The following is a 288,358-nucleotide window of genomic DNA, read 5'->3' as shown; positions in this document are numbered from 1 at the left end:
TGTATGTTCCTATTCCCATTTTCTTTTTATTTTTGGGTTTTGTACTGTAGGTCATTTTCTTCTCTTGTTTTTCCTGCCTAGAGAAGATACTTTAGCATTTTTTGTAAAGCTGATTGGTGGTGCTGAACTCTCTCAGCTTTTGCTTGTCTGTAAAGCTTTTAATTTCTCCATCAAATCTGAATGAGATCCTTGCTCCATAGAGTAAACTTGGTTGTAGGTTTTTCTCCTTCATCATTTTAAATATGTCCTGCCACTCCCTTCTGGCTTGCAGAGTTTCTGCTGAAAGATCAGCTATTAACCTTATGAGTATTCTCTTGTGTGTTATTTGTTTTTTCTCCATTGCTGTTTTTAATATGTTTTCTTTGTATTTAATTTTTGACAGTTTGATTAATATCTGTCTTGGCGTGTGTCTCCTTGGATTTATCCTGTATGGGACTGTCTGTACTTCCTGGACTTGATTTACTCTTTCCTTTCCCATATTAGGGAAGTTTTCAACTATAATCTCTTCAAATATTTTCTCAGTCCCTTTCTTTTACTCTTATTCTTCTGCAACCCTTATAATTTGAATGTTGGTGCATTTAATGTTGCCCCACAGGTCTCTGAGACTGTCATTTCTTTTCATTCTTTTCTCTTTATTCTGCTCTGCAGTAGTTATTTCCACTCTTTTATCTTCCAGGTCACTTATCCGTTCTTCTGCCTCCATTATTCTGCTATTGATGCCTTCTAGAGTATTTTTAATTTCATTTATTGTGTTGTTCATCATTGCTTGTTTCATCCTTAGTTCTTCTAGGTCCTTTTTAAATGTTTCTTGTATTTTGTCTATTCTATTTCCAAGATTTTGGATCATCTTTAATATCATTATTCTGAATTCTTTTTCAGGTAGACTGCCTATTTCCTCTTCATTTATTAGGTCTGCTGGGTTTTTATCTTGCTCCTTCATCTGCTGTGTGTATTTCTGTGTTTTCATTTTGCTTATCTTACTGTGCTTGGGGTCTCCTTTTTGCAGACTGGAGGTTCATAGCTCCTGTTGATTTTAGTGTCTGTCTGCAGTGCCTAATGTTTGTTCAGTGGGTTGTGTAGGCTTCCTGGTGGAGGGGACTGGTGCCTGTGTTCTGGTGGATAAGCCTGGATCTTGTCTTTTTGGTCGGAATGTCCACGTCTGGTGGTGTGTTTTGGAGTGGCTGTGGACTTATTATGATTTTAGGCAACCTGTCTGCTAATGGTGGCATTGTGTTCTTCTCTTACTAGTTGTTTGGCATAGGATGTCCAGCAGTGTAGCTTGCTGGTCGTTGAGTGAAGCTGGGTGCTGGTGTCGACATGGAGATCTCTGGCAGGTTTTTGCCGTTTGATATTACGTGGACCTTGGAAGTCTCTTGTGGACCAGTGTCCTGAAGTGGGCTCTCCCACCTCAGAGGCACAGCACTGACTCCTGGCTGGAGCACCAAGAGACTTTCATCCACACGGCTCAGAATAAAAGGGAGAAAATGTAGAAAGAAAGAAAGAGGATAAACTAAACTAAAATAAAGTAAGGTAAAATAAAGTAAAGATATTAAAATAAAAATAATTATTAAGAAAAAAAATTTAAGTAAGAAAAAGAAAAAAAAATGAGCAGATAGAACCCTAGGACACATGGTGAAAGCAAATCTATACAGACAAAATCTCACACAGAAGCATACACATACACACTCACAAAAATAGGAAAAGGGGAAAAAATAATAAATCTTGCTCTCAAAATCCACCTCCTCAATTTGGGATGATACATTGTCTATTCATGTATTCCACAGATGCAGGTTACATCAAGTAGATTCTGGAGATTTAATCCGCTGCTCCTGAGGCTGCTGGGAGAGATTTCCCTTTCTCTTCTTTGTTCGCACAGCTCCCTGGGTTCAGTTTTGGATTTGGTGCCGCCTCTGTGTGTAGGTCGCCAGAGGGCGTCTGTTCTTCTCTCAGACAGGAGGGAGTTAAAGGAGCCGCTGATTCAGGGGTTCTGGCTCACTTTGGTCAGGGGGAGGGAGGAGTGAGGAGTGCAGGGCGAGCCTGCGGTGGCAGAGGCCGGCATGACTTTGCACTAGCCTGAGGCGTGCCATGCATTCTCCCGGGGTCATTGTCCCTGGATCCTGGGACCCTGGCAGTGGCGGGCTGCATAGGCTCCCCAGAAGGGAGGTGTGGATAGTGACCTGTGCTCACCCACAGGCTTCTTGGTGGCACAGCAGCAGCCTCAGAGTCTCATGCCCGTCTCTGAGGTCTGCACTTTTAGCCGTGGCTCACGCCCATCTCTGGAGCTCCTTTAAGCAGCGCTCTTAATCCCCTCTCCTCATGCACCAGGAAACAAAGAGGGAAGAAAATGTCTCTTGCCTCTTCAGCAGATCCAGACTTTCTCTCAGACTCCCTCCCGGGTAGCCGTGGTGCACTAACCCCTTCAGGCTGTGTTCACGCTGCCAGTCCTCTCCCTGGGCTCCGACCGAAGCCCTAGCCTCAGCTCCCAGCCCCGCCGGCCCCGGCGGGTGAGCAGACAAGACTCTCCGGCTGGTTAGTGCTGGTCGGTACCAATCCTCTGTGCGGAAATCTCTCCACTTTGCCCTCTGCATGGAAATCTCTCTGCTTTGCCCTCTGCACCCCTGTTGTTGCGTTCTCCTCTGCGGCCCTGAAGCTCCCCACCTCCACCACCCGCAGTCTCTGCCCGCGAAGGGGCTTCTAGTGTGTGGAAACCTTTCCTCCTTCACAGCTCCCTCCCACTGGATCATGTCCCATCTCTATTCTTTTGTCCCTGTTTATTCTTTTTTCTTTTGCCCTACCCAGGTATGTGGGGAGTTTATTGCCTTTTGGGAGGTCTGAGGCCTTCTGCCAGCATTCAGTAGGTGTTCTGTAGGAGTTGTTCCACGTGTAGATGTATTTCTGATGTATCTGTGGGAAGGAAGGTGATCTCCGCGACTTACTCTTCCACCATCTTCCCCCTCTCTCTTCAATTATACTTAAAAATAAATTAGTGGTTCAGATTTTGAACAATCTAATTCCACTTTCCACTAATCTCTGCTGAATTAATTTACAACTAATCTACGTCCAGAGCTGGGGTTACTCTCACAACTAATTTGCAGCGAATCCAATTTCAAATAGCACTATACCACTTTCATGTGCAGTGCAAGTACCTTAGAGTATTCCCAAATCTCCCCTCCCTTCCCTTATAGCATTGCTGTCATTCATTTCACTTTTCTATATGCTATAATAGTCACACAGTACATGGTCACTAGCATCACTTTAAACTGTATTATATCAATTCAGAGTAAAAACGATTCTATTTACATTCATTTATTCCTTCTACATTGCTCTTCATTTCTTTATGTGCATCCAAGTTTCTGACCTATATTTTACTTCTTCTTGAATAACTTCTCTCAAATTTTCTTGCAGAGAAAATCTGCTGGCAATTAATTCCCTCAGTTCTTGTTTTTCTGAGAGTCTTCATTTCTCATTTACTTTCAAAGGATAATTTTGCTGGATAGAATTCTAGGTTCATGTTTTTTTTTTCCTCTCAACACACTAAATTATTCACTCCATTCTCTTCTTGTTTGCATGGTTTTGGATGAGAAGTCTGGTGTAATTATTATCTTTGTTCCTCTATAGGTAAGGTATTCTTTCTATCACACTATCCCCCACTTCCTGACGCCTTTCAAGATTTTCTCTTTGTCTTTGGTTTTCTGCATTTTGAGTATGATATGTCTAGCTGTGCATTTGGGGGGTATTTACTTCATTGGATAAGATCTCTGTGCTTCTTGTATCTGTGGTTCAGTGTTTGTTATTAATTTTGGAAAGTTACCAGCTATTAATATTTCAAATATTTCTTCTGCTCCATTTTTTCTTTCTTCTCCTTCTGGTAGTCCAAGTAAGCATATTTTATAACTTTTGATATTCTCTCATTGTTCTTGGATACTCTGATTTGCTTTCTTCTCTTTGCATGTTAATCTGTGTTAAGAAAGAAAACAAAATTCAACTGAATAAACTTGAAGATCTAATTTGCATTATTAAGCAATTAATGAATCGAGCAACCTCCCTTCTAATAACTAGGAGGGCACCTTGAAGAGCCATGCAAAATGGGAGGCTATTATGAAAAAGAGGATGGGGCAAATACATCATTAGCAAAAGAAAGGAAGGGGTTATTCTGGGTCAGGATATCTTCTTTTGGAGGGAACAATATGGGTTTTTATTGTGAAGATTGCCTCTTCTTCCTCTGGGGGATAGAGATGGCTCATATGACAGGTTGCTTAATTGGTGCTGACCAGAATATTCCAGACTGGTTGATTAGGATCATATTTCTGGGGAAGGTGGAAACTGCAATTAGATTAGGTATTAAAGCTAGGTTTTGTATCATGGGACTTAACACAAGTGATGCCCTTTTGGGCCTGTGATTTTCTTTGTAATAATTCCCCCAGTTTGATCAGCCTCTGAGCTTAACAAAGAGATGTGGTCAAGATTTAAGGCATTAGCATCACTCTCAGCTACCACTCTGCAGCTTTGTTGATCTTTGATGTGTTATTCATTGGTCATGATATTTTTGCTTAATCCCCATGACATTCACAGATCACAGTCCCAGGTTCATAATTCTTAAATTGGAATTACTCTCTTTGTTTCTTTTTTTGATGTTCCAGACTTAGGGAGATCATTTGTCTGGTGGTTAGTGGCTGTGAACATGCATTTAAAGCTTTTGAGAGCATATAACATGCCATGGGTCCCAAGACCCATCAAAGAAAGACCCCATTGAAGGAGTCATCCTTTTAAGTCAAGTGGCTTGCTCAATGGTCTTATGTAACTGACTTTCAACTTCCCTAGAAGTGTTGCTCTAGTTAGAGCATGTGGTGTTGGCCACAGCACAGACACCCCCTTGCCCAGCTAAAAGATAATTAAGGGCTATCCCATTATCAAGAACAACCTTAGCCAGAGTGTCTAAGGATCTTTGCTGGGCAACTAATGCTTTAGCAGTGATTCTGCAGTACTTTCAAGAGTTAAGTCAGACAGAGAAAGGCAAATGCTGTATGATATCACTTATATGTGGAATCTAAAAAAATAATAAAACTGGAGGTATAAAATAGGCTCACAGTTATAGAAAATAAACTTGTGGTGACAAAAAGGGAGATGGAAGGGAGGAGGGACAAATTAGGGGCATGAGATCAACAGATACAAACTACTATGTACAAAATAGATAAGCAACAAGGATATACTGTATAGTAAAGGGAACTATAGCCATTATCTTGTAATAACCTATAATGGAGTATAATCTGCAAAAATGCTGAATCACTATGCTGAGCACTACAAACTAATATAATATTGTAAATCTACTATACTTAAATAAATAAATAAATGCAATATGTTATATTGGATTTGATTCTTCATTAGAGGAAAAACGCTATAAAGTATAATATTGAGTTAATTGTCAAAATTGCAATATGAGAATATTCACACACATATGTATAACAACATAAATATGTATATATGTGCTATACACATAAAATGATAAAACAAATGTAACAGAATGTTAATAAACTGATTATACTTGTTGAAAAAAAGGGGTTAAAGAGAGGCTTCTGTGTATATTCTCATTTGCATTTACTCCTTTTTTAAAATGTTTTAATTTATTTAGTTTTTAATTTTAATTGGTATATAGTTGATTTACAATGTTGTGTTATTTTCGGATGTACAGCAAAGTGAATCTGTTATACATATACATATATCCACTCTTTTTTTAGATTCTTTTCCCATATAGGCCATTAAAGATTATTGGGTAGAGTTCCCTGTACTATACAGTAGGTCTTTATTTTATATCTATTTTATATATAGTAGTGTGTATGTGTCAATCCCAATCTTCCAATTTATCCCTCCCCCTCCTTACCCCCAAGTAACTGTAACCGAGTCCAAGCTCACTCTGCTCACCGCATGACAGGCCAATAAATCGGAGATGAGGTGTTGAGACAAGGAATACAACTTTATTCGGAAAGCCGGCAGACCAAGAAGATGGCAGGCTACAATCTCAAAATAATTGGGGGTTTGAATGCCAGTTTCTTTTATAGCATGGAGAGGGGGAGGAGATGAGGAAGTAAAGTAAAAAGGCCATAAGATTTGCAAATATTCCTTGGAATGGCCAGCCTCAGGGAGGGGATGTGTTAATTTCTTCTTTCTTGCAGCCATCCACAAGTGGACAGGGTCTGGATGTTTCCCTGAACAAAGGCACTTTGGTTTAACATTCAGGCAGAGGGGCAGCCTTCCCTGAGGCAGGCCATTATGTATAGACAGTATCCCTTTAGTGAACAAAAGCAATGGGAAGCAAAGGTTAATGTAAACGAAACAGATTCAACATGTAGTCAGATTTGGCTCTTCCCTGTTACAATTCCCCACTGTCAATGTCCATTCCACAATCTTGTGGGAAAAAGGATGAGACCATTCTAATTGCTTTGTTAGATGGATCTTTCTGGGAGTGTCTGCCATTGGTGCCAGTGTTCCAAACCTTGTTTCTTTTGTTCCTCTCTGGAAAGTGTCTCCTTTACACCTGTAGACTTAAAAATATATTCACAACCTAAAAGTTGAGAGTTATGATTTATTCGGTGGGAATTTTGAGGGCTTCAAGCCTTGGAAGCAGAATCTCAAGTTAAGGAATTTAGCACTTTTCTATGTATGGGAAGATGTAAGGGTCTGGACTCACTGAAATCACTCTCTTGATATGCACCTCAGCTATCTGGGCCTGTATCCTGTATTCTCATATCCTCAGTTTTCTCAGGGCTCACCGGCTCATGTTGGAGGGCTATGTGGAGGAAATAATTCCATTTCTCAGATACTCTCCTCTTAGTCAGGATTTTGACCAATATTTGGGAGATATTTCATGATCAAATTTTGTCCCTCGGCACTGGGAGCCTTATCCCAGGATCAGGCGAAAATTTATGATATGCCAATCCAGGAGCTAGTTTTGGATTAGGCCCTATGGATAATTAAAGATTCTCTGGATCCTCTAACTAATTATGATCCAGAAGACATTTTCCCTCGTTGCTTCTTCCCATACCTAGAATCACACTATTACAATTATTTTATGTTATAAATGTGATCTATTTCCTCAGGATGTTAAGCCATAGAAGTTTTGTTGGAAGCCTGGTTACACACTGGGTACTGTAAGAGATAACAATCTTATAAAATAGACAGGATATAAGTAATTCAGCTAGTAACATTGACAAAGACATAGTGCAGCAGGGAGACACAAAGCACAAACAATTTGGAAACAAAGAACACTGATTAGTATAATTACTTATAATCCAATTGCAATAGTGAGCAACCAAAGGTACAATAACAGATTTAATGAGACATCCTCAGTTTCACTGTACCAGCCACGTGTACTTAGACATACATGGCTTAATCTTTGAGACAAGCATATGTTACAGGCAGTATCAACCAGGTAGAGAGAAAAAGATAAATGTTTCAATTCTGCTTACAAAGGTGTAATTTACCAAATTACTGTAAGTCATAATTAGTTTAAGGGGAATGTTTTCCTTACACCTGGAAAACACAGATTTAAACCAGTTTTCAGATAGAAACCATAAAAATAACCATATTCACAGGTTTACTCAGTCCTATGTAACTAATCCTTTTCGTTAACAGCTTTAGGAAGCCACCAGGTTTCCCATTAGAATTTTTCAATTTCTTACCCAGTTCAGCATTATGGTCTGAAAGTCAGAAACTTGTATTTATCCAAATGTCCTTTCTATAAATCTTCCTGAAGAGGAAGCAGTTTTGCAAAGGTATCAATCAGAGTGAAACCATAACTGTCTATAATTACGAAAGACTTAGGAAGGCACGTTTAAATCTGATTACAATGTAATTGACAAAGCAACTTGTTTGCTGCTGTGACATGCAACACTTTCAGATAATAACTAGAATTATGACTGATAACACTTTACCAGGACATATCAAATTTTAGGAACTCCATATAATCTCTAGAATACCTGTATCATTTGCCATACAATATAACCTAAGAAGATTTATTACTTATTTGATAACATTTCCCATGTAATTTAACATACCAAGTGAACCTAATTAGTTAATATCTCTCTTTGGGGTGTTTCAGGGGCCCTTTGAAACATCCCAAAGTTAGCTAGAGTTCAAAGGAACTTCATTATAATTTGATTTGGGAAGTTTTGTCAAGAAAATTATCAAAAGGGTTTAAAACAGTCAGGTAGAACCACAGGTCACTGTGAAACAATAGTTATTTACTTAGGCAAAGTAATGATAAAAGATTTCAAAGGCAAATACAGAACAGATCACTTAAAAGGTAAAGAAACTTAAAATCTGTTATGAAAGGCAGTTCAAAATCTTAAGAAACCTTGTTTTCTTAATAGAGAGAAAAGCCAAATTCAAGTTTCGCATCAGCTTACTTCTAAAATTCATTTACTCAATTAAACTTATTTTAAACTTAGTCAATCCTGACCATGTATAAAACTCTTCTTGGGGTCACTTTCCATAAACCTTCCATCACTTAACTTATTTTAGCACAATTCTAACTTTCAAGATGTTGAATATCTGGAGAGATTAATTTTAGATAGACATTCCAAAAAGATAATTATTTTTAAAAGTTCGCCTAAAGCTCTGATCTCATTTGCATTTTTTTCCTTTAAAGTTTCTTCACATCAAGTTACTTTCCTTGCTGACAAATTTGCAACAGGTATAACAAGATTTTATTTAGCTTATATTAAACCTGGGCACAATAAAATATTATACTTAATGTTGATGACTCTAAAGACATGTCTATATTAATTAGATCAACAAACAAACATTAATATCAGGTATTAATTTAATACTGAATATTTCTCAGTTCACTTGAACCTGAAATTCAGTTAGCTTATTTTTTCTTGTATTTAGAATTGTTCGGTTTGTAAGGGCTTACTTTCCTTTAAGCTGATTAAATAGAGCTCATACAAAAATCAACCTCAGCAATGTTATCCAAAGACAAAGACACATACAACGACACAAGCAAACAGAGAGACATCATAGCTCTCATTTCAAAATTTCAGTCCTGAGTCAGGTACAGCAATGTAAAATCCATCAGTTTACAAAAAGAGGTTGGATTAAAATTAGGTTTCTGGCAGATGGAACAAATCAATCTCACCTGTCTAGATGGCTGAATTTTTACAGAAAAGACACTTAGGTATTTTACTTATCTTTGACAAGTCAATTTCTAAATTATTTTATCCTCTTTTCAAAGTTTGCATTTAAAAAAGATGGCAGAGATGCCGGTTCCTGAGAAGACCAGATAGGACATTTGCATCTTAAAATACAGGCAAGTTTTTCCTAGTGTGATTTGTTTCCCCTTTGTTTAATATTTACAAACCTCTTAAGATAAATAGGTAAGGTTTGGGGAATGGTATCTATTAAAGAGTCAATCAACTTGTTCCCCACTGTCAAACTTACCTGGGGCTCCTGTGGGGAAATTAGAATCAGACACCTCAAGTCCAAGGGAGTCCGCTGGCCTCTTACAGGATGTCAGATCAAGGGAAATTGCCCTGCTGGGGAAGTGGTTTCCAGTCCAAACTGGGTGCCCTGTCGGGTCTTAGATGGTGATACTAAATCAGGCTTCTGTGCTCTGGGGGTTAACATAGAAACTTCTATTTGATTTACATGGGTAAGGGAAACAGGTGGCGGTGAATAATGACGGCATGAGGGGGGCAGTTGGAACAACTGCCAGTGCAGCCTGCTCTTTTGCAAAACATTTCTAACTTCAAGATCATATAATTGAGTGAGTCATTCAGGGGCCATCGCTCTTCTGATCTTAAATATTGGGTCCACATCGTATTACAATAGTACATCATGTCTTTCTTAGTCATAGGCTTGTGGCTATGTTTCACCCATTTAACTAATATATGCCCCAAAGGGCTCTCCTTCGGGATAGATGGAGTATTTCCCATTTTTATAAGTTTGATAACACCAAAATACAAAAAGGCACAAATAAATTCCAACAAAAAAGGCCCCCAAAATCTAGCATTGATGCACACAAAACCAAAACAAGACCAAGACGAAAACCGGTTCCGGAATCAGGTAGACTTACCCTACAAAAACAATGAACTAGTTCCCAAATTGGGTAGACTTACTCTACAAAACCAATGAACTAGTTCCCAACGAAACGATTCCAAATCAGGTAGAATCCAACAACAATTCCCCTTCCAACAGGGTACCCCAATCAAATAAATTGGCTTATCCCATAAAGGAAAAGCCCAAATTGAGAGGGGAATATGTTTCTGGTGTGCACCCTGGAGCGACTTACCCTACAAAATCGAGTCTGTCAACTTGCAACACAAAAGGATACGCAAAAAAAAAAAACAAGACCAAGACCAAAACTAAAGAACTGGTTACAGAATTGGGTAGACTTACCCTACGAAATTGAGCCCGTCAACTCACAGAAGGTGGTCACTTCCTTGTTTCAACTGACAAGTGCTGGGGTAACTGGTGCCACATCAGGGAATTTTGAAGGGAACATCCTTAGGATAAATGATCCCTGCAGCTGCTAGGGCCTTGCCCCAATGTTCCCTGATCAGAGCTGGCTAACCACAAGCAGCAAGCCTCCTGATTGGCTAAGCCAAATTTTTTACCGAGTCCAAGTTCTCTCTGTTCGCCGCATGACAGGCCAATAAATCCGAGATGAGGTGTTGAGGCAAGGAATACTTTATTCTGAAAGCTGGTAGACCAAGAAGATGGCAGACTACATTATCAAAATAACCATCTTATGCGGGTTTGGATGCCAGTTTCTTTTATAGCAGGGAGAGGGGGAGGAGATGAGGAAGTAAAGTAAAAAGGCCATAAGATTTGCAAATATTCCCTGGAATGGCCAGCCTCAGGGAGGGGATGTGTTAATTTCTTCTTTCTTGCAGCCATCCACAAGTGGACAGGGTCTGGATGTTTCCCTGAACAAAGGCACTTTGGTTTAACATTCAGACAGAGGAGCAGGGTTCCCTAAGGCAGGCCATTATATATAAACAGTATCCTTTTAGTGAACTAAGGCAATGGGAGGCAAAGGTTAAAGTAAAAGAAACTGATCCAACATGTAGTCAGATTTGGCTCTTGCCAGTTACATAACGATAAGTTTATTTTCTACCTCTGTAACTCTATTTCTGTTTTGCAAATAAGTTCATTTGTATATTTTTTTTAGATTCTACATATAAGTGACATATGATATTTGTCTTTCTCTGTTTGACTTACTTCACTTAGTATGTTAATCTCTAGATCCATCCATGTTGCTGTAAATGATATTATTTCATCCCTTTTTATGGCTGAGTAATATTCTATTGTGTATATGTACCACATCTTCTTTATCCATTCCTCTGTTGATAGACATTTAGGTTGCTTCCATGTCCTGGCTATTATTGTAAATAGTGCTGCAATGAGCATTGGAGTGCATGTATCTTTTCAAATTATGGTTTTCTCTGTGTATATGCCCAGGAGTGGGATTGCTGGATCATACAGTAGTCCTATTTTTAGTTTTTTAAGGAAACTCCATACTGTTCTCCATAGTGGCTGTACCAGTTTACATTTTCACCAACAGTGTAGGAGGGTTCCCTTTTCTCCACACCCTCTCCTGAATTTATTGTTCGTAGATTTTTTGATGATGACTATTCTGACCAATGTGAGGTAATACCTCATTATACCTTTGATTTGCTTTGCTTTAATAATTAGTGATGTTAAGCATCTTTTCATGTGTTTGTTTGCCATCTGTATGTCTTCTTTGGATGCAGCTCAATATCAAAGAAACAAATAACCCAACAAAAGAATGGGTGCATTTACTCCTAACCAGGGAAATATAACTGTGCTAAAGGAAGCTATTCCTGAATTATAAATGCCTCCTCGTATGTTCTTTCTAGAACATTTAGGGGCACAATTAGATAATCTAAGAGGCGTTGCTAGGTTATGTGCCAGCTATCTAAGCATTCATAGGCCCAAGAAGAATGATAACCATCACAGACAAAGACAAATCCTGTCAGGGCACAGTATGGTCTCAGGCAACCTCAGCCTGCAGCATCTTGGAGCAGGATTTTGGTTCCCAGCCAGAGATTGAAGGCAGCCTGCAGCAGTGAGATTGCTGAGTTCTAGCAACTAGACCAGGGGCCAGTGACGAGGCCTTCACCCTTCAGCTTTGCAGAAATGAATTCCCACGAAGACAGAAAGCAGTGAAACAAGTAAAGTGTTTATTAGGAGGAAAAATAGTACATGTGGATAGACACACAGGCGGACTCAGAGACAGAGTCACACACTCGTGGTAGTTTAAATCACTTATATAGGGCATTTCTTCCAGCTTCCTTTGGCCAATCTTGCTTTGCCTGGTTCTTAGTCCATATTTGGCATATCTCAGGATCCTCCTATGTGTGTGCACACATTTCTTAGCCAAGATGGATTCCAGTGAAGAGAACTATGGGTAGGTTGACATCACTCCCCTATTGATTTCCAAGGAGATTTTCTGTGCATGTATAGTTGGGAAGGTCTCCTTGACCTCAAGAATGAGAAATATGTGGTCTCTGTCTCTTATCTGGGCAGGGCTCTGCTCCTCCTCCTCTTCACCCTGGAGTATCTGTCCACTGGCGACAAACTCCAGGTGTTTATCCTGGAGCCCATCTATCTCCTGACTCAAAGTTACTTCCACTAAGATGGCACTGTTAATGGATTTATTCACAAGAATTGCTTCATTTGCCTATTCAAGCCAGGCGTTAGTTAGATTTTTTCCTAACCTGAAGTAAAAAGTTGTTCTAAATTTCAGAGGTTACCCCCATAACAATGGTCTGGGTTATATGAATGTTGGTGTTATCTTTCCAGGCCAATGCCAGAGTAAAGGAATGAAAGAAAAGATTTCATGTTTAGCTAAAGTGTAAAGTATTGATCTGTTGTCTTGGGTGGAAACAGTCTACCTCCCTCAATGTCAGTTACTTCTTTTACTCCTAAATTTGATTTAGAAGTCTCCAGAGTTTGTACAGGACCATGTGTCAGTTGGAATCCTCCTTAGTTATGAGGTATGTACCCAAGGCTTAACACTTTCTACTTTTGTAGCAGTGTCAGTGTTTAGAAGCACTTGGTAAGGTCCCTGCCAAAGGGGCTCAAGGACAGCCTTCACTCCTAGTGATTACAGATCAAAAGAGTAGGAGAAATTTGGAAATGTTAATTTGGTGAGTCATAGCCAGATACTTGAGGAAACTACATGAATTCAGGATCCAGTCCAGTTTACAATATGTAACAAAACCTCAAAGACAAAAGGACTAGAATTTAATATCTACAAAGGTTCAAACATAATTTTTCCCCCCACAATTACCCCCATTTTTTACCAAATATAATCATAGTAAAAGAAATTTTTTTGTAATGAACTTGACCTGATTATTTAAATATGGATAAGAATACTCACTGAGAGTTTCTTAATTCTGGAGGGACAAGGAAGGGAGAAAAAGTACATGTTTCATCTTTATTCATGAAGTTATAGCTTAGCAAGTTGCTAGCTTAAGAGAAAAGATTTATTTAAATCGGGAAAAAAATTAAAGAATCAGTAGTATTTTAAACAAAGTCATAAAAATTATAATTATCCTCATCAGTTCTTTCAGTCTCATGTTATTAATTCTTGTCCTGCTTGAATCCTGTTTTTCCATTAGTTCTCTCAACCTTGCCTGATGATTAAGGGTGATAAGGATAGTAATAATTTTCCAAGAAATTTGCAAGATTTTTGTTAAGGCTCATATGATTTGTCCAGTGAAGCAGGTGCTTCAATCACTGGAAATTGTGGAAGGTATACCCCAAGTGGAAAACACATTTTCTAATAGTTTCTCTACCACTATGAAGACATTGGCCTTGCAACAGGGGAAAGCTTCAGCCCTTCCAGAAAACATATACACAATAACAAGAACATATTGATAACCCATACTAAGTAGCAGTTGAATGAATTCCAGCTGCAGGTGTAAAAGCGTCCAGAGGGAGGCCTCTAGGGACAAAAATTGATTTTTCTTAAATGCACTGTGGTGGGTGAAGTAACATAAAAACCAAAAATTGAGGTTTGTCAGGGAGCCAAGAAGAACCAAGTGGTCATCTTGGGTTTCACACAGCCCTGACTCTTAGTTTAATTTATAGCCATTGTTTACCCAACCTAATTTTTCTGATTCAGGAGCAGACTGTTGCCTTGTTACAAGGACATCAGAATGGCAAAAGTTTGGTAATGAGGGTTTATTTTCTGCAGAAGCAGAACAGACTTCATCTACATGTGCTACAATCTTTATAGATTCTGTTGCTGCCACCTTTACATAAAAGCCAGCAAAGGCATTTCCCTGATACTCAGGTTCAGTTCTTTTAGTGTGAGACTCAATTTTGATGATGGCAATTTCAGAAGGTAAAAAAATAGCAGTAAAAAGATTATTTACTTATTGTCCATTTCTGATTGGGGTCCCAGAGGACGTCATACAACAATTTAAGATAATAAACTAGAATTACAAGTGAAAACATTATACCAGAACATATCAGATTTCTAAGAATTTCACACAATTCCTAGAATATTTGTATTAATAACATATATCCACAAATATAATCAAAGTTTAGCATCATTTATTTGACAATGCTTCTCATGCAATTTAACGTACCAAATATGCCTAATTAGTTTAATACCTCCCTTTTTATAAGGAGAGAGAACACTCTTTTGAAATGTTCCAGGAATCCTCTAGAAAATTTCAAAGTTAGTTTGTGGTCAAAATACTTCAATTACAATTTGATTTTGGAAAGTTTGCCAAAAATAAATTTAAAAGTTTTAAAACACTTGCCTAAATAGGATCACAGATCATTATGAAACTTAATACTTAATTATCTACTAGCAAAACTTAGCTCTCTTAGTATTAAGAGGACTCGGTTTACTTAAGTAATCAAAGACCCAATTAAGACATCATAAAACAAAAAATTATTTTGATTAAACACAGAATTTTTGCTTTCTAGGCAGATTACTTCAAAGGTAAAGAAAAACCTTTCATAATCTCTTATTATCAAGAGCAGATCAATAGTCTAAAAAAACATTATCCTTTTAGCAAATGAAGGGAAATTAACTTCTTGTTTTACATAAGTACATTACTGATATTAAAGCTTAATATATTATTATTATTTTTTAATTGAAGTGTAGTTAATTCACAATGTTGTGTTAGATTCTGAAGTATGGCAAAATGATTCAATTATACATATATATATTCTTTTTTAAATTATTTATTTATTTATCAGCTGCACTGGATCTTAGTTGTGGCATGCAGGATCTTTTGTTGCGGCATGTGGGCTCTTCGTTGCAGTGCATGGGCTTCTCTCTAGTTGTGGCATGCAGGCTCCAGCGCACGTGGACTCAGTAGTTGTGGCATGCAGTCTTTATTTGCCCCACGGCATGTGGAATCTTAGTTCCCTGACCAGGGATTGAACCAGCATCCCCTGCATTGCTAGATGGATTCTTAACCACTGGACCACCAGGGAAGTTCCTATATATATTCTTTTTCATTACAGGTTATTACAAGATATTGAATATAAGTCCCTGTGCTATACACTAGGACCTTGTTGTTTATCTATTTTATATATAGTAGTTTGTATGTGCTAATCCCAAACTCCTAATTTATCCCTCAACCACCCCACTTCTCCTTTGGTAACCACAGGTTTGTTTTCTATGTCTGTGAGATTGTTTCTCTTTTGTAAATGAGAAAGCTTAATTTTTGTAACCCTTACAATAACAATTCAATTTAGCCAGCTTTATTACACAAGTTAAAATTCTCTTTCTCTCTTTCTTTCTACATACATTTAGTTTGTCCTTCATCTTCTTGCTTCCCATTCTTAAATAACCAGAAGTTCTAGCTTAGACAAAATTATTCTCATTTTCCTTAACAAAAACGCATCTTCATTTCTTGTACCTTTTGTAAATCCAAAAACACATCCTTTTCCTTGTATATATTATTTCCAGTAGTTTCAATTACATATATGAGAATTTTAACCTTTAGAAGCCTTAATTTCTAGTGAAAACCACATAACTATGAACCATATGTTATACTAGCATTTAATTAATTAATTATTTTTGCGACAAATTTTGCAACAAAGATAAAATGAATTTATTTGACTAATAAACCCATCTAGAATAAAAGTTGTTTATCTACATTTCAATCAATGTTGATAACTTTAAAGACATGTCTGTTTTAATTAAACCAACAAACTTTAACTATTATTTACTGAAGATTATTCCAGAACATGTGAACTTGAAAAGCATTTGGGTTAGTTTCTGTATATATATATATATATATATATATATATATATATATATACAAACAGCATAAGGACAGATGCAACACAGAGATCTTACTAATATTTGTGGAGAAAACACTTAAGATTTTTCATTTGCTCAATTTCAAAATATTTCTCTCTTTTTTTTTCTTTCTGAGAAGCTTCTGCCTGAAGTTTGCATTTTCAAAGAATGGATCCTAGGTCCTAGAGAAGATGGGGGTAGAAAATCTACATTACAAAGGCACATATTAGGTGCAGGACCATTCTGTTTCCAGTATCTTGAATTTTTAAAGCATTTTGAGATGAAGAGGAGAGGTTTGGAGGATTGGCAAAAAGGGAAGGTGAACTTTAAATTTCTAGAGCGACACTGTGGCCCTGAATACATTTGCAAGACAAAGACAGTTTTCCCAATTCCCCCAAAGAACTTACAGTCTGAATGACAAAAAGGCTGATCTGCCCTTCCAACTTCATTTTCTCCAATTTTATTTCCCTCTAGGTGCATAGTTTTATTTTAGCCTAGGGAGAAAGCCTAAAAAATTCCTATCACGTTCTGAATATCAGCTTCTAGTTTTCCCAAATTTCTGGTCATAAAGTTATTAAATCCTTTCAGATATCTTGTCAGGGTTCAGCTGGGACAAACAGTAAATATTTCTGACAGTATTGAGTAACCCCATTAATTTTAACTTTAGTTTCCCCTTGGTTGTTTAAGGGAATAACATAGCAGTTTACCAAGAACATCAAAAATCCCTCAGAATTTCATCCACTTTGGAAGAGGCCCATATGGGGGCATTTAAACTGATGTTGAAGAATTTCCAAAGTGCCTTTGAGGACAATCTCTTTTCCAGTGTCCCAGTTGATTACTTTGGTAATCTACTTTTGTGCCAGTGTTTTGATAATGGACCCTTAGGAGGGTGAAATTGGGAGGCCTAGGTGTTGTTTTAAATCCTATTTGTATATTTAATTTTTCAGTAGCTTTTGGCAATGACTGTTTCAATTAATTTATTTTAGAACTTTAAAAACTTTTGTAGGCTTCCGTATACTAATTAAAATAGCTATTCCATTTTGTTTGTTAGATTTCGGAGCTCTTGCTTTTAGGTGTACTTTTAAAATTATCTTTGGAACATAACTCATAATGGCCATTGTAATTCTAGGTTTTCTTTGGTAAAATCTTGCCACCTTCTTATATACTGCTGCTTTTAGGACGGTAATTATTAAACGTAAAATAAGCAGGTGTGCTGAAAGGTGGTTCACTCAACACTTTGGATATCAATGATCCCATTTCTTTGAGCTAGGGCTTTGGGTTTCTCAGAGCCAAACAAATAAGTAAGAGAGATATGCCACAGGGTTGGAAACTGTGGGGTGTTTTACAGTGTGCCTCATTGCATGGAAATTTTCTTGAGGTTGGTGGGTGATGCGGTGTCAATCTAACCCATTTTTGTGACCAACTTATCCAATCACAGGAGTCTTCTTGAGATGGCTATAATTCTAATAGCTTTTAAAGGCTTGACTCATGGCCACCAATTTTTGCAGCTTTTTCGCTTCTGAGATTCCCATTTAGCAATAGCTTTTACCTTATTTGCACATTAACAGAAAGCAGCAGGAACAAAAAAATCTAGAGATTGGGGAAAAGATTTAATCAGCAGACCTCAAAGAATGGATATTGATTCCACACAAATGGAGAAGTACAGCGGCCACAAACAATTCCCCAACATGGAATCTGGGGAAAAATTCCAAACAAATGCAGAACTGCAGACTAAAGTGTCAGAAGTTCCCAATATGGAATTGAGGAACAAAACCAAGGGCTGGGATTTAAATAATTACTGTGGCCTAAGCTGGACCCAGTCCATCCCAGGCATATTCCAGTTTTAGGTTTGACCCAGTCGAAATCAGGCCAGCAACAATCAACAGTTCCCTATGTGGAATCTGGGAACAGGGAAGAGGAATAAACCAGCAGGCTGCAAAGAATAGGGGCTGCAGACTGACTCCAAGAAAATGGAGAACAGCAGCTGTCACCAGCAGTTCTCAACATGGAATATGGGGAATGATTCCAAGCAAATGGGGAGCTGCAAACATGATACCAAACCCAGAAAAAGATGTCACAAAAAGAAAACTACAGGCCAATATCAGTGATGAACATACATGCAAAAATACCCAACAAAATATTAGCAAACAGAAAACAGAATCCAACAGCACACTAAAAGGATCATACACGATGATCAAGTGGGATTTATCCCAGGAATACAAGGATTCTTCAATAGAGGCAAATCAATCAATGTGATACACCATATTAACAAACTGAAGAATAAAAACAATATGATAATCTCAGTAGATGCAGAAAAAGCTTTCAACAATATTCAACACCCATTATGATAAAAACTCTCCAGAAAGTGGGCATAGAGGGAACCTACCTCAACAAAATAAAGGCCATAAATGACAAACTCACAGCCAACATCATTCTCAATGGTGAAAAAATGAAACCATTCCCTCTAAGATCAGGAACAAGATAAGGGTACCCACTCCCATCATTATTAATCAACATAGTTTTGGAAGTTTTAGCCACAGAAATCAGAGAAGAAAAAGAAATAAAAGGAATCCAAATCGGAAAAGAAGAAGTAAAACTGTCACTGCAGATGACATGATACTACACATAGAGAATCCTAAAGATGTTACCAGAAAACTACTAGAGCTAATCAATGAATTTGTTAAAGTAGCAGGATACAAAATTAATGCACAGAAAGCTCTTGTATTCCTATACACTAACAATGAAAAATCTGAAAGAGTAATTAAGGAAACACTCCCATATACCATTGCAACAAAAAGAATAAAATACCTAGGAATAAACCTACCTAATGAGACAAAAGACCAGTATGCAGAAACTATAAGACACTGATGAAAGATATTAAAGACCATACAAATAGATAGAGAGATATACCATGTTCTTGGACTGGAAGAATCTACATTGTGAAAATGACTCTACTACCCAAAGCAATCTACAAATTCAGAGCAATCCCTATCAAGCTACCAATGGCCTTTTTCACAAAAGTAGAACAAAAATTTTATAATTTGTATGAAAACACAAAAGACTCCAAATAGCCAAAGCAATCTTGAGAAAGAAAAACAGAGCTGGAGGAAACAGGCTCCCTGATTTCAGACTATATTACAAAGCTACAGTAATCAAGACAGTATAGTAATGGCACAAAAGCAGAAATTTAGAACAATAGAACAGGATAGAAAGCCCAGAGATAAACCCATGCACATATGGTCACCTTATGTTTGATAAAAGAGGCAATAGTATACAGCGGAGAAAAGACAGCCTCTTCAATAAGTGGTGCTGGAAAAACAGGACAACTCCATGTAAAAGAATGAAATTGGAACACTCCTTAACACCATACACAAAAATAAACTCAAAATGGATTAAAGACCTAACTGTAAGGCCAGACACTATCAAACTCCTAGAGGAAAACATAGGCAGAACACTCTATGACATGACCTACCTCCTAGAGGAATGGAAATAAAAACAAAAATAAACAAATGGGACCTAATGAAACTTAAAAGCTTTTGCACAGCGAAAGAAACCATAAACAAAACTAAAAGACATCCCTCAGAATGGGAGAAGATATTTGCAAATGAAGCAACTGACAAAGGATTAACCTCGAAAATATACAAGCAGCTCATGCAGTTCAATATCAAAAAACAAAAAACCCAATCCAAAAATGGGCAGAAGACATAGATATTTCTCCAAAGATGATGTACAGATTGCTGACATATAAAAGGATGTTCAACATCACTAATCATTAGAGAAATGCAAATCAAAACCACAGTGAGGTATCACCTCACACTTGTCAGAATGGCCATCATTAAAATCTAGAAACAATAAATGCTGGAGAGGGTGTGGAGAAAAGGGAACACTCTTGCACTGCTGGTGGGAATGAGAATTGGTTCAGCCACTATGGAGAACAGTATGGAGGTTCCTTAAAAAACTACAAATAGAACTACCATATGACCCAACAATCCCACTACTGGGTATATACCCTGATAAAACCAAAATTCGAAAAGAGTCATGTACCAAAATGTTCATTGCAGCTCTATTTACAATAGCCCAGAGATGGAAACAACCTAAGTGCCCATCATCAGATGAATGGATAAAGAAGATGTGGCACATATATACAATGGAATATTACTCAGCCATAAAAATAAACGAAATTGAGCTATTTGTAATGAGGTGGATAGACCTAGAGTCTGTCATACAGAGTGAAGTAAGTCAGAAAGAAAAAGACAAATACCGTATGCTAACACATATATATGGAATTTAAGAAAAAAAATGTCATGAAGAACCTAGGGGTAAGGCAGGAATAAAGATGCAGACCTACTAGAGAATGGACTTGAGGTTATGGGGAGGGGGAAGGGTGAGCTGTGACAGGGCGAGAGAGAGTCATGGACCTACACACTAACAAACGTAGTAAGGTAGATAGCTAGTGGGAAGCAGCTGCATGGCACAGGAATATTGGCTCGGTGCTTTGTGACAGCCTGGAGGGGTGGGATAGGGAGGGTGGGAGGGAGGGAGACGCAAGAGGGAAGACATATGGGAACATATGTATATGTATAACTGATTCACTTTGTTATAAAGCAGAAACTAACACACCATTGTAAAGCAATTATACCCCAATAAAGATGTTAAAAAAAAAAAAAACTAAAAATAGAACTACCATATGATCCAGCAATCGCATTACTGGGCATATACCCGGAGAAAACCATAATTCAAAAAGAGTCATGTACCACAATGTTCATTGAAGCACTATTTACAATAGCCAGGACATGGAAGCAACCTAAGTGTCCATTGACAGATGAATGGATAAAAACGATGTGGGACATATATACAATGGAATATTACTCAGCCATAAAAAGAAATGGAATTGAGTTATTTGTAGTGAGGTGGATGGACCTAGGGTCTGTTATACAGAGTGAAGTAAGTCAGAAAGAGGAAAACAAATACCGTATGCTAACACATATGTATGGAATCTAAAAAAAATGTGCTGATAAAGCCAGGGGCAGGACAGGAATAAAGATGCAGACCTACTAGAGAATGGACTTGAGGACAGAGGGAGGGAGGAGTGTAACCTGGGAAGAAGTGAGAGAGTAGCATTGGCATATATACACTACCAAATGTAAAATAGATAGCTAGTGCGTAGCAGCCGCATAGCACAGGGAGATCAACTTGGTGCTTTGTGACCACCTAGAGGGGTGGGATAGGGAGTGTGGGAGGGAGACACAAGAGGGAGGAGATATGGAGGTATATGTATATGTATAGCTGATTCACTTTGTTAAACAGCAGAAACTAACACACCATTGTAAAGCAATTCTACTCCAATAAAGATGTTAAAAAAAAAGAAAAACAAAAACAGAAACAGCAGTTCCTAAAGTGGAATCCAGGGACAGAATCAAGGTACTGGGGTTTTCCACTGTAAATAGTGAACTGTAGAAGCCAATTAGATTGGGAGTTCGACACAAAGAAAGCAGAACTCAGACTGATAGGAACTCACCCATGGCCATTGGAAACAGTGAGAAAGACAGTAAACTCATAAGGGCTCACAGGGCACCACACCTGTGTTTTTTCCATCACTGCCACCAATTGGTTAAAAAACAGAAGTCAACCAGGTAAATTTAAAGATATAATTGGCTTTATTAGTCAATTCATGAATCAGGCAGCATCCCCTCTAGCAACTAGAAGCGTACCTTGAATAGTAGTACAAATGGAAGGCTATTATTAAAAGGAGGATAGGTCAAGGAAGTCATTAGCAAAAAAAGAAGGGGTTTCTTTTGGCCAGGAAATCTTTTGGGGGAAGGGAACAGTATGTGGGGTTTTTTTGTGCAGATTGACTCTTCTTCCTCTGGAGGATAGAGAGGGCTCTTGTGATAGGTTACCTCCACTGGTGCTGACAACAAAATTCCAGACTGGTTGATTAAGATTACATTTCTAGGGAAGGTTGAAACTGCAATTAGGTAAGTATTAAATCTGGTTTGGTATCATAGGCTTTAGCACAATTGATGCCATTCTGGGCCTGTGGGGTTTTTTAACACTGGGAAGTTTCTATAGACATATTTTCAAGCTCACTGATTCTTTCCTTGACTGTGTCCATTCTATTGATTCTTAATTTCTGTTACAGTGTTTTTAGCTCCAAGCATTTCCTTTTGATTCTTTCTTAGAGTTCCATCTCTCTACCTCCAACACTTATCTGTTTTTGAATGTTGTCTACTTTTTCCATTAGAGTCTTTTACATATTAATCATAATTATTTTAAACTCATTGCCTAATAATTCTAAAATCTGTATAAAGGGTCTGGTTCTGTTGTTTGCTTTGTCTCTTCAAAACATGTTTTTTTTTCCTGACTTTTATTAGTACACCTTGGAATATTTTGTTGAAAGCTGGAAATTATGTGTTAGGTAGTAACACTTGAGGTAAATAGGACTTTGGGGAAAGTTTTTTTTTGGTTTGGCTAGAAGTAGGGCTGTGTTTATTCTTTGCTATGATACTAGGCTTCAGAGGCTGTACTAGAGATTTCAAATTCCTCTTTTCCTTGTTTATCCCTCCCCTGCTGTCTTTACGTTTCCCTAAGACCTCCTCCTTAATTACATTCAGTGCCTTGCAGCTCTTTCTGTTTTAATCCATAGTCATTATACTGAGGCCCTGTTGGTGTAGGACTAAGGTATGGATAAGGGGAACTGTTCCTTGGTTTTATGATTAAATTTCAGTCTTGTAGTTGGCTTGGATTACTGGATTATGACCATCTCAAATGTATTTTGTACTTTTTCCCCCAATCCTTTATGTGAAACAGGAAGGGTTCAGGGGACTGAAAAGTAAATGCCCTTCCCTGTATGAGGGATAAGACTCAGGTAAAGTCTTTTCCCGAAGAGAATAGGCCTTTGTTATATAAAATAATCTAGGTACATTTAAAAATGGTTACCTTTCCTCTACCTGCCAGAGCCACAAGGTATTTTTATTGACTCTTCACCATGAGAAAGTGATGAGATTCTTGGTGATAAACTCCATAAATTTGTGGGCCCTCCCATTAAAACAGAGGTCCCAGCTTACATTAATCCACACTCAGTCTTCAGCTATTTCTCAAATTTACAATTTAAGTGTTATTACCAGTTTATGGTTCCAGTGACATTTTTTAAACATATTTATTGGGGTATAATTGCTTTACAATGGTGTGTCAGTTTCTGCTTTATAACAAAGTGAATCAGTTATACATATACATATGTTCCCATATCTCTTCCCTCTTGCATCTCCCTTCCTCCCACCCTCCTATCCCACCCCTCTAGGAGGTCACAAAGCACTGAGCTGATCTCCCTGTGCTATGCGGCTGCTTCCCACTAGCTATCTATTTTACGTTTGGCAGTGTACATATGTCCGTGCCACTCTCTCACTTTGTCACAGCTTACACTTCCACCTCCACATATACCCAAGTCCATTCTCTAGAAGGTCTGTGCCTTTCTTCCAGGCTTGCCCCTAGGTTTTTCATGACTTCTTTTTTTTTTCTTAGATTCCATATATATGTGTTAGCATACGGTATTTGTTTTTATCTTTCTGACTTAAACCACCCTGTATGACACACTCTAGATCGATCCACCTCACTACAAATAACTCAATTTTGTTTCTTTTTATGGCTGAGTAATATTCCGTTGTATATACGTGCCACATCTTCTTTCTCCATTCATCTGTTGATGGATAATTAGGTTGTTTCCATGTCCTGGCTATTGTAAACAGAGCTGCAACGAACATTTTGGTACATGACTCTTTTTGAATTATGGTTTGCTCAGGGTATATACCCAATGTGGGAATGCTGGGTCACATGGTAGTTCTATTTTTAGTTTTTTAAGGAACTTTCATACTGTTCTCCATAGGGGCTGTATCAGTTTACATTCCCACCAACAGTGCAAGAAGGTTCCCTTTTCTCCACACGCTCTCCAGGATTTATTATTTGTAGATTTTTTGATGATGGCCATTCTGACCAGTGTGAGGAGATATCTCATTATAGTTTTGATTTGCATTTCTCTAATGATTAATGATGTTAAGCATCCTTTCATGTGTTTGTTGGCAATCAGTATCTCTTCTTTGGAGAAATGTCTATTTAGGTCTTCTGCCCATTTTTGGATTGGGTTGTTTTTTTTTGATACTGAGCTGCATTAGCTGCTTGTAAAATTTGGAGATTAATCATTTGTCAGTTGCGTCATTTACAAATATTTTCTCCAATTCTGAGGGTTGCCTTTTGGAATTATTTATGGTTTCCTTTGCTGTGCAAAATTTTTTAAGTTTCATTAGGTCCCATTTGTTTATTTTCGTTTTTATTTCCGTTTCTCTAGAGGTGGGTCAAAAAAGATCTTGCTGGGATTTTTGTCATAGAGTGTTCAGCCTATGTTTTCCTCTAAGAGTTTGATAGTGTCTGGCCTTATATTTAGGTCTTTAATCCATTTTGAGTTTATTTTTGTGTATGGCGTTAGGCAGTGTTCTAATTTTATACTTTTACATGGAGCTGTCCTGTTTTCCCAGCACCACTTATTGAAGAGGCTGTCTTCTCTCCACTGTATATTCTTATATCCTTTATCAAACATAAGGTGACCATATGTGCATGGGTTTATCTCTGTGCTTTCTAACCTGTTCCATTGATCTATCTTTCTGTTTTTGTGCCAGTACCATACTGTCTTGATTACTGTAGCTTTGTAGTATAGTCTGAATTCAGGGAACCTTATTCCTACAGATCCGCTTTTCTTTCTCAAGATTGCTCTGGCTATTTGGGACCTTTTGCTTTTCCATACAAATGGAGAATTTTTTTGTTCTAGTTCTGTGAAAAATGCCAGTGGTAGTTTGATAGGGATTGCTTTGAATCTGTAGATTGTTTTGGGTGGTGGAGTCATTTTCACAGTTGATTCTTCCAATCCAAGAACATGGTATATCTCTCTATCTGTTTGTATCATCTTTAATAATTTATTTCAACAGTGTCTTATAATTTTCTGCATAAAGGTCTTTTGTCTCCTTAGGTAGGTTTATTCCTAGATATTTTATTCTTTTGTTGCAATGGTAAATGGGAGTGTTTTCTTAATTTCATTTTCAGATTTTTCATCATTAATGTATAAGAATGCTAGAGATTTCTTTGCAGTAATTTTGTAATCTGCTACTTTACCAAATTCACTGATTAGCTCTAGTAGTTTTCTGGTAGCATCTTTAGGATTCTCTATGTATAGTATTATGTCATCTGCAAACAGTGACAGCTTTACTTCTCCTTTTCTGATTTGGATTCCTTTTATTTAATTTTCTTCTCTGATTGCTGTGGCTAAACCTTCCAAAATTATGTTGAATAATAGTGGTGAGAGTGGGAAAACTTGTGTTGTTCCTGATCTTAGTGGAAATGGTTTCAGTTTTTCACCATTGAGGACGATGTTGGCTGTGGGTTTGTCATATATGGCCTTTATTATGTTGAGGAAAGTTCCCTCTATGCCTACCTTCTGCAGGGATTTTATCATAAATGGGTGTTCAATTTTGTTGAAAGTTTTCTCTGCATCCATTGAGATGATCATATGTTTTTTCTCCTTCAATTTGTTAATATGGTGTATGACATTGATTGATTTGCATATGTTGAAGAAGACTTGAATTCCTGGGATAAACCTCATTTGATCATGGTGTATGATCATTTTAAGGTGCTGTTGGATTCTGTTTGCTAATATTTTGTTGAGGATTTTTGCATGTATGTTCATCAGTGATATGGGCCTATAGATTTTTTCTTTGTGACATCTTTTTCTGGTTTTGGTATCAGGGTGATGGTGGGCTCATAGAATGAGTTTGGGAGTGTTCCTCCGTCTGCTATATTTTGGAAGGGTTTGGGAAGGATAGGTGTTAGCTCTTCTCTAAATGTTTGATAGAATTCACCTGTGAAGCCATCTCGTGCTGGGCTTTTGTTTGTTGGAAGATTTTTCATCACAGTTTCAATTTCAGTGCTTGTGATGGGTATGTTCATATTTTCTATTTCTTCCTCATTCATTCTAGGAAGTTTGTGCATTTCTAAGAATTTGCCCATTTCTTCCAGGTTGTCCATTTTATTGGCATAGGGTTGCTTGCAGTAATCTCTCATGGTATTGTGTATTTCTGCAGTGTCAGTGGTTACTTCTCCTTTTTCATTTCTAATTCTATTGATTTGATTCTTCTCCATTTTTTTCTTGATGAGTCTGGCTAATGGTTTATCAATTTGTGTTTCTTATCAAAGAACCAGCTTTTAGTTTTATTGATCTTTACTATCGTTTCCTTCATTTCTTTTTCATTTATTTCTGATCTGATCTTTATGATTTCTTTCCTTCTGATAACTTTGGGTTTTTTTTTGTTATTTTTTCTCTGATTGCTTTAGGTGTAAAGTTAACTCCTTTAATTGAGATATTTCTTAAGGTAGGATTGTTTTGCTATACACTTCCCTTTTAGAATTGCTTTTGCTGCAACCCGTTCCCTTTGGGTGGTCGTGTTTTCATTATCATTTGTTTCTAGGTATTTTTGGTTTCCTTTTTGATTTATTCAGTGATGTCTTGGTCATTAAGTAGTGTATTGTTTAGTCTCTATGTGTTTGTATTTTTTTACAAATTTTTTCCTGTAACTGATATCTAGTCTCATAGCATTGTGGTCAGAAAAGATACTTGATACGATTTCAATTTTCTTAAATTTACCAAGGCTTGATTTCTGACCCAAGATATGATCTATTCTGGATAATGTTTCATAAGCACTTGAGAAGAATGTGTATTCTGTTGTTTTTGGATGGAATGCCCTATAAACATCAATGAAGTCCATTTTGTTTAATGTATCATTTAAAGCTTGTGTTTCCTTATTTATTTTCATTTTGGATGATCTGTCCATTGGTGAAAGTAGGGTGTTAAAGTCCCCTACTATGACTGTGTTACTGCCAGTTTCTCCTTTTATGGCTGTTCGTATTTGCCTTATGTATTGAGGTGCTCCTATGTTGGGTGCATACATATTTACAATTGTTAAATTTCTAGGAAATATACCTTGATCATTATGTAGTGTCCTTTTTTGTCTCTTGTAATAGTCTTTGTTTTAAAGTCTATTTTGTCTAATATGCGAATTGCTACTCCAGCTTTCTTTTGAAATCCATTTGCATGGAATATCTTTTTCCATCCCCTCACTTTCAGTCTGTATGTGTCCCATGTCTGAACTGGGCCTCTTGTAGGCAGCATATATGCACATCTTGTTTTTGTATCCATTCAGCCAGTCTATGTTTTTTGGTTGGAGCATTTAATCCATTTACATTTAAAGTAATTATCAATATGTATTCTCTTATTCCCATTTTCTTAATTTTTTTTGGTTTGTTTTTGTAGGTCTTTTCCTTCTCTTCTGTTTTCTACCTAGAGAAGTTACTTTAGCATTTGTTGTAAAGCTGGTTTGGTGGTGCTGAATTCTCTTAGCGTTTGCTTGCCTGTAAAGGTTTTAATTTCTCCATCAAATCTGAATGAGATCCTTGCTGGGTAGAGTAATCTTGGTGTAGGTTTTTCTCCTTGATCACTTTAAGTTTGTCCTGCCACTCCCTTCTGGCTTGAAGAGTTTCTGCTAAAAGATCAGCTGTTAGCCTTATGGGGATTCCTTTGTGTGCTATTTGTTGTTTTTCCCTTACTGCTTTTAATAATTTTTCTTTGTATTTAATTTTTGATAGTTTGATTAATATGTGTCTTGACATGTTTTTCCTTAGATTTATCCTGTATGGGACTCTCTGTGCTTCCTGGACTTGATTAACTATTTCCTTTCCCATATTAGGGAAGTTTTTGACTATAATCTCTTCAAATATTTTCACAGTCCCTTTCTTTTTCTCTTCTTCTTCTGGGACCCCTATAATTCGAATGTTGTCCCAGTGGTCTCTGAGGCTGTCCTCATTTCTTTTCATTCTTTTATCTTTTTTTTGCTTTTATCTTTATTCTGCTCTGCAGTAGTTATGTCCACTATTTTATCTTCCAGGTCACTTATCCATTCTTCTGCCTCCGTTATTCTGCTGTTGATTCCTTCTAGAGAATTTTTAATTTCGTTTATTGTGTTGTTCATCGTTGCTTGTTTCATGTTTAGTTCTTCTAGGTCCTTGTTAAATGTTTCTTGCATTTTGTCTATGCTATTTCCAAGATTTTGGATCATCTTTACTATCATTATTCTGAATTCTTTTTCAGGTAGACTCCCTATTTCCTCTTCATTTGTTAGGTCTGGTGGGTTTTTACCTTGCTCCTTCAACTGCTGTGTGTTTTTCTGTCTTCTCATTTTGCTTATCTTACTGTGTTTGGGGTCTCCCTTTTGCAGGTGCATGTTCGTAGTTCCCGTTGTTTTTGGTGTCTGTTCCCAGTGGCTAGGGCTTTTTCAATCATTTTGTGTAGGCTTCCTGGTGGAGGGGATTAGTGCCTGTGTTCTTGTGAATAAGGCTGGATCTTGTCTTTTGGTGGGCAGGTCCTCAACTCTTGGTGAGTTTTGAGGTGTCTGTGGCCTTATTATGATTTTAGGCAGGCTCTGTGCTAATGGATGGGGTTGTGTTCCTGTCTTGGTAGTTTTTTGGCAAGGGTGTACAGTACTGTAGCATGCTGGCTGTTGAGTGAAGCTGGGTCTTGGCATTGAGATGGAGATCTCTGGGAGATTTTTGCCATTTGATATTACAAGGAGCTGGGAGTTCTTTTGTGTACCAGTGTCCTGAAGTTGGCTCTTCCACCTGAGAGGCACACCCCAGATGCCTGGCTGGAGCATCAATAGCATTTCAACCACACGGCTCAGAATAAAAGGGAAAAAAATAGAAGGGAAAAATAAGGAATATAAAATAAAGTTATTAAAATAAAAAATATTTATTAAGAAAAAAATTTAATGTAAAAAAAATGGAGTGACAGAACCCTAGGACAAATGCTGAAAGCAAAGCTATAGAGACTAAATCACACACAGAAACATACACATACACACTCACAAAAAGAGAAAAAGGGAAAAAAATATATATTTTGCTCCCAAAGCCCACCTCCTCAATTTGGGATTATTCATTATCTCTTCAGTTAATCCACAGATGCAGGGTACAGCAAGTTGATTGTGGAGATTTAATCCACTGCTCCTGAGGCTTCTGCAAGAAATTTCCATTTCTCTTCTTTGTTCACACAGCTCCCAGCATTCAGCTTTGGATTTGGACATGCCTCTGCATGTAGGCCGCCTGAGGGCGTCTGTTCTTCCCTCAGACAGGACGGGGTTAAAGGAGCAGCTGATTCGGGGGCTCTGGCTCATTCAGGCCGGGGGGAGCGAGGGTTATGGATGCAGGGCAAGCCTGCGGCGGCAGAGCCTGGCATGACATTACAACAGCCTGAGGCACACCGTGTGTTCTCCTAGGGAAGTTGTTCCTGGATCACAGGACCCTGGCAGTGGCGGGCTGCATAGGCTCCCAGGAGGAGTGGTGTGGAGAGTGACCTGTGGTTATGCACAGGTTTCTTTGTGGCGGCAACAGCAGCCTTAGAGTCCCATGCCCGTCTCTAGGGTTTGCACTGATAGCCGTGGCTCGCACCCATCTCTGGAGCTCCTTTAAGCGGCGCTCTTAATCCCCTCTCCTTGTGCACCAGGATACAAAGAGAGAAGAAAAAGTCTCTTGCCTCTTCGGCAGCTTCAGATTTTTTCCCGGACTCCCTCCCGGCTAGCTTTGGCACACTAGTCCTTTCAGGCTGCGTTCATTCAGCCAACCCCAGTTCTCTCCCTGGGATTCCACTGAAGCCCGAGCCTCAGCTCTCAACCCCTGCCCGCCCCAGCAGGTGAGCAGACAAGCCTCTCGGGCTGGTGAGTGCTGGTCGGCACCTTTCCTCTCTCCCCTCTGCCCTCCGCACCCCTGTTACTGCATTTTCCTCTGTGGCTCTGAAGCTCCCCCACTCCGCCACCAGCAGTCTCTGCCCACAAATGGGCTTCCTAGTATGTGGAAACCTTTATTCCTTCACAGCTCCTTCTCAGTGGTGCAGGTCCTGTCCTTATTCTTTTGTCTCTGTTTTTTCTTTTGCCCTACCCAGGTACGTGGGGAGTTTCTTGCCTTTTGTGAGGTCTGAGGTCTTCTGCCAGAGTTTAGTAGGTGTTCTATAGGAGCTGTTCCATATGTAGATGTATTTCTGATGTATTTGTGGAGAAGAAGGTGATCTCTGCATCTTAGTCTTCTGCCATCTTGAAGCTCCTACCCAGTTCCTGTGACTTCTGCTGTAGATTTGGACCGTGATTCTGCGGATTTACCTGTTTCTCCAGATTCTGGTGTAGTGGTGTGTCTTGCAACATCAATTCTCTGATGAATCCAAGAAAAGTTATTGATGCTAAGTTTGTTCAGCCTTTTTCTTGTTTTAGGATGGGAGTGATGTTGGATCTAAAACTGGAAGTCGGGGGAAGAATTTTAAATATGCTTTTTTTGGTCCATATAACAGCCTTATGAGGTGAATATATTGCCATGCTAATTTTCCAGATGAAGAAATTGAAGTTCAGAGATGCTAAAGAATTTTCCCAAGATCATTCTGTAAGTAGTGGATCTTGGATTTGAACTCAGTTCTTTGTGACTTTGATGGCTAGGACATGTATGCATATAACTAATATATGCACCAGAAATTGATGAGAATCATAAGAGAGTAGAAAAAGTAGTATGGTGCTATGGTGAATGGTGATGTCACTTCAGGATTAGGAAAATTAATCAGAAGAGGTAGCAGCTAGGTGGTTCTTGAAGGATTTAAACACAGGGGAGACCAGAGCAGAAGCCTGGAAACTTGGGGTCAGGGAATAAAGATATCTGGATGTTAAGATTCCTTTACATGAATATCCCATGAGTCCTATCCCAGACATTGCTAATTCTTCTCTACTGTAATGAGAAACAAGTAAGGTCATTCAGAGCCTGACAGGAGTCAACAGTTATTAGGGCACACTTTTTCTCTGGGCTAACATTACAAGTCAGATATCTGGGATTTGATTAGTTTTATTCTCTTCATGGGCTCCACCTTGGGAAACTGTTAGGGAGAGTGGTAGTCTCAGTGTGAGAAGGGCCTTGTCTTCCATAGTGTAACCAATGTCCTCTCCACATGGGGAGGCCAAGAAGGAGAAATTCACTGCCAGTGAATCAGGTCTTGAGAGAATTAGGAACTACAATAACTGGTTGGCACTTCTACCCACTCCCCTCAGGATAGGCATACATGTCAAAACATTCTTCATTCTGTTTTCTAACCATGACCCTGGCAACCCTTGACCTGTAAAGGAGCTAATGACAATCTCATTGCATATAATCCTGGGAACAGAGCTGATGCTTTATCCTCTCTTGGGACAGTAAGATCTCTTCCTGTCCAAAAATGAATTAATCAAACACCTGTACACTGAAAACTATAAGACATTGATGAAAGAAATTGAAGAAGACACAAGTAAATGGAAAGAACTTCTTGTGCTCATGGAATGGAAGAATTCATATTGTTAAAATGTACACATGACTGAAGCACTCTACAGATTCAACACAATCTCTAACAAAATTTCAATGATATCTTTTACAGAAATAAAATAAACAATCCCCAAATTTCTATGGAACCACAAATGATTCCAGGTAGCCAACACAATCTTGAGAAAGAAGAACAAAGCCAGGAGCAACACACTCCAAATTTTAAGGTATATTCCAAAGCCATAGTTAAAAAAAAGAGTATGGTATTGGCAAACAAACAGACACAAAGGTCAATGGAACAGAGTAGGGATCCCAGAAATAAACACACGCATATATGTCAATTAATTTATGACAAAGGAGGCAAAAATATACAACGGGGAAAGGACAGTCTCTTCAACAAGTGATGTTGGGAAAACTGGACAGTCACATGCAAAAGTATGAAACTGGATCACTATATTACACCATACACAAATATTAATTCAAACTGGGTTAAAGACTTGAATTTAAGAGTTGAAACCATGAAACTCCTAGAAGAAAACATAGGCAGTATGCTCCTTGACTTTGGTCTTGGTGATGATTTTAAAAGTCTGATTCCAAAAGCAAAGGCAACAAAAGCAAAAATAAACAAATGTGACTACGTCAAACCAAAAAGCTTCTGCAAAGCAAAGGAAATCATCAACAAAATGAAAAGGCAACTTACTGAATGGGAGAAAATTTTGCAAATCATATACCTGATAAGAGGTTAATATCCAAAATATACAAAGAATCATACAACTCAATATCAAACAAAAAGCAATTTAATTTAAAAGTAAGCAGATTTCATTCTTTTACATGTAGCTGCCCAGTTCTCCCAGCACCACTTATTGAAGAGATTGTCTTTTCCTCATTGTATATCCTTGCTTCCTTTGTCATAGATTAGTTGACCATATGTGCATGGGTTTATCTCTGGGCTTTCTATCCTGTTCCATTAATCAATATTTCTGTTTTTATGCCAGTACCATATTGTCTTGATTACTGTAGCTTTGTAGTATAGTCTGAAGTAAGGGAGTCTGATTCCTCCAGCTCCATTTCTTTTCCCTCAAGATTGCTTTGGCTATTCGGGATCTTTTTTGTTTTCATACAAATTTTAAGATTTTTTTGTTCTGGTCCTGTAAAAATTATCATTGGTAATTGATAGAGATTGCATTGAATCTGTAGATTGCTTTGGGTAGTATAGTCATTTTCAAAATATTGATTCTTCCAGTCCACGAACATGGTATATCTCTTCACCAGTTTTTGTCATCTTTGATTTCTTTCATCAGAGTCTTAGAGTTTTCTGAGTACAGGATGAAATTAGAACACTCCCTAACACCATACAACAAAATAAACTCAAGATGGATTAAAGACCTAGATGTAAGACTGGACACTATAAAACTCTTAGTGGAAAACAGGAAAAACACTCTTTGGCATAAGTCACAGCAAGATCTTTTATGACCCACCTCCTACAGTAATGGAAATAAAAACAAAAATAAACAAATGGGACTAATGAAATTTAAAAGCTTTGCACAGCAAAGGAAACTATAAACAAGACAAAATGACAATCCTCAGAATGGGAGAAAATATTTGCAAATGAAGCAACAAAGGATTAATCTCCAAAATATATAAACAGCCCATGCAGCTCAATATTAAAAAAGCAAACAACCAAATCAAAAAATGGGCAGAAGACCTAAATAGACATTTCTCCAAAGAAACATACAGATGGCCAAGATTCACATGAAAAGCTGCTCAACTTCACTAATTATTAGAGAAATGCTAACCAAAACTACAATGAGGTATCACCTCATGCCAGTTAGAATGGCCATCATCAGAAAATCTACAAACAGCAAATGCTGGAGAGGGTGTGGAGAAGAGGGAACTCTCTTGCACTGTTGTTGGGAATGTAAATTGATACAGCCACTATGGAAACAGTATGGAGGTTCTTTAAAAAAACTAAAAATAGAATTATCATATGACCCAGCAATCCCACTACTGGGCATATACCCAGAGAAATCCATAATTCAAAAAGACACATGTATCCCAATGTTCATTGCAGCACTATTTACAATAGCCAGGTCATGGAAGCAACCTAAATGCCCATTGATAGATGAATGGATAAAGAAGATGTGGTACATATATACAGTGGAATATTAGCCATGAAAAGGATCGCAATTGGGTCATTTGTAGAGACGTGCATGGGCCTAGAGAATGTCATACAGAGTGAAGTAATTCAGGAAAAGAAAAACACATATCGTATATTAACGCATATATGTTGAATCTAGAAAAATGCTACAGATGAACCTGTTTGCAAGGCAGAAATGGAGACACAGATGTAGGGAACAATCGTGTGGACACTAAGGGGGGAAAGCAGGGGTGGGTGGTGGTGGGATGAATTGGGAAATTGGGATTGACATATATACACTAAAATGTATAAAATGGGTAACTAATAAAAAGGTGCTGTATTAAAAAAAAAAGTAAGCAGAAGGTAGCCATTCTGACAGATGTTAGGTGACGTTTCATTATGGTTTTGATTTGCATTTCCTTGGTGACTAGTAATGTTGAGCATCTTTCTATGTGCTTGTTGGCCATCTCCATTTCATCTTTGGAAAAAAGTCTATACATTTCTTCTTTCCATTTTTTAATTGAGTTTTTGTGTTTTTTATGTTGAGTAGTATGAGCAATTTATACAGTTTGGATATTAAGCTCTTATCAGTCACATTATTTGCAAATATTTTTTTGCATTCAGTAGGTTGTCTTTATGTTTTTCGATGGTTTTCTTCACTGTGCAAAAGCTTTTTAGTTTAATTAGGTCCCACTTGTTTATTTTTTATTTTATTTGCTTTAGGAGACAGATCAAAAACATATTGCTATGATTTATGTCAAAGAGTGTTCGACTTATGTTCTCTTTTAGTAGTTTTATGGTTTCAGGTCTTACACTTAGGTCTTTAATCCATTTGGAGTTTATTTTTGTATATGGTGTTAGAGAATGTTCTAATTTCATTCTTTTACATGTAATTGTCCAGTTTTCCCAGCACTACTGATTGGGGAGACTGTCTTTTCTCCACAGTATATTCTTGCCTCCTTTGTCATAGATTAATTGACCATAAGTGCAAAGGTTTATTTCTGGGCTCTCTATTCTGTTCCATTGATCTATGTGTCTGTGTTTGTATCAATACCATACTGTTTTGATTACTGCAGCTTTGCAGTATAGTCTGAAGTCTGGGAGGTTTATATATCTAACTTTCTTCTCCAGTTTTGTTCTTCTTTCTCAAGATGGCTTTGGCTATTTGGGGTCTATTGTGTTTCCATATAAATTTTAAAAGTATTTGTTCTATTTCTGTGGAAAATGCCATTGGTTTTTTGTTTTTTTGGGTTTTTTTTTTTTTTTTTTTTTGCAGTACGTAGGCCTCTCACTGTTGTGGCCTCTCCCGTTGTGGAGCACAGGCCACAGACGTGTAGGCTCAGCGACCATGGCTCACGGGCCCAGCTGCTCCATGGCATGCGGGATCCTCCTGGACCGGGGCACAAACCCATGTCCCCTGCATCGGCAGGTGGACTCCCAACCACTGCACCACCAGGGAAGCCCGTCATTGGTATTTTGATAGGGATTTCACTGAATCTGTAGATTGCCATGGGTAGTGTGGTCATTTTATCAATATTGTTTCTTCCAATCCAAGAACATGGTATATATTTTCTTCTGTTTTGTCTTCAATTTCTTTCATCAATATCTTATAGTGTTCTGAGTACAGGACTTTTATATCCTTAGGTAGGTTTATTCCTAGATATTTTATTCTGTTTCATGTGACAGTGAATGGTACTGTTTCCTTAATTTCTCTTTCTGATAGTTCATTGTTAGTTTATGAAATGCAACAGATTTCTGTACATTAATTTTCAAAAAGACCACAAATAAAAGTTGGCAAGGATGTGGAGAAAAGGGAACCCTCATACATTGTTTGTGGGAATATAAATTGGTACAGCCACTGTGGAAAACAGAATGGAGATTTTTCAAAAAACTGAAAATAGAATGAAATATACCAACTCCTGGGTAAATATCTGAAAAAACCAAAAACACTAATTTGAAAAGATACATGCACCCCAATGTTCATAGCAGCATTATTTATAATTGCCAAGATATGGAATCAACCTAAGTATTCATCAACAGATGAATGGATAAAGAAGATGGGATATATCTATACAGTGGAATACTACTCGGCCATAAAAAAAAGAATGAAATTTTGCCTTTCGTGGCAACATGGATGAACTTGGAGAGTATTATGCTAAGTGAAATAAGTCAAACAGAGAAAGGCAAACACTGTATGATATCACATATATGTGGAATCTAAAAAATACAACAAACTAGTGAATATAACAGAAAGAAGAAGATTCACAGATATAGGCAACATGTTACTGGTAACCAGTGGGGAGAGGGAAGGAGGTAAGGGCAATATAGGGGCATAAGATTAAGAGATACAAACTATTACGTATAAAATAAGTTACAAGGCTATATGGTACAACATGGGGAATATAGCTACTATTTTATAAGAACTATACCTGGAATATAAACTTTAAAAATTGTGAATCACTACATTGTACACATGTAACATATAACATTGTACATCAACTATACTTCAATTAAAATAAATAAATAAATAACAAAAATAAAAACAAAGAAGACAAATGGGCAGAAGATCCAAATAGACATTTTTCCAACGTAGACATACAGGTGGCCAACTGGTCCATGAGAGAACACTCAACATCACTAATCATCATGGAAATACAAATCAAAACTGCAGTGAGATATCACCTCACACCTGTTAGAATGCTTAGTATCAGAAAGACAAGAGGGAGATGAGGACGATGGCAGAAGAGTAAGACACGGAGATCACGTTCCTCCCCACAGATACATCAGAAATACATCTACATGTGGAACTGCTCCTATAGAACACCCACTGAACACTGGCAGAAGACCTCAGACCACCCAAAAGGCAAGAAACTCCCCACGTACCTGGGTAGGGCAAAAAAAAAAAGAGGAAAAACAGTGACAAAGAATAGGGGTGGGACCTGCACCAGTGGCAGGGACCTGTGAAGGAGGAAAGGTTTCCACACACTAGGAAGTCCCTTCACTGGTGGAGACTTTGGGTGGCGGAGGGGGAAAGCTTCGGAGCCGTGGAGGAGACCGCAGCAACAGGGGTTCGGAGGGCAAAGCAGAGAGATTCCCACACAGAGGATTGGTGCCGACCGGCACTCACCAGTCCGAGAGGCTTGTCTGCTCACCCGCAGGGGTGGGCGGGGGCTGGGAGCTGAAGCATGGGCTTCGGTTGGATTCCAGGGAGAGGATTGTGGTTGGCGGCATGAACACAGCCTGAAGGGGTTAGTGCACCACGGCTAGCCAGGAGGGAGTCTGGAAAAAAGTCTGGAGCTGCCTAGGAGGCAAGAGACTTTGTCTTCCCTCTTTGTATCCTGGTGTGCGAGGAGAAGGGATTAAGAGCGCCTCTTAAAGGAGCTCCAGAGATGGGTACGAGCCGTGGCTATCAGCGTGGACCCCAGAGACGGGCATGAAACGTTAAGGCTACTGCTGCCACCACCAAGAAGCCTGTGTGCAAGCACAGGTCACTGTCCACACCTCCCCTCCTGGGAGGCTGTGCAGCCCGCCACTGCCACAGTCCCGTGATCCAGGGACAACTTCCCTGGGAGAATGCAGGGTGCGTCTCAGGCTGTTGCAATGTCATGCTGGCTTCTGCTGCCACAGGCTCACCCTGCATCCATACCGCTCCCTCCCCCCGGCCTGAGTGAGCCAGAGCTGCCCAAATCAGCTGCTCCTTTAACCCCGTCCTGTCTGAGGGAAGAACAGACGCCCTCAGGTGACCTACATGCAAAGGCAGGACCAAATCCAAAGCTGAACCCTAGGAGCTGTGCGAACGAAGTAGAGAAAGGGAAATTTCTCTCAGCAGCCTCAGGAGCAGCAGATTAAATCTTCACAATCAACCTGATGTACCCTGCATCTGTGGAATACCTGAATAGACAACGAATCATCCCAAATTTAGGAGGGGGACTTTGAGAGCAAGATCTATAAATTTTTTTCCCTTTTCCTCTTTCTGTGAGTGTGTATATGTACGATTCTGAGTGAAATTTTGTCTGTGTAGCTTTGATTTCACTATTTATCCTAAGGTTCTGTCCATCCATTTTTTTTTTTTACTTTTTAAATAAATTTTGTTCTTAATAATTATTTTTTATTTTAATTATTTTATTTTATTTTATCTTTATTTTATTTTATCCTCTTTTTTTCTTTCTTTCTTTCTACATTTTCTCCCTTTTATTCTGAGCCATGTGGATAAAAGGCTCTTGGTGCTGCAGCCAGGAGTCAGTGCTGTGCCTCTGAGGTGGAACAGCCAACTTCAGAACACTGGTCCACAAGACACCTCCCAGCTCCACACAATATCAAATGGTGAAAATCTCCCAGAGATCTCCATCTCAACACCAAGGCCCAGCTTCACTCAATGACTAGCAAGCTACAGTGATGGACAACCTAACCAAACAACTAGCAAGACAGGAACACAACCCCACCCATTAGCAGAGAAGCTGCCGAAAATCATAATAAGGCCACAGACACACAAAAACACACCACCAGATGTCGACCTGCCCACCAGAAAGACAAGATGCAGCCTCATCCACCAGACCACAGGCACTAATCCCCTCCAACAGGAAGCCTACACAACCCACTGAACCAACCTTAGTCACTGGGGACAGACACCAAAAACAATGGGAACTACGCACCTGCAGTCTGCAAAAAGGAGACCCCAAACACAGTAAGATAAGCAAAATGAGAAGACAGAAAAAAACACAGCAGTTGAAGGAGCAAGGTAAAAAAACACCAGACGTAACAAATGAAGGGGAAATAGACAGTCTACCTGAAAAAGAATTCAGAAGAATGATAGTAAAGATGATCCAAAATCTTGGAAATAGAATAAACAAAATGCAAGAAACATTTAACAAGGACCTAGAAGAACTAATGAGGAAACAAGCAACGATAAACAACAAAATAAATGAAATTTAAAATACTCTAGAAGGGATCATTAGCAGAATAACGGAGGCAGAAAAATGGATAAGTGACCTGGAAGATAAAATAGTGGACATAACTACTGCAGAGCAGAATAAAGAAGAAAGAATGAAAAGAAGTGAGGACAGTCTCAGAGACGTCTGGCACAACATTAAACGCACCAACATTTCAATTATAGGGGTTCCAGAAGAAGAAGAGGAAAAGAAAGGGACTGAGAAAATATTTGAAGAGATTATAGTTGAAAACTTCCCTAATATCGGAAAGGAAATAGTTAATCACGTCCAGGAAGCACAGAGAGTCCCATACAGGACAAATCCAAGGAGAAACATGCCAAGACACATATTAATCAAACTAACAAAAATTGAATACAAAGAACAAATATTAAAAACAGTAAGGGAAAAACAACAAATAACACACAAGGGAATCCCCATAAGGTTAACAGCTGATCTTTCAGCAGAAACTCTGCAAGCCAGAAGGGAGTGGCAGGACATATTTAAAGTGATCAAGGAGAAAAACCTACACCAAGATTACTCTACCCAGCAAGGAACTCAGTCAGATTTCATGGAGAAATTAAAACCTTTACAGACAAGCAAAAGCTGAGAGATTTCAGCACCACCGAACCAGCTTTACAACAAATGATAAAGGACTTCTCTAAGCAAGAAACAAAAGACAAGGAAAAGACCTACAATAACAAACCCAAAACAATTAAGAAAATGATAAGAGGTACATACATATCGATAATTACCATAAATGTAAATGGAATAAATGCTTCCACCAAAAGACACAGACTGGCTGAATGGATACAAGAACAAGACCCAAATATATGCTATCTACAAGAGACACACTTCAGACCTAGGGACACATACAAACTGAAAGTGAGGGGATAGAAAAAGATATTCCATGCAAATGGATTTCAAAAGAAACCTGGAGTAGCAATTCTAATATCAGACAAAATAGACTTAAAAATAAATATGATTACAAGAGACAAAGAAGGACACTACATAATAATCAAGGGATCAATCCAGAAGAAGATATAACAATTGTAAATATGTATGCACCCAACATAGGAGCACCTCAATACATAAGGCAAATACTAACCACCATGAAAGGGGAAATCAACAGTAACACAATCATAGTAGGGGACGTTAACACCCCACTTTCACCAATGGACTGATCATCCAAAATGAAAATAAATAAGGAAACACAAGATTTAATGATACATTAAACAAGATAGACTTTATTGATGTTTATAGGACATTCCATCCAAAACCCACAGAATACACATTTTTCTCGAGTGCTCATGGAACATTCTCCAGGATAGATCATATCTTGGGTCACAAAACAAGCCTTCATAAATTTAAGAAAATTGAAATTGTGTCAAGTATCTTTTCTGACCACAATGCTATGAGACTAGATATCAATTACAGGAAAATATCTGTAAAAAATAGAAACACATGGAGGCTAAACAATACTCTACTTAATAACGAAGTGATCACTGAAGAAATCAAAGAGCAAATCAAAAAATACCTAGAAACAAATCACAATGGAGACTCGACGACCCAAAACATATGGGATGCAGCAAAAGCAGTTCTAAGAGGGAAGTTTATAGCAATACAGTCCTACCTTAAGAAACAGGAAACATCTCAAATGAAAAACCTAACCTTGCACCTAAAGCAATTAGAGAAAGAAGAAAAAACCCATAAAATTACCAGAAGGAAAGAAATCATAAAGATCAGATCAGAAATAAATGAAAAATAAATGAAGGAAACGATAGCAATGATCAATAAAACTAAAAGCTGGTTCTTTGAGAAGATAAACAAAATTGATAATCCATTAGCCAGACTCATCAAGAAAAGAAGGGAGAAGACTCAAATCAATACAATTAGAAATGAAAAAGGAGAAGTAACCACTGACACTGCAGAAATACAAAAGATCATGAGAAATTACTACAAACAACTCTATGCCAATAAAATGTACAACCTGGAAGAAATGGAAAATCCTTAGAAATGAACAACCTGCGGATTCTGAAACAGGAAGAAATAGAAAATATGAACAGACCAATCACAAGCACTGATATTGAAACAGTGATTAAAAATCTTCCAACAAAGAAAAGGTGAGCAACAGATGGCCTCACAGGCGGAGTCTATCAACCTTTTAGAGAAGAGATAACACCTATCCTCAAACTCTTCCAAAACATAGCAGAGGGAGGAACACTCCCAAACTCATTCTATGAGCCCACCATCACCCTGATATGAAAACCAGATAAAGATGTCACAAAGAAAGGAAACTACAGGCGAATATCACTGATGAACATACATGCAAAAATCCTCAACAAAATACTAGCAAACAGAATCCAACAGCACATTAAAAGGGTCATACACCATGATCAAGTGGGGTTTATTCCAGGTATGCAAGGATTCTTCAATATATGCAAACCAATCAATGTGATACACCATATTAACAAATTGAAGGAGAAAAATCATATGATCATCTCAATAGACGCAGAGAAAACTTTTGACAAAATTCAACACCCATTTATGATAAAAACCCTCAGGGAAGTAGGCATAGAGGGAACTGACTTCAACACAATAAAGGCCATATATGACAAACCCACAGCCATCTTCATCCTCAATGGTGAAAAACTGAAAGCATTTCCACTAAGATCAGGAACAAGATAAGGTTTCCCACTCTCACCACTCTTATTCAACTTAGTTTTGGAAGTTTTAGCCACAACAATCAGAGAAGAAAAAGAAATAAAAGGAATCCAAATCGAAAAAGAAGTAGTAAAGCTGTCACTCTTTGCAGATGACATGATAATCTACCTAGAGAATCCTAATGATGCTACCAGAAAAGTACTAAAGCTAATCAATGAATTTTGTAAAGTAGCAGGATACAAAATTAATGCACAGAAATCTCTGGCATTCCTATACACTAATGATGAAAAATCTGAAAGTGAAATCAAGAAAACACTCCCATTTACCATTGCAAAAAAAGAATAAAATATCTGGAATAAACCTACCTAAAGGGACGAAAGAACTGTGTGCAGAGAATTATAAGACACTGATGAAAGAAATTAAAGATGATACAAATAGATGGAGTGATATACCATGATCTTGGATTAGAAGAACCAAGATTGTGAAAATGAGTCAACTATCCAAAGCAATCTACAGATTCAATGCAATCCCTATCAAACTACCACTGGCATTTTTCACAGAACTAGAACAAAAAATCTCACAATTTGTATGGAAACACAAAAGATCCCGAATAGCCAAAGCAATCTTGAGAACGAAAAATGGAGCTGGTGGAGTCAGGCTCCCTGACTTCAGACTATACTGCAAAGCTACAGTAATCAAGACAGTATGGTACTGGCACAAAAACACATATATAGATGAATGGAACAGGATAGAAAGCCCAGAGATAAACCCACGCACATATGGTCACCATATCTTTGAAAAGGAGTCAAGAATATACAGCGGACGAATGATAGCCTCTTCAATAAATTTTGCTGGGAAAACTGGACAGGTACATGTAAAAGTATGAAATTAGAACACTCCCTAACACCATATAGTAAAATAAGATCAAAATTGATTAAAGACCTAAATGTAAGACCAGACACTATCAAACCCTTCGAGCAAAACATAGGCTGAACACTCTATGATATAAATCACAGCAAGATCCTTTTTGACCCACCTCCTAGAGAAATGGAAGTAAAAACAGAAATAAACAAATGGGACCTAATGAAACTTGAAAGCTTTTGTACAGCAAAGGAAACCATAAATAAGACCAAAAGACAACCCTCAGAATGGGGGAAAATATTTGCAAATAAATGAACCGACAAAGGATTACTCTCCAAGATTTACAAGCAGCTCATTCAGCTCAGTAACAAATAAACAACCCAATCCAAAAATGGGCAGAAGACTTAAATAGACATTTCTGCAAAGAAGACATACAGATTGCCAACAAACCCATGAAAGAATGTTCAACATCATTAATCATTAGAGAAATGCAAATCACAACTACAATGAGATATCATCTCACACCTGTCAGAATGGCCATCAACCAAAAATCTAGAAACAATAAATGCTGGAGAGGGTGTGCAGAAAAGGGAACCCTCTTGCACTGTTGGTGAGAATGCAAATTGATACAGCCACTATGGAGAACAGTATGGAGGTTCCTTAAAAAACTTAAAATAGAACTACCATATGACATAGCAATCCCACTAGTGGGCATATACCCTGAGAAAATTATAATTCAAAAAGAGTCATGTACCAAAATATTCATTGCAGCTCTATTTACAATAGCCAGGACATGGAAGCAAGCTAAGTGTCCATCATCAGATGAATGGATAAAGAAGATGTGGCACATATATACAAAGGAATATTACTCAGCCATAAAAAGAAACAAAACTGAGATATTTGTAGTGAGGTGGATGGACCTATCGTCTGTCATACAGAGTGAAGTAAGTCAGAAAGAGAAAAACAAATACCATAAGCTAACACATATATATGGAATCTAAGAAAAAAAATATGTCATGAAGAACCTAGGGGTAAGACGGGAATAAAGCACAGACCTACTAGAGAATGGACTTGAGGATATTGGGAGGGGGAAGGGTAAGCTGTGACAAAGTGAGAGAGTGGCATGGACATATATATACTACCAAACGTAAAATAGATAGCTAGTGGGAAGCAGTTGCATAGCACAGGAATATCAGCTCGGTGGCTTGTGACTACCTAGAGGGGTGGGATAGCGTGGTAGGAGGGAGGGAGACGCAAGAGGGAAGAGATATGGGAATATATGTATATGTATAGCTGATTCACTTTGTTATAAAGCAGAAGCTATCACTCCATTGTAAAGCAATTATACTCCAATAAAGATGTTAAAAAAAGAAAAGAAAGTTAAGAAATAACAAGTTTTGTCAAGGATGTGGAGAAAAGGGAACACTTGTGCACTGTTGTTGGGAATGTAATTTGGTGCAGCTACTATGGAAAACAATTTGGAAGTTCCTCAGAAAACTATAAATAGTGCTAACATATGATCAAGCAATTCCACTTCTGGGTATTTAACCAAAGAAAACAAAAGCATTAATTTAAAAAGGCATATGCACCCCCATGTTCATTGTAGCATTATTTATAATAGCCAGGATATGGAAACAGCATAAGTGTCCATTGATGGATGAATGAATAATGAATATGCAGCATATATATACACAATGGAATATTATCAAGCCATGAAAAAGAATGAAATATTGCCTTTTCTGACAACATGGATGGACCTTGAAGGCATTATGCTAAGTGAAATAAGTCAGAAATAGAAATACAACTACTGTATGGTCTCACTTACATGTGGAATCTAAAAGTTAACAAACTCATAGATACAGAGAACCAATTAGTGGTTGCTAGAGGAAGTAGGTGCAGCTTGGGCGAAATGGGTGAAGGTGGTCAAAATGTACAAACTTCCATTTATAATATAAGTCATGGGGATGTAATGGAAAGAATGCTGACTATAGTTAACAAAACTGTATTGCATACTGGAAAGTTGTTTAGACAATACATCTTAAAATCCTCATCACAAGAGAAACAATTTTTGTAACTGTGTATGGTGATGAATGTTAACTAGATTTATTGTGATCATTTTGCAATATACACAAATATCAAATCATTACGTTGTATACCTGAGAGTAATATAATTGTATATGTCAATTATACCTCACAAAATCAGAATCCATGCTTTGGGAACCAGGAAGACACAAGCAGTGCCGGAGTGCCCTGTTTGTTATTCTCACTTGTAGGGAGCACACCAGGGTGAATGGGGCCTTGTGGCCCAGCAATTACTGAGGACCAAAGATGGAAGCCCCATTTCACCAATCCTGGAAGGCCCAGTTGCTCTTTTCCTTTCCAAGATGTGATTCTACATAAAAGGTCCCCTGAATACACTCCATTTTCTTGACAGGGAGGTTAGGACTAACTAAAATGTTCCAGAAGTAGTGTATTATATAAACATAATTGGAAAATTCTACAGATAACAGAGAAGGTTGCTGCCTTTATTTGAGAAATGCTGAATCCCAAAAGACCTATGCCCAAAATTGTTTCCCCAGTGATGTACTTATAGCTCACCTCTAGCCATCTTCTCTGTTTAAGGCTGTATCTTTAAACATTTTTAACTTTAACCCACAGTAAAGAATTCATTTTATACTGTGAACCAGTAATTGCTTTTACTTGTGTGTCTATGTGGGTGCATCTTCATATATATTTTCATGTACATGTGGATTGCAATTTTTATATATCAAAAATTGCTGAATATTTGCAGTTTTATATTTTGTTTGACCAAATATAAAAACAAAAGTTTCACTAAACATTACTTACCTTTAGTATGTGCAATCACTGTGATATTTTGTATTTATTCTATTTCATTTTTAAGAAGTGCCAGTTGTTGACCACTAAATAGATTTCATAATCATAATTACTACTTTGTTGTGACCCACAGTTTGAAAAACACTGGGTTAAATTATTACCTCCTAAAGACTCTTCTTAAAATACAAGAATTTTGCCTGGGATAGATAATGCCACAAGTTAAGGCCAGAGGTTCCTCCAGAGAATGTGCAGATGAGAGGAATAGGGAGAGAGGGAGAAAAGAAAGGGAAAGGCCTGACATTAATAGAATGATAGGCCAAGTCAGAGTTTCTGGGAAGCCACAAAATAATAGAACTAGAAGGGTCCAAATCTGCCATGCTATTCATGGAGAAACTGAGATACAGATAAGGAAAGGACTTGCTAAAGGCCATTTTTATTTTAAATGGCCATATTTTAAATGTGTGACAGAGCCAGAGCTAGAACCTGAGGCTCTTGACCTGTAGTCTGGGGTATCTTCCTGCAAAGGGGAATTATAGCAACACAGGGCTTATTCCCACATAGGAAGCCCCATAGACCAGAGCTGGCACAAAGTACTCATCAGCATTTGGGGCCTAGAACATAAGCCAGTGGACAAGATTTAATCAGCCTCCGGCTGGATTCTGTATACAAGGATCAGCACTAGCATATTTGACATGTCTTGTCATCAGCAACGTATTCTGCTGTTGACAGCTCCTGTTAGCAGAGCCAGTGTCCAGTTACATGATCATCCTAGCTAAGACAAAGGTGGGGAAGAGGAATGTGGCCCACATGCATAGCTGTTCCTTAAGCCAGCTATCTGGTTTGGTCAGGGAAGAAGCGGCTCATGGCTCATAGAGTGATGGGAGCAGCTATAGATAGCAAGGAACCCTAGACTTTTCTTGTTGGAATGCTTGTACTCGAGCCTCTGTCTCCCTTATCTAAGAACAGCTAGGACACATTGACCTGACCTGTAAGTTCAGCCTGACCTTGAACTGGGGCTTAGCAGTAGCCTCAAACAAGTGCTACTTGTCTTCTTTTTACTACTGTTGTAGTACTATCTTGGGTGCCCAACTCTGGCATTCAGTTTCCTGCCTGGGTCACCTACCTTGGGCCTCCAGTCCAGGGGGTGTCACTCAGTGATTATGAGCCTGAGCAGGTAGCATGTGGTTCAGTGATTATGAACCTGTCCAGACAGCATTTTTCATTCAACTATTCTACAGTTGCCTCAGGAAAACTTCTCTCTGGTGAAGTACCTCAAATACCAAAGCCTGTGGCCTTTGGATAAGAACCATGAAATTCTGAGGAAATCTTCAAATTTTTTTCCCAGCAGAAGCAAAGGACTTGAAGCCATGCTTCTTGTGTGAGAGTCTAGGTAGCTGTCTCCCAGGGAAGGCCAGACTGGCACCTGATGACATTTTTCACCTACATCCACCTTCCTGGTGGTGGTATACTCAAAGATACATTGTAGGGTTGCACAATTTATGTATTAGACAACAAAGGTGCTCAGCTGAGAGGGCAAGAAGAGACTGCCTGGCTTGTCAAGTAGCTGCTCACTTATAGTGCTGCACCCACCCAAAAGGGACACCTTTGTATAATGTCTGCCCAAAGAGGATGTTTTTTTCTAATTCATACTATATAGGCTAGGGCAGCACTGATGAGACATAAAGAACTCCTCTTAAAAGAAATGTTCAAGAAGCTTCTCTGGGCTGATCAGAGTTCTGAAAAGAGAGACCTCTGAAAACTAAGCCTTTCCCTGCCCACTCATTTTAACCATCTGGCATTTTCTATTTCAAGGCTTCAAGTCTTATCTGCATGTTGATCTGTCCTTAATCCAGCTCTTCAGCCCTACTTCACTCTTGAACTTCAGACAGATATTATCTAACTATCTATCTACCATCTGTATCTGGAGAGCACACAGGTACCTCATACTCAGGGTACTTTCCAAACCACTTCTACTGCCAATATTCCCCAACTGTGCTGAACATTTTCTATTTGACCTGCAGATGCACTCTCCACTCTTCATACACTGCTCTGTTCCCTGCAACTCTGACCTGTCCTCCTTACCGCCTTCCCTGATTCTCTTTCCTTCTCACATGCAGGTCAGAATCCATGATCCCTCTCTCTCAGCTCCCATAGCATTCTAGGTATGGGATGAACAGGCTGTATATGTGAATGTCTCCTGTGCTGGAAAGTGATCCTTTTGATGGTAGAGACCATGCTGTGTTCATCTTTGTAGCTCCAGTGCCTATCAGAGGGTCTGCCACATAGTAAGCACTCAAATAATTCTCAATTGAGGTTGATTTTTTCCTATTCTTTATTTTTTGGTGTGTGTGTGTGTGTGTGTGTGTGTGTGTGTGTGTGTGTGTGCATACCTGTGCTAATAAAGGTAGGGGAGACAGGAAACAGGGTACTGGAGATCATGACAAATGAAGAGAAGGAGTTTAAAACCAAGGGTCCAGAATGGAAAAGACCACTAAGGAAGGAAGTAAAAAGCAGAAAGGGATTGAGATTTAAGGAACACCATTTATATGTCAGGCTTCTTAGCCTCAGAGAAATTAAGTAACTTGCCCAAGGTCACAAGACTAACTAAGCATCTGGGAGAAAGTTTAAGGGAAAAATAAATGTTTGGGTGAGCTATGGAAACACAGATAGGAAGGAGAAAAGTCAGTGGTTGGAATGGCAAAATGGTGCAGGTTCTGGGGTGTAAATAAGCCCCTAAAGTGGGTAGGAGATAGCCAAGGAATTTGGTAAACATTCAGATTCCTTGATACCATTCTCCAATGATTCAGATTCAGTAGGCTTAGGGCGGATCCTGGGAACAGGTGCTTCACATGATGCTGATGCAGAGGATCTATAAACCACACTTTGAGAAACACTGAGGTAGACAGTGGGATCCACTGAAAGATTTTTTAAGTTTTTTAAAACCGTATGAAATAATTGAATCTCACAGATGAAAGAGACAAGAATCCCCTCTCCAACATCCCTGCCAAAGGGGCTTCCAGCCTCTGTCCCCATACCACTAATTGAGCCCACCCCCACATTACAAGGCAATCTACCCAGTCTATTGCTATACTGATGACCCAAATTATTAGAAAATTCTTCTTTAAACTGAATCTAAATTGGCCTCTCCATAGCTGTCACTCATTTGTCCTAGCTCTGACTTCTGGAGTAGCACAGGTCAGGTTTCTCTGTCACATGCTACACAGGCAGGCAGCCCCAACAAACAGGAAGTGAGGGTGCACTGAGAATATCTGCAGAGTGAAACTGAAATTCTCTGTAGGACTGAGTTACCACAGCTAGGAAGCGGCAGAGCCGAGGCTTAAACTCATAATGTCTGGGTTTTCTCTAGCACAAAGAGCCCTTGTCTGAGGATCTAAAGGATTAAAATTTAGCCCTAGTTCTTCTCCTAAGTCATTGTGTAACCTTCCCCTTTCCAGATCCCAGGTTCCATATTTGTAATACAATGTGTAATAAAATATGGACCAAGGGCTTCAACTAGATGACCCTTAAAATTTCTTCCAGCTCATTCGTTCATTCAGTCCCAATATGGTCACTCAAAAATCACATCCTCAACCTGGGACTATGTGAGTAAGACACCATCTCTACCTCACAAAACTCTCACTTTAGTGAGGGCAGGGAGACCACACTAACTTGCTCTGAGTCTCAGGCAAGAGGGGAATAATCACTTGACATCTGCAAACCATAAGTGTTCTTGAATCAAGGCTCTTAAAAAGACCCAGGGTGGGAAAGGTAGCTGAAGACACATCCTGATGGCACTAGAGGAGACACAGATAAGGATTTTGGAAGGAAGCAGCATAAAAAGAAGTCAGGGAGACAACTGGGACAGCAGAGAAGAGGTGATAAAAGAGGGAAGAAAGGAAGGATGGAGGTAAGGGGTAAGGGAAAGAGGGAGGGCAGTCTTCCTAGCCAGTATGTAGAAACTAGGTTATCTATACATTCTTTTCTACAGTCTTTTGGTCTTTGAGGCCCACAGGCATCAGATGACTTGCCTTAGAACCTGACATGATTTAAAGGACCAAGGTGAGAGCATCAGCTCTATCACCTCTGTGTAGTGGCTTCTAAAGACTTTGGGTACACCAGGAGGTCCAGAGAAGCAATGAACATAGTCTGCAGATAAGAAACTTCATTTATATTCCATGCCATGAACTTTTAGCAGCCACTCTTATCCTATGTGCCATTACTATCAGGTCTCAGCTGGCTGTCAATGAGTCGTTGCTCCGAGGCCTGCTAATAAGCCTCAGGTTGTTCACTTGGCCCCTCCCAGAGGTATGAAACACCAATGATGGAATTTCAGGCTTTGGATCAGGTGGTGGGGAGACATATTACAAGATCTGAAATGTTAATCATGCAGTAAATATGCCACCATTACCCCATTCTGTGCCCGTGTACAAATCACTAATTGATCATACCACTTTCTTCTATAGAACTTAGATACTGTCTCACAATCATCCTCTGTAAATGGATAAACATTGGAATGAAAAATTATATCCATTTGCAACCCTGCTTAGGCCTATCAGATCATACTAAGCAGGCAACTATCTGCTCCATGTTTGCAAAAGCCTGTGGTTGAAAGCTGCAGTAAGTCTACAGGGGCTTGTTCAGCAATACTCTTCTTTTATACTGAGCACTATCCTGAAAAGAACCAGAAAAGACAGCCCTGAAAGTGTCCTTAGAGATAATCTAGTGTAACTGAGGCACTTATCCTACTTGCACTGAGAGGTTGAGTGCTTGAGCTTCCTAGAGGCTAGAGAAAAAAGAGATACATAGTGGGCTATGTAATTTCTATATTTGATAAAAGAAAATGAGTTGTTTAGGAGTAACAAAGTTTCTCCTGGATTAAATGGAAAGGGAATTTATGCAGGAAAAGATTTTTTGCACGTATTGTTTCAACATTATGATAGGCATCCTGACATAAAATGTTGCTTTTTGCTGGTCAACATCACTAATTATTAGAGAAATACAAATCAAAACCACCTCACGCCAGTTAGAATGGGCATCGTCAGAAAATCTACGAACAACAAATGCTGGGGAGGGTGTGGAGAAAAGGGAACCCTCTTGCACTGTTGGTGGGAATGTAAATTGATACAGCCACTATGGAGAACAGTATGGAGGTTCCTTGAAAAACTAAAAATAGAATTACCATATGATCCAGCAATCCCACTACTGGGCATATACCCAGAGAAAACCATAATTCAAAAAGACACATGCACCCCATTTTTCATTGCAGCATTATTTACAATAGCCAGGTCATGGAAGCAACCTAAATGCCCATCGACAGACTAATGGATAAAGAAGATGTGGTACATATATATAATGGAATATTACTCAGCTATAAAAAGGAACAAAATTGGGTCATTTGTAGAGACATGGATGAATCTAGAGACTGTCATACAGAGTGAAGTAAGTCAGAAAGAGAAAAACAAATATCGTATATTAACGCATATATGTGGAACTTAGAAAAATGGTACAAATGAACCAGTTTGCAGGGCAGAAATTGAGACACATGTAGAGAACAAACGTATGGACACCAATTGGGAAAGCAGTGGGGTGGGGGGTGTGATGAATTGGGAGATTTGGATTGACATATATACACTAATATGTATAAAATGCATAACTAATAAGAACTTGCTGTATAAAAAAATAAATAAAATAAAATTCAAAAATAAAATAAAATACTGCTTTTCAATTTTGTAAGTCCTATTAGATAAGAATTATTAGTTTTATTTTGAAAGTGATGAAATTAAGGATCAGAGAGGTAAATAATCCTGCTGTAGGTCAATAGCTAGTAAGTGATAGACTCAATATTTGACCAAGATTTGAGAAATATGATTCTAAAGAATCTTTCCAACATAGCATGTTACCTCCAAAAGTAACACAAAATGACAAAATGAAATTTTATTCTGCTTATTCCACAAATATATACTGAGTATATCCTATGTGCCAGGCACTGTTCTAGGCACTGTAAGAAACAAGGTAAATTGGGTTCTTGTACTTGTGGTGTTTATGGCTTGGGGGCCAAGGGGTTAAGGAAGACACAGGCAGTACTCAAAATATTATTTAGAATACATTATTATAAATTATGAAAGTGTTAATAAGGGGAAAAAGGCATATCACTGAGTTTGATATAGTCTGGGAGTTTGCATTAAATCTGTAGATAAAGGATAGGGAGAGTGCTAAAACATTCTCCAAGCTGATGGAAAAGTTTGTGCAAAAATCCTGTGGTGGGAAGACCTGAAAAAACTCCAATATGTCAGGAGCACAGAACATAAGCAGGAAATGATTGGTGAAGAAGGTCCCATAGGCCTTGTTGAGGAGTTTGGATTTTATCTTATGCACAAAAGAAACCATTGGAGAATTTTAAGCAAGTGAATGAAAATGATCCGATATATATTTTAAGTAATTTTTTACCATTATAATATATAGCATGTATGTAGAAAGCTATATAAAAAGTATTTGTATAATCAGTGACAATTTATAAAATGAAATGCATATAACCATCACTGAAGTCAATAAATAACACATTGCCAAGACCACAGAAACACTTCCATGTGACCTTCCTTGATCATAATCCTCTCTTTTCCCCTAGAGGTAATTGCTCTACTGACTTTTGTGATACCCATGTCTTTTTTATTTTTTTCTTTTGTAAAATTAAACTTTCCATTTGATAGCAATTGTAGATTCAGATGCAGTTGTAGAAATGATATAGGAGAGATTCTTGTACCAAATTTTCCTCAACAATAACAACTTGCAAAACTATAGTACTACATCACAACCAGGATATTGATATTGATACAGTCAAGCTAGAGAACAGTTCTATCACTGCAAGCATCCCTCCTGTTGCCCTTTTAAAGCCACACTCACCTCCTTGCCCCTCCACCCTACCCATTTCTGAACCCTGGAAACCACTAATCTGCTCTATATGTTCCCCATTTCTATAACTGTTTCCATTTCAAGAATGTTATATAAATAGAATCATACATGTGACCCTTTTGGAATGGCTATTTTCACTCAGCACAATTCCCTGAAGATTCATCCAAATTGCTGAGTGTATCAATAGTTCAATCCATTTTATTGTATTCCATAGTATGGATGTAGTACAGTTTGCTTAATCATTCACCTGTTGAAGGACATGTGGGTTGCATCCAGTTTGGGTTGGGCTATTGAGAATAAAGCTGCTATACACATCAGTGTACAAGTTTTTGTGTGAACATACATTTAATTTCTTTGGGATAAATGTCCATAAGTGCAATTTCTGGGCTTTTTGGTAATTACGTGTTTAATTTTGTAAGATATTGCCAAAATCTTTTCCAGGGTGGTTGTATCATTTCCATTCTCACCAGAAATGCATGAGTTATACAGTTTGTCCATATGCTCCCCAGCATCTGGTGTTGCCATTGTTTAGTTTAGCCATTCTGATAGATGTGCAGTGATGTTTCATTGTAGTTTCAGTTTGCATTTCCCAAATGTCTAATTATGTTAAACATCTTTTCATGTGCTTATTTGCCATCTGTATACCCTCTTCATTGAAATGCCACCTCATGTCTTTTGCCCATTTTCTAATGGATTGTTTGTTTACTATTGAGGTTTGAGAGTTCTTTATAGATGCTTTTCTTTGTCAGATATATATATATATATAATATATGTTTAAAATGTATATATAAAATCATTTGGGTTGATTGTATTGTTCAGTTTTTCTGTCTAGTGGTTCTATAAATCTCTGAGAGTAGGGTACTAAGTCTTCTACTACAGTTATGGATTTGTCTATTTCTCCTTTCAGCTCTATCATTTTTCTGCATCTTGTGTTTTGATGCACAGTTGTTTGATGCATACAAATTTAGGAGTATGTGTCTTCCTAGTGGAATAATCCTTTTATCATTGTGCAGTGTGCTCTTTGGTCTCTAGTAATTGTTTGCTCTGAAATATACTTCATCTTATATTAATATTAGCTATTCTTGCTTTTAAATTAATGTTTGAATGACATATCTTTTCCATTCTTTTACTTTCAAATTAGTGATGTCATTGTATTTAAAGAGAGTTTCTTATAGAAAATATTTTGTTGGATAAGTTATTTTTTCACTCTGTGAATATCTGTATTTTAATTATATTTGGACCATTTACATTTAAAGTAATTATTGATATGTTAGTCTGTCATATTTTATTTCCTGTTTGCTCTGTTTCCTATTCCCATTCTCTTTTTTTACATTTTTCTGGGTTATTTGAACATTGTTTTTAGTATTCCATCTTGATTTATTTGTAGTATTTTTTAGTATATCACTTTGTATCATTTTCTTAGTGGTTTCTCTAGATAGTAAATATAACTACATAACTTAAAGTTTTCTGGTATTGCCGATTTACTATTTTGATTTAAATGCAGAAACTTCACTTTCTTTAGGTCCTTTTACCCTCCCCACATAAAAAATATAATTTGTTAAGCATTTCTTCTGCCTACATTGGGTATTACATCAGATTTTAGAATTTTGGGTTCACTTATTAATTTGGATTTAAGAAATTCATGAGAAGTAAAATAGTCTACTGTATTCATCCCTAACTTTACCCATTTCAATGTTCTGCTTTCCTTTACATGGTTCTAAGCTTCCTTATGTCATCATTTATATGTAGAGAACTTCTTTTAGCCATTCTTTTAAGATAGGTCTACTGATGACAAATTCTCTCAATTTTTCTTCATTTTAGAATGTCTTTATTTTCCCTGCATCATGAAGTATAATTTAATTGGATATAGAAAACTAGATTGACAGTTATTTCCTTTCAGTACTCGAAAAATATATCACTTTCTCTTGTTCTCCATTTCTCAGACTCCAATGATACAAATGTTGGATCTTTTGTTATTGTCCCACAGGTCTCCACAGATTCATTTTCCTTAGTCTATTTCCTCTCTGTTATACATATTGTGTGAGTTCTATTGTTTTGTCCTCAAGTTTACTGATTTGATCCTCTGTCATCTCCACTCTACTGTTGAGTTCAACTAGTGAGGGTATTTTTTTTCCTGCTGCTATTGTATTTTTAAACTCTATAATTTCTAATTAGTACTTTTTATGACTTCTTTTTCTTTGCTGATATTTTATAATTTTTTCACTTGATTCAAGGGAAATTCTAATTGATTGTTGAAACATTTTTTGATGGCTACTTTAAAATCCTTGTTAGATAATTCTAATATCAATGTTAATGTAATCTGATTATTTTTTCTCAATCAAGTTGTGATTTTCTTGGTTGGTATGGTGTGTGATTTTTTTATTGGATTCTGGATGTTTGGGACATTATAATATGATATTCTGAGACGCATTGATTTAATTTTATTTTTATTGGAGTATAGTTGATTTACAATATTGTATTAATTTCAGGTGTACAGCAAAGTGAATCAGTTATACATATACATATATCCACTCTTTTTTTAGATTCTTTTCCCATACAGGCCATTACAGAGTATTGAGTTGAGTTCCCTGTGCTATACAGTAGGTTCTTATTAGTTATCTATTTTATATATAGTAGTGTGTATATGTCAATCCCAGTCTCACAATTTATCCCTCCTGCCTCTGAGACCTATTTAAATATTTTATTTCATGTTATCTTCTTTTTCTTAAGCAGGCAGTCCCCTTATTGTGGTATAGTGCAGGGACCAGATGGGTGTGTGTGTTCAGCTTCTTACTGGGCACTGCTGACACCACCTTTGCAAAAGCAATGCACTTACTCATGCTGCTTCATTGCAGATGGATGGTGTAGAAGTTTAGCTTCCCCCTCTACCCCTTTGATATGTGAAAGCAGGGCACCCTTTTGCTGCCTTGGAGTGAGGTGTAAAATCAACACTTCTCTGGTTCCACTGCCCTCGTGGAGGGCTGATTCAAATTGCTCTGCTGCTTCAGGGTGGAGGTGGAAGCTCAGCTTCCACTGGAATCCACTGACTTAGTGGGGAGAGGGAGCAGGAGTGCCCCCTAGCTCTGTTTCACACTTCCTCTTACAGAGTCATTGCTGCTAGGTGTGTGTGGAGGCTGAGGTTCAGCCCCAGCCCCAGCCCCACTGGGGCTACTCTATTTTGGCAGAACCAGAGTAATGTCTTTTGTAAATGTAATTTTACCATCTGCACATAAATCCATTAAAATATAGCTAGATTTGCCTTTTGATAAACTATATTAATGGAATCATATAGTGTGTATTCTTCTTTGATTTCTTTTGTTCAACATTATGCTTGTGAAATCCATACATGTTGTTGTATATAACTATGATTCCTTTGCTGATATTGCTGTATAGTATTCCATTGTACAAATGTACTACAATCTATCCATTCTAGTCTACATCAACACTTAGGTTTCTTCAAAGGTGCTATAGTGAACAATATTATCATGACCATTCTGGTATTTGTATCATGGTGCACAGGTACATTAACTTTCAGGTTATACCAGTTGTTGTGGACTATCTGGGTCATAGGAAATGCATATGTCCATCTCTAGTAAATAGTTCAAAACATCTTCACAAAGTGTTTATACCAATTTATATTGCCACCAGCAATATATGAGAGCTCCCATTACTCTATATTCTCACCACCACATCTTGTTGTCAGGTTTTTGGTATTTTTTTTTTTTTTTGCAGTACGGGGGCCTCTCACTGTTGTGGCCTCTCCCGTTGCAGAGCACAGGCTCCAGACGCACAGGCTCAGTAGCCATGGCTCACGAGCCTAGCCGTTCCGCGGCATGTGGGATCTTCCCAGACCGGGGCATGAACCCGTGTCCCCTGCATTGGCAGGCGGACTCTCAACCACTGCGCCACCAGGGAAGTCCTTGTTGTCAGGTTTTTAAATATTTTCCAATCTGATGGGCATGCCAGATGTGCAATTTTAAAAAGATCTCCCCAGCTCAATGTGATGCATGCAGTGGAAGGGGCAAGTAGAACACATCTTCAACAGCAATTTTATGGATGATGTAGACATACTTTTATTTTATTTCAGATTGCATTTACAACAAAGGACATGTTGTGGAAATAGAACTAAGGAAAGACATTTCAGCCAGTGGAGGGAAAAAAGAGGCAGTTACAACTAAGAATGTCCAAGAATATATAACCATGCGGTTCCTAAATTATGATTTGAGGTTCTTCAGGGTACCGCAGTGAACTCAAATGCGCATGTGACACATTTTAATTTTTGAGGGAAACACAGTAGTACTTGACATCTGTCAGACATCCTGCAAGCTACTAGCTTGAGGTAGTTCAAAGTTTCAACACTTGATTGTGCTACATTCCTTTTGATGGCTGCTGTGATAAAAATCAAGTACTGTGTGAAAATCCATATGGAACAAGAAATGAGAGTAGTGATGTCCAATCTGATTCAAAGATCTGAGAAGATTTACACTGCCTGAAATATGACTATTCAAGGTGACATAAAATAATATTTTACTGTATATTAATATGCATATTAATATTTTTTCTTTCAATGTATGTGTATTATTTTTAAACAGCTACTAAGTTATTAGGGCATGAGTACTTTTTGACTTGTTTGGACTTAACTGTCTAATAAATGGAGCTATTGGATGTTTCTTTTGGCTTAGAAACACTATGAAAAAAAATAATGAGATGCTAAGGGCGTCAATAACCAAGAAGAGTTCGGGAACTTCTGATATAACCTGATAAATGAAGAGAAATAGATGGGAAGGTGACCTAAATGTGCTTCCTCTCTTGCCTATCTCCCTGCTCTGTGTTAGAGGCCACAACACGGCCTGGAGCTTCCTTCCACTTTCTCTTTTCCTGTCTCTAACTTCTCAATGCTGGGGGAGGGGAGAGAGGACTTGAACGAGAATTTCTATATTTTCTGACCTGTCTGCAGAAGAAATATTATCTCTGACTGGATCTACAAGCACCTATTATAGTTTCTGAATGGGGAGTGTTCATGGGTCCTAACATAATAATTTTATCTACTCTATATTAATAATACTTTCTCATCTGAAGGAGAGAGATGTTATTTATATGTTCCCATTATCAATGGACAAAATGAACTGATTAACTTACATTTTGAGCTTATTTTATGAGAAAAAAGGCCCACAGAGAAACAGATTACAATCAAAAGAGGTATTGTCATCCAGTTAATTGATAAGGAACTCATGTAGTAAATGCTATACTTAACACAGATAGGTATATAGGTAGGTAGATCAGTAGATAGATAGATAGATAGATAGACAGATAGATAGATTGATAGATAGAGATAGAAGTTCTATAAATATATAGATTCATAATTATCCACAGAGGAAAATATTAAACTATTAAATAGTCTCATCAAGGACAGGGAAAGAAACCTCAGAGGCTAGATAATAATAGAATGTTAAGGTAGTAAGGTATTTAGAGACCTTCTGTCCACATTACAGATGAGGACACCAAAGATTTAGCCAGAATCTAATGGGGGTAGGGGGGCACAGCAACAGGGCCAAAGCCCTTGCTTGCTAAGGGAGCAAGCACATAACAAAAGTTCTAGAATTGCCTTCCCTTTGTCACATGGTCTTGCTTTACATTGCTACCTCTAAAATTTCTTCATCAAAGTCTTAGCAGGCAAAATGTCAACATATTATCTATTTTAAAAAATTAGAAACATTCCACTTCAGGGGAATATGTTCAGAGGAAGTTGCTATGTTTCTGGGACATTCTGCGACCAAGAGAGGAAAAGGACTTTTCAAAGATACACACTCAGGAATAGAACCCATGGCTCTTGACTAAAAGGCCAAGGCTCTGTCCAGTCAGTCCTAGAGTCCTACCTTTAATCCCAGCACCAGGGGTCAGGAAAGCTATAATGCGAACTGTTTTTCTGATTTTCTCTAGGCTGGGGAACTCCTTCAACACAAGCAGCTTGACTTCTGCATCTGATTTCAGGACCAGTGCCGAGCTTGCTGTGCTTGGAAACTTCCCAGACCTGTCTGTGGCTCTTGGCTTCAATACCTAAGAACTCAAGGAAAGAGACTGGTGAATCCCTTGGGATGGCTGGGATTTACAGCCCATCTGGGAGGCCTGCTAGAATGCTTGTTCCTAGCTAGCCTGGAAGGAAATAAGAAAGGAAAGAGGAAGAAAAGTAGGGAAGGAGGCAGAGAAGCAGGGGGTTGATTTCTCCAACTGTCCCTCCTAGTAGGCACTGGCCAGGACCATTAGGGCTAGCACTCATGGCCTCAGGGAGGCTGGTATCTGAGAATTACTTGCTGGCTGGGTTTTCTCCCCACCCCCTTTTCCCTCCTTCTGCTCTTTGGGTTATGGTGACCCGAAACCGTCTCTCACAGTGAGTTCTGAGGCAGCAGTGTCTGAGAATAGCTCGCAGAGCAGCAACACCCACCCTCTGAAAAGATAGGCAGGGGGAAAACTGTGGCACATTCTGCTCACCCTGCTTCAAAGTGACTTGGGGGGATGAGCACTAGGGGTTGGGGGAATCATGAACTTGTGTTCCTTGAAGTTATTTGATGTTGGTTTTGGCTGCATTCAGGAAATTAAAAGGCATATAAAAAAATGAAGCTAATAAAACTGCAGGGCTAGGGAATGGGCCAGGCACAAGCTGTGGGCTCCCAGAGCAGCTGTGGCTGAGCTCTCAGGCCTGACTGGCTCACTATTTTCCAAGGTGCAGGTTTGGGCCAGGCCAGAGCCAAATGGCAGAAATTAGTCAACTTTCGTGGCCTACCTTATTAGAAACACTGACTAACTTCATACACACAGGAGGTGGACCTTTAGGCTCCATTTCTGGCAGCCATGGGTACAAGACCAAGGTTTCTTTCCTTCCAGGCAGCATTTACTCCATCCAGGCTGGAGCAATCAGGGTTCTCCTGCCAGTCTGCCTACCTGGGGACTCTAGATGAAGAATAAGGGTGAGAGCTGGTCCTACCAAGGGTAGTGGCATCTGGATGGAAATAAGAAAGAGGGAAGTCTGCTACCTAGCATCTGGTCCAGGCCAGGGAAGACAGCTTATTCAGGCAGATACTGAGAGGCTGAGATCTATGGAGTAACAGTGAAAACAGGAGTCACCAGTACCTGCTCCCTGATTACCTGGGGTGAGGCGTGATAACTAAAAGAATGCCTAGTGTGAGTGTGAGGGAAAGTTATCTGTAACTGTCTCCTCATCTCCACTATAAGTGGTGGTCTATGTATATATGAAACCAGAAGGGGACTTTTTGCTACATAGGCCTGACTGAAGTGGAGACAGAGGATTAGGCTTTCCCAGAGGTGCTCATAGTTTCAAGGGCATTGGATTTGGAGTCAGAAAGCCAAAGTCCTGACTCTGTTGCTTCTTAACTGTGCGACCTTTCATAAGTTTATCACCTTCTTATCAGCCTTAATTTTCTCATCTGTAAAGTGATTATAGGACACTTTAAATGAGGTAACAAAATGCTATGTATTTGGCTGTGTTTAGAATATGCTCTGCATTCAACAAATTCTAGTGATCCTCTTATTTACTAAAGTATAGGCTAAAAGGACAACTGGAGAGATCTGAAGTCATGTACCCTGCCTAACATAGCCACAAATGTTGGTAAATAGAGTGTAAATCTGGAGGCCTGGCAGAGCCCCACAAAGGATGGTTCCCATAGCTATTCCAAAGAGTGGAGTAGAGGCAGGGAAGAGGAAGGGAGGGAGAAGGATTTGAGCCAAGTGTCAGAAAACTTAACTGACTTAGAGCAGGACAGCTCCCACCTGATGGAGATCAAGGACACTTTCTATTTCACTGTAGGAAGTAGTAAAGATGCCGAGCGGGAGATAGGTGACCTCTCAGCTGCATTGGGCATTCTTATAGCTGCCATCTCCTCTCCACTTCCACTTGAGAATAGCCTTAACTCTGGTAATTTTTCCATTACCCTGACATCCATCCTATCTACAACCTGGCAGGGGTTACCAGACCCTTGCTCCAATTATCCAGTAGAAGAGCCAGTTGGTCCAAGGCCCAGACCACCCAGCAGCAAAGGGCAAGTGGTGCTATAATCTTGAGATTTACCGTACTGCCCTCTCTTGGTCAGCAGGAGACAGAGCTGCATTACATTCACTTAACACTGAGAAACCTCAATGAGAATATTGTGATATTATCTTCAGTTTACAGAAATGTCATCTAGTGATGGAACCAGGACTGGAACTTGGGTATGTCTGACTATGATGAAGACTTCTGGGGGAGAAGAAGAGAAGGGGAGCCAAAGAGAAAGCTCCATATGGAATTAAAATGTAAGAAAGACCTCCCCAACCTTTTTCTTCAACACCTGACTCCTTAAGCCATTATTCACAACCTCCCCTGTGGCCAGAATTTTGGTGGGCAGAGCCAGGGCCTCTTGCACTACAAAGACAAATTCTGTACCTGTAGTGACCCCATGTATGCACTCTGATAGTAAGTTCAAGCCAAGCTTCTGGCTATAAAAACTAACCTCTAGTCCATTGTTGAGTTTGGCTCACTCTTTCCCTTTCATCTTCAAAGAAGCATGGTTCCTTATGGTAGGTTTGGATGCCACGACCAGAGTTTTGGCTACAACTGCCCCTCAGGCAGCTCTTCCAACTCTGATTTACATTCTATCCTTTCCAGTCTGCAGGCCCAGTGTTTCTCCCAAATCATGTTTTACCCAGGCATCTTCTTCACTATTTCCCATTCCATTCTCATTTCATTCCTGCTTAAACCAGCATAGTCTTTGCCCCTAAGCTCACTTTTCAGCCTTTCTCACTGGAGCTTTTTGTCCAGTGGCCCTCTTGAGATTCCAAGTTCTCTCTCCTCAGCTCTCCTGGTACCTAACTCTGTGTGCCCCTCTGCTTGTTTATTTCTCTTTATTCTTTTCCTTCTAGGCAACATTTACACCATCTAGGCTGGAATGATCAAGGTGCTTCTGCCAGCTAGCCTACCAGGGGACTCTAGCACAGGAATAAGTTTCAATGGCTCCATTATATTTGGAAAGATACTCCAGTTAACACTTAATATACTGAAATACTAAACTTGCATCAGAAGGGATTCCCCACCCCAATCTATGTGTACACAGGGAAGATGATATTCTGAAAACTATCATGGGGGAAGAAGAAGCCCACTTTTTTTGCTCTAAGACACCAAAAAAAGGCATAGCAGGAAGTTGGGCCCTTTTGTAACTGACTATCAAATTATGATGCAGGTGAGTGGGTGGCAATTACTGCAGTAAGGGGTGTGTGTTGGAATCATTATGCATCAAAATGAAATATTTGTATGACATTTTTTCTCCCATTTCCAATAAAATTAAGAGCTTTAGGGTCTAAATGCTATAACCTTCAAATGATACAGTCTGAGCGTGGCAGTGTTTGCCTATGCACTGGAATAAAGCTTATAAATTAGAATCTGTCAGTCAGAGTTCCCCATGGAAAGGTTATGCTGTACCTGAAAAACGTGTACTACCTAATTAATTCCAGTCTGGATTGTGGCCATAGAAGCAAGATAATGTGGTGGGGGAGGAGATCAGGCTCAGGCCTTCATTTAAGGCTAAACTCTGATTTCTTCATGACTCAGTCACAAGAGTTCCAGGGTCCCCAAGACCTTGGTAATGTGGGCCTGGTAGGAAGAAGATACCCCAGGAGAAGACTATCCTGACTGCAATGTTGGAGCCCAGTAGATACAGGTAGCCTGGTCCAGGCAAGAGCAGGCAGGGAAGAATTGCAAGCTACTACACATCTTGCATGATATGTGATGCAATATCTGGCTGTGGGTAACAGATGGGAGGAATGGAAGGTACAGAAGTGGAACCTGCTCTAAGAGGAGGAAGGCTAAAGTGGGAGGTAGCTATGAGCATGTGTTCAGAGCCCCAGGCCTAGAGATGCATGAAGCAGGATAACAAGGCAGGAGGCCAAGATTATGCACTGGACAAGCATGAGGTGAGGGGACAGAATACTGAAACCTAAGGGTTACATGGATGTTTATGTCTGACTACTCACCCACCAAGTGTCAAATTCAATTAGCACCAAAAGAAACTGGTGGAAGTGGTAGATACAATATAGCAACCCAATGTTGGGTCCTGGGTTTGAGGAGTGTAACTTGTTTCCAGGGTGCATTGACGGAAGGGAATAAAAATTCTAAGATTCTTTCTATCTCGGTCAAGACTGGCTCAGGACCTGGGGCAGGAAGAGGTCTGAGAATGAAATCAAGAGTGTGGCAAATTTGGGTTGGAAAATTGGGCAGGGTGGGAGCTGGGACTTATACCACCTGGCCATTCCTCTCCCTTCCAACCTCTCCTTACACCTATTCTACACTTCTACTCTCAGTTTTAGCTCTAGAGGATAGGTATTAATCATTCCCAGCCCAGTAGAGTGAAAATAGCATGGACCTGACACAAATCTTAATGCTTACATGCAGTTGTAGTCATGCCTCTTTTCCTCACTGAACTTCAACACTCAGTTCAGTTTCCTTGCCTGTAAAATGGGAATAATAGCTCCTTATTTCTTTGCAAAGTTGTTGTGAAGAGTCAATGAAATTATGCATAATGAAACTGAGCATAATGTCTGATATATGTGGTTTCTCTATAAATATTTGTTGAATTGAAATATTTGAAGCAACGTTTGAGATCTCTTTAATATAGAGATTGACCCTAGTACAATTCAAAGCTAACTACATTCTTTGGATAGTTTTGCACAGGCACCAGCAGGAATTGGCAAGATCTTAAAAGACAGGACCTGGGAGAGCTCACAGCTGAAGACTAGGGGAAGAGAGAGAGAGAGAGAGAGAGAGAGAGAGAGAGAGAGAGAGAGAGACTGAGATTGGAGAGAGAGTGAGACTGAACTGGAAGGGTGGAAAGGGGCAGTAAAAATGAAAAAGAGCAAGAACATCAAGAGAAGGGAAAACAATAGAGAGAGAAAGAAAAGATAGAAAGAATGAAAGGAAAAGGAAGAAAAAGAAAAGAAAGAGAAAGGTTGGGCAACTGAGAGGGAAGGGGACAGATAGGGTAAAGAGACAAAGAAAAGACAGATTGAGAGAAAAAACAAGAGAGAAGGAAAGATAGTGAAAATGAATGAGGGCTTGGAACTAACCAAATTAAATTGCCATTTGGGCATATCTTACCCTGAGACCTAGAGAAGAGTTGGGTGGAAAGCGAGTCATAAAGGGGATTTTGGCAGAAGGCATGTTGTAGGATTTCTGTCCATATGGTGACAAAATGGGATGGCAATCAAGAGAATGTAGTACTTGAATAAGGACGGACATATAGAGCAATGGAATATAATTGAGAGTCAAGAAATAAACCCTTATATTTACTGTCAACTGAGTTTTTACAAGGGTGCTAAGTAAATTCAGTGAGGAAGGAATAGTCTTTTCAGGAAATGGTGCTGGATCAACCAGATATCACATGCAAAATAATGAAGTTGGACCCCTACCTATCACTATATATAAAAATTAACTCAAAATGGATCAAAGACTTAAATGTAACTGCTCAAACTGTAAAATTCTTAGAAGAAAATATAATCATAAATCTTTGTGAGGATGGATTAGGTAATGATTCCTTAGGTATGATGCCAAAGGCAAAAACAACAAAAGAAGTAACAGAAAAATTGGCCTTATCAAAATGAAGAACTTTTGCACTTCAAAGGACACTACCAAGAAAGTGAAAAGACATTCTACAGAATAAGGGGAAAATTTTGCACATCATATATTTGATAAGGGCCTTATATCTAGAATATATAAAGGATGTTACAACTCAATAATAAAAAGATAAATAAGCTAATTTGAAGTAGGCAAATGATCTGAATGGATATTTCTCAAAAGAATATATACAAATGGCCAGCAAGCACATGAAAAGATGGTCAATACCATTAGCCATCGAGGAAATGCAAATCAAAACCACAATGAGATACTACTCGACACCCACCAAAATGGCAATGATCCAAAAAAAAACCAAACCAAAAAAAAGGTAACAGGTACTGGTGAGGATATGGAGAAACTGGAACCCTCATACACTGTTGGTGGGAATGTAAACTGTTGCAGCAACTATGGAAAATAGGCTAACACTTCCTTAAAATGTTAAACACACAGTTGCCATGATACTTAGCAATTTCTCATCTAGGTATATACCCAAGAGAAATGAAAACAGATGTCCACACAAAATCTTGTACATGAATGCTGCTAGCATTAATCATAGTAGCCAAAAAGTATAAACAACCCAATTGCCCATCAACTGATGAATGGATAAACAAAAAAACAACTTATCTGTAAATGTCTCCTCATCCCCACCATAAGTGGTGGTCTATGTATATATGAAACCAGAAGGGGACTTTTTGCTACATAGAGCTGACTGAAGTGGAGACAGAGGATTAGGCTTTCCCAGAGGTGCTCATAGTTTCAAGGGCATTGGATTTGGAGTCAGAAAGCCAAAGTCCTGACTCTGTTGCTTCTTAACTATGTGACTTTTTATAAGTGTATCACCTTCTTATCATTCATTGTGTTGTTCATCATTGTTTATTTGCTCTTTAGTTCTTCTAGGTCCTTGTTAAACGTTTCTTGTATTTTCTCTGTTCTATTTCCAAGATTTTGGATCATCTTTACTATCATTACTCTGAATTCTTTTTCAGGTAGACTGCCTATTTCCTCTTCATTTGTATGGTCTGGTGGGTTTTTACCTAGCTCCTTCACCTGCTGTGTGTTTCTCTGTCTTCTCATTTTGCTTAACTTACTGTGTTTGGAGTCTCGTTTTCGCAGGCTGCAGGTTCATAGGTCCCGTTGTTTTTTGTGTCTGCCCCCAGTGGCTAATGTTAGTTTAGTAGGTTGTGTAGGCTTCCTGGTGGAGGGAACTGGTGCCTGTGTTCTGGTGGATGAGGCTGGATCTTGTCTTTCTGGTGGGCAGGACTGCATCTGGTGGCATGTATTGGGGTGTCTGTGACCTTATTATGATTTTAGGTAGGCTCTCTGCTAATGGGTGGGGTTGTGTTGCTGTCTTGCTAGTTGTTTGGCATAGGGTGGCCAGCAATGGAGTTTGGTGGTCATTGAGTGGAGCTGGGTTTTAGCGTCGAGACGAAGATCTCTGGGAGAGCTCTCACCGACTGATATTATATGGGGATGAGAGGTCTCTGGTGGTCCAACGTCCTGAACTCGGCTCTCCCACCTGAGAGCCTGAGCACCCGGCCGGACCACCAAGACCCTGTCAGCCACACAGCTTACATCCAAGCCGGGCGGCTGATCCACGCTGTCCTGGACACTGCCGGGAACTGGTCCTCCTTTTCATTTTTTAGTCTCCTTACTATATCAGTTCCTGAGTGAAATATGCTAAAATCTCCCACTGTAATATCAAGACTGTTAATTTTTCATGTATTTTCACATTTTTCTTTATATATTTTCAGGCTTTTTTATGAGAGGCATATAAATTTTAAATGATGTTATTTTCCTGGTAAACTGGGCTTTTTATCAATTCAAACATCTATTTTTTTTACATCTTTATTGGAGTATAATTGCTTTACAATGGTGTGTTAGTTTCTGCTTTATAACAAAGTGAATCAGTTATACATATACATATGTTCCCATATCTCTTTCTTCTTGCATCTCCCTTCCTCCTACCCTCCCTATCCCACCCCTCTAGGTGGTCACAAAGCACCGAGCTGATCTCCCTGTGCTATGTGGCTGCTTCCCACTAGCTATCTATTTTACGTTTGGTAGTGTATATATGTCCATGCCACTCTTTCGCTTTGTCACAGCTTACCCTTTCCCCTCCCTATATCCTCAAGTCCATGCTATAGTAGGTCTGAGTCTTTATTCCTGTCTTACCCCTAGCTTCTTCATGACATTTTTTTTCTTAAATTCCATATATATGTGTTAGCATAAGGTATTTGTCTTTCTCTTTCTGACTTACTTCACTCTGTATGACAGACTCTAGGTCCATCCACCTCATTACAAATAGCACAATTTCATTTCTTTTTATGGCTGAGTAATATTCTATTGTATATATGTGCCACATCTTCTTTATCCATTCATCCAATGATGGGCACTTAGGTTGTTTCCATCTCCGGGCTATTGTAAATAGAGCTGCAATGAACATTTTGGTACATGTCTCTTTTTGAATTATGGTTTTCTCAGGGTATATGCCCAGTAGTGGGATTGCTGGGTCATATGGTAGTTCTATTTGTAGTTTTTTAAGGAACCTCCATACTGTTCTCCATAATGGCTGTACCAATTCACATTCCCACCAGCAGTGCAAGAGTGTTTCCTTTTCTCCACACCCTCTCCAGCACTTATTGCTTCTAGGTTTTGTGATGATGGCCATTCTGACTGGTGTGAGACAAACATCTATTTGTAGTAATGCTTTTGTCATATAGTTTATTTTGTCTGCCAATAATATAACTAAATAAGATTTCTTTGGTTGGTATTTGCCTAGTATACATTTTCTATTCTTTGACATTCAAACTTTTTGATTATTTTTAACAATATTATGTAGACATTTAACTTAATAAAGTATAAAGTTAATGAACAAAGTTCAATATCCATTCATGATAAAAACTCTTAACAAATTATGTGTACAAGAAACATACCTCAACATAATAAAGGCCATATATGACAAACCCACAGCTAAGATCATACTCAGTGGTGAAAGGTTGAAAAGTTTTCCTCTAAGATCAGGAACAAGACAAACATACCCACTCTCACCACTCCTATTCAACATAGTAATGGAAGTTCTAGCCAGAGCCGTCAGGCAACCAAAAGAGAGAAAAGGCATCTGAATTGGAAATGAAGAAGTAAAATTGTCTCTATTTGTAGATAACATGATTTCATATATAGAAAAATCCTAAATACTGCACTAGAAAACCATTATATTTAAGCAACTTCAGTAAATTTGCAGGATATAAAATTAACTTATAAAAATCAAAGTTTCTATACACTAACAACAAATTATCTGAAAAAGAAATAAAGAAAACAATTCCATCTACAAAGCATTAGAAACAGTATAGGTTCCTCAAAAAATTAAAGGTAGAACTACCATAAGATCCAGCAATTCCACTTGTGGGGATATATCCAAAATCACTATGTTGAAGAGATATCTGCACCCTCAGATTTATAGAAGCGTTATTTATGATAGCTAAGAAATGGAAAAATGTAAGTGTTTATCGACAAATGAATGGATAAAGAAGTTGTAGTATATATATACACAGTGGAATATAATTCAGCTACAAAAAATAAAAAAAAATCCTGCCTTTTGTGACAACTGGCGTGGACCTTGAGGGCATTATACTAAGTGAAATAAGTCAGACAGAGAAAGACAAATATAATGTACAACATGATGACTATAGTAACACTGTTGTATGGTATATTTGAAAATTGTTAAGAGAGTAGACCTTAAGAGTTCTCACCACAAAGAAAATAAAACATTTTTTTAGTATCTATATGAGATGATGGATGTTAACTAAACTTACTGTGATAACCACTTCACAATATATGAAAGTCAAGTCATTATACTGTACACCTTAAGCTTACACAGTGCTGTATGTCATTTATCAATATATCTCAATAAAACTGGAAAAATAAAAGAACTGGATAAAAATTAAGTTAATGAGTATCTTTATCTTCTTTCTCAGCAAATTAAGGACTTCAGTTTTATAACTGTAATAATCCTCTCTCAATATATAAGCAGTTTTCAGATTCTTTAATTCTATCTTGTTATTTTCCCACAATATTAGACATCACTATATTTTTTGCATATAGTTAATGTATGTTTAGATTTATTCACATGTTTATGAATATCTTTGCTCACTATTACCTCTTGCATCTCAGACCTTCCATCCAAGATCTTTTCCCAAATATCTGAAGTACGTCACTTAGAATTTCCTTTACTGAGGATATGGTTAAAAATATCTTTATTTTAACTTGAAAGATAGTTCTGTTGAGTAGAGAATTCTCTCAGTATATCAAAGTTCATTTTCCACTCTGTTCCACTACCATTATTATTATTGATAAGTTAATCTTAAGTGTAGTGGCTATTTCTTTGTAAATAACGTTTTGTCCTAGTTATCCCTCCTCGCTGACTGCTTTTGTAATATTCTTTTCCTTTAGCATTCTGTAAAATCACTGTGATGTGTCTAGCATAAAAAGAAACAAAATTGAGCTAGTGTGGATTTCTTTTAATTGTCTAGCTTGGGATTTGTGGGGAATGTAGGTCTTAAAGATGAATGTCTTTCAACAATGTTGAAAAATTCTCAGTTATTATGTTTTTGAATATTGCCTTTTTCCTACTCCATGACTATGCTCTGGAAGTCTAGTTAGATATATATTAGATCTATCTGCACTACCTTCTTGTCTCTTAACCTTTCATATTTTCCATTTTATTTCATTTCTGTTCTATATTATGGATAATTTGTTTGCATCCATCTTTCATTTCCCCAATTTTCTCTTTAGTTGCATATATTATGTGTTCTAATCAATCAATATAGATTTAATTCTACTATTCTACTTTTTTAGTTGGAGAGATTCTATTTTATACTTTTTCTAATATGTTTGGTTGTTCTTTATAGTCTCTTCTTCCTTGTATCTATTTCAAGCATTTTATAAATATACTTAATCACTTTAAGTAAAGTTAATTTTATATTCTAAATGTGATGGTTTTATATTCTATAGTCTGTGGGTCTGATTATGTTGTTTGTTATTTCTGAAGACTTTTACTCAGGGTGTCTTGTTTCTTTGTGTGTTTTGTAAATTTTGACTGTGAGATGCTTATTTTATTTGGACCTTTATGTATAGAAATTTTTGAGGTCTAGATGAAAGTTACATTCTTCTACAGAGGATTTGCTTTTGCCAGTCTCCTGTGAGAACCACCAATCTGGGATGTCATCTTTTAGTTTTTCAGACCTCATTAGTATCTTGAATTAGGACTAAAAACTATATGAAGGCCACTTATGGTTATAAATTCTCATGAGAGGTTTATTTTTCTCCTCCACCCAGTGCCAAGATGAAGCCAGGCAGGTTTCCTTGCCATCTCCTTCTGTGAAACAGATTTAATTCTTCTTCACTCTTACATTGACTTCACTCTAGTCTTTATCTCATATTCCTTCACCTCTTGCAGTCATCAATGTAGAAATTCAGTCTTCCAGGTCTGGTAAAACCCCTAGGGCAAAATTTGGATTTGATACTCATTTACCTCAGTGTTCCTACTTTAACTTCCTTTTTGGCTGTGGATTTTTTTTACTATCATACTAATTCAGCAATGAATTTTAAAATATTATTTTTATATTTTACATTTTGTTTTCATTGGGAGAGTCATTCAGGCTATCTAGCAAAACACACTGCTAAAAATAGAAGTCTCTAGCCAACTTCTAAAATAACAGTGCTTCCTTCCTGTCACATATTTAACTGGGATATTAATAATTCCTGCTGTGCTTTCCTTATAGGGTTCATGTGAGTCTCCAATGAGATAGTTGATATCAAAGTGCTATATGGTATAAAGCACTATTTAAAAGACAATAAATTGCTATTATAACTAAGTGCAAGCCAAAGCAGTGGTGTGGGCTTAGGGGAAGGAGATTCAAAGTTTAAAGGAGATAAAGCTGATTTCCAGCTGAGGAAATAGGGAAAACATACTGGAGTTGGCTTTTGAGCTGAGCCTTAATGTGTAGGAAGGATTTACCTAGGCAGAAGTGGAAGTGGTCATTTCAAATGAAGGGCACTGCATGAATGAAGGCTAATAGAATGTGTTGCTCTATTCCCAAAGGGAGGTCTTTGGTCTGGTCTCTTGTCCATTAGTGCTTATCTAATGGCACTGCCTGTACTCTGGTTCCTACCTAGACCATTAATAAAGTCCATACCACGTCCACCTCAGAGATTCCTCAAGCAGTCACACTTGCCCATGTTTATTCTGTACAAGAGATATATCTAACAGGGTCTTCGGTCCATATCAAAATTGTCCAGGTACAGAATGACCCAAGATGCATTAGGAGAAATATACTCTCACCAAGAATGATGGGTGTCTTAGGCAAGATGGCATGCTGTATGGTATAGGCTGTTGTGGAACAACAAGCAATGAAATACTGGCTATGTTGTCAAGGATGCTGGTGACTGGACATTTGCAAGTACAGCAAAAATATCATTAGTCTTTTCCATGGTACAGATTCTAAAATAGAGGAATGAGACTACAGGCATGGGAGTGAGATAAAGTTGGAAATTCCCAGATTGACAAAATTCTGGTTTTAGCCAAAAGTTTCACAGAATCTAAGAAGGCATGTAAGAGCTAGAAGAAACTAGCCTAGTTCTTATCTCCCTTGCTCTACAGATAGGGAGACTGAGACCCAGAAAGGGGAAAGAGCCTGCTAAACTTCACCTGATGGTTAGTGGCAGAAGCTGGTACTCTGATTTCTGATCCAATGCTCTTTCCCCTGCATGCCTTTATAGACAAATATGCTCATAGGTTTTTTGGACACCCAGTGAACTGCTGTACCCCAGGCACCTCTAGCCAGAGACAGGAAAGGAAAGCAAGAGGCTTGGAAAGACACTTGAGAGATGGTAGGGCTGGAACAGACAATTCTTCCTCCCAAAAGTACTCATCTGAAGTTTGGGGAGTAGGTGGCTACTGAGGAAATCATGGGCTCATGTACACCAGACATCTCTTTCACTCTTGGAATGAGTAGTTGTAAAGGCAATTCCATTGTGATATCATTCCTTCCTTATTCCTATTTGTAATGCTGCCTGTTTTGAGTTCCTTGGGCCTCTTTGCAAAAGACTGAGAAAATCAACCAGCCTTTCAAAAAAGAAACTATACCGCAGTGATCAAAATCGTAGGCTTTGACAACAAACGTACTTTAGTTTGAGTTCAGGCGTTATTACTTAGAAGTAACCTTGGGTCTGAGCCAGAAATAATTTGGGTCAGGGCCTCAGTTTCTTTGTATTATGGGAGTAATTGTGCTCAACTCATAGGGTTAATATAAGGATTATGTAAGATACGATATAAAGAGCTTTGCCTTAGCATTTCTTGGCACATAGTAAGGGCTCAATACATTTAATACTATTATTATTATTACTATTATTACTTTGAGTCAATCTCTGTGTTACCCTCTACTATATTCTTTCTTATACATGTTTTAATAAAGCTTTCAACTCCCCAAACTAATTATGTTACAGCTTTGTTCAAAAATCCTTAGTTATCTCAACTGGTGTTCTGTAATTACTTGTTAGGTGTGTCAAATAATATGTTGATAATATCTTAAACATTGAAATTGGTGAATAATTTTCTTAATATTATACTATAGGAGGTTCAAGATTTTCCTTTCAACATTGTCAGTCTAGGGCTTCCCTGGTGGCACAGTGGTTGAGAGTCCGCCTGCCGATGCAGGGGACACGGGTTCTTGCCCCGGTCCAGGAGGATCCCACATGCCGCGGAGCGGCTGGGCCCATGAGCCATGGCCGCTGAGCCTGCGTGTCCGGAGCCTGTGCTCCGCAACGAAAGGAAAAAAATATTGTCAGTCTCACTTGTATTCGTATTTTCTCTCTTAAGTGGGAGAGAAAGGGGCTAAGTGACAGTTGTGTATCAGGAATTGCATATAACCCTGGAGGCTCCCTTGAGGGCATGTCACATATGTGGCCATTAGCTTTCCCTTGTCGCAACTGAGAATGACTGGCCTACAGAAGAAATTTCTTTGTGGCACACGCAGGCTTTTCTCAATAGACCTTAGCCCAGATTCATCTCCAACTATTACTTTCTACTAGTTCCTATTTGCTTTGTCCCAAAGCAGTAGCCATATACTCTTTCCTGGCTGCTCAGCTACTTTTCCCTCCTGTGGAATTTCATCTCACTGTTCAAGGCCTGAGTCAGATATCATCACCTCTAGGAAGGTGGAATGTTGTATATTCTTCTCCAGCGTTTTTCCTGACTTCCTGTTTTGATGAACGAATGAGGCCCCACATCCATAGAACACCAATTTGATTGGCTTCCCATAGCCTCCACTACCCCTTATGGGGTATGAAGCTGCTGGTGATACTCTCTGGGATGCCCTGTCTCTCATCCAGGAACATCATGCCAGTAAGTGTCACTTAGGAAGACCATGGCACGTATAGGTGGCATAGTAAACAGTATATACTGTCATGACAGAGACCCTTGAACACATTCCAAGGATTATACCATGTCCAGGTTTTTGATAGATTGTTCTAATGTGAGGAGCCTAAAACTGGAAATCAGGAGATTCAGGGCTTCCAGTTCAGACTTAGGGTCATTAATTATTCAGGAGCAGCCTTTGGGCCAATCACTTCGCTGTGCTGAGCCTCAATTTCCCTATCTGAAAAATGGGCTTGATCCCTGTTCTGCCTGATTTCAGGATGTTATGAGGTTCAGATGAGATCATGTGTCTGGGAACTGAAATGGTGGCAACGATTTCTATAGCTCCCTTTAACCTTGGAATAGGGGCTCAACTCTTTAGTGTGACACATGAACACTCACTGGCTTTTGCTTCTTTCTTTACTCTTTTCTCTCACACTCATACCCTTTTTCAAACTTTTCACTCAGGCTAAACTAAACAATTTGTCTTTTCCCTTACAAGGTTGCTGCCTCTTGCCTGAGAAAGAATGCCCCTTTCTCTACCTTCAACCCCATCTTCACTGAACTTGGGTCACAGCCTAGACTTCTCTAAGAAGTCTTCCTTGACCTTCCCACTAGACCAGGCTAGGCATCCTTCTTCTGCACCCCAGCAGAAACTTGCACTTCCCTCACCATAGCACCCATTACATTATAATTGTCTGTGTCTGTCTGTTTTTCCTACTAGACTAGAAGCTCCATAAGGACAGAGACCATGTCTGTCTTGTTCCTATGTGGGGTACATAGTGGTTACACAAATAAATAATTGTTGAATAAATGAAAGAACAAATGAATGAGGGGATAATTGGATACTGTGCCCCCATGAAGAGTCCCTGCAGTCTCTTGAGGTGGTGGGATTCTCTCACAAGGTTAGTCCAATCCTGAAATTATCTACTCTTGGCACTGTGTATAAGCATCAAAAGGACTTGTTTTCTTTGGAGACAAGTGTCACTGCCTAGGTGGTAAGTGATGTTTCTCTCACAGCACCTTCCTACTCGGTTGGCCTATTTTCTGGTCTTAGATTTGAATTGCTTCAATGGGGATTCAGGGGACAGTTTGCATAAAGTCTGGCTTAAGTCAGCTTTTTTGGTACAGTCTTGCTGATTGGCAGTCAAAGTTTTGCAAATACTCTTCTCTTCACTTGAAGTACTTTGGGAAAAAAGTTGAGGGAAGAGGGGGAAGTTGTGGCCTGAAAAAATGGTGGCAGAAGAATCCGAGAATTTGAATCATCTGCATCTGCCTATTAACTCAGAAAACTAGGTTTTCATACTTCAGTGTGTCTTTTAAATGTTTCTCATTGCTTCTACAGTCCCAATTCCAGCTCAACCAATAATTCTCTTCTTTCACTCTCCCCTGCAATGGCATGAAGGAAACCTCTGTGAGTGGGTGGTAGGTGAAGTAGGTACTGCAGTTGGAGTAGAGATCCTTGGGCTGTATAAAAGGGAACCACAGATGAGAAGTGCAGGCTCTCTCAACAAGGCTCTGAACCAGTGTGCAAGGGGATGTAAGAGGTTTTCAGGTACTCTGCCACCCTGGCATGCTGCCTGCAAGCATATGAACGGGTTATGAGCTGGGTGTGCTAGAGCTAGTCCCTTGACACAGGTCCTAATTCACAATAACATTCAACAAGTTTTATGTCGTGACTTCCTTATGTAAAGAATGCAAAATTTGGGCTAGATGCTAAGATCCCTTCTATATCTAAAAGGCAGCAATTAGAAATCAGGGGTTAGACCAATCTTGTCTGAGGAATAGATGTGGGAGGGTCTGAGGAATAGATGTGATAGGTTGAAGTCCCAGACTGGTCTGGCCTAAGGCATTTAATAGACTATAAACTCACTGAAAGCATGGACTGTGGCTTAACTCCTACTTATCTCTGCTATTTATGAGATCATCTAAATGGTAAATTATTTTACTTTTGAGCAGTATCCCCATCCATCAAGGGGTTGACAGCATTTATTACACAGGACTCAAATTTTGTTTTGACCCTCTGCCCCAGGTGTTTGGTAAATTTTTATTGAGTACAAACATGGGGATTCTAGTTACAAAACTATGTGTTCTAGGGATAATAAAAGGCTCTTTCCTTTTCCTTTTATGTTACAATTTTTAAAAGTGTTGCTGTAGTTTGCAATAACCACGGTGTACACATTGGAAGCGGCTCTACATCTCATCTAGTTCTATTTCGCATCTTCAGATACACTCATTTTATAGATGAGAAAACTAAGGTCAAGAAAAGGGGAGAGGGTTGTCCAGTATCATACAGTGAATCAGCAGGTCTGAATCCTAGCTATATACTATATGATCATGATTAAGTCACATATAAGACTCCTGCCTCCAGGCTCTTTTTAATCCTCTAGGTGTCCTTTTCCCCCTGACCTCTGTGCTTTTCTACTCCTTGGAAAATCTATGGTGGATGATAACTACCATGTCACTTTAGGCATGAGCTGAGTGGTCAATGAAACCAAATAGGGTGGCTGTTAGGTCACTCTCTGTAGGTCTAAGAGAAGAGAAGCTAAGCAATGGTTGTCAGAGGGGCTCTTTTGCAGGCAGGCTCTGACTTCCACACACAACCCACAAACATTCATATTCTCTCTCTCCTTACTTAGACACACACAAACAAACACACATCCTAAGAATCTCTTCGTCTCCTCTCCATCAAGCATTGCTCTCAGGAAAAGTTTGAGAAATCCATCTACTCTGAAATGGTCAGTGATAAACATGGCTCAATGTGGGATCACTCTCAGGGGTTCTGGCATTTTATCAGGGATCAAAGCCAGAGCAATAAGCCCACCAGTTGGGTCATATACATTCTTACTGAATCCCCAATCTGGCCCAGTAAAGAGGCACTGTGACAACCCCTATTACAGGTGAGGACACTGAGACATAGAGAACTTTCCCATTATTCCTTAACACATCTGTCACACTTCATTGATGGCCTGTATCTCAAGCCCAGAATTCAATTTGGGATCTCATTAAGTATTCACACTGAGAGGAAACAGGAGTGGGCTTTGCTTGAACTTTTGCAAACCCTAAAGAAGGCTGGCTCGGATTTTACCTTGATGGTCAAGGACGATATAGGTCCTCAAAACCAGTGAGGGTGTGAACATGCCCATTCTTTACCGGAAGCTTGGCAAGAACAGGGCAGTGAAGCCCCCACCCATTTTATGCTCCCACGAGGATGAGAATGAGGGTGAACAGCTGGGTTTTGTATAGCTTTCTCCTGGTTGACAAACTCAGGCTTTTTGATGAGAAGTTGTAATGGGTGGCCAGTGTCCATCTGTGCTTTCTAGCCCAGACCTTTTGATATTTTGGTGGTCCCAGGTCAAACTATGCTAAGGCCAACACAGGACAAATTTATAACCCCTGTACAAAGATTTTTTTAAATATATTAAAATCAAAGTAGCATTAAAAAGCCACTGGGCATGATACCAATTCGACTTCAATAAAGACAGCCAATAAAAAGAGCTAATTAAAAGAACTCTGATGACATTCATCTGAAATTTTAGATTGTTTTATGTTTTAACAAATTAACAACGGTGATAAGAGGACATTAGCAGCTTTTCTTGGGTCTCTTTGTTAACAATAACTTGAGCTTGCAGCCACAACAGGGGCTGTGGCCAAGTTTTAGCTGGCAGACCAGCAAGGCAATATTTTACTCAATGGATGACATTTCTGAAAGCAGAGACAGAGACAAACCCAGAGTCACACATGTATTCCAACAAACAAGTTTCTGCCATTTTTAATTGTATTTAGAGCAACAAAAGATTCCAAGATTACAAAAAGTGAATAGAACACTAGCGCTTTGGGCTGGTCCTGCTGCCCAGTGGAGGCCAAGTGCCGCTGTGAGAACTGAAGCCCCATCGAAAGAAGTTTCAAGCAAAATTAATGTTTCTTTGAAAAAAAACCTTTTATATGATGCTTTTTTTCTTTTTAATTTTTTCCCTCAACATAAAAAAATAATTCTTACATCTGGTTACATAGTCTGCTCCCTCCTGCTGCCAAATGAATCTCAAGGACAGCACAAGAATGTCATGTCCAAGGCACTCCCTAATCAATGTTCCAGTCTAGGGGAAAGCAGAAAAGTGTCACTGAGTGGTGGGAGGGGACTCTCTTTTTAGTTTGGGTCATCCCAATGGTGGCTACTCTCAGCACCTGAGTGGCTTATGGGATAGGACAACCCCACATGCACTTCACTGCCGGACAGTTAGCACCAAGGGCTAAGGTTGGGAGAGACTGCAGGCCTGGTCTATGTAAATGCTCAGGGAAGAGAGTTCCAAAATGTGAAGCATCAGCCCAGGAGGGTACCACCAGAGAAGCAGCAGCATTCCAGAATTTCCTTTCCTTTGGGACATATGTGTGGGCTCCAGTCTTTGGTGGCCAATGGAACCTGTAGCTATGTGCCAGCCTTTTTAAGTAGTGCAGATGCAAACTGTTTTAGGCCACAAAGACCACTCAGATGGTAGCTTCTCATTTAATTCTATAAAAAGCTGAGACAAGTGGGATAAGGAAAGGAATCAGCACTCCCACTCTACTGAATTGGGGTTGGAAACCAACCCATACATATGATCTATTTTCTGGCCAAATCTAATGGGGAGAAATCAAAGATGAGTCAAAGGCTGCTTTTCCCTTTAAGACTCTGCCTGCTAAATTACAATATTTACCACTTATTTTTGGAGTGGGAACATTCCGAATGGTTTGTTACCTCAGCTGAAGTGTCTTTGGAGGAGTGACTAATTGTGGATTTTTCTGCCTTCACCTAGAAATGGTTAAGGGTTGGGAGGCTCTGGGCAACAGACCCCAGTGTCAGTCTCTTAATTGAAGAAAAACACCCTTACCTGTGAGCAGAGATGGACCTGTACCTACAGATAAACTACTTCTAGTACACTGATAAATTTTTTAACAAAGAAAAACACATTTTCATTGTCAAAATCTTTACAGAACGTATCCAAAACCAGAATAGACACCCAGTAGCAAGAGCACCTCAGTTGCAGGTGAGTGAATTGTTTGAAATGGAGCACTTGCTCCAGGTTCCCAAGTGCAGGAAACTGCCCTTTTCTCACAGGGATGGCGAAGAACAAAAAATATCCTTCCTTCTTCCAACTGCACAGGTCCCATTAGAGGGTCACTGGCTAATTGCTTGGGTGGGCCTTTGGCCCCAAGTCTGGGCCTTCCCTATGGTAAATCCCAGTCAGTTCCAATGAGACTTCACCACCCTTTACACATTCATCTGTCTTGGGCTAGTAAAGTGCAACACATCATGTACCTTACGCTTTTCCCCCCTCTGCTCCTTTGCAAGGCCTGTGGGTCAGGCCTCAATAGGAGCAGAGATCTCTTGGCTATCTGATCAACCCAAGTGTCTTTTCCATTCTGAGAGAGCTTCCAAAACGTAGCTTTGGCCTCTCTCACAAATACATGGTATCAATTATGACCTGGAACCAAATATAAAGGTGCAGAGAAAGGTAAAGCTATCAGAACACATTATATCTATATATATAATTCAATTTTGAAACATGGATACAAATACTCATTTACAATATATTTCAACCTTCTGCCTTAAACCACAGAGAACTTTTTTGTGCCATTCAAAGTGGGCAGAAATGAGGATTACTGCCTGCTGTCCTTCTAGTGCAAAATCTAGTCCTTTAAATGCTCCTCTTATCAGCAAGGGCTTCACATCTTCAGATAAGTTAACATTGGCACTAGCAAACACAATGGCCAAGACAGCTCCACTTCTAACCATGCAATGATGGAGCTTTAAGAATTTGCTCAGCAACTACAACAGAAAAGGAAAGCTAGTTCTGCTTATAAAAAATCACTTACTGAAGGACCCATAATCCCTTTCTTTTCAAAGTTATCTTCCACTCTTCTAAACGTGTATATTGTGGGGGAAACCCCACAAAACTCTTATAAGTCAGTCACCAGCAAAATCCTTTAGTCTGTCTTTGGATAGGTTACCAAAGAGGCACTAATGCTTGCTCCCTCCCTGCCCTTAAAAATTTTGGTATTTTAGCAGATACAGTGTAATCTTTGGTTACGTAATGCGATGCTCTCATCTCTTTGTTTTTTAAAACTGCTTTCACAGATTTTCAAAGAGATTAGTGGTGAGAACAGACCTGCCTATAAAAGGCAGCAAGGGTAGAAATATCCTTTTATAAGAAATTGCACATGCTAAATGGCTTATTTTGACTTTAAGTTTGGGATTGGATCTTGTGTTTTAGCATTCCTGGTTCCCATGAGCCCCTACATGTGGTTGAGCATGACGGCCACCCCCTTGGCCCAGTGCCCTCTCACCTGGGCAACTGGCATAAGATAATTAGTAGTCAACCTCTTGTTTTTCCAGGGCCATGTAGGGACCATGCAGGGATACTTACTGGGCTGTCTGAAGAGAGTCTCATGAAATGCAACCTTAGCACAAGACTGGGAAGGGACAGAGGGAGTGGCTTGGGCTTTTGAGCCATGCCGAATATCAAGGGAGAAAGAAAGGCCATGTCTGTGCTCTGCCTAATGAAACAAACAGAAGCTACTTGATGCTTAAAGTTAGGTCACTTGTGTAGTGTCAGTATCATGTGAATGGTGGGCCTATTTCCTCTTAAAGTACAAATAGAATACTTCTTGCTATATATGTATATATGTATTTAGAAGTAGAGTATGAACAGAGAGGGACTGTAGCATCAGCACATTATTTCTCAACCTGGACAGTCACCTCAGCAACTACCCAGAGGACAGAGTGAAGCTTTTTTCCCCCCATATTTTAGTGCCAGTGAACATATATAAAAATATATGTATTACTGATTTTCTTTAAGATATATGACAGAATCCTTCAAAAAAACCCCTTTCTCATTAAAAAAATAATGAACTCTCCAAGAACAAAGATACTGTCTGTGGCATAGAAAAGCTATGGAACAAAGAACCCAACCCCCGTTTCAACTCAGAGGCCAGGCCTGGGCAAGCTGCCCAATGAACAAGAGCTGAAACTGCCACACGACTCTTTTCTTTGACCACAGAGTTTGTGACTCTGGCTGCTGTCTGCTGCCAAACACAGATGGGGCCTTCTCCCTGGTGCTTCTTCTTTTTCTCTTCCTCACTCTCCATCCCCATTGAGCACTGCAAACCTTTTTGGAGATAGTCCCCGTCGCTTGTCTGGTGAGTGATCCTCATCTTTAAGCTCACCAGTTGTGTGGGTGTGAGTTGCCGATCCTTCAAGGGTGAGCACAGTGTACCAACTACATCAACTTTGTTTGCAGAGCAGAGTGCATGCAAAATGAGACTTCTGTCAATTACACTGGCTGGAACAACAATGGCCAAAAGAAAAAAATAATCCCCCTTTCATCTGTGGGAGATAAAGCCAAGCTAAAATCTCCTTTGCTCACTGAAACCCCAGTGCAAAAACAGTAGGCCTAAATTCTTGTTTAGGCCATTTTTCCCTAGTCTTGCCATTCGGAAATTCGGAGTAATCCAGTTGTTGCTGTTTTTAATTACACTGCCGTTTCACTGAATTTTGGCTTTCACAGATGAAAAACATATATTCATAAAGACAAGAGTCACAATTGGGAAATCCATAAAGATGAAAAACTTGATAGCCAGAGAAATAGAAAGGAGACCATCTAATATTTACAAGGAGAGGTATTAGAATGATATAATTGAATCCATGCACCACAAAAGATGAGAATCATTTCAAAACAGATGTAAAGGAACTATTAAAAGGTAACCTAGTTTAAATGAAAAAGTAGTGAATTTTTTCTCTTTAAAACAGCTAAAAGTGATCCTGTGACCCTACATAAGCCAAATGGTGTCATAACAAAGAAAAACAGAAGTTTTCTATCCTACCCCAGAAACAGAACCTGTCAGCTTTAGTTCTGTCCAGCAGTCTTGGATTGGTATAACACCCATCTTAGGTTCCCCTCTCCCTTGTTATTTAAAGAAGCTCTTTTGCAAGTTCATTTGGCTATTAATATCAACAGAAATCAGGGGAGGAAACCCATGTAGATCATATCATGTCACTCAGAAACTATCTTCTCAACGACAAGTAGAGTGAACCAACTGAAATGGGCTGCTTGGTGACTGGCCATTTCTTGTTTAGCAGATGAATTTAAGAGCTAAGTGAGGAGGCAGTGGCCAAGATGAGAAAGTAGGTGGACATTCCCCTGTACTCGCGACTCTGTTCAACAGAACAGAGGTGTGCCAAAGGACTATATGAAACCAGTATCCCAGGAACACACCGAGTTCATGGGTGGCAGCCCATTGGAGCCACACCAACCTTTCCAACGGAGGCCATGGTTCTGTAGTCTCAATCTTTCAGCTTCCTCTGGCTGAAAGGCAGCAACAAAGGTGGGGAGTCTGAGTGAGTATGGCCAATGTCAGAGCCCAGAATCAGCAGCAGAGGAGGATGATGAGTAAACTCACCAGATGGTGCCCATCTGGCTTTAGACTTTGCTTCTGAAGACTTTTACTTTAGTAGTCAGTCTTCTCTTGGTTTCTTCTCTCTTCTTCCCATGACTTCTGCAGGTGGATATGCTGGGTGGCAAGGAGAGCATTTACAGAGTTTCTGGTTCTAGTGCCTTCATTCTTCCCACCTTAGTAATTGAGTTTTCTCTTCAACCCTGATCTGGGTAGCCCCTTTAGCTGCTCTGAAGGTGGAAGTCGGCATTTCTCCATTTTGTGGGAAGGTGTCATCTCTGGGGGACAAGAGCAAGACGCTCAGCTTGTCCAATCCCGTTGATGCCTTCTTTCCAGTTTGTCTAAGGGCTCCAGAGATCTGATAGTTGATGAGAGACATTTTCTAAGAAGTCTTTGAGCCTACTGGCATCTAGAGATAGACATTGAGACTGCTGGCTTGCTAGCCTTCTTAGTGGTGGGAGTTCTTAGCAGAGAGTCTGTGAACATGCCCAAGGAAGTGGACAAGCTTCACCACTGTGGATGTAATGCAGCCTGGTGAAGTTCAGGCCCACAAAACACTGAAGGGAGGGTGGATTATGCTTGTAGCTGTATGGAGTCAGGCAGAAAACATTCAGATCTTTTAAAGATAAGGGCAAAGAGGGATCAAATCTTCAGTGTCCTAAGTAGGAAAACAGTCAAGCCACCACTTCCTTTTCCTCTGACTGCAGCCCCAAGCTTTTCCCTGGGCCACAAATGGGAAAGCAGACCTGGATCGGAATGGTGACTTACAAAAGGTCAGATCTCCCTCTCCCTCTTGCTGGTCTGATTCTTCAGTGGAAGTGGCCAAGTTTTGGCTAAAGAGAACATTCAGTTCAAAGCTCTTAGAAAAGCTACTGAAAGTCAATTTGAGGGTGGAGGCAGAGGATGAGAGAGAAAGGGACTGGTGGGGGGAGGCCATACAGACAAGTTTTCAAACCAGAAGTACACTTTTCAGTACCATGAACTGTGCTGCAGTTGAGCAGTCTAGCCCTCAGGAGCCAAGGCTCTGGGCAGGTACTGGTGATCCATTTGTCCTCTCTGTCCTCTCTTAAATCTGCCTCCCATCCACGTCAGCTCTGGTGTCACCCTGCCCTCTAATGGCAATAGCCATTGGCAGAAAATACAGTCTCCCAGGGAGAGAGGGTTTGGGGAAAGAAAGCAGTGACTCCCCATGGGCTTGCAATTTTCACTTTATTCTAGTTACTGTTGGTCTCTTCAGGGATTGTTGTTTGTTTTTATATTTTTTAAGAGGCAAAACCCTAGCAATTTTTTTTTGTTTTTGTTTGTTTGTTTGTCTTTTGTTTTCCCAGATACTCTTACCTCTCTAAACTTCACGTGGCATTAGGTGAGTAAACGTTTGCATGGCTGGTATACAGTGCAGTGCTATAAACAAGCACAACTTGACACTGTGCCACAGGATCATCACAGATTTAAAGAAATACAACAGCATTCAAAACACAGATAAGGGCCACAACGGGGAGCAGAGGTTGAAAGTGCCATGGAGGGTCAGATAGGGAGGCAAAGAAAAGAAAGGAGGAAAAGAGAAAAAAAAAAAAGCCTAGCAAATAGAACTCAAGAACATCTTCATGACAGACTGTACATCAATAGAGGAAATTCCCCAAGGCACTGCAGAGAAGTAGTGCAGAGTTAAAACAGGCAGAAGATTTCTGAGAAAGGGAGTGGGGTGGGGGTGAGGAAATGGGGGCTTCCAAAGCTTCACTGCGTGTGAAAATAGATGGGCTTGACTTTCCCGGAAAGGATCTTGGGCACTTGCACAGAGATGATCTCTGCCATCATTTCTGGAAAGTCCACGCTCACCATGTGGGACTTGATTAGCAGGTCAAAAGTGAATTGATGCAGCTCTCGTGCAATCTGCAGGAGGACAATAAGAGAGGGAGAAAACAGGGTTGACAAGGAGTTGGCTTCTTGTCAGGGTCTATCCCCACATTCTTTGATTTCCTCCTCTTTCCTTCCATGTCCTTGGGCCTCCGTGTGTGTGTGTGTGTGTGTGTGTGTGTGTGCGCGCGCACATGTGCGTACACACACATGTGCACTAAATTGTCTCCAGGGAGTCATCGAAGGCTCCCAAGAGATCTCTTACACCATTGCAAGCTCTCTGACTCAAGACTGCGTGTTCCGTTTCCTCAGCATAGACACACACACATACACACACACACACACACTCGCTCTCTCATACACACACACAAACGCACATGACTCGAGGAAGAGGGGGAAAACATCCAGGTCTGTTTTGTCTGCGTAGAGAACTTATCTACTCTAAGCCCCTTCTCTGAATCCCAACTGCTCTGTTCTCAACTCCTCCACCTCTTTCACAACATCCAGCTGGGACACTGTGACCTGTGTTCCTTTCTTCTTCATTGAATTTTCTTCCTGGACCACACTCAAAGCCAGAGGGGAATGGAAGCACCTCCGAACAGGTGGTGCCAGACCTTAGAAGAGCATATTATCACTTGGCTCTATCAGGCTGCTCTCCCTGACAAAGCACCCTCCATCGTTTGCTTACAGGCTGCACAGAGTCCAGGAGCTTGGTGAGCTGGTAGAAGCGCCTTGAGCAGGATGTGGGATTTTTTCTCTTGCATGCAATGATACGATCAAGTTCCTTGATGTAGTTCATTCGAAGTTCATCAAAGAATTTTTGATTTTTCAGCCCATCCACTGGAACTGATGTGGGATGAAGACAGAATGGGGAGGGGAAGCATGCCCACGAAGGAGCATTAGATAAAGCACCAAGTTTTCTGACCACAAACTTGACCCCCACCCCCACAGGGAGAGAACCATCTACTTGGTTTCCTGTCACTTGAGGCCTATATGCCTGGGACCTTTAGGAAGTCTGCTAGGAAGGTCTTAGGGAAAAGGCTAGCTGGACCCAGTGTGTAGGGTATCAAGTAAATAAAATTTAAGGAGCTTTTCCATTCTCTAGACTTCTCATCTACACATTTCTTAGGACCTATGGTTTTACGCTGTTCACAGTCTGGCTCTGAATTAGAAAATTAAAACACATGGTCTTGAATATCAAATTTTGTCTCCTTTCTCCCTCATAGAGGCTAAGCACTCTGCTTAGAAGAGACATTAAAGAAATATTCCTTGGCTGCCAAATAAGCCCTTTCTGAGTTGCTTACACAGAACTTCTCTTTTTGGCAGAAGAGGAAATTCCTTCCAGGAGGCAATCCCTTCTGCCTTACAAGACATATAAGGTGGTCCTTGCCTGTTTCTATGGTAGAAGCTATGGAAAAATTCAGAGACCTGCTAAAACCAGACAAAAAGGCCTTGTACCAGAAAGAGATTGGGGGTAGGTGGGGATCTAATGGAGGTTGAATTATAGCAAAGAAATTGGTCTCTAGCCATGAAATTCATCCTTGTTAGGAAAAAGGATGCTAAGGGAGAGTGGAGGAGGGAAGGTGAAAGAAGAAGGGAAATGTTCAGGAGCTGGCTTCTTCCCAATAATCCTTTAATGAAAAAAAGCAGCTTCCCTCTGATCCCCTATGCCCCTAGGGGCATTCTCTGCCCTTCCAGGCACTTACTAATGCTAAAGAGCAGCAGAGCCTTCATGCACAGAAATTCCTGGGGGGTGATTTGGAGCCATCCAAATTCTTGAGAGAGGTGCCTCATTCGGACACACTGGCTGTACATCCGGGACTTGTGCATGCGGTACCTGGGAAGGAAGCACAGAGAAAAAAAGAGGAGTAAGGAAAGGCTTACAATAAACCCAGAGAGAATATCTGTGGTTGCCCTCCCCTTTCCAAGTTCTCCAAGAAGAGCTTGCTGTTTCTCTTGCTGGTGCTTCAGTGACAGGAACAAAGTTGTTCTTTTTTCTCCAAAATCATGATATCCTGATAACTACTCATCTTGCCTGGCCAGGATATAGATTACCACATGGAAATTCCAGGTCCCCGTGGTCCTCCTGTTTCCTGGCACAAGGACAGGAAAGCCTAACCAAATGAATACAATGGGACTGGCACATGGTCTCCCTGACTAGTCCTAAAATCTCAGCTGCAGCCAGAGCCAGAACCTGCCTCCCAGACATTCAAACTTGGAGGATTTCTAGGAGACAGGCCTTAGAAATCAAGTCTTAAAATAAGGACATCAGGATTCCCAAGTGACCACACTTCCCATATTAGAAATTTAATCATTTCTTTAAAAACTCCCAGAAAAGGAGATTCCCCATTGTCCCTTTAAATGAGTTCCAATGCTTATCAAATCAGCCAGAAAATATTTCTGAATGTCAAATCTAAATGTCCCCTGCTGAAGCGGAGCCTACTCCCTCATATACTGGCTGTTCCTTATCACAGTTTGGGAGTTATAAACACGTGTGAGCTGCTTTTATTATAGTGACTTGTGAAAACATCATCACATTATCACCTATAAATTATATAGGGAAGTGACCAAGGCTTGGACAGATTCTCGAGGGGAGCAACCTCTCTGTTCCATGACTGGCCATGACAAGCCCATAAGAGAAGATACAGCATCCTCCTGCTAGCAAACCTTCCTGGTTTTCAGCACTTCAGAAATTGTGTGTGTGTCTGTGTCTGTGTCTATGTGTGTGTGTGTGTGTGTGTGAGAGAGAGAGAGAGAGAGAGAGAGAGAGAGAGAGAGAGAGAGAGAGACAAAGAGGAGAGGGAGAGAGAGAAATTGATTTTATATCTTGTGGAGAAAGGAAAGGGAATTTGACACTCACTTAAGTGGTGAGGAAAAAGCCCTCCCAGATTGGGTCTGAAGCCTGTGGTTTGACATTTTGGTCCCCAAACCACTAGCCTTGTTCACAGGCTGAGCAGGCCTGGTACTGGCTGGGTGGAAGCTCAGCACCCTATCTCAGAGAGATCTTGGATGGTAGAGAAAGAGGGAAAGGAAGGGGCAGATAATGTAGAAATATTCGATGCAGGCTGGAACCCAACTGGAAAAATGAAGCATTTAGATAGTATCACAAGTCAACTGACCAAAACAATGCTGCTCCAAGCTCTTTCGCCCTAAGGAATTTTTAAGTAAGATTTGCTGAGCCTTAGGGCATGGCCTTGCTCTGGTCTGTCTGTGCTTCCAAGCCTCTGTTGATGACAACACTGCAGTATTTTTACCATTGAAATTGTAATCCTGACATGAAGGATTGCTCTAATACTGCTGCAGACCCCAGGAACAGAGAAGGTGTAGAAAGGAGGGGAGAAAGGCAAGGGAAGGAATTCAAAGGGAAAAGGAATAAGACCTGAGGAGGAAAGAAAGGAATAGAGTGCAGAAGGTAGAAAGCAAGGGGCAGGAATGGAATTCAGGAGGTGAGCAGAAGTAGGTGGGATTAAAAGAGAATGGAGAAGTGGGGAGACGAACATTGGAAATAAATGATGGAGCACAGTGCCTGGCACATAGTAATTGCTCAAAAAATGGAAAGTGCCATTATGATTCTATTCACTATTCTACAGATGAGGAGAATAAGTCTCAGAGAAGTTCAGTAATTTACCCAAGGTCACACAGCTAGGGTTCAGGTCCATTACCCTCACAAACTGTGTTCTCCACAAAGAGAGGAGGAGAAAAGAAGAAAGCAGGGTTGATGACAGGGTTTGGTGTCAGAGAGGTCAGCAAATGGGTTGGCCCAGAGTCCCTGTCTTTTTCTTTGGACCTCCGTTTCCCCATTGGTACCTTGAGGAGGCTAGCAGCAACTGGTGGCTTTTAACTGGAGAGGTACTGCTCCCTTAGTGGGTGCTAGAAATGTGTGGGGGCAGTTTGGGCTGTCACAGTTACTAGGATCCTATTTGGTATTTAGTGGGCAGGTACCAGGGCAGTTAAACACATTCCAATATGCAGGAATGTGCTAAAAGATGAAAAATGTCAACAGCATCCCTGTTAAGAAACATTGGTTTAGATGATTCTAGGGACTTTAAGAGCTCTAACATGGCGGGTTCCTATAAGAGGAAGGGGGTCTGCTGTTTCAGGAGCCCTGGGGCTTGATATAGGACCCTGACTCTGTGGGGAATCCTGTGGTACCTTTTGATGAGGTACATGGAAGTGGACCAGATAGCTGAGGTAGGGTGTCACATATTTACACAGATGTGGAAAAGGAAATGAAGATTTAGAAAATAGCCAATTATCACCTTGCAAAGGTTCAAAGGTCTTCAGGCTCTGGATGGGGAGGGTAGTGCAGGTGCCCAGTAGTTGACTTAATCGCTGGAGGGCAGCAAGAGGGTGGGTTGAGAGATGAACAGGAAGAGGGCTTTTTAAGGCCTGCTCCAGAAGATGGCATCATAGGTAACTCTTTGGAGATCTGGAAACCACAAAGCAGGTTGTGCCAAAAGCTCAATGGTTATTCTTAGCTTCTCGCTACCAGAGCTGGCTGAGTTGGAAGAGGGCAGCTGGGGACGCTTATTTTCCCCCATATGGCACTGCTGTACTGGAAGGAACCACTGGACTGTAGATTTTATTTTAAGGCTCTTCTGGGTTAAAGGGCTAAAGGGGAGGGAAGGTCAATTCCTTCCTGACCAAAGGGATTCTCTGTGGTGAGACTAGCTCAAAGTTCTTGGGAAGATTTTTTCTGGCCAGCTCCATTCACAATGCCACAAGGGACCTCAAATAGCAGACACAGAACAGATTATCATTGTTAGGAAAAGAGAGTATTGGAAAGGTACTTCTTTTTTTTTTCTTGCCCATTATGGGACAGACATTTCACATCCACTAGCTCCTATTTTAGTTGTCATAACAAAACCATTTAAGAAAGATTTATTTTATTAACAGATTAGGAAACTGCGGATCAGGGAAGGTAAGGGTCTTACCCAAAGACAATGATGTAGGAAATAACAGAATAGAGGTTTCAGTTGAGGAAAGTACAATTTTAAACCCTGAGCTCTTGGCCAAATTCATGAAGGGTAAATAGAGCCGGTGGCAGGGCAAGCATTTATTAAAACTGTTTTTAAGAGAAGGGAAGTGGCTGGGCCAAGGTCACATGGCCAGAAAATGATGGAGCTGCACTTCCTCATCACTTACCATCAGGAGGCAGTATAAGAGCTAAGAGTTACAGAGCCATACTTTGAATTCTGTTGCCAACATGCACTAGCTGTTTGACGTTGTTGGGTAAGTCACTTTATTTTGTTGAACCTAATTTTCCCCATCCATTAAAAAATTTTTTTTAAAGGGGAAATCAAGTTCTCATGAGTGCTCAATGAGAAAGGATTAGGAAAATATCTAGTATGGTCCTGGCACAAAGGAGTTTCTCAACAAATGGTGACTGGCAGTAGCTTTTGATGGTAGCATAAGGGACCAAAGGAACTTCAGCCCTCACAACTAGAGTCTCTCTGTTCACTCCCTATGTTGCTCAGAGTGAAGAAAAAGGATCCTGACATGAGGGTCTGAGATAAGGTAAAAGCAGGTCAGAAGCACTGCCAAATTACCAGGATTGAGTCTTGATTGGGAAAAGCGACAGCCTTCCCCTGTTCCCTCCTACCAATTGGCCTTTCAGCCAGACAAAGCCACCTCAGATTGAGCAGGCTGGCTGGGCTTCTACTGCCTCACCTAAAGGTCAAATGAACCAACTCTCACCATTACTTACATTACCATCATCACCACCAACGAGGTCTGTGTTTATGTGAGTTCTGGACCCATAAGCACTTACTCATTGAAAACCAGGTCAGGGGCAAAGTAGAGCATCCTGGAGTTGACATTGGTGAAGGACCGCCAGCCCATGGCAAACACCATAAGCCCCATCCAGGAGTACTGAATGATTGCCATCTGGTCGTCCACGTGCAAGTTGCGGAAGCCTGGAGATAGGGCAGAGGCAGTGGTCAGACTGAGCACTGATGGGCTGAGTGAAGTCTGGGACTCTGCTGGGCTGAGAATTTCTGGCACTTGGGCTGCCCTTGAGGAGCCCCAGGGGCCATCAATGCTGGGGAGCAGGAGGGGAACAAACTATATGGTAGGGATAACACTCCGTGCACTCCCTACTTCATTGAGCTGCTCAAAAGAAACAGAGGCAAAAAGTGCACTGTCCATTGGAAGAGAATAATAATCTAACACTTACTGACTGCTTACAATGAATTAACTCTTTTCTAAGCATGTTACTTATATTAATTCATTTATTTCTCACAAGAATCCAATAAAGTGTATACTATTATTGTTCCCATTCTGTGAATCAATAAAAGTGAGTCACAGAAGGGTTGAAGAACTTGTCCAAGATCATAAGGCTAGTAATTGGCAGATCAAGTTCCAAAGCCAGTCTGATTCCAAAGCCTTGATCTTCAGAAAGGCTCACTGCCTTTCCAAAGACACAGTGTAATAATCATTTCTCTCACATGAACAGCATTTTTCACTTTACAAAGCTCTTTTCTAGCTATAATCTTGTTTGTACCTTCTAACAACCCTGGGAAAGGGATACTATTACATATCAGCATATGGTGGAATGCCTTTGACAGCCATGCCTTCTCCACACCACCTTCAGGTTCCATCTCTTTTCCCTGACCCTTTTCCTGCCTCCCACTTCCTCTCTATTGTTTTCTATTCAATAAATACCTGGCCCTGCTAGTTTCCCACTCTACTGCCATTCCTGCCTACTGCCATTATTATACACAAACAGGCCCTTTATGACCTGCTTTCTCAGACTAATTTCTTACCATTTGCCTTCTCATAATTTAGGTTCTAGCTATTCTGAAAAACCCACAGTTTGCTGAACATACACACACACACACACACACACACACACACACACACACACACACATCATGCCTCTAAATCTCTGCTATCTCTGCACAGGCAGCTGCCTTTCCCTAGAATGCATTCTTCCCTCCCCAGGCTTTCCATCTGATAAACACCTACTCATCTTTCAAGTCTTCACTGAAAGGCTACCTCCTCTGTGATGCCTCTTCCAACTCATCCAGACAGAAGACCTAGTGATTCTTCTCTTACCATCTTGCTGAATCTTAAGTAGCTCTGTCCAATTATAGCACTCATTACACTGTACTGGAATTTGTCTATGCACATATCTGTCTCCTCTGTAAGACTTAGAACTTTTTGAAGACAGGGACCATTCCCTTCTTATTCATCTTTACCTCTCTAGTATATAACACAGTTCAGATATTTGAGTAGGCGTTTGAGAAATATTAATTAGACTTAGGATTCTCATTATTTTCATTTTATAAAATGAGAATTATAGATGATCTCCAAATTACCTCCCTTAAGCTCAGATAACAGAGGCTCCCAGATGCTGCCTCCACATAGGTAGAACAGATATGTATGCTCTCCTGGAGGTTTCCAAATAGTTGGATACTTAAAGCATCACCTCAGAGCTCATCCCCTACCAGTGCCTCATTTATCTTCTCCCTAACAGATCCAGAATTATCTGAAATTTTGTCTTACTTACCTTATTAGGAATGCTTACATGAATTTGTATAATGCTTCTAACTTTCCTGATGATGACCTCATTTAACCCTCACAATTACCCTAGAGTGTGGGCAATGTGACACTTATTTTGTCAACAAGGAATCTGAGGGCCAGAGAAGTTAACTGACTTCCCCAAGCTCATACAGTCTGTATGTGGCTGAAATGGGACTAGAACCCAGGTGTTCTAATTCTCTTCTTCAGTGCTTCTCCCATACTACTGCTGAACAACACAGCTCAAGAACTACCAAGGTCATGAGTTTTTTCTTAGCCATAGGCTCAGGTCTGAAGTCTACACTATCTAGACACATTGTTCTGTTTGGTTGGTTCTTGACACACACACCCCCTATTTACCCTTTTTTCCTTTAGGTTCCAAGCCTACCAGACATCAGGATGCTAGAGTTCCTCACATCACCACCTTTGACTGCAATCTTAGTTCCCAGGCGTGTGCCTCACATCTTCACAGGAGCTAGTCTGCTAACAGACTAGCTGGAGCCTCAGACCCCAGAGTATTTCCTGCCTGAAGCCCTTCTGTAGCACAGAATACCTGGGACTGATTCTTTCCAGTAGGAGACAAAAAGCCAGGGTCAAGCATGGAACATCAAAGAATCTCTTTGGGAGGGGCCCGGGAGCTTGAACCCTGAACCCCTGGGGTGGGAGGCAATGGGAATCAAGGAAAGCCTTGGTTGGTGAGTGTGTGAATATGAGGGTGCATGGGGGGATGAGGATTAAACTGTACAAATACCAAGGAAGCCGTCAATACTGATGATTTTTCCTTCCCTGAGATGCCAGAGAACTAAAAAAGAGGAGAAAAAGGGAAAGCTTAGTTTGGCTGTAATACTAATTAACAGTCCTTAGTGAGAGCTGCTTAGAACTCAAGCCTAATTACTGTATATGCATCAACAACATAGCTGCTTCAAAGGCTGGGCATTAGAGATCAGAGTTAGGTATTGTAATCAGATTAGACCTATAGGAAAATTAGCCCGCTAATGCCCATCCTTTGAAGCAGCCTGCTCAGATAGTACGGCTATCAAGGGATGACTTGAGGAAACAGTAGTTCCAGTCTACAGGTTTCCTTCAACATATATTCATTCACTCAACACCTATTTGGCGCTGCATTAGGCTGTTTTGGAGAAACAGAGAGAAGTCATGGTTTCAGGTTATGAAACACACAAAACAGGTTAGGGAGCAGAGGCTAACCTGAGATTCTGTTTTCTCACTAGAATCCAATCAACATCATTTCTTAGCAATCTTCAGTAGAAACCTATAGTCTCATGTCTAGTCTGGAAGAACATACCCAAAGAAAGGTCAATTAGGAAATATTTGCTGCTTTATTGCACCTGACAGCTAAGGTCTTCAAAGAAGACAATTCATCTTTGGGACCCATGAATGAGCTTCTAGGAAAAACTAGTGGCAGCTTAAAATGATTTTAGTGGTTTAGCACTCAAGCTTGATAATAATGACCCACCATTTACGGAGCATCTTCTATGTTTCAGCTATTATACTAGATGCTCTTTATACCTAATTTCTGTGCTGATAACCATCTGCAAGGTAGCAATTGTTCTACCATCTCTACAAATGAGGAAACGAGTACTGCAGACATGTGGTTTGCTCAAAGTCACACAACTAGCGTATAGCTAAGATTCCAAGCCAGATACATCTGATTATAAATATACTGTGTACATACAGTCTACTCACCCTCCCTCAATAGTTATCATTTACTAAGGTACCAGGTGCTATAGTAGGCAATTTACATATATCATCACTATCACAGAAAACTTCACAACAAAATTGATCTGAGTAGGTACTTAGCACAGTGCCTCTCAAAGGACAGGAACTCAATGTGTTCAATGAGCAAATAACTTGAATTAGTAGGTGATTATTGATAACATGAATAACAGTTCTAATGAATGTGGTACTTGGCTTTCTTTTGAAGCTATTCTTTAAATTACTCAGGGTCAGAGATCATTTCCTTAGACAAGCTAGATGGTGAACTGATATTAACTTGCAGACTTGTTAATGTAAGGAAAGGGCTTCCAACCCTGGAGGTTAGGCTGAGGAAATCCAGTGGCTCCCAGTTATACAAATTGTGCCATAATGCTTTGCACCAGGTTATTGTTAAGACCATCAAACTAGAACTCAGAGGGTTTGAGCCCAAGCTCTGGCTGCATTTGTTAAGTGACCAAATAGAACAAGTTAATTAACCTCTCTGAACCTTATCATTGAAATGGGAGTGAAAGTCCTTATGATTCATAGGACTGCTATGAGGATTAAGTGGAATCATATATAAGAAAAGGTTCTATCCTATAAAATGAGACACTAAGGTGTCTGGCAACTGCTTGGAAAGATTAAACTGAATCTCTGTTAGACACATGACATCAAGACACCCAGCTGAATAAGTGATAAGAATTAAAGCAACTTTTTCTTTTCTTCCTTTTTTTTTGTATTTTTTTCTTCCCTGTGTGAACTCTCTGTTTTCGGTACAGTGTATATGCAGCCAGAGTCCTTGGGCCTTCTTCCCAGGGATCTAATTGGCTAGTCAACCTCAGCTTTCCAAGCTAGGAAGGTGTTAGGGACAATCTGGTAGCTGTAACTGGGCCTTGTGAGTTGGAAAGACAAAAAGGGGGCTTGACAGTCAACATGCAATGTCTTCCAAGGCAGCAAGTCCACATTATGACCCAACTGGCCTTGGATAAAGTCTTGGTCCCTCACTGTAAAGCCCGAGGCTAGAGAACTACAGTGGTACTACACAGACTATGGGTAGAGTTGGATGAGGAGGGGATTTGGAGTTAGGAGGGGACGTGGGCTCAAGTTCTGGCCCTGATACCTTCTGAATGTGCAACTGTGGGCAAGCACATCACCTCTCAGAGCTTCAGTGTATTTATCTATAAAACAGGGAAAAGAATCCCTACTTTACAGAATTCTTATGAGGATCAAATGAGGTACTACATATGAAACTTCTCTGTTCACCATAAATTCACATCTGATTGACAGTTATTATTAAATGGCAGGTTAATCTTTGACTCCACAAGGAGAGGTTTGGTTGTTGATGTTTCAAAAGAATCTTTCAGTCATGGAAGTTTAGGATTAAGAGAACCCTTAAAGAGTTTATGTTTCTCTTGTTTCCAAACTGTGTTCCCTGGAGCCCTAAGATTCTGCAAGAGTGATCTGAGGCTTCTCTAGGGGTAGTGAGGGAGAGGCACTGGCTTTAAATCAACCAGCTCCACTTGGATCTGTGTACCATGTTTTTGAGAAATAAAGAGTTTGGCTGCTAAAGGAACATTTGTGAATCGTTGGACAGAGGATCTCTGGGGCTTCTTTAAGCTCCAATATTTTAATAATCAGACCTTTCCAAACAACAGATGGCCAAGAGAGGAAGTGAATTCCCCATCACTGGAGGTATCCATGCAGAAGTTAGAAAAACACTTCATATTTCTTTCACTATCACCTAATGTTTCCTTCCACTATGATGATGCTAAGGTAGCTTATTTTATTTCTTTTTTCTTTTTACTTTTTTGGTCGCATGGCACAGCTTGTGGGATCTTAGTTCCCTGACCAGGGATCGAACCCATGCCCCAAGCAGTGAAAGCATGGAGTCCTAACCACTGGACTGCCAGGGAATTCCTTAAGGTAGTTTAAAGAGCACCAAGAGTTCCTTGAAGTAAAACTGGAAAACCATCAATTTAGTCCAAACCACTTTTCACACATTGTACAGATGGAAAAACTGAGACCAAGAAAGGGAAGGGATCACATAATGAGTTACCAGCAGAGCTAAGACTAGAACATAACTGTTTTGACTCCCAACCCCATGTTCCTTCTATCATACCATATTATAAGAGTTCCCATGGTATGGGTTCCAAGTAATATTAAAGACAGAATATCAGTTAGGCTCAAGATTATCTTTGGGGTGAACCTGTGTGTGTACATATAGAAGAGCATCTTAAGGCATATAAGGGTATGTCTATGTGATCCATGATTATGGGAACATTTGCTGACTAAATCTGTGGGTTGAACATAGAAACATGGTTGCTGTGTGCTGATGTGAGGCATGTGGGATACTCAATAATGTTGCTTTTCTCCTTGATTTCTGAGTTTCCTTATTTTTAATGTAGGAATTTCTACCAATCTCTTCCCTCACAAGGTTATTGTGAGGATTGCATGAGTTAATGGATGGGAAGTAAACAGGCATGGTGCTTGGCCCAAAGAAGTCTTCACTAAATATGACCTCCCACATTCCATGCCCCCACTTTCCTTACCAGGCAAGGCCTTGGCCCACTTGACCACGTGTACAAGCTGTCTTTCACCCAGTTCATTGAGGCTAGAGAGTAAAGCTGCAAAGGAGTCAGGTTGGTTGTTGTCATGTCCAGCACACACCACACCTGGTTCAATGGCTTCCAGGACATTCAGAAAGATGGGCTGACACTCATAGCCTTCAATATGTGACACTGTCAGCTTCTGGGCTGACTCCTCAGTGGGGTTGGTGGCACTGGAAGTCTCCCCTTCCTCCTGTAGTTTCAGATTCCCAAGTTTCTTCAGCTTCCGGGCTATTGGGAAAGAAGGGAAACTTGGATTTATTATCAGTGGCCAAAAACACACAGCACAGCTACCCTGTTAGAAAAGCTGTTTGAGCTAAGAAAACAAGGATGTTCATTCTCCCTAGTCACAGACTCTAAACTCCTTAAGGACAAGTGCTCCGTTTAAACACTGGTTAAATGAATGATTCATCATTCTAAATTCCTCCTAACTCAAACTTTCATATCTTGTTTTCTCTGTGATCCTCTTGCCAGACAGACCTAGTATATCCTTGGATTGGACTCTGCCTAAATGCAGTCTCCACTATTCATACCTTGGATCTTCAATTAAATCATTTACTAATATATTCATGATTCACTCATTCATTCATTCAACAGACATCCATTGTTAGGCCTTTGCTTTTGGGTGGCGAAAAGAACATAGGCCCTAACCCTGTTTGGTAGAGGAGAAATAAACGCCCGCTAACAATTCTAACAATTAGAAAATGCCAAACTGGTGAATGTTACAACAGGAGTATTAACAAAAGAGGAAGAACAACAATCTCTCTGCATAGGTGAGGTCAGGAAATGTTTATGGTGATATATGACCTGGACCTCGAAGAATAGTGAGGATTTCACCAGGCAGAGAGGAATGGAAAGGGCATAAACAAAATCACTGAGTGTTTAGGGGTAAAAGAGACCAGTGTGGCTGGAGTGTATATTGTATATGTGGGGAGACTGGCTGTTTATGAGGTTGAAAACAAAGGTGGGGTTTGACTTTAAAGGAGCATGTATATCATATTAAGAAATTTGGGCTTTATCACATAGATGATAGGCAAGTATGGAATGTTTTAAATCAAGGGAATGTTGTACTTGTGTCTATGTCTATCATGTCTAGCAAACTGCTAGGGAAGGAGACTAGAAAGGCAGATCTGTTGGAGAAGGACTAGACTTATCATCCCACTTTGGGGTCAATGAATGGGAATTTTTTGGTGTTGCAGCATTTCTCACTTCAACTATAATAGTCCCAGGTATTGTCAGACATTTACACTCATAGTTGAACATACACTGTAACACATATATTGATTTTCATCTTTAGTAAAGGGGAGAGAGAGAAGCTGAAGTCTGAAATCCCCAGTTGTATCAAAGAAATAACAGAATGTCCCTACCTTTATAATCTGCCTGTAAAACAGGAACCATCCATTAAAAAGGATGATAGAAATAACATTATTTAAAAAAAACAAGAATAATCTAAAACTCAAACCTTATGAACCATCCTCCCCCTGTGCTCTCATACACACAATTTACAGGTCCTTGGGCATCCTGATGTTTACTTTGTGCTATTTTCCTTAGCATTTATATTGGCAGAAATATAAATAATTGAAAAGGTCATAACTCTGAGATCTAGCATAGGCAGTTGCACCAGGACAGACCATAAACCACTTTATCTCTAATCCCTTTAAAATAATAATAAAATTTAAAAGGTATAAAACAAAGAGAGAAGCTGATTGCTCAATTTTAATGGATAAATACAACAAAACCTGTTGCTGATCTGTTTCTGGCTCCTGCAAAAAATGATACTTATCTGGAACTGACTCTCAGCTCTAATTAGAAAAATAAGTCTTGCAATGCAAACTCCAATCATAGTACAACTCAGTAAATCAATGAAAGAATGAATCACATGTTTGGATCAACAACCAGGGTAGAGGAGGAGAAAATAGAGGGTTTGGTGGTGCAAGAAGAGCCCAGAGAAGAACTCAGGGTAAAATAACAAGGAAGCCTGGAAAATCAACACAGAGTTCAAGATGACCTTGTCCAACAATCATTTCTGCAAGGTTTGGGCACAGCCAGTAATGAGATATGCACACCCACTGTCAACTCCCACCTCCCATCAAGGGCACAGGCTGGAGGTATGGGCAGGACTAAGCTCATCTTGTCCCAGAGCTACTGGCCTAGCCCCTAAAATTTTTTGTCATCTGGGGAACCCATTGCTGACATGGGCTCAAGTAGGCAGCTCCACAGACTGACAGTGACTTCTGGATCTGCTCCCCTGGTACAGGTTCTAGAGGTAGACATTCTCTTCCCCATCACTGGTACTTTCTGACCTTGGGCTCAGAAGTTGCCAGGCCATGTAGTCCCCCTTTCAGCCTGGGAGAAGACAGATATAATTAGCCTTATGCCTGAGGGAACTAAGAGATATAAGGTTAAATATTTTTTCTGAGCCTTCTATATACTTCACTTCATAAACATATTGTATCACTTAATTCCACAATGATCTTAGGAGGTGAGGAATATTTCCTATCTCTGTTTTGCAAGTGAGTAAACTGAGGTAACACAGCTATCAAGAAATAGAACCTAAAAATCTTAACTTAGTCTGACTATAAAGCCAATGCTCTTTCTACTATATCATACTGCATCCCCAAGGAGTCTGAAGCCCTAAACCCTACTTCTAGACTAATAGAATTGAGGAGTAGGGCTAGGGTTATATTCTCCCTGCCTTCCACCCTCACCCGTGACTCTAAACTTCAGTAACTAGCATCAAATCCAGAAAGGAAAAGGCAGAAGCTATGAGACTCCTCTAGTCATTTGCCCAAAGTAGAAATAGGTTTGGGGAACTACAGTGGCTTAGAGATTCATAGCATGATGAAATAGGAAGGGTCATTAGAACTCATCACATCCAGGGGGTTCACAGAATTAATATACCTTCATTGTCTACACAAGTAATACAGTGTGTGTGTGTGTGTGTGTGTGTGTGTGTGTGTGTGTGTGTGTGTGTTTATAGGAGAATGGTGGGAACTCTGGTGAACTGAAGTGAATGCTTTACCACCTTCTTGCCCCTGCAATGCATGTGCACATAACACACACACATATACATACTCCTAGAAGGCGTTCATATAATATTTTAAATTTTTCCTAAAACTCTTCTGTATCCCAAAGTTGAATTCAGGCCTTAGCCATTATTTTGGGACTTCTGTTGTTAATCCAACATTTCAAGTCAAGGATGGAGAGCCTGAGGTCAGAGTGAGTGTGGTCACCTACTGGCAGAGCAGAGACTAGAACCGGGCTCTTATTCCTAATCCAGAGTTCCTTGTACCATACCAGCTCTTTTTCTGAGTAAGTAAGTCATTTCTACTCTATCTCAGTACCTGCCTCTCTGAACTCAAGATTTGCACTGTCCAACACAAGAGCCACTAGACGCATGTGGCTACTTAAATTTAAATTAATTAAAATTAAATAAAATTAAAAATATAATTCTTTAGGCTCACTAGCCACAGTTCAAGTGCACAAAAGGCACATGTGGCTTATGGCTGCTACAATGGACAGTACAGTTACAGAGCATATCCTTCATCTCACAAAGTTCTATGGAATACTGTTGTGAATCTAGACTGTTCTCTGGGGCATCTGTCCCATTTGTCATGCCCTACTCATGCTATTGATTAAAAAACAAATCCAAATGAATTTTATATAGAAGAATCCATGGGTTTTTCAAAAAGGTGGAACGACACAGAGAGGAATTGGTGCTGGTGCAATCAGCGAGGTATGCTCTGTCACCTTGACTCTCCCACCAATGACTCAGATCTCAGTGGGCTGATGACTTGTGGGCTTAAGCAAACTCATTACAAGCAAGATCAATATGTGCAGAAACTGTGGGGAGAATCCATCAACCTAAAATAATTCCCCTTCTCTGCATAGTGCTAATGAAAACTTGGCTGGTATTTTCATATCCTCCTCCTCTAGACCTATATGGCATCTGCTTGAGAAAGAGAATCCGTATTCCCACTTGCCTCCAGGACCTGGGTAACCTGCTGTCCCTGCGGCCACGGTGGCCCAAGCTGCACCAGGTGTTCTGGCCTCTCTGCCTGAAGAGGGTGACTGTACTGAACATAATTGAAATCAGATTCCATTCATTCTGCCGGGGGATCCTCTGTTCTCTCTGTGCAGCAGAGGCCAGCATGTTGCTAGACGACTTGGAATGCTGGACAATGAGGCTTGCTAGTCTCAGCTGTTACTCAATGCCCAAGGCCTTGTTTTCATCCATGAAGGCCGCCCCCACACCCCTCCTGTCTCCTGCACCTGAGCCCCAGAGTCATATCTAACTCTTTCATGTGAGGTACAGGCTTGTCAGGCCCCTGTGTTACCACAGAGACCCATTGGTTTGCTCAAATTGAGTGATGAAGCCAGGATAAAGGGGACAGTATAGGTTGATAGTTCTAATGGTGTGTGAGTTGCTTTGCATCTCATCACTGTCTTTCAATCGTAGGTCAAAGCAGTGACAAGAAAGGGACATTGGCAAGGCACATCCTTGTCTGTACCTGATCTTTAGGGGAAGAGAGCCCTTGAAAACATGCCTGGATCCTGCTGCCTGGACCTTATAGGGAGCTGACTTTTCAGCATAGTGGCATTAGACCCCTATGAGGGCTGTCTCTACAGCAACAGAGAAAGATTTTTCCAATCAGGTTCAATGGTACATCCCTCAGGAGAAGTAGATGTGATTAATCTGTAGCTTCTATAGCCACTATGACCATTAGGCACTATTCCAGCCTCATTCCTTGCTACCTCAAGACAGAGGTTTTCTCATCCTTGGGCAGGGGAGAGGCAAGGTGCGGTAAAGTTTACAAATTCTTAGAAAATTCAAGTTCCTCTCCCCAAGGTCAAGGATGTTTCTCTTCCTTGAATCTCACCATGGAGTTTGAAGGATAAAAGAATCATTTCCTGTGCTAGGTATACTTGATGGCCACCAATATTCCCAACCCCTGGTGTTCACATACCTTCTTCCAGTTATTTAGTCAAGCACCAATATAGGTGCTGTTGTAAAAGGATTAGGTAGATGTAATTAAGGTCACAAGTCAGTTGAATTTTGAGGGTCGTTATCCTTGATGGGCCTGACCTAATCAGATAAGACTTAAAAGGGACTGGACTCTTTCTGGAAGGGTATTCATGGAATCAGGGTGATTCAATATAAGGAATATTCTCTGTTGCAGGCTTTGAAAGTGGAGGTGTACACATGGCAAGGAATGAGGGCAGTCTCTGGGAGCTAAGAGCAGCCTCTGACAGCCAGCCAGAAAGGAAACAGAAACCTTAATCCTACAACTGCAAGGAACTGAATCCTGCGATAATCATATGAGCTTGGAAGAGGACTGTGAGCTCCAGATTAGAACAAAGCCCCTGACCAATAGTTTTATTTCATCCTTGTGAGACACTGAGCTGAGAATCCAGTCATGTTGTGTCAGACTTCTGACTTACAGAACTGTGAGCTGATAAATGGGTACTAAATTTGAGGTAATTTGTTATGCAGCAGTGGAAAACTAATACACTCTCCTTACAAAATTGGAGTATAGACAAGATAATAGGCTTTGGAATCAGAAGATCTTGGATTCAAACCCCAGCTCCATCAATTACTAGCTTAATAACTTTGAGCCAATTGCCTAGCTTCTCTGAGATTCTGTTTCCACCTTTATAAAATGGAGAAGCCGCTTCCTGCTTCCTAGGACACTTATGAGAACTAAATGAGAGAGAATGCCTGGCACATAGTGAGCCCTCCAAAATGATTTTCTTCACTCTCCATCCATTCCTGAAGAGTAGAGAGTGACTGGATTACAGGAGACCAAACTCGGACATGGGGAAGAAGGGACAGCAGGATTAACAGAGAACCAGATATGGCAGAGAAGGGAACGGAAGAGTGACATATTATGAGATGAAAAAAAGTAACTGAGTTTCTTCAGCATATAACTGCCTATAAAACTGAATTCAGGTCTTAAGTATAATTCTAAATGCTAACTAAACACAAAGGTACATTTGGTGCAGAGCTTCAAATTCTTTGTGAAACCAGACTAGGCTGTACTTATGTGAATGTCTGAAATTATGTGTGTGTGTGCAGGTGCTTATATATTATAATGCTTAAATGTATGGGTTATGAATTTGAATATCTTCACTAGTCAGGCAGATACGCAAATGATCTAAAACAGCCTAGTGAACATAAATAGGGTGGGCTAGGGAACAGGAAAGTGATTGATGCCCTGCCTAGAGGCAGTCTAAGTCTGTTTGTGCTGGACAAACAATTCTGCAAGTCAATTTTGGCCTGTGGAAAACCAATTTGTGGCCTCTGGCTTAAATCATGCCAACCATCATTTCATCCACTAGGATTAGAGTCAGGGGATCTCATTGTACAACTTTAGGTTTAGATATTCAGAGGAACACTGGATTAAGATCCAGGGGAGCTCACTGTATGATCTCCAGAACATCCTTTTCTTTCTTTTGCTCTTAGTTTCTTGATATATGTACAAAGGGTAGTAGTTAACAGCAAAAAGTCTGGAGTCAGACTGTCTCAGTGTTAAGCCTGGCTGTATTGCTCACTAGCTGTGTGACTCTGGGCAAGACTTAGCCTCTCTGTACCTCAATTTCCTCATCTATAAATCAGTGATAACATTAGCACCTAACTAATAAGGTTGTTAAAGAGGAATATAGACACTATGGTGGTGTCTGAGAGTAGAGGGAAGATTCTACACCACCAGTAGAACCCTCCAAGACTGTGGCATGGTGAAAAATTTCACTGTACTTAAGGAGGCAGAATGCAATGATGACATCAAAGTTCTAAAATGTTATTCACAAGAAAGGGCTTTTTATTATTGGTGGTGGTATTCACATTCTTATGGGATGTCTGACCTTGAACATATCCCTTGATTTCTCCTACACCTCAGTTTTCTCATCTGACCTGACTACTGCATAGGACTATTATTTGGAGAAAGTGAATGATCTCAATGAAAGTACTCTGAATTCTGTAAAGTTGTATATCAATGGGCAGGCTATGACATTTTCCAAGAATGAATCTCTAGCTAGAAAACACTCTGAAAAACTGCTTAGGGTGGCAACCTATAAGAAATATTGTCTTCCATCTTGGTCAACTGGTCTCAAGTCAAAGATTGAGGGCCAAACTGACAGGTTCAAGAATCCTAAGATAATTATAGGATCTACCTCACAGAGTTGTTGTAACTTTACCTAACAGAATACAATGTAACGTGCTTAGCACACAATAAATTCTGTATGTCAATACATGATGCCTCTTACTCTTTCTTGCTAGTTGCTAAACCCCACATTGCTCCACGTCATTCCCTTTATCTCAAGCAGCTGAATTTCTCTCTGAAAAAGCTAACTGATGAAACAGGGAGATCAGCTTGATGCTTTGTGACCACCTAGAGGGGTAGGATAAGGAGGGTGGGAGGGAGACACAAGAGGGAGGGGATATGGGGATATATGTATACATAGAGATGATTCACTTTGTTATACAGCAGAAACTAACACAACATTGTAAAGCAACTATACTCCAATAAAGATGTTATAAAAGAAAAAAAAAGAAACATATAGAGTTTCCACAGGGATTTAAATCAATTAGGAGAGAGAATCAAATCAGAAGTTTCCCCAGACATCAATCTAGTACAGTAGTGGAGCTCCAAGGATTTTAAAGGGCCCTGAGAAGAGGCAAAGTAGGCCTGAGCATGTGGCTCCAATAAACCCTCCTTCTTTCAAAGCGGTGCTCTATTCCGTATCTTCATTTGGGACTCTGCATCAGATTTTGTTTGAAGAAAAGATTCCATTGCCAAGAAAATGTTTGAAAGCCCCAGATATTGTCTATTTCTTCCTTTCCCATTGAAACAAATCCCTATTATAAAGATGAGCAGACTGAAGGCCAAAGCTAAGTCTTGCTCAAGGTCACACAGCTAGATAGTAGCAAAGCAGGAACTAGAACCAGGTATCCTGACTTCTAGGGTAGTACTCTTTCAATTTTATCAGGTAGGGTAGCATGTTAGTGGGGAGAAGGGTCAGCTGGAAATGAGTGGGGAAGAATTAGGACAAGGATAAGAGACAGGGAACAGAGCCAGTTCTTGGCAGCCATGGAGTGAGAGATTAGTAGGGGTGCATCCAAGTGTAAGTGTACACAAATAAGTGTAGGCCAAATTCTCTCAGGCAATAAGGTTTCTTGGTCCTTCCTCCAATGCCCCCATTCTCCTCCCTGTCCCAATTCTGAGTCATAGGAATAGCCAGGGAAAAGAATATTGAATTTTATCTTTCAAGGTTTATGTTGGACTATTTAGTCTAATGGTTTTTAGTTCATGGAGGAGTAAACGTAATTAATAATAGAATGATATGCAATGCTGCATATGCTTGCCAAAGCACAGGACCTGGCAGAAACTATTTCCAAGTCTCCTCTCTCTGACTACTGAGCCAGAAGAAAGAGGTTCACTGTCCAGATGCCATCCTGGGTGAGGGGCACAAGGTCATTACCAAAAACCTGCTCATGTGAAATTGCAGAGCCTGGAAATGGTTTCGCATATGAGGCTTTTCTACTGGAAAAAGTAACTATGTGAATTTAGAGCATACATGCTTTTACAATTACATTTAAACTGACATTAAAAACAAATGTGAAACAGTCCAAGCCGAACAGGTCAGCATGACCTGGAAAGCAAACAAGAGAAAAAAAAAAAAAAGAAAGAAAAACGAAAAAGAAAAAAAGGCCCAATGTTAACAGCATTAGTCCTGTCAGTCTGTTGTAAATAAGAAAATACCATTGGTGTATTAACGGCTTTATTAAAGGAAAATTCACTAGCAGAAATATGCAACATTCAAACAAATAGAAAGCAGTTAAAGAATAAACCACATTAGCCTTTCAATCCACATTAGGGAAACTCTTGTTGGCCTGGAGATTAAAATTCTGCCCCAAGGAGGGGGAAACTCCCTTCCCTCCTTGAAGTTCTTCCTTGGCTTTTCTCCAGAATGTTGCTGAGTCAGGGGAAGGAGAAAGAAGTGTGTGCGTGTGTGTGTGTGTGTGTGTGTGTGTGTGTGTGTGTGTGTGTGCATGTAGATGGAGAGAGGAGAAGGAAGAGGGTGGAAAATGCAGGTCCCAGGCAAGGCTGGAAGAGTGCTTCTGACCCTCATACCTGTCTGCCCCTGGCCTCAAAGACTGCACATCCACCAGAAGAAAACTAGTTTCGATATGGAGGCTCTGAGGCAGAGACAGAGCATAGCAAGATATTACAAACTCTAAGGACCTCTCCTCTTACATCAATGCAAATTTTGAGGCTGGCTTGGGAGAAAAATAAGGCTTCATACTTGCTGGAGAAGCAAGTGTATGGTGTGAGTGAAAAGTGTGGGGCACTAAAGCTAGAAGAGGTAAAGTCTTATCTACTTTCCTCCATCATCTTAACTTTAATAGAAAACAAGAGAGTAGACACTGGTTCTTGGATTTTGCCTTCCTCCTGCTTTATGAAAAGTTCAAGTGTGTGTGTGTTCCTAAAAGCAGAGTCACATTAACTTTGGGAATAGGGAGAAAAGAAATGTCTGACTGTAGTCTCCTGGTCTGTTTGAAGAGAGAGGCTGGCTGGCTTCTTGGGGGTGTTTCTCCAGGAAAAACAGAAATCTGGTCTTTGTTTACTGAATTTCTGTGGATCAGCTACTACCTTCAGCTCAATGATGGAGCCTGAGGTTAAGATCTAGTTCCTTGGCAGTGGTCCAGCAAAATGGAGGTAAGAGGAAACTCATGAATTGCCTAATAACCAAGTGAAAATGCCACAGGAGCCTCAGATAAGCACAGTGGCTTCTTGTTCAAGGTAGCACTTTGAGTCCTATTAGCAAAGCTTCTTCCCAGCAGCAGCACACTGTGGAAAGCAAGTAACTGAGCCAGAGCTTCACTGCATCCACTTGAGTCAGTGCCTGATGCTATCATATACAATCAAAAACAATCAAAGGGCACTCTGTTAATGCCAAGTCATATTATAGAAAACAACAATCATGATGCTCATGACTATATGAATTGGTAACTCTATTATTTAGTCCTCACAATATCCCTGTGAGGTAGGGAAACACCATCAGTCCCACTGGGAGGAGTCATCAACTAAGAGAGTAGCCCCCAGTCCCAACATTAGAGTATCTGTTGAGGAGCAAAGGCTTAAGCCCCTAAGCTTCAGATTCCAGGTGTTTCCTGCTATCCACTAGAGCCCTCTAGAACCCTCAGTTTGAATGAGGCAGGTCAGCCTTTCTTCAGTGTCTGGTCATTTTGAGATGCTTACAGTATCCAACCTGGATTTTTTCTAATATGAAACAGTGACACTGGTGAACATAGCAACTTAACGATGGGCTAGCACCTAGCAGGCCCCATAATCAGATACTTGAGTCAGATCCTCTGACATAGGAGGCAGCATGCAAAGTTGGGGAGAATGAGTGACTGCCATTTTGGACTGGGGGTTTCCTTGTCTCCCTACCTACCCATAATACAGAAGTGAGACTGGGAAATGGAAAATTCTTTACTTGGAGTTTTGCGGGTTTTTTCCCCTTTCTTTTCTGCTTTATTGACGAATATACTAAAGAGCTTATATATGTGTTTGTTATGTGCCTCTTGCTACGTAGCGGGCAAGAATTAAGTGGTGGTGGTGGTTGGGCAGAGAGGATGTGGAGGAAGGGAAGGGAGGTGAAATTTAAAGGTCTCATTATAGCCACTCAGAGGCCAACAAAGACTCCTTATTCAGTTTTCTGAATTTCTTGCAGCTGCCAAACAATCCCATAATATTACAAACATTATTACTCAGCTTGGAGATGGGAATGCTTCGAAATTAATGTCTGTGTGCCTAACAGCTCACTAATCAAAGCTTCCATGCCTCATTTTCCACCCTGGTGAGAGTCCTCATTCTCTTCCAGTTTCACTGTGGCCAGCATGATACACCACACTGTGCAGGCCCAGGCTGGTGACCTTCTGTCTTGGTCAAGATCCAGATTTTCTTTTTAGTTCCAAATGTCAGTCCAAGTTTTCTGCAGGTGATTTCTTCAGGATTGGTGCTTACATTGTTTTAAGTGCTGACTGCTAGAAGTCTGAAATGTCCCTCAACAATCAATTTTCACTTCAGCCACAGAACCACTGGTCCAATGGGGTATTAAACAGGAGAAAGAAATACATTTCTATGCCTGGGTTAAGAGATCTAAAAAGTGTAGCAAGAATTAAATGGACTGAAGAGAATGGAACTTGATTCCAAACGAGGTGATCTAAAGTAGTGATGCCATTTGCAGTTTACTTCCTAGATATCTGTTGCCATGGAAATATTATCAATAATAGATAATTTGAAGGCTCTACTGGTTTCTGGGTGGTTGTGTATTTCCCCCTTAGTTCTACTTCATACAAACATGATCCCAAAGGATGTACAAAAGTCTCTAAAAAAGCATCTTTCTCAGGTAAATTGTCTATGTATAAGTTCAGGACAATAGGAAAATATTCTAAACACTTTTGTTGATCTTAAGGAATACATTCTCCAATTTTTAACTACAAGTGGCACTCTTCTTAAATCAAAAGTAAAATGTTTTCATACAAACCATTATGTTATCAGTTCATATGAAACTTTTTTTCTGAATTTTTATATTTGGAAAATACTTGCCTTTGTATATATGACCTATTGTGGGCTGTGTACTCTTAGCTTTCTGCATACTACTTTCAAAAAACATTGCCTGTGACATCATTTTACTCTCTCAAAAGCACCTCAGGGAATCTGGAGCACTCACAGCGAAAGTAAACAACAATAAAATCTTTCTGCTGCTATTACACTTTAAAAACTCAAGGATTTTAAGTGGAAATTTTATAAGTTAGATACTTATTCAAGAACCAGATATGTGGTATCATCAATTTTGATGATCAGAGAAAATTATTTACCTCTACCATAGTTCTCTAAAAACAAATATTCAGAGACAGACTACAGCATATATGTGCTGTACCAAATAATTTGGTTTGGAGGAAATAAGAGATACGGTCTCTCATCTCTCCATATACAAGTTCACTTGAGAACTACAGTTAGAGAGAAGTATACCTTTTTCTCTCCAATGTCACCAAATATATATGTAACCAATTGGAGGATGGCAATATTGACCCTGGAGGACAGATTGCAAGGGTTAATTTAGGGGAAATTCAGAGACCAGAGAACCAAGGAACCAGTACCATAATCCACACTCCTATAGCAGAAAGAACAGGCTCCATTAGTGACTGGGAGCGCACAGACCAATTTTCATCCAAAAAGGGAGATACAGTGATATTTATTGTGTGCCTACTATGTACCAGTTTCTTTACAAATTTACCGCCATTCTGTAAGGAAAATTTTATTATTCCCATAGTGTAGTTGGAAAACTGAGTCGGAGAAACTGAGGCTCAGAGCGATCTAATGATTTATCCAAGGTCATCAAGATACTAAGTGCCAGAGCCAGGACTAGAAACAAGGCCTGTATGTATCCTAGTCCACCATGCTATTTCCACTATACACAGGACCTCTTAAAACACAAAACCAAAAGAAAAAAAAAAGCAAAACAAAACCAGAAACTGTAAGTGCTGAGCCACATGTTGTACAGGTTGGTGTCAAAATTTATAGGGCAATTCTGCTCCTCTGTGCATGCCTCAGTTATGCTGATCTGTAAGAGCACTCAAGTATCTAAGAAATTTGTGTGGGGAGTAGCAGTTCTTAGAATTGAGACTTACTGCTTACATCTTCAACCTAGAGACTTTTTGGGCTCTAATCTACAGAGTCCAAGTAGAAGGGAGGAAATTCCATTAACTGAGTTCCACATTGTTGATTCTTTATGATACTCTGCTGCTTGCTGAACAGGGTTTAGAGGGGATTCAATCATTGTGTGGGCAGTGGGACACAAATTCTTAAAATCTGTGATTTCTAGGCCTCCTACATGAGCAATGAGTGTATGTGGTAGCACCATGATGAGGTTCTGGGTGGATGTTGGAATGCTAGTCAGAGAGTACACAAAAGGACTGTTAAACTTTAGGGTAGAATGTCTAGATAGCCAAAATATTTAGTGATCACTTTGCATGATGCTAGAAGTCATTATATTTCTCAGAAATTATGTATCTAGCATGCTCCTTGGGTCAGGAATATGTACCTGTGGCTATTAGATAACTTGGGCCTGAATTATATCCTATCCTTTGTGTATGACAATAATACTACAGACCCAACATGGTTTACTTTAGTGGTTTTAGTAGCCTCTGGTGCATACAGTTGAGATGTGGTGAAGATGGTCTGCTCTTGGTCATGAAGTCATTCTTAATTGATTCTCCTTGTGAGCAATATACATGTAGGTATACACATCTATAAAATGGATGACCTGGGCTTGGGGTATTGCCTACTTATAGGATAGAGTATTTATTTATAACCAAGTTTTCCAAAGTACATTCCAGAAAACAGTGGTTTTATAGGATATTAACAGGTACTATGTGAAAACAGGTTTCTGTGCTTGAGTTAAATTTGGGAATCCTGAATTACCAAGCTCCTCAGGTTACTTTATTGCAATACTTGACAAGGTCTGTGATATGCTAACATGCACTGTAAATCTTCCTGATCAAGACCATAATATGCAAGTTTTCCTAACTTATTTAACCATAAAAATAATTTTTCATGTATCATGTCACAGAACTATTTTTCTCAGAACCCATACTGAGAAGCACTGGCCCAGATCAAGGCAGCAGACTTGTATAAGGGAAGGACTTATGCACATGGTCAGCACTTACAGGTATCAATCCAAGCAGAGGCAACTAACCCCAGGAACCAAGGCTATAATCCTAGGTGTTTAATGAAATCGATGCTAGAAATTTCTTTCTCTCTCTCTACCTAGCATACTATCTCTTTTTATAAAATTTAAGCCCTCATCTATACAGCATTCATGTCATCGCTAATTCTCTTAAAAAACAAGCATGCAAATAAACAAAATGGTATGTGAACATGTCTATTCCGTGTCATAGCTCTTCAACTGCCTGAAGTTCAAACCTTTTAGCATAATAACCAAGTACATTTTCAGTGTGGTTTCAGCTTGCCTTCCCCCTTTCTCCAGATCTGGCCATATTAAACTACTTGTGCTATTCCTCAAAACCTCAATGAATTTTTTAAATGTCTTTCTGCCTTTATTCAAACTGTGCCCTTTGCCTTGAATGTCCTTTCCCTCTACCTCATTAAACTTCTTCCCAGCTTCTTCATTTCCTATTTAGCCTTTAAAGTTAAGGTGTATTAGTTATCACGGTCTGTCTCCCCTTGTTTAACTTTCTGAAGGCAGGGATTGTATCTCATTCACCTATGTTCCCCCAAAATGCCTACCACAGAAGCTGGCACATAGTTGGCACTCAATTAATATGTGTTAAAGGGATAAATATATGAGTGAATGGATGGAAAGATGAAAGGGATAGCTAGTTGGCTGGTTGGAAAGATGAATGGATAGTTTGATGGATGAATAAATGTTGTGAAACTTTTCTGCTGAAGAACCAAGCCATGAAATGGTATTTCAGCATTGGAATCACTCTCTTGCATCCAGGGCATGTGATCCAGAAGTAACAATGGTGGGCTGCTCGTGAGCATGGGGAAAGATGAAAGAGCTGACGTCAACGCTTCAACACTTCAACACTGGAAATGACAAGGATGTTCATAGTGTCCATGGCAACATCAGACCAGGCCATCCTCTCAACTAGAGAATCATGGAGGTTGTTAAAACCTACAGATCTGTTAACAGTTTTGAGTCTCAGATGTGGAGTTCAGCCTCCTAGTAAGAACGAGACTTCTCAAATATGCTAGAGTAACCTCTGAAGAAAATGCTGCACACCTCAGATTCTCACATGCTCTGGGGCTCCATGTTTCTTCTCCTCTTCTGGGGTTTGGCTGTTACCTGAAATTCCTAAAAGGCCTACCATTTTCCATGTTTCAGGAGAGGAGGGAGTAGGCAGGGGCCAAAGCCATTTATTAAAGGTTGAGAACTCAAAAGTTGCATAACACAGAAAGAAATAATGTTTAGGGAGGAATAGGAGAGAAAATGAGAAGGAAGGAAGGGTCAGGGAAGAATATGGCGGGTAAAGGTAATTCTTTCCTTCTTATTCCATCTTAGAAACTGGGAGTATATCCTTGAGAAGTGCAAAGAAAAGTAAGAAATGGCTGTATATTTATTCTACTTATGAACTGTGAAAAAGCAGCAGTTAATTCATCAGGGAGAAGGTGCTTCTTTGGACATTTATATTTTTAAAAAATTTCTTAAACAAAATGTAGGCAAGGAGGTTAGATTATTGAAGCAATTAGCAACATGTGGTTTTTCAAAAGCAGCCAGAAATGAACCATGTTCAAAGAAAGGCCTATCCTTGTTGTAGATGGGCAGTTGAGAGCCTGAAGGTAGGCTTTAAGGAAACCACTCTGAGAATCCAACCACCTCCAGGATCCTTTCAGAAACACCAAGAGCTGCTAAGATAACAAGAATCAACAGGTAGATAGGCCTAGAAGCAAAAAGGAAAAGGGTATGTGTTTTAAGTATCTCTGAGCTGAGGAGATTCCATCACCAAACATAGAGGGAACACTAAAGAGAAAGCCAAATTAGAGACCTTGAGGCATCAAGACCAAGCAGCCATCAGCTGCAGAGTGCCAGCTTCTCTAAGATATAAAGACAGTCCTTCTGCCCTCTACTCCATCAATAACTTATCCATACAGTCTAGATACATGATAGATCTTATTTAGGTGTGACTTGAGGTAGCTAAAATTACTATACAAGTCAATGCACTCAAGTCTAGACTAATCTATACCTCTGGAACAGTGAATAGACAATCCAAAAAAGGGCTGATACATCTACAATCCTTTCTCTGTGACTTTAGACATAGAATCACAAAATGGTAGTGCCTAAAAGGTCCTTGGTGAAGCCCACTACCTCGTTTTTATGATGAGAAAAATGAGCCTCAGATGGGAGAAGGGATTTGACCAAAGCTACATTCTTAGTTGCCGTTTTGGAAGATATTATACAATTTTAAATTGAGTGATGGGAAAAATAAAACAAAATTATCCAAAATCTCCTTCAAGGTGATCAAAATGTTGATGCTAAACCCACATCTTGTGAAAAAGGATGTCTATTACCAATATATTCAGAAGGATCACTGTATTGATGCTTGCTTTCTTTTTTCCATTGTTTGAGTAAAGGTATAGTATACACTGAATTTGCAAGTTAACAATAAACTGGGAAGGGTTTGCAGCAGGGAAGCAAGGAATGTGAAGATAAGTTTAGCAAAATGGAAAGGTTTGTTTCTCAAACAATGGTGTCTAAGAGGGTAAACATTTGGGTTTTTACTGATGTGGTACTTGAACATAATATATGATTCCCTTAATTACTAGAATCAGCTTCCAAGTAGGATCTTGATGGTACTTTTGTTTTGAGATGATTTCTGGTGATGGTCTGCCTGTTGGAGCTATTACATATTATAGGGCATGCTAAGTAACTCAGGATTAAAGCCAACTGGGAAGTGCTGTGTAGAGCCTTACCAGCTAAATTACCAGTGACCTTACTATTATAATAAGTCCTCACATTTGTCTAGCACTTTGTCATTTACCAAGCATGTTCACATTCATCATGTCATCTGACCCTATCATAGCTCTGTAAGAATGGTATGTCTAAATTACAGATGAAGAAATTGAAGCTTAGAAGGGGCACAGTGAATAATGGAGCTGGGCCTTTAACCTAGGTCTGCCTGACTCCAAAGGCAAGATCATTTACAGGACATCAAGAATCCTTGTAGTTTTTGGACATTTCTGGAAGTTTGCCTGCCTGAAGTTCTATTGCCTAGCATGGTACCTTGTACATAGCAGACACTCAGTAAATGTAAAAAGGGAACTGGAACCAAAGCCAGCCACAGCACTTCTCAGCTTCTTTTCATTGTATTGACCAAGCCCATTCAAATTTGAACACTTTAATAAATCAATCTGAAAACTTACTTTACCACTCTCTTCAAGAAATTAATTTACAGATTTATGTCGGACTGCTATATGGAATAGTGAAATTGTTATACACAAACTTCTTTTCAAAAGAGATTCACTGTAATCATGTCACAGTCTGCTTTATAACAGAGGATGTTAGCTGATACATGAAACTAATTTTATGATTTGGGCCCAAATGTTATGAGGACTTTTGTTACCATTAAACTTTACCTGTGTCAAAGCGGCTTGCAATTCATATCAGCAGATGGAAAACTAAGCAAAAGTTTTCCATATCTAGGAGCCCCCATATCTTATACATAATTCACAGAGGGCTAAATAATTGAGAGTCGAAAGTATCAGAACCCTCACCATGGGGTGACCCCCCACCATGAATGTTGTGACAACATTCATATGGAGAACACTTCATCTTGTCAACCCCTTTGTCAACTTTCCTGGCTATCTTTCTGCCCTCTCCCTCCACACCCAGTCCTGTTTCTTCCTCCCCACTGTAGACCACAATTATAGGATTTTTCTGTAGTAAGCCAAGCAAAGAAGAACAAAGTTGACTTTTCTTATATTATTTGAATCTCATTTGATGTGGTTGCCTGGAAAACCACTCACAGAGCATCTGGCTGCGATGTCTAGGAGTACTAGACACTACTTGAGAGGCTGTCTCAAGCTGAATCTGCGTCAATTCATTTTTAGTACTTTGGTCTGTTTAAAGACTATCACTAGCCTGTGAGGAGGGGAGGACACAGTTACCCACATGAAGACCCACACATGGTTAGAAAACAACCATGTTGGTTTCTGTAAATATGCACATAGGCAGACAAGGTATTAAGCACCTTGCAGAAAGCCAATGATAAACAAGTACTCTAAATCAGCCTTGAGAAGGGGAGGTGAGAGGGCAGAATTATAGGAACTTGGGTTTTCCAGGCTGATAATAAGTAATCAGGTATGAGGCTACAGTTTCAGGTGTTCAGAAACAGGTTTGCCTTTCTTCAAATTTCCAAATCAAAGTAGACTAATAAGCTAGTTTTTCTCATGAAAGGTGCATGTTTTTGGAAGCAGCAGGCAGTAGAGAGGACCCTGGCACTGAGTAGATATAAACATGAAGAAATGAGGAATTTGAAGGGGGAAAATGTAAGTGTCAGCCAAACCTTTCTGTAATAGTGACAACAATTATGGTAGACATAGAATAAAAGACAGAGAGCATTACGATGGGGGATTACCCTTGAAAGAGCTGTATCTTTGTTCTGTCAAGTTACCCTGCTACTAAAAAAAATGCTTTTGGAAATGGTCAATAGATTTGCAAACAAAATGGAATGATTAAAAGGCCTGCTCATCCCTGGGAGATGTGGGATAGGAAATTGGCTCTGCTTGGCAGCCTAGTCATAGGCTCCAAAGAAAAGCAGCTTCTCATTCCAGGTGGCCAACTCCACAACACAGGCAGCAGCTAACTGAGGGATATTCCTGGGTTTTCAGGGCCAGCCTGTGCCTGGGTCATCCTGCACCTGTGACTGTTCTGGATTCCTTAGTTCTCTCATCCTAGCCACCATTTAACAACAGAAGGTCAGTACCATTATGTCCCCTGGGGAACACTTCATAGTCAAGTCCACACTCACTCACCCTCTGATGGGTCCTGATCCCTGCTTCACAACTCCTGCTCCTATGCTGAGCCCCACAGTGCGGTGTGGCATGGTTAAAGATAAAGAAAAGCACCAGCTGGCTGATGGCCACATAGGATATGAAGGGGTCAGCCTGTATCTAGAGCATGGCTGGCCTCCATGGAAGCATCAAAGAGGAAAATCTGGTTTAAAGAGAGAATAAGAGAATGAGGGAGGGAAAGGAAGAAGGAGAAAGAGGAAGAAAAATATTGTACCTCCCAGAGTCATCCCTGCTTCATAGCATTTCCGGAGGCGACAAGATGGACAATTTTTCCTTCGGAATTTATCGATGGTGCAATCATTTCTGCTGGCACACAGGTACTTCTGTTTTCCTGGGAGAACAAATATAAGAGTAGACAGTCCTGTTAATGTGTTGCCAGAGTCTCTTTGGAAAGTATTTCTAGGCAGAAAAGGTGTGACGATATACCCTGCCCAATGAGAGAAGTGGATAGAAAATGGTCCCATACAATTTGATCACAAAGACTCTAACTATTAAACCAGGATGGCTTAATTCAATGCTATATTGTTTGGTTTTCATAGGTGTTTTTCAAAGGGATGAACAATTCAGGTCCTGCTGATACTCCTTTATTAGGATTACGTACTGGCTTTTTAAATAAGATGCTCTTTACTAAAAGTCAATAATGTCCATGAGAAAATACGGTGGAAATTGTCACTCCTTTAGCATGGCATAGCAGAGACTTGGGCTCAGGCAATATTCCCTTCTCCTGACTTCTGTAATCATCATAGGATCATACTTGAGCTAATAACATGCTTATTTTTCATAATACAATTAAGCCTTCTATAAAAGAGAACTCCATGTGATTTTTAATTGTTTTTAAAATATTAGTGATCATACCCTCAATCCTTCAGGTTGTAAAAATCAAACAGATAAAGCCCACTCTTTGCAAAGTGAACACAACAAATGAAAGGAAGTCCTCTGAAGATAGCAGAAGAAAAACAATCACTGTCATGCACATGTGAAGTTGTGAGAGATACACAGAAATATACACACACAAACACACCACACACATTCTCAGACTCAGAAATCCTTAGGATTATAGCTGTTCAAAGAAAAACATGGAGGTCCACTCAGAAACACAAATTTCACTCAATACTTTGTCTCCTTGCTCCTCGCACAGGCCTGGCACACAGTAGGCCTTCAATAAACACTGACTGAATGAATACTCAAGTGGAACAGAGAGATCCAGAGGCACATAGGGTCACCAGCAGAAATAGACAGCGATACAGACCCTGCTGCTCTGAAACATGCAGAACTTACACTTGTGGCCCTGACCCCCAGACTGAGCCTGTGCATCCCTTCATCGCACCCCTTTCTTTCTCCAAGTCCTTGGTATTTTTTCTCTCATTTACTTCTGTGCTTTACTTTATGGGGTAGACTGAGATTTTAAGGAGGCTTCTTTTGGCAGAGTAAGAATGCTTGTGGTAGAGAAAAGGAATAAAAAATGAAGCACAATTGCTATTTGATATCGGGGAAAAAGCCCACAAATTTAGCTATAGCTCAGCTTTCCTCTCTCTTCACTCAGTCTAAAATTTACATTACAGTCACATCTATTGTAGTAGGTTATTTTTTGTAGGAGATTCATTGTAACCAGGTTAGCAAAATTTTCTTTTCCTTCCTCTCCCCTTTTCTTTTTCCTTCCCTCCCTCCCTCCCTCTTTCTCTTCCCTTTGTCAAAGGACTCTGAAATGCTGGGCTTGAAGGAACTATTAAAAATCACCCCAGGACAACACTTTCATTCCAAGGATGAGTTCTGGGGAGGTGACTTGCCTGAAGAACACTGAATTGGAGGCACCTTAAGGAAGAAAAACTACCATTTAATAGGCACTTACTATGAACAAAGCCTGTGTGAGGGGGTTTACATATGCTATTTAAATAAATCGCCTTGGCAATGCTTTGAGGTAGGTACTGTCATCACTTTCACTCAACAATGAAAAAACTAAGGCCTCTAGGCCAATACCCTTTCTACCATACTGCAGGATTTTACTTGTATAAATAGAACACATAATTTGCTAACAGCTTCTTTCTGCTGCAAACTGAGGACTGTAATATGTGCACAGAATGGATGGTGCTTTGATGATTGTCATATAGCCTTTAGGTGTCAACTCCTAGAAGGCAGGCCCTGTACCAAATTCCAGTGGGTTCATTTCCAGTGCTGTGGGTATTCTAGACCTGGGACACCCCCACAGTATCAGTGCTGCTGCAAACCTCAAGACTACAGGCAGACCTCAGACATATTGTGGGTGTGGTTCCAGACTACTGCAATAAAGTGAATATGCCAGTAAAGGGAGTCACATGAATTTTTGGTTTCCTAGTGCATATAAAGGTTACATTTACACTCTACTATATAATACCTATTTATTTATGTATTATAAATAATATATAATAACATAAAGTAATAATAAATTAAAACCTAATATAAAACCTAATAAAATAAAAATCCATCCCATTTGATTAGCTTACAAAAGTTAATAAGAATCTTGTACAAATTAAGTATAACAGGGATTACTATATACCACATTATACAGCTGAAGAAAATGATGCTCATTAAAATGAAATTGACCTGCATGGCACCACACAGTTTATTTGTTCCATATCATAGTCCATAAGGCTATGAATCTTACATATTGGAAAGAATTTTAAACACTGGTCACACCACCCCTACTTCTCCATAAAAAGCTTGAATCCCCTCTATAGCATCCCTGCCCCACCTTTTCTTGAATTGCAGCCCACTTCATTTCTGGACTCTGTTATGATGCTCTTACTTCCAGGAAACTCAGTGTCTGTCTCCTTGTAGCTTTGACCCATTGGTAATAATACATAATAATTATATATTATTAAAAATAGATAATCTTTGATCTGTAAAGGACTTTAAAAGCCTTCTAATAAAATGTCCCAAAGTACTGCTTGACTCTTCAGTTATGAAAATGGCCTCAAGGTATTGAAATGACATGCCCCAAATCACAGGAAATTGGTAGAGCCAGCACAAGATCTAGTAAATGCATCCAAAGGAGACATGTTGTGGGTGGGTGTAGTCTCAAGACTGAGCACTCTGAGGATGTTAAGTATCTTTGTTTATTATCTAGTAAGTGTATGGCCTTCTCAGTTGACAAAAGAACTGTGTAAATGGGATCTGGGCCTGCTCCAAGATGGTCCTAGAAGGTCCTCTGTTCCCATGCTGTAGCCAAGGTGACTGAATAATTAACATAGAGAACACAAACTACAAACCATCTTCTTCTCCTCCTCAGATTCTACAAACATTACACCTGGCTCTTTGACACTGTTGACCTCCAACAGCAAAATTTTATCAACAACCTATAATCAGTCTCACAAAAAATGTCATTGTGAAAACTCTGGCAAAATATAAAAACCCCTCTCACATGCTGAAGGAGGTAAGTCCAAACTCTAGAACTACAAACAGATCGCACATTTAAATACTTGATAACTCTCTTATTAGAACAGCTCAAACACTTTATCCCTGTGAATGGTCACATAATGAACTGATATGAGGCCCTCTGCATGCCAGCTGGCTCTGAAATTCTTGACTGCCTGATAGTGTTCTGCATTTTTCTTCATGGGTCCTATTCTTCCATCATAAACCTTAAGTCTGATTCAAAGCTCCAGCAGAAACAAAGGTCACAGGACAGGCTTCAGATATTTTCTCCAGAGACTCCTCATTTCTATTGTTTTCTGTCAGCCCCTTTGGTGCTGCCATGCAGTATGAGCTGAGGTCAACGTCTGATTAGGTTTTTTTCAATTTGTTCATTGTGAAAAATCCTATTTGGAGCTGAGGAGGTAAAGTAGGGGAGCTACCCACCATCTGTGGCAACACATCATGCAAATGAGAAGAGGGTCAAGTCATCATCTTTATTATGAACCTATAGAGAAGACTGAAGAAGTAGGACTTCTCATGCTTCATAAAGAGAGTGTTAGTGTAGGGCCTATATAAACAAAACTAAAAACAAAACAAAACAAAACACCTTTATTGAGGTATGTAAAAAAAGATCGGAATTAAATGGAAAGATGTACAGTGTTTCTGGATGGGAAGATGCAATACTGCAAGGATGCCAGTATTTTCCCCAGTCAAATCTATAAATTTAAACCAATCCAAACAAAATTTTGGCAACATTATCCCAAAGTTTATCTAAAGGAATAAAATGTGTGATATTGCCAAGATATTTTTGAAAAAGAAGAGTAATGAGACTTTTCCTACTAGACATTTAAAGTATTATAATGCCATAATAATTACAACAGTTTGGTATTGACTCAGCATAGACCTATCAGTGCAAGAGACCAGAAAAGCCAAAAACAGACTCTGAACATGTAATATGTCATTCTAAATCAGTAAAGAAAGGATGATTTATTCATTAAATGGTGTCAGAACAACTCGTTATTCATTTGGAAAAGATAATAAAGTTAAATTACTAGTTGAAACCAAAATAAATTCCAGATGGATTAAATATGTCAATAAAAAAAACAAAAAGGAATTATTGAAATATTGTTAGATATTGAAATATTGTAGGTGAACATTTTTTAATTTTTGAAGGTCCAAAAGGGATTTTTAAAACATGACAATAAAGAATACATAAGCAAAAATTCTGACACTTGACTAGAAAAAATTTAAACTTTCTTATGTGAAACAAACATAATAATAGAATTTAAAGACAATCATGAACTACAAAATACATATCAGTATCAAGTATGTAAAAGCCGTGGTCAATTTCCTTGACATATAACAATGAACAATACAACAGAAAGATGGGCAACAGACATGAACAGGCAATTAAAAGAAGAACCACAAAAGATCAGTAAGCATATGAAATTTGTGCAATTTCAATTGTATTAATAATTATAGAAATACAATTTAAATAAGATATCATTTTCACAAGGAAGACTAGTAAAAATTTAATACTAATTACTGGTGAAAAGGTATTGTTAGTGGGTGTGTAAACTTTTTAGAGAGCAATTTTGCCATATATCTAAAAAAATTAAATTCACATAAACTTCAACCAGTAATTCCACTTTTGGAATGTTTTATAAGAAGATAATAAGTTAAGCACAAGAAAGTAGTTCAGTGTAGCATTATTTAAACAGGGAATGCAGTCAGCCCTTCATAGTCATGTGTTTCATATCAGTGGATTCAACCAACCATGGATCGAAATTTCAACTGTATTCATTCTATTATGCCAGTTTATTTTTATTATTTATTTATTTGTTATTCATAGTTTTTTTCTCTTTTTCATTGCACTATAGTGACATACAGAATTATATTAGTTTCAGTTGTACAACATAGCGATTTGACGTTTATATACTTTAGGATTTTATCAGCATGATAAGCCTAGTAACCTAGTAAATCATACAAAGTTATTACAATATTATTGATTATATTCTCTATGCTGTACATCACAGCCCTGTGACTTATTTTATAATTGGAAGCTTTTATCTCTTAATTCCCTTCACCTATTTCTCCTAACCCCTCACCCTCCTCCCCTCTGGTGACTACCAGTTTGCTCTCTGAATTTATGAGTCTGTTTTGTTTTTTCATTTGTTTTTTAAAATCCACATATAAGTGAAATCATATGGTATTTATCTTTCTCTGTCTCTTATTTCACTTAGTATAATACCCACTGTATATATACACCACATCTTCTTCATCCATTCTTCTATTGATGGACACTTAGGTTGCTTCCATATCTTGGCTATTGTAAATGATGCTGCAATGAACATAGGGATACATATAATCTTTTTGAATTAATGTTTTCATTTTCTTCAGATAAATGCCCAGAAGTAGAACTGCTGGATCGTATAGTAGTTCTATTTTTAATTTTTTGAGGACCATCCATACTGTTTTCCATAATGGCTGCACCAATTTACAATTCCACCAATAGTGCATGAGGGTTCCCTTTTCTCCACATCCTCTCCAACACTTGTTTTTTGTTTTTACTTTAATAGATCTTTATTGGAGTATAATTGCTTCACAATACTGTGTTAGTTTCTGTTGTACAACAAAGTGATTCAGGCATATGCATACATATATCCCCATAAGCACTCCCTCTTGATCCTCCCTCTCACCCTCCCTATCCTGCCCCTCTAGGTGGTCACAAAGCACAGAGCTGATCTCCCTGTGTTATGCTGCTGCTTCCCACTAGCTATTGTACATTTGGTAGTGTATATATGTCAATGCTACTTTCAGTTTGCGCCAGCTTTCCCCTCCCCTTGGTGTCCTCAAGTCCATTCTCTATGTCTATGTCTTTATTCCTGTGCTGACATTAGGTTCATCAGTACTGTTTTTTTTTTTTTTTTTTTTTTACCTTCCATATATATGTGTTAGCATATAGTATTTGTTTTTCTCTTTCTGACTTACTTCACTCTGTATGACACTCTAGGTCCATCCACCTCACTACAAATAACTCAATTTCATTTCTTTTTATGGCTGAGTAATAGTCCATTGTTGTCTTTTTGATGACAGTCATTCTAACAGGTGTGAGGTGATATCTCACTGTGGTTTTGATTTGCATTTCTCTGATAATTAGTGATCTGCATTTTTCTGATAATTAGTGACGTTGAGCATCTTTTCATGTGCCTGTTGGCCATCTGTATGTGTTCTTTGGAAAAATGTCTATTCAGGTCCTCTGCTCATTGTTTGGGTTGTTCAGGTTTTTTTTTTTTTCTGTGATGTTGGGTTGTGTGAGTTCTTTATATATTTTGGACATCAACCCCTTATCTGACATATCATTTGCAAATATCTTCTCCCATTCAGTAGGTTGTCTTTTTGTTTTGTCGATGGTTTCCTTCACTATGCATAAGTATTTTAGTTTGATGTAGTCCCATTTGTTTATTTTTGCTTTTGTTGCTTTTGCCTGAGGAGACAGATCCAAAAAAGGATTGCTAGGACTGATATCAAAGAGTGTACTGCCTTTGTTTTCTTCTAAGAGTTTTACAGTTTCAGGTGGACTACGCCATTTTATATAAGGGACTTGAGCATCCACATATTTTGGCATCAACCAGGGCTTCTGGAACCAATCCCCAGCAGATACCAAGGGACGACTGCATTGGAAAAATTTAAATGTCCAACATTAAGAGAATGATTAAATTATTCTATATTCATGCAAAGGAGCACTGCAGTCAGTGTCTTATTTTTTAACTTGGAAGGATATTCACAATATACTATTTTATTCAAAAAACAACAATGGTGTTATCAAACAACATATGTTATTGAATCCCACTTTTAAAACTTAAGGCTTTAGAGAACATCCATTCAAGTTATTTTATTCTTTTGTGGTGAACCTTTTTAATAAATGAAACATTACATAAAGGCCCCATATAACGTAACAGATAAAAATTAAACTTAATGTGCCTGAAGCAGGCATAGGAAACTTAGAACTTCTGCTAGACCTCTCCTTTTCTCCCCTTCTCTGCAGCTTTATCATTGTGGTACACCTTAGAAAAGCTCTATAGGACTCCCCAGGGCTTTGTGGAAAAGTTTAGAGACCTACATGACTTAGTTCAACCCTCAGTATCTCCTATTTCACAGACTAAGAAACTTAGACTCAGAGAATGGAAAAAGCTTGCTTAAGGTCATACTATGAGTCAATGTCAAAGTAGCAACAAGAATCCATGTCTCCCTATCCCCAGTCTAGCAGTTCAGTGCTATTCTCATATAAGATAATAGATGTAAAAATAACATAAAGCATAAAGCATTATACAGATCTTATCTATTATTATTATTTAAATAATAAACTCCTTGAATATCAGAAGAGGCAAGGACCTCTGCAGAGATCATCTAGTCCAACACTCTTATTTTACAGGTGAGGAAATTGAGATCCAGAAAGCAGAGTGGACTTGACCAAGGTTAAACAATGCATCAATGACAGTGATGGAACTAAAACTCAGCTTTCCTGCCCACAATGTTCTTTGCACATTTGCTTTATTACTTCAAAATCATTTTCATATTCATTATCTTGCTGAGCCTTTCTTCAAAGTAGGGAGGGTACAGAACGTTACCCTCAGTTTATGAGGAAACATGAGATACAGAGTGCCTATTGAGACTAAAGAATATAGCCCAGTTTCAATCCAGGTTACCATATGCTTTCTACTGAACCACTATAAAACCAAGCAAATATTTTATTGAATATTTGCCTCTCTCCTGACTTATTTGCCCTGTAGTTTCTACATATACCCATTGCCTCTTCCTAGTGTCAAGGAAGAGTAATCCTTGACTTTCCTAGAGAAAGCAATGGAGAGAGGAGGTAACCCACTGTGCTTTGGGTACTATTACAGGTGCCTTTAAAGATGCTGACTCACTTAATTCTTGTCAAAATTCTTCCAGGTAGCTACTATTCTTAATTTAGGGTTGAGGAAAATAAGGCTCAGAGATGCTGAATGACTCACCTACAGTTACCAGCTAATAAGTGGCAGAAGCAGAATCAGAAGCCAGGTCTGTGTGACCTGTGATATAGATGCTTGTCTTTATCAATGTGATATCTTTTCTCATATGGACCCTGACACTATATTTCAAAGAAAGAAGTAGCACAGAATAGTAAAAGATCATAGAGCAGGAAGGAGGAAGACCTGAGGACCAGCCCTGTGGTCTTACTGAATCACTATGTGACCCATATTTCTACTTCTCTTTTTCTTTCTTTCTTTCTTTTTTCTTTTTCTTTTTTTGGCTGTGTTGGGTCATAGCTATGGCACGTGGGATCTTTTGTCACAGTGTGGGCTCTTTGTTGTGTCGCACGGGCTTCTCTCTACTTGTGGTGTGCGGGTTTTCTCTCTCTAGTTGTGGTGCATGGGCTCTGTAGTTGTGGTGTGTGGGCTCTGTACTTTGTGGCAGGTGGGCTCTCTCATTGAGGCATGTGAGCTCAGTAGTTGTGGCACGTGGGCTTAGTTGTCCTGTGGCATGTGGGATCTTAGTTCCCTGTCCCGGGATCAAACCCATGTCCCCTGCATTGGAAGGCGGATTCTTTACCACTAGACCACCAGGGAAGTTCCTCTACTTCTCTCTTCATCTTTTCCCCCTGATCTATAACTAGATGGGAATATGTTAGGCATTAAGAGAATAGTAGCAGACTAAGGAAGGTAGGTTCAGAAGTCTTCTATTCACATTAGTATTTGTGATGGGAGTCTCAGAGTCCCTGAGTGTGACTCTAGGAGGGCTGAAGCCAGTCTGCATACCTATCTTGTTTTTCCAATCTCAAATCTCTTGACTTTAAGGGCTTTCTCTGAAAAACAAAGACAGTACCCTACAGAAAGAAGTAGCTAAGTGCCTCTTCCCTGAGTGACCTACATATACTGGAAGGAGACCAAGGCCTGTTTAGGGCCATGTATCCTGTGGACATTACTTTCTCTGGGGCTGAGGCAGCCAAGAACCTCTGGCTTAATCACCCAAGGTCTCTCTTCTATGAAAAGCAATCCCAAGCATTATTGATTCCTAGTACTGTTTTTTCTCCTAGAATACTGCTCTTTGGCCTGTGGAACAGGCTAGAAAACTCTAAACAACACAGTCTGTGCCCTGCCACAGGGCAAGTCGTTTGTGAGAAGAACTTATAAGGTAGCTGACTCCTTGTGATTCTAGGGCTGCAACCATTCCCCCACCTGTCCCACCCACCCAGAAACACAGATGGCCGTTAACCCAGTACCATGATGGGCCCTCAGCCAGGCCCCTCAGCTAATGCTCAACAGGAATGCTTCTTGGGAGTGGTTATAAACCCATGATCATTTTTGATTCTTTTGATGTTATAGTTAGCTCTACTGAGGGGAACAGGAATCAAGCCCACACTCCTTTTCTTGGCTTTCTGTACTTTCCACAGTCTGGCCCAAGTTCCACAAAATAGAAATGTAAAGAGTACTAGACTGGCAGTCAGAAAGAACAGCAGGTGTCAAATCCCAGCTCCAAATGGCCTCAGGCAAGGCCTTGAACCTTGAACCTTGATTACTCATCTAAAAAATGAGGATATAAATAATGGCATTACCTCCATCCTAGAGTTATACAAAACAAATAATATAGAATGCATGTGCAAGTGATTTGTAAAAGGGAAAATATCAGTACATTAGATGAGTTATGTATAATGTTACTGAGTCTATCTTGTCTTCTATTCCCCTCCAAGAGCAACCTTCTTATGACTATGCTACTCTCTTCATTGGCCCCTGCCCTGGCCACAAACATTCCATCCTCTGCCTCCTGCCCCCAGTACACACACAAATACACTTCTCTGTTAAAGAAAACCCTGCAGTGTTCAGTTCCAGACCACGTTCCCTAGCTACTGCAATTCATATAGACCTCCTGCTTCAAGAGGACAGCAAGTAGAAGGTGAGGCTGACAAGTTTGATGGTGGCTAGGTCATGAATAGCCTTGAATGCAATGCTATGCAGTTTAAACCTTAACACAATGAAATATTTGAATACATCATTGAATTCAACCATAGAAGATGTTTAATAACTATCATCTGATGGTTAAAGGACAATCTTTGAGTGTATACCTACTATGTTCCAAGCACTATTCTAGGCAACCAGGGAAACAACAGTGAATAATACAATCAAAGTCCTTGCCCTCAAGTTGGGTGATCTTGGTGGAAACAGACAAGTAATAAATGAGTGATAAATAATAATTTAGATATTTTCAGATGGTGATACATATAATGAAAGAAATAATACAGAGTGCTGTGATAGAATAGGAGAGTAAATTTAGGTAGAGTGGGGAAAGATTATCTGAGGATGAGGTTTTGAGCTGAAACTTGAATAATAGCACCAGACATGCAAAGAGTCAGGGGGAAAAATTCTCAAGAGAAGTAATAGCAAATACAAAGCCTTAAAGTCATGAATGTGTTTGGTGTGTTGTTGGAACAGCAAGATGGTCAGTGTGACTGGCATATGATAAGGGAGGGGAGGTGGTAGGAAGAGTTGATTCGATGGCAGAACCAGGTAGTGCAGTGCAGTAATTCTCAACCTTGGCTGCAAGTCAGAATCATCTGGGAAGCTTTTACAAAATACTTATGCCTGGTTTCACTCTCAGTAGTTTTTATTCAATTGACTGGGGGTAAGGGTGGGCACTATGACTTTTTTTAACACTCCCCTATTGTTTCTAATGTGCAGCTAGGGGAGAGAACTGCTGATGTTGGACCTTGCCCATGAGTTGACTGCTTATGTAGTTCTGCAGCTGACATCAGGTTAATAACAGGATGAATGTTTGACATTGAAATAGCACTTGAGAATTTACAAAACTCCTTGTTTTTTTTGCTTCTCAAGAGACTAGTGAGGTTCAGTCCACTCAGATGAATAGTGTCGGGAGCACCAAACAGATAATGTTCTTCAGATGGGATTTGGAAAGACCATCTTGGAGAAGTACAGGCTCCAACCTCACCAAGGAAAACACTATGAAGAATAGGCAGCTCACTTCTGCCAAGGTCATCTGACATTTGGTCAGACCCAAATTGTATGTTCTCCAGCTGTCTACCCTTAGGTTCTGTGCAGTGTTGTGCTGGAGTTGGTTTGTAGTGATTCATAAATACCAATTCTGAGCATCTTCATAATTTCGCATTCAGTGCTGTCATACTGGTAGCTTGAAATTTGTCCTGATAAGAGTATCTACATCATGGAAATTAGTGAACAGTACAAATATCAAGACTTCCTGCTGACCCCTGCCCCCTCGCAGACAGAAACCCAGTTTATTGGCACGACACCAGTCCTGCCCTTGTGGTAGCTTTACTTCCTTCTAGTTGAGTCTGACCCCCTTGTTCTTTTCTCCACACACTTTCACCTGATCACACCTCTGGGGTTTGGTAATATGATTAGAAGCACAGTTTATGTAGCCTCAGTTGCATTTTAGAAACATATTGCCATCTTCACATGCTTTACCCAATCGATGTGTTCCTGAAGAGTAGTGTATAAGTCACATTTCTTTAAACTGAATTCTCATTTGAGTGTACAGTGGGGATTGACAATGAAAGAAACACTGTATTGAACAGTTCTGTAAGGTCAAGACAATCATTCTTTTGTAAAATTAACAGTAACTATTTCATTTATAAATTTTGTCAAATACAAATTTTGCATAGTCTTACAACCTTTGTGGAGGACAATTTGGCAAAAGCTTTCAAAATTGAAATGTACATATGCTTTGACCCAGCACATGTTTGCACATGTGTGGCATGACACATATACAAGAACATTCTCTGCAACTTTGTTTATAATAGCAGAAGACTGGAAACAACATAAATGCTCATCAATAGATGGAGTCATACAATTCAGCCATTTAAAAATGAAGCAGTTCTGTATAAACTGAGTGGAACAATCTCTAAGATATATAGTAAAGTGGGAAAAAATATGCAAAACAGCACAGAACACCAATTGTCTGGGGAAAACTTTATGTATTTTCTATATGTGTCTATTAATGAATATACTATGCATACAAGGGCACACAAGAAACTAATAAATATTGGTTGCCTCTGAAGAAGAGAACTGCATGCCTGAAGGATGGGGGGCTGGAATTATTTTTCACTCTTTAACCTTTTGTGATTTAAAAATTTTGTACCATGTGCATGTATTGTCTGCTTTAAACATAGATTTAAAATAGTCACGGCTCTGTTAGGCTTCCCTGTTTCCTTGAGACAAATCATTTACACTTTCTAGGCTTCAGCATCCCTATCTATACAACAAGGGGGTTAAACTCCATACTTCAGAGAGGAAACCAAAACGGGGTGTCCCCAAGCACATCCTAGTCCCCAATTTATTGAGTCACTATTCACAACAGGTGTGTTTCCTGTTCACCATACTGTGCAATTAAGGAAGCTGCTTTTCTAATATGGCCAGAGAAGATACTTCTGTTATTGACAAAAAAAAGTTAGTTAACAAATACCTACTGAAAACCCAATGGTCCAGGGCTTCCCTGGTGGCGCAGTGGTTGAGAGTCCACCTGCCGATGCAGGGGACACGGGTTCGTGCCCTGGTTCGGGAGGATCCCACATGCCGCGGAGCGGCTGGGCCCGTGAGCCATGGCTGCTGAGCCTGCGCGTCCGGAGCCTGTACTCCGCAGTGGGAGAGGCCACAACGGTGAGAGGCCCGCATACCGCACAAAAAAAACACAACAAAAAACAAACAAAAAAACCCCAATGGTCCAGCCCTGTGCTGAAGTCTGTAGAGGAGAAAGAGAAATTATAGCTCTTGCCCTTTAGGAGTTTGCATCTAGTGGGAGATGAAATAGCAATAAGACAAAAGAGGATGAGAGAGTTATGGAATGAGGCAAGGAGGTGTAGGTCATGGCTTGACTACAGTGGCTCACTGTGAGGACATTTCTTTCTGTTGAGAAAATGATGGGGGAGCATGAGGAGGAGAATTCAGTAATCTCTCAATAAATTAATATTCATTCCAGAGACTAAAAGACTATAACATAGACTGTGAAATTTCTATTACTTGTTCTTAGCTATTTGTTAATTAGCAAAGAAGTACGGTGTGGTGGCAGAAGCAAGAACTTAGGAGTCAGAGGGACTGGGTTATGAGTCCCAGCAATGTCACTTACTAGTTATGGTAAATAGCATAAACTTGGGCAAGCAGCATAAACCTCTTTGAATCTGTTTCCTCCTTTGTAAAATCTGTATCATATCATCCACTTTTGCAGAGCCATGGACATTTAAAATAACTTATGTAAATCTGGCAAATTTTAGCTATTTGGTAAACAAGAGCTGTTTGAATGGTGTGCATTCTCCTGGAATCACGTGGAATGCGGGAAGAACTGACCAAGGCTGAAGTTACTGCTGAAATCTTTATTGTGCAGCATTCAAGGAGTGTACTTAATGTTATTTATTTATCAAGTACTCCACAATAAAGAGCTTTAATAAAATTTCGCAGATTTTTCTTCCTATATAGTTCTAAAAATAAAGGTCACCTAAGATCAAATTTGAAAACTGAAATTTAATCTGCAGCTCAAACATACCCTCATTATGCTCCCTTTCTGAGTGCTATTTTGATTTGATTTACTAAAAATTCAAAAACTACTTATCAAGATGATTATAGTGTATACCTTATCAAAACACATGCTTCTTGACAAGATTAATGACGCAGGTGGGGGGGGAGAAGGAGGGGCAGAGGAGGAGGAGAAACAAGAGGAAGAAGGGATGAAGAAGAAGGAGAAGGAGAAGAGGAAGAGGAAGAGGAGTAGAAGGGGAAGGGAGGGGGCAGGACTAGAAGAAGAAAAAGGAAGATATGAGAAGAAAAGAAAAAGAAAAGAAAAGTTTTATAGAACGAAAAACTCAATCCTGGGCCTCACTAAGGACCTACCGAGCTCTGTGACAGCTTCAAGAAAAGCTGAAGAAGCCATTACCACCCTCCACCAAGTGCTGCCTTACTGGGCTCAACATTACCTGTGGTGTCACTGCCATCCCTACTGAGGGTAGAAGCATTCCTTGTTGCAGTAGGGAAGATGTGAGCTTGTATCCCAATTATTTTATAGCCACCTTCTCCAAGTCTCTCTTCTCCAAGGATTATTTTTAGTTACTTCCTCTTAGGGAGTCACACTGTGATGGACCCTGAGCACTAAGAAGCCAAAATTCCTTTCTTACTCTAGCCCCATAAAGGCACCGAAAGATTGATTTCAGACACATATAGAGGAATCAATTGAAACTATAGAGAAAGGAGCCAGTGTAATAGAGTAGGGAAAAAAATAGGGCATTGTATTTCCACAAAAATCCCTGCTTACTAGCTGGAACTTTGGAGCAAGTAACTTGACTTCTCTAGACCTCAATTTAGTGCACTGTAAAATAGAGATAATGACTTATAAGTCTGCTGTGACATGTAAATGAAATAAATGAAATAATGTGGGCAAAACAACTAACACAATGTCTGGCCCTCATAGGCATTCACTAAATATTGAAAGAGAAAGAGAAAAAGAGAGGAGTAAATGAGTAAATTAAAAAAAAATAGGACCTAGGAGAATATGTACAACTAATTGGGCAAAAGAGAGTAATAGTTGTTATATAACATCATCAGAAGACAAAATAATGGGACGCTAATAAGCTGTATAGTAAAAGAAATGCAAACAGCTTGCTAATGTTAAGTTAAACTCCTAAAATGAAAGAATTAAGAGTAGTTGCATTTCACAGCAGTAATCTTGATGGAAACACAGAATTTTACTATGTAAACAAAGCACAGGTAGAGCATTCCAGGCAGAGGAAATGATGTATTTGAAAAGGCATGGAGGTTGGAAAGAGCCAACATTAATGGATAAAACAAACTGTGAAATTAATGACTTGTGGCTCATCAAAAACTAAGATATTCAATTAGTCTTGACCAAACACATTGACTCCATACACTTTTTCTTTTCCTTTCTACTAAAAACAAAGTTTTTCTTTTTACAACTTCCTTAAGACAGCCAAATGGGTTTGACTGTTCCTTTCCCCAACCTCTACTATGGCCTGCATTTTGGTGATTACTACCTGAAAGACCAGTTGCTAGAACTGACCAACAGTCATGGCCAGAAAAATGACATGTGGAGGCTAGCGGGGTATTAGAAAGAATACTGACTGCTTACTTAAAGCACTCCTGGGCTTTACTTTCCAGCCATCAGAGAATAAGAAGGTGGTGAGACTACATCCATCAAGAAAGGTCCACCCATACCATCCATTTGCCATAAAGATAACGTCTTTTCCTGTCATATATTGGGTTGGCCAAAATGTGACTTCGGATTTTAAGTAAAAATAAAAGACACATTTTTCATTTTTACCAAGAATTTTATTGAACAACATATGCATCTTTTTGTTCCACTACCTACTGCCATTTTTCAGGTAACTTCATAATTCTATCTTCCCAAAACTTTTTATATTTTTGAGCAAAGAACTGTTCAGTTACCTTTTATAGTCTTCCAGGGAATTGAAATTTTTTCCATTAAGAGAATTTTGTAAAACGGAAATAAATGGAAATCTGAAGGTGCAATGTCTGGTGAATACAGAGGATGGATCAGAACTTCCCAGGCAAGCTGTAACAGTTTTTGCCTGGTCATCAAAGAAACATGCGGTCTTGCATTATCCTGATGGAAGATTATGCATTTTCTGTTGACTAATTCTGGACGCTTTTCATCGAGTGCCACTTTCAGTTGGTCTAACTGGGAGTAGTACTTGTTGGTATTAATAGTTTGGTTTTTGAAAGGAACTCAAATAGAGGACTCCCTTCTAATCCCACCATATACACAACATCACCTTCTTTGGATGAAGACAAGTCTTTGGTGTGGTTGGTGGTGGTTCATTTTGCTTGGCCCATGGTCTCTTCTGTTCCACATTGTTGTACATTGTCCACTTTTCACCACTTGTCACAATTTGTTTTAAAAATGGCATGTTTTCATTACGTTTCAGTAGAGAATCACATGTGGAAATATGGTCAAGAAGGTTTTTTTGTGCTTAACTTATGTGGAACCCAAACATCAAAGCGATGAACATAACCAAGCTGGTGCAAATTATTTTCAACACTTGATTTGGATATTTTGAGTATGTTGGCTATCTCCCACATGGTATAACATTGATTTTTCTTAATTAATGTCTTGATTCAGTCACTATCAACTTCAACTGGTCTACCCGACGATGCAGCATCGTCCAGCAAGAAATCCCTAGCATGAAACTTCACAAACCACTTTTGACACATTTGATCAGTCACAGTACCTTCTCCATACACTGCATAAATCTTTTTTTTTTTGCGTTTTAGTTGCATTTTTACCTTTCTTGAAATAATAAAGCATAATGTGCTGAAAATGTTGCTTTATTCTTCCATCTTCAATATTAAAATGGCTGCACAAAAGTTCACCAATTTTGATAAGTCTTTTTTAAAATGCACACTGATATGACAGCTGTCACGAACAATCTAACAAAATTGTTTCAAATGAAGTTAAAGACAACTAAGTGCTACTAGAGCCATCTTATGGGAAAAACTGAACGAACCTTTTGGTCAACCCAATACTTCAGTTCCCCAACAAAACTCTCACTGAAAATGTTGAAATCAACTGAATTACAAACAAAAATAGTGGTCACTGACAAAATGAGATGTCTCTCTTTAATCTTAAAATTCCTCTATAATGCAGGACCCAAGAAAAATGAATACATTATTCCTTTCCATTTGTGATTTGGAAAGTCAGAAGAACTCACAGGTACATGTTGCTAGCCTTTCCTTAATGGAAAACAAACAATGGACATATATACACTACCAAACGTAAGGTAGATAACTAGTGGGAAGCAGCCACATAGCACAGGGAGATCAGCTCGGTGCTTTGTGACCACCTAGAGGGGTGGGATAGGGAGGGTGGGAGGGAGGGAGCCGCAAGAGGGAAGAGATATGGGAACATATGTATATGTATAACTGATTCACTTTGTTATAAAGCAGAAACTAACACACCATTGTAAAGCAATTATACCCCAATAAAGATGTTAAAAAACCAAAACAACAATTACAAAACAAACAAAAAAACCCCACCCTGACCAACTTCAGGAACTTGAGCTGGCAAACGACTCTAACTTTCTGTCCTTTTTCACTGTCCCAGGGTTCCCTAAGTATCTGAGCGTCTTTGCATTTTGGAGTACCTTTTCAGTACCAAGGGCACCAGAGTTATTCCTAGGAAACACGGGAGTCATCTTTGGCTCCAAAACATGTAAAACGTTGATAATTCTTAATACTCTAGGGCAAGGAGACTTACAAAATTCCAGTGTTGAAAGTTGCTCACACTAAAACATCAGGAATCTAAAATTATTTTCAACTAATGACAGGTAGAGCTGATGTTATTCAGGTTTAGCTGTTCTCACATTGAGTGTAACCCTTCTCTGTTCCCTAAAAACTCACCAGTAGGGATCAGTTCATATGTATTCAGCATCTTCCTAAATCATAAACATTTGTATCAACTCTACCTTGCATTTGTTGGTAGCTTTACAACTTAGAGATAGTATTCCCATGCATTATCTTGTTTGAACCTCACAGCAATATATGAGCTATTCAGGGAAGTTATTATTATCTTTTTACAAACGATGAAACTGAAGCTGAGAATGGTTAACAGAATTGCCCAAGCTCATACAGTTAAGTAAGAGATTAAATTCTTGCCACACAGGGTATTCTTTTATTCCTATTATTTTTTCCATAGTTTTTCAAAATCCAACAAAAACGCTAAATTATAGTCACTCTGCTGTGTTCCGGAAGGCGTGAAAACCATTGTATCCATTCCATGAAGAGATATACAAAAATGTTAAAACCTAGACTTCTTGGAGATCAGTTATATGGCAAAGTTCATTTAGGTGGAACATTTCATTTACCTGACAATACTGGAAAAATAAAGGGTTAGAAATGGAGCATAATATTCATTGTGTTATTCAGTGAAAAATGAATATACACCTAATAAATACCAGAATCTATACTAAACACATGCCCATGTAACAGATAAAATATTAAGATAAATCTAGGCAGAATTAATTAATTGAATATCTATTAAATTCAATATTAATTAATTGAATGTCTATTAAATATTTACTCTATGCCAAGCAGTGTTCTAGATGCTAGGGATATATCAATGAACAAATAATCACAAGTTCCTATCTTGACTAACATCCATTTTAATGTGTGTGGGGAAGTGAAAGAGGGAAGGAAGCAGAAAATAAACAATACACATAATAAATTAGGAAATTAAATTGTATGTTAGAAAGAAACAAGTACTATGTACAAAAAGCATGGTAAGGGGAATGGGGAGTGCTGAGTGACAATGATTTTAACTTGAGTGGTGAAGGCAGGTTTCATTGAGGTGACACTTGTCCAAAACTTGAAGGAAGTGAGAAAGTGCGCCACACAGTTATCTAAGGGAAGATCATTAATGGCCTAGGGAGCAGTTGATGTAGGTCCCTAATGTGGGAGAATACTTATCATGTTTGAGAATTGGCAAGGAAGGCAGTGCAGCTACAGCAGGGAAAATATGGTAAACGGGGTCTGAGAGGCAACAGCAGAAGAGATCATTTGTGATCTTATAGGTCATTAACTTATAGGTCAAATACTCTTATAATAAGTGAGATGGGGATACACTGGAGGATTCTGAGTAGAGGGGAAACATGGTCTGGCTTATATGTTTATATCACATGCAAGAAAACATCTTTCTTCTTGCTTGTCAAATGAAAAACAACATTGGGTTAAGTGACCTCAGGAACAGCAGAAGGATCCTGAAAATCCAATTAACTTTCAGGGTCTTTTTTTTCCTGGACACTGTAGATATTCCCTTTTTTAAAGGTTGAGGAGTGCTCGATCAAAACACTTTAGACTGGAGTAATGTCAGAGTAAATGATGAAGTGAGGAACTCCTAAAATTCTCTCCTCCATTAAATAAATTAGAAAACTGGCCAAAAGATGGTCAGAATAAACATTTTCAGAACTCTAGAAATTAACCAAATGCTTGTAGCAATCTGAGGAGGATTTATTCAAAACTTTATGACATTTAAACTTGCCCTATTGCCCATCATCCCCTCCCAGCTCCATAGTAACCATGAAAACCAACAGTCTGCAATGATGGTGAAAACTAGCAGCCTGGTAATCACTGGAGGAGGCGGAATGGGGCTGGGACTCCTTTAAAGCCCCCCTTTCAGAGAACGGTCACTATTTGACCATTTGGGGTTCCCTGAAAGACTCCATTTTCAGGGCTATGGTTATTTAACCTGAATCAGGGCTTACCAAGTGTGAATAGCTTTTTCCCTGGGGGAGTTTGTAGAAGATAACGAGAGACAAATGTTGAACATCAAGGCTGGCTGAGTTGGTGGTAACAATTGTGGCAAACAATGAGCTAACCAAAAAGCTTAAAAAAAAGGTGGAGAAATGAGATGTCCAATGGAGGCTTTGAAAATCTCCAACATATTCCCAGCCATCTAGAATTAGTTTTTTTTTTAAATTTTATTTATTTATTTATTTTTGTGGTACATGGGCCTCTCACTGCTGTGGCCTCTCCTGTTGCGGAGCACAGGCTCCAGATGCGGAGTCTCAGTGGCCATGGCTCACGGGCCCAGCCGACCCATGGCATGTGGGATCTTCCTGGACCGGGGCACGAACCCACATACCCTGAATTGGCAGGTGGACTCTCAACCACTGAGCCACCAGGGAAGCCCAAATAATTAAACTTTTTTTTTTTTTTTTTTGTGGTACGCGGGCCTCTCACTGCTGTGGCCTCTCCCGTCACAGAGCACAGGCTCCGGATGCACAGTCTCAGTGACCATGGCTCACGGGCCCAGCCGCCCCGTGGCATGTGGGATCTTCCCGGACCAGGGCACGAACCCGCGTCGCCTGTATCGGCAGGCAGACTCCCAACCACTGTGCCACTAGGGAAGCCCTAATTTTTTTGTTTTTTTTTTTAAGTCACTAAACAAGCAAACAACTAAAAGAAGAACAAACTGCAGCAACAACAATCCATGAGGTTTGACAGGTGTAAATCCTGCCTAAGTAATTAAGTGTAATTGGATTAAACACTGCTATTAAAAGACAGAGATTTGAGGAATGAATTGGAAAAAAACCACGAGATACAACTATATGCTCTCTACAAGAGACACCTTAGATTCAGAGACAAACTCTTTGAAAGTAAAAGAATGGAAAAAGATATTCCACACAAAGAGCAGCCAAAGGAGAGCTGGAGTGGGTATACTATTATCAGACGAAATAGGCATCAAGAAAAAACTGTGACTAGAGACAAAGATGGACATGTTATAATGGTAAAAAGTTGAATCCGTTAGGAAGACATACAATTATAAATATATGCATCTAATAACAGAACCCAAAAAACATAAAGTAAAAACTGGTAGAACTGAATGGAAAATAGGTGATTAAATAATAATAGAAATTTAAAGACCCTACTTTCAATAAAGGATAAAACAAGTAAGCAGAAGATAAGAAAAGGGAAATCATGAACAACACTATAAAACTTAGACTTAACAAACATCTGTAGAATTCTCCACCCCCAAAACACCATAATGCACATTCTTAAGTGCACATGGAACATCCTCCAGGAGAGAACCTACTTAAGGCCATGAAACAAGTCTCAATACGTCTAAATGGACTGAAATCATACAAAGGATGTTCTCTTATCAAAATAGAATGAAATTAGCAATCAGAAACTTTGAGAAATTCACAAATATGTGAAAGTTAAACAGTGCAGCCTAAATAATTGTTCAAAGAAGAAATCACAAGGGAAATAAGAAAATACCTTCAGATAAATTGAAATGAAAAAACAACATTCCAAAACTTTTGGAATTCAATAAAAGCTGTGCTTAGAAGGAAATTTATAGTTCTAACTGCTTACATATACATTATTTACAGCTATTGAGAAAGATCTCAAATAAGTAACATAACCTTCTATCTTAAGACACTAGAAAAAGGAGAGTTAAACTAAAAAAGAAGAAAGCAGAAGGAAAAATAATTTAAAAAATAGGACATAAATAAATGAAATAGACAATAGAAAATAAAAGAGAAAATGAACAAAACCAAATCTTGGTTCTTTGGAAAGATCAACAAACTGACAACCTTTTAAGAAATTGACCAAGAGAAAAAAAAACAGTACTTTTAAATTATGAAAATCAGGAATGAAAGAAGAGATAATACTACTGAAATAAAGATTATTTATTGCATCATCTTTACTGAATGAAATCTTACAGAAATAAAAAAGATTATTTAGGAATACTACAAACAATTATATACCAACAAATTGAGTAACACAGATGAAATGAAAATTACTAGAAAGATACAAACTACCATAACTGACACAAAAATAAATATAAATTCAGAATAGACATATTACAAATAAAGATACTGAATTAGTAATATGACTAATTATAGTAATAAAAATAATAATTCCCCACAAAGAAAAGCCCAGGGACTCATGGCTTTATTACTTAATTCTATCAAATGTTTCAAGAACTAATACCAATTCTTCACAAATACTTCTGAAAAAGAAAATGATGAGGGACACTTTCCAATTGATTTTATGAAGGTATTATTACCCTGGTAAGAAAACAAGACAAAAATAGTACAAGAAGAAAACTACAGATCCATTTTCTTATGAATATCGAGGTAATATCTGAACAAAATACTAACAAACCAAAAAGCAATATATAAAAAGGATTATTCCCCATAACCAAGTGAAATTCACCCCAGAATGTAAGGTTGGTCCAACAAACAAAAATCAATCAATTTAATATAACATTTTAACAGAATTAAAGACAAAAACCACATGTGATCTGAATAGACACAGAAAAAGCATCTGATAAAAATACTTCAACAATCCAGGACTAGAAGGAAACTTTCTCAACCTGATAATGGGTATCTATGGAAAACCCACAGCTAACACCATACTTAATGGTGAAACACTGAAAGCTTTCTGCCTAAGATTGGGAACAAGACAAGGATGTCTGCTCTCACCACTTCTATTCAACATTGTACTGGATGTTCTAGCCAGGGCAATTAGAAAAGAAAAAGAAATAAAAGGCATACAGATTGGAAAAGAAGATGGAAAACTGTCTCTATTCACAGATCGCATTATCTTATATGAAGAAAACTCTAAAAAAATATGCAAAATAACTATTAGAGTTAATAAATGAATTCAGCAAGGATGCAGTATAATAGATCAATATACACATATTAGTTACATTTTTAGACTAGCAATGAGTAATCCAAAATAAAATTAAGAAAACAATTCAATTTACAAAAGTGTCAAAAAGAATAAAGTATTCAGGAATAAATTTAACAAAAGAACTGTGAATCTTGTACATTGAAGACAACAAAACGTAACTGAAAGAAATTAAAGAACAACTAAATAAATGGAAAGACATCTTGTGTTCATGAATTTGAAGACTTAATATTGTTAACATGACAAAACTCCCCACATTGATCTACAGATTCAGTGTAATCTCTATCAAAAACCCAACTGTCACTTTTTCTGAAATTGATGATGTTTTTCAAAAATTTATATGAAAATGCAAGTGTCCTAGAATAGCCAAAATCATCTTGAAAATGAAGGATAAATTTGGAGGACTCACAGTTCCCAATTTCAAACCTTATTACGAAGCTACAGTCATCAAGATGGTGTGCTGGTTTCATAAGAAAATATATATAGTTCAGGGGAATAGAACTGAGAGTTCAGATATAAGCTCATATATTTATGATTAATAGTTTTTCAACAAGGATACTAAAACGACTCTATTAAGAAAGAATACTCTTTTCAACAAATAATGCTGGGACAGCAAGATATCTACATGCAAAAGAATGAAGCTGGACTCTCACCTCACATCATATAAAATAAAAATCAACTCCAAATGGATCACAGACCCGAATGTAACAGTTAAAACTACAAAATTCTCTGAAGAAAGCATAGGTGTAAATGTTTGTGACCTTGGATTAGGCATGAAGTTTTAGATACGACACTAAAACACAAGCAATAAGAGGAAAAATAGATAAACTGGACTTCATCAAAATTAAAGATTTTGTTCTTTAATAGACACCATCAAAAATGAAAAGACAACTTTACAGAATGGGAGGAAATGTTTGCAAATCACATATCTGATAAGAGACTTGTATCTAGAACTCATAAATAACACAAGTCTGTAGTAAAAAACAAATAATCCAGTCAAAACCTGGGAAAAGATGTGAATAGTTATTTGTCCATAGAAGATACACAAATGCCCAACAACCACGTGAAAAGATGCATAACATCATTAGCCATTAGCTAAACACTAATCAAAACCACAACAAAATACCACTTCATACCCACTAGGATGGGTATAAGAGTACTACTACTACTACTACTACTACTACTAATGTAACATAATAACATGTTGGCAAGGATGTAGAGAAATTCAAACCCTCATACACTGCTGACGGAAATGTGAAATGGTGGAGTCTCTATAACAAACAATCAAACAAACAAATAAAAAACCTTGGTCCCTCAAAAAGTTAAATGTAGAGTTACCATATAACCTAGCAATTATTATTCAGTCAGAAAAAATAAAATACTAATACATATTAAAACATGGTTTAACCTTGAAAACATTATGCTAAGTGAAAGGATCCAGATACAAACGTCACATATTGTATTGTTCCATTTAGATAAAATGTCTATTATTGACAAATCCACAGAGACAGAAAGTAAATTAGTAGTTGCCAGGGTCTGAGAGGAGGGGAAATTGGGAGTAAGTATCTTTTTGAGATGATGAAAATGTTCTGGAATTAGACAGTGGTGACGTTTGCATGATTTCTTGAACATATTAAAAACCATGAAGTTGCACACTTAAAAAGGGTGACTATTGTGGCATGTGAATTATATCTTAAAAAAAATCCTAGCACGCCTTTTGGTGCCAATAATAGGAGTCAGAAAAGAAAATCAAGACTGCCTTGTAAGTTGTAGTCCAAATGATCTAATTTAAAAGCATGCAGACGTCTTTAAAGACACTCTAAATCATTAATGAAGGCAGGTATACTTTTATAAGGTCCTAAAATCAATTTCATACATTTGTAAGCTGTGGTAACATTAGCAAATCCCTTCCTATACATCATCTCACAACATACCCATGAAGTAGAAAGAGCAAATACCATTAACAGCTTTGCAGATGCAGAAGCACAAGTCCAGAGAGCTTCAGTGACTTGCCTAGGGTCACATGCTAGCTTTCTTTTTCCTAGTAGTGGTTTACTCTGCCATGATGCATGCATAAAGTATACTCTTCTCTAATATAAAATGAACACTAACTAGTCCCAACTTCTCATCTCATTTATGTCATTATCACCCATGTTCTTGCCTCCAGTGACAGCAAGATTCTATTACCTGCAGTGCCATGGGGTGAAATTTCAAAATAGTCCTTTGAAACTGCAACCCCAGTATTTCAAAATGGAGCCTTGAGAGTGGTTAGATACACACTCAGTCCTCCTGCCCCTGTCTCGGCTTTTCAATCATTCCCTTGTGTCATTACCATGTAAAGATATCCAGCAGTGTATGAAATGTGACAGATCATTACAAAATGAAAGAATAGCTGTCTTTATTAGATTGTGAAGGAGAGAAGGATAAAACTTACTCCTTTTTGTCATTCCTGTGTCTGGTACATAAAAAATTATCAATTTACATTAGTTGAATGCATAAGTGAATGAATGATTGGTCTTTTAATATTTTGTTGGCCAAGACATCTCCCTGTAATGTGCTTCTTAAGAAAGCAGTCCAGGTCCTAGAAGATCATTAGGGTTTGAAGGCTTCCTAAAAAGAGTAGTTATCTTTCTGGAGTGAAAAGACTCAACAAAGAGATCACTGTAGTTCTATAAATGTTAATTCTCATTCCTTCCTTCCATAACAGTTATTTGAAATCCTGGTTCCTCTTCAGTCTTAGTGAGTTTGGTGAGGCTGCTCTATGGAATGCTGGCCTGGAGCCTCTTGGATGATGAATAGAAGGGGTCAAGGGAAGCCAGAGGACAAAGCTCAGTTTGTTGCCACCTCACTGTCAGCTCACCACAGTCACTACTGACCCTGGTAGCTTGGGCATCAAGAGAAAACAAAGAAAAGGACCTTGGAAGCAAGTTCTCAAGGTTCCTGTGTTAGCCAGGCAGCAATGCCCGTGAGCTCAAAGCAAGCATATTAAAGGCTGAGAGACGGCTCCGTTGGGGAAAACAGATAAAGTTTTGAGGGTGATGATGAAACTGAAAAAGCCCATGTATTTATAACTTACAACAAATAAATTCATTCCAATAATATCACCACTCCTCCCCAATTTGTATACAGCAGCTTAGGAACCTGCCCTGCTGCCAAATGCCAGCTCAAAGTCATGTCTGATGGGGATTAAAACACTAAGCAATGAAACAAGGGCTTGCATTTAGAGCAAGTTTTGCTTTTGCCGTAAACACTGCAACTTATCTGCACAGGCTTTTAGAAACCGTGCAGGTAAGACCCAAAGCTGAGCTGTAATAGGAAGGCAATTCTCATGCCTCTCTTGTCCATTTTCTGGCTACTGCTCACTTGCAGGAAGACAATAATTATCTCTATAAATAAAATTATCTGCCTAGCCCTATATCTTGCAAAAGTAGTTGGACATATTGTCAATCAATTTGGAGGTTATCTTTGCGATAGACTATTTTTGGAGGAATAAAATTCATTTTTGAGGATTTCTGGAAGGTATTTCAAAGAGGTAATCATTCTGGTATGACTGCAGATTAGAGAAGATGTACCTCATGTTAATAAGCTGTTATATAGAAAACATGCAAATTAAGGAGTAATTTGCATATTAAACTGTTTCTCCTATAGACAACTCTTTGCAAAGTGTTTCCAGGGTGGTCAGAGGCAAGTATTTATATAACATAGGCATGATTGTCTTGAATGATGGTAAGGAGATCCTCTAGAAACTACTACTCATAGGATACTTTGCAATTTACACAGTGTATTCACAAGCATCATTTCCTTTAGCTTTTTCAACCGCTATATTATCTCCATTTTATAGGTGAAGAAACTGAGGCTTAGAGAGGTCAAGTGAATTTCCTAAAGGCTAAATCTACCACATCCTAGCTGCTTTAAACATGCCTGAAGCTAATCAGAAGACGGCTTATCTGCAGGCTCTATTCTCTGTACATATTCCCTGGTAATATTCAGCAAACTTTGGAGTTATATTTCCCAGAACAGTGAGGGTCTCCTTGAAGCAATACACCAATCACATTCTTCTCCAAAGAGGGGTCAGGTTACTCACAGGTGTTCCTAGCAACATGGGTGTCAAATGCTCACAACATCATAAAAGGGTTTGCTATTAACGAGTGACCTTCCTCTTACTGGATATGTGTGTAAATTTTTGTCATTTCCCTAGGACCCCATAGGAGCATAGTGGATGGGTTAACAAAAAAGGAAGAAGGGTTAACAAACAAGGAAGAAGGGTTACCAAGTGAAGACTGGGCCACGTTGACATGACTAAAAAAGAGCCACAGGAAGGCATCTAATTCTTGTTGTTTAAGAATTCCTTGGTATCCCAGATTAAACAATAAAGAATTTAGCGTTCTTTATTGTTTAATCTGGGATACCAAGGAATAGAATCCTACTTTTATTTTCTATACTGGATTTCCCATTTGTTCTCCCTTAGTATTTACTAATGTGCACTTTGGTGAACGAGAGGTCATCCCTATTGTTTTCTGGGAACCCAAGGAATGTGCTCTATATTTACACTCAAGGCGAAGAGTGGAAGAACACTAGGAACCAGAGTAAGAGAAATTGAGTCCCAAGGGGGACAAGAAATTCTGGCGGACAGAACTGGAAAATGCTGTCTGACTTCTTACAGAGCACCTCTATCCTTAACCCTGCAGGGTTCTATGTTCTGTTCTAACTCAGGAGACCTGTTTTTTTTTCCCACATAGAATATGCAGTTCTGCAGTAGATCTTGCAGTCTCCACCTGAACAAGAAAACCTGAGTATCTGAAAGCTACAACCCCCAAACCATGTCAGTGAATTCAACCAATAGGTAAAAACTTCCTTCCAATTCCTCAAATGTGCCTACCACCCCTAAAGATCTGTCCATCACAGAGGGCAGTGGCAGCTGGCCTCTATCCTGCATCAGTAATCTTAATCCTGTGAGATAACTGGTGTGCACTTACTTGTATGTGCTGAGTCTGCCATGCTGCCCTGAGTTCTTCTGCCCCTGATAGGTTTCTGATATCCAAATGCCTCATGGTTTTCTGATGTCCACAGAAGCTGGCCTGGACTTGGGCATCCCCTTAGGCCTTGACCCGTACAATTCCATCTAAAATCACCTATTGGTTGCCCAAAACTCAGTCATCTCTCCCTAGTATAAAGTGATATCACAAACCCAACACAAACCCCAAATTCCAAGTCCTGTTAAGTAGGTGAAACCTGTTCATCTCTCACCACAACTCCTCCTCTGCTTCCCTCTTCCCCTTCTGTCCTTTCATCCTACCGAATGCTCAATGCCTTAATTTGACCCCTGGCTCCTGAGAGCTTGCCACTTTGATGCTCTATCTATAAAGTTTCCTATTCTAGATAAGCACCTTATGTTCAGAACTTGTCCTGAATCCCTTATCCCTTTCAAAATTTATGAGGCTGGTGTTCCTATCCTCCAGAATCCTGCCAAGAAACATACTGACAACCTATGTCCCAATAGCATTTCTTGATGATGGCTGAATGTGTCCTAGGAAGCAGTCTTCCAAAACAGTCCTACATATGGCGAGTTTCAGACCCTGTGACAGATCATGTGTGGCAAGATACTTTCAAACAGAGACGCTTTTCATAAATTCTTAAATCATAACACTTTATTTTGTCTGTCTATTCAGTCATCTGTCTCCCTCCAATTCCTCGAATGCATCTACCATTCCTAAAGATCTGCACATCACATGCTCGCATCCCCAACCTCTGCTTTTGATCCAGTATTTCCACTGGTGGAAATGGATCCTAAGGAAATTTTTAAAAGAAAAAGAGTAAAAGTAATGTACATGAATGCAACCTAAGTACGTGTAAACAATCTAAACATCCAACAACAGAGGCCTGAGGGGAGATAATAAGACTATAAATTATGTATGACTGAGGGCAAGACCTAAAAGAAATGAAGACACATTTTAGTCATTGTTATATTAATGTAGTAGCCTTTATTAAAAGCTAGGAGTAGAACGTGTTAATCTCCAGATAGGTTATGCAATTTCACATGCTTAAGATTGAAGGGTAAGGCCCACTAGGCAACAATACAATCCAGAAGAGAATTCCAATGAATTTAAAATAAAATCATGGTTTCAGCAAAGTGAATCTTCCACTAAGGAGCTCAGTCTAGTAGAGGAAAAAAGATGTGTAAGTACATCACCTAAAGATAAAGCAAGGAGTGGTAAGAACCACAAGAGAAGCACCCATGAAGTGCTGTGGGAGTACGGGAGAGGGTAGAATGCCTTTTTTTTTTTTGCTTTTTTTTAATTTTAACATCTTTATTGGAGTATAATTGCTTTACAATGGTGTGTTAGTTTCTGCTTTATAACAAAGTGAATCAGTTATACATATACATATGTTCCCATATCTTTGCCCTCTTGTGTCTCCCTCCCTCCCACCCTCCCTATCCCACCCCTCTAGGTGGTCACAAAGCACCGAGCTGATCTCCCTGTGCTATGCGGCTGCTTCCCACTAGCTATTTTATGTTTGGTAGTGTATATATGTCCATGCCACTCTCTCACTTTGTCACAGCTTACCCTTCCCCCTCCCCATATCCTCATGGGGTGGAAGCTTCATGGAGGAGCAGGCACTTGAGTGAGGCCTTGAAGGAAGGTGGGACTTAAAAAGCATTTGAGGTAGAGGGATGTAACCTGAGTAAAGGTGAGGAAAGGGAAAGTGTGGGCATGAGATGGGATAAAGGGATAGTTTAATAGTATAGTTTGATAGTATTTCATCATCCTTCCATGGGAAATAATACTGATCATCCATTTTAGGGATAGAATGAAAAATGGAAAATAACTGACCAAGCCTGAATAAAATTAGATAACACTGGTTTTTATTTTGGGGGTTTGATTTAAATCAATCAGTTTCTCTATTATTCTTAGTAACATTGCTTCTTTTGGGCTTTGATTTAAACCAATCATTTGCTGCACAATCTCTGTCCCATTTTGCACTTATCTCTCTTATGACACTTCTCACAGCAGTATATAATTTTTGTTTCCACATTGATATCCCCCAATAAACTTTGAGAGCTTTGCAAGAAGGACTGTGTATCATTCATCACTGAGTTCGCAGCATCAAGCAGAAGGCCTGGAATATATTAGCCTCACTGTGCACTTATTGGTTTGCTCCCTCTGGACTGAGAGTATGTTTTACTCATCTCTCTCTCCCTAGCACTTAGCACAGGCCTGGCATATAAGATGCAGTATGTTTGTTGAACTCAGATGAATTAGTTCCCTTCCTGTTCCCTTAGTCCTTGAGCCTCAGTTTCCCCATTTGTAAAATAAGGGTAGTAAGGGTATCTACTATCTCATTACGTTGTTGTGAAGATTAAGTAAGAACTTAGTGTAGCATCTAACACAGAAAATGTTCAGTAAATATTAGCTGCTATAACTATCATCATCATTATTTTCTGTTGTTGATAAGGCTTCCAGACCTGCTCATGCGAACAGTTCCCTCAAACTGTGCCAGCCTTGGTCAGTGTTGTCCTTGGGTATGGGAAGCTATGCCTGTAGATTTTTCTCTCCCTTGTCTCATCACACTGCTTCTGCTGCGCTTAAATACCCTGTGTAGTGTAAAACTGTAGCTGACCTTGGAGGGCACGTCCACCAGACTAGAAGCTCCCTGAGGACAGGGCCATCTCATACTCATCTCTGGGTCCACATAGGGCCTCATACAATACATGCGTGTTTAAAAAAATGAATGAGTGGAAGCTACTCACCTCCAGCTCTTCTTCCCTGACACTAGACTATATGAATACAAATCCCTATAATCCAGAGTTCCCTCTAACCAAGGGACAGGTCCCAGGGAGCCCTGTGTTGTCTACCTTTGTACTACCCCTCATAGCTCTAGCTAATTCCTTTTAGGTCTTTGGTAATTGGGAATGAATACATCTGCAAAGCTGCAAAACTATTACAGTCTGAATTATGTCTGAAATATGTCACATGTCTAAAAATAATTACTACCAAACTATCCATGTAAATAGCAACAGGTGAGTTATTTAATTCATACTTGCATTTCTACAGTGAAATCATGGGACCCCTGGAAACATGCTGAAATTTGACGTGGAGCTGATTTCTCATTTACACATTAAGAGGCATTGTCGAAAGTGTTTGGTTCAGTTTTTTTGAAAGTCTGGCACTATGTAAGAAAACTTCTAGTTGCTTTATCTCACGTAATCCTTAGAATTTCTCTGGTGGTCATCATTATCCCAATTTTAAAAGTGAGAAAACTAAGGCTCACGGAGGACATGTCATTTTCCCAAGATCACAGAGTCAACAAATGTTGGACTCAAATCAAGTCTTTTACCCCTATATCAATAGGGCTTCTGAGTAGAGAACATTTCAATATTTTTGTAGGGCTCACTACATAGGTGACAAATCATTCCACATCTCCAAACCCCTTTCTATTGTTTTCTACATCTATCTCTGCCCCCATGGAAGCATAATCTGGACTTAAACTTGCTAGCTAGTCTTCATGAAATTGCAAAAGAGACAAGAAAATCTCTTTCCGAGTGACATGGGTTACAGAGGAGTTTCTGGGGAGCCATGGAAGCTATAGAGGTGGGGTGGCAGAAGAGGTGCGGTAGGACAGTGGGAAGTAGGAGGCCTTTAATCATAAGCAACACATATGAAGGATCCTGTCTCTATTCTGAAGCTGAGCAGAGCTAAGGGACCTCAAGGACTGGATATCCACTTACTGCTGGGCCCAGGGGGCCTTAGGCAAGATGCTAACCTCCTTTCCCCATTTAGGGTTTTGGACAAGATCTGAGGGTCATTAAGTTAGGACTTAGAGATAAGTAGTATGTTACATGCTGGTTTGGGTTGACTGTTTTGGGTTTTTTTATTTCCTTTATTTTAATTAATTAATTAATTAATTAATTTTATTTATTTTTTAAACATCTTTATTGGAGTATAATTGCTTTACAATGGTGTGTTAGTTTCTGCTTTATAACATAGTGAATCAGCTATACATATACATATATCCCCATATCCCCTCCCTCTTGCGTCTCCCTCCCATCCTCCCTATCCCACCCCTCTAGTTGGTCACAAAGCGCCGAGCTGATCTCCCTGTGCTATGCAGCTGCTTCCCACTAGCTATCTATTTTACATTTGGTAGTATACATAAGTGCATGCCACTCTCTCACTTTGTCCCAGCTTACCCTTCTCCCTCCCTGTGTCCTCAAGTCCATTCTCTACGTCTGCATCTTTATTCCTGTCCTGCCCCTAGGTTCTTCAGAACCTTTTTTTTTTTTTAGATTCCATATATATGTGTTAGCATACGGTATTTGTTTTTCTCCTTCAGACTTGCTCCACTCTGTATGACAGACTCTAGGTCTATCCACCTCACTATAAATACCTCAATTTCATTTCTTTTTATGGCTGAGTAATATTCCATTGTATATATGTGCCATATCTTCTTTATCTATTCATCTGTCGATGGACACTTAGGTTGCTTCCATGTCCTGGCTATTGTAAATAGAGCTGCAATGAACATTGTGGTACATGACTCTTTTTGAATTATGGTTTTCTCAGGGTATATGCCCAGTAGTGGGATTGCTAGGTCGTATGGTAGTTCTATTTTTAGTTTTTTAAGGAACCTGGTTGGCTGGTTTTTAAAAGGATCAGAATTGAAGAGCAGGCGTGGATGTAGGGATATAAAGCCAATCTGTGGGAGGCAGAATGAATGACGGTACATCACCAGTTTCATTTTATACACAGTGAAGTCACAGGCCATACCAAGGCATTATCCGAGTTTTGAAATAAATGCCCCTCCCTCACAAATAATAAACAAAACAATAACACTACAACCAGACTACATTCCTCCAAGGGGTCCAAAGCACTAAGAGCATAGGAGACAGCACTCTAGATAAAATAAAGTCCAGCTTGGTTTTAAAAAATATCCATCCGGCTTCAGGAAAAGAAGCCTTAAAATTTTATTTACACAGGTGCTGGTTCAGGTTTCTATTGAATCTGGCCCCAACATACTTTTAAGACACGCCACTGGCTGGATGAGGGAAACCAATCGCTGAAGAATGTGGAAGATAATTTATGACCTCTCTTAGCTTTTCTCCTGGCCTGTGGCTATGGATCTGAATTTACCAGGGAGGTCAGACAAATCTTGTTGCAGGCAAAGATACACAGAGAGCTCTGACACTTTCGAGTCCAAAGCCCAAAACTCAAGAGAGGCGATGAACACATGCTTGCTGGGCTTTCTGGGGAATGTTACTCATAGTGCCCTGAGAGGCCAAGAGGAAAGAGGAAGAGATTGACCTTTGCTATGTTCTTATACAAATGCTATTGGCCCTTCGGATCACCAATTAAGTAACACTGAAGATAAGTGGTTGTTTGAGGACCTTACACCAAACCCAACCCAAAGCCTTCTTTACCAGAGAACTACGATAAATACTATTTGCCATCTCTCCTTTCTGCTACCCAGGGGACACCATAAGTGTATGTGTGCCAATAAACAAGGCTTCACTCCAGTAGAAGGAACCAAAACTTATTGGGCACTGGAGCTGTGTTACATATCATTTAGTTCTTACAATAACCTTGTGATCTATTGCTATCTTCACAAAGGCACAAAGAAGTTAAGTGACTTGCTCAAAGCTGCATATCTATTAAGTCTTGGAGTTAAGGATTGGGTTGTCTATTTTCCAAGGCTGATGCATATAAAGTGAACCACTGGCCAATAGAAACATCTGGAATATCTATAACATTTTAGAGATTTATTGTTAAAGATTTAGGTTTTTATAGATTTATTGCTAAAATATTCAAGATCATTTAGTTCAACACTTTTATTATTTAGATGGAGATTTGAAGTGAAAAGAAGGAATGAGACATGCCTAAGGCCACATAGTAAGTCAATGGCAGAACCAGAGCTCCATTTGGTGCTCTTGCACTGCATCTTATTCCACTACCTAGATAGCAGTGTGCTTCCAAAAAGTCCAGAGAGTAGAGTAGGACAGTGATGTACAGCTCAGCATCGGGGTGGGGGGTGAAGGCATAAAAGGCTAACTGAAGGCTGGTCAAGGGACCTGCTGCATCTGATGAGGTTCCTCTCAACCACTTCTGGACTCCAAAATGTTCCTAAAACAAGCATCCAACTTTCACGCAGCCTTGTCTTTGGCCAGTCTGTTCCTGAAGTCCTGTCTTCCTGAAGTTCACTTCCTACCTTTTGTACTTGGCAAACTATTACGCATCCCTTCAGACCTAAATCAACCCTTAACTCCTCTGTGAAGATTTCTTAAACATTCCAGGTAAAATAACTCATTTTCTTATTCTGTCTGCTCAGTGGATTGTGTACTTACTTCTAGTACAGCACTTATCTTACTCTATTATGTTGGAAACTCTGTGTCATATTCACTCCACAGCCACTAACAAGTTATATGACTTTGGGCAAGTCACTTTAACTCTTCTGTGCCTCAGTTCCCTCATTTGCAAATAGGGCTAATGATAATATCTACATCATAGGGTTATTGTGAGGATGGAATGAGAAAATGTCTACAAAGCAACTAATACATACTGAGTGTTCAATGACTAGTTTTTGTTGTTATCTCTTATCCCAGTGCCTGGTATAGGTCTAGTGTACACAATAAGTAAGCATTGACTGTTTGTTGAATAAATGGATGTTATCTGGGGAAAGTGCCAGTCATCAAATAGCAATTTTAGATATCCCTGCAGTCAAGATAAAGGTTTATTATGCTGCCTTACATAATTCTTGGAGATTCCAAGGCAACAATCTCTGAGGCTCTGCTGATCAGCTGTGAGGCTGGAGAACCCCTCAGACAAGAAACAAGAAATGGCTGGGAGACCCTCATTTCTGCCTTTTATATGTTCTATGAACCTGGAAAAGTCACTTCCTCTCTCTGGACCTCAGTTTCCTCATCTATAAAATGGCTTGGTCAAATTTTTAGATTTCTGAGTTCTCTTCCTTCAAATTTTAACAGGTTAGCATTTAAAGATCCTGTGATTCCAAGTACTGCAAATCTTTTAAGTCTTTTCATTAAATAACTCATGGCTGAGTCAACTGCCCAGAAAGTGAAAGAACTTGTGAACATGGGACTATAGAAATGTGGTTATCTAACTTAGGGACCTGTAAGAGGCCCACAGTCTCCAGGTTCCATATCCAAGTACCAGAGTGAAATCATGGTCCGTCTACACTATGAGGTGAACCAGGAGAGGAAGGACAATTAAAAATTTAAAACCCTGATAAGGGCTTCCCTGGTGGCACAGTGGTTGAGAGTCCCCCTGCCGATGCAGGGGACATGGGTTCGTGCCCCGGTCCGGGAAGATCCCACATGCCGCGGAGCGGCTGTGCCCGTGAGCCATGGCCGTTGAGCCTGCGCGTCCGGAGCCTGTGCTCCACAACGGGAGAGGCCACAACAGTGAGAGGCCCACATACCGCAAAAAATAAATAAATAAATAGATAAAACTCTGATAAAAGAGAAGAAGATTTTGCCTCAATTTTTAGCTCTGTCCTGAAAGACAATATTTTCTGGTTTATGACATCAAAGAGGAGGGGAATGGAGTTCTCTTGCTCCTGGCCCCATGGAAAACATTCTGTGGCACACTTATCTGAGAAGGCTCAAAGCAAAGAGTCAAGGAACCATGATTCTACCATTTGTATCCATACAACCTGTCTCTGAGTTCTTCCCTTAGCTTGGTAGTGAGGAGTAAAATTCTCATGTGCATAGGTGTTAAATCATGCTTCCTGTTCTGTGGTTGTGTGATGAGAGTGAATTAAGAGCTACCAAGCCTGGTTTCATCAGAATCAGAACTTTCCCTCTGAAGAATAGAAGTTGGCAGAAGGACTATTACTCACATGTCCCTGGCCCTACCTAATGAAGAGTTTTAAGTATTTGGAGCTGTTTTAAGCATTTGGAGCTTTTTTAGGAAGAAAGCTCCCTGTGATATTGGTGCTACTCATTGACTCCTTGGTTTCTCTCCACAGTACTTAAGTCTTTCGTAAATTCTTTAATTTCTGACTCTATTATTCCTCTTCACTGTTGTCTTTCTTGTTTGCCTAGGCATTGCACTTTCTTTCTGCTTTAGGTTAGTATGTTTATATATTTGAGGGGTAGTTGTGCTGTAAGAGAGTGACTGCTAGCATTGGACCCAGAAGGCCTGGGTTTACATCCAGATAGTCCACTTACTACCTGTTGATTAACTGAGAAAACCTCAGTTTGCTTGCATGGAAAATAAGGAGGATGACATCTTCCTCTGTTCTAGGTGGTTGGGAAGTTCAATGGAAATCGAATATGATAGCTCTTCATCCACTGAAGAAATTTAAAAGTGTCCAGGGCTATGATCACTAAGTTCCTTCAGGTAGGCTCTGTATCTTGAGTATGTGAGCCTAGTATCTCATGTGTAGTAAGGACCCAGCAAATGTATACTGACTGAATGCATGAGGAGATTACCACCAGGCCTGTTCTTATGAAGTACTCAGTAAAATATTGGCACGAGTCTAGCCAGAAGCTGTGGTGATTTCAGTGGGATGTATCAGGAGTCACAACATGGGCTGGAAGCAAATGGACTGAGAATTCTAATCCCTTTGCTCCCTTTATAAAGAATCATTCACCTCCAAGTCCCAGTTTCCTTTTTTGGATAGGAGGAAGTTTCCTTTTCTGTGCTCTCTTCTGACAGGTAAAAAGATTACCTGCCTCCTTGGAATGCTGAGGGCAGTTACCTAGCCATGAAGAGAAGGAGCGTGAACACCTGAAAAATAGGTTCCAGAAGTATGCACACATGACTATTATAACTGAAGAGATTGTTTTTTGAAATAACAGCTTCTCCCAGAATTCAGTTATTATGAGGGACGGTGTGTTTCTTGCCATGGGACTAGACTAGAGATCAGAGAAGTAAGAAATAACTCCTACCTCTGAAGAAAAAGTGGGTCTAACACCCTTGCAAGAGCAACCAACTGCTAAAATCTACCACCCAGAGTTTCACAATTATCAAGAGATTCTGTGAGGGATTAAAAAAGCTTCTGGCTGCAGTATATGGATGGGCTTTAAAAATATAACACACTGGGGAATAATAAGGCAAGGTGGAGTGAGACAATGGACTCAGAAGATCTTACAAGTGACACAGAAATTTCATGTTAATCATTGTTTCATAAGATGCACATGCTATAAATAAGCAGTCACAGGGCACTATAGACGAGCAATGGCAAATTCTTGACATGGCTCCCAAATTGGGCTCTAATAAGAGACTTGGGTGGGCATCAACTGGAATGAGTTACAGAGCTAAATTACTTATTCTGCAAGCCTGTGGTCTAGTCTTGTGATGAGGAGGACCAGAATTAAGCCAGCAAATGTGTAAAGACAAAGAATCATGGGGAAATATATGGTAGATTCATAACTCAGCTGGCCACCTGGGCCTTACTTTCTATGAGACAGAGTTTTTCCATAACGCTTAGTACCAGAGAGTCCCCAAAGCCCTTCCTCTATACCATCTGGGGTATATGTGGTGTCCATCAAAACTCATTCATATATATTTTATAGTTATCCATATGGTTATGGTACAAAAGTCTAAAAAGAAAATGTGTAGAATATTTTCAACTTCTCCTCTGGGTATTGCAAGGGTGAGTGATCTACAAGATCATCAGAAAAAAAGTATCCCCTTGTAGCATTCCTAGATTTGTTTATTTTTCTCCTGTTTAGTGAAAAATGCTCAAGACCTAGATGCCACCAGACCAGGTATTCTAGGCAAACAAGGGGAACAAACTTTGACTGGCCAACTCAGAAGAATGTTTAAAATTAGATAATCTAGAGAGTTGCTAAGATACCAGGAGACCAGAAAGAGCAAAATTTACTATGCAGATTTGTAAGCACAGGAGCAAGAGTCAACAAACTACAATTCACAAGCCAAATCCAATGTGCTGCTTGTCTTTGTGTGGCTCAAGAACTGAGAATGATTTTTACATTTTAAATGGTTGGAAAAAATAAAAAAATAGTATTTAAAAGCATGTGAAAATTAAATGAAATATAAATTTCAGTGCCCATAAAGTTTTACTGTAGTACAGTCATACCCATTAGTTTTGTCTAGGTTTGCTTTCATGCTACAAAGGCAGAGTTGAATAGTACAGTCAGAGACCATATAGGCCACAAAGTCTAAAATATTTACTATCTGGCCCTTTATAGAAAAAAGTTTGCTGGCCCCTAATCTAAAGTCTGGCTATGATATTTAAGAAAACCAGAGACAGAGAAAAGATAATAGGAGCTTTGTGAAAAAATCTCTAGGACTCGTGCAATCAGGATCAGTCAACTTCTTGGCCAAAGATACCTGATTAAGGCTCTGTTGAAGTTGCAAGTAGATCCTCCTAGCAGAGTTAACTTGCCCCTGGGAAATGTTCCTCTGAAAGTCAGGGAGTGAAGGGGACACTGATATGCACCAAAAACTCTCTGCAAGACTCCAAACAAGAAGTAACATTCAATTCCACATGAGTTGAGGTGGGAAAGAGTAGATTTAAAGGACAGAAAGAGTTCAATGAGGGTTCACTTACATTTCTTTCCTCACAAAAACCTGGGGCTAGAGAAAGAATCAAAGCCATACTTATATAAAATTTGCCAAGGATACTAAATTGGGACATATTGTAAACATCAGTGAGGATGGTGTAATTCTTTGAGTTCAGAATGTAAACTACAGTTTCAATTTTATGATGTGTACCAAACAGTGCTTCATGTGTACAAAACAAATGGATGTACAATCTCCAATGTTTTACTAGAAAATGTCTGAAAAATAGTAAATTCTTGAGCACATAATGCACATGATGAATTAATTAACCCTCTTTGAAACATGATGAGGTAGAGATGAGGATTCATATCCTGATTTTCCAGATGAGAAAGTGGAAAAGAAAGGAAGTTATCCAGCCATGGTCATAATGCCGGGAGAAGAGGGAATCTCAGTCCTGACTTTTAACCCAGCCCATCCACAGTGCACTCTCTCAGCTGGCTCTATTCCCCTCTGAAGATTGATTTTTTTAAGAGAATGGGAGCTAGGATTCACCATCTTCTAGGAAGGCAACACCAAACATGCATACAGGTATAAATGCATGTGTGTTTGCTGAAATAACAATGATGATGTTTGGAACTTGCAGAATTGTCACAAAAAGTCTAAGCTGAAAAGGCATTTTAAAAGTATCTAGTTTAACTCCCTTATTTTACAGACAGGGAAAACTGAGGTCCAAAGGGGGAAAAATTCTTATCCAGTGTCACACAACTAAACCCCCTCTGAGCCCCTACCCTGCTCATGGATATCACCTTCCTTTGACTTCCTGGTCTTTTTGATAGCATCTAACATACCTTCCCCTTTTACCTCCCCACTCATCTCACCCACCCACCACTAACTGATTCTCTACATGCCTGTTTCAAACCCACAGACCATCCACTCAAATGCGCTTACACACACACACATACACAAACACATTATTTCACTAAGTTTCCATCAAGCAGATTTTAGTGGTTTTTACCCCCTTGACCTATTACCATTATTTTTTAATCTCAAAATATTCAGATCCTTCCCTGACTAGCCTCACCATCACCCCGAACTCCCAGCATTACTGACAACGAGAAAATGTGGGGCTCTCTTCTCTTCTTCCTCCTCAACAGGAAAACCTGGCTAGATTACAATCGACTCTGTGCTGAGCCTTGCACCAATGACAGCATTAAAGCTTCATGGTTTATGAACTACCAAAGCTAGAAATGGATTTCTGTCTGACATGCCAGGCTTTTAAGTCTTGTACCTGTGCCCAGTCCAGAGATTTCCGAAACCATGAATAAAGTGGTAATCAACACTCTGAATACTCCATCTGAGCTTACTGACAACGACAGACAAATGAGGAAGAAAAGATTTGTGCTCCCACTCCCTCCAAGACAGGTGGAATTCCAAGTTTCAACAAGGAAGATTCACAATCACCTTCAGAAAGGCCATTTGGGCAATAAAGACGCATTATAAAAAAAAAAAATCAATAAATGTTCTCTGCAGGTAATAAGACAGCCCCTTGCCTTCAAATAGAGATAATAATGGCAGTAAACTCCAGCTACCAAGCTTTACAGATGGGAGGTGAAAGAACACACCAATAATTGTTTTTTGCTTTGTTTCATGTTTTTTCTTAAACCACATTCTCCTGTCCCTCAAAGGGCTCAGGACTGGAACCTGTGGTTCACATTCCAAAGGAACCAATGGGCTCCATAGTTTTGCAATGAATCCACTGGAGATTTTAATATTTCAAGCAGTTAAGAGCATTTGGCTCTGTGAGTTCATAGAGTCTCATTTTCTCAAATAAAATATCACCAAGTTTCCCTAACAAGTGATTCTAGGGACTGAAGAATTTTGAGACCTTGCTGGATTTCCAAGTGCTCAGTAATATGAGTGATTACCCCTCCCCCCAGCTTCCTTGTTCTCAAATAGTCCAAGATCCACATAATAGCAGAGCTCCTCCCAGGCAGCCCTGCCAGCTGCCCTTCTGCCTGCCTCCCTCCTTCAGCCCTAACTTCCTCAGAAAGCTCCCATGTGGAATAGTTATGACAGAAAAATCTTCCCTTTCACAATATGGTTGATCATTCCCACTGTTTTCGAAAAGCAACAATATCACGACCCAGATTTGTAAAACCCAAAGGCAGCATCAAATACAATCTAATCTATCTGACTATTGAATTTGCTTTTTGCTTGCTTTCTTGAACTCTTTTCCCATATAATATGGCTGCTATTACTGTGGTGCCTGGGCTTACTGACACATTAGCTCTAGATGGGTGCTATGGTTCATTCTCTGCTCTATAGATAGGGCCTACCTGATGACAGGGTATGGGGAAGAGACAGGTTCTCACTGGAGAAGGTGGGGTGATCTGAAGTGTTTGGAGCTACTCCTCATTTCCTTTTCTGACAGCCATTCTTTTGTGAGTACTCTTAAGAAAGGAAGACACTGCTCTCTGTCTCTTTCCAAACTGCCTACGCCTAGGCACTGGTGCCCTGGACTTCATACTGTCCAGTGTAAGCAGTAGTAATGCGCCACTCAAGGCTATGGGTGGAACATGCAGCATATTTTCATTAATACTAAATGCTAGCTGTCTCCTTGTTGCCTGGGGGACTGGAAGAAAACAAAATAGCTTTCCATTTTATAGGTATTCCTGCCATCTGGCTAAAATGGTGAAAAGGTAATCATCATTCCAATTGGCTATCAATAGGGAGGCCAGTTAAAGGGCACACACTTTCTACCTTTTCTCTAGATGCCAAGAACTCTATGGTGCTTCTGCTGTCCTCTGGTGGGTGTCATCATATTCCTGCTGAAAGGTGTGGCCTATATACCTGCCACTTTCAAGACTGTCCTCAGGGATTGTAGCCTTTATATAAGGAAAAGCTGTCTGTTTTGATTCTGAATTGGAACTCAAAACTTCTAGGCCAGTGAGAAGGAAGAAAAAGGTCTTGGCAGGATGTACTTCCTTTGTGGAAAATGGAGGCAGAAGTAAATAGTGGTGTTTAGCAACTGGGTCTGCTCCCAGAGCAGAGTATCTCTGTCTAGAAACTGTTCATCAGTGTCCCTTTGAGAAGAAAGCCCTTAGTACAGGATGTGGAATGAAGTGGATGGGTAGGAGGCTTAAGCCCAGGGATATTGGGAAGGAAGGAGGCACTAGTATATATAGGAGGTATGGAAGTGTGAGTTCCTCCTGTAAGATGCAGCCTGAGCACCTCTGGGGGCTAAGCAGACATTAATTGTTTTAAGTTAAATAATATTAAGGAGCCAGGGTTTGAGCCCACTTAGCCAAATATAAGATGCAACTTAGCTTATGGTTCTGGACCAATGGACAGGGACTGAGGACAACTCTCTGGAGAGAATAAAAATGTTTCATCACTTTGGGTCCTTATCTACCTAGGAGCTATTAATGCAAAGAGTCCCCAAGGATGCAGCAGCAGGAGGGAGCAGGTGCATAGACTGATGGTCTGCTGAACAGTGAGAACACTTCCTTTCTGGGGCCGAGGCCAGAAAGCCTTCACGAAGGAACAGTTTCGTATTCACCACAGAGAACAGGCTGGGGATTCGGTTGGGGTTTCTCCACTTCTAACCTCTCTAATAAGGACAATTTTTTCCCTCACTAGGCAGGAGAATGGAACACAAGCAAGGAGGAAATTAAATCTTTTCAAATCATTAATTTTTCTTTCATTCCTAGGACCCACCAAGCTCCAAGCACCAGCTGGGACCACCTTCATTGCCTACATTGCCTATACTACCAAGGCTGCCAAAGCCAGGGGACCAGCAAGTATGAATACTGACTTTTTTTTTTAAGGCTCTTAGGTTCTTTGAACCAGCCCTGCCAGTTACCTTGTCTCAGAGATGATAAAATCCTGGATCCTGATAGACTGGTGTCTCTTTTTAGAAGATAAAGCAGAAAGGGAAACAGAAGTTAGTGTCCAAGACCCTTTACCTTCAGCGGCTCTTTTAAAGAAGACTTTGCAGCTTCCACAAGTGAGAGCTCCATAGTGACAGCCAGAAGCTTCATCCCCACAAATTAGGCAGGTCTTCTGGGGTGGAAAGTAATAGTCGATGGGCAGAACATGGTCCTTGGTAGTCTCCAAACTGAAAAGACCCAAGAGGAACAATGCAACACATGTCAGTACTTGACAGAAACAGGAGGGTAGAAGTCTGAAGTCTTCAGCAGTAAAGTGCACATGTAAAATATTATTTATTGCTTAACTGAGTCAGGGCGAAGCTGAATTTTCCTTGGACTTCTCCTAGGGATTATGTATGTAGGGTTTCCTGTCATGTGGACAGAGCCCTTTTGAATCCTGTGAAAGGATGTGAGAAGTTCTCTGGAATCAGCCAATCTCATGGGCTATGTCTACATGAGGGAAGGATGAAGGCAGAAACCTGAGGTTAAGGTCTTTAACTTAAGTTGGTGGTCAGGAAACAATTTCAGAGTAACTAAAGGGTATGTACTCAGCCCTAAGACCTTACCTTATCCAAAGGGAGACCTATGGAAAAACCAGACTAAGCATCAAAGCACTTTGATGTGCTTTGCTCTAGTTCTCTGAGCCTCACTCTCATCTGTAAGTAGGAATAATTATCACCCATCTTACCGAGCTACTTGTGTGAGTGGAGGTATGAATTAAACAAAAGTATAAAAAGCGCTTGAAATGAATACAGAAGTGAGGGATCATGATTAGTATTATCATACCAGTCTTCTTTGGTCTTTTTTCCATTCCCTCACTTTCTTTAGGAGTCTATCTAAATCACATGTAAATCCCCCACCCACATTCTGTAACATAAAGTAGCAGAATCCCTATGCCAGATTTTATTGTGAAATGATGCACAATGATGCTGGAAACCTTTCAGGCAACCATCTCAACACTTAGCCATTAGAATACTCAGGTTCCTTGGGCTAGGATGGAGCTTCACAGGTCACCTAGTTTAACTGCCTATCTCCAAGAGGATCTGTGTCTGTGTCCTTCCAAGTGGACTGAAGGAGAGGGCCAGAAAGCCAATCCTAAAACCTTAATGGAAAGGTAGCTCTTAGTCTCCCATGGTAATTAATTCAAGTTTAAACAAATGGAACATGGTTCGTACTACCCAAAGGTCAATTTTTTCCTCTTCTATGTCCTATGTCTAATCATTAAACAAAACGTAATTAACTTCTTGGGTAAATCTGCCACAGATAGGTGACAACTGCATATTCTCTCATCCACAGGAATGCAGCCACCATTTTTATGAATACTTCTTTCTTACTAAGCAAAGAAAGGAAGGAAAATAAGCCTGTTCACTGTGTTGGGTGATTTCAACTCCTCAAAACAATTCTGTGAGACATTTTTTTCTCATTATTATATCAGATGAAGAAAGTCAGACTCAGAGAAGAAAAGCTCAAAACTATTTGACCTAAGCCCAGGACTCTCTAACTCCAAATCTAACACAATTTCCATTATCCTATTGTCTTCTCAGTACTCACCTTCACTTTCTACCCATGACTCTTTGGTTATACTCAGCACAGTCATCAGAATCCCAAAAGAGAATGAAAGGTTATCCTCCTCTCAATGCTCAGTGAACAGCCCTGGCAGGGCAAGAGCAAAGAAGGCTTTCACTCAGGCTACACTTGACAAGCACTTTATCTCTAAGACACAAATATTAGCTTTTATTCACATCCCAAGTACAACAGAAAGCACTCAGAAAGTTCTGCTCATATGCAAACCCAGCAGCTGATTATGGCGGCCTATCTCTTCTCCCCATAATCCTTCCCTTTCCTACCTTAACTGGAAAGCCAGCAGGAGTCTGTCCACCAGACCAAGACTAAGAGGGCCACAGGTTCCACAGGAAAAGAGCTCACTTTCCATAAACAAATGGGAGAAAAGCTAAGAATGTCATTCCTTTGGCTAAAAATGTCATTTCCTTGGGTAAAAATTGTGCCCCCATCCTCATTCATGAAACAAAGAGAAGACGCAGAGGCTTTTTGCTATTGTTTCTTTGTTTGTTTTAAAGTGTCTTAATCTTCTTCTTACATTTTATGACTTCTGTAACTAATACAGTTAAAATCTAAAGGACATGTATTAAGGCACTTTATGTGCCAAGCTATTTCATATATATCATCTCATTTAATCTTTATAACAACCCTGCCAGGTAGTTCTGTGTCATCCCTATATTGTAGGAGAGGAAGCTGATGCTCAGGAAAATTAAGTAAACTTGTTCAAGATCACTCCTATAGTAAGTGGAAATGCCAGGTTACCATCTGAGGTAAGTCTGACTACAAAGTGTGGATTTGTTACCAATGGCTAACCATATTATGAGACTGAAGGTCTAGATTAGATAAGTTGATTCAACTCAACTCCTAGCACCTGGCCCTATGGACCAGGTACAGGGATAAGTGCTGGGGATATAGTGATGATCAAGATATTATCCTTGCCTCTAAGCAACTTGCTATTTAGTAGAGAAGAAAGACAGGAAGCAAAGAACTGTAAAATAACATAGTAGATGATATAATAAAGTAGAGTGCATATTGCTACAAATGAGAAAGTACCTCAAAGACAGAAATGCATTTTGAAAGGTATAAAGGTATATATGTGTATATATGAATGAAATGATGATGGTAATGACAGTAATTATTATTATATGATTGAAGAGTAAATATTAGATAAACAAAATGAGAACCTGCATAAAGTAAATAAGTGGTCTTTTTGGAAAGATCCTTTAAAAATAGAAATTTTCATCCATACTAAAATTTAAAATACAACACAAATTATTTAAAAGAATCTAATTAATCAAATTTATAATCAATACTTAAAGACTGAAGAAAGTCATCATTTTATTTATTAGATATGAATTTAATAAAATACACCTCACACAAAAATAGCTATAAAGGAGGTGAAAAAGTAGGAGAAATAATGAAGGCAATTTTAGAATTTGAATTTTTCCTAATTACAACCCACTTTGGCTAGAGGCCTGAGATATTTCCTGACCTTACCAGGCCAGTCTCTGCCTACCTCCTCCCTCCTCTCTCTGGCAAAATGATTTGGACAGGATTCCCACTGACCCTGGCCTAGTGTGAACAAAGGGCACATTGCAGTGACTCATGGACTGATTGATCTTCTAGCACTGGAAATGAGAATTACAACTGCAGTCCCTCTCCCAGGTTTGTATTCTAGAGAAACTTGTGCACATTTGTACCAGGAAGCATATGCAGAAATGGACATACCAGCTTTGTTTATAGAAGCAGAAATGATAAACATCCACTGAGAGGAGAAAGGATAAATAAATTATATCATACTCATTCAATAAAGTACAATTCAGCAATGACAAGGAACAGAATATATCTAAAAATAGGCGAATCTCACAAGCTAACGTTGCATAAAAGACAATTCATAATAGCATACATACAATATGATTCCATTACATAGAGTTTGAAAAGAAGCAAAAGTAAACAATATGTAATTTGGGAATATATATATGAAAAGACATAAAAATGCCAGGGAGTGATAAACCCCAAATATAGGACAGTGGTTATCCCTGAGGGGAGGCTGTGGGGTAATGATATAAGGAAGGAAGATACAAACTGATTTATGCATTAATTTAAAAATATTTATTAAGCACCTGCTACACATCTGGCACCATTCTAGGTCCTGGGGTTAGTTAAACTAGTGAACAAATAATAGTGTTAATGTTCTCATTCCTTAATCAGGGCTCATGAGTGTTTGTTTTATTATTATGCTGTATAAGTAACTTGCATGTTACATGTATTTTGTATGGCTATAACAGGACACAATAAAAAAAATTAAAAGAAAAGCCTCAGGAGTTTCTAACATCTCCCTACATAAAATTCTAACTGCAATCACGGCAGAGGTTTGCTCTGAGAATAAGTAAGTGCAGAATTTGAATGCAACATTGTGTTTTTTACCACCTCCCCTGTGTTATGTGCTCACTTCTTATCCCAGTGCTGGGCATTCAGTTTTATGAAGTCTGAAGCAAAAGCCCTGCCACATAGCATGGAAGTTTTCCAAACAAGAACATGACTTGCTATTCTCCAATGGTTTCACAATTAATTAAATGAAAGTGGTTTACTAGAAGCTATAGGCTTACAAACGCCAGCTCAACCATGAGTAAGTTGGGTTCAGAAACCCTTGGCACCCAGCTGTAATCTCAGTCTCTCTCTCTCTCTCTCCCCTGATCTCTCTCTGTCTCCCTCTCTTTCTCTGTCTTTCTTTCTCTGTTTCTCTGTCTCTCATACTTGAGGATACTTTAGATCCCTTAAGTGGTCTGGCTAATTTAAGCAAGTCCCTCAGTAATTGTGGAACCAGGATGAAATGTAAAAGTCACAGACCAGTTTTCCCTGTTTGGGAGAGAATGTAAACTCAGCAGGGCTTTTGAGCCAGCCAGACCTGGGTTAATATCTTGCCTCCACCACTGAACCTTGGGCCCAGTAATTAGGCTCTCTGAGATCAGCTTGCCTCATCTGGAGAGTGGGGATATTTTCTACCCTTGAGAGCTTTTGTGAGAACTACATTGAATAACAAATGTTAAGCCCTTCCCTCTATGCTGCCACATGGTAGCTGCATTATAAGTCTAGAATGTCATTACCTTTTGTCTTACCATAAAAAAGGGAAATGTCTTATAGTCTTAAAATAAAAAAGACCATCCTTCTTGGCTATACAGTATTCTTAGGGAAAGGTAAATATAGGTGGAGAGAGAAGGAAAAAAGGCTAGATGTGTAAAAGTATAACATTTTTGTACATACCTCTGTACTTTTCAAACAAGAAGGGATTTAGGAAACCACCAAACATCTTTACAGAGCATCATATTTTTCCTGATGTTGAGTAATTAAAAAATATTTTTATTAATCACATTGTGGAACATAATGAAGACTTTAAATGAATTTTTAAGATAAAAATCAAAGAGTTCAAAGTTATTTTCTCCTCATAGATCACTTGTGCCTACTTCTTTGGGGGTATAAAGGATATTTCAGTAGAAAAATTGGCAAAGTAATGATATAAGACTTGTAGCTACGTTTCCCCTGACAGCCTGAGATTCTAAATTTGATAACTGTCTGTCCAAGAAGACAATCATGTTTTCTTTTAAAAGTATTACCCGAGCTTATGTCATATCTCTCCAATTCTCTTTAATGATGCCCTTTGTTGAAGTGGGAAGGTATACAGGTACAACATCTGGTTTTCATGGTCATATCTGCCACTTTCTAACAGAATGACCTTGAACAAGTCATTTTGCTTAAATTTCTTCACATGCAAAGTGCATAAAGAAATATAGAACTCATAAGACTGCTATGAAGATTCAGTGAGATGCTGGAGGTAAAGCAGCTCACACCATTGCTGAGAAGTAAGTTGGGATTTTGAGAGAGATGACTTTGAATCCATGGAAAGTATTACCATCTTAACAATACTAAATCTTCTCACATCAGGACTCAACTCCACACACCAGCTAGTCAGCACCAGCACCAGACTCTTGGGGTCACAGAGGCAGCTGCACGAGGGCCCAGCCCTCCACATCCACAGACCAGCACCAGCCCTGGGACCCAACAGGATCTGAAGCCAGCTATACCAGGGCCAAGCCCTGCCCACCAGGGGGCTGGCATCAGCCCCAGGAACCCTTGAGCCACACAGCCAGCTGAGTCAAGACACAGCCCCACCCACCATCAAGCCACTGCACAAGGGAGGGCCTGGCAGCCAGCCAGGCTAGGAACCAACACCACCTACCAGCATTCCTACAGTAGTCAGCCCTGCCACAAAAGAAGGGCACATGCATGCACAAGGGGGCACCTTCAGAGCATATATCTCTGGTGAACAGAGGGCAGTGTGCTGCTGGGCCTCAGAGAACATCCTCTATATAACGTCACTTCTCCAAGACTGTGAAATGTAACTGATCTGCCTAATAAGTAGAAATAAAAACAGAAAATAGGCAAAATGAGGAGACAGAGGACTATATTCCAAACAAAGGAACAGGACAATACCTCAGAAAATGAAGTAAATGAAATGGAGATATGCAATATATCCAATAAAGAGTTCAAGTTAATGATCATAAGGGTGCTCAATGAACTTGGGAGAAGAGTGGATGAACAGAATTTTAACAAGGAGATAGAAAGTATAAGAACCAAACAGAGCTGAAGAATACAATAATTGAAATAAATGATACACTAGAAGGAATCAACCGTAGATAAGGTGATACAGAGGAATGGATCAGCAAACTGGAATACAGAGTAGTGGAAATCACCCAGGCTGAAGAGAAAAAAATAATTTAAATGAGAACAATTTAAGAGACATATGGAACAACATCAAGTGTACTACCATTCACATTATAGGGATCCCAGAAGGAGAAGACAGAGGGAAAGGGGCAGATAACTTATTTGAAGAAATAATACCTGAGAACTTCCCTAACCAGGGAAAAGAAACATACATCAAGGTCCAGAAAGCACAAAGAGTCCCAAACAAGATGAACTCAAAAAGGTCTACACCAAGACAGACAAATAAAATGGCAATAGTTAAAGAGAATCTTAAAAGCAGCAAGAGAAATAAGCAATTAGAAAGACTAACAAGACTATCAGCTCACTTTTCAGCAGGAAATTTGCAGGGCAGAAGGGAATGGCAAGATATATTAAAAGTGATGAAAGGAAAAAACATACAACAAAGAATATTCTCCCCAACAAGGTTATCATTCAGATTTAAAGGAGAGATAAAAAGTTTCACTAACAAAAAGAAGTGAAAAGAGTTTACTACCACTAAATCCACACTGCAAGAAAAGACCATTACTAGAAATATGAAAAGTATGTGATAAAAGATTTCATTGGTAAAGGCAAAGATACAGTGAAGGTAATAGATTAACCATATATAAAACTGGTATCAAGGTTAAAAGACAAAAGTATTAAAATCATCTATATCTATCCACTATAGGTAAAGAATACACAAAACAAAAAGATGTAAAATATGATATCAAAAACATCAAATGTTTGGGGGGGTGATAAAAATGTAGGGTTGTTAGAATGCATTCAAACTTAAGAGATGATCAACATCAAATCGTTATCATTATATATATATATATATATATATATATATATATATATATATATAAAACATAAGATACACATGCAAAAAAGAGAAATTCAAACATAACACTAAAGAAAGTCATCAAATCAAAAAGGATGAAAGGGGTTTCCCTGGTGGCGCAGTGGTTGAGAGTCTGCCTGCTGATGCAGGGGACACGGGTTCGTGCCCTGGTCTGGGAAGATCCCACATGCCGCGGAGCAGATGGGCCCGTGAGCCATGGCCACTGAGTCTGCGCGTCTGGAGCCTGTGCTCCGCAATGGGAGAGGCCACAGCAGTGAGAGGCCCACACACCGCAAAAAAAAAAAAAAGGGAAGAGAGAGGAAGAAGAAGAGAAAAAGTGCAAAACCCACCAAAAAACAATTAACTAAAGGGCAATGAGTAAATAATTACTTTAAATGTAAATGGATTACATGCTCCAGTCAAACGATATAGAGAGAATGAATGCATTAAAAAAAATAAGACCCATATATATGGTGCCTACAGTAGACTCACTTCAGATTGAAAGACACACACAGACTGGAAGTGAAGGGACAGAAAAAGGTATTCCATGCAACTGAAATGAAAAGAAAGCTAAAGTACCAATACTTTTATCAAACAAAATAGATATTAAAAAAATATAATGAGAGATGACTAAGAACATTAAATAATGATAAAGGGATTAATTGAACAATAAAATATAACAATAGTAAATATATATGCACCCAATATAAGAGCACCTAAATACATAAAGCAAATATTAACAAACATAAAGGGAAACACTGACAGTCACACAATAATAGTAGAGGGCTTTGACACCCCATGTATATCAATGAAAATATCATCCAGACAGAAAATCAGTAAGGAAACACAGGCCTGAAAATACTCATTAGATAAGATAGACTTAATAGATCTATATAAAACATTTCATCCAAAAGCAGTAGAATACACTTTCTTTTTAAGGGCACATGAAACATTCTCCAGGATAGATCACATGCTAGGCCAGAAAACAAGCTCAATAAATTATGAAGACTGAAATCATATCAAGAATCTTTTCTGACCACAACAGAATGAGGCTAGAAATCAACAAGAAAAAAAAAAAAAAACACTGGAAAAAACACAAACACATGCAGGTTAAAAATATGCTACTAAACAAACAAAGGGTCACTGAAGAAATCAAAGAGGAAATAAAAAATACCTGAAGAAAGATGAAAACACAATGATCCAAGATCAACAGGATACAGCAAAAGTATTTTGTAGAGGAATTTTTATAGTGATAGAGATAGAAACCTACCTCACAAAAACAAGAAAAATATCAAATAAACAACCAAAACTTATACCTAAAAGTCCTAGAAAAGGAAGAACAAACAAAACCCAAAATTAATAGAAGGAAATAAATAATAAAGAACAGAACAGAAATAAATAAAATAGAGATAAAAAGACAATAGAAAATATCAATGAAATAAAGAAATGGCTCTTTGAAAAGATAAATAAATTTGATAAACCTTTAGGCAGACTCATCAAAAAAGAAGTAGAGAGGACTCACATAAATAAAATCAGAAGTGAAAGGAAAGATACAACTGACACAACAGAAATACAAAGTATAATAAAAGATTACTATGTATACTTATACAAAAATAAAATGGACAACCTAGAAAAAATGGATAGGTTCCTAGAAACATATAATCTCCCAAGACTGAATAATGAAGAAATAGAAAATATGAAGAGACCAATTAACAATAATAAAGTTGAATCAGTAATACAAAAATCCTAACAAAGAAAACTCCAGGACCAGACGGCTTCACAGGTTAATTCTTCAAAACAGTTGAAGAAGATTTAACATCTATCCTTCTGAAACTATTCAAAAAACAAAATGAGGAGCAAGGAATGCTTCCAAACTCATCATATGAGGCCAGCATCACCTGGATACCAAAACCATACAAAGATATCACAAAAGAAGAAAATTACCTGCCAATATCACTGATGAACATAAATGGAAGAATACTCGATAATATATTAGCAAACAAAATTCAACAATACATCAAAAGGATCATACACAATAATTAAGTGAGGGAGTTCCCTCCCTGGTGGTCCAGTGGTTGGGACTCCATGCTCTCACTGACGAGGGCTCGGGTTTGATCCCTGGTCAGGGAACCAAAATCCCACAAGCTGTGTGGCATGGCCAAAAAAAAAAAAAAAATCAAGTGAGATTTATCCCAGGATACAGGATGGTTTGGTATCTGCAAATCAATCATTGTGATACACCACTTCAGAAACTGAAGGAAAAAAAAATCATATGCTACTCTCAATAGATGTAGAGAGAGCATTTGACCAAATTCAACAACAATTTATGATTAAAAAAGTGGATCTAGAGGGAACATACCTCAACATAATAAAGGCCATATATGACAAACCTACAGCCAACATAATACTCAATGGTGAAAAGCTAAAATCTTTTCCTCTAAGATTAGGGACAAAACAAGTATGCCCACTCTTTCCTCTTTTATTCAACATAGTACTGGAATCCTAGCCACTGCAATCAGGTAAGAAAAATGGGTAAAAAATACTCCAAGTTGGAAAAGCAAGAAATAAAGCAGTCAGTGTTTGCAGATAACATGACACTATATATAAAAAGTCCTAAAGGTGCTACACACACACACAGAACACTTAGAACTAACACTAAATTCGGTAAAGTGGCAGGATAAAAAATTAAGATACAGAAATCTGTTGTATTTCCATAAGCTAATAACAAACTATCTGAAAGAGAAATAATAAAAAACAATCCAATCTACAATTACATTAAAAAGAATAAAATATCTAGGAATAATTTTAACCAAGGCTGAAAGACCTGTATACTGAAAACTAAAAGATACTGATGAAATAAGTTGAAGTCAACACAAACAAATGGAAAGATATACCGTGCTCAGGAATTGGAAGAATTAATATTGTTAAAATGACCATACTCCCAAGGCAATATACCATTTCAAAACAATCCCTATTAAAATACCAATGGCATTTTACACAGAACTAGAAAATATAATTCTAAAATTTCTATGGAAACACAAAAGACCCTAAATAGCCAAAACAGTCTTGGGAAAGAAGAACAAAGCTCTAAATATCATGTGCTGTAATTTCAAACTATACTCCAAAGCTACAGTAATCAAAACAGTATGGTATTGAATCAGTGATACAGAATAGAGAGTCCACAAATAAACCCACACTTCTATGGTCAATTAATGGAGGCAAAGGAGGCAAGAATATACAATGGGGAAAAGATAGCCTCTTCAATAAACAGTGTTGGGGAAACTGGATAACTATAGGCAAAAAAATCAAATTGGACTACATTCTCACACCATACACAAAAGTAAACTCAAAATGGATTAAAGACTTAAATGTAAGATGTGAAATAACAAAATCCTACATGAAAACAGGCAGTATGCTCTTTGACATCAGTCTTAGCATTATATATTTTTTTATATCTCTTCAAGTATGAGAAACAAAAGCAAAAATAAACAAATTGGAACAAATGGTATCAAACTAAAGAGCTTTTGCACATCGACTGAAACTATCAAAAAAAGAAAAGATAGTTTATTGAGTGAAAGAAAATATTTGCAAATGATATGTCTGACAAGGCGTTAATATCCAAAATATACAAAGAACTCACACAACTCAACATAAAAAAAAACACAACCCAATTAAAAATGGGCAGAAGACCTCAGTAGACAATTTTCCAGAGAAGACAAACAGATTGCCAACTGTCACAGGAAAAGATGCTCAGCATCACTAATCGTCAGGGAAATGCAAATCAAAATCACAATGAGACACTACCTCACAACTGTCAGAATGGCTACCATCAAAAAGACAACAAAAAACAACTGTTGGCAAGGATGTGGAGGAAAGAGACTCCTCGTGCACTGTTGGTGGGAGTGTATTTTGGTGCAGCTGCTAGGCAAAACAATGCGGAGGTTCATCAAAAAATTAAAAATAGAACTGCCATCCAATTCAGCAATTCACTTCTGGATATTTACCCAAAGAAAACAAAAATACCAATTCAAAAAGATATATGTACCCTATGTTCATTGCAGCATTATTTACTATAGTCAAGATATGGAAGTAATCTAAGTACCCATCCATAGATGAATGGATAAAGAATATATGGTATACAACCACACACACCACAGTGGAATATTACTCAGCCATTAAAAATGAAATCTTGCTATTGCTGACAGCATGAATGGATCTAGAGGGTATTATGCTATGTGAAATAAGTCAGATAAAGAAAGACAAATTCTGCTTGTTTTCACTTATATGTGGAATATAAAACATAAGAAAGGGACTTCCTTGGTGGTCCAGTGGGTATGACTCCATGCTGCCAAGGCAGAGGGCCTGGATTTGATCCCTGGTCAGTGAAGTAGATCCCACATGCATGCTGCAACTTAGAGTTCACATGCCACAGCTAAGAGTCCACATGCCACAAGTAAGAAGTTTGCATGCTGCAACTAAGAAGCCAGCATGCCACAACTAAAAATCCCATGTGCTGCAACTAAGACTCAGTGCAGTCAAAATAAATAAATAAAAAATATTCAAAAATAAATAAACAAAACTTAGAAAAAGAGTGTAGTCCTTGGTTATAAAAATAAATAAATAAAAGACAAGAAAAGCAAACAATAAAAACAAAACAAAAAATGACTTATAAAGAGAAGAAACATGTGGTTCCCAGATGAACAGGTGTTGTGGGATGAGGGGAAAGGTGAAGGGGTTGAGAGGATCCAAACCTCCAGTAATATCATAAATAAGTCACAACAATGTAATATGCAGTACAAATAATTTAACAGTTTTGTATGGGACAGATGGTTACTAGACATCATGATGATCATTTCACAATATATACAAATGTCAAATCATTATGTAATATACTTGAAACTATATTAACTATATTTTAATAAAAAATAAATAAAACATTAAATCTTCAGATCAATGAACATAGAATATTATTAAATTGATTTACACCTTAAATTTATTTCCATAGTGTTTTATAGTTTTTTGTAATTGAAGTATAGTTGATTTACAATATCATATTACTTTCAGCTGCACAGCATAGTGATTCAGCATTTTTGAAAATTATTCTCTGTTATAGGTTATTACAAGGTAATGGCTATAATTTGGTATGCTTTACAAATCCTTGTTGCTTATCTACTAAACACAGTAGTTTGTATTAGTTAATCACATGCTACTCATTTCTCCCTCCCCTCTTTGGTAACCACACTTTTGTTTTCTACACCTGTGAGTCTGTTTCTGTTTTGTATATACATTCATTTAGATTATGTTTTAGATTCCATGTATAAGTGATATCATACAGTATTTGTCTTCTTTTGTCTGACTTATTTCACTAAGCATGATGTATTCTAGGTCCATTCATGTTGCTGCAAATGGCAGAATTTCATTCTTTTTTATTGCTGAATAATATTCCTCTGTGTGTGTGTGTGTGTGTGTGTGTGTGTGTGTGTGTGTGTGTGTATCACATCTTCTTAATCCAACCGTCTATTGATGGGCACTTGGGTTGCTTCCATGTTTTGGCTATTGTAAACAGTGATGCTATGAACAGTGGGATGCATGCCCCTTTTCAAATAACTTTTTTCATTTTTTCTGGATATATACCCAGGAGTGGAATTTCTGGATCATGTGGTAATTTTATTTTTAGTTTTTTGAGGAAACTCCACACTGTTTTCAATAGGGGCAGCACCAATTTACATTCCCACCAACAGTGTACAGGATTCCTTTTTCTCCCCATCCTCTCCAACATTTGTTATTTGTAGACTTTTAGATGAATGGTCATTCTGACAGGTCTGAGGTGCTATCTCATTGTTGTTTTGATATGCATTCCTTTAATAATTAACGATTTTGAGCATCTTTTCATGTGTCTGTTAGCCACTTGTATTTCTTTGGAAGAATGTCTATTCAGGTCTTTTTCACATTTTTTATTGGGCTGTTTGTTTGATATTGAGTTGTATGAGCTGTTTATTTGCTTTGGATATTAACCCCTTGCTGGTCACATCATTTGTAAATATTTTCTCCCAGTCCGTAGGTTGTCTTTTTGTTTTGTTGACAGTTTCCCTTGCTGGGCAAAAGCTTTTAAGTTTAATTAGGTCCCATTTGTTTATTTTTGCTTTTGTTTCTTTTGCCTGAGGAGACCAATCCAAAAAAACATTGCTGTGATTTATGTCAAAGAGTGTTCTGCTTATGTTCACTTCTAGGACTTTTATGATTTTCATTTTTATATTTAGGTCTTTTGATTTTTTTTTTTGCATATAATGTGAAAGAATGTTCGAATTTCATTATTTTACATGTGGCTGTTGGGTTTTCCCAGCACCACTTGTTGAAGAGATAATCTTTCCTCCATTCTATATTCTTGCCTTCTTTGTCATAGATTAATTGACCATAGATGTTTGGGTCTATTTCTGGGTTCTCTATTCTGTTCCATTTATCTACATGTCTGTTTTTGTGCTGGTACCATGCTGTTCTGATTACTGTAGCTTTGTAATATAGTCTGAGAGGGTAATACCTCCAGCCTTGCTCTTTTTTCTCAAGGTTGCTTTGGCAATTTGGGGACTTTGTGGTTCCATATGAATTTTATAATGATTTATTCCAGTTCTGTGGAAAATTTCATGGGTACTTTGGTAGGATTGCATTAAATCTGTAGATTGCTCAGGATAGTATGGACATTTTAACAATATTAATTCTTCCAATCGAAGAGCACAGGATATTTTTTTCATTTCTTTGTATAATCTTCAATTTCCTTCATCAATGTTTTATAGTTTTCACAGTATAGTTCCTTCACCTCCTTGGTTATGTTTATTCCTAGGTATATTTTTCTTTTGATGCAATTTTAAATGAGATTTAAAAATTTTCTGTTATTTCATTATTAGCATATAGAAATCCAACAGATTTCTGTATATTAATCTTGTATACAGGAAACTTACTGAATTAATTTCTTGGTTCCAACAGTTTTGAGCTGGAGACTTTACAGTTCCATATATAAAGTATCATGTCATCTGCAAATGGTGACAATTTTACCCTTCTAATTTGGATAACTTTTATTTCTTTTTTTTGTTGTTGTTCTGATTGCTGTGGCTAGGACTTCCAATATGATGTTAAATAGAAGGGACAAGACTGGGCATCCTTGTCTTGTTCCTGAATAAGCAGGAAGGCTTTCAGCTTTTCACCACTGAATATAATGTTGGTTGTGGGATTGTTGTAAATGGCATTTATTATGTTGAGATATTTTCCCGCTATACACACTTTGATTAGAGTTTTCATCATGAATGGATGTTGAATTTTTTCAAATGTTTTTCCTGCATCTATTGAGATGATCATGTGATTTTTATTCCTTCTTTTGTTTTGCTAATATTAATGATTGATTCGTGAATGCTGAACTATCCTTGCATTCCTGGAATAAATCCAACTTGATCATGGCGTATGATCCTTTTTATATATTGTTGGATTCAGTTTGCTGATATTTTGTTGAGTATTTTTGCATCTATATTCATCAAAGAATTGACCAATAATATTATTTTTTGTAGTCTCTGTGTCTGGTTTTGGTATCAGTGTAAAGGTGTCCTCCTAGAGTGAATTTGGGGGTCTTTCATCCTCTTCAATTTTTGGGGGTAGTGTGAGAAGAACTGGCATTAATTCTTCCTTATATGTTTGTAAGAATTCACCTATGAAGACCTCCAGTCCTGATTTTGTATGCTGGGAGTTTTTTTGCTTTTATTAACAAATTTAATTTCACTTCTAGTCATTGGTCTGTTCAAGCTGTTGTTTCTTCTTGATTCATTATTGGCAGGTTGTATCTTTCTAGCAATTTGTCATCTTGAATAAAGATGTTTTTCTTTCTTCCTTTACAATCTGGATGATTTTTACTTTGTTTCTTGTCTAATTTCCCTGGCTAGAACCTCCAATACAATGGTGAATAGAAACGGTGACAGCAGACATCCTTGTCTCGTTTTTGATCTTACAGGGAAAGCTTTCATTCTTTCACTCTTAAGTATGATGTTAGCTGGGGGTTTTTCATAGATATCCATTATCAGTTTGAGTAAGTTCTCCCCTTTTCCTGGTTTTTTGACTGTTTTGATCATGAAAGAATGTTAGAGATTTTGCCAATGCTTTTCTGCATATATTGAGATGATCATGATGCCTTTATTCTCTTAAATATGGTGCATTATATTTATTAGCCGATTTTCCAACCTTACCTTCCTGAGATAAATCCCAATTTTACATTCTTGATATAAATCCTACTTGGTCATTATAATCCTTTTTATTTGTTGCTAGTTTGCTATTATTTTATTAAGGATTTTTAAAAAATCTATATTCAGAACTGATATTGGTCTCTAGTTTTTGTTTTTTGTTTGTTTGTGTGTGTGTGTGTGTGTGTGTGTGTGTGTGTGTGTGTGTGTGTGATATCTTTGGTTTCAGAGAACCACAGAATTTGGGGGGAAGTGCTTTCACTTCTATTTTTTGGAAGTTTGTGAAAGACTGGTATTAATTCTTCTTAAAACATTTGATAGAATTCACCAGTGAAAACATATGGATCTGAGTTTCTCTTTATGGGAAGTTTCTTTATTAGTAATTCACTCTATTTACTTGTTATAGAACTATTAAGATTTTCTATTTCCTCCTGAGTCAGTTTGGATAGTTTGTGTCTTCCTGGGTATTTTCCATTTCATCTAGGTCATGTAATTTTTTGGCATACAGTTGTTCATAGCATTCCCCTTAAATCCTTTTTATTTTTTAAGGTAGGTAGTGATGTCCCCACTTTCATTGCCAATTTTGTAATGTGAGTTCTCTTTTTTTCTCATAGTTAACCTAACAGTTTGTCAATTCTGTTGATCTTTCAAAGAACCAACTTTTTATTTCATTGATTCTATTGATTTTTTTCTATCCTATATTTCATTTATTTCTACTTTAATCTTTATTAATCTTCCTTCCTACTTTCTTTGTTTATATTTTGATCTTCTTTTTCTAGTTTCCTAAAGTGGAAGGTCAAGCTATTAAGATTTTTATTCCTTGTTAATGTAGGTGTCTTAGTCTGTTCTAGCTACTATAACAAAATACCTCAGATTGGGTGGTTTATAAATAAAAGAAATTTATTCCTCACAGTTCGGGAGATGGGAAATGTGAGATCAGGAGGCCAGCATTGTCAGATGTATGCCCTCTTCCAGTTTGCAGACTTCTTGTTGTATTCTTACATGGCAGAAGGGCAAGCAAGCTCTCTGGGGCCTCTTTTATAAGAGCACTAATTCCACTCATGAGGGTGCCACACTCATGTTCTCAGTACCTCCCAAAGTCCCCAACTCCTAATACCATCATATTGGGCATTAGGATTTCAACATTTGAATTTACGTGGGGATACAAATATTCAGGCCATAGAAATAGGCATTTATCGCTATAAATTTCCCTTTAAGTACTGCTTTAGAGTATCTGTATCCCCTAGGCTTTGTTATGTTACAATTTTGTTTTTATTCATCTCAAGTATTTTCTTTTTTTTTTTTTTATTTGCAGTACGCGGGCCTCTCGCTGCTGTGACCTCTCCTGTTGTGGAGCACAGGATCCAGACGTGCAGGTCCAGCAGCCATGGCTCATGGGCCCAGCCGCTCCGTGGCATGTGGGATCTTCCCAGACAGGGGCATGAACCCGCGTCCCCTGCATCGGCAGGAGGACTCTCAACCACTGCGTCACCAGAGAAGCCCTCAAGTATTTTCTTATTTCTCATGTGATTTTTTTTTGTTTGACCCACTGTTTATTAAGGAGTGTGTTTAATTCTACACATTTGCGAATTTTACAAATTTCCTTCTGTTATTGATTTCTAGTTACTTCCATTGTGATCAGAGAACATACAGCAGTTTTACTTGAATAAATTTTCCTCAGATTTGTTGCAAGCCTTTATTTCCTTTCTAGAGATCTGGAAAAGTTCATTTTCACAATTTTTGCTAGTGTGTTTGTTGATTTTAAGAAAGGGTAGATTTATGTCAGTATTCACTTTACCATTCTAGAAGCCTTGTTTTCCAAGTCAGGTTATATTTTGTATGATACAAGAATCAGCCCTCCCCCAATACACACACACTAATCAACATCATACATCATGAAGGGGAGAAGACGAGGTTGCTCATACTCTTCATTCATCCATTCAAAAATTCATACTATTCATACATTATGAAGAGACAGCTCTGCTACATGGTGGTTATGTGAAGATGAGGAAGGCATAGCCCCTATCCTCTAAGAGCTTTCATGGGCTCATTTTGGGCTATGACAAGTGCCTGAATGGTTAATGCAAGGTATAGAAAGAGAAATATTGTAAAAGGGGCCAAGATGCTGATTACTCTAGAAACAGAAAATTGTGTGTGTTGTCTGAGGGGTTTAGGGAGTAAAGCCCACCATGTACTAAATCCTATTACTAACCAAACTAGGTGTTTTACATACTTGTCAAACATTTAGAATAGATCAGATGCCCATGTCTCTAATACATACTCAAGTCTAAAACCTGACATTAAGAGATTGCTTTGCACAATACACAATGATGAATAGAAATATACATGTCACTATGCATGAGGCAGTTATAGGCCTACTGCTGACTTCCATTTTCCTGCAGTTTTTATCACTGACAAACATGCTAAAAGAGCAAGACTTTTATCGGTGTGCCCCACCAAAATGACAGCTGTCCATTTCCCCTGAAATCACTCTCAGAAATGGGTCTGAACAGTGAATCCTTACTACAGTCATGTCCTTGTATCTCCCAAGCTACACCTGCTATATTCTGTGAGCCAAAATCTTTCCAATGGCTTCTGAGCCATCAGAGCCAATTGGTCACATAAGAACTAGCCAGATTCCTTTCTGCAGTGTCATCAAATCTGAGGACTGAGAGCCGTTTCCACATTCTTTGTTTCCGGAATCCATTGCCAAGAAAGCAGGAAATGAGAAAACAACTTGATTTTAATTTACTTCTTAAACATTATTGGACCAATATTTTCCTTACATCCTCCTTTGGAAATCTGATACTAAAAAGACTATTTACTGAGAACATACTATCTGTTAAGCACTGTTGACAGTGCATAATCCTTACAACTACTACTGCAGGGTACGTAGAATATCTCTATTTTACAATGCAGAGCCAGAGGCATTGAACAATTTCTTCAAGATCACACAGCTAGTAAAGTAGGAGAGTCATGACTTGAATGCATATCTGGTTAACTCCAAAACCTATGCTTTGTCCACCACGCTATCTATATGATGACCAACATTCAACAGTCACTCAGCTATACTCCAGAACCCTTTGAAAAGATGGTAATAGCATTAAACAGTATAGCAGCCCCCAAAATGGATTTCATCCATTATGGAACTACCCTGTTGCTAGAAAGAAATCAGCAAATATTTATTGAGTGCCCTACTAGGTAGTAGGCACTGTGAGAGGCACTTAGAATACATTAAAGACCCAAAGATACAAATATTGCTGTCTCCTATCCTAAGTCTGAGAAAATTTACTGTCATACAGAGCAAAGGTTACAGCACCCATTTTACAAATGAGGCAAATGAAGCTCAGAGTAAATGGTGTTTTCTAGTAAGTTGCATTGTCACAAGAAAAAAAAAGAAAGGCTTTGGGGGTAGAGAGACTTGGGTTTGAATCCTGCTATTACTGATCACTAGCCATGTGATGTTGGCCACAAGATGAACCTAACCTCCCTACCACCAGTTTCATTATCTACAAAGTGGGGAAAATAATATACCAGCCTCAAAGGAGTTTTGTGACAAATGCATCAGATAATATACAGAAAAAGGCCTGGCACACTTAAAATAAATGATCATTTATCCCCAATTTCCTCATACCATCCCAACTTCTCCTTGGGACTAGAGTCCAAGGCATCTGACTCCTAGTCCAGTGAGCTCTGAAATACACCATACTGCTTCCTCCTCTGTCAGACACTACTGGTTAAGGCAGAAAAGCAGCAGCCACTGCTATTCTTTTTGCAAAATTTGTGAAAGCACTGAAAAAAACAACTTTAAAGTCTTTTTGTGACTTTGTCTGAGTCAGGGAAAACACAATGTAGCTTAAGAAATGTGAAAATATTCAGCAAAGTGTCTGAGGGCTTCAGAAACCCAAAGAAGGAAGATAGCACCATGAAAGCAGACACAACAGGGGTAGGAATGAAATGCTGATGAGATTCCAAGCTCAGTCCACAACCAGGAAATCCAAGGTTAGACATTTCATGTTGGCCTAAAGAACCTACAGGATCTAGGAAAACAGTCTCATTGAGACACTCACCAGCAAAAGGGCTTACCCTGCCCTCTTAAACACACAAACAGCAAGACCTGCCCCAAGGCAAAACAAGGCCAGGTATGAACTTGACACTTGGGAAAGTGCTTTGATCCCCAGCATAAAATACTGATTTTGATTGTTGGGAGAGGAGGTCATTGGCAGAGAATAAAAATCCCCTACTCCATCTCATTCCAGTATACATCCCAACATATGGCACAATAATACCAGCTAACATTTACTGGGTACTTATATGTCCCAGCTACCATACTGCACTCTATATACCTTAACCTCATTTAATCTTTACAACAAATGTAAGATTATCCCCATTTTATAGAAGAGAACACTGAAGTCCAGCAACCTTAAGCATTCTGCCCAAGATTCACAGACAGTAAATGATGGCTGCAAGATTTGAACTTAGGTCTCTCTAACTCCAAGATAAATTATTAGACCATAGTTTCTCACAGGGGATGGTAGTCCCCAATGATTCAACCCAGAAAACTATAAGTCATCTTGGACTTAATGTAATACATTTCCTCAATGTATCCCATGTACCATCACTACCCAGTCCATCAGTGACTACTATCTGTTAATTTTACTACCTAAATAGTACCCCCCCACACACAAATACATACATACACACACACAACTTTACCTTCAAAATAACTGAACTCTCTTATTCACGTCTTTCTGCCTCCTGTCTGATCCTCTCCAATCCACAAATTACACTGTATCCCAGAGGAATCCTATCTAAAATATTTGTTTCTGTAACTTCTCTCCTTAAGAGCTCTCAGAACTCCCCATGGTTTACAGCAGTGGCCTAATTCACTGATGGATCATAATCCCCTGAAGAGCTACTTAGCAATACAATTGACCCTCCATATCTGTGGGTTCTGCATCCACAGATTTGACCAAGCGCAGCTCAAAAATATTCATTAAACAAATTCCAGAAAGTTCCAAAAAGCAAAACTTGAATTTGCTGCACGCTGGAAATTATTTACAAAGAATTTACACTGTATGTACAACAATTTACATAGCATTTACATTGCATTAGGTATTATAAGTAATCTAGAGGTGATTTAAAGTATACTGGAGGATGTGCATAGGTTATATGCAAACACTACACCATTTTATATAAGGGACTTGAGTGTCTGTGGATTTTGGTATCCACAAGAGTCTTGGAACCATTTCCCTGTGGATAGTGAGGGACAACTGTACAGAGATCTGATCCCATCTCTACTTAGCCCAGAGTCTTCTGAATCTGAAGCTACAGGTAAGACCTGAGGATCTGTAATTTTATTAAATGTCTAAGCAATCTCCTTGGGCAGGCACTGGAAACCACTTATCCTACAGGATACAAATTCAAAGCACTAGCTTTGTTTTCAAGGCTTATTTCTAGCTCTTTCTTTCACCACTTCCACAACCTTTTCCAAATGACCTTCCAGCAGTACTACCCTATTTCAGTTCTCCAGCCTAACCCAGTTGTTTAACACCCCTGTGTCTTTGCTTACATTGCCATTCCCTCCAACTGGAATGACCTCATCCTACCCCCATCTGCCTCCCTGGCTGCATCTCAAGTCTCAGCTCAAGAGGCCATCACCTACTCCATGAAGCCCTTCATGACTCTGCATCCCTTACATAGAATATGATCATGTCCCCAACTTGTACAGTTTTCTTTCAGAGCACCTATAATATTTTATACCACAAATTATCCATTTATGTATGTTGTTCCCATCCATCATATGGCCTTCATTGATGAACTTCCAGTGTCTAGCCCAAACACTGCCAGAGAACTTTCTAATCAACTCTCCTCCCTCTTTCTTTGCTCTTCCACTTATTCTTAAGCCAAATAACTTGAAAACCATCAATGCTGCATGTTAATTTGAAGGCCAAGATGGACCCTGAACAACTTTTGAGTTCTAATTAAGACACTGTTAACTTATATCAGATGAATGAAAAGCTCTTCAAAAAATACCAAAGATTTCACAATATCAATTTTTTCTCCGAGAAAAAAACAATTATCAGTTTTTTTTTATTCTCAATGGAAAAACAACAAAATCACAAATTGGAGCCATGGAGGTAAAATACGGATGAAACTGAAAACATTCTCTTGTCCCGATCTCCCCTTTCCGAATGCCACTTTACCACGGGAGTTATTTTACTGGGGCAAACGTAAGATCAAATACTGTATCTTTGATCAATTTGGAGTCTCTTACTTCTGTAAAAAGGGGAATAAAAAATTGCCCTTGAGTAAAAAGTTGATAAACAAAAAAATAGCAAAATCCTTTAACAAAACTGTAAAGCTCTAAAGACATACTTATAAATTTATATTTTACCAATAAAAGATGGTAAGGGGTTTAAAAAAGAAAAAAAAGATGGCTAGGAACTGGTGCCAAACCAAAGTAAAGGATTAAGTTTTCGGTGCTTTTTCTAAACTCCTGTCATAAAAGTAGTGTTTTTCAATATTTTTCAAAAGAAAGATTACTGTAATTCACTCTATTATCCCAATTCATCTCTCCCTCTCCCTGTTTCTCTCCACTCCCCATAAACAAAAGGGAAGCAGAATTCTGCCCAGCACCACTTGGTGGCCTTAGGAGGTGGCAAGGACTCCTTGCTACCCTCAGTTTTAACAAATATAAACAAGGAACAAGATGATTCTGCAGTTGTGTTTTAAGTCGCAGGTGTGCAACCTGACTTCATGAATTAAACCTCTTATGATAAATAACAGAATTAAGTCATAATTTTAAAAGTAATATTTACTTAAAAGCAAAAAGGGAAAAAGAAAAGCTTCAAAACCAGAGTGTGATGCCCTGTTAAGTATGTCTAATGTGCATTCAAAGTATTGGAAAGCAGGCTATTTTACCGAAGGGCAATGTCACTAGGACACATGGACTTACAATTATAAAAGAAAGTTTTGAAACATAAAGGTGCTCGTGGAAAAGAGTAAAGAGAGGAAACAAAGGCAAGGACACAGAACGATGAGCTGCTGCTTTGAGAGTAAGGCTCTGAGAAATGACTTGGACACTGGCCCCAGGGCTGAGGCAGATGTCTGGCCAACAGTCTGGGGTCCGAGGGAGAAGAATACTTTTGGCAGGGTTTGAGAAGAGGGCACCGCTGCAGCCTCCAAACAAGTCTCTAGTTCTCACTCCTAAGTGGATGTGCTTTCCAGACTTCAACAAGGTTTCCTGAGGAGGACTTGCTCTCCACCGTGTAGTAATGATACAGAAAACCTAAGAGAATAGCACCTACGATGGGGAAGATCCAATATGACCAGTAGCTTTTGCACATATTGCTCTTCAGAGGGTCTTTACTACCACTCCCAGGTTTAAGGTCATTCGGATGCACATCACCAATATAGTACTGCTTGAGCATTTCTCTGGCATCAGAGGAGTGGCCTACATCTTCAAAACTTTCAGTTGCATCTCTACCAGCTTGTTCCAGCAGAACCTCTTCTCCGCCAGGATGCTCTTCTCCACCACTATCCCGGTTTCCGCTGCCAACTTCCTGCAGGTAGACCTCGCACTCAGCCCTCCCACAATATCAATTTGATCACAATACTGCTCACATCCTGGCTACAAGTTCTTCCTCATATCTAATCCAAATCTCTCAGATATTTTTTCCCTTTGTCCTCAATAGAAATAGAGAATAATTGTTACACACTCTTAGTTTGCCTTATTCTCTTTCTAGATTACAGGTAAACACAAGTTGAACAAAATGTAATCTAGGATAAAACCTGAGGAAGAAAATGTGTCATTCTTGGCATCTTTTTGAACTAGGTAAAAGTGAAGTGGTAAAGAGTTGATGGAACTGTCATTGTTAGATAAATGTAGATAAATATTTCAACTTGATGAGCAAGCTCTTTCCATTCTGCAGAGTGATCATGTGGTCTCTGACACACTACCTTCCTAGTTCCCCTTTGTCATTATGATGAAAAGACAAGAGTCAGCCAGACAGAGCCTGCTTTCCCTTATCCCTGGCCACTATCTACTTTCCTCCACTATTTCTGCTCTGGAATCTGCCTCAGTATAATAGGATAGGAGTTAGGAGCCTGAGATTCCATTATAAATTCTGATACTAACTTGCTGCATGACCTTGGACCAGTTACCCTTTTTCCTAATTCTCAGTTTTCTCATCTTATAAAACCTATATTTGCAAAACATTTTAAGGTCATAAAGCAGGCATATGAATTTATCTCATGTCATCTGCATAGCCACTCTGTGAGGAAAACAGATGAGTTAAGGGAAGTTTGGGGAGGTTAAGTAACTTGTCTAAAGTGGAACAGCTAGAAAGTAGCAGGGTTGTAATTTGAACTCTGGTTTTAATTCCTAATCCAACACTCTTTCTAATATACCAAATTGTCTTCAGAGATCTATAAAACAAGGGGGTTGGATTAGAAATTTTTAACAACTATTATATGTATAGCATTTAATAAATTTAAAAATACCTTCATATTCATTATCATCCATTTTGTCAATAAAAATGTATTCAGTACCTGCCATAAACCAGTACCTACCATGCACAATCTGAGTAAGGATATAGTGATGATCAAGTCAGACAAAGTCACTGACTACCTTTAGAAGGCTTCCATTTTAGGAGAGGTGCATGAAACAAGTATATAAAGAATTAAAAAATAATTTCAGATATTGATAAGTACAGCAGGGTAGGTGGATACAGAGTGACTGAGAAGTATTTTATTTAATCTCCCAATACCCCTGCTATGTAGAGATTTTCATTAACTCCATTCTCCAGATGAGCAAAAGGAGGCAGAGAAGCTAACTGTCTTAGCCAGTGAACAGGAGAGTTGGGCCCAGGCACAATAACTTCTGACTATATGTTCCATGTTCATTCCTTTCTGCTGCCTCACTCCTGGCACTAGTTTTCTGAGTTTCCATGATTCAGTCTCCAAATGACTAACTCTTGAGTACTTGGTTTAATAATGTTCTTTCTCTGAAGGAGGATGAGACTTGGGCTAAATGTTTTGTGATCATAAGATTGGTAACACCAGACACCTAGCCTTCAAAACAGGACCAGGGTATGTGATGGTTCATTTTGTTATCTCTATCAGTTCCTTGAGAGTGGCAGAAACTCTGTATTGTTCACTGTTCTATCCCCAGTGCGTAGCACATGACTTGGCTCTTATATTGTTTGTCAAATATTAATTGTCTGTGGATGAATGAATGAATGAATGTACAAACCAATGAAAACACAAATTAACACAGCCTGCAGAAAGCTGGGTTGGTGTGTTCCTGGCAAAGGAGCAAAACTACCCTCAACTTCCTCCTGGAAGCAAGCTTCAGCTGCTTTCTCCCAGGAACAAACAGGCATGGCAAAGAGATAGGTAGGAACTGGCATCTGAGAAGAAGGAGAAGGGAACATCATACTACAAGAAACATAACCAGGTCAGTTGAAAATTAACTGCACCCTCTAAGAGGTTGTTAGGAGAGGCCCGTGATATGATTTTCTTCAGCTCTCAGCCCTGGAAAATGGAACTTTGTTTGCTGTACTTCTTATGTGATGAGGAAGTAGTAGCTCTGAAATGTGGTGGTTCTTGCTTTCTGCACATTTTGGATGCTGAAAAGGACAATATTGCATCCAGGAAGGACTAGAGTGGCCTGGGGACCTTTCATGGGGCTAAGTAATACTGGGCTGCCTGGGACCCTGTGGTCCATTTTCATTAAATGTCCTAGTCACAGTTTGCCTAGATGCCTGTGCTATACACACATAAAAACAGAGTGGTCTCTGAGCATCTGAAACTGACTTAGATGGAGAGTGGAAAAAAATACCTATGGAAAAAGGAAGGTAATACTTACCTAGCACTCACCACACGCCAGCATTGTGATACCTATAGTCACTACAACTGTAGTGACAATATCTACACCCTTGGTTGTTGCATGGATTAAGTAAGCTAGTCCATGTCAGGTGTTCTGCACGGTGCCTGGTATATAATATACATTGAGTAACAAAATGAGCCTCCACTGCTATCATCGTCACTGTCATCTATGTGCAGTGTGTGTTTTCAGTGCTTTCATATCAATTATCATAATGCATCTTCTCCACGGCACTGCATAGTAGAGATAATAGATGAGGAAACTTAAGCACACTGAGACATAGTAACTTGCCTAAGGTCCTGAAACTAGGAAGAAACACAGCAAGAACTAGCAGCTAGATTCATTTGACTATTCCTTCATTGTATCACACAAGTCCAAAATAAAGCCTGGCATCAACTAGTCACTGATGTTCAGAAATCCTGATCAACTTACAATAATTCCATCTGCACACCAGTGTTGGTAGCAAATGTAATTATATCTTAAAACTCCATTTTTATTCCTTGATATAAGCTAAGGGAGGTGGCTAAAATTGAAAAAACTAAAGTCAAAGATATTGCTTGGGATTTCGAAGGGAAAAAAAGCATACTTTTATAAAAGTGTAAATCAAAATGGACATTTTTAATATAAGATATGCTAAAGTTCATTTATGCTAATGGAAAAAGCACATTTTCTGCAATGAGCCCCTCTACCATGGAACTGATATCTTATAGATTTGCATATAGATAACTAAACTGCCATATTCTTTTCTTTTAATTTTAATTTATTTTGTATCGAAGTATAGTTCAATTACAATGTTGTGTTAATTACTGCTATACAGCAAGGTGACTCAGTTATACATATACATTCATTTTCTTTTTGATTATGTTTTTTTAATATCTCTATTGGAGTATAATTGCTTTACAATGGTGTGTTAGTTTCTGCTTTATAACAAAGTGAATCAGCTATACATATACATATATCCCCATATCTCCTTCCTCTTGCGTCTCCCTCCCACCCTCCCGATCCCACCTCTCTAGGTGGTCACAAAGCACCAAGCTGATCTCCCTGTGCTATGCAGCTGCTTCCCACTAGCTATCTATTTTACATTTGGTAGTGTATATATGTCCATGCCACTCTCTCACTTTGTCCCAGCTTACCCTTCCCCCTCCTCGTGTCCTCAAGTCCATTCTGAGTCTTTATTCCATTATGGTTTACCACAGGATATCAAATATAGTTCCCTGTGCTATACAGTAGGACCTTGTTGTTTATCTATTCTATATATTCCAAAAATTGCCGTATTCTATATTTGCTACAACTCATTGTCTTTATCAAAGTCTTCCTACCCATTCAAAAGGTGGCAACCGAATCCTATGAGCCAGTGAAACAGAAAGGAGCAGGCAGCAGACCTTGTCTTTTGAGGCTCTTAGAAGCAAATAGTTATTAAAATGTAACTTGAAAAAATTCATAAGTGAGAACAATACAGAGTGATGCAAAAACATGGTGGGGGAGGAACACAGTCATTTTAACAGCTTTATTGATAAAATTTACAAACCATTAAGTTTACCCATTTAAAGTATACAGTTCAATGGTTTTTAGCGTATTTACGGAGTTGTGCAACTATCAAATTCCACAATGCTTTCATCACCCCAAAACAAAACATATACCCATTAGCAGTCACTCCCTATCTTCTCCTCAAAGCCCCTGTGAATCTTAACTACTTTCTGGCTGAATGGATTGGCATATTCTGGACATTTCATATAAATGAAATCATACAATATGTGGCCATTCATGACTGGCTTCCTTTACTTAACGTTAATATTTTCAAGGTTCATCCATGCTGTAGCAGATATCAGTACTTTGTTTCCTTTTATGGATGAGTAATATTACATTATATGGATATACCACATTTTACCTATCTATTCGTCAGCTGATGGACATTTGGGTTGTCTCTACATTTTGTCTAATATTAATAAAGCTACTATGAACATGTACAAGTTTTTGTGTGGACATATATTTTCAATTCTCTTGATATTTACCTAGGAATGAAATTGCTATGTACCTGTACTTATATATCTAAGAGTGAATTCGCATGTTTAGCTTTTTGAGAAACTCCCAGAATGTTTTCCAAACCAGCTGCAACATTTTACATTCCCATCAGCAGTCTATGAGGGTTCCAATTTCCCAAATTTCTTGCCAACACTTGTTATTTTACATGATTTTATGATTATGATTATTACTGCCATCCTAGTGGGTATCAAGTGATATTTCACTATGGTCTTGATTTTCATTTCCATAATGTCTAGTGATATAGAGCATTTTTTCATTTGTATATCTTCTCTGGAGAAATACCTATTCAAATCCTTAGCCCATTTTAAATTGGGTTGTCTTTTTACTATTAGCTTGTAAGAGTTCTTTATATATTCTACATATAGGTCCCTTATTAGATACATGATTTTCATACATGCTTTCCTATTCTATAGGTTGGATTTTCATTTTATTGATTGTATAATTTGCAGCACAAAAGGCTTTTCTTATACTGTATTATACAGTCTACTCTGGAAAATGTTTCATATTCACTTGAGAAGGTTTTGCGTTCTGCTATTGTTGAGTGGAATGCTTGATGAATGTCTATTAAGTCCAGCTGCTTTATAGAGTTATTCAAGTCTTCTATTCTTTGCTGATCTTCTGTCTAATTGTTCTATATAATGGATAGAGCTTTCCAATTATTATGTTGAACTATTTCTCTCTGCTTCATTTATTTTAGGGCACTGTTGTTAGGTGCATATGTTTATAATTTTTATATCTTCTTGATGGATTGATCCTTCATTATTACAAAATGTCTTTTATCTCTAGTAATAGTTTTGACTTAAAGTCTATTTTGTCTGACATTACTAGAAGCCACCCCAGTTCTCTTTTTTTTTTTTTTTTTTTTTTTTTGCGGTACGCGGGCCTCTCACTGTTGTGGCCTCTCACTGTTGTGGCCTCTCCCGTTGTGGAGCACAGGCTCCAGACGCGCAGGCTCAGCAGCCATAGCTCACAGGCCTAGCCGCTCCGCAGCATGTGGGATCCTCCCAGACCCGGGCACGAACCCGTGTGCCCTGCACTGGCTGGTGGACTCTCAACCACTGCGCCACCAGGGAAGCCCCCAGTTCTCTTTTGATTATTATTTGTATGGAATATCTTTTCCCATCTTTTCACTTTTAACCTATTTGTGTGCTAGAATCTAAAGTGAGTCTCCTGTAGGCAGCATATACTTGTATCTTGTTTTATTTATCCATGCTGACAATCTCTACTTTTTGATTTGATTGTTTAATTCATTCCCATTTAATATTATTACTGGCATAGTTAGAGTTACCTTTTCCATTTTGTTTTCTATATTTCTCATTACTGTTTGTTCCTCTGCTCCTCTCTTACTACTGCCTCTTTTTCTAAAGTAGATATTTTCTAGTGAACAATTTTAACTATGTTAACTTTTGTAAACTATATTTTTGTATTATTTTCTCACTGGTTGCTCTGGGCCTTCTAACATACATTTTAAATGATCAAACTCTATCTCAGATTTATACTAAATTCCAGGAGGTTAAAGAAATTTTACTCCTCTACAGATCCATTCTCTCCCCTTATATAATAACTGTTTTGCCTAATTTGTCTATATATGTAATCAAGTAAACAATACATGTTTATAATTATTGCTTTATATAATCCTATGTCTATTAAAGAAGCTAAGGGGAGAACAATTTATAGAGGTTTTTATGTTAATCTTCATATTTACTATTTATTATTATTTTTTTCATTTCTTTCTGTAGATTCATTAACTGATACCATTTCTTTAATTTAGCTTGGTTCCCACTCTCCTCCTTTGCATTTTATTGTCAAATATATTACATTTCTATATGTCGTAGACCCAAGAGTACAATTTTACTGATATTGTTTCATACTATTGATCTTTACTGAGTTAAGAGAAAAAACATTTAAAAATATATAATTATACTTTTTATCATTACCTACATAATTCCCTTTACTTTAACTTTTTGTTTTTTCCTGAGGATTCAAATTATTGTCTGATGTCACTTCCTTTCAATATTTCTTTTTTTTTAAAGTTTTTATTGGAGTGTAGTTGTTTTACAATGTTGTGTTAGTTTCTGCTGTACAGCTTTCAATATTTCTTGCAAGGTATGTCAGCTGGAAACAAATTCTCCCAGATTTTGTTTATTTGGGAATATCTTTACTTCTTCTTCACTTTTAAAAATGTTTTGCTGAATACAGGACTATTAGTAGGCAGATTTTTCTTTCAGCACTTTGTGCCATAACCCTGTCTTCTGCTCTCTTATTTTCAATCAGAAGTCAGTCGTTAAGCTTATTTTGTTTTCATTGTCATTTTCCTCTTGCTGATTTCAAGATCTTCTCTTTACATTTGTCCTCAACATGTTGACTGCAATACATCTGGGTGTCAATCTCTTTTCATTTTTCCTGCTTGGAGTTGACTTTCTTTGATGTACAGATTGTTTTTCATCAAATTTGGGAAGGTGTTACCCATTATTTCTTCAAATATTCTTTCTGTTCTTTTTCTTCTTTCCTTCTGATACTACCATTACATGTATATTGGTGCACTATTTAGGTGTCCCACATTTCTCTGAGGCTCTCTGTTCATTTTTCTTCATTATTTTTCTCCTTCTGTTCTTTAAAATGCATAATCTTATTAATATATATTCAAATTTGCTGATTCTTTCTTCCACCAGCTCAAATCTACTGTTAAGTCTCTCTAGTGAATTTTTCATATCAATTACATATTTCAACTCCAGATTTTCCATTTGGTTCTTCTTTATTTTCTACCATTTTACTGATACTCTGTATTTGTTGAGAAATTGTTCTCATATTTTCCTTTAGTATTTTATAAATGATTTCCTTTGGTTCATTGAATATATTTAAAGTAGCTTTAAATATATTACTCTGTCTGGTAAGTCCAACACCTGGGTTTCCTCGTGGGCAGTGTTTGTTGACTGCTTTTTTGTTTTCCTGTGTATGGGCCATACTTTCCTCTTTCTTTGCACATCTCAATTTTTTTGCTGAAAACTGGATTATTTCAGATACTAGATTGTAACAACTCTGGATACTGTCCTGCCCCATTCTAAAGCTTGTTGCTCTTATTTTCTGCTTGGTCATTTGTTTGTTTAGCGACTTGGATGAACTAATTCTATGAAGTCTATTTCCCCCACATTGTGAAGCTTCTAATGTCTGTTCAGATACATTTCCTTATTATCTTTTAGACTGGCCTCCCATAGGTTAACCCTGGATGTACATAAACCCCATTTTGGTTAAAGGCTGCTCTTTAAGCCCCTTAGTCAGTTAGATTTGTGCCCTTTACCATTGAACATACACGTGGTTTGGAGACTACATTCACAGTTCAGGGAGTTTAGGATTTTGCCCCACATCCAGCCAGGGACAAGTATTTCAGAAGTTTTTTTCTCTGTTCACTCTTCGGAAGGTACAGCTTTGGGCATTGTCTTACATTCCACTAAAGACAAGTATTTTATTATTAAGCCTGGCTTCCTAGGAGTTGCCCCAGGGTCAGAGTAGCATATTGTTCAGGCAATGTTTGCTCAGAGCTTGTACTTAAGCATCTTCAGCCTTAAGCCTTCTGCATTTTATTAATGCATTTTGCAGATCTGTGTGTGGCTTGAGGAATGTTTCAAAGTGTGCCCCACCTCTTGCTCTCATTTCTGCTTAGTGGGTACAGCCTACCACATGTACATAACACTCTACAAACCTAGAAATGAGTATGATTCCACAGGGCCTCTTCTTGGTTGTCTTTTTTCCTTCTCTCTGGTAACCTTCTAGCTGGTGTGATGTTTTAATTGTTGCAACTACTGATGGAAATATCAATCCCCCTCTTCTTTTTTTTTTTTTGCCACACCACATGGCTTGAGGGATCTCGGTTTTCTGACCAGAGATTGAACCCGGGCCATGGCAGTGAAAGCCTGAATTCTAACCACTAGGCCACCAGGGAACTCCTTCAATCCCTTTCTAATTGCTTATCTCCAAGATCTCCATTATTTTTGACAATGCTCTTAGGCACGAATTTGTCCAAGCTTTGTTCCAAATAAAGTCAGTTCCCTCGTGCAGACCTGTGGAGCTCTCCATACTAATGGCTTGCCTTCTCCACTTTGCAGAAACTCTGTCACTGCAGTAGAGTTGGGGAACAGAGGCAGTGACCTGCTTCTCCCAAAGTGATTCCTCTGCTATCGTTGTGGACCCTGGGGAGTCAAAGTAGTCCCTAGTCCTCTTGGCTTGCCTTTCCCAACCTTCACCCTTTGTATGAACTGGGTCGTCCTGACTTACCACCACTGGGGTAAAATCCTCATGAGTGGAAACTAGGTGATGGGAGGGATCTCAAGTCATCTCAGCTGTGTCTGCCTAGAATAGTGCTTCTGCAATACAGGGCTAAAGGGTCTAAGAGATGCTGATGAACTGCCCCTTTGGGTTAACAATAGCTCTAGAATAGGAGTTGGGGGAGAGGGATCCCTCATCTTCTTGGCTGTACCTATCTGGAGAACAGTTTCCATCACATGGAGCTAGGGTGAGGATGAGAGTAGGACATGGCTCAAATACCATAGACTCCTGCTGTTCTTACTGAGATTTAATTACTTCCTTGAATAAATGTTTCTCCCTTTGCTTTATGCCTTTAGGGAAATTTCCAGAGATTTTAAATGGTTGTTTTTATTAATTGTTACCAGTTAAATGGCTGCTTCGCTGGGTAAAGGATGCACCATGATGCTTGAATTGCCACTCCAGAAGTCCTGACTATAGGAAAACTTAGTCTTGGGGTGAAAAGATTGGAAAAGCCTTCACAAGAAGTAGCAGAAATAATGTTTACTTAAATTGGTTTTGACAGGCAGGCAGGTGGGGAACAAAAAGTTGCCACAAACAGGGAAATAGCATGTATAAACAGAAGTGTAAATAAGACTGGAAGACTATGCATAGCTGCTAGAGGTCAAATGGCTACAGTAAGTTTGACTATGGAGCTTGGACCTTATCTTACAGGAAAGGAGGAGCCATGAGAGGGCTTTAGAATAGGGAATGCTCTGAGTAGATCTGCATTCAAGATAGGTCACAATGGCTAAGGTCCCAAATAATTTAAAAGGAATTAGATTTCATTCCAGGCTTTGTCAAAGCAGGGAAAGGAAGGTGAGAATGCAGTTACCAGCCAAGCCAACATTTTTCAGTTCTCATCTCTATCAGACACAATACATTTCTGTTAAAATAAATCCACATTTCACACTTGATAATTGAGAAAGTAAAAAACAAAACCAAACCAGATATGCTCTTTTGGTTAGAATACTTGCACATTTGTTCAACTAAATACCTAAAGCACATACATGATTTATTTTTAACTGAAAATATGCTGATGTTTCTCTAAGTAAAAATTAACTGAAAAATAAAATGAATCTTTGTTTTAAAATGTGCTGTGTACTTTCTTAAAAATGAACTCTATCTCTAAGTTGTTTAAATATGTGTTTTTTTTAAGTAAGAAAACTCTTTTTCTGAAACAGTCTGGTTAAACTAAATTGATCACTGGAATAGGCATCAGGAGCCCAGCACTCCAGTCTACATTTTTACCATTAGCTTGCTATGAAATCTTTCCCTTCATTGGGCTAAATTTCTTTTCCTCTGCAAAGAAAAATTTAAAAGATATGAGGAGAGGAAAGTTGAATTATGCAACCTCTAAGATCCCTTCTAGTTTTTACATCCATAATTGAGTCTTTTTGGCAAAACTACTTCCAGTATGTGATTTAAATCAAACCCACCTAGAAAGACTTTCTAAGCATAACCTCCAAACTTAAAAGCCATAAAGGAAAAGAATGACTAATTTAATTATATAATTTAAGACTGCTGGACAGAAAAACATATAAACAAAGTTGAAAGATAAATTGGGAAACATATTTGTAACACATAGGAAAAGGAGCCAAATTCCTTTATATACAAAGAGCTCTATAAATCAATAAGAAACAGATGAAAAGCCAAACAACAACAATGAATGGGCAAAAGCCAAGAACAGGCAGTTCACATGGAGAGAAATATAAATAGCCAATAAACATGTGAAAAGACGCTCATGCTTGCTCATAATTAAAGAGAAGAAACTTAAAATAATGATAAGCTGCTTTTTTTCCCACCTACCAGGTTTAAAAGATTTACAAATTTAATAATAGCAAATGCTTGCAGGGTTTTTTTTTGGAAAGGAAAGGGGTAATATCTACCAGCATTTAAAATGCATACACTGTTTTATCCAATTATTTAATAACTAAGAAATTATATTTGCAAAAGTATGCTAATAAAGGTATACAATCATATTAACTAATGATTGTTAATATTTTCCATGTGCCTGGCACGTAATGTATAAATACTTAAGTTCTTAATGTGTATTGTTAACTCATCAAATCCTCCTAACCATCTTATGGGATAGAGATTATTATTATGTTAATTTTTTCACAAGAAGACACTGAGGCAGAGACAAACTAAGTAACTTGTCCAAGATCATACAGTAAGGAGGTAGCAGCACCAACATTCAAATCAAAATAGTCTGCTCCAGAACCATTCCCCTTAAGCACTGTATATACTGCCTCTTGAGGATGTTAATTACAGTACTACTTTTAATTTAAAAAGTTAGGAAAAAAATATCCATCAGTAGTGGGAAATGGCAAAATAAATTACAACACATCCATACAAGTGAATATTGTGAAGCCTTTATGAAAATTAATACAGATATATATACTGATATGGAAAAGTGTGTAAGATCTATTAAGTGAAGAAATCAATTTGCAGAACAGTAATTGTAGTGTGATAGCATTTTTGAAAAATAATATGCATGTATTTAACTATATAAACAAGTTTTTATATGCACAGAATATCTCTGGAATCATATACAAGAAATTGGTCACCACGCTTACCTCTGAGGAGTGAAACCAGGAGGGGGGATGGAGAATAGTAGGTAAGGTCATGAGTAGGACTTTTATCATTCCATATACCCTTTCGTAAGGTTTGATCATTCTTCCATGAGAATGTATTACTTTTATTATTTAAAACAACTAATAAAAAAATCATGCAAACTTTAGGCACTCTCCAATATAAACCTTCTTGAAAAGACTATGGCAATACACTACAGGTTCTAAAAAAATCATGTTCATACTCTTTGACCCCATAACTCAGTTTTTGAAATTGATTTTAAGAATTAATTAAACCAAAGCAAATAGCTACATACACAGGTATATTCATTATCAAGTTATCCATAATATATAAAAATGAGAAATAATTAGATGCCCAATAATAGAAAAATGGTTTACTACATTATGGCACATTTACTCTATGGCTATACTTCCCTATAGAACTTTCTCTGTTGATGGAAATGTTCTATATCTCCACAGTCTAAAACAGTAGCTACTAGACACATGTGGCTATTGAGTCCTTGACTTGTGGCTAATGAGATTGAGGAATTGAAAATTTAATTTACTTTAAGTTTAATTAGCTTAAATGTAAATAAAAATAGCCACATGTATTGGACAGTGCAGCTCTATGGTATGTCAAGAAGCAATTAAAATAAAAGATACTATGTATAATATGTCCATAAAAAGACAAAATATAAAAGAAATAACCCATGACAAAAAAAAAACATGTTTTATATACACCAGATAAAGAAACACAGGTTACATGGATAAATATAGAAAATTAAAATGGTTAAATGTTTGTATAAACATGAAAATGAATTTTGATAGGGTGATTAGGTAACTAGTGATACATTTTACTTGTCTTTAATTTTCTTTCATTATTTTTCCATGTTAAATCTTTTTAAAAGATTACATTACAGGTTGGAATTTCAACTCTTATGGTACAAAATTCTTGAATATACATTAGATTCACTAATACTGACTCATGAATTCAGCCAATAGAGCATCTCTTTAAACAATTTCATCTTCTTTGCCAAGAGTAAAGAGACAAGGAATCAGGCTCTTCCCAATGTCTTGTCCTCAAAAATAACAGTTTGAAAATATGGCATGATCCATGAAAACCAAAAGCCAGAGCATCTTAAGCTCCACTGAAATTAAAATAAGAGAATGGAGAGAGAATTACTACACAGCTTCTGTTGACTGCTGATGAAATGAACAATAGATTAGAAGAGTTTGAAGTTCTCTTTATCTTCGAATTTCAAAGGTGAGGGTGGAAGCTGCTCTGATTTTTCACCTCTATCCTCCATCTCATAGACACCAAAGGCAGAATTTCCATGTGGTTGTTAACTCCACCGGAAACAACAAACCATGGTGGGGTCTGCTTGGTAAGGTATTTCCACTGATCACAAGCAATAGATTTCCAGATCATGCCTGGTTTCATGGTGTTTTCTGCCCAGTGAAAACCTGTAGCCCTGCTCGGCACAAAACTTGAAGATTGGTATCTGGTCAATTGAACGGAAGGAAACTTGGGGTTTCTGTTGGATCTGAGGGCCTGTGCCCAAATTCAGCATGCACATGGGTATAAAGTAACTCAATGTGGGCACAGTGTTGGTGACAGCTCATGTAAAATGGGTGTTCTGTTAGTCTCAGAACCAAACTTTGACAGGAAAGAAGCCAATGCATAGAATCTTTTAGTCCCATTCGATTCTGTTACGTGTGGGAATCCAGACTGTGAAAATTAAGTGGAGATTCATCTGCACAGTTCTGAATGAGTACATGAGTCACAGTGGAGACAGAACATCTGGATGTAGAATGAATTGTTCTCTTTTATTATTATTATTTTTAACATCTTTATTGGAGTATAATTGCTTTACAATGGAGTGTTAGTTTCTGCTTTATAACAAAGTGAATCAGCTATACATATACATATATCCCCATATCTCCTCCTTCTTGCGTCTCCCTCCCACCCTCCCTATCCCACCCCTCTAGGTGGTCACAACCTTTTATTATTTTTACTAATTCTTCATACTTGAATCACACTTAAAAGTTAACAGAATGCTTTCAAATCTATTATTCCATTTGGTGGTCATAACAACTCTGTGAGATAGGCACAATACTAAGTACATTAAATCACAGCTGCCTCAAGAACCGATATTTGTATAGCACACTCTTTCACGTGTATTATCTCAGTTGTTCCCCATAACTCTAGGAAGTAGCTAGCAAGTTTCAAACTCCCATTTTATAGTTAAGGAAACTTTAAAGAAGAAGAGCAAGATTCTTATAGATTCACAACTAGCTATGCAGTAGTGTCAGGGCCTGAATCTAATGTTCTAATAATTCCAAGCTCCAAGTTCTTTCAAAAACACCATGTGGTTTATTTGTATTCATATATGTTAATTATATTCCCAGACTATTTATTCAAATTTAATGTATTTGAAATCTCTAGGACCATCCAATAAACATACTGCCCATCCTTTTCTGCCCATATACAGCCCAGTTTAGGCAGTGGTCTCCTGAATGATCTCACTACCTCTAGTTTCACCACTGAATATTGCTCTCAAAGCCCTCATTCCAAAATGCAAATTCTCAGGGTCACACTTCTAGTTAAAATCCTTCTAAGGACAGGCAAACTAAAAACTACCAAGCCTCAATGGGGAAAACTAATGTTAGAGAAGACAATACTCACTTCATGCACAATGCCTGGTACATAAGAAGTGCTCAATACTATTTTTGTATTAATTAACAAATTATTTTTAAATCTTTCTAAGACTGTGTCCACAGGACAAAGTTCAAAACCTTCACAATGACATCCAAGGCCTCTTGTAACCTAACACAGAATATTAACAACTACCTGCACTCTGCTTAAGCAACACCGGACTATTTGCCATTCCCTCAAACTCAATGTACTAGCATGTTTCTTTGCTAGTCCCTCTGTCTGGAGTGCCTTTCTTCCCTCAACTTGACCTCCTCTGAGAACATTCCATGATCACTCTTTTCCCTCAGAATTAATCACCTTTTCAGTACTTTATACTCACATACACTGTGACATTTAAAAAAAATAGCAATTTGTTTATATTTGTTCCCTGCTAGACTGAAAACACCTAGAGGACAGAAATTTGTCTCATCTCAGTTAAGAGAATGCCTAGCACAGGTGCCTGGTAGATAGCAAGCATTATGGATTAATTCACCTCAATGAAGGGGTACCAATGATCTGTCAGTTATGTTACCTGAAAAAACAGAAAATCACATGTCCAGTTTGAGCAAATATACAAACCGATAAACTTCAGATTTGGTGTTCTTGTACCGTTCCTGAATGGTCTCAAAACAGACAGATTGAAGGAAATCATATGGCTTCCCTGAGTTACTCTTCTGCTGTTTGGCAGCCATGAAGATAAGAAGGGGAAAAACTGCTTTTCTCAGGCAAATAAAGAGGCCAGATGACCATTCCACAGCCTGCAGAGTGGCTGTAAAACAAAACAGCAAACCACTCCACAAATGCTTTCTTATAAAGAAGGCTCCAGGGTGGAATAAACACACACGTACAATGAACTGGCCCTCTGGAGAGTCTGTCTGACCACAATGAAAGAGAAACCATCCAAGCAAAAAGGGTGAGTCATCCTACAACCAGGTACACATCTCCTCTCAAAATTAACAGGCAATTCCAACAGTGTCCTCTGTAATACAGGCCACTTGAAGAATCCTTTGGGAATGCCTGAGGCTGAGACCTTGATGCTTCCCAGTGCATTGAGATTCCTACCTAATTCAATCCGAAAGAAAGAGCCGCTGTCCTAATTATTTTTGGATTTCATTTAACCAGCTCCAACGCATAAAATTCCCTTTCCCACACTGGTCACTGAGGGACTAAAGTGAAAGAGACTGTTCTAAGGAGGCCAAGACAATCAACCTTGCAAAGAATGTTCAAAAAAATGCTACAGTTACCATCACCAGGTCAAGCCTCCTCATCTGGAGGCAGACAATGGTGACTTGCAGTGACAATTATTCTACTACCAGTATAAAAATTTCACAGAAGAGAAATGTAAAGAAGAACTTTTTTAGTTTCCTTTAAGATTAGGACCAAATTTCTTCAGGTAGTGGGTGAATATGCTAACATTAATGTTAACTAGATGTATTCTTGTTAGAGTCACACACAAGTTGTTGAGAATCAAGAAAAAAAATTTTAACAACAGTAGGGAACTCTACTCTCATTCTTTTTTTTCTTTTTTTTTTTGTGGTATGTGGGCCTCTCACTGTTGTGGCCTCTCCTGCTGCAGAGCACAGACTCCGGACACACAGGCTCAGCGGCCATGGCTCACGGGCCCAGCCACTCCGCCACATGTGGGATCTTCCCGGACCGGGGCACGAACCCGTGTCCCCTGCATCAGCAGGTGGACTCTCAACCACTGCACCACCAGGGAAGCCCCTACTCTCATTCTTTAGGTAAATGGTCTAAACTTTAATTATCAAACAGGATAGATGAAGGGAGATATATATCAGAATCTCTGGGAGAAGGTGTCATTCAGAGAAACATATTCAGTATCATAATTACTTTGATTATTCTGGCACAATGACTAATTTATTTGGCGATTTCAAACAACAAATAAAAATAAATAAAAGAAAGAATTTTTATGTTTACTGAAAACAGACCCAAGCTTGTTACAAATGTTGATTCCTGAGCCTCAATAAGACTGAAGGTGAGCCCTGGAATCTGCATTTGCAACATGCACCACAGGGGCTCCATATAGGCAGTCCTGAGATCATATGTCACAAATCCTTCCATAGACTATTTGGGAAGCCTCCCAAGGCCTTATGCTATAAGTGCTACATATTTTCCAATGAATCAGGCTGTGCATGCCAGGGGTCAAGCAGAGAGTTAGCAAATCTTTAGAACAGACTCAGAACAAATGAATGTGGATTCCAAAAGTAACCTTCAGGCATTGTGTAATGCAGTCATCCTATATGAGTGTTTATTATGTGGTGATGCTCGGTGAAATGATCCAAATTTCTACAGACTCTCCTTGGAGCAGGCGTGTGCGGGTAGCTCACAGATTTCACTGCGGTGGCCTTGCCTAATCTACTCCCCACTTTCATTCCCAGAAGCAGTGCATGTACACACACATAAACACACTTATATTCCACCCCAACTCCTAGCCTTCAATCAAAGAGCAGCTGGAGGTTGGATGGGAGTGCTGCTCCTGTCACATTGCATATAAAAGGGTTCTTTTCCTTGACTATTGCTGCTCTCCACACTCTCAGGAGTCAACTACAGTGGTTAAGCAAGAGCTCCACAGCCAGGTTGTCTGGGTACTAATCCCGACTGATAACTTCCTAGCTGTGTACCTTCTACCTATCTCAGCACCTTACAAACTTCTTGAGCTTTGCCTCCTTGCCATGCTATGTCCATTTTACCTCAGTGACTCCTCTAAAACATCATTCCTCTTCTCATTTCCTAAAACCACTCTCCTAAGTTTTATCATCTCTTACTTTGTTTCTTTCCTAAATTGTCTCACTGTCTCCAGTCTCTGCCTCATCACCTTCCAAACCTCACCAGCAACCCTTATCCCCATAGCTGATATAATTTTCTTTCTAAATCACAAATCTGATCAGTTCACTTTTTGTTCAAAAAACACATGATAATGTCCAAACTCCTTAACACAGAAATCAAGATCTTCTATGATCTGGCCCCAATCTATTCTTCCAAACTCATTTCCTATTATACTTATGCATCTTACACTTCAGTTATACTGAACTACTTGTTACTCCCTCATGTAACCTTCTTGGTTATCAACGTCTTTGCTTATGTTCCTCCCTCTAGCTGGAATGCTTTTCCTTTTCTGTCTCCTACTATTCAAATCCTCACTATTCTTCAAGGCTAAGTTAGTTCACAGGAAACCCTCTTTGAACTCTCACCAAACTTTATTTGTTCATCTCAAGGCCTCAAGCACTTCTTATCTTGGCATATATTAGTGTGACCCCATATCTTCTCTCTTCTACTACCTTATGTGTTACTTGAAGGCAAAGACCATGTCTGATTCCTTTCCCTTTTATATCATCTACAGATCTTACTACAGTGCAAGGTACAGCCTGAGTTCTCAATCACTATGTGATATGAATGAACAGTTTTACAGGCTCGATATTTTCTCTGCTACAGTAGAGCTGCAGGTATATGGCCTGGTTATTCTAAGATTACATTGTGGGAAATTCTACCTAGGGTCAAATTATATGCCTTTACTTTTGTGTGTGTGTGCGAAAAGGATTTTTACAGGCCTGGGAGAATAAAAATTGTTATTAATAATACCACCCAAATTTAATAATACATCTCCTATTACTGTGGAAGTCACATTTCACAACTACAATTTCAAAGCAGTATAGGTTACTTCCATTATGACAAGCAAAAGGAAACTGAGGCATGTGAGATTTGATAAATGGCTTACCTTAGACACATGGTACAAGTTTTAGGTTTTTTTATTGCTGCATAACAAATTATCACAAACTGAGAAGCATAAAATAACACCCATTTATTATCTCAAAGTTCTGTATGTCAGAAGTCTTGGTAGGTTCAGCTGGGTTCTCTGCTCAGGGTCTCACAAGGCCAAAATCAAGGTGTTAACCAGACTGATCTCTTATATGAAGGTTCTGGGAGAAGCCACTTCCAGTTTCACTGGTTGTTGACAGAATTCATTTCTCTGTAGTTCTAGATTTAAGGTCCCCATTTTCTTGCTGGTTGTCAGCTGGGGATCATTCCTAAAGGCCACTCTACTCTCCATGTGGCTCCCTCCATCTTCAAGTCAGTATTAGCACATCAAATCTCTTTCAAGTTTCATATCTCTTTCTATTCTGTTACCAGGTGAAGAAAAGTCTCTGCTTTTAAAGGGTTTGTGTGATTAGACCCCTCTTAAAGTCAATCATGCCATATAATATAACCTAATCATGGGAATGATATCATATTCACACGGTCTACCCATACTTAACTTATTGCCATATTTTTCAGGACAAATTGCTATGGTCAAGCTATAATGCAAAAGGGGATTTGACACTGGTATGAATATCACCACAGGAAGCTCACTAAAATGGAAGGCAAGAGACATAATTAGGTCCTCCTCTGACTTGCTGTGTGACTTTGAGCAAGTCTCTGTCATTCTGTGGGCCTCAGTTCACCCATCTGTAAAACGAGGGGGTTGGATTGAGTTATCTACAAGCTCCCATTCATTTGAATCAGTCTATGGTTCTACTTCTCATTCATCTCTCTATATTATTCTTGTGAATTAAAGGTGAACCTTTCAAGAAACTACACTTGCTGATAAGAGCTGAAAAAATGAAACCAATGAAGGAGTCAATTGTGTAAACATTTGAATCTGAAAAAGAGACTTTTTTAAACAGTTTTCTGCAGGTCTGTAAAGGATAAAATAATAATCTAAATTATTATTATTATAAATAATCTAAAAGTACCTACTATACAGTAAGACTCAAAAAGTCTCCTCTCTGAATAATTAAATAACTACAGTGTGGAGTGCCTTCTCTGTACTTAGTATTTCCTACTGCAGGGGAATTTCAAGTGTCACACAGGTTGGACTGTGTAGATGGCATTTAAGACTTCTTTCAACCCTGATAACCTAAGATTTAAATTCTATATCTTAAATCCTAAATTATAAGATATAAATAAATTGTTTCCTAATATACAGGATACATAGCTTTCACTAACAATAAACTTACAACTGTACTGGAGAGACAGGGAATTATTTGGGAAGTAAAGAGGCCCAAAATGTATTTTTATTTCCTAAGTTATGAATAAACAACAAGAAAAAGGTACAGACTGGGCTTCCCTGGTGGCGCAGTGGTTGAGAGTTCGTGCCCCGGTCCGGGAAGATCCCACATGCCGCGGAGCGGCTGCACCCGTGAGCCATGGCCGCTGAGCCTGCGCGTCCGGAGCCTGTGCTCCGCAACGGGAGAGGTCACAACAGTGAGAGGCCCGCGTACCACAAAAAAAAAAAAAAAAAAAAAGGTACAGACTGTGAGCTGCTGCATAACCCCTTATTATCCCATGTATTTTCATGATTATCTGCCTGAAATATCCATTTAATTTACTTTAAAAGCACACACAATTTATACTTCAAACTTTAACTAAAAATACATAATACATCATTTTACAAAGAAAATGTGCCATTAGAAAATTTATCTTGAACTAAGCAGAATTTGTTGAAGAATCTTCTTTTCTAAGTGACCATTGTTGAACTAATAGACAAATATGTCCCCCAATATACAATTTAATTGGAGATCAGTTTCCTCCTAATTAGTTTTGTTTTGTTTAAAACTTGTATTGACTTGCTCTACTTTTAGTACCAGAATTTTAAAATAATTTTCTAAAAAATTACAAAAGCAGTTCATAATAATTGTTTTAAAAATCAAACAATACAGGGTGTATAACATAAACACTGAGACCCAGGTCTCTTCCATCTTACTGCTCAGGAGGATCCACTTTAAATAACTTGAGATATATTCTACCACAGCTTTTCCTATACACATATAAACATATGCATATATGTTCATTCAAATGCCGTGATTTTATTTTACAAAAGTCAGATGATACTTAACATATTGATTTGAAATTTGCTTTTTCCACTCAACAGTATGGTGTGTCAGTATATGCATATCTGCCTGATTTAATGGCTGCATAATATTCCATATTATGAGTATACCATAATTTATTTAACAATTTCTCTAGACATTGACATGAAAAAATCATAAGCTTGGGACAAATAAAGTAAATAAAATCAATTCATTATTCAGACTTGACATTTAGCTTCAAACTTATTTTGAAATAATTAATCAGTACTGTGAAATCTCTAAAATGAAAATCGACATGTAGTTCTAAGTAGTAAAAATTGCCTTTACAATTATGTTCCTTTGTCAAATAGTAAACTTCATGGACTATGATTTGTGTTGTAAATAAGTATTTATTGAGCACCTGTTTGGTTCTAGGCACAGGAGAGAGACAGGTATAGGTTCAGAGATGAATAAATATCTGTCTCCCTCCTCAAGGCTCTTACACTGTAGTAACTGGAAGACAAAGGCTCTAACATTCAAACACAGTATTGGTGAGTTAGAAATTGCCCAAAATGAGCTTCCTGAATTAAGGGAACTGAATCCAGTTTCCTAACCAGCCATTTAAATCAAACCCAATCTCAGAGTCTAATTTCAGTGGTGAACTCACTATGACATGAATCTATCCACTGAGCATCTTGTATTTTCCATGTAGCAAAACAGGCAAATTATCCCCCACTGTCCTGTACTCTATGGATGAGTAGGTATTCAGTATACATTGCTGAAATACGATATCTACATAGCAACTTTACCTATATAACATAGAGCTGAGACTACATCCATCAAAGCCACAAAAAGGTGAAAAGCAGAGTATGTAAGAGCAAGTAATGTCACACATATTAGTCACCTCCCTAACGATTTATAGCCCACTTTTCTAATAAATACCCATTTCTGGTGTACTTGAGTACCTTCCTCTGGATAATTTCCTTCACCTCCTACTCCCACTCCCTCCCTCACATTTCTATTTGAACTAGTGACAGTTCATGAGCTCTACAGTTACATGTCGCTAGTGGCTACATAATGGACAGCATGGATCCGGACTGAGTTTTCTGAGACCAAGGATTCTACTCTGTTCTTCACACAGTTAGGCACTCAGGAAATTGCTCGTGGATAAGTTACCATCATGCTTGTCTTAAGATCACAAGAGGATTTTCTTTGCCTCAAACTTTGCCTTGGGTACAAAAAAGTGGAAAGAGATGAGGTGAAGAAGAGAATGTCTAAGAATGTTGGCTAAGAGGGTTGTGGCTCCAGTTGGAGCCAAACAATTCTGTATTATTAAAAAAATATTTGAACTAATGTTCTAAGGATAAACTGGTACCCTTATTATAGGTAAACTCAGCAAAGAGCCAAAGATTACTTTTCTAATTAGAATAGAAACTAATTACTATGAAGTGTTGCAAAAAAGAAAAGCAATAAGAGATGATTATTTAAGCAGTAGATTTTCAGCACTTTTTGGGCTACTGACCCAATGGCCCACTCATCTCAATTATTCTCTCACCTTTTTTTTTTACATCTTTATTGGAGTATAATTGCTTTACAATGGTGTGTTAGTTTCTGCTTTATAACAAAGTGAATCAGTTATACATATACATGTGTTCCCATATCTCTTCCCTCTTGCATCTCCCTCCCTCCTTTACGTGTGGCAGTTCCGGGCGCTTTCTCATTCATTATCTCCTTTAGTTCTCAGAAGAACTCTGAGGGATAATTATAATTGTTATCCCCATCTCATGGATAATAACCTAAGGCTCACAGAGGGGAAGTGACTTGCCCAAGGCCATGAGCACTGTGGTTAAGCTGGTAGTGAAGGCAGCTAGGACTTGGAAATCTTGTCCAAGTGTTCTGTGCCTGCAACAGGTTGCCTTTCACCAAAAGTGTATTTGGTCTGCTAAGATGATTTTTATCCAAAAGAATCCATGTCCAATTACAAAGTGGTAGTTGGATAATTCTATTTTCCCTCTTCTAGCCAGCCCTGATGGAACACATCTATTCCAAAAGCAAGGGATATCCACAATTTCTATACCATGACTAGCAAAAAGCTCTGTGTAGGAAGGGCAGGGCACCTACTCACCTGGGAAATAGTTACCGGGGCAGAAAGCAGATAGTCATAGGCCACTATAAGCCAACTGTTCTGCATTCCGCCTCAAATAGCTTTCTGGAAAGCCTGTGTGCCAGCTTTTGTGAAGGGGCCAAAGGTGTGGCTAGAAGAGAGCAAATCAGAACAGTGCCTAGTCTGTGGTAAAAGAGTTCAGGAGGTTAACTTCTGGTGATGTGAGGAGCCCAGTGTTTTACGTGTGCTCTTACTAAAGTACCTAATGAAATATTTAACTTAGCTACGCTCCCAAAGGGTGAAAAGGAGGGCAAATGGATATATCAAGCAGGGTCATGGAACCTTAAGGAATGTTCAAGAGCAGGGATGGGCAAACTATGGCCTACATGCCAAATTCAAGCTACTACCTTATCTTGTAAAGTTGTACTGGAACACAGCCATACTCATTCATTTGTGTACTGCCTATAGCTGCTTTTGTGATACAACAGCAAATTTGAGTGTTTTGACAGAGACCGCATGGCCCACAAAGCCTAAAATATTTACTATCAGGGCCCCTGCAGAAAAAGTTTGCTGATCCCTGCTCAAAAGAGATACCAGAAGCTTTTCCTATATTTTGATGAAATGGCTTTTTTTTTTAAAAAATGAGTTATAATTAACATACACTATTATATTAGTTTCAGGTGTACAAATATCAAATTGATGAAACGACATTGTGAAGAAGTTTCCACACTGAGCAAACTACTTCTTAGCTATGTAATTTGGGGCAAGTCACTTACCTCTCTGTTTCTTCCCCTGTAAAATAGGTGTGATGTGGCTGTAAGGCACAGCATAAAACCTAGCTATTGTTTTAGTGCATAGAACAATGGTTGGCATATGGTACCAAGAGAAACAGGGAGAACCAGAACAGCTGCTCTTAAAGGAATCAATACTTTTCAGTACAAATTAGGGACCACTTTAGTTTTTGAACTGCCTGAGAAAATATCCCCACATGTGGCTTTTTAAGTGAGATTTCTTCAGGAATGACACAACCAGTTTCTCTGGAGAAATGGCATATAATGTGTGGTGCTCACTAATCTACATATGCCTAAAATGAGTGTGTGAAGATTGTGTGCCATGATAATCTAATTATCCATCTGACTAACTTCTTACAGGGTTGTGTGGGAGAACTGAATACACACAGCCTGGACACAGGCAGAACCCTCAAAGCAATATGCTTAAAGTGTGTTGTTTGTTTAATTGCATATGGAGGACAAGGTAGATTTGTAAACCATTTTAAAAATCAGATATTCAAAATAATCTAAAATAGGACTTTATATTTCAACTGCTTTGTGTAAAATAGATTTTAGAATGCTTTAAAGATATCTAGATAGATAGATATCTCTATATATATTAGTTTGATTAAAAAATAAAAATTAATTGAAAAACAAAGTAAATAAGTACACCATCTGGAAGGCTACCCAAACAAAGAAAAAATTGGAGTCATCAAGGAACCCTTCTTTCTGATAACAAAGAGACGACCATGAGGTTTCATAGGTTTCTAAGCTTTGGATGCTGAAAAATTCTTTAAAGATCATGTAACTCAGTCCATCATTTTTCAATGAGGAGACTGAGGCCCAGAGAAGTGTTAAATGACTCGATGGTTAGTGGGAGAGTTGAGACTAGACTCCAAGTTTCCTGGATTCCATTATACCAGGTTTCTCAGTCCCCACACTATTGACATATGGCGCCAGATAGTTCTTTTCTGTGGGGGCCTGTTTTGTGCATTATAAGATGTTTAGCAGCATCTTTGATCTCTACACTAGATGCCGGGAGCACTGTTCCCACCTCAGTTGTAACTAAAATGTCTCCAGTCATTGTGAAATGTCCTGGGAACAAGGGGGGCAAAATTGGCTTCAATGAGAACCACTAAACTACATGATGCACATAGTAATATCTTTTCTCCAGCTCTAATGAGATATAATTGACATATAACATTGTGTATGTTTAAAGTGTACAATAAGATAATTTGATACATGTATATATTGTGAAATGATAACTACAGTAGGGTTAGTTAACACCTCCATCTTCTCACATATTTTTTTTTTTTTTAGTGAGATCATGTAAGATCTACTGTCTTAGCAATTTACAAGTAAATAATACAGTTTTGTTAACTATAGTCACCATGCTGTACATTAGATCCCTAGAACTTATTCATCTTATCACTGGAAGAAGTTTATACACTCTGACCAACATCTCCCAATTTTTCCCACCCTTCAGCCCCTGTCAACCAGCATGCTACTCTCTGTTTCTACGAGTTCAGCTTTAGATTCCACATATAAATGAGATCATACAGTATTTGTCTTCCTCTGTCTGACTTATTTCCCTTATGCTGGTAGTAACTTAATAGTGTTTTATTCCCTTTCTTTACATTTTGAAGAAAAATAAGAGACATTAAAAAAAAGAGTACCCAGGAGCAAAACAGGAAAAAGAGTGGAGCTTCCCCAAATCCACAGGATTAGTAAAGCACAAGAAAATATAAGATTTTATATACAGTAATTAAGATAAACAGACAAAGTCTTTCACTGTTTGAATTTAAGTGAATAGATGGAACAGTTGCCTCTCTGAAATCCATCACCAAATCAGAAATTTCATGACCTAATGAAGTCAAAAGTCCTTCTCATGAATTTTAAAATTCCATGGGAAACTTACAATAAAATAATAACAAGATCATTTAGATTTAAAAAAAATCTTAATCTGAGTTAGACTGAAGTATAAAGACAGAATTATGAAACTAGGCTTATACCTTCCATTGTACAGTATTTATAAATAATATGGTCCATAACCTTTATAAAAGGTTAAAAAAAACTGGCTGTGGCAGGCCATGATTCTTTTCCTCAAACTCATGCTAAATTTTTCGATAATCAGTATGAGGGTTTTCTAAATCTTTAATTACCAGAGTTAGCTGTGATGCAGTATCCATCAACAATCCTTCCACAGTAATTTCTGAAGTGTTCAAGCTAAGACCTTTCAAGTAATCTGTTTGCTCAGAATGTTTTAAGAAAGACAGGTTTAAGCACTGGTGCAGCTCATTTTAATTTAACAGATATTCAAAATCAAAGCCACAACTTGTGCAGATTTGAAATGGTAACTGTCTTCCTTTGGAATTTATCACATGCTACATTGGGAAATTATTTAGAAATTTAAAAAATAGGGAAGTTTTTCATTTCCTAATTATCAGTAGATAGGAAGAGGAAGATGAAGACTGAATGGTCCCATAAGCCGATATTTTAAGTTTTTCACTACCAATTTATGTAGTGATTTTTGTTGTTGTTGTTGAGGTTTAAAAAACTAACACAACTGTAAGGTTTTTGTCTGGTTTGGTTTGGTAATGCTAAACTACAGATGCTTGCCTAGTTAAAACATTTATATTTGTTGTTCAACATAAAATATTTTCTCCATTTCATTAAATAAAAATATTACAGAGACCAGCTTGTTGGGGGGAGCTGTTGTTTACTACATAAATTATGGCAAAAACAGCTCCAATTATCCATAATTTGCCCATTACGTTGGAAATTTTTCTCTTCCCAAAGCTTAACAAGATCTAAAATAACCAAATCGTTCCTCAGTTCTCTCTGATTAATGGATTTTGATGCCTGAAGTGAAGTAAATAGAATCAGTTACCTTTCTGAAAATTAATATGAAAAAAATTAACTACTTCCTTAAATATATTATGTACCTTCTAAAATTAAACTCACTATCTATTAGTTGCAAAAATATGTTCAATGTTATAAAGACATTAGTTGACTTTTTGAGGAAAAATCCACGTGTATTTGCTTTATGAAATGGTTTAGCATTTCATTCTGTTGCGTAACAAAATAGTTTGGATATTTAAAACGAAATCAGACTACTAAGAAATCACTTAAAGAAAACTTATTACTGGGACCAATTATAGAAGACCCAAAGCCACCAGTCTAAGAAGTTCAGAAATTCAGGTAAGGAAAATAATCCAGAGAAGAAACTAAAGATAAAGGTATTTCCAAAAAGATGATTTCAACTTCAATGAAAAAGTAAAAGGTTCAAAACATATCAAATGTGAAAGAGGCTAAGGACATTTAAGATGCTGTGCCTTTTAAAAACTAAAGTTGCAATTAAAACAATTGTCTTAACGTGATGAAACATTAGAACTTTGATTCCTAAATCAGCTGGGAATGGCCTGAAGTAGAGTTAGAATAGCATTATCAAAGTAAATGAGTTATATTGTTGAATTTTGGGGTAGTTAGGTTATATTCTTTTTCTCTAGTATTATTTTTTTTAATAGAAATACTAGAGTGGCATTTCCTTGGGCTTTCTTAGTTTTCCACTTATTCACACTTCTAAGCTATCAAAACAAGAAGCACCAAAATCAGTTACTAGTAATGACTCAATGAAACACAGTTTGTAGAGGTAATTATTCCCTTTAGTATATGCTCAAAGCTCTGCAGTGATAAGAATATCACAAAATCTTTATAAGTAGTTGATAATGGCTTAATTTAAACAGATTCATCTTCAGTCTTATCCATCATACCTAGTACATTAAAAAAAAGTTTTCCCTAGGAATATTAAGACAAGAAATCAATAAGAAACATGATGTTATAGACAATAAATTAATTTCACAATCTCTCAGGAATGCCAAATGTATAAATGGAAGCACATTTCCTCTATAAGTTGCAGAATTATGTGTTTTTAATACAATTCCTAGAAAGGTAAATGTATATACATCCAACTATATTTGAAGTGTACTCAGGGAGCTTCCTATTTAAAAAGAATCATATTCAAAATCTTTTAAGGAAATGAGGATAATCGTTCCCTAATTAATCCTTTGTGTAAATCTTGGTTTTCCTTTATTGTGTTTGCTTAATATGAGAAGTATCTGTAGTTTGCACTCTTACTTATTGTTTAGCCAGTGTCTCTGCCAGCTCCAACCTGCAATGGAGGCTGCAGCTGGTGGACACAGATCCACATATCTCCACATAAACTTAAAGTGGCTGATTTTAATGAACACCCAAACTACGAGTTCTTTATTAATAAACCTATAGTCAGTCAAATAGAGCAATAGGGTTTCCAGAGGGCTCTACATTAGCAAAGCATCACTGTTGAATCTATCACCTTAGTTTCATATTTAGATATAATATTGCCTTTTAAATTCAGCATGTATCTCCTAGCTTGATTACACTCTTCCCAAATCCTCTAATCTACCTCTGAAAAGAGAATCACCCCTTACATGAAGAAAATACTTCCACTGAGGGTTATTCTAGAGAGCTCTTCTTTGGTCATATGGAGGATTATACCTTCTGCTTATTTAAGATAAGACATTATTTTACAAGTAGTGTCAGCAGTAGGAACAAAGGAGAGGCGATGACAACTCAAAGGGAAGTTGGGGAGCTGTCACTGCTGCGAAGATGCCCTTCTAGCCTGGGGTTTTCATCTCACAGCTCTTTCCGAAGCAAGCCCCCCTGAGGACTTTATGTTTGGTTAATCAATTCTAAGAGATGATTTTCCTTAACTACCTTCATGTAATATACATGTATCCTCAGGAGCTTGCTTCCTCAGAGAGCCCTGTTAAGCCTTACTGGGGATGTGGAGGGGTTACAGTGCTCACCAAGGGGTACAACCTATCCAGCAAGCCCACCTTAAGGATTCAACTTTGATCTGCCATAGAAGGGAACCAAGTCTGCTTCATTTAGAGTAAAAAAAAGGACTACTTTATCAAAAAATATATTCAGGAGAACTCAAAATCTCCAGTGGGGCTTCCCTGGTGGCGCAGTGGTTGAGAGTCCGCCTGCCGATGCAGGGGACACGGATTCGTGCCCCGGTCCAGGAAGATCCCACATGCCGCAGAGCAGCTGGGCCCGTGAGCCATGGCCGCTGAGCCTGCACGTCCGGAGCCTGTGCTCCTCAACAGGAGAGGCCACAATAGTGAGAGGCCCGCGTACTACAAAAAAAAAAAAAAATCTCCAGTGTATGTCTCACAATCTAGCCTGTGATGATCCTATTATCTGAAAACTCATTTTTCTATGTGTTTTCTTTTATTTCATATTCTTCTTTTCTCAGCTTTACAGAGACATATATTCTGACCCTATTCTCTCTACTTTCTTCCACCCAGCCAGCCAACAAAATTTTCTACCAACCCATCCCACACTTACTGGTGTCAACTATGACAAATGCAGATTTGCAGTAGTCAAATGCAGATCTGTCTGAATCCAAGTCAGGTACTCTTTCAATAAGAATCCACAGGAGTTCCCTCTGGGGCAAGATTCCAACCTATTTTTCTGCAATGTCATCTCCAGAACTCCTTACTCAAAATCTCCTCCTGAGCCTATCTGATTCACTTTCCTCTGTGCAAACCGTGGCCATGGCCTATGAAGACCTTGACCTTCTCTTATACCTCTTGCCTTGACATCTATCTCCAAACTTTAAAGTATAGCTCAAGTTCTCCCTCTTCCATGAACTGTCCCCTGGATCTGTGAATATGGAGAGTGATGGAGATAGGAGTTTGTGAGTGGGGAGGAGGTCTGAGTGAACAGTGGACATAGACACTACGTATTATCTCCCAGAATCCCCAGTAACTAGCATCTGCTAGAGTTATTGAACACCCAGCAAATATTCATGGAGTGACTGGACAAGAGAATTGGCCCATTTTCCATTTATTTTGTGTCTGTTAATTCATTTCTCCTCGATCCTGGACACAAAAGAATCCTATGCCTTGCAGGTGCTATACAAATAGGCAGAAATCAGCAGTAATCTGTGGGCATGTCCTAAACATTAAGAAAAAATTAACACCAGAAAACTCCACCAGGATTGCCTAGGGAACAGGCAATACCTCAACATGTATAGGTCAGATGTACATTCCTAAATCCTACCTGCAAGATGTAGGATGCTGCTACTGAACAATAGATTTTTCCCCACTCTTCCTTGGTATTGGGGAGTTATATACCACCAGCATCTACACTCATGACACACTTCTTGAACTTTAATTGTTTTCACTGTGGTTGTTCAATATATCTGGTGTGTCCCATGATTAAGCCACAAATTATATAAAGACCTGAATTTGAATAGGTCTCTATCTAAAGGAGAACTGGAGTGGTTAGCAGAGTGACCACTGGCAAACAATATTCAAAACAAACCTCTTGATTCACAGTGGAGACCTACCTCCCAGATGACTCCATTAATGTAAACACAGATTCATTCAACAACAGGCAAAAAGATCAAGCACCTGCATGGTCTTGTAGTCCCATGGCAATCTGATGGCTGTGCAAATACCAAAGAGCTGTTGTGGCTCTTTGTTATAGAAAACGCTGTATCATTTTCATTCTATGACTCCTGACTTTTGCAACAGAACTGGAGATCACTGCCTTGTAAAGGAACTCCACTTGAACAGTTTGGCTATTTTTACATAAATCAAACTAAAATGGAACATTTAGGTGGAATGCTGTTCTTCTGGAGGTATCTGCAATAGAAAAAAACTAATAAATGGCTCTACTGAAGAAAGAAGTAATTCTCTTACTCTTCAAGATCTCAAGCTGGGACTTCCCTGGTGGCACAGTTGTTAAGAATCTGCCTGCCAATGCAGAGGACATGGGTTAGAACCTTGGTCTGGGACGATCCCACATGCCATGCAGCAACTAAGCCCGTGTGCCACAACTACTGAAGCCCGCATGCCTAGAGCTCAGGCTCCACAACAAGAGAAGCCACTGCAATGAGAAGCCCGCACACCACACAGAGTAGCCCCCGCTCGCCAAAACTAAAGAAAGCTCACGCGTAGCAACAAAAACCCAGCACAGCCAAAAATAAATAAATTTATTTTTAAAAAAGATCTCAAGCTGGGGAAAGAGATTCAACAGTAGTACATGGCTCAGAATTAAATCACCTTTATAAGCAGAGACGTGTATCAAGGTTTCCATACAAAGGAATTCCAAGTTGGTGCACACCATCTCTTTTTCTTTACCCATACATTGGGCACTGCTATCTGCTTTGTCCAGAGATAAAGCTTCCACTTCTCTCATTGGGAAAAAAAAAAATCCAAGTTCTGGCAGCTCTCATATTTTTGTGACTTTTTCTTCCAAATTCCCTCCACATGGAAAGTCTTCACTTTCTACTCATCTTTGCATATTAAATCTCCACCTATTCTTCAAGACCAAGCTTAAATGCCACCTTAGGGAAATATTGCAGGGTATGGGAGAGTGAACAACTTCAACCACAGGTTTTCAATTATAGCCGTGTATCAAAATCACTGAGTATTTTTTTTGTGTGTGTGGTACGCGGGCCTCTCACTGTTGTGGCCTCTCCCGTTGCAGAGCACAGGCTCCGGACGCGCAGGCTCAGCGGCAATGGCTGACGGGCCCAGCCGCTCCGCGGCATGTGGGATCTTCCTGGACCGGGGCACGAACCCATGTCCCCTGCATCGGCAGGTGGACTCTCAACCACTGCGCCACCAGGGAAGCCCCATCACTGAGTAAATTTTAAAAGTATAGATTCCTGGCTTTCATGCCAGACCAAATGAATCAGAACTTCTGGGGAAAGGAACCAGTATAATTATTTTTGATTTCCTAGGAAATTTTGAAGAGGTCATGACTGGGAATCATCATCTTCAGTTCTGTGTAACTAGCCACAAAATAGATGTATAAGCCTAAAGTGTCCATTCCCTCAGGATGACCTGGGCATGAACAATAACAGAAACAGATGAGGTGAAAGGTCACTCTGTCTACTTAGAGTTGAGTCCACAAGTTTTCCTTTCCCAAAGCCAACACATAATCAAGCACTTTCTTCCTATGGAGAAAATATCAACTGCTCCTTCCTGATAACCAGGAAGAAGTCCTCATCCCAGGGCTCTGGAGATGCCAAATCTCCTGATCAATGTGATGCAGAAATAATGTTACAGACAAAAGCTCTGACTGTCAGCCAAAACAGTCAGGAACAAAAATGAGAAAACTTTCTCTTGGATTGGTAAGTATATTGTACCTTTACTCCAAAGAGCCCATCGTATTTGCACAGCCAAGAAACATCAAAGAATAAGAAAAGAGAGCTCATATGAGCAAATGTGGATACATTTATTACTACAGCTTTGCAAAATAGATGTGATATTAAAAAGTTGTAAGGAAAGTAAAGTTTAACTGAATCTGGTCTTGACTTAAACTACAAAATTGTGAGGACGGTCTTTCAAACAAATGAGATCAAGCACAAGTGTTAAGATGAGTAGTCTAAACTCCAAGGCAAGCCAGGTACTGGTACTCTGGAACTCACTTCAGTGGCTGGAAACTGTACCTTTCCAGGAGGCTTGTAAAATTGGACTATGTCTTTAACAAATCCCTTCTATCACTTCTACTGCACAGGGTAGGAAAAGGGGAAACTTAATGAAGGCTGCTTTTTTTCCTCACACACCCTAACCTGTCTGAGATCAGTTTCTTCATTTATAAACTGGGGATAATATTAACTATCTTGAAGACTGACTGACTTATTGATTGTAAGGAGAGAAGAGGAGAGGAGGATTGACTTTGATTGACTGACTGGTACATATAATACTCAGTGAGTGCCTGCTATGTGCCAAACAACAACAACACTGTGAGCTATTATTTCCATTTTTACAGATGAGGAAACTGGAGGCAGAGATAAATAAAGTGACTTGTTGAAATTCATCCAGCCAGTAAGCTGATTTTACACTGTTAATAAGTGGTTCTTATCTCTGGAAATGCATTAGAGTCATTTATGGTCCTTTTAAAAAATAGACATTCCCAAGTAGACCTGGAATAGATTGGGTTGGCCTTGACATTGTTTTAAAGTTCTATTAAAGATTCTCACGTGCAACCAAGGTAGAGAATTCTTGACCTAGATTTATTCGACTAAGAGAATATCAACTCTTCCTTATGACTTATTCATTCAATGAATATTTACTAAGCATTTTCTATGTGCTGAACACTCTGATAGTGCTGGGAATGTATACAGTAGTGAAAAAAAGGATCATGGTCTCTGCCTTCATAGAGCTGACAGTCTAGTGGGGAAGATAGATAATAAGTAACTGAGTGAACAAACTAATTTATAATGAGACATCGGAATACGTGCTTCAAAGGAAACAAACAGGATACTATGACAGGGATTACTGAGAAAGTTAGCTTGAAATAGAGTGGACAGGGAAGGCCGATCTGAAGAGGAGGCTTTTAAGGCAAGACCTAGAGTCCAAAAGACCATGGAAAGTCAGGCAAAGATAGTATCTTTAGATTTGGCAAAAAAGTACAATGAACATTCAGACTATAGATTAGTAATTAGGGACAAACCCTCCATCCTTTGGCCAGAATAATAGTAACACTTTAAAGTTGACTTTATAAGTTTCAAAATTATGGGGTAAAATTATTACAAAATTAGTATTCATAGTTGTTCTTAAACCATAGTTGAGTGGTTTATAATAAAGAAATCTAAAACTCTGTATATTTTTTGACAAAAGATACTACTACTTGTTAAAGTCATTATTGTGTACAATATAATCATTATTATTAGGTTATACATCTCCCTAAACACAATAAAAGGCAAATGGAAGTGAAGGGTTTTGGTTAGCATTTGGGAACAAATTTCTGTCAGGACTGTGAGGCACTAGATTTCCCCTGGAGATGCCTGTTTTCCTTGGGGATCTTTAGGAAAAAGACAGACAGCTATCTGCTTAAGATGAATTAAGAACTCCTGTGGAGTTAGGGAAGTAGGCTATATGACAAATATGTGTGAGAACTGTTGAGTGGCAGCTGAGGAAAGGCCAAAAAAGACAAAAAATGGCCACCCTACCTTTACTGTCAGGGTTATGTGCCAACTTTAAGAAAAAGGAGCAAACTGACGACTTATGGCAACACTCAGAGAAGGAACTAATCCAACTTTTGCAATCTTCTGTGTGCTGCCATTTTGTTTTGCAAGGGGATGAACTAACAGATGAAAATTACAAATGTTTGCATTGATGACATCTGAAGGAAAACAAACTTATTTGTTGTTTTTAACCAAAAAGAAGGAGAGTGAGAGCAAGAGTGAGAACAACAGCACAAGCATGCAAGCAAGAGCCAGTGTGAGCTCTAACCAGATTAAATATGCTTTGTTTAATAGCTATGTAGAAACCTGAAGCTCATAAATTCTCCTTCATGTGCCCAGGACGACAGAGAATTGCAGAGAATTGCAGATTTATGAGCTTCGTGTTAGAAATCTGTAACAGTATCTTCTACATTATACAAGGTTTGTTGAAATAGCATTCCAAGGACTGCTCGCTAGACATTAAAGAAAGTAATGCGAGGCAATCATCAACCACATTTTCACCCATGCTTACAGTCTTTTCTTCATTTAAAGTGTCTATTTTGATCTCACAACACCCTTCTGAAGTAGTGCTTTTAGGTAATACAAAGTAGCCTTGCAAATAGCTTCAGTAGGAAGTCTACCAGCCCTAAAAATGATGTCTGGGCACCTACTCTTCTGCAGCCTTTGCCAGTTTTCAGTGTCCTTCTAAAGGGCAAAGCTGTTCACCAGGACCACCTGAAGTATTAAGATATTCAATGACAATTCTATAGGTACACTAACAGACATGGAACCGTGAAAAATCTTGCCCAAGGAAGGCCGCTGAAAGGATCTTTAAGAAAACAAGCTGGCAACATAATGCATTCCTACTATGTATAACATAATGCATAGAAAAAGAGCTATGTTGGGAAATAATACTAGTAACTCTGGTTCATATCCTGTCACTGAACTGCTGGGTGAATTTAAACACATCTCTAAATGTTTCTGGGTCTCAGTTATTTCATCTGAAAAATGTAATTGATACTGACTGCACACTTGCTTCAGAGGCTGTTTACGAGAAGACAGTGAAATAAGGAGCATTAAGTACTTCTAAAAACACAAAACAATCTATAAATGTAAGAGATTATTATTACAAGAAAGTTCTGCTGGCTAATAGTCTCCTCAAAAAGTCAGATAATCAGGAGAAGAAACTGTCAGTAGCTACCGAGCACTTATGCCTAGATAAAGGAGAAAATAAATGCTCAAAGTCTTTTCATTTTTCCAGCCTATTCTGTTTTATGGACTCTCTGCTACCATCCCAGATTGAGTTATACCACCAATGTACAGTTTCCCATTAATAAACCCACTTGCCCCTATCCTCAAATACAAAAATAGTTGCTAGCTTATTGGGCACATATGTGCCGGATACTTTAACATACATTATCTTATTTAGTCCTCACAGTAATTTGAGAAGGTAGGTTTTCATCTATCTCATTTGCTTTCAGAGAAGCAAAGTAACTTGGGTAAGGACACAGCTAAGAAATAGAAAAACCAATATTTGAAACTCAGGTCTGTGGGATTACAAAACTATTTCTTCTTACGTGGAGTTCTATGACTTTCCACTTTCCATTATTTTATTTTTAAATCACCAATATAAATTGCTAAAACAAAGAGGGGATATTCTTCATGTCCACTGCTTCATACACAAGTACATAGAAACCATACATAAAGCAAATACACGTTTGTGTATGTCTTATTGGTACTTCAAAGTATCCCAGAGCTTAAAATGAGAGATTTCTTCAGCCACCTGACCCGTCACACAAACCAACATAAATATGCTGATTTGAATAAAACATAAACACTTTTCTATCACAATTTCTCATGCCATTCCTTCCCTGTTCAAGTATGCACAAGGCAAAACAAAAAGAAAAGGTCCCAGACACAGCCAAGCTAAAATAAAAAATAAAACAACAACAAAAAATACAGACCTTTAAATGTAGATTCTCCTTGTCCCAGATAAGGATGGGGGTGGGGGGCTTAAGTGGCAAATTTCTGATACATTTCTGATAAATTTCTGTCCCTGGGCTGCATTCTCACCAGGGAAGCCAAGGTCACTCAGATTTTACTGGCATTCATACCCAGGAAAGCGGCTAATGCAGCTAAAATACATAGCACCAATAAAACTACACTAGAAAATATCATATAACTGTAAAGTACTATCCTTAAAAAGACAAACATACCAAAATATATTTTAAAATCTTACAACTCAATAATAAAAGGACAAATAATCCAATTAAGGATCTGAATAGACATTTCTTCAAAGAAAATATATAAACAGCCAGTAAGGACATGAAAAGATGCTCAACATCATTAACTATCAAGGGAAATGCAAATCAAAAGCACAATGAGATACCATTTCACACCCACTAAGATAGTTATTAACAAAAAAAACTAAAATGGACAATAACAAGTGTTGTCTAGTATGTGGAGAAACTGAAATTCTCATAAACTGCTGGTGAGAATGTAAAATGGTGCAGTTGCTTTGGAAAAGTCTGGCAGTTCCTCAAAAGGTTGGACACATAATTACCATATGACACAGCAATTCCATTCCTAGGTATATACCCAAGAGAAATGAAAACAGACGTCCACACAAATATATACAAATATTCACGACAGCATTATTTATAATAGCAAACAAGTGGGAACAACCCAATGTCTGTCAACTGATGAAAGGATAAATAAATGTGGTGCATTCATACAATAGAATAGTATTCAGCCATAAAAAAATGATACATTCTACAATGTGGATAAACCTTGAAAACATTATGCTAACTGAAAGAAGCCAGATGCAAACAGGCACATATTGCATGATTCAATTTATATGAAATGTCCAGAATAGACAAATCAATAGAGGACACCCAGGGCTGGAGAAGATAGGGAGAAATGGGAAGTTACCGCTATGGGTACAGAGTTTTTGGGGAGTGATGAAAATATTCTAAAATTGACTTGATAATGGTTGCACAACTCTGTGAATATACCAAAACACTGACTTGTACACTTTAAATAGGTGAACTTTATGGTATGTACATTTTATATCTACAAAGCTATAAAAAGGCAATATGCCTCATATGAAAATCCACCATCAATTTTTTTCAGAGAGGAAAAGTAGAAAAGAAAATAAAGGTTACACAGCCAGATGTTACAATGAAGAGAGAACTACAGAAGGATGCTGAAATTTCCAACAGCAAACATTCCCCTTTAGTGTATTTGCCTGAGAAGAACGCTCTCTACTGGCTCTCAGCTCACCAGCTCCAAAAACCAGACTCTGTAAAAAAAAATCCTCCACTGCTGGGGGCCACTTTGCTGAAAACATGACCTATGAGACTGAGACCAGGGTATCCCAACTTGGGTAAGTATTGGGAAGAGGGTTCTTGCCAGCCTGTTTTTCTACCTTTATGTGTTTTTCTTTCCAAAGAGAAGTTTCGCTAAGTAAGGGAAATAGTAAGTGTTTAAAGCATAGCTCCCAAGGCACCAGCTCATTATTTAATTTATGAACACAGTTCCCTGGCCTTATTGTCCATGTATATACTCAATATGGCAGCTCATCAGCAGGCACAGCAGAAGATGAGTATAATGCCAAGGAAGTTAGGGCTGGGTTAAATTAACAGTGAGCTCTATTTGTCAACTACACAATGCAACTAAATACAGGTACGGTTGTCACCTCTTTTCACAGCAACAATCAAAAAGGAAAAAGAAAATTTAGTGGAGTACCACTGAGGGACTGAACTAAAAGCCTACTCTAACCAGAGATTCCAAAATACCCATATTCCAGTTCTCCATGAAGACTGTGGTCTGCAGCCATATTGCTGATGTGGAAAGGCAATTATTTTTCTTTCTGAAGATAGAAACGTTTTTGGTATACATTCGAAGTCTCCTGGCCTCTGGTTTGGCAACCAGATGACAGAAAATCTTTCCTGTGTAATATACATAAAAACCCACAAGTTTCTTGGACATTTGAAATAGGTTCTTTGACTCTTTTTGTTCTTTCGTTCTGCTTTGACAAGGTGTTCTTCTCTTCCTTGCCTCTTCATGTGAAACTTAAACAAATAAAGCTTTAGTTGAAAAATGAGCTGATATTTACCAAAATAACAAACACACACACACACACACACACACACACACACATACACACACCAGTTTCCTATGCAAGCAAAAGCAAATGACATAAACAGATGCAGCGCATCCCAAATAGACACCCAAGTGTTAAGGGGTAAAGGAGATAACATCTGAAGTCACTATCAAGCTAAAATGTTGGCAATTACATTTCTGAGATGCTAATGGAATTTCCATATTCTTTTCAGTCAGACTTACAAGGAGAGGAGAGATGATGGCTCTTCCATATTAAGCCCTTCTCAGTATAGCACTGAAATTTCTAAAAGTCCTTATTGCCTTCTTTTAGGTACCGGACCACAGGTATTCCATTTCTTCTTTTAAACAAAAGCACTATCACTTACAATGATATTCCATTTTGATAATTCATGGAGTATTTGGCATAGCCACATATTGTATAAATTCAAACAGATCCTAAAGGCATAGTGCAAAAGTTCTGCCCTATGCCAGAGCTAAGCTACCTACAGTTATTTCTACATCCTCTCAACATTCTGCAACAGAAAAGAGAACTCTCTGACCTCTACAATTATCAGGGGGAAAAAAACAAACAAACACTTATCATGTTTAAGAAGCCAAGGATTTCTAAGGATTTTTGGATCTCTTTCAAGGTTTCTTTTTAATGGATGGATGACCCAGTTTTCCCTTTTCTCGCTCCCTCTCCTTTTAAAACATAATCACAAATACTCTTACTAACCCCACCATACCCCCTCCACTGTCCAGTAAATTACCTCTTGAGGATTCAAAAATGTGTTAATTCTTGGCCCAATTCTCATAACCTCAGCAAATCTTTCTCCTCTACATACATCCAATGCACTTGAAAGTAGGCCCATAAGGATTCCATAAGGACCCTGTGAGTGCAATTAGTAGATATCTCTGCTGTCCGCACTTTTTTTTGTTACAAAAAAGTCTTTCCCTTACCCTTTCCAATGTCACCAGTCAGACATCATCCCCAAAGAAAGAAAGAAAGAAAATTGGCTCTATTTTTGGGGTTTATCTTTAGGGTATTCTTACTTTGCTTAATATCGCTTGGCGCTACCAGAAAGTCAGAAACTTCAGCTTGTAATCTTTACCTCATATTGAGAAGTAGAATATTCTGCCCTGAGTTTTGCTAGTAATCACAAGTCCTTAGGCTAACTCTTTCTGTCCCAGCAGTTCCCACACATGTATGAAGAAGGAAAGCTTTATTTACATCTTTTCTTTTACTTGGATTAATTGTAGCACTTCTGTAAGAGAGTTTATCTTCTAAAGATTGAGAAGTAATTGGGAGATATCTAGAAGTACTACATTTTACTCAAGCTTTTGTAACTCAACACTACTATCAAGGTTCTGGGGATGTGAGCCTCTGCTGCAAAGACAGTGAAGGAAAGCTGAGAGGCAATAATTGAGCTATGATGACAGTCATTTCCCAGCTGGGTGGCACAAAAGTCCTCAGCAGATTAGGGAGTGGGCCTAAGCAACAACTGGGAGCACCAAGCACACACACGTCTAAACTAGTCCAATGGGTCACTGAGGCACTTGAATATATTTCCATTTTGACAAAAGGTGTTTTCAGGAATACGGTCTTATGGGAAAGTATATAAATAGGTGCTGCCTCTGTTGTTTGACAAGATGGGTGGAGAAGGGGAATGAAAGCCAAATTCAACTCTGAGGAAAAGCTGGAACTCATTACCATCTAGAAGACATGTCAGGAAGGAACACACTTAGTCACTAGTGTTTTTTTTTACCAAACTACCTTCTACGGGTGGTGTTCAATAGGCCTTCCAGAGCTGAAGTGAAGTAAATCACCACTTAGAAGAACATATGTCCTAATATGCTGGCAGGAGCCTTAGACATTATCAATTCTTATCTTTCATACATTTCCATCATGTTTTACAGATGAGGAAAATAGTACCCAGAGAATGGAAAGGAATTCTATCCACTTCAATATCTGTAAGACTCAGAGCAATGTTTCCTCAACTGTGAAACTTATACTGGTGGTGAGATGATGAGATGAGTTAAGGTGGCACCTCAGTAAACTCTTTTAGTACTTATGCATTCATTTTAATGAGCATATTAAGAGCACAGGTTCTCACAAACTATTATATGATATTTGGAGATTATTATTATTTTTAGGTGTGATGATAATTTTATGGTTATGTTAAAAAGAGAAAGTTCTTACCTGTTAGAGACACACACTGAAGTATTTACAGGTGAAATAAGTCTGAGATTGGCTTTAAAACACTGCAGCAAGAAAAAAAAGTGAGTGGGGAATAGACAAAACAAAAACTGCAAAATGTTGATAATTGGTGAATCTAGGGATGGGTATATGGGGGAACATTATATGTTGTTCTAATTTTGTGTACTTTTGAAATTTTCTATAATCTTTTTTTTAAGTAGGGGAGGAAATCCTGGTTTCTCATGTACAATATTTATGTGAAAGTTTCTTTTTAAAATAAATTTATTAAGTGCAAAAGGCAAGTCAATAAAAAATGTTAAGTACAGAGTAGTAGAAGTGGTAGGCAGGGTCAAAACCTGTGAAGCTGAAGTTCACTGGGAATGAATGATGTTCAGGAATACTACCCTAGATCAACAGTCCCAAGAGAACTATGAAACAGGAAAGTATTACTGACAAGTACTACGGAAAAGTTCTTCTCCTCAAAATGCTCCTAGATGACAATAACTTATTTTAACGGGATCTTCAGTCACTAATTGGAGCAATTATATTTTAAGTGCTACTTCTAATTTTCCTTTTTAAGACTTTCACAATAAACTAAAACACCAGGGATAAAATCACCTATTCTACAAATTCGAAATACAAATTTACTCTTGCAATAACTAGCTGTGTGACCCTGGGAAAGTCCCTTCACCACTCTGAGCCTCAATGTCTCTGAGCCTCAATGGCTCCTTATATACAATGAGAAGGTATTAAAAACATCTGTCAGGGCTACCCTGGTGGCACAGTGGTTGAGAGTCCGCCTGCCGATGCAGGGGACACAGGTTCGTGTCCCGGTCCGGGAAGATCCCACATGCCGCGGAGCGTCTAGGCCCGTGAGCCATGGCCGCTGAACCTGCGAGTCCGGAGCCTGTGCTCCGCAAAGGGAGAGGACACAACAGTGAGAGGCCCGCGTACCGCAAAAAAAAAAAAAAAAAAAAATCTGTCAAAGGGTGGGGGCAGGAGCCTCAGTCCATACCCCCAGTGGGTCAGCTTGCAGCCCTGTGCTGTTAATCACAAAAGCAATGGAGATGGTATCACAAATGAAGGCTTGGGATCCGATGATCCTGAGAAAATGTCACAGATTTGAAGGGTTGGGAAGGACTTTTAAAAGTCAGTCAGTGCAGCCCTCTGTGCTACCCAGAAAACCAATCCATTTGTGCTAAATCTGCTGTCCTCAAATGGAGAAACATTATGGGGCTATTCAGAACAAATAGGACTCTTGGCCCAGACTTCAGAAGAGCATGATAAATAAACACTGATCCAGAGAAGAACTGGTTCCTCCATCTTACTCCACCTTTCTTACACAAAGCCAAATTATCAAAGGTTAATTGTTTCACAAGTACTTTCTGAAGGTGTCGATATTTCAGTTGTCTCTGTTTGCTTTTCCTTAACTTGGGCATTACTAATGGCCCTCTGAAAAGTATAGACACTTTACCTGAATGGCCTTCCAGTCTCTGCTTTGTAGAATGGTTAACCTCAGAGAGCAGAGACCATGGTTGGTGAACAGACTTCTACATAATCATAAAACAAATATTTATAGGAAGATGACTATGTGCTAGGTTCAAATCCTTACTACATCACATTTTAGCAGTAGAACCCTAGTCCAGTTCATTTATGTCTTTGAGTCTTAATTTCTTCTTCTATAAAATGGACATTAAGATTACTACCCACTTCACTGGGTCATTGTGAGGATTAAAATGTCAGAGCGCTTTACACATATATAACTTTGCAATAAATAAGGTAGGATGGTCCTGGAAAGCAGTTAAGCACAGCAGAACAATTTTCAGAATGCTGATTTGAGTATATGAACTATTTTTGACTACCCATGGTACAGTGAACTAGCCAAATAAATGGCAGAGTTTCCTCCTTGAAAAGTGATTTGATAGACTAGTTTGATTGGTTTTGTTCCTCAAGGCTCAAGGCTTACCTTGCAGTCTAATGATCTACTTACAACTTGAAATCCAGCTTCTATCACACTAGTAAAATAGAAAAAATAAATTTAGATTGATGTTTCATAGCAAATCACAAGAAGCTGTCCTTTTTCTTTTACATACTAGAATTTTTTAATCTAATATTCTATCAATAACTGGACCAACGTCTAGAACCTCCATTCTTTTAGAGGATATGAAAAGTATCTTTATAATAATATTCTTGTGAATGATATTTTACTTGATATTCTGATTTGGATTTTTTTTTTTTACAAAAGGTTAAAAAGAAAGCAAGGAAGTCCCTACACACCTGAGGTCCTAACACCTGTCCCTTAAATATTTGTTGTTAACAAAATTGGATACTTTATGCCATACGTATAAAACATTATTTTTACCATGGATGTATAATCTCAGAAAAGTCATGACTCCCCCTCAACCCAATACTCACCCTCCCTCCCTAGAAAAGGCAGAATTAAACCAAATCAGTATTTTCCCAAACAAAACAAAATGACCAGGGTTTGCTGCAAAAGACTATCTCAGAATATTACTTTAACTGAATAAATTTTGTTTTATGAAATATCTACCCATTGCCCTTACTTTTCTTATTTTTCCCTAAATAAGTGAAAAGTTTGTCATATGCAGTCATTTGGTACTTACTGAGATAGTCTTTATTATGACCATATGCAAATGAGGAAATCAAGGTTTGATGTTATCAATGTTGGCTAGAATGTGGAGTCTACATACAAACCTCCATCTTCTGACTGGAATCCAGGACCACAGACTCCTCTGTATTCAAATCAATGTAACAGAAGAAAAAAATCAACTGTCTGAATTATAAAATATGATAGATTTTACCCCTTGGTTTTGTTATTTGCATTATTTTACATTCAGTATATCAAACTAAGTTAAGAGCGTATAAACAGATACAATTATTTAATCATCATATCAATTGTATATAAATAGTATGTCTAGGTGTTTGATAATTTTTAATTGTCTTAAAATATTTTAATTATCTTTCCTATAATCTTATAGGAGGATTAGATTAAAATACTTATGGAATCTCCTTATTAATCATAAAACAGTTGACTTCTAGATAGATATTCCTTTAGCATAGTACCAAATTAATTTCCTATACCTAGGTAACTTAGATGTTCCCACTGAGCCTAGTCCTCTACTAGTGACCACTTCCTTGTCAATGCTTACCATAATTGAGAAGGAACTGTACTCTTTAGAATTCTGTATACACACTAGATAAATGAATAAAGGATGACGTCAGAAAAATCATGGCTGCCCCCATAAAGGACCACAGGTACCCTGGGAAGAGTGCAAAACTGCCATAAAGGGTCCCTGACCACATCAATGGATCAATTTGTATGACAGCTGCAGTGACATTTAACAATCTCTTTAATATCTTGCAAAGAAACAAGTATAATAAGCAGGTGAACCACATTTGGAAGTTTCCTTCTTGCAGTGGCAGAACAAACACCAAAAAGAGTATATCAAGCAAAGAAAGAGAAACCAAAAGAACTTAAATTTAAATACAGGAGATCACCTTCTACCAGGAAAAAAAAAGGAGGACTGGCCTCCTCCTCATCCCTGCCCCTCCCTCACTGCCTTCCTTGGATGAACACAGCAGCCCAGGACAAGGAAAGATGGGATTCTGCTAAGCTTCTCTCTGTGGCCCTCATCATTCCATTTCCTATGAATTCCATCTTGAGCCCCCAGCTGACTCCATACAGATGAAGAACATGTTCATCCCTCTGTCATTTTTCATTCTCCATTGTGTCTATACTCCTTGTGCTCTAAGTCCACCTCAGAGCCATCTGTAGTAACTCCTCAAAACAAAAAGCCAAACAAAACCAGAGAAGTAACATCTTCTAACCCAGTAATGAACATCACATATAAGACTTCACAGTACAAATAGATGCCTTCTCTACCATCAGTATGCTGAGTTTCTCTAAAAGCATGTAATATCTTATACAGCCAGTCCTTTCAAATTTAATTCACTGACACAGTGAAATTAGCATGAAAAGGTTTACAATTTAAATACCACTCATTTACCAACAATTCTCCCCACACACGTGTCCTGTCAATAAAGACACAACATGTACAATTCTTAAATTACTCTTTTGACATCGTACATGAAGAATTATGCAGACCTGAGTATCAATGCACACCTAAGTACCATGGTGGCTAGAAAGCCCCAAAATAAACAGTAAGTTCAACATATCTGAGATATCTCACAAAATAATCCAGTGGATTCCTCAGAAAGCAGATGGGCATCTTGTGAGATCAATGGGTACACATGCACAAAGATATAGCCAACAACACAGAAACAACAGAGAGACAGCTACATGGAAATATCTGGTCACAGAAAAACAGAAAGATACATGGACCATTACATATACAGTCAAATACACACACAGGGACACACACAGAGACAACCATACACAACAGATTACAAACATAGACAGTTCTTCCCAAAGCTGATGCACACAAGCTAAAATGAAAGCACATGCACAAAAAAGATAACAGGCCAATTCCAACTGATGCATACAGAAACATAAAGAAGTCAAAAATTACAAGGGCCCAGAAAAGCAAGACACAAGTATACAAGGTCAGAGAAACATGAACTAAGTACACAGATGCATCAAAACGTACACATAAAAAGACACACGAAGACAGGGACACTAAGGGCAAAGAAAAAGACACACAGAGAAGGAGACACACGGGGAAGGGCTAATACATAAACAGAAATGGTCATCTCAAAATTGGCTTGCATTGGCACTCGAAGACCCAGCCAGATGTAGAAATTCATACACTGACAGGAACAAAGAGCTATATACATAGACGCAGTGACACATGGGCTGGGAGTCAGAGATGTCCACAAAGATAGAAACATGTCCAAAACCAGAGGGAAAAAATATAGGAAAGCACAGAGACACAAGAACAGAAGAATGGAAGAAAAGACACAGGGGCACATTGACTCAGTAAGATGCATAACTTGGAGACACAGGTACAAAATAAGAGCCATGGTCGCACTCGGAGAGTACACAGAGTTAGACGCTGTTTCTAGGTCTCTGTGCCACAACTGTTCAGAAATGGATTCATATAGAGAAACACACAGAGTCTGGTACACAATTACATATAAGCATTAAACCAGAATACATGTGCAGAAACTCACACCTATCCTGTGCACAAAGGCTGAAAACTGGAGGACACAAAGCATGCTGCTTCCTGTCCCTAAGAGTCCTGCAGGCAGGCCAATGTGCATGAGAAAAGCAGCCTTGGTTTAGGTGATAGTGTTTTTTTCATGTTAATAATAATGAATTGCTCACCCCCCACCACAATCCCCCACCTACACTGTAGTCTTCCTCAAACCACTTAATACTAAAACAGCTTAATAAGCAAGCTAATCTATATGCCTAATAGATAATGGTGTGGCTGCATCCCACAGGTCACAGTCCAAACCTTACAACACTCACCACTGAGTTCCAAGTTTTCAACCAAAACCTCCCACCTGTGAGGCCAGAGTATCATGGGAAAAAGTGACAAGGAATGTCAGGAGCACTTTGCATTCATTTCCCTGGTATACTTGTACAAAGTCCTGTTCAAAGCAGGCCTCCAGCACCTTGGAGGCAGGCTTTTGCAAAGGCAGTAAGATGAAAGAGATGACCTCTGAGGAATCCCTCTCTGCTCTTAACACCTACAGGAGAAGAGAGCAGTTTGGCAAATCAGAGCTGAAAAATTTTATTGGTATGCACAAAGTGGGAGAAGGAAGGGGGCAGAAAAGCAAACATGCCCTCTCCATGCTAATCATTTCTTTGCTAATTCAGAATTCACAAACATGATCTAATGTGGACAGTGGTATTACACATGATAATCACACTTCCTCCATCTTCTAGGTCCTTGAAAAAAACAAAGGGGAGGGGAGGGAAATATTCCCACTTTAGCTAGAGCTGGAATCTCAGATCCCATTGTCCCCAATGTATTATAGAAAGGGTAAAAATCATGGAGATCACAGAATCTCTGAACTGAAAAAGGCCTTAAAGAGCATCTAGTACTGATGTGGGAGTAGAAGCCCTTGATTTCCAATCTGAATGTGCTATGATGAGTTTTGTGAATTTGGTCTAATCCCTCTTCCTGCCCAATCCATATAAAAGGGTACTGATTTCCAGAGTCCCCTCTAAATTCTGATAATCTCTGATTCTTTGGTATAAGCTTGACCCTTTTCAACTCACTGTTTTGAATTGATGTCTAGAAGAGAAGCACAATTAATCCTTAGAAGTGGAAAGAGAGTAATGTTTTTCACCAAGTCAACAAATGCCTGTTACATACAAATAAGGAAAAAAGCCCAGATAGACATGCCTACTTGAAACAAGCCTCAGATGTTAAGTCTGAATAAATAAGAGAGGCTTTGGAGAGTGAGAGAGGGACTTGGTCTTCTTTACTTGCCGTCTGCTGACCCCTGAATGTGTAACCCTCCTTTTACACTTTCTCAATGCTTAAGCAGTCCACTGCCCTCAGCCCATAGTTACTACATCTGTAATGTGGCTGGTACAGGGGCAAAGACCCACCCCTTAAGCCACACATGTTCAGGCTTTTAGGAAAAACAGGACAAGGTTTTATCAGTGAAGAGTAGCATAATTTTTTGACCATACAAAATCAACACTTTAAATCTATAAGCCCTTTCTGAGTTTGCAAAACACTTTTAGACTTATCCTTTCATCTATAAAATTAGAATTTATGTTCTAATTTACAGATGAGGAAATTCTGACTCACAACTGTTAACTTGTCCAAGGTTACACAGATAGTAACCAACAAAGTCTGGACACAAATCCTGGTATTTGAAGCATACCTTCACTGCTCTTTCATGTACCCCTGCCTTTTTCTTCACTCATGGTCCTCCTCGTAATCATTCAACTTCTCCTCCCACTTTGGTTCAGCGGAAGGAAAAGAAAACCCTGGCATCAACTCAGTGCTGAAAGGAACTCATTTCTAGCTCCCACCTCCATGTCTGCACAGAAAATAGGGAAGCAGGAGGGGGTGTGGCCTTGGCTGAAGGGCTCTTGGAAGGGAAGGGAAGGAAGCTTTTCCCCATCATTCTCATTACTACTAGCTCTCAGAGAACATTGTGGGTAAGTTTACGAAGCTAAGGAAGTAAAATAGAGATGACAAGTTGCCAATGAAATTCACATCCCAAACTAATTTTCCTGAAGTAGCTAAGACTTTGATTTTCCATTTTACAGTTAACCAAGACACTTAAAAGCCTGGATTAAGCTCTGGGCCACAGTACTCATGAAGGTTGTAAAAGTTTTTCTGAAGATTTCTTAAGAACATTCTAGAGAAGAATAATGTTGAAGGGAGGCAAGAAGCTTTGGCTAATGGAGAATAGATTTAATGGTCTCTATGAAAAATAAAGCTGAAGTCGTGTGGAATAGTGAAAACAGCAGTGAGGCCAGAGGACAAAAAGCTGAAAACCGAAATTCAAATCCCAAGTCCACTAAGTTACTCATTGTATGACCTTGAACAAGTCATTAACCGTCTAGGATCAGATTAAAGATTAAACAAGAAAATACCTTGATATACACCTAGCACTGAGAGGGAGATGCTCAAAATGTGTAATATCTGATAATAATTAGTTTACCCACACTAGGAAAGAGCCTTAAGTGTCATGTTTTCAAAGCAAGTGAAATAGTGATGCTCTAGTTCTGCTGACTGGTTACTTGGAAAAAGTCTAAGATCAGCTCTTATACAACAATCCTTGTCACCCTGATCCTCTACATAATACATACACACTGGGTTGGAACCCACTAGGACAACTTAACCTGCCCCCATAGCTCCTACTTGGCAATGCCCTAGCTCTCATCTATCATCACACATGCAACCCACAGCGCGCGCGCACGCACACACACACACACACACACACACACACACACACACACTGAAACTTTCACTTTTGTTCTTAGGAAGATAGGATTAGATTAAAAAGCAGTTACTCATTAAAACTTCATATTCATATACCCAAAATAAAAGACATCTACATTTTTAGGAGGGCCATACTCACTATGCAAGAGGGATATGACTTGAAATTTGGGTAATGTTATTTCATAAGCATCTGTTCTTATGTTTACTATTGAGATGTCAGTCCCCAGTCTCTGAGATCTTTCAGACCTGAGATGATGTCTTATTTCTCTTTTCATCCTCAGAATCCAGCACAGGGTCAGTTACAAAGTTGGCACTCAGGAAATATATTAATGGATAAAAGAATGAATTAGTGAATTAATGAATGAAATGCTTATCATTTGACAAGACTGATATTGCTGATAATAAAAATGATGATCCACAAAGGATGGAGCAAATCTTTAACTCAAAGTTGAAAATAATGTTCCCAAATCAAATGTATACTCATTCATTCATTTATTCAAAAGCAAATCTGTACAGTGAGCTTGAAAAAAAATAGGACTTACAACCAGAAATACATGGTCCAAGTCCTGGTTCTTCCACTTTTTGTCTAAATTACCATGGAATGTCCCTCAATTGCCTCCAGCCTCAGGTACTTCATCTGTGAAATGAGGATTTTGATCCATATTGTGCCTACCTCCAAGTTGGTTTTGAGAAGACAATATGCCTGAAAGTACCTGGTGCACTTTCAAGCACTTTATACTTCCCAGGAATTTGAATCATTTAGTCTCAAACATGTCCAATGGCTCCACTCCCATTTTCCAGTCCTCTACCATTTCACATATCAATTGGCTATAACAAAGCCAGCCACCATATCCTCTGAAAACCATCTAAAACTGAATGCAAAAGGGAAAGGATATACAAATATAGAATCATTATGTTGTACACCTGAAATTGACATATATTATAAATAAATTATACCTCAATAAAAGAAGGTGGTGGGGAGGAAGGCAGAGGCCTAGGTCTCCTGCCAGTTTCAAGCAAATTTTGGCTTATCTGATTTCTTCTAGGTCCTGGATATGGCTGTCTGAACAAGTTACTGCTGCCACTGATAAAAAATCTTAATACCAACCTTTTAAAGTCATCCAAGAAGCATCCCTTTTGGATCCACCCTGGCTCCTATGCCCAGCAAAGTGAAGGGCTGTGAGGAAGATTCTGATGGGAGGGAGATGGCATGATAGAAAGAAGGGGGAGGCTATGTAAGTCATAGGATGCAGACTGAATAAGTAGAAATGGCAAAAGTAGATGAAGGGAGACAGCAATGGACAAAGAGGAGAGCAGTTGCCTTGAAAGAGAAAGGGGCTTGGAGTCTGTGGAACAGGGTTCAAAGAGGCCAGGACCAAGTTGAAGCTCAGGGCTTTACAGGATGAAACCAGGTTTATAGGAGAAAAGCCCAATCTTTACCTACAATGAACTACTTGCTAACTGCCATTTTCTCCACTAAAAAATTCATAACTGCAGTGGTGGACAAAGTATAAAGAATTATACTACCTATAATAGATAATATATTACTTTCAGCTACCTATAGCAGAAAGAAGCATTACAATTTCAGACAGCTGACCCACTGGTACAAGTGCTGCCTCCCTCTCATCTTTACTCTTTTATAAACTAAGAAGAAAACAAAAAGTGATAGAATAAGAAGCCTTAATAGATGCTCTCTAGAGTCATGGGGGCTAGAAGTGGGTCACCTTTCCAGTCCCCATTGGAGGAAGTCAGATAGATTCCACCTCTCAACTTACTCCCCCATAGATTAGGGTATAGTCCTTGCCTCCTGTGACATGCCAGTCTGCTCTTCAGTGACTCAGCAGATCTTTAAATATACCCAGGCAAGGAGCTGCTCTGAGACACAGTAAAAAAAAATGTTTTAATCTGTTTGGGGTGTTGAGAGGCGGTCAGGAAGGTCCTCTGTTAACATGAGGTTCCCAAGCAAATTCAGCATTGCCATGAAGCTCTCTCTCTATGCTAAGAGGCTTGTTTTTGTTCTGCTGTCTGCTGTTTGCCAGCTGTGTAGAGCACAAGAATGAGAAGGGGGATGGTTCCAGTCCATGGAAGGAGTGAAGGAAATTCCTGCCCAGTGATTCTGTGGGGGAAGGGGACCAATGTATGCAATGGAGTGACTTGTTTAAATGTAGGGGCCCCAAACTCACCAAGGGCCCAGACTTTGCACTGGGTCATTCTGTTCCCTGTGGAGGACCATGACCTCTAGCTGAGAGGAGGGGTCTTCTTACTTTCCCTGTCTTCTCAGACCAGCTCAGTCTTGCACTTTGAAACAAGCATCAACTAGTAAAAGATTTCAGCTGGGCTGAGGGAAGTAACTGAATAACTTGTATTACCAAAACAAATCACGCTCCTGTTATCTGCAATGACCTCACACTTACATTCCGGCCAAAGCATTTTGGAGACAGAGCTTTGTGGAGGGGAGGAAGGGACAGCAGTGGCCTGAGGAAAGGCTCATGTACTTCAGAGTCTAGCCATGCGTTTTCCCAAGCTCTGCTGGTCTGTTCTAATAATAATAATAATGAGGAGGAGGAAGAGGAGGAGAGCCATTTATCAAGCTTTTATTCTAGGCCAGGCATTGGTCAAGACTTTTTACATCCATTATCTCACTTACCCTCACAAGAACCCAACGAGAGAAGTATTAATATCTTCATTATATAAATGAGGAAACTGAAAATAAGATTAAGTGGCCCAGAACACACAATTGGTAATTGTCAAACTCAGGATTTAAACTAAAATCTGTCAGGTGCCAAAGCCTATTCCTGAATGTCAACACATTATATTTTAGCCCTGACCCCAACTTTTTCCCCAAGAGCCCTCATCCTATCTGTTGTTTATTAAAAGTCCCTAACTCTGTGATGTATGTCTAAATTCATCCAGACGGGCATTTTGGAGTTATTGATAGGCTTTTAAATTGTTAGAAAGTGACTGTGGAAATCACCTACTATGAGTTGAAACCTCTTCCCTGTATACATGGTCTCCAACAAGTCCAGCTTTTTCTTTTTTTTTTTTTTTGTGGTACGTGGGCCTCTCACTGTTGTGGCCTCTCCCGTTGCGGAGCACAGGCTCCGGACGCACAGGCTCAGCGGCCATGGCTCACGGGTCCAGCTGCTCCGTGGCATGTGGGATCTTCCCAGACCGGGGCACGAACTCGTGTCCCCTGCATCAGCAGGCGGACTCTCAACCACTGCGCCACCAGGGAAGCCCCCAGCTTCTTCTTGAATGCCTTCAATGAGGGTGAATTTACTACTTATGTGATACTCCCAATGGACATAAAGGGTGCCATAAATAAGAAGAAGGGAACTAGTATTTCATCATTTACTAAGTGGCATGCCCTTTATCTAGTTGTTTTATTTAGTTTTCACAATAATGCTGTGAGGAGAGCGTTATACAGACGAAGGAGTTGACGTTCAGAGAGGTTAAGTTAACTCACCCAAGGTCATACAGTTGGTAAATGGCTGTGCCAGAACTGAAAGCCAAGTCACATCTGATTGCAGCATCCCTTGTACTTTTCTTTAGTCCCTCCTAGATGAGGAGTACAAGCCCTTGGGGTAAAGAAGGCTGTCAAGATTTTCCCAGGTCCCTGATCTGACAGGGATGGCAAATTCAAATGCCTAGAACAGTCAAGCAAGTAACTTAAATGAATAAAGCAGGTTGCTCGTGTCTGGGTAAACTGGAAAGTACATGCTCCATCTAGAGGAGCACTTGCTTCTCACCTCCAGCTGGTTACTGTCATGCAGGAATGTAGTCCCAATAATTCCAGATCTTCATTTCCCAAACTGGAAATCTGAATTTTTACGTGAAATGTTAGCAACTAATTTGATAAACACACACAAACACACACACACACCCCAAAACTCATTTGGTCCTTGTTGGAAACTTCCAATATAGGGTGAATCCACTATGAGAAAATGTCTTCCTTTTACTGAACTGCAATTTATCCTCATTGGATTTGCCCTTTGGGGTACTACAGAAAATATCTAACTCCTTTATTCCATGATAGCCCTTCAGATATATTGAGACAATATTTATGTCCATTGCTCCCTACCTCCCTTCCCATACCCAACTCAGCATCTCAGCTTCTTCATGCTTAACAAGAGGAGATGCCTCATGAAAAATTGGGTTGAACACCACATTGTAAATATGGTCTGACCAGAATTCACTTCCTTTATTCTGAATCCCATATTTCTATTAATTGAACTTATAATCCATTATTTGTTTTTGGCACTTAATATGATTGGCTCAGATTCACTGAATAAATAAATGTTTATGGAATACCTACTATGAGCCAAATGCTAAGCTATGTGTTTTGTATAATTTACAGAAATATATCCATGAAACAACCTTTGCCCTAAGAGAGTACAATTTAAAAAGATATATAAGATAAGCATATAAATAATTATAATTTAATAACTAAGTATATATCAATGGAGAAGGTAAAAAGGGCTGAATCTAAAAGATATTAAGCACTAACTCTTGACTTATACCTGACATCCATCATGCATCACGTCATCTGATCATCTCCTTGCAAAAGTCTTATAATCTAGAGATTTCGAGCACTAGTTTACAGATGAAAACTGAAGCCTACATTCTTTCAACCATATCATGTCACAGAGATAACTTTCTCAATGGATTAGGGGATGAGAAATTTCATCTCATATGAGACTATATTTGAGCTAAGGTTAGAAAAATAGATAGTATTAAAATTGGGATAGCCTTCAAGGCCAAAGGAATAATAGGAAAAACAACAAGTTCAAGGAAAACAGGAGTGACAACGGTTTAAGGTGACAGATCCATGTGGCTGGAGTTAAAGATTTCTGTAGGGTAATTATAGGAATTAAGGTTGGAAAAGTAATACAGATAATGAAAAGCTTTGAACACCAGACTTAAAGAATTTGTATTTTAACCTATAAGCAAATGGAGAGGAGCTGCAATTTCAAACATGCATTACACAACTGCTCAGGAAGGCTTCTTCTGTGCTAAGCATTGAGAATACAGAGATAAATTAAACAGAGTTCTAACCCTCAAGGAGCTTATAGACTAATGGATGTTTAAAGGAAGATACTAACAATATTGTAACTGAGTTTTGGGAAAGTTAATCTGGTAGGATGAATACAATATGAATCAGAGAGCAGCACAGAGGACTAGGGAGAGCAGGCATGAGGTCACTGCACTAATCCAGGCAAGAGGTGATGAGGACTGGAACTCACGGAGAGGGAATGACAGAGAAATCTTTGGTAAACAACAACACATCATTTCACTACCTTAATTCCCAAAGCCTCCAGTGCAGCTTTTCCCAGACACTGTGGGATCATCTCTGATGATGACACATTTTGAGTCAATCTAGCACCTCAACAATGCTTAGCAGGTGTCCAAAGAAAATGACATACAAAAATATGAGTATGGTTAAGGTTTTTGGTTTATTATTAGGTAGCTGGTGACTGAAATATCTCAGTATAATTTGGTCCTTTTTATTTAAACGCCTGATCAAACAGATTTTTCAAATGAACAACTGGAAACTCAGACTACACACTTGCTAACCTTTGTATTTTTAAACAAAGATGAAAGGGAAGGAGGGGTAGGTAAAGTAAACAGACTCAAAACATGTTCTGGAATCCTTTCTGCACCCAAACATCAAAGGAGTTTCCATCTTACTCCCAACTCTCAGTTTATGAGACCTCATCATCTAATCAGAGGTTGGACAATGCTTCAGAGAAGTAGACCAATATGACACTTTTGGAAAGATGCTTCCTCTTATGTACTGCCAATTTTCAAAAGAAATTCCTAAGTAGTTATCACTTATATGAGTGGGAAGATTGCACCTTCCTTAAAAAAAATCTGGAGAGAAGCAGACTTTCATAGTGGCCTTCTTACATTTCCACAATAACAAAAAAGTCATCTGACAATCATATTCATGACTTCCTATGGAATCCTGCACAACCAATTTGGGCTAGAAGAACAGAGGTAGCATTTTCTCATACTGGGAAGTTCGCCTTCTTATTTAGGGCAAATCCCATATGCTGACATTTTTTCCTTACGTTTTTGTTCCTTTTGACAATGCCTGATAGGACATGGATTCTGATCATTCTCCCATTCTCTGTCCAATCTTGCTGATGCAGAAAGTTAATTTTTAAAAAATGAGAGGCAGGGCGATACAGAAGGAGGAATAAAGGGAGACAAGTCAGTGTGAAAATGGAAACAGAGTGATAAAATGCAAAGAGGTTTGGCAGTCTGGAGTCTCGAGTTCAGACTCTGGTTCTACTAATTACTCACCATGTGCCCTTGGATAAGTACCTTTCCTTCTAAGAGTCCTTAAAAGAAGCTGGTGTATTTTAAGGACAAGAGGTGCTCAATGTTTGAAGCTCAGGCACAATGTTTTTGCATTAAAAAAATTCTATAATATGAATAGCACTCCTTTCCCTAAATGTAGTGGAAAATAATATAAGTTGAGGAGCAGAGCTACCTAGATTCTAATATAGTCTCTTTCACTTACTTGTTCTATAACCTTGGGCACGTTACTTAATTGTTCTGTTCCTATTCACTCACCAGTAACATAGAAATGATAATCCTACTTACCTCAGGGAGTTATTTTGAGAATTAAATGAATTAACACATGTAAAACACAGAAAAGAGTTCCTGACTTCAAGAAATCAGCCATTTTATTTTTCTTACCTTGGTTTCTTTCCTATTTAAGCAGGCATTGCATTGCCCATGTTTGTAGTGGGCGTTGAGATTTTCAACCACCTTGGAATCTCCAGGCCTTTTTCAACAATTTCTGTAGTTCTGCTTTCCAATTCCTATTGTAAATGATCAACTTCTTCCCACCACCCCCTTTATGTTCCTCCACCTCCACTTTAATCTCCAGGAACTCAGGTATTCTGTGAGGATCAGTGTACGATATAGGGTCAGTGTTTAATGAAGTCACCCTAGTCACCAGTCTTTTGGGATAGTAGAGGTGAATGACTAGCTAATCTGAGAAGCTGTTGGTACTAAACAGTGATTAGAACCTCGCAGTTACAAGCCAGACTTCTATTACTTCCTAGCTGTGTGACCTTTGGGCAAGTCACTTAACCTCTCTGGGACTATTTACCAAGGTTTTTGTGGGAATTAAATTAGTTAACCCATGTAAGGCACCAAAATTTGGCACATAGTAAGTGCTATCATTATTATTGCTATTATAATTCTTTGTTCTGAGTGGGGAATCACTTTTCCAACATAGAATTTTCCAAAGGAGCAACAGACAGCTAACCCTCAGAATAGGCTCTGACTAAAAGAAACTAGCTTTTTGTGTGACTTTGTTCAAATTCCTTTCCATCTCTCTGCCTCAGGCACCTCATTCATAAAATGACCAAACTGGACAAGATGGTTTGCCACGTTCCATAGACTCTAATATCCTACAATCTCAGGCCATTTATGTTCCAGATCTCTGTAAGTTTCAGCTTAGATCAAAGCTCAGTGGCCTTTAAAAGTCTACTTACTGTGTTTTTCATGGATAAATTATTTTGGTGTGTGGTTCAGTAAAAACATAATAACAATATTTTGGTTCGATTGAAGGCAGCAGCCACTTTGCGTGGTGTTCTAGGTTTTTATTCATTATTTAGTTTAGTTACCTGGTTTAAGGTTTGGGCAAGAAGAAGAAACTCACACCACCCCCAAAATGAGGTCTCAGGATAACGCTAAGAAGCACCAAGCTGGAATCCAGGAGAACTGAGTTTGTGCTCTAGTTATGTTGCCAGCTTGTTGTTTCGCCCTAGACAAGACTCCACTCCTCTCTAGGCCCCTATAAAGCAAAAGGGGAGAAGTGAGAGGGCATCAAAGATCTAGGTGGTCTCTAAGGTTTTAATCTCCTTGAAAAGCAGAAAGCTAAGGGCACTGCATGAAAACTGAGAAGAAGCCAACAAGATGTTCACCAAATAACTCAAATTTTATACATCAAAAATCAAACTCTTGATTCCTACCCACCCACACACACATACCGGCTTTACCTACAATATTCATCATTTCAGTAAATGGCAATCACATTCTTCAAATTGCTCAGATCAAAAATTTGGCAATCAGCCTTGACTTCTCTCTTTTTCTCACAATGAGTATCTAATCTGTCAGTAAATGCTGTAGGATCTACCATGAAGACACATCAAGAATCCAGCTACTTCTCATCTCCTCTACCAATAACCCCTGGTCTAAACCACCATCATCTCTTACCTGGATCACTGCAGTAGCCTCATCTCCTTGCTTTCGCCTTGCTCTTACAGTGTTTTCTCCACACAGACAATCAGTAAACAAACAAATGTATAAAATATCAAAGAGTGGTGGATGTTCTGAAGAAGAGAATCTGTTAAAATATCAGTCAAATCATGTTAATCCTCTATTCAAAATCTTCCAATGACTCCCCATATCGGAGTAAAAACCAAAGTCCTAAGGAAGACCTGAGATGTCCCTTATTAACTCTGATCTCATCTCTTATCACTCTCCATTTACTTAAACTGCCATACAGGTCTCTCTGCTATTGTCCATCATACAAAGTATGCTCTTGCCTCAGGTCTTTTCTACTTGTGGTTGTCTGTATCTGGAATATTCTAACTCCAGATATCCCTATTGTTCACTTCCTAATTTCCTTCAGGTCTCTGCTCAAATATCACCTTCTCAGTAAGGGCTTCTCTGACCAACAGATATAAAATAGTCCTTCCCACTATCAATCCCTATTCCCCACACTCTGCTAAATTATTCTTCATGACATTTATCACCATCAGATATATTCTACATGTCTCCTTTCATTAAACTGTAAACTCCATGAAGGGAGGAATTTTTGTCTGCCTTGTTCATTGCTGTGTCATAGGTGCTTAGCATAGAATTTGATATGTAAAAAGCTCAGTAAGTATTTGTCGAATAAATGCAGTCTATAAAGTAAGATGGCAAGACTGTTGGCAACTTGAATGCCCACACAAGCCAATCCATCAGTCCAGTAAATGGATAAAAGACCCAGAAGCCTTAAGAGCTTCATGAATTTCTATTGATACTAGTTAAGGTTATTTTGCCTCTCTGACTCTCCTATTTCCTATCTATGAGGTGAGCGACCTGTGTGATAAAAAAGGAGCACTTGATTTGAGGAACAAAGAGTGTGGCTGAAATCCCAGCTCTGCCACCTTGAGGCTGTTTGACTTTAGACATGTCACTTAACTTCTCTGAACATAATATTTACAATGGGAATGACAGTATTATAATAGTATGGAGAATATTAAAACACAGTAAACCTGGCTACCTGTATACAGTAGAAAAGAGGATGAAATGCAATAATGGAATATGAAACAACTCTGTAAACTGTAAAGTGTTACTGGAATATGTCCAATGTCACTGTTCCCTGTGCTACATTCAGAAAAAGTTGTCAAAGAGTCAAATAGTGCTACTAAAAATGTTTTGAACTTTGGAAAAGAACATCCCAGATAAAATACTAAGTACCACTGTAGCTTATTTATTGTCTGGTACTAGGTTGTTCTGGCTCAAGTTATCCTGTGACATGTTGAATCCACCAAAGGAGGCCAACTATTTCCAGGGAAACCCTGTCACAGGACACTTGCAGTCCCCCTAGCGGCCAGATAGTAAGACTACACTTCCACAAGCAAGGAACACACTCAATTTGCACAAAACAGAACCCATAATTAAGGGGTTGGCCATTTTAAAGCTACATCATCTAATTCAGCAAAGGCCTTATAAAAAAAAGTTTTCATGTTCCCCTTACTCCCAGAATTGTCTGACTTGTGCTCTTTGCTTCTCTCCCTTAACCAACACCCTGAAAACCCATTTATACAGAACCTCAAAGCAAGCCACCATGATCAATGGAAAACTTGAGAGCAGAATGATAATTCTTTTTTTTTTTTTGGCTGGATAAATGCTTTATTCTTTTGCCAGTTTTTATTTTATTTTTTTTTTATTTTTAACATCTTTATTGGGGTATAATTGCTTTACAATGGTGTGTTAGTTTCTGCTTTATAACAAAGTGAATCAGTCATACATAAACATATGTTCCCATATGTCTTCCCTCTCAGAATGATAATTCTTGATCTGACCACCACACTGGGCATCTTTATTGGCTCTCACGCCAAAATTAGACCCATTAATCACCCTCAATTTTAATTACTTCCCCATATATTGCAGACTTGTATAGTCAAAGACATCAAAACATGTTCCCAGAAAGTGCAAAAATATAGCCAAAAATGAGAAAGTAACTAGTAACTGACTTGACTGGGGTGGCACTGTTGAAAAAGGAGAAATAGATTCCAACCCCTTGAGTTCACTCTTCATTGTCTTTCCAGAAATACTACCTTCTGGTATCTGAAATATTCATCAAGACGTATAATCTATTGCTTGAGTTAAATCATGTCCCAACCTCATCCATAAGGATAAAAAGCAGCCATAGATAATATTGTTGACCACTTCCACCTATGTTGATCCATTTCTTTTTTGGATATCTGCATTTAAAAAATACATACCATACAATCCAGCATCTCATCATACTGGCATCATGGTGTTGCCATTCTGTTTTGTTTTTATTTTTGTTTTAATAGCTATAAGCTCCTTGAGGGCAGTGATCTCAAGATTCTCCCTGAATTGTGTTCCCTTTACCCTGATCTCTCTCTAGTACACAGATGGGCATATAGCAGGTGTTTAATGAAAAGTGGTTGATTGATGAATACTTTTTAAAACTCACTTTATTAGGGTCATCTCTAAAGACAACTACGTCACAAGAGGACATTTTGTTCAGTGGCCTGTCGTTCACTTACCATTTTCAGGACACAATAGCTATAGCTGATTAGATATGACCCTTAGCCTAGAGTGTTAATAAGACCAAAGTTCAATCCCTTTATAGGTAAATTTTATCTCTTCTTTATGGTTATAGAGTACACCCCTGAAAAGAAGCCCAAATTATATGAGAGTAAATGGACCACTTCTTCATCTACAAATACACACCAGAAGGAGTGGTGGCATTTACCTTGTCTAAAGGACAACATATAAAAACATAAAATTATGACTCCAGCTGCTTACACAAACCTAAACATAAGCCAAATACAACTAACTAGTGATTTCTTTGGCTTAGTTTGCATCTGTTACCTCTTCATGTTAGTTTAGTGCATAGAAATTATTATTCCTCATCCCCTTGCTAGTAGTTCCCAAATCCAAATACTAAAAAGAGGACTACTAACTGCATAAACCTTATTAATATGTTTCTTCTCTACTGTTGTCTGAAGACCTGAAAATTTTAGAGACACTCTTCTATTCATCCAGGAAGGGGCTGGCATTACCAATTCTAATTCACAGTTGAGGAAAACTGAGAACAGTGTCCTTATGCAGCCTTCATACAGGATGAAACAAAGTATGCTTTAACTTTCAACACAGCAGCAGAAACCTTTTGCCTCTTAAGTCCCAGAGGGGTTCAAAACTCAGGTACTTTCAGCGAGGTTGCAGGATACAAAGTCAATATACAAAAATCAGTTATATTTCTATACACTGGCAATGAACAATTTTAAAGGATATTAAGAAAATTCCATTCATAGTAGCATCAAAAATTAAAACATTGAGGAACTAATTAAACAAAAGAAGTGCAAAATTTATACTCTTAAAACTACAAAACGTTGAAAAAAGTGAAAATGACATAAATAAATGGAAAGACATTCCATGGCCATGGATCAGAACACTTAATGTGGAGATGACAACACTCCCCAAATTGATCTACAGATTCAATGTAGCCTCTATCAGAATCCCAAATGGCTTCTCTGTAGAAAATGACAAGCTGATCCTAAAATGCATATAGAAATTCAAAGGACCCACAATAGTCAAAAACAATCTTGAAAAAGAAGAACAAAATTGGACGACTCACACTTCCTCATTTCAAAACTTATTAAAAACTTACAGTAATTAAGACACCGTGGTATTGGTATAGGATCAATGTATTGTAATATAGCCCAGAGTCCAGAAAAAACATTTACAGTCAACTAATTTTACACAAAGGGTGACAAGACAGTTAAATAGGGAAAGAATCAACATATGGTGCTGTGGTGACTAGATAGTTACATAAAAAATAATTCAAAACCGATCAAAAACCTAAATTTAACAGCTAAAACTATAAAACTCTTAGAAGGAAAGCTAAGTGTAAATCTTTGTGACCTTGGGTTAAGCAAAACCTTCTTAGATATGATACAAAGATCACAAGCTACATACAAAAAGTACATTGGACTTCAAAATTTTTAAAGCATGTTCTTCAATGGATACCATCAAGAAAGTGAAAAGACAACTCAGAGTATGTGATAAAATATTCACAAATTGTAATTTCTTATAGGATTTTTATCTAGAATATATTTTTTTAAAACTCTTACAACTCGGGGTTCCCTGGTGGCGCAGTGGTTGAGAGTCCGCCTGCCGATGCAGGAGACACGGGTTTGTGCCCCGGTCCGGGACTATCCCACATGCCGCGGAGCGGCTGGGCCTGTGAGCCATTGCCGCTAAGCCTGTGCGTCCGGAGCCTGTGCTCCACAACGGGAGAGGCCACAACAGTGAGAGGACCGTGTACCGCAAAAAAAAAAAAAAAACCTCTTACAACTCAATAAGAAAAATAATCTAATTACAAATGAGCAAAGACCTTTTTTGCAAAGAAGATATACAAACAGTCAATAAGCACATAAAAGGATGCTTAATATTATTAGTCATTAGAGAAATGCAAATCAAAACCACTTTGACATACCACTTCACACCCGCTGTGATGTCTATAATTAAAAAGACAATAACAAGTATTGGCAGGATGTGAAGAAATAGGACCCTCATACATTGCTGGTGAGATTGTAAAATGGTGTAGCCACTTTTAAAAACAGTTTGGAAGTGCCTCAAAAGGTTAAACACAGAGTTACTATATGACCCAGAAACTCCACTCCTAGGTATGTACCCAAAAGAATTAAAAAACATGTTCATAAAAAAAATCTTGTACATAAATGTTCATAGCAGTATTATTCATAATAACCAAAAGGTTGAAGTAACTCTAATGTCCATCAACTGATGAATGGATAGATAAAGTGAGGTACATCCATAAAATGGAAAGTATTGAGATGTGCTTCAACATGGATGAACACTGCAAATATTATTCTACATGAAAGAAGCTAGTCACAAAAGGTGACGTATTGCATGGCTCCATTTATATTAAATGTCAGAATAAGCAAATCCATAGAGACTGAAAGTAGACTGGTGGTTGATAGTTGCTCAGGGTTGGGGTGGGGTTTGACTGCTAAGTGATTAAAATGTTCTAAAATTGATTGCGGTGATGGTTGCCCAACTCTGAATATAATAAAAACCATTGAATTGTATGTATACTTTAAATGGGTGAATTATATATTGTGAATTACGTCTCAATAAAGCTGCTGATTAAAAAAATAAAACTCAGGTACTGCATGATCTAAATTGGCAGCATTCTCAAGTAACCAGCACTTTAGAGCTATATGCTTATCTAGATGAGCCACTCTCAACACTGCTCTGCCCTGTAGGTTGGCAACAGGAATTGGTGTAAGAGAGAAGGGATGGCAGCATTCATGAGTGTGCAAGGAGCTGTGCATAAATCACAGCAGCAGTCACTAAAAGTAGCCCTTACTGAGCAAAAATCTAAAACATCATCTGTCAGGTGGGAAAGTTCAAGAAAAAAAGTTGGGAAGTGCCACTCTAGAGAGGTTTCCCTATGGTAAACAAATGCTATAGAAAATGCAACAACTTCTACTCCCTCAACTAGCAAAGGGATGTACACTAAGCACCCTCCTGGCTTACTCAAACTTACATGAGTGCTAGTGAATAAACCAGAAGATGCTGGGTCTTTTCTTTGAAAAGAGTGCTATATAAATATGAGATTTCATAATTCTCTTCAATATGGCAAATGCCAACCAATACTGATAACTGTATGGAGCTTTACAAGCAACGAGGGAAAAAAAGTCAACTTTGTGCCTAGGATGAGGATAACTTACTCTGAGTTCAACATCTCAGAACGTGATGTAATGCTGGCAGGCAAATTCTGAGGTTGAATAATTTCTTCAATACCTTTCTTTTTTTAAAATGATTAATTCACATATAGCATCACCATATTAGCTCAGCCAGACAATTCTAGCAAGCACCGTTGCATATAGATCAGGTACTACTTGTGAAAGCACTGCAGAAGTTTGACCCAGACAGAGCTGTCTCAGAGGCGAGAGGGTCCAGTTATTCTCAGGTTTTGAGAAAACGTTGCCAAAATAGCCAGTAGACAGAGAGAGACAGAGAACAAGAGACAGAGACAGCAGCCAGCAAAATACTTCATTAAATCACCAAGTCCTCAAGCCATCTAGTTCAGCTCCCTCAGCAACTGTTAAATCAGGCTCTAACCTTAAGGTAAAAAAAGCCCAGCTATTCATTTTGCAATTTCTTCAAGTCATCTATCTAGCCTTAAAAGAAAGGTGCTGAGGTTGATCTGATCTGTTACTCTCCAGATTAAAAAAAAATTCTTTAGGAGCATGCCACAGGTGTAATGAGAAAAAATATCCTGAAAAGTAGAAAAAAAAGTCTATATTCCAATATCAAAAGCATGAAAGGAATAGAAAGAAAGAAAATCGGGGACAGGCAGCACTTAAGGAAGCTGCGGACAAAGAGAAAATGGTGGAGGTAGGGGATGGGGAGAAGTTTCCTTTTCCCTCTCAAACCAACCTCACAAAACTTGATTTTTATTTGCTTTCTATTTTTCAGAATCATGATTTCAGGTTTGGTTATAAAATAAGCCCCTTGCTTACCACAACCAGCTGGCATTCTGCTTTCTGCTTAGCACAGTTCTGAATGAAACTGGTGGTCTTGATATCACAGTAAATAACAATAATAATAAAATTGTCCATGTCCCTAACTCCAACTCACATAATCCCACCAAGAGCAGCCACAGTACAAGTAAGAGTCGGGAGACCAAAGAATTGTTTGGTTTAAATACATATATGTATACCAGATGAGAAAATTACTACAGGGAGGTAAAACGTTTAAAAAAGAAAATGAAATGTGCCAGCAAATTCAATATATTAATATCAAAGTTTACAGCGTAAAAAGAATGGACGTCTGATGAGGCAAAATTAGCACTGGCAAGAAAGCTCCCTTAAGTGACCCTGCAACAGGAAAGCTGCAAGCATCTTCAAAAATGTCTCTCACTGATGTTAACCTTTGGCCAAGATGAGAGAGATACTCTGTGGACAACCAAGAGAAGAATTCTATCACTACATCTTGCACATATTTTCAAATGGGGTACCACCCAGTGTGGCTATATGGTCCTCGGGTTCTGATTACTGGTACCCAGACAGAACTCACCAGTTATTTACTGACCGTGAAGAAAGGATGCTTCTTTCCAACATATTGACCCTGAAGGCCTATGGACAGAGAGCGTCATTCCCAAAGCAAAACTCAGATTTACAAAAAAGACAAACTGCTCCTTGCAATATAGTCATAAAAAGTGACTTGATAACTGTGGAGAGGAGAGGAGATGGAAAGGGGAGTTAATAAAATGACTTCTTTTGAAACAACTAATGGAGAAAGGCAGGATTTGCCAATTTCAAAGCACTACTAAAATACTACCTATTATGAAGACCAGAACAAATTATCAAGAGAAAAATTAAAATGTTCTTTTTGCATCTGGATAATTTATTTAAACGCCAACTCTAATTCCTGAACAGGCTCTCCTTGGTCTCATCTCCCAAGAATAAATATTTGTCATATTATTACGCTGTTTGCTGGGATATAAAGGGCCCTACTTCTGTCAAGTGAGACAGTGGTCAATTAACAAAGTTGTAGTCTTATTTGTTCTTGGTGGAAGACAGCTCCATAAAATATTATCAGGGTTTCACACAAGCCCTATCACTTTTTATTATTCCTTCTGCTCATACCACATGCTAAAATAAGTAAAAATAAAAATTAATGGACCACCTTAGGCCTCTCTCCTCTCGGCAGAAATATTGTAGATGCATAAGAACACAGAGCTGTTCCAGAAGTTATTAAGTTAAAAAAAACCTACAATTAAATAACGTGTATGAACACACACACACAATCAGAAAAGGGAGTAATCCAACAGATTATTGAAAGTCTCTAGAATGTTGAGATTTTTAACTCAAAGTTGGCATATAATGCATGCAATACAGAGAGGGTGGAAGCTCTAGCTTTGGCTTAAAATAATTCCTTGCCTTTCACCAAACTGTGGCCCTACAAAGTGAGGGAAAGAAAGAGAAAGTAAGAAAATACCAACTTTTAGATTGGGATTTGTTGAATTCTGATGAAATTGATAAATTTTCAAAAACCTGATTCAAGGATTTTCTTTGTCCTAGAAATGAAAAATCTTTGTCAACACACAAGACAGGAATGCCAGTTTTCCCTTTCACTAGATTCCTATAACTAGTGCAGCAATCACAAACCAGGAAAGATTAAATAATCTTGTACTTTATTCGGGTACTGCTAATGTCTCACTAGTTGAGGTCATTAATTTATGCAGGTTTTAGAAATAGAGAAGTTTTTCCATTAAGACCTGGGATAAAATCCCCTAGCTTACTGCACACCTGATGGGAAGAGCTATTTAAAAGCTCTCTGTAGCCACTTTCTGAAAATTTCAGGTTATGTCTTCGAACACACACACATCTCTTAACAAATATGTGGAATCATTCACCCCCTCCCTGTTAACTGAGTTACTTGGGTGTTGGGGGAGGCATACAGAAGAGGGACAGGACGGTTCCAGTGACTGGGTAGGTCATGAAGCACCTTATACATTCCCCCCAACCCCGCCAAAAGAAAAATATTTCACAGTAGAAGAGAGCTCCGCTGACTAGCAACCGCCCTAGGAAAAAATATATACTCTAGCAAGTAAATCTGTTCTTATGAAATGAAGACCTTTTGTCCCACAGTATAACCACATTGCAAAAATTTTTAAAAAAAACAAACTTCAAATTAACTAGAAAAGACTGACAATATAAATGAAGCCTTTGAAAATCCTGTAAGCCAAACCTTAAGAACCTAAAAAATATAAAGCCTGGTTAGAAGCTGTTTCTTCAGTAACCCAGAAAATAATATTTTATGAAATCCTATCCTCCTCTTTCTTTTCTAACACTGTGCTATCAACCTTCCAAGAACAGAAGCATCAGTGAAAGGAAGCAAATTGTTGGATTTAAGTCTCCAAACAAAGATACTAAGTCTAACAAATTTTGAAAAGTCACAGGTAAAGAAAATAGCTACAGAAACACGGAACAAGACATCAACATCCATGAGGACATCAGCACCCAGCAGATCTGAGGAGTTAGTTCCCCAGTCAATATTCCCTCCCTCATGGGAATAAACTAATATCTTAGTTTACTAGGAAAAAAATCTTTAATGTGGTCTCCAAAGTGCTCAATTGTGGTAAGTAAGAATTTTTAACACGCAAGATGAAATTGACCGCCACTTTTCTCATGTCCTAATGAAAACTATTGGGCAAGATTAAGGCTCATAGGTCCCTAACAGTTCTTACTTAATTTGTTAGAGGTAACATATCATGTTTTAAAATGCAAGTATGTCCTTAAAATGAAGGAATATATTGAAAAGCCCTATTCCTTTTGTAAACCCTAATCTCACAAAAGCAGATTTCTATGCACACTGGAATAGCAGGAAATCCTTTAAACTTTTTTCCCAACACTTTTGTAAGTCAGACTCAAGTCTGGTTAAATTGTTCATTAAAAGAACATTCTCCTCTTTATAGAGCTAATGCAAACTCAAAGTAGGAACTGTGGATCTGTTGTAATCCATAGAGCAAATAAACACTTTACAAGAGAAAACCAACACTACCATCTAGTTCCAACATTGTCAACCTGTGAGGGCAAATCTTGCCCATTGTTTACGGGGAAAGGGGTCATTTGGCTTTCCCCTACCTTTGCCTGCTCTAATCTTGCCTGGTTGGAGTCTCTCTCCTGACCTCCAACCCTGGGGCAAGTCCTCTTTGTTGCCAACAAAGGGACTTCACTCCTTCTTCACACAGCGGCCCTCAGAACCCAGAGACCACCTTCTTCCCATAATCCCATACTCCATTTCATCTCTTTGGAGGAGGCGGGTTGAGAAAAGCTTGGGTCAGTTATTTTGCCTCTAACCTGCCAAGACCAGCCACAGGCCAGGGGGGCAATCCCTAACAGACCTTAAGAGGAGAAAGTGCCCATATTTCTTGTCCAGGTTCTCTGATTTGGGGGCGGGGAGAAGGAGAAGTAGTGGAGGGCTTAAGGGCTTTATTTCGGAAGATGGCCCTTGCAATTGGATTTAAATTTGGAGTCAGCGGGACATGGAGTACCAAGTGGCAGGCAAGATTTTTGGAGGCTGGTGGGGGGCGGGGGTTGTCAAGGAATCTGGAAGGGCTTGCACCAGCACCCAGGGCTCACAGTGGTGGGGACTGGAGCACACAGTGGGAGTTCAGAGCGCAAAGGTCGAATCTTTGGTAGTCCAGGGAAAGGCTCCAGATTTAGGGCGGCCCTTTCTGTGGAAGCTTGTTCAGCTCGCCCAAGAACAGAGCGTTTGCGCGGGGAGGAGAGGACTGACTCTAGGCTTAAAGACATTTTTAGGAGGAGAAACTTACCGCATGTCCCCATAAGGTCCAGAATAGCTCTCCATCCAGGGGCCCATTTCGCTTTTGACACAACTTGGACTTGGATAGGGCACTCTGCTCACCACGCCGCCGGGATACCACACATCGGGTGGGGGAAAGTCACCTTCTTGGCCCGCCAACCCCTGAGGTGGCCGAGTGTAGCCGTATGGGGCTACAGCCCCTGCCTCGCCTGCGCTGCCGCCCCCGCCTCCGCCACAGGGCCCATAGAGCTGGCCTTCTTCGGCTGTGAAGAGAGTGTGCCAGGAAGAGGAGGCGGCAGCTGAGGGTGAGCCTGAGCCCGGTCCTGCTGCACCCCCGCCGTGCAGGCTCGCCAGATCCCCATAGCGGCATTGTGCCGCCGCGGCCGCCCAGGCGCTGCCATAGTCCAGGGGGTTCTCCAGCTTGATGCGGGCATGAGGATGCGGAGGCGGCGGAGGGGGCAGCGGCCCAGCCAGGGCTAGCGGAAAGTTGTAGTAGTCGCGACTCTGATAAGCTGCTACCTCGTCCAGTGCTCCAGACTTGTACAGAGACAGGGCGGATGGCAGCTCAAGTGTTCCGGAGCCCCCTGCTTCGCCGCCGCCAGAGCAGCGCAGGCTCTCACTGTCCAGCCCTTTGGTGTAACCTGCCTTGAAAGGGGAATACTCAGCAGTCTCTTCGGTGCCCTTGCTCGGGCCATCATCCAGCAGAGAACCTTTGCATTCAGCCAACGGGGCACAAGGAGTGGGACGCACAGCTGGTGGACCTCCCAGGAGCGGGGCGTACATGCAATCCCCCCGAAGCTGCTCCCCAGGACTCAGATGCTCCAATGCCTCCACACCCAAGCCCATGGAAACCGACACTGCCTTACACAACTCTTTGGCGCTGTCCGAGATGGTCGAACTGCCCCCTAGGTAACTGTCCTTGGAGGAGATGGGAGCCCCAGTGGCCTCCCTCGCTCTCCCGCTGCTACTGCTGCCTTCAGATACCGCCTCCTGCTGCTGCTGTTGCTGCTGCTGCTGAAGAAGTTGCATGGTGCCGGCCTCGCTCAGGATGTCTTTAAGATCGGTGGAGCAGCTGCTTAAGCCGGGGAAAGTGGGGCCCAGCAGGGACAACGTGGATGGGGCAGCTGAGTCATCCTCTTCCGGAGGTGCTGGCGGCGGCTGCTGCAGCCCCTTGCCGGCTGCCGAGGCAGCTCCTGGCTCTGGGACGCAGCCACGATCCGGGGGGTCCTCGGGAGCTGACTGCTGTTGTGAAGACTGCTGTCCCTCGTCCAGGGACAGGTAGCCTGTGGGGCCTCTGCTCTGGACTTGGGGAGAGCCATCCTCACTCTGCTGCTGCTGCCGTTGCTGCTGCTGCTGCTGGGGACTGGTCTCCTGCTGCTGCTGCAAACGGGCGCCGGGAGGTGCTGCACTCGCGGCCGCAGGGTGCCGGGGACCCGGGTTCTGGATCACTTCGCATACACTCTGGAACAGGTTCTGGAAAGCTCCTCGGTAGGTCTTGGACGGCGGCCGGGGGTAGACCCTCCCCAGACCTAATTGCACCTCCATCCTTAAGCTTGGGTGAATCTTCCACCCAATTCTTTTATCCTGCTCCCCTTCTCTTGCTGAGAAGAGTTCAACAGGCTGCTATGCGTAGTTGCTGCAGCTAGTTGCCCACCTGCGGGAAGCTCCTGGGGAGGAAACTTGCGGGAGTAACAACTCCAAAGAATTCTGACAGCCTCAAAGTCTCGTGCAGAGGAAACACGCGCTGGACACGATCTTCCCTGGTAGGCTCACAATCTGCTCCTGAATACTTGGAGGGTAGATTCAAAAGATGCTCAAATCTTGAAGGGGGGTGGGGAGGAAAACCCTCTGCCTTCTGAATTTGGTGTCCACTGAAGCAGGTGCAAATAAGAACCAGGTTATTTTCTTTTTGTTTTGTTTTGTTTTGGGTTTTGCTATTCGGTTTTGTTTGTTTGGGTTTGGTTGGGGTTTTGTTTGTTGTTGTTGTTGTTTTCTTTTTGGGGGGAGGCTACTGAAGTCCTGACTGCCTTTTCATCCTTTGATCTCTGGCCCCACAAACTGGTGGGAGGGGGAAGCGGCGTGCAGGGGGAGGTGGAGAGGGAGTAAGAGGAATCTGGGGGTCTGCCCTGCTTACCGCCTAACCAGCCAGATTCTGGCTGCAGTGCTGAAGCGGCTCCCCGGTCTCCTGGCACCCCAGAGCCGTTTTTGCAACGTGCAGCTAGCTCTCCCGCTCGCAGCCAAAGGGAGTTACCTCTCTGCAAACTCGGGCTGGCTGCGCTGGGCTGACTGCAGGGGGGTTGAGGGGGCTGCGAGGAGAAGGCGGAGGCAGCAGCAGGACAGGAGACCCTGGAGGGGGGGCGGGGTGGAGGGGAGGAGGACAAAGGCAGGCGTCAGTCCTACCCGGCACTTTCCTCGCTTCCTCCGAGTCTCCAGCAGCTTTTAAAAACTTCACTGAAGAGGAAAAGGCAGCTCCGGGGAGGCGGCTTCGAAGCCGCCGCGCCGCAAGAGGCGTTGGCTGTCGCCAGAGCCGGCTGGGGTTGACGCGGTGCGTCCCTTCGGCTCCTGTCCCACACTGAAGCAGCTAGCTCGGTCGCTTTCCTTCCGTCGCCTCCTCTGCCTCCAGGCTTGCTCCGGACCCTCTGGCTCTCGCTGCACGCTGGCTCCCCGGGATCTCGGAGGGGGCGCTGGGAAGTGGAGAGCAAATGCAACAGTTTGCGAGTCGGGTCCCGCCCCCGCCGGGCCGGCCTCCTTGCCTTCCCCACCTCCTTTCTCCCTCCCCTCCCCTTTGATTTTCTCCCCTCCCCTCCCCGTCCACTAAAGCCGGGCGGCTTTGGAGAAACAGGTGCTATCGCAGCGTGGGTGAGGGCAGGAGAGGCTTGTTCTAGCCCAGGAGCACCCCAGCTCCCCGACTACCTCCTGCTTTCCTGGACCAGGTTTTAAGCATCGGGGCTGAAGCTTTAACCCGGAGCTTTATTTTGACGACAGGGCCACCAAACTCTCAGAGGACCATACTTACCAGATTTGATTCTGAAGTCCAATTTCAAAACAGACCCTGTGCACTTGTGGGAGGGGGGAGAGAGTGGGAAAGGGCAATAGAAGTATAGAGGAAATAGATCTCCTTCAGCGAGGGACTATGTTCAGGGAAGGCAGACCGAAAAGCGCAGACGGGAGGATCTCCTACAAACTGAGGAACAAGCAATGGCCAAGCCAGTCTATACTTGTTGAAACATTTCAAATTTCTCCATAGGGGTAGATTGGGCCTCGTGGCACTGTATCAGTTGCTCTAGGAACCCTCTGCCTGGGAACAAAAGGTAATCTCTATCCTCTTCTCTTCCCTTTTTCCTGTCTGGAATTGCTTCTTACCACACACTTATCATCTATCCCGATGTACAAAGGAAAATCACCCAGAAAAGCAGGCAAACACGTAAACTCTAGAAACACTTGTCATGTACATAGAGATCTTGATTTTGTCCAGGGTTTTGCAGACATTTGCTTATATACAGGCACTTGCTTTTCCAAGTTGCCTTTGAATAGTTTAAGCTTGCAAACTGCAGTATTCAAGGAATGGAACCTATATAGGTCCGCTTTTCTTCCTCTTAGTAGACAACCAGGAGTGGAAGGTCATGTGGGCTATTGCAACTCTTCTTTTCTGGAAGAGGTCTCATCTTCCCTGTATAAAGATGGAGAGGCAGTTGGGAATGGAAGAGTAGAGAAAGTGAAGGCGGAGATCTATAGGGAAAGAGGTGTCCCTTGGTATCAGCAGGGTCCCTGGGCCTCCCTAGCTTTTAAATTCCTTAGACTTCTGGATCTGGGCAGGGTCTGTCTGTCCCAGAGGACAAGTGGAGTTTTTCCATGTGGGCCTGTTCTGTTTTTTACAGGTTTCTACAGAATCTTATCTTGTTCACAGCCAAGCATAATGGGAATTTACTTACCATGACCAAAGGAAGTAACTTAATACAAAGGCAGGGAAGAGTGGGCATGATCTGCTCTATTTTCCAGATGAAGACATTGAAGCAAGGACATAATTTGTTCTATGTTCCACTTTAGTAGAACCTAAACTAGTCTTCCATCTTATTGCTATTTTAGCTAGACTCATCAATGTCAAGAGAACTTAGAAAAGGGCTATAAATGAAACTTCCAGAAGCATGAGGAGCTTTTCACCTGAGGAGGTGAAAAATTATCTTCTGGGATTTTAATGATTTCACCCCTGCCTGAACATATCGCAGATATACACCCTTTGTTGGTAAAGAATCTCACAAAATACTCCTTATGGTAAAGAAGCAGTCTTATTCGTAGAGACGTCAAATTGTAACAAGGCTAATTCTCAATTCCTTATTGTCATGGAAAACAAGAATATGTAATTGAAATGCACAGATACTTTGAAAACCTTATTTAAATAGTCATCAAAACCTTTAGTTCCACCAAAGCTTTTAACAAGGGTTCCTCAAAGGGAATTAAGTAAGTTGGGCTGGCAGGAAAGTGAAATGGAAATAACATAGGTCTCAAAGTCAGAAGTTTGTCTACAGATTAACAATGAATCTCTTCCTCTACATAAGCTTCGGTTTCTTGCTCTGTGAAATGGAAAGGGAAGGAAATAGAAGCTGAACCTGACAGTCTTTCAAACACTGACAATTTAGAGTGCTGTGACTGACATGAGTTGTCTTCTTATCTACACTCCGTAGAAGGTGGGTATGGAGGTGGATATGGAGGGTGGGTATCTACACTCCATAGAGGGTGGGGATGGAGGGATATCACTATTTTTCACTAGTAATAGTGAAAAATCCAATGGAGAGAGGTGAGGAGGGTAGTTATAAGCAAAGAAGCCTGAAAAAACATAAGGTGAGAAATAATTCCTCAGAGTTGCCTGTTGAATAAATGACATCCCAACAGACATTCAAACCCAGGTCTGAAGAATTCCAAAATTCATGTTGCTTTCACAGCACCAAAATTGTCTTCAAAATTTTCTTATAAAATTCTGGCCAATAATACGTACCCTTAAAAGGCTGATGTGGTAATTAAAGGAGATCATGTGTGTGGAACAACTTTATAAACAGGAAAGCATTGTACAAATCTGAAGGATCACCTTGTTATGTTATATTTTTAAAGGTGGTGCTATCTACATTTATGTTATTGTCAGGGAAGACTACTGTGAACATAACAGGAGCTTACACTTTATTTTGAATTTTGAGTTCTGATCCCCAATCTCAAATCTTATTTTTCTCCCATTGTTTTAAAGATCAAGAGACACTATTGGAGACTATTACATAAATTATGTGCTTGTACCATCTTTCTTTCTCTTTTTCTTCTTTGCAATTTTTAGCAACCACATAAGTAATCAGTAGTGTCTTCTCAGGACATTTGAGTTGAGGGTATGTTTTTGCCATGGGCTTCCTCTGCAATTTCAAGGAGACTTTGTTAATAGAATTTTCCCTAGTTCCTTGCTCTGGAAAGCCAGGATGAGCTGGCCTTTGGAAAATGATGGACATTCGCCAAGTCCTGTGGGCTTTATTTCCTAAATATCTCACAAATCTGCCTACTTCTCTTCATCTCTGCTACTGTCAACCTAGTTCAAAGCACTGTCCTTTCTCACCTGGACCACTGTAAATGGGCTTCCTCCTTCCACTCTTACTTTCCTGGAGTCAGTTCTGCATTGAGCAATTAAAGGGACTTTTTAAAATTAAAAAAAATTAATTAGAACAGTTTAATGTCACAACAAAACTGAGGGTAAGGCACAGATATTTCCCATATAACCCCTGTCTCCACACTTGCATAGCCTCCCCGATTATCAACATTCCCACCAGAGAGGTACATTTGTAACAACTGACGAGCCTGCAGTGATACATCATAATCACCCAAAGCCCATAGTTTACATTAGGGTTCACTCTTGGTGTTGTATATCTATGGGTTTGAACAAACATATAATGACATGTATCTATCATTATGATATCATACAGAGATTTTTCTCTGCTCTAAAAGTCCTCTGTGCTCCAACTATTCATCTCCCCCATCCCCAGGCAACCACTGATGTTTTACCGACTCCATAGTTTTACCTTTTCCAAAATGTCGTATAGTTGGAATTATACAATATGTATTGTATTAATCATACAATATGTAGCCTTTCAGATTGGCTTCTTTCACTCAGTAATACACATTTAAGTTTCCTTCATGTCCTTTCATGACTTGACAGCTCATTTCTTTTTAGTACTGAATAATATTCCATTGTCTGGATGTACCACAGTTTAGTTATCCATTAATCTACCGAAGGACATCTTAGTTGCTTCCAAGTTTTGGCAATTATGAATAAAGCTGCTATAAACATCATGTGCAGGTTTTTGTGTGGATATAAATTTTCAACATTTTTAGGTAAATACCAGGGAGCATGATTGCTGAATAGTATAATAAGAGTGTGTTTGGTTTTGTAAGAAACCATCAAACTGTCTTCCAAGGTGGCTGTACCATTTTGCATTCCCACCAACAAAGAATGAGAATTCCTGTTGCTCCACATCTTCACTAGCATTTGGTGTTGTCAGTGTTCCAATGTTGGCCACTCTGGTAGTGGTATCTCATTTCTGTTTAAATTTGCATTTCCTTCATGGCATATGATATGGAACATCTTTTCATATATTTATTTGCCATCTGAATATCTTCTTTGGTGAGGTGTCTGTCAAGATCTTTGGCCATTTTTAATCCAGTTGTTTGTTTTCTTATTGTTGAGTTTTGAGAGTTATTTGTATATTTTGGATAACAGTCCTTTATTGATGCATCTTTTACAAATATTTTCTCCCAGTCTGTGGCTTGTCTTCTCATTCTCTTGACATTGTCCTTTAAGAGCAAAACTTTTAATTTTAATGAAATCCACTTTATCAATTCTTTCTTTCATGGATTGTGCCTTTGGTGTTGTATCTAAAAAGACATCACCACACCCACGGTCATCTAGACTTTCTCCTATGCTATCTTCTAGGGGTGTTATAATTTTGCATTTTATATTTAGGTGTGATCCATTTTGAGTTAATTTTTATGAAGAGTGTAAAGTCTATGTCTAGATTCATTTTTTTACATGTGGATTGCCAGTTTTTCCAGCATCATTTATTGACAAGACTACCTTTGCTCCATTTTATTGCCTTTGCTCCCTTGTCAATGATCAATTGACTACATTTATGTGGGTCTATTCCTGGGCTTTCTATTCCAGAGGATTTTTCTAAAACAACCATATTAAGGTATGTCATTATTGACATACAATAATGTGCACATATTTGAAGTTGTATAAATTGATAACATTGCCATATGCATACACTCATGAAACCATCACCCAGTCAAGATAGTGAAAATATTCATCACCCCCAAAATTTCTTTTATGTACCTTTTTACTTCCTCTCCCCACCCTTCCCCACACTCCCTTTCTGGCAATCAAAAGTTTGCATTTTTGTCACTATAGATTAGTTTTCATTTTCCAAAATTTTATATCAATAAAATTATCATCTTTTTTGTCTGGCATCTTTCACTCAGCATGATACCCTTGATATCCATCCAAGCTTTTATGTGTATCAGTAATTTGTTCTTCTTTATTGCTAAGTATTATCCCATTGTATGGATGTACCAAAATTTGTTTATCCATTAGCTTGTTGATGGAATTTGTGTTCTTCACAATTTTTGGCTATAACGAATAAAGCTTTTATGAACATACATACATACATCTTTGTATGGACATATGTTTTCATTCCTCTTGATTGTATATTTAGTAGTGGAATGGGTGGGTCACAGAGTAGGTGTATATTTGCCTTAATAAAAAAACTGCCAAGCTGTTTTCCAAAGTAGTTGTGCCATTTTATATTCCCACCAGCATTTCCTCCACATCTCCACCAACACTTGGTATGGTCAGTCTTTTTAAATTTAGCATTCTAATTTGATGTGTAAGCATTTCTCATTTAATTTGCATTTCTCCAATGAATAATTATGTAGAGCATTTTTCATGTGTATATTTGCCATTTGTATATTTTCTTTGGTAAAGACTGCTCAAAATTTTTGCCTATTTTTTTAAAAAATTGGGCTGCTTGTATTTTATGGAGTTTTTAGAGTTATTTATATATTCTAGATACAAGCTCATTGTCAGAAATATGACTCAGTAATATTTTCTCTCAATTTGTAGTTTGTCTTCATTGTCTTATAACTTATAACTATATAACTATAACTATAACTTATAACTATAATTCTATTTTTAATTAATTAATTTATTTTATTTTTTGGCTGCGTTGGGTCTTTGTTGCTGCATGTGAGCATTCTCCAGTTGTGGCCAGCGGGGGCTACTCCTCCTTGCAGTGCGCGGGCTGCTCATTGCAGTGACCTCTCTTGTTGCAGAACATGGGCTCTAGGCACATGAGCTTCAGTGGTTGTGGCCCCCGGGCTCAGTAATTGTGGCTCGCGGGCTCTAGAGTGCAGGCTCAGTAGCTGTGGAGCACAGGCTCAGTTGCTCTGCGGCATGTGGGATCTTCCCAGACCAGGGCTCAAACCCGTGTCCCCTGCATTGGCAGGCAGATTCTTAACCACTGCACTACCAGGGAGGTCCTTATAGGTCTTTTTAAGAAGAGAAGATTTTAATTCTGTGAGGTCCAGTTTATCAATTTATTTATTTATGGATTAAGCTTTTGGTTTCAGATTTAAGACATCTTTTTCTAACCCAACGTCACAAACTATGTTTTTAAAAGCCCGTGTTTCTTTTTCTAGAAGTTGTATAGTTTTCAGTTTTATACTTAGAATGATCCATTTTGAATTGAATTTTGTATATGGATATCCAGTTCCATTTGTTTAAAAGACTATTCTTTCTCCTCTTAATTGCCCTTAGACTTTTGTTAATAGTGAACTGTCAATATATGTTTGTGAAGAGAGTTTTTTTAAGTTGAATCTTATCATATCATTCACTCACTTACATTCTATCTCTGGCTTCTCATTGCTCTTAGTATAAAAGCCCAAATCTTTAACAAGACACTATATGATCTGGTGTCTCGCCATCTCTCTGATTTTATCTCATACCACTTTTTCTCCTGCTCTCTGAGCTCTGCTCACACTGGCCTTTGTTTAGAGCTCCTCAAATGCCCAATAATCTTTCGTGCCTTTTCATATGCTGTTCCTTGTACCTGAAATGCTGGCTTATCCTTCTCCCTGCTCATTAGTTAATGCCTATGCATAGAGCACTTCCATAAAGACTTCCTTGACCCCCTAGGCTAGCTCAAGTTCCCCACTCACCCACCTTTTAACATGTTTTAACAGTACCCAGTATTTCTCCATTGGAGGTCTTCACACAAATACAATTATAATAATTGTGCATTTAGTTGCTTAATATCTATTTTCCTCATTAGATTGTTTCCTCATTAGACTTTCCTCATTCCTGATAGCAGGGACCATGTTGGTTTTGTTCATCATCGAATCCTTAAGACTCAGCCTGGTGTGGCACATGGTCAGTATTTAATAAATATCTGTTGAATAAATGGATGGATTCTATTTTCACAGAATTAAAACTCTATTTCCAAACTGAGAGCTTGGCTTTGGGGGTTTGCAGAAACCCTTGTGGTTTCAGCATGCTTAGGCATGCAGTAAACCTTCTCTGCCTAAAATAGAGAATCTCTCTAATTCATGCATTGAATGGGTATCTATTAAGCGCTTACTTCTTGCCAGGCTCTGTGCTAGGCACTTGGGATTCACTGATGAATAGGATACTGTGGACTGTGTCTTTGAGAGCTTATATTCACAGTGTAAGAAAGAGAGTGAAAAATCATTTAAATACCTGTAATTGAGTCGGGCCGGAAATGAGGAGTGGGGCTTATGAATAAACCCTTAGAGTTTTTCATTCTGCTGATTTGTAGATGTTTGCTATTTCCTCCACTTAGAGGGTTATAAAAGACTACTTTCTCATCTCATATTTTCTTCTTTCCCCCTAAATATTGGAGCCTCCATCTTATCTTATCCTTCTCCACAGCTACAGCCCTAATTTCTCCCCTGACCACCTTCTTCCAGGCTATCTTCAACAGAATCAGAATCAGAGGGTTCTTTATAAAATGATAACTCTGATAGCATTGTTTCTCTTCTCTATAAACTTCAATTGCCTATACTAGGGGTTTCAAACCTGAACGCCTCCTTAAACAAAAGTGAGTGAAGAGAACCTGGTGTTAAAGAGAGAAAAGGTTGTGGTGGGAGAGGCTGTGGCCAACTAGAGAACAGATGCCCCATCTAAAGTGGGCAGCCTCCACTCAACTCCAACTGGTTGTTGCCAGGCAGAAATGAAGTCTCAGTATTCCAGATGTTCCATTATTTTTAAGAACAGAATTCCAGACTTTAATGTGAAAGCTCCTGAATTTTTTAAAAAAGTTGGCAACTAATTCAATTGGTTTAAAAACATCATACAGGTCAACCATTTTTCAGGCCAAAAAAAACATGTCTGTGGACAAAAATTAGTTCGTGGGCTGCAAATCTGCAACCTCTGGCCTGCAGGTTCAAGTCCAAGTTTCATAGCCTAGACTTTAAAGTTTATCACAGTTATGTCCTAATATCTCTCTGCAGCCCCTTCTCCCATCTCATTCTCCTGCCAATCACCCACCTCCTCAACCATATCAGACTTCCTGGGTTCCCTCTTAAAATATCCTACACTGTATGGCCAGCCTACCTTTGGGTCATGCTATTGTCTTTTACAGAAATGTTATTCCTTCGCTTCCCTCATGACCAAATTCAACTTAACTTTCAAAACACAGCTCAAATCTTGAGTTTTCTGGGCAGTAGTTTTGGATTTATTAATCATAATTTATATAGCTCTTTATCCTTATCACTTTTAAAACACTTATCACAACCTGCTATTTATATAAATATATCTGATATAAAAACTTACTCCTCCACCAGGCGGTATCCCACACCTTGTGCATTCCCATTCATTAATTTTTCATTTTTTTCAACAAATGTGTGGAACTCCTACTGTGTGTCAGGCACTCTACCAGGCACTATGACTAAGAGCTCTAGATGTTCCGTTTAACCAAAATATAGGTATAAAATTTTAAATGCAGATTACAAAAGTATTATGAGAAAGAGAGGTTTGTCCACACTTCTGCTATTTGACTGCTAATAATGATAATTCAGTAAGAATCCACTGACATTACAGGACATTGATAATCACTTTTTTTTTTTTGCGGTATGCGGGCCTCTCACTGTTGCGGCCTCTCCTGTTGCGGAGCACAGGCTCCGGACGCACAGGCTCAGCAGCCATGGCTCATGGGCCTAGCCGCTCCGCAACATGTGGGATCTTCCCGGACCGGGGCACGAACCCATGTCCCCTGCATCGGCAGGCAGACTCTCAACCACTGCACCACCAGGGAAGCCCTGATAATCACTTTTGTATAATAAACCAGATGAGTAGGGGTTACCTCTATTTTGTAGACAGGGAAACTGAGGCTCAGAAATATTAGGTAATTTGCCCAAGGTCAGACAGCTGATAGCAGGCAGGGCTAGCACAACTATGAATTTAGATGTTCTATCACAAAGCAACTGACCTATTACCACTATGCCCCAGCTGCCTCTCTAATGCTCTGGTGAGGTGCCCTATCCATCCATAATATGCAAGCCAAACATTAGATGAGCAGGGACAGTATTGAATCTATGGTAGAGCAAGGCATTTCATAATAGGTTTTATAGTGACATTTGATGAAGAATGAAAATTCTTTCCCCTACAATTTATGTGCTATGTGACCTCTGGTAATCTCCCAGTTTGGACCTCCCTTTATTTTTTTCTAAAATGGAGATAATAATTTTCTTCTTCACAGTTTGTTGTGAAAACCAAAAAAAAAGAAGAAGAACTCAAAGAGACTATGCAATAAGGATTATTATAATAATCTGTCCATTAAGTGCTTACGACAGCTCTCCAAGAGAAGCATTATTGTTATTATTCCCATTTTAAAGATGACAATATTGAGGCAGAGCTAGAATTTGAAGCTTGCCCTCTTTGACACAAAACAGAATGTCATATTTTCTCTCATGCATTAGGCAACAGTTAATTACTGGTATCATCTGTATACTGCTATTTGCTTTTCAAAATGCCTAAGGATATTTGACCTCAAGTTCAGGTGCCAGGGATAACATTTGGGATTCAAAGTTTAAACTCCACATTTAAAAGGTTTCAAAACATGTGCAGCAGAGGCTTACAGTTGGAAATCATTTCAGCAAGACCTTTCTTTCTTCCTACCCACATCTCACCCTTCCCCAGCAAAAAGACCCTATCTCATTCTACTCTAGAAATGTCCTTGGCAGCATTTGTTGTGAAAAACCCATTTGAATATGGCAATATACAGAGAATCTTGGCTCATATTTGTTTCTGCTTTACCAGGTAAGGAGGAGGGAATCAATAGCTGCCAAAAGGAAAAAATGACAATCAATCAGAGAACATATATCACCTATGGACCTTTAAGAATAGAAAGGCCCGTAGGTGATATGTGAATACTCTGGGAAAACCAGAGTAAGGCTAAAAGATGCACTTGAGATCATTTCTATCTTTTATAGTAGCAAAGCCTCCATATAGTGTTTAAAGCTAGGAGAGATGCTACTTCCTTGGTGCTCCAGTGGTCCCCTGTTACAGATAGCAAACCAGGACAGGAATACAGATACAAAAGTAATATAGTATTGCAAGAGCATTTGGATTATGTGATCAGATTGAAACAAAAGGGCCTCATCTAGTAATAACCAGGTTGTAGTTCCTTTATCACCAGAGTCTATGCAATGGACTATAATAACAGTTAATATTTATTACACACTTGTGTGCTAACCATCCTTTTAAAAGAGCCACACATGAACCAACTCATTTAGTACTAAAAGCACTTACTCTGTGTTCAGCCATTCATCTAACAGCTTTATGTGAATTAAATCATTTAATCCTCACAACAATCCTGTGAGAAAACTATTATTATTACTCTTATTTTACAGATGAGGAAAGAAAAGCTTGGAGAAATACAGCAACTTATCTGAGATCAAACAGCTAGCAAGTGATAGAGTCAGGTTTAGAACCCCTGAAACCTGGCACTATTATTTATGCTATCCTGACTACTAAATGATATTTGCATATCATCTGCCTGGTCCTTTTCTTATTAACAAAATGCCAGAAAGTCTCAACAAGTAACTGACCTTTTCTCAGCACCTACTATGTACTAGGCATACCATCAAGAAATTTGCAATAGAAAAGCAACCCAGCCCATTATTTTCAACATTAGTAGAATGAACTTTTATTTTGTTAAAAAATAAGAACAATTAGGACATGTTCAGCATTTTAGAATTTTCAAAGCCTTTTTCCCCACCTAATCCTAACAACTCTGTGAGTTCAGCTAGGAACGTATTTCTCTTCTCATTTCACAAATGGGAGAACTGAAGTTCAGAGAGTCTAAGTTACTTGCTTAGGACCACACAGTTTGAAAGTTATACAGATGAGATTCAAACATCTTCTGACTCTACAAATTGTGCACTTTTAACTACTGTATGCCATAGTGCTTTAAATGAACGTGTCAAACACCTTGGACTCAGAATGACTATACTCACATGCTATAACAGCTTCAAGCACATAGATTCTGTCACTCAAGTGGTTAGAGGAAGCCTTTTGGCTTTTTACCCTGCCATTTTTATGGCATTCTCACTGGTATAAAGCCAAGGCAGCCCAACTTGGGCTGAGACAATGAAATTCATGAATAATCCAAAATCATAATGCTTTTATATGTGTTATAGCTCTGATATTGACCCTAGATAAGTCTTTGCCTTGCTTTGATGCCCAGTTTCTCTAGGTCTCTTAACCATGCAAATAGCACTTGGCCTACAAGTTAATGAAAAAGTCATATGTGGGGGATGGAAAAAGGTATTCCATGCAAATAGAAATCAAAAGAAAGCTGAAGTAACAATGCTCATATCAGACAAAATAGACTTTAAAATAAAGACTGTTATAAGAGACAAAGAAGGACACTGCATAATGATCAAGGGATCAATCAAAGAAGAAGGTATAACAATTATAAATATATATGCACCCTACATAGGAGCACCTAAATATATAAGATGAATACAAACAGTCATAAAGGGAGAAATCAACAGTAACACAAAAATAATGGGGGATATTAACACCCCAGTTTCATAAATGGACAGATCATCCAGACAGAATATCAATAAGGAAACAAAGGCCTTAAAAGACACAATAGAGCAGATGGACTTAATTGATATTTATAGAGCATTCCATCCAAAAGCAGCAGAATACATATTCTTCTCATGTGCACATGGAACATTCTCCAGTATTGACCACATGCTTGGCCACAAAGCAAGCCTTGGTAAATTTAAGAAAATTGAAATCATATCAAACACTGTTTCTGACCACAACACTACAACACTAGAAATAAGCTACAAGAAAAAAACTGTACAAAGCACAAACACGTGGAGGCTAAACAATATGCTACTAAACAACCAAAGGATCACTGAAGAAATCAAAGAGGAAATTAAAAAAAACCCTAGAGACAAATGAAAATAAAAGCACAATGATCCAAAACCTATGGGATACAGCAAAAGCAGTTCTAGGAGGGAAATTTATAGCAATACAGTCTTACCTCAGGAAACAAGAAAAACCTCAAATAAACAACATAACCTTACACCTAAATCAACTAGAGAAAGACAAACAAGCAAAACCTAAAGTTAGTAGAAGGAAAGAAATCATAAAGATCAGAGCAGAAATAAATGAAATAGAGACAAAATAATAGCAAGGATCCATGAAACCAAAAGGTGGTTCTTTGAAAAAATAAACAAAATTGATAAACCTTTAGCCACACTCGTCAAAAAAAAAAAAAGGGAGAGAACTCAAATCAATAAAATTAGAAATGAAAAATAAGTTACAACTGATACCACAGAAATACAAAGGCTGATAAGAGACTACTACAAGAAACTGTATGCCAATAAAATGGACAATCTGGAAGTAACAGACAAATTCTTAAAAAGGCACAATCTCCCAGACTCAACAAGGAAGAAATAGAGAATATGAATAGACCAATCACAAGTACTGAAATTGAAACTGTGATTAAAAAACTCCCAACAAACAAAAGGCAAGGACCAGAAGGCTTCACAGATGAATTCTTTGTTTTTGGCTCTTATTTACTTTTATTTATTTATTTATTTATTTATTTACAACAGGTTTTTCTTAGTTATCTATTTTATACATATTAGTGTATATATGTCAATCACAATCTCCCAGTTCATCCCACCACCACCACCACCCTGCTTTTCCCCTTTGGTGTCCATACGTTTGTTCTCTACATCTGTGTTTCTATTTCTGCCTTGCAAACGTGTCTTCTGTACCATTTTTCTAGATTCCACATATATACGTTAATATACAATATTTGTTTTTCTCTTTCTGAATTACTTCACTCTGAATGACAGTCTTTAGATACATCCACGTCTCTACAAATGACCCAATTTCGTTCCTTTTTATGGCTGAGTAATATTCCACTGTATATATGTACCACATCTTGTATATCCATTCGTCTGTTCATGGGCATTTAGGCTGTTTCCATGACCTGGCTATTGTAAATAGTGTTGCAATGAAAATTGGGGGGCATGCGTCTTTTTCAATTATGGTTTTCTCTGGGTATATGTGTAGTAGTGGGATTGCTGGGTCATATGGGAATTCTTTTTTTATTTTTTTAATGGAACCTCCATATTGTTCTCCATAGTGGCTGTATCAATTTACATTCCCACCAACAGTGCAAGAGGGTTCCCTTTTCTCCACACCCTCTCCAGCATTTGTTTGTAGATTTTCTGATGATACCCATTCTAACTGGTGTCAGGTGATACCTCACTGTAGTTTTGATTTGCATTTCTCTAATAATTAGTGATGTTGAGCAGATTTTCATGTACTTCTTGGCCATCTGTAGGTCTTCTTTGGAGAAATGTCTACATAGGTCTTCTGCTCATCTTTTAATTGGGTTGTTTCTTTTTTTTTACTGTTGAGGTGCATGTGCTGTTTATGTATTTTGGAGATTAATCCTTTGTCCGTTGATGTGTTTGCAAATATTTTCTGCCATTATGAGGGTTGTCTTCCGTCTTATGTATGGTTTCCTTTGCTGTGCAAAAGCTTTTATGTTTCATTAGGTCCCATGTGTTTATTTTTGTTTTTATTTTCATTACTCTAGGAGGTGGGTCCAAAAGGATCTTGCTGTGATTTATGTCAAAGAGTGTTCTTCATATGATTTCCTCTAAGAGTTTTATACTGTCCAGTCTTGCATGTAGGGCTTTAATCCATTTTGAGTTTATTTTTGTGTATGGTGTTAGAAAGTGGTCTACTTTCATTCTTTTCCATGGAGCTGTTGAGTTTTCCCAGCATCACTTACTGAAGAGACTGTCTTTTCTCCATTGTGTATCCTTTCCTCCTTTGTAATAGATTAGGTGATCATAGATAGGTGCATGAGCTGATCTCTAGGCTTCCTATCCTCTTACATTGATCTATATTTCTGCTTTTGTGACAGTACCATATTGTCTTAATTACTGTAGCTTTGTAGTATAATCTGCAGTCAGAGAACCTGATTCTTCCAGCTCCATTTATTCCCCCCAAGATTGCTTTTGCTCTTAGGGGTCTTTTTTGTCTCCATACAAATTTTAAGATATTTTGGTCTAGTTCTGTAAAAAATGCCATTGGTAATTTGATAGGGATTGCATTGAATCTGTAGATTGGTTTGGGTAGTATAGTCATTTTCACAAAATTGATTCTTCCAATCCAAGAACATGGTATATCTCTCCATCTCTTTGTGTTATCTTTTATTTCTTTCATCAGTGTCTTATGGTTTTCTGAGTACAGGTCTTTTACCTCCTTAGGTAGGTTTATCCCTAGGTATTTTATTATTTTTGTTGTATTGGTGAATGTGATTGTTTCCTCAATTTTTCTTTCTGATCTTTCATTGTTAGTGTACAGGAATGCAAGAGAGTTCTGTGCATTAATTTTGTATCCTGCATCTTTACCAAATTCATTGATTAGTTCTAGTAGTTTCCTGGTGACATTTTTAGATTATCTATGTATAGTATCATGTCATCTGCAAGCAGTGACAGTTTTGCTTCCTCTTTTTCAATTTGTATTCGTTTTATTTCTTTTTCTTCTCTGATTGCCATGGCAAGGACTTCCAAAACTATGTTGAATAATAGTGGTGAGAGTGGACATCCTTGTCTTTTTCCTGATCGTAGAGGAAATGCTTTCAGGTTTTCACCACTGACAATAATGTTTGCTGTGGGTTTGTCATATATGGCCTTTATTATGTTGAAGTAGGTTCCCTCTATGTCCACTTTCTGGAGAGTTTTTATCATAAATCGTTGTTGAATTTTGTCAAAAGCTTTTTCTGCATCTATTGATATGATCATATGGTTTTTATTCTTCAATTTGTTAATATGATGTATTACATTGATTGATTTGTGGATACTGAAGAATCCTTGAAGCTCTGGGATCAATCCCACTTGATCATGGTGCATGATCCTTTTAATGTGTTGTTGGATTCGGATTTTTGCATATATATTCATCAGTGATATTGTTCTGTAATTTTCTTTTTTTGTAGTATCTTTTTCTGATTTTGGTATCAGGGTGATGGTGACCTCATAGAATGAGTTTGTGAGTATTCCTTACTCTGCAATTTTTTGGAAGAGTTTGAGAAGGATGGGTGCTAGCTCTTCTCTAAATGTTTGGTAGAATTCCCCTGTGAAGCCGTATGGTCCTAGACTTTTGTTTGTTGGAAGATTTTTAATCACAGTTTCAATTTCATTACTTGTGATTGATCTGTTCATATTTTCTATTTCTTCCTGGTTCAGCCTTGGAAGGTTATACCTTTTTAACAATTTTTCCATTTCATCCAGTTTATCCATTTTATTGGCATAGAATTGCTTGTAGTAGTCTCTAATGATGCTCTGTATTTCTGCAGTGTCCATTGTAACTTCTCCTTTTACGTTTCTAATTTTACTGAATTGAGTCCTCTGCCTCTTGATGAGTCTGGTTAAAGGTTTGTCAATTTTGTTTATCTTCTCCAAGAACCAGCTTTTAGTTTTATTGATCTTTGCTATTGTTTTGTTTCTATTTCATTTATTTCTGCTCTGATCTTTATGGTTTCTTTCCTTCTACAAACTTGAGTTTATTTTTGTTCTTCTTTCTCTAATTCCTTTAGGTGTAAGGTTAGATTGTTTATTTGAGTTTTTTCTTGTTTCTTGAGGTAGGATTGTATTGCTATAAACTTCCCTCTTAGAACTGCTTTTGCTGCATGCCATAGGTTTTGGATCATCGTATAGTCATTGTCATTTGTCTCTAGGTATTTTTTTTCCATTTTGATTTCATCAGTGATATCTTTGTTATTTAGTAACAAATAATTTATTTCTAATCTCATAGCATTGTGGTCAAAAAATATGCTTCATATGATTCCAATTTTCTTGAATTTACTGAGGCTTGATTTGTGACTCCAGATGTGATCTATCCTGGAGAATGTTCCGTGTGCACTTGAGAAGAAAGTGTAATCTACTGTTTTCAGATGGAATGTCCTATAAATATCAATTAAATCTATGTGATCTATTGTGTCATTTAAAGCTTGTGTTTCCTTATTAATTTTTGGTCTGGATGATCTGTCCATTGGTGTAAGTGGGGTGTTAAAATCCCCTACTATGATTGTGTTACTGTCAGTTTCCCTTTTAATGGCTGTTAACATTTGCCTTATGTATTGAGGCACTCCTATGTTGGGTGCATAAGCATTTACTTTTGTTATATCTTCTTCTTGGATCAATCCCTTGATCACTATGTAGTGTCCTTCCTTGTCTGTTGTAACATTCCTTATTTTAAAGCCTATTTTATATGATATGAGTATAGTTACTCCAGGTTTCTTTTGATTTCCATTTGCATGGAATATCTTTTTCCATCCCCTCACTTGCAGTCTGTATGTGTCCCTAGGTCTGAAGTGGGTCTCTTGTATACCACATATATATGGGTCTTGTTTTGGTATCCATTCCGTGAGCCTGTGACTTTTGGTTGGAGTATTTAATCCATTCACATTTAAGGTATTTATCAATATGTATGTTCCTATTACCATTTTCTTAATTGTTTTGTGTTTGTTTTTGTAGGTCCTTTTCTTCTCTTGTGTTTCCCACTTAGAGAAATTCCTTGAGTATTTGTTGTAGAGCTGTTTTGGTGGTGCTGAATTCTCTTAGCTTTTGATTGTCTGTAAAGCTTTTGATTTCTCTGTCGAATCTGAATGAGATCCTTGCCAGGTAGAGTAATCTTGGTTGTAGGTTCTTCCCTTTCATCACTTTAAATATATTGTGCCACCCTCTTCTGGCTTGTAGATTTTCTTCTGAGGAATCAGCTGTTAATCTTATGGGAGTTCTCTTGTATGTTATTTGTCATTTGTCCCTTGTTGCTTTTAATAATTTTTCTTTTTCTTTAATTTTTGTCATTTTTATTACTATATGTCTTGGTGTGTTTCTCCTTGGGTTTCCTGCCTGGGACTCTCTGTGCTTCCTGGACTTGGGTGGCTATTTTCTTTCCCATCTTAGGGAAGTTTTTGACTATAATCTCTTCAAATATTTTCTCAAGTCCTTTTTCTCTCTCTTCTCCTTCTGGGCCTCCTATAATGTGAATGCTGGTGCATTTAATGTTGTCCCAGAAGTCTCTTAGGCTATCTTCATTCCTTTTCATTTATTTTCTTTATTCTGTTCTGCGACAGTGAATTCTACCCTTCTGTCTTCCAGGTCACTCATCAGTTTTCTGCCTCTGTTATTCTGCTATTGATTCCTTCTAGTGTATTTTTCGTTTCAGTAATTGTATTTTTCATTTCTGTTTGTTTGTTCTGTAATTCTAGGTGTTTGTTCTTTAGTTCTTCTAGGTCTTTCTAAACATTTCTTGCATCTTCTCAATCTTCGTCTCCATTGTTTTTCTGAGGTCCTAGAACATCTTCACTATCATTTTTCTGAATTCTTTTTCTGGAAGGTTGCCACTCTCCACTTCATTTAGTTGTTTTTCTGGGGTTTTATCTTGTTCCTTCATCTGGTACATAGTCCTCTACCTTTTCATTTTGTCTATCTTTCTGTGAACGTGGTTTTCATTCCACAGGCTGCAGGATTGTAGTTCTTCTTGCTTCTGCTGTCTGTCCTCTGGTGCATGAGGCTATCTAAGAGGCTTGTGCAAGCTTCCTGATAGGAGGGACTGGTGGTGGGCAGAGCTGGGTGTTTCTCTGGTGGGTAGAGCTCAGTAAAACTGTAATCCACTTGTCTTCTGATGGGTGGGGCTGAGTTCCCTCCCTGCTGGTTGTTTGGCCTGAGGTAACTCAGCACTGTCGCCTACAGGTTCTTTGGTGGGACTAATGGTGGACTCCAGGCAGGCTCATGCCACGGAGTATTTTCCAGAACTTCTGCTGCCAGTGCCCTTGTCCCCTTGGTGAGCCACAGCCGCCCTGCCCCACGCCTCTGCAGGAGACCCTCCCACACTAGCAGGTAGGTCTGATTCAGTCTTCTATGGGGTGACTGCTCCTTCCCCCTGGATCCTGATGTGCACACTACTTTGTGTGTGCCCTCAAAGAGTGGAGTCTCTGTTTCCCCCAGTCCTGTCAAAGCCCTGTAATCAAATCCCGCTAGCCTTCAAAGTCTGATTCTCTGGGAATTCCTCCTACTGTTACCAGACCCCCAGGTTGGAAAGCCTGATGTGAAGCTCAGAATCTTCACTCCAGTGGGTAGATTTCTGTGGTATAATTGTTCTCCAGTTTGTGAGTCACCTACCCAGCCATTATGGGATTTGACTTTATTGTGATTGTGCCCCTCCTACCATCTCATTGCGGCTTCTCCTTTGTCTTTGGATGTAGGATATCTTTTTTGGTGAGTTCCAGTGTCTTCCTGTCAATGATTGTTCAGCAGTTATTTGTGATTCAGGTGCTCTTGCAAGAGGGAGTGAGCACACGTACTTCTACTCTACCCTCTTGAACCAAAATCCACAGGCAAATTCTGTCAAACATTTAGAGAAGGGTTAACACCTGTTCTTCTCAAAATTTTCCAAAAAGTTGCAGAGGAAAGAAAACTCCCAAACTCATTCTATGAGGCCACCATCACCCTGATGCCAAAACCAGACAAAGACACCACAAAAAAAGAAAATTACAGGCCAATATTATTGATGAATATAGACACAAAATCCTCAACAAAATACTAGTAGTCCAAATCCAACAATACATTAAAATGATCATGGGATCAAGTGGGATTTATCCCAGGGATGGAAGGATTTTTCAATATCTGCAAATCAATCAATGTGATACACCATATTAACAAACTGAAGAATAAAAACCATAAAAAATCATATGTGATTAAGTCATAATAAAAATAAAAACAAAAAAATACTTGTACAGTGGTAGGATTGTATAAATATAAAAGCTCACTAATGACTAGCTTTTGCTTTTGTTAAGTAGGAGGCTTTACTAGTTTAGATGTATGTTTGCAAGTAATAGAAACCCAGTTAAGCTCACTAAGGAAAGAGAGAAATTGAATAACTTAGCATAAAGAACTGTTTGTTATTAAGCCTATAGGGGTGTCTTACAGATCAGAATTCTGCTGGGCCTCAGAAACAATTAGAACAAGGGACTCAGTGCTGTCAGGTCTCTTTCCCTCTTATTGTCTCTGCTTCTTTTGGCATGTCTCCTCCTCCTCTCTCTACAGACCACTTTCTCCGTTCTAAGTCCACACTGGAGAAAATGGCTACTGATAACATCTGTACAATTAAAGTTAGGAGCCAAACTGGCCTTGAATCGCCAGGTCCAAAAACCAAGGTAAAGACTGATTGTAAAAACTTGGGTTATATGCCCATCCTTTGGCCAGTTAATTGTTACCAGCAAGAGGGAGCATAGTAGAGCTCCCTCTCCCTGTAAGAGCATAGTAGTGTAAGAGCATAGTAGCATAAGAGCATAGTATCTCTCAGTGTAAGAGCATAGTAAGTGTAAAAGAGCATAGTAGCTCTCAGTAATATGTGAATGGGGGTATTCCTTCTGGAAAAAGTGACAGTTTCCTTCAAAGGGGTTTTCTGGGAAGACAATCAAATGAGTAGATTTTTCTACAAAAGCAAAGAATATATATTTTTGCCAACTAATGCAGCCTGAGTACATTACTAGTGAGATTTAGAGATGGGTTTCTCTGCATGTGCCAACAGGTCTCCCTCAATCCTAACAATGGCTCTAAAATATCTATGCTTATTTCCAGGGCTATTGGCCATCAGTTCTCCATTCTCTTCTTTTCTAGAAGAATAGATGAATGACTAGTGTTCCAGTGAACATACTTTGAGAAATATTTTAGTGCTTACATTTTCTGGTTCCATTATTGTTAAGTCTCCTATCCACCTGGTTTCAGAGGAGCCTGAGCTTTATTGATACTCCCCAGAATTCTACCAATCAGTGTTCTATTTCTTTATCTTAAGGCTTAGCCCCCAATTCAATATCCTTTTCCTTGGGAGTGGTCATCCATGAGGTCTTTTCAGTCACTGACACATTGATATGAATGCATTGACCATATCATTTCCCTAGAGCATATTCACTTACAGGAGGGAGAAGGGGAAAATTTGGGAAGCCAATGGGAATATGGACTTCCTGACAGGGAAGATAGGAATTTGAGCATAAGAAGAATGGCTAGAGGCCCAAGACAAAGGCTTTCTCCTTCACTATTATAGACAGCCAGACCTCCCTGGCTATACAAATTGCCTGGGTACCTCCAGCAGCTGGCCCTTAATATTGATGACATTATCATATTCACTCCATCTGGTCAGGCTTTTGATCAGGATTCTATGATAATATGTGCTATGGCACCTATAAGTAGCAGCTCATGCTATTCTGGCCAGACTGCTGGTCAGGATTCTGTGATAATGTATTCTCTGATACCTACAGCTACCAACTTATGTTTTTAGCCCCTCTTGCTATCAAATAGGAACACAACTACTAATAATTTCATTAGTACAATAATTTGCAGTTCACAAGAATGTTTCCATATGAATTATATAATCTGATTCTCACAACTTCCTAATAAAGTATGTTGGGCAATGACTATCATTCCTTTGAGCAAACTGAGGCTAGTGGAATTAAATATTACAGGTACATAGCTACTATATGTCAAAAAGGCTTGGCCTGTACACTCTATAAGAATAAAGGTCTTGTTTGCTTTGTTCACTGTTCTTTCTCCAGCCCCTAGCACTGAGCCTGACACTTAAGAGGAGCTCAATTGCAATATGTTGAATGAATTCTCCTTCACTTGGGTCTATATCTTCTCTGACTCTCAAAAGTATGCTGTATAATGCCAGAGAACCAAAGAAGAATTGATATTTGAGGAACATTCCAGACTTTATAGACACATATTTTATTTAATTCTCATGAGAATTCTGCAAATTAGGGATTATTTTTTCTCTCTGAGCCTCAGAGAGGTATAAGTTCTCATGGCTAGGAAGTGACAGAGCCAGGATTTAAACCTACAAGTCTTAGCTCCACAGCCTTCAAGAATGCCTCTATAGAACTGTAATATTAGTTCTCATCATCTCTCAGAGTCAGAGTGAGATGAAGATGAGTCCACAGAAATAGCTGAAAAGACCAAAGTGCTAGGCAAAGTGAAAGATGATTAGTGTTGCTGGCTCATTTTTCTAAACTTTATTTTTCCTTAATAAAGAGACATGTACCACAATGTTCATTACAGCACTATTTACAATAGCCAGGACATGGAACCAAGCTAAATGTCCATTGACAGATGAATGGATAAAGAAGATGTGGCAATATATACAATGTAATATTACTCAGCCATAAAAATAAATGAAATTGAGTTATTTGTAGTGAGGTGGATGGACCTAGTAGAGTCTGTCATACAGAGTGAAGTAAGTCAGAAAGAGAAAAACAAATACTGTATGCTAACGCATATATATAGAATATAAAAAAAAAAATGGTACTGATGAACCTAGTTGCAGGGCAGGAATAAAGATGTAGACATAGAGAATGGACTTGAGGACATGGGGTGGGAGGGGGAAGCTGGGACGAACTGAGAGTAGCATCAACATATATATGCTACCGAATGTAAAACAGTTAACTAGTGGGAAGAAGCAGCATAGCACAGGGAGATCAGGTTGGTGCTTTGTGATGACCTAGAGCGGTGGGATAGGGAGGATGGGAGGGAGGCTCAAGAGGGAGGGGATCTGGGGATATATGTATGCATATGGCTGATTCACTTTGGTGTACAACAGAAACTAACACAGTATTGTGAAGCAATTATACTCCAATAAAGATGTTAAAAAAATTCATTTTCCCCATAACTCACTTCCTCCAAGAAGTTCACTTTAAGTGTGAAGGACTAACAGTGTCTGAAGTCACCCACCTGCTGATTCAGGTCCTCCTGAACTTCTAATAAGTTCAAAACAATGTGAGAAGAAAGAACGTTTCCAATTTGTATATTTTCTTTACTTGCCTTTCCTGGAAAGGGCTATGCCTTTTATTGCTTTGTAGAAATGGCCACAGCTCAATGATGAAAGTCAGTGATGATTAAATCAAACCACTTACTGTGCAGTCGGTCGAATAGCAATAACAAAAACAACAATAATACTTTAAATCATTTCCATGTGCATTGTAATTTAGTTTGTAAAGTTCTGTCACTTTCAGTAACTCATTTCACAACTTTGGCCTCCCGCTCTAATACTTGTTTATCACCTTCTTTCAATCCTCAAAACCATCTAGGTTTTCACTTATCACATATTGCTCAAAAGTTTGTTTCTTACTGTTGGTACAAACCAGCGATGCCCGACCTGGTTTTGCAACACCTTGGGAAGCTTTTGCTCAAATTATTTCCTCTCCTTGAAATTCCCTCATACTCTCACCTTTCTCTATCAAAGTCTTACTTACCTTTCAAGGCTCAGCTCAAAGCTCACATTTCCTTTGAAGCCTTCCAGGTCCACTAACTCACAGTGCTCTTGTCCTTTTCATAAGGCCTGGGAAACTTCTGCCATTCAGTTGGAACTTAACAGAGCATAACCAATGTTATTAATCTTTATGTATACATCGTTCCTACCCAGCAAACAATTGGTGCCCAATAAATATTTTTTGATCAAATTACTAATGCTCACAATAATATACAATGAATTCTCCCAAATGTATAAAAATAAAATTTACTTTATTTCATTAAGATATATTGAATGCTTACTCTAAGGGAGGTCTAACATGTAATAGAGAAAGCCTTGGATGTAGAATGGTAAACATGAGTTAGAGCTCTAGATCTTTCATTTTTCAGCTGTGTGAATTTATCTAAGTCTCTTTACCAAAATTTTCAGTTTCCTCATCTATAAAAAGAGGCTAGAAATAAGTTCCCTGCACAGTGCCTGGCAGGTAGCAGATTCTCAATAAATATTTTGTTAAATAGGGAATCAATATGTATTTCACAGGATGAGTGTGACTGTCAAATGGGATCATGTATTCAAGAGTGCCTTGCCAACTACCTTTGTAAAGAAAATAATCAGTGGTCACAATTACATAAATGAAGAAGGTTTGGTATGGGGTCCTGCCAACCAAGTTGCTGACAAACTCCTTCAGGGAGATGAAACCAATACACAAAATATAGCAACTAGGTAAATACTAGATGGTTCAGAGTAGTACAAAATGACTTCATGGAGTTTTGGGACATGAGCAGAGTGGGGTGGAGAGCAGGCTTCAACATAAAGTAAGGTTTGAAGGAATGCTGAAGTTGGTATGGGTGTGGTACCAAGTGTGAAGAGGGCACTCTGGCTAAAGAAAAAGAGGTGTAGAGGAGGGCTGAGAGAAAAAGTTGGCTGGATATGACAGGGACAGGTTATGGAGGGTCTTGGGTCTTTAGTGATTTGGGCAGAATGATGTGGAATTGATATGGGAAAGGACAGGAAGCCATTACATATTTTTGAGCTGTGGGGTGATATGATGCAGGTGGTCTTTAGAAAGATATGGTAGGCAAAGTTGGAAGATACAGGAAAAATGGAGTCAATGAGACCATTTAATCAGATCTTAATTTGGTCCAGGGCCAACGTCTTTGTTTTTCTACCACAAAATACTATATTCTAATCATTGTTTTTTTGGTCTCATGAAAAAGGGTCTTAGTTGTCAAAAGTTTGAGGTTTCAGGCTTGATCTTGAAACAGGCAACCTAAGATCCAGATAAGGGTCTTAACACCTACCAATTTCTACCAACTCCCATCAGTGTCTTTCTGTTCCTTTATTTACCACTAATTAGGTGCTAATATCCCCACCATTAGCTGCCAGAATCCTGAGACCATCACACCCCACTAATTGTCACCTATAAGGGATATTAAAGTTAGTGCCTATGCTTCTGAAAACCTATGGTGTCCTCATCTGCAAAATGGAACATTATAATATAGTGGGAAGAATACCTATTTTGTAATCAAGGAGACCTGGGCTAAAATTCAAACTTCTGCTTTCTAGCCGTACAAACTTGGGTAAGTTATTTAACCACTTTGAGCTTCATTTGTAAAGGTGAGAAAGATAATACCATTCTTCAATAACTAGTAACTATGCACCAAATATGTACCTGGCTCTGTTCTAAGCACTAGAGATACAATGAGGAGTATGTTAGTTATGGTAAAATAGCTGATATGACAAACCAACCCCCCAAATTTCTGTGGCTTGACATAAGCTTATTTCTTGCTCACATGACAGCCTAATACAGATATTCCTGCTCAACAGACAACATTTCTCCACACAGTGTTTTAGGGGTCCAGAAGCCATGCCTAGGCAGTTTTTCTCAACTTTGACTATCCATTAGAATATCTTAGGGAGCTTAAAAATTACTAATGCCTGGGTGTCCACATACAGAGATTTAATTGGCTTGACATGCAGTAGAGGTATCAGAATTTTTTAAAGTTTCTGGGTGATTCTAACATCGCAGTCAAGTTTGAAAACCACTGCTCTAGGGCCTCAGAAGCCTCTGTATCTAGGCTGGAGAAGTACAAAGAGAAGATAAAGAAGGCACACCTGCTTTTTAAATACTGTGGCCCAGAAATGACATACTTCTGTTTGTATTGCATTAGTAAGAACTGGTTGTACTAAAAGGTACGTATGCACATACCTTTTCCTTCCCCAAGATGTTAGGAGGGTGGTCGTATGCACCTTTTCCTTTCCCAAGATGTTAGGAGGGCTGATAAATGTAGTCTCTGGCTAGGCAGCCACTTCTCAACAACAGCTTTATATTATAGAGCTGTCATAATTAAATGCTCATGCCCACTCATGTAAAGTTGCAATTATGATAAGAAACAAAGAAATGTACTAGTGTCATGAGTGTGTAACAGAGAGACTTGACATAGACAATGAAGTCAAGGAAGGTTACCTTGATAAAGTAATCATTGAGTTGAGACCTGAAGCATTCGTAAAACTAGGCAAAGATAGGTGGGAAGAACTGTCCAAAGAGAAGCACATGTGCAAAAGCCCTGAGGCTCAATAGAACATAGTTATTGTAAGAATCAAGATGATTTATGCTAAAAAGGATTATAACAGTAAAGCACTATGAAAATGCTATCATTTTAAATTTTCATTATTTATCTTCACACTGCGTCCTGGAACCCTGACACTCACTTCTCTGGGCCTCGCCAAACCAACATTGTTCAACGTTGGGAGGACAAATGGGTCAGGGTTATAGAAGTTTGGAAGTAGTGATAAAGGAGTCAGAAAAGCGCCTGGGCTCTGTTTTCACATTAAATGAAAAATATGCAAATTAACTACTGACACATCCTATTAGCCATCATTTTGTAGATGTTGTTAAGCTTTTCCCCTTTACTGCCAGGCAGCTAGGAAAGGTCCTATTAATGTGTTCAATTCCTTTTTTTCTCCTTACCTGGCTTGTGCTACTGTGGCTTTGGTTTCACAACCAAATCCAGGAAAACACTATCTTTTTTAGATTGGAGAATATCAAACAGCAGATCTCTTGATGTAAAAAAGCTGCAAATGAATGAGTATGTACCCTATGGAATTTAACTTACAAGGCTCACTTTGTGGAATCTTTTGTATGGGCTTTCGTGGGCTATTGCAACTAGGCAAAGTCAACTCAACACAACTCTAAATGTCACTGTGCCCCATTCTTTAGATATGAGAGGAAGGAAGGGAGAGAAAGCTGTTTCCATTATGAGATGTTCTAAAGTATCTCTTAGATACCTTTCCCAGTATTCCTCTATCATAGGACTTAACATATTTTTTCTTCTCAATCCAAGTGCTTTATATATCCCATTGCCATAGACTCTGCAGGCCTCTAGGATATAGGAATGTGGATAATATGAATAATATTATCCTAGAGAATTAGATCTGGATTGGGAGAGAGATTGGTAACCTTTCAGGAGATCAGTTGGACTAATACATAGCTTGGGACTACTGCAGTACAGAGATAGGAAAAGATGACTACAGTAAGTCAACATCAGGACATGGAGTGAAATCTCAAGTCCTGTCTCACACCCTACACCTTGGTGATTGGTGCTTTTTCTGCTACACTCCACAATTAACCTCCTACAGTGCCAGAATGATTAGAATGGTCTGTTTCTGACCTTCTGTTTTAACCTGTTGATCTTTTGATTATTTCAACCAACATTTATTGAGTGCTGACTATGTAAAGTACTGATAAAGTAGAAATAAATAAGGCATCTTCTTTGTTTTCAAGCAGCTCATGCCAAGTGGGGAATACTCAGGGAAACAGAGATGTTACAACACTTTGTGATAAAAGCTATAAAGCATGAGCAGGGTCCTATGGGAAGACAGAGGAGGAATAGAGTAAACAGAGGTCAGGGAAGACTTCTCAGAGAAAATGATAACTGCCCTTATTTTCAAAGAATTATTATGAATTCACCAGAGAAGGGAAGCATACAGGGACAAATTAGCAATAAGGAATAGCATGAGCTTTAAATGAGTAAGAAGAGTGAATTTTATGTGGCTAGAAAAGAGTGAGTTGAGAATAGAAATTTAGGTTAGAGAAGCCTGAGGAAAACCAAGCAAATGAATTCTGGCTTTATTCTGTAGGCTCCTTGGAAAACATTGCACATTTTCAGGTAAAGTTGTGACATAGACATGTTTATTCATTCATACATTCACTGCACTCCAAGTGATATTTTAATTGACAGATCTTCCCTGCTTAAAACTCCTTACTGACTCCCCATTGCCTTTAGATAAGCTAAGCTCCTTAAAGTGATATCCAAGACTCCCATGACTACTTCCCCATCCATCTCCCTCTCTACTCTCGTTTCTTACCACTCCAAACCCTGTACTTTAAATTTTAATTTTCTTGACTTTTCATAGTTCCCTGAGCATAGAGTGCTGTTAGACACTCCTTTGCCATTGCTATTGTTGTTCAGTTTTTGATGTTTATTTCTCACTTTTTTCTCACTAACTCCTTTGAACCATACCTGTTGAACTCTCCTACAGGAAGAAGTCTTCCCTGCTGCCTCTAGCCTGGGTTGGATGCTTCTCTTCAGTGCCTTCAAGACATCAAGTTCTCATCTCTTGCCTGTCATTAATCACATTATATTGAAATCATCTGTTTACTCCTCTGGCTTTGTAAACAGGCTATGAACTCCTGAAGGGCAAGGACTAGACCTCAGTCCACTTTGTACCCTTAGTTCTTGGTACTGGCCTGGCACAGAGCAATTGGCTCCATAAGTACACGTTGAACTGGACTGAGAGTTAGCCAGTTAGAAGCCTTTAGTAGCCTATCTAGGTTCCCATTACTCTGAAATAAATTCAGCTTTCTAATGCCCCAGAGCCAAGGGCCAAAGGCAATACAGGACATTAAGCCATGCCCAAGGAGCTTCTGAAATCAAATTATTTTAAGAGCATCAACTGGTTTTGGTTAAGGTAAGGCTAGCAGCTGACTTTCAACAGTATGTAGGTAGCCAGACATAGCTAAAAAGCCAGGAGCTGAAGAAGCAAAGCTTCCTCAGCTTTGCCCCATGACACAAGTATTGAGGTGGCCTGGTTTAACCTGGCCTACAGTTCACCCAGGAGGCAGATCAGGGAGATGAGACAAGCCATAGGGTTGAGTGGAGATATTTCCAGTCCAAGGCTTGGGCTGAGGCTGGAGCCCCAAGCAGAGCCCAATCTGGCTTACACTGCTTCAGCTCCCTGCTGTCAGGGTACTATTACAAAGAGGGACATTCTGAGTAGTCCAGTTATACCTTACATGGAATTAAAAGCATAGACTCCTTTCTCCTTCCTTTCAGGGGAGAGGGTGAAGTCCCCTCAGAAGCTTTGGGGGAAATAAGCTCAGAATCAACTTCTTTATTTCCCCACAACTCCCATTTCTAGCTAGGGCCTTCACAGCACCAGAATAACAGGATAGAAAATGCTAACAAAATCAGTTAAATCAGTCATCTAGACATAAAAAACAGAGGTATGTGTAAAACTACTGTGATTATTATTTTTGATCTGTGTCTGTTTTTTTCAGGTTTCAGTCAAACCAGTTTCTGTGTGTAGACAAAGATTAAATGCCAGCCCACAGGCAAGGTATTGCTGAGCATACTTCGCTTAATAATATGAAGTACTTCCCCGCTAAGAACCATCTTCAAAGTATGGTGTGTGCGTGGGGAAGGGAGGGAGGAGGTACTAAAGACCAGAGAGACAAAACAGCCAACACTTCTCTTCTAAAGCAACTCAGGCATTCAGTATTGGAGCTGGGAAAAACCCCATCAGATGTTGTGGACTCTTTATTTGGCTTTTGCTATTTCACCCAAAGGAAAGTACAGCCACTCAGCTACAACAAATCTGTCAAAGATCACAATGTGCGGTAGTGGCAGTTCTGAGAGGAGGCCCAGACCCCAAAACTCTCTGTTCTATCCAACTCCAGGGTTTCCTCTACTCACCAAGGATTTCATCTTCAAAGTATTTTTTATAAATATTAACCAGTGAAGGCTCTGACCCAACTGTGTGGGATGAGAAGAGCAGTCATGCACTGGTCCAGTGAATAAATGTGAAGTGGCAAGAAGCCAACATGGGTTGTTAATTATGCTCAAAAGAGATTCTGGTCTTTGCCAAGGAAAGTCAATGAGGGTTACAGAAATAGTATCATTTTCAAAGATTGATAAAAGGTCATTTAATCAATTCCTCTGTGTCTAGGAAGTCACCATCTCAATTAATAAAGTCTTCAAATGGTTCTTTAGCATCATTAGGAGACTTTTATTTTGTCTTCCTGCAGCATTCCACGATGTAATCATCACATAGGGAACGATAGTTTAATAACCATTATACCTATCAGGTTTTCTGTCAAGGGACAGCTTGAATTCAAGAATCATGTTCTGGTCTGTGTGTAAACAGGGAGCAAGGATGGCTTCATGAGTGTGTGACCTGTGCAGTCACAAAGAGCCCCATATTTAGAAGGACCCAGGATTGGCTTAATGATCTATAGTCCCCATCATGAAAATTTAATAATTTTAGAAAAGGGTCCCACATTTTTATATGGTACTGGACTTCTGCCAGTCCTGGCAGCTTCACATCCTGCCTGACCCATTTGCATACCTGCATTTCTGAAAACATACACTGCCAGTTCTGAGCCCATCTAGCATGGGAAATATAGGAACTGGTATTATGAAACTTTAAAAGACATGTCTAAGAACACTGCAAATCTCTCCCAAATTGCATGCTGCCTAGAGAACAGGTGTTGGTAATTGCAATTTAGATACAATTTAGGGAAGTTATGGCCAGAAATGAGAATCTGTAAAAAAATCTACCCCAGTGCCTCATATTTAACCTCTAGCCATTCCTATTTTGAATCTACTCAGGGTACATGTTGAAACAAGAAGTACCTAAGTGCCAAGCTTCTGTGCTCTGCCAGGCCTGTGAAAAGCACACATGACTCTTTACACTTTGTAGTTTCATTTGTGGGAATGGTTCTAGAAACTGGTGTTGGCAGAGCTTTGGACTGGTACAGGAGGCAGAACCCAATCCAACTCACTCTTTTCACAGCTGTCCTGGCTTCTGACAGCTGCAAAAATTAGTTTTTGTCAAGTATGCAGCTCAGACTCTAAACAGGCCTCAGGCAAAACAGGACCCTGGGAAGCCAATTGCATAGCTTTTAGTTCCTGACCACAAGGCTTCTCAATGGCTGATAGTTCTTCAGAGAATGTTCATTCTAAATTTGACAATTAAACTAGTGCTGCTTGGCTTATTTCCTAGGGCAACAAAGCAGCAGCATGAGTCTTGGGGTGAGACACAATTAATTCCTGTGGAAGTTTGAAGGTATTTTTCTCTTGAAGTATAGTATATAGGCTTTAGTCCACTTATAGGGAAAGGGGAGGAGAGTCAGCCAGCACTTTCACAACTTTCAGTTTTTATCAGTCTTAATTTGTGGTTTTTCTATTTACAAATGTGTCCTTGATAACCTTGATAGTCTTTTCAGGCCATGCAACCCTGATACTGGCTGTAGAAAATAATCCAGAGAAAACACAACCTGGCTTGAAAAATCCCTGAGTCCACACCCAGGCTTTTCTGTTTGGGTTCCAAGCCATATTTCCAACATTTTAAGAGATCCAGTGTGTGTTCAGGGTTCTGGGATAATCTTGACAAATGTTACGCTGAAGAGAAAAAACTTATTTCTGTTCATCTTCCAGATAGAGCAATAAGGAAAAACAGAAGACTAGGTTTGTGTCTGGTCTCTGCCCCATAGTAACAATGTGGCTTTTCACCTCTCAAATCCTCAACTTTATTATCGATCAGATGGGAGTGATGACCCTTGTTCTACCTATGACATCACTTTTTATAAAGATCAAATACTATCATTAATTTTTTCAATAGGTATACCTAGTTGTACAAGATACTATCTTAAAAATACAGGGGCTAGGGGCTTCCCTGGTGGTGCAGTGGTTGAGAGTCCGCCTGCCGATGCAGGGGACACGGGTTCATGCCCCGGTCCGGGAAGATTCCACATGCCACAGAGCGGCTGGGCCCGTGAGCCATGGCCGCTGAGCCTGTGCGTCCGGAGCCTGTGCTCTGCAACGGGAGAGGCCACAACAGTGAGAGGCCCGCGTACTGCAAAATAAATAAATAAATAATACAGGGGCTAAAGGTAAAGAATTATACAAGAAAGAGCTATGAGGCTTCACAGGAGGTAGGACTTATTTTCAGCTGCAGGGATCTTGAAAGGTTTCTTGAGCAGGAGCATGCAAGCTGACTTTATGACATTGAAAAATGGTCAAGTTTATCCAGGGGGAGATGGGGCAAGTAGGGACTGTGGAAAGAGCAGGCTCTTCTGGAAAGCACAGATTGTGTGTGTGTGTATGTGTGTGTGTGTGTGTGTGTGTGTGTGTGTGAGAGAGAGAGAGAGAGAGAGAGAGAGAAACAGAGACAGAGACATTGGGCAATTCAGATTGAAAAGAGCACAAAGTGAAAGGTCAGACCTACTCGAAGTCCCAAAGCCAATATGTCAGAGACTCTGCAAGTACCCAGTTTTTTCTCTTGTACTGTCTGGATCCATGGCTTTAGGGAAAACATGAAGCAGAAGTAACCTTGTACCATCTCATAATTCCTATTTTCATCAGGCCTTCCTTTTTCTTGTTTTGCTCAAGCCTGTCAGGAGAAGCTGCCTGAGAATCACCTGTTCCTGGCTACTATGCCCACAAGGAGGCAAGAAGCCAGGTTGAGTAGTACAATCTATAGTTTCTTAACATCGAGTGAAAGGTGGACATTCCCTTGCGAACCTGATGGGTCTCAGAGTACCACTAGCTTCTTCTCAGCAGGCTTGGACCAAATGTCACCTTTTGTCATTCTCTGCAGACGATAGCAGTATGCAAGTAGTCCCAACTCTGCCTCTAATTCATCATGAGATCTTAGGCAGGATACTTTGCCTTCCTGTGTCTTTGTTGCTCATCTGGAAACCAAGTGTGTTACAAAAGTAAGAGAATGGTTAAGCAAGAAATTCCATTAACGTCTAAATGCAAATGATATGTCAGTATATAAGAATGTGTATATAAAACAGAGTTGAGGCAACAGCAGTGAAAACATGTAGCTCACTTCAGTCTCTTAGGTCTTGTGCAAGTCCTTCCCCTCTCTGAGCCTCATTGTCCCCATTGTAACATTGGAGTGGGGGTGGGGTTGGGTTGAACTAGAGAATCTCTAAGTACCTCTAAGCACTGACATCCTATGAATTTGTGCAATAATGTTAAATGAAGAAAGCAGATCATAAAATTCACATGTACGTGAATAATTCTGTAAATGTGTATGTGTGAACACTGCCGAGAATCAGAGGAGAACTCAGACTGATTTAAATAACTGTGTTAAAAGTATTTGAGACTTTTTTCCTACTAAGAGTACAATAATATTAAAAATAAAATTGAATATCTATGGACACATTTTGAAAGTTTTGCCCAGTTCAATATTCTAGGATTTAATCTTCAAATACATTTCTTTAATAAAAAATGAGCTGTCAGTATATATATACATCTCCTGATAAGTTTTCAATGCTTTTTCTACCTTGAACCCTGTTACTATTAGATTTATAATAACACTTTCAATAAAATAGTCCAGGTGTTAACACTTTCAATGAAATAGTCCAGGAGTTGGCAAACTTTTTTCTGTAAAGGGCTCAATAATGAATATTTTAGCCTTTGTGGCCTATTCAGTCTCTGTTTCAACTACTCAACACTGCCAATGCAGCACAAAAACAGCCATAGACAATATATAAAGAAATGAGTGTGACGGTGTTCCATGAAGCTTTATGTACAAAACAGGCAGTGCCTGTAGGTTGTTAATCCCTGAAATAGTTGATGATAAAATCTAAAAATATAAAATAGTTCAATAGTTATAAATACCATCAATGTCTTTGAGTTTTAAAAACATTTAAAAGAGAAAATATTCTAAATGTATAGTTTTATAGACAGTTCTACATTGTAAATAGGTTCTCTTCTGACAAAATTTACTGACAGCTACAGGGTGTAATTTATGGTAAAGTTTGCACACCCATACCTAGTTTTGCCTTGTGTGTCATGATCCTTCTGTTATTTCAGGCTCTGGCATATGTGAATTACACAAAATGCCAAGTAGAAGTAGAAGAAAAACATCATTTTCAAAAAGTGCTTGGTATTTCCTGGTGCCCACTCAGGCCAAATAGCCATATTAAACTATATTTCCTGATGAAAGGCTCACCTGTGTCAGTCCAGGAAGTGATTTGTGAATTTATCTCAAAATTAGTCGAAATTAGATTATTGATGTATTTGAGCATATATGTGTCACTAAAGTTCTGTGGCACTTTGGATGTGGGAGAAAGGGTTGATATGTGGTTTGGGCGGTATGGTTTGGATTATAAAATATTTGCATTTCTGGTACATTTCAAGGGTTTACAGAGACGTTAGGACTGGCTATTAGCAGTCAGGATTATCCTGAATCCCAGTACTCTAGTGACACCGAGTCTTTATATGTTATTTCATATGTGTTAATCTGTTCTCCTCTGATAGTCTGTAAGACCTTTGAAGGCAAAGACATTGTCTAATGTTTCTTTTATCCTTAATGTAGTGATTAGCACTGTGTGAAGCACATACTGGGTGCTCAATATTTATTTTGGAGTATACCGAACATTCAAATTATTCCAGTGCCTGGTACATATTTAGGGAAGTTTAGAGAGACAGTAGTTCCATGCACTAAAGCCAGACAGCCTGTGTTTTAATCCTAGCTCTATCAGTTTTTAGCTGTGTGACCTTACAGTAGTTACATAACCTCTCTTATGCATAAGTTTTTTTTAAATCTTTAAAAGAGGATAATAATAGTCCCTGTGTCATAGGGTTGTTATATGAAATAAATGAGTTAATAGGCTCAAAGTACATAGAATGGTGTGTGGAACATAGTAGTGGAACATAGTAGGCACCATCTGTATTAGCTATTATTATTAATATTTGTTGAATAAATAAACAGTGGATAAATAAAGTCTCTAGTACTTACAGAGCTAATATTAACCCTATTATAAGTTTTTTCATTTTTTACATCTTAATTGGAGTATAATTGCTTTACAATGGTTTGTTAGTTTCTGCTTTATAAAAAAGTGAATCAGTTATACATATACATATGTTCCCATATCTCTTCCCTCTTGCGTCTCTCTCCCTCCCACCCTCCCTATCCCACCCCTCCAGGTGGTCACAAAGCACCGAGCTAATATCCTTGTGCTTATGTGGCTGCTTCCCACTAGCTATCTATTTTACGTTTGGTAGTGTATATATGTCCATGCCACTCTCTCGCTTTGTCAAAGCTTACCCTTCCCCCTCCCCATATCCTCAAGTCCATTCTCTAGTAGGTCTGTGTCTTTAGCCTAGGTTCTTCATGACATTTGTTTTTCTTAGATTCCATATAAATGTGTTAGCATACGGTATTGGTCATTCTCTTTCTGACTTACTTCATTCTGTATGACAGACTCTAGGTCCATCCATCTCATTACAAATAGCTCAATTTCATTTCTTTTTATGGCTGAGTAATATTCCATTGTATATATGCATCACATCTTCTTTATCCATTCATCTGATGATGGACACTTAGGTTGTTTCCATCTCCTGGCTATTGTAAATAGAGCTGCAATGAATATTTTGGTACATGACTCTTTCTGAATTATGGTTTTCTCAGGGTATATGCCCAGTAGTGGGATTGCTGGGTCATATGGTAGTTCTATTTGCAGTTTTTTAGGAAACTCCATACTGTTCTCCATACTGGCTGTACCAATTCACATTCCCACCAGTAGTGCAAAAGTGTTCTCTTTTCTCCACACCCTCTCCAGCATTTATTGTTTCTAGATTTTTTGATGATGGCCATTCTGACTGGTGTGAGATGATATCTCGTATTTTTGATTTGCATTTCTCTAATGATTAAGGATGTTGAGCATTCTTTCATGTGTTTCTTGGCAGTCTGTATATCTTCTGTGGAGAAATGTCTATTTAGGTCTTCTGCTCATTTTTGGATTGGGTTGCTTGTTTTTTGTTATTGAGCTGCATGAGCTGCTTGTAAATTTTGGAGATTAATCCTTTGTCAGTTGCTTCATTTGCAAATATGGTCTCCCATTCTGAGGGTTGTCTTTGCTCTTGATTATGGTTTCCTTTGCTGTGCAAAAGCTTTGAAGTTTCATTATGTCCCATTTGTTTAATTTTGTTTTAATTTCCATTTCTCTAGGAGGTGGGTCAAAAAGGATCTTGCTGTGATTTATTTCATAGAGTGTTCTGCCTATGTTTTCCTCTAAGAGTTTGATAGTTTCTGGCCTTACATTTAGCTTTTTAAGCCATTTTGAGCTTATTTTCATGTATGGTGTTAGGGAGTGTTCTAATCTCATACTTTTACATGTACCTGTCCACTTTTCCCAACACCACTTATTGAAGAGGCTGTCCTTTCTCCACTGTACATTCCTGCATCCTTTATCAAAGATAAGGTGACCATATAAGCGTGCATTTAATTCTGGGCTTTCTATCCTGTTCCATTGATCTATCTTTCTGTTTCTGTGCCATTACCATACTGTCTTGATTACTGTAGCTTTGTAGTATAGTCTGAAGTCAGGGAGCCTGATTCCTCCAGCTCTGTTTTTCCTTCTCAAGATTGCTTTGGTTATTCAGGGTCTTTTGTGTTTCCATACAAATTGTGAAATTTTTGGTTCTAGTTCTGTGAAAAATGTCAGTGGTAGTTTGATAAGGAATGCATTGAATCTGTAGATTGCTTTGGGTAGTACAGTCATTTTCACAATGTTGATTCTTCCAATCCAAGAACATGGTATATATCTCCATCTATTTGTATGATCTTTAATTTCTTTCATCAGTGTCTTATAATTTTCTGCATACAGGTCTTTTGTCACTTTAGGTATGTTTATTCCGAGATATTTTATTCTTTTTGTTGCAATGATAAATGGGAGTGCTTTCTTGATTTCACTTTCAGATTTTTCATCATTAGTGTATAGGATTGCCAGAGATTTCTGTGCATTAATTTTGTATCCTGCTACTTTATCAAATTCATTGATTAGCTCTAGTAGTTTTCTGGTAGCATCTTTAGGATTCTCTATGTATAGAATCATGTCATCTTCAAACAGTGACAGCTTTACTTCTTCTTTTCTGATTTGGATTCCTTTTATTTCCTTTTCTTCTCTGATTGCTGTGGCTAAAACATCCAACACTATGTTGAATAAGAGTGGTGAGAGTGGGCAACCATGTCTTGTTCCTGATCTTAGTGGAAATGCTTTCAGTTTTTCACCATTGAGGATGATGTTGGCTTTGGGTTTGTCATATATGGCCTTTATTATGTTGAGGAAAGTTCCCTCTATGCCTACTTTCTGCAGGGATCTTATCACAAATTGGTGTTGAATTTTGTGGAAAACTTTTGCTGCATCTATTGAGATGATCATATGCTTTTTCTCCTTCAATTTGTTAATATGGTGTATCAAGTTGATTGATTTGCAAATATGGAAGAATCCTTGCATTCCTGGAATAAACCCCACTTGATCATTGTGTATTATCCTTTTAATGTGCTGTTGGATTCTGTTTCCTAGTATTTTGTTCAGGATATTTGCATCTATGTTCATCAGTGATATTGGCCTGTAGTTTTCTTTCTTTGTGACATCCTTGTCTGGTTTTGGTATCAAGGTGATGGTGGCCTCATAGAATGAGTTTGGGAGTGTTCCTCCCTCTGCTATATTTTGGAAGAGTTTGAGAAGAATAGGGGTTAGCTCTTCTCTAAATGTTTGATAGAATGTGCCTGTGAACACATCTGGTCCTGGGCTTTTGTTTGTTGGAAGATTTTTAATTTCAATTTAAGTGCTTGTGGTTGGTCAGTTCATATTTTCTATTTCTTCCTGATTCGGTCTTGGCAGGTTGTGCATTTCTAAGAATTTGTCCATTTCTTCCATTTTATTGGCATAGAGTTGCTTGTAGTAATCTCTCATGATCTTTTTATTTCTGCAGTGTCAGTTGTTACTTCTCCTTTTTCATTTCTAATTCTATTGATTTGCAGCTTCTCCCTTTTTGTCTTGATGAATCTGGCTAATGGTTTATCTACTTTGTTTATCTTCTCAAAGAACCAGCTTTTAGTTTTATTGATCTTTGTTATCGTTTCCTTCATTTCTTTTTCATTTATTTCTGATCTGATTTTTATGATTTCTTTCCTTCTGCTAAGTTTGAGGTTTTTTTCTTCTTCTTTCTCTAATTGCTTTAAGTGCAAGGTTAGGTTGTTTATTCGAGATGTTTCCTGTTTCTTAAGGTAGGATTTTATTGCTATAAACTTCCCTCTTAGCTCTGCTTTTGCTGCATCCCATAGGTTTTGGGTCGTCGTGTCTCCGTGGTCATTTGTTTCTAGGTATTTTTAAATTTCCTCTTTGATTTCTTCAGTGAATACTTCGTTATTAAGTAGTGTATTGTTTAGCCTCCATGTGTTTGTATTTTTTACAGATCTTTTCCTGTAATTGATATCTAGTCTCATAGCACTGTGGTTGGAGAAGATACTTGATACAATTTCAATTTTCTTAAATTTACCAAGGCTTCATTTGTGACCCCAGATATGATCTATCCTGGAGAATGTTCCATGAGCACTTGAGAAAAATGTGTATTCTGTTGTTTTTGGATGGAATGTCCGATAAATATCAATTAATTCCATCTTGTTTAATGTATCATTTAAAGCTTTTGATTCCTTATTTATTTTCATTTTGGATGATCTGTCCATTGGTGAAAGTGCGGTGTTAAAGTCCCGTACCATGAATGTGTTACTGTCGATTTCCCCTTTTATGGCTGTTAGTATTTGCCTTATGTATTGAGGTGCTCCTATGTTGGGTGCATAAATATTTACAATTTTTATATCTTCTTGGATCTATCCCTTGATAATTATGTAGTGTCCTTCTTTTTCTCTTCTAGTAGTCTCTATTTTAAAGTCTATTTTGTCTGATGTGAGAATTGCTACTCCAGCTTTCTTTTGGTTTTCATTTGCATGAAATATCTTTTTCCATCCCCTTACTTTCAGTCTGTATGTGTTTGTAGGTCTGAAGTAGGTCTCTTGTAGACAGCATATATAAGGGTCTTGTTGTATCCATTCAGCCAATCTGTGTCTTTTGTTTGGAGCATTAAGTCCACTTATATTTAAGGTAATTATCGATATGTATGTTCCTATTCCCATTTTCTAAATTGTTTTGGGTTCGTTACAGTAGGTCTTTCCCTTCTCTTGTGTTTCTTGCCTAGAGAAGTTCCTTTAACATTTGTTGTAAAGCTGGTTTTGTGGTGCTGAACTCTCTCAGCTTTTGCTTGTCTGTAAAGCTTCTAATTTCTCCATCATATCTCAATGAGATCGTTGCTGGGTAGAGTAATCTTTGTTGCAGGTTTTTCTCCTTCATCACTTTAAATATGTCCTGCCATTCCCTTCTGGCTTGCAGAGTTTCTGCTGAAAGATCAGCTGTTAACCTTATGGGGATTCCCTTGTGTGTTATTTGTTGTTTTTCCCTTGCTGCTTTTAATATGTTTTCTTTGTATTTAATTTTTGACAGTTTGATTAATATGTGTCTTGGCGTATTTCTCCTTGGATTTATCCTGTATGAGACTCTCTGTGCTTCCTGGACTTGATTAACTATTTCCTTTCCCATATTAGGGAAGTTTTCAACTATACTCTCTTCAAATATTTTCTCAGTCCCTTTCTTTTTCTCTTCTTCTTCTGGAACCCCTATAATTCGAATGTTGGTGTGTTTAATGTTTTCCTAGTGGTCTCTGAGACTGTCCTCAGTTCTTTTCATTCTTTTATCTTTATTCTTCTCTGCAGTCATTATTTCCACTATTTTATCTTCCAGGTCACTTATCCGTTCTTCTGCCTCAATTATTCTGCTATTGATCCCATCTATAGCATGTTTAATTTCATTTATTGTGTTGTTCATCATTGCTTGTTTCATCTTTAGTTCTTCTAGGTCCTTGTTAAATGCTTTTTGCATTTTGTCTATTCTATTTCCAAGATTTTGTATCATCTTTACTATCATTATTCTGAATTCTTTTTCAGGTAGACTGCCTATTTCCTCTTCATTTGTTAGGTCTGGTGGGTTTTTATCTTGCTCCTTCATCTGCTGTGTGTTTTTCTGTCTTCTCATTTTGCTTATCTTACTGTATTTTGGGTCTGCTTTTTGCAGGTTGCATGTTCTTAGTTCTCATTGTTTTTGGTGTCTGTCACCAGTGGCTAAAGTTTGTTCAGTGGGTTGTGTAGGCTTCCTGGTGGAGGGGACTAGTGCCTGTGTTCTGATGGATGAGGCTGGATCTTGTCTTTCTGGTGGGCAGGTCCAAGTCTCGTTGTCTGCTTTGGGGTGTCTGTGGACTTATTATGATTTTAGGTAGCCTCTCTGCTAATGGGTGGGGTTGTGTTCCTGTCTTGCTAGTTGTTTGGCTCAGGTTGTCCAGCACTGTAAGTTGCTGGGCGTTGAGTGAAGCAGGGTGCTGGTTTTGAGATGGAGATCTCTGGGAGGTTTTGGCCATTTGATATTATGTGGAGCTGGGAGGTCTCTTGTGGACCAGTGTCCTGAAGTTGGCTCTCCCACCTCAGAGGCACAGCACTGACTCCTGGCTGCAGCACCAAGAGCCTTTCATCCACACGGCTCAGAATAAAAGGGAGAAAAAGTAGAAAGAAAGAAAGAAAGAAAGAAAGAAAGAAAGAAAGAAAGAAAGAAAGAAAGAAAGGAGGGAGGGAGGGAGGGAGGAAGGAAGGAAGGAAAGAAAGACAGAAAGAAAGAAGGAAAGAAGAAGGGAGGGAGGGATGGAAGGAGGAAGGGGGTAAGGAGGTAGGGAGGGAAGGAAAGAAAGAAAGAAGGAAAAAAGAAGATAAAATAAAGTAAATTAAAAAAATAAAGTTATTAAAATATAAAATAATTATTAAGAAAAAAATGTTTTAAAAGAAAAGACGGATAGAACTCTAGGACCAATGGTGGAAGCAAAGCTATACAAACAACATCTCACACAGAAGCATACACATACACACTCACAAAAAGAAGAGAAGGGGAAAAAATCATAAATCTTGTTCTCAAAGTCCACCTCCTCAATTTGGGATGATTCATTGTCTATTCATATATTCCACAGATGCAGGGTACATCAAGTTGATTGTGGAGTTTTAATCCGCTGCTCCTGAGGCTACTGGGAGAGATTTCCCTTTCTCTTCTTTGTTCTCACCGCTCCCGGGGCTCAGCTTTGGATCTGGCCCCGCCTCTGCATGTAGGTCACTGGAGGGCTTCTTCTCTTCACTCATACAGGATGGGGTTAAAGGAGCAGCTGCTTCGGTGACTCTGGCTCACTCAGGCCGAGGAGAGGGAGGGGTACGGAGTGCTGGGTGAGTCTGCGGCGGCAGAGGCCAGTGTGACGTTGCACCAGGGTGAGGCGTGCTATGCGTTCTCCCGGGGAAGTTGTCCCTGGATCCCGGGACTCTGGCAGTGGCGGGCTGCACAGGCTCCCCGGAAGGGGGGTATGAATAGTGACCTGTGCTCGCACACAGGCTTCTTAGTGGTGGCAGCAGCAGCCTTAGTGTCTCATGCCCGTCTCTGGTGTCCACACTTTGAGCCGCGGCTCGTGCCCATCTCTGGAGCTCCTTTAAGCAGCACTCTTAATCCCCTTTCCTCACGCACCAGGAAACAAAGAGGGAAGAAAAAGTCTCTTGCCTCTTTGGCAGGTCCAGACTTTGCCTGGGACTCCCTCCTAGCTAGCCGTGGTGCACTAACCCCCTGCAGGCTCTGTTCTCGCCACCAACCCAGTCCTCTCCCTGCGCTCCAACCTCTCCCTGAAGCCCGAGCCTCAGCTCACAGCCCCGCCCGCCCCGGCGGGTGAGCAGACAGGCCTCTCGGCCTGGTGAGTGCCGTTCAGCAACGATCCTCTGTGCTGGAATCTCTCCATTGCCTTCTGCACCCCTGTTGCTGTGCTCTGCTTCACAGCTCCAAAGCTTCCCCCTCCACCACCCGCATTCTCCGCCCGCAAAGGGGCTCCTAGTGTGTGGAAACCTTTCCTCCTTCACAGCTCCCTCCTACTGGTGCAGGTCCCGTCCCTATCCTTTTGCCTCTTTTTATTCTTTTTTCTTTTGCCCTACCCAGGTACGTGGGACTTTCTTGCCTTTTGGGAGGGCTGAGGTCTTCTGCCAGCAGTCAGCAGTTGTTCTGTAGGAGTTGTTCCACATGTAGTTGTATTTCTGGTGTATCTTTGGGGAGGAAGGTGATCTCCGCATCTTACTCTTCCGCCATCTTCCCCTTGTCCCGACCAACCCTATTATATGTTAAAGGATGTGGGCTAGCAGTGACTTGAATAACATTTAATCAATGGGAAAGCTCCTTTAGCCCCAGGATTCCTCAGAACTGATTTACATTTCCAAATCTTAAGTTTTGGCCTGTAGAGAAACAGCATTTCCAAGGTGAAAGGGCTTATATGTGTAAGTGTGTGTGTGTGTTTGTGTGTGTGTGCGTGTGATTCTTGGAGCAAAGGCCTAGAGCAGTTTAACTGTTGAAAAAGTGCTCTGTGGCCAGAGATGAAAAGGTAATCTTCCCATATGCTCAAAAAGCAAGAGACTTCCTAGTTGCTTAATAGATATGTTGTTCACTAATGAAAGGCAGTGATTCTTTAAAGAGCTGTAATTATTTTTTTTCATTTGAAGGATGAAGGATAGGTGCACATGTTCTCTATCTCCTTCATAATGGATTTCTAAATGACAATTTATATATCTGCCAGGGTGATAGTGTGGTTTAGTGGAAAGGCCATGGGCTCTGGAATTGGGTTTGAATTCCAGAGCTGTCACTTACAGAGACCCCTTGTGCTTTTTTTTTTTTTTTTTTTTTGCGGTACGCGGACCTCTCACTGTTGTGGCCTCTCCCGTTATGGAGCACAGGCTCCAGACCCGCAGGCTCAGAGGCCATGGCTCACGGGTCCAGCCGCTCAGCGGCATGTGGGATCTTCCCGGATAGGGGCACAATCCTGTGTCCCTTGCATTGGCAGGCGGACCCTCAACCACTGCGCCACCAGGGAAGCCCCCCTTGTGCTTTTTGATCCTCAGTTTTATCACCAGTAAAATGACCATAATAAGATGCATTTCACAGGTGTGCTGCAACAATTGAATGTGATGTGACAATCGAATACTATGATGTGTCTCTGTTACACAGGATAGTGGCTAATAACTTTAGAGTCAGACAGCCAGACATGGGGAAAAGTGCTCTACACGTATTACCTCATTTAGTCCTCACAGCACCTCTATGGAGGAGTGCTATTATTATTGCTATTATACAGAACAGGAAAGGATATGAAAACCTTAACTTGTAAAAGTAACACATGAGGGAATGGTCATTTGTTTCCAAAAATAAGTTTAGCTTTATGAAGAACTGTAGCCATAGCCACCCTCCCAATCATGAAACTTCCTTCTTAGAGGGGGTGGCCCAGAATTAAGCATGTAATGTTTGTATGGGCAGATTAGCACATAAGATGTAGCTGTCAGCTCTCTCTTTCTGGACACTGTATCTGTTGAAATGGCCTAACAACATCACGTTACATTTGCTGGCAATGGCACAATTTGATTAACAAGGAGTTTACCTTATACAGTTATTCTAATTAAATTTCATCTCATTAGATTTAAACTTATTTTTGGATTCTCACTTGGTTATGTAATATCAGTCTATTATCTATTTATCTGTCTGTCATATATCATCTACTTAGATGTCTATATTCTTTTCTTTTTCATATTCCTTAACATTAATCAAGTACCTACTCTATACCAGGCATTCTTGATATGGATATTAGAGATCCAAAAATGAACTAAATATCTGCTGCTTTCAAAGACTTCCCATGCTCTTGGGTAAGACTAATTATACGTAATAAATTTGAGAGCACAGAGGTAGGAATCACTAAATATGTCCAGGGTGAGTTGTGAGATCAGAGAAATCTTCACAAAGCGGATGATGTTTGAGGGCAGATTTTTTCTTTTTTTTTGCAGTATGCGGGCCTCTCAGTGTTGTGGCCTCTCCCATTACGGAGCACAGGCTCCAGATGCGCAGGCTCAGCGGCCATGGCTCACAGGCCCAGCCGCTTCATGGCATGTGGGATCTTCCCAGACTGGGGCACAAACCCGCGTCCCCTGCGTCGGCAGGTGGACTCTTAAC

General features: G+C 39.0%; 1 protein-coding gene across 1 annotated transcript; it reads right to left on the bottom strand.

Moving 5' to 3' along the window:
* Positions 1-75,674: 75,674 nt before the first annotated feature.
* Positions 75,675-245,937, bottom strand: AR (androgen receptor). Its single transcript, XM_079909806.1, has 8 exons — positions 243,286-245,937; positions 154,895-155,046; positions 113,043-113,159; positions 94,170-94,457; positions 88,157-88,301; positions 84,093-84,223; positions 83,075-83,232; positions 75,675-82,422 (listed from the first exon to the last, which is right to left on the bottom strand). Exons 1-8 carry the CDS (start codon positions 244,818-244,820, stop codon positions 82,267-82,269), a joined length of 2,682 nt encoding a protein of 893 aa, XP_079765932.1. The 5' UTR covers positions 244,821-245,937; the 3' UTR covers positions 75,675-82,266.
* Positions 245,938-288,358: the final 42,421 nt, after the last annotated feature.

This window comes from Stenella coeruleoalba, assembly GCF_951394435.1.
Source record: "Stenella coeruleoalba genome assembly, chromosome: X".
Lineage (NCBI taxonomy): Eukaryota > Metazoa > Chordata > Mammalia > Artiodactyla > Delphinidae > Stenella > Stenella coeruleoalba.
Note: the sequence above shows the minus strand (reverse complement) of the source record. Positions and strands in the feature narration are given on the sequence as shown.

Bases quoted from the DNA above. Each gene is read 5' to 3' on its own strand.
- AR (XM_079909806.1), bottom strand. From the start codon at position 244,820: ATGGAGGTGCAATTAGGTCTGGGGAGGGTCTACCCCCGGCCGCCGTCC. The intron at 84,224-88,156 runs GTAAGTGCTTAT...CTTCCTTCCCAG, and splicing joins CCTGACCTGGTTTTCAATGA to GTACCGCATGCACAAGTCCC. The intron at 83,233-84,092 runs GTAAGTGCCTGG...ATCCCACATCAG, and splicing joins TCTGCTGCTCTTTAGCATTA to TTCCAGTGGATGGGCTGAAA.